The sequence below is a fragment of the Mobula birostris genome, chromosome 22 (assembly GCF_030028105.1).
Source record: "Mobula birostris isolate sMobBir1 chromosome 22, sMobBir1.hap1, whole genome shotgun sequence".
Lineage (NCBI taxonomy): Eukaryota > Metazoa > Chordata > Chondrichthyes > Myliobatiformes > Myliobatidae > Mobula > Mobula birostris.
In genome coordinates, this window is record NC_092391.1 from 60,343,179 (window position 1) to 60,631,536 (window position 288,358).

General features: G+C 43.9%; 1 protein-coding gene across 1 annotated transcript; it reads left to right on the top strand.

The window, feature by feature from the left end:
- Positions 1 to 23,392: 23,392 nt before the first annotated feature.
- Positions 23,393 to 208,814, top strand: txnrd2.2 (thioredoxin reductase 2, tandem duplicate 2). Its single transcript, XM_072240869.1, has 16 exons — positions 23,393 to 23,475; positions 24,009 to 24,074; positions 37,287 to 37,343; positions 49,831 to 49,975; positions 85,548 to 85,622; positions 85,776 to 85,854; positions 100,168 to 100,230; positions 109,036 to 109,103; positions 144,457 to 144,476; positions 146,486 to 146,577; positions 149,902 to 150,076; positions 178,984 to 179,120; positions 179,888 to 179,983; positions 181,425 to 181,517; positions 199,097 to 199,266; positions 207,476 to 208,814. The coding sequence occupies exons 1-16, from the start codon at positions 23,403 to 23,405 to the stop codon at positions 207,597 to 207,599; spliced, it is 1,533 nt and encodes a 510-aa protein (XP_072096970.1). The 5' UTR covers positions 23,393 to 23,402; the 3' UTR covers positions 207,600 to 208,814.
- The last annotated feature ends 79,544 nt before the right edge of the window (positions 208,815 to 288,358 follow it).

A 288,358-nucleotide genomic window follows, 5' to 3' on the forward strand; every position in this document is an offset into this window, starting at 1 on the left:
ATATACATATGCCACCGTATATAGATCAAAACATTCCAATAGGGCCCAAGTGCAGAGGGGGAGAGAAAGACACTGAGGCAGACCAACAATTCACTGACTTCAATGAAAGGAAAAAAGATAAATGCTACTCCAAAAGGGCTGTTAGCTAAAACCCGCAAGCTTACAGTTAATATCGACGCAGTGGTTGGAATCAATAACCAATGAATACCGATCCTTTATGGAGTCTGTCGAAACGGTAGAGTACATTCCTGGACAAGGACAAGGGTAAACAGGGAGTGTAAATGTTGCTGTGCTTTTGGTCAAGTCTCGACAAGACTACAACAAAAAGAAGGGAGCAAAATACCATCAAAATTGAACACTCATTAGCTGGAACATGCAACCTCACAAGTGCGGCTATCGAACCTGTTGCACCATCTGCCTGCACGGGCGCATAGATGCTGCAGCAGCATCCATGGTTTGACATTACCAACCCTGAGGTTTATTTCATAGTGGGCATACCCGATAAATCTATTGAATAATAACCAGAACAGAATCAATGAAGGACCACCCAACTTGGGTGTTCAACCAGAGAGCAGAAGACAGCAAATTGTGCAAATACGAAAAGAAAGAAAGGAATAATAAATAAATAAATAAACAAACAAACAATAAATACCAACAACATTAGATAAAGAGTCCTTGAAAGTGAGTCTATAGGCTGTGGGAACATTTCAATGGCGGGGCGAGTGAAGTTGAAGTTATCCCCTCTGGTTCAAGAGCCTAGTGGTTGAGGGGTAATAACTGTTCCTGGACCTGGTGGTGTGAGTCCTGAGGCTCCTGTACCTTCTTCCTGATGGCATCAGTGAGAAGAGAGACCTAGGTGGAGGTGGTGGGTGGTGGGGGGGGGTGCAGTCCCTCTATTTAATCCTGATACAACGCTTCCCCCTACAGATGCTGCATGACCTTCTGTGTTCTTCCAGCAGATTATTGGACGTACAAACAATCCTTTGGTAAGCACTACAGGATGCTTTATCAAACTTGAAATTAAAAAGTAGTGTAAATGTGTATGTCCTCAAGAGAGGGCCCTCAAGGATAACTTTGAAGGAATGTGTTGGTGATGCTGTCAAATCTTATTATGTTACATCAATTATTCATCAAAACTGGCTTAATAACTCAGATAGCAACACACACAAAATGCTGGAGGAACTCAGCAGGTCAGACAGCACCTATGGAGAGGAATAGGTAGTCAACGTTTCGGGCCGAGACCCTTCTTCAGGGCTGAGAAGGAAGGAGAAAGACACCAGAATAAAAAGGTGGGGGAATGGAAAGAGGCTAGCTGGAAGGTGATAGGTGAAGCCATATGGGTGGGAGACATCAAGGGCTGGAGAAGAATGCATCTGATAGGAGGGGAGAGTCAACCACAGGAGAAAGGGAAGAAGAGGAGGGGACCCAGGAGGAAGTAATAGGCAGGTGAGAAGAAGTAAAAGTTCAGAGTGGGGAATAGAGAAAGAGGGGGGAGGGTGGAAATTGTTTACCAGAAGAGAAACCGATATTCACGCCATCAGGTTGAAGGCTACCCGGACAGAATTATAAGGAGTTACTCCTCCACCTGAGGGTGGCTTCCTCTTGGCACGAGAGGAGTGTATGGGCAAGTGTAGCATTTAGGCCTCTTGCAAGGACTCAGATAAATTTTACAATAACGCTCAGCAAGGATTTATCCCAGTGGTCAGGTCGGCATTCCTCCAGTCACTGCTGGAGTGCACTGATGATACAGGACAACAAAGATTTGCTTCCTGAATGCTTTTTGGTATATCCCATGGATTTCAGGCTGCTAATCGTGAAAGTCACTGTGACATTTCCATATCATGCACCAATTTTTGGAAATTGCCTATATTTATTATTTCAATTCATAATACAAGTCAGAATAATTGATGCCATTTTTGTTGGTTCATGAATCAAACAGGTTATCAATGACAGGCAATACGAAGAACTTCTAGTGGGACCGGAGAAAATCACTTGGAAGGCATTCAAGAATGTTGTGGAAAATTTTCTTGGCAACTTCAGAGCACCAAACTACGTGCAGCTGGTTGACAACATGCTTCAAACATACAAAACCATGAAGTGCAACAAGTCACTAAAGACTCATTTTCTGCATTCCTGTTTAGACTTCTTCCCTGCAAATCTTGGCGCTGTCTGTGACGAGCACGGTGAAAGGTTTCACCAGGACTTTGTGATCATGGAGAAATGGTATCAGGGCAACTGGAATCCATCAGTGCTGGCTGATTATTGTTGGACACTTAAGCGAGAAGCCTCAGAGATTGAGTACAAATGAAAATCATCAACAAAACATTTTAGCTTAGTTGAACAATTGTAAAGTGTCAGCACCATTATGCAATTACATGCATTATATTTAATGAAAGTTAATTTCTTGTTTCTCCAAATTCCTACATGATACAAGTAGTTTGAAATTATATTTGTGTTTGAGCGATGTATCCTAAAGAAAAAAAGAATTCTGAGGAAGTAACACTTTTGAGTTCAATGTTATCAGATTATTTACCTTGTGAGATCTTAATTTTGATAAAACAATTGGTTGGATTGTTCAAAGACCTGCTCAGTCACAACTTGAGATATTTAAGGTGTAAGCGCAATGGGTTTTCAGAATATTTTCGGTGGAAAAAAATGAAGTAATTATTAGCTTTTTGAACTGATGGTGTTTGGAAGCTGCTGAAGAATACCGATGACTTTGAACTGAAAGACAACAGAAGGTAATTTAATGGTGTCAAAACAGAGCTTTAAGACTAACCGGACCATGTTAAACTATAGTTGATCTATTTTTCATGAAAGATACTGCATCATTTCTGTCTCAGAGAAGGTTCCGGGAGGTGAGCAGTCTTGAGCCAAGAAGATTACTGTGCCCGTGATCAACTCCATTTTTCACCAATCCTGCCACTGGGCAAATGCCAGGAGACATTACACTTTCAAGGGCAGGATCCTTAACAGTGTTGCTGAGCAGAGAGATCTTGGGATCCAGCTTCATTACTTCTTGAAAGTGACTACACAGGTCGATAAGGTGGTTAAGGCAGCTGATGGAATGCTTGCTTTTATTGGTCAAAGCATTAAGCTCAAAAGTCAAGAGGTTATGTTGCAACTTTATAGAACCCTGGTTAGGCCACATCTGGAGTATTGTGTACTGTTCTGGTCGTTCCAGTACAGGAAGGATGTTGAGACTTTGGAGAGGGTGCAGAAGAGGTTCACCAGGATGCTGCCTGGTTTATCACAAGAGGCTGGATAAACTTGGGTTGTTTTCTCTGGAGTGCCAGATGCTGAGGGGAGATCTGATAGAGGCTTATAAAATTATCAGAGGCACAGATAGAGTAGACAGAGAGTATCTGTTTCCCAGAGTTGAAATGTTTATTACCAGAGGGCACTCATTGAAGGTGAGAAGAGTAAGGTTCAAAGGGAATGTGAGGGGTAAGTTTTCACTCAGAGTGTGGTGGATGCCTGGGATGCACTGCCTGGTATGGTGGTAGAGGTAAATGTGCCTGTCCAAATGTATCTTTTAAGAGACCTTTGGATAGGCACATGGATGTAAGGAAGATGGAGGGATAAGGCGCCAGTAACCTGACTTTGCCCCTTCTCCTGTCAGTAGAAACGGTTCTGCTGAGATTAATCCCTAGGCCACACATGAAGGCCAGGAGCTGGACTTGGTTGTCAGAAGCTATTCGAGACACACACCATTGGGAGCATTTAATAGGTAGTGGGAGTTTATCCACATTACCACCCCCTGGTTATAACAACCATAAGGAACCAAAGTTAACTAGTTTAAGATATAAAGACAAGAGGTCTGCAGATGCTGTAAATCCAGGACAACACACACAAAGGCTGGAGGAACTCAGCAGGTCAGGCAGATTCTATGGCAATGAATAAACAGTCAACATTTCAGGCTGAGACCTTTCATCAGGACTCATAAAGGTAGGTGTGTGTAGGTTAAGATATATCCAGTTGAAACAATCAAGAAATTAATAAGCAGTAATCTTTTTTATATTTTAATATTTTTCAAAAGTTTAATCAAATTTCTTCCACTTAAAGAGCACATTTATTCAGGAAGCAACTTCTACAATTACCCACACAAAATGCAGGAGGAACTCAGCAGGTCAGGCAGCATCTATAGAATGGAATAAAGTGTGGATGTTTCAGGATGAGACCCTTCATCACACCTACAGTTACATTTCAGTGAGGTTTTTTGAGTTGTCAGTGTGGACATGGTGGAGGATTACAGATACCTGGGGATATGAATTGACAATAAACTGGACTGGTCAAAGAACACTGAGGCTGTCTACAAGAAGGGTCAGAGCCGTCTCTATTTCCTGAGAAGACTGAGGTCCTTTAACATCTGCCAGACGATGCTGAGGATGTTGTACGAGTCTGTGGTGGCCAGTGCTATCATGTTTGCTGTTGTGTGCTGGGGCAGCAGGCTGAGGGTAGCAGACACCAACAGAATCAACAAACTCATTTGTAAGGCCAGTGATGTTGTAGGGATGGAACTGGTCTCTCTGACGGTGGTGTCTGAAAAAAGGATGCTGTCCAAGTTGCATGCCGTCTTGGACAATATCTCCCATCCGCTACATAATGTACTGGTTGGGCACAGGAGTACATTCAGCCAGAGACTCATTCCACCGAGATGCAACACAGAGCATCATAGAAAGTCATTCCTGCCTGTGGCCATCACACTTTACAACTCCTCCCTTGGAGGGTCAGACACCCTGAGCCAATAGGCTGGTCCTGGACTTATTTCCTGGCATAATTTACATATTACTATTTAACTATTTATAGTTTTATTAGTATTTATTATTTATGGTGCAACTGTAACGAAAACCAATTTCCCCCGGGATCAATAAAGTACGACTATGACTTTGGGCATATTTCCTCTGACTGTGACTGGTGGAAGGCTTTCGTACCTTTGCCTTTGGTGATGATATGAAATACAGTGGAACAAGTGAATTGTTGGATAGATCCTGAAGTTAATGAGTATAATTCATGTCAGAATAGGTATGGATTATGTACAAGGGCATCCAGGTTCCTTTGAACATTAATGTTTCTCAGTCTCTCATCATTCAGAAAATAGTCAGCATTTCTGTTTTTTTAAAGATTAAAGAGATTCTCTTCGTTTGTCACATATACAGTGAGATGTGTTGTTTGTGTCAATGACCAACCCAGTCCAATATGTACTGGGGGCAATCTGCAGATGTCACCATACCACCATTGAGCACATCTACATGAAGTGTTGTTGCAGGAAAGCAGAATCCATCATTAAGGATCCCTCCACCCAGGACATGCACTCTTCTCGTTGCTGCTGTCAGGAAGAAGGTACAAAAGCCTCAGGACTCACACCACCAGGTTCTGGAATCGTTATCCCTCAACCATCAGGCTCTTGAATCAAAGGAGATAACTTCACTCAACTTCATTTGCCCCATCACTGAAATATTTCCACAACCTAGGGACTCACTTTCAAGGACTCCTCATCTCATGTTCTCAATATTGCCTTGCTTGTTTGTTTGTTTGTTTATCTATCTACCTACCCATCTGTTTATTTATTTATTTACTTGCGTAGTTTGTCATCTTTTGCACTTTGGTCGAATGCCCAGGTTGGTGCAGTCTTGGTTATTATTCTATAGCCCTTTTGTGCATGCCCTCAAGAAAATGAATGCTGGGGTTTAGAATGGTGACATACATTACTCTGATAACGACTATACGTTGAATGGTTTAGAATGGTGACATACATGTACTCTGATAATGACTATACGTTGAACTTTGAACTGGTTTTGATCCAAATTTCTTGACCTTAGATATGATATTATGACTTTCCTATTGGATCCTATGGTTGGTATAGCATCACTAACTAATTTCTTTATCTCTTTCTACCCCTCTCCTTTCTTTAAGTCATAAAAAGCTCTCATTATACGTTCTGATGAAAGTCTTCAGTCTGAAATATTAATGATCAAATGGATTGTCTTTCCATCTATCCGAAATATCATGGAAGCAGCGGCCCAGCTGCTCCAGGAACATAGAATTTGGTCGCGCATACGCTAACAGTAATGTTGGGGAGTGTGCTCTGCAGATCAAAAGAACAAACCAAGCTGTTGGACAGGACCAATGTGGTCTACAAAATCCAACGCGAGGACTGCAGCAAATGTTACATCGGCCAAACTGGGAGAAAACTAACCACCAGGATCCATGAACATGAAGTGGCGTGACCAACTCTCCCTGGTCTCTACCCGTGAAAATTGAGAGGAGCTCAAATCTGACTGGGCACTAGTGAAAGTCATTGCATAAGCAAACACGTGCCATGCAAGAGAATTCCTTGAAGCGTGGTTTTCGGTGAACATTTTTGTAGACAGACATGTAGACCTTGATCCTATTTATGAGCCAATGTGGGCAAAATTCCAGACCACAACACATGATGTTTTCTGTGCAACCAATCAGCAATGAGATTTCCTCCCCACATCATAGCTGAGTTTCCAAAATGATGACCAATCACCTGATTGATAAGTACATACAGGGCAAGCATTTGGAGGAAACATCTTAATCAACAGCACACTGATAATGTCCCCTTGTATGATGACGAAACATTTGCAAGTAAGTTGCCAAGATTGGAGAATAACTTAACCCAACCAGTCTTAATAGTTTCCCTGTGGATGCTGCCTCACTTGCTGAACATTGCCAGCATTTTGTTCTTCAGAGGGAAGGCAATGGGTCTGCTGTGATGGGCTTGATACCATGGCCACGGCCTGTCACAAAGGTATGTTGCAGTAGGGACCTATACAGTAGATGAGCCTTAGCATTACACGCTCTAAGAGAGACACATTCTCATTGGGAGAACATGGTTGCAAGTGGACAGATTCCATTGCTATAATCAAGGTTAGTTATAGGCAGAACCTGTTGTCAGATGTAGAAAGGGGATTCCTGTAGTTCTTGCAATTAATTCAGCTCCTCTGGCATCTACGGTCTGCACCTGGATGCCTGATTCATTCAATTCTCAGTTAACGTGGCCTTTGTTTGATGGTCTGGATCCAGAAAATGATGCAGAAAGAATTGTCCTCTAGTCAAAGAGTTCCCTTTCTGTACAGGACCACTGGCTACCGTAGAACTTCTTCCACTGCCCACCCCTACAACTTTCTAATTACACTGGAGAACAAGGATTTTGCTTCCCGAATACTTTTGGGTGTATCTTACGGATTTTGGGCTGACGATCATGAAAATCACCATGGAATTTTCCTATCATGCACTACTTTTTTAAAAAATTGCCTATATTTGTTATTTCAATTCATAATTCAAGTGAGAATAACTGATGCCAAGATTAAGGAAGGGAATTTTCATTGGTCCACAAATCAAATGGGACATCAAAGACAAGCAATTTGAAGAACTTCTATTGGGACAGGAGAAAATCACATGGAAGGTATTCAAGGATGTTGTTGAAAATTTTCTGGGCAGCTACAGAGCACCAAACTACATGCAACTGTTTGACAACATGCTTCAAGCATTAAGTGCAACTTGACACTAAGCATTTATTTTCTGCATTCCTGTTTAGACTTCTTCCCTTCAGATCCCGGCACTGTCAGTGACGAGTGCAGTGAAAGGTTGGCTGATTATGGTTGGACACATAAGTGAGAATCCTCAGATGCTGAATACAAACGAAAATCACAAAGCATTTTAGCTTAGTTGAACTATTGCAAAGTGTCAGCACTGTTTTGCAATTAAACACATTATATTCAATAAAAGTTAATTTCTTGTTTCTCCAAATTCCTACATGATACAGCTTCTCTGCTTCCTGCAAATCCCCCAGTCCCCCTTCCACTTGGAATTGTTTCATCTGCCCTTCAGTGTGGGAGTACCCTCACCAGAAGGAGTACGGTGTTAGGGCATATTCTGGAGTTAGGATATACCGTATAGTATAGCAAATATTAATTTCAACAGCAACCAAACTTCAGATCTGAATGTGGATTGTAGATTGAGTTAAAAATGCACCCAGAGCAATAGTGTTCTTGCAGCTGCAGAAGGGGGGTTGATTGCAAACAAAAAAACACTGCTGTTGACCTGAAATACCTGCATATGTATCAATGCAACCCAGAGTTGGTAGGGATTAACATTCATTTTGGGTGTGAAGAGGAGGTGTTTGAAAACTCTATGTAATTCAAAGGAAGCATAGTAGATATATTGTAAATATACAATTGTCCTGCTGATGCCTTTGATCTTTAGCATATAAAAAATGTCATGTAATTTTGGGTCAGGCAGGTCTCTTCTTACGAGTGTCTCCTGTATGATTTCTGCTTGTCTGGCTGAATAAAGACTTCTATATCCACCAGCTTCAGTGTCTCTGGATGACTTCGTCCACAATCACAACATACAGTAGTTCAGGATGGTAACTCTCTACCATCTTCTCTGGGTAAACAGAATCAGCAAATGTCAGTCTTTCCAGCAACATCACTGGGACTCAACTACCAGATCTGGAGACAATCTACAACACTCAATACCTATGGAATACTCATAACATCATTAAATACCCATCCCACCCCAGATACTGTTTGTTCAATCTCCTACCACCTGGTGGGACAAGACACCAAGACTGAAAGACAGATTCTTCCCAAGGGCTGTTGTGCAGCTGAATAATGCTACACCCCGGCTTACCAATGGCCTTTGAATCTTCTGGACTATCAAAGTCACTTATTGCATGTAATTACGAGAGTTTTTTTCAAATAAGCCGTACTGCATGCGTTGTAAATATTGTTTTTTAACGGACTGGAGTAGCATGACAATCTTGTTGACTAGAGCAATGACAAGAGAAGGAGGAGCTAGAAAAGATGGTGCCAAAGGTTTTTCAGAATTAGGCAACATCTTCCAGTTTGTCTGTGAAACAGTTTATCTTTTTTGTTTCCTCATGTCTGTCTTTTCTTTTCAAGGTGGTTGGGGTCCTGTTGAAGTCCGTGATCTACAGCTGCAGCTCCAACTACAGTTCTCCATGGGTGATGGGTTCTCGTTCTCGGACTCGCCATGAGGCCTGGTGTTTTGATATCTCCAGGTGTGGCCTCGTCGACGACCGAGTTCCTCACTGGTGTCAATGACTGACATGTAGCGGAAGACTAAAGTATCGAATCAGCAGGCGATGTGGGCTGTCGTTGGAAGAAGTCCCCTATACTCTCTCTTTTGGGTGGTGAGTGACAGCCTGTTGGTCCTCGAGTCAGGGGACTCGGAGAAGCACAGCAGTAGATTGTAACATCGGAACAACGAGTTGTTGGTCCCTCGGTGGAGAGAGAGAGCCTGTCTGAGATACAAAGTGCTGGGTTATGGATATTACTTTTGATGATCAAGGTCTTTTTGGGGCTTTGTTATTGCTTGCGTGGTGGGGATGGGGATCGGTGCTTTTGCTGAAACAAGTGGAGGAAGGGGGAGGGCCGATGACTCTGCTGCTTGTGTGTGGGAGGGGGCTTTGGGTTCTGATGTTTCTGTCGTTCATTCTTTGAGGTTTTTCATGTTTCGTGGATATCTGTGAAGAGTAAGAATGTCAGGTTGTATACTGTATACGTTCTCTGACATTACATTGAACCATTAAACAATGAAGTTTGATTCTACTCGGAAAAATGAATAAAAGGAAAATATCGCTAATATCTGAGCACTTCCAAATAGATTGAAGAAAATGACAATGTCACATTAGAGTTTTATTGCCAATAATTTTTGTAGTTTTGATTCTTTTCTGTCTGCATGCTGTCATTCTCTTCTCCCCACCTACACGTGTGCAGCTGAACAAGCAGACAAATCATCTGAGATGTCATCTTGTCTTAAGGATTACTGCTCGTCTGTGCATAGTTGCCCCTCGGCCAGATGGTTTATTTCTGTTTCTCAGAACTGACATAAATCATAAGGCATGCAGTGGATAAACCAAAAGGCCATGTAACAAGGGAATCCAAGCTACTGCTGGGTTGGGTAACCAGAATTTATCTCTTGTAAGGCCCTCCGTTAGTCGAGGTCTCAGCTGTCTACGTGATACGCAAGCTACGGCAGTATGATATGGAGAGCAAGCTGTTACCCATGCAACAGACTCCCCCTCTCCATGCAGCTGATGAACCCAAAAGAATGGCAGGAACTGATGCAGTTTGGTTACAGCTATGTCGCAGGAATTGCCAGTCAGTGTTGAACTAAATGTGGGACTGACCTAGGGACTTGAGCTCTGGATTTTTTTCCTCAGAGTTTACTCCTGAAGCCTTCCCCATGAGTGGGTATAGTCGCAAGGCAGCGGAGGTTTAACATCAGAGTCTTCCTTCTCCTAGCTGAGCTGCCAACCATAGCTGTCGAGCCCCATCTGCCCGAAACGATTGGTTTTAAGGCGCCAATATCCCACCTAGTCCCTTCTCCTTCGTGAGTACAGTTACTGTTAAAGAAACAAATAACATCTGCTTTGCTCACAAGAATGTATAACAAACAGCAATTACCCTCCACACCAGCTCATCTGCTTTGCATTGCAGTGACATTGTCCAATATTTTTGTTCAGAGGTCACTCCAACAGTTCTGGTCACACCACTATAGGAAGGATGTTGAGGTTTTGGAGAGGGTGCAGAAGAGGTTTACCAGGATGCTGCCTGGTTTAGAGGGCATGTGCTATCGTGAGAGGCTGGATACACTTGGGTTGTTTTCCCTGGAGTGCCGGAGGCTGAGGGGAGATCTGTTAGAGGTTTGCAAGATTATGAGAGGCATAGATAGAGTAAACAGGGAACATCTGTTTCCCAGGGTTAAAATGGCTAATACCAGAGGGCACGCATTGAAGATGAGAGGAAGGTAGGTTTTGACTCAGAGAGTGGTGGATGCTTGAAATGCTCTGCCTGGTATGGTTGAGGCAAATGCATGAGAGGATTTTAAGAGACTTTCAGATGTAAGGAAGATGGAGGGATATGGACATGGTGTAGGTAGGAGGGATTAGTGTTTGGCTGTGTTTGATTTGCTTTTTAGCTGATTCAGCACAACACTGTGGGCCAAATGGCCTGTTCCTGTGCTGTACTCTTCTATGTTCCGTGTCTCTGAGAAGGTACATTCTGATGAGGAAGAAAGAATCTATGGACCAACTAAGGATGGTATCAAATTGAAAGGAAAGGCTCAGAGATTTATGATAGGCCAAAGATCCGAGAAATATTTTGTAACTACCAAAGGATGGCTGAAAAAAATTATACAGAAGATTAAGTATGTGGATTGATTAGCAAATCATTAAAACAGACAGTAAGACCTTCCATGGATTAAATAAAAAACATTTAAAGTAACTACTGAATGCTTAGAGAGAACTAATCAATTAATGATTGTAAGTAAATAAGTTACAGTATTGTGTATAATTCGACTGGATTGGTCTTGACTGTATAAGACAATAAAAGCATTCAATAATAGCACATAATTATGTGGTTTGGGGTTTGATATGCTTATTGCTGTTTTCATGATTTGTTTATTGTGTGAGAGAGGTTTCGGGGTTCGGGGGTTGATGTTTTTGTTGATTGTGTTATTTGTTGGTTTTTTGTGTGAGAGGAGTTTTGGGGTTCGGGATTCTTGTTGCTGTTTGCACGATTTGTTTTTTGTGTGAGAGGGTTTTGGGGTTCAGGGTTGATGTTCTTGTTTCCTGTTTGCGGGATTCATTTTTATTTTCGCGTAACATGCTGTAAGGTTTCACTGCTAATGTAATGGCTTCTCTGTAATGTTCCACAGCTGAGGTAATGGTTTCTCTGTAGCAGCACTGTTTGGGTTATGACTAGAGATAACAAGGCACGTTAGCCGATGAGTGGGATGTTCTTTCTTGTGTGTCTGGGAGCCAGGAATTCACGGTCTTTTGCAGGGGAGAGATGAGGAGAGAAGAAGCGAATGGAGAGAGTTGGTAGACCACCGGACGGAGTGGATTTGGAACGAGGGTCTGAAGGTCAGCGACAATCGGAGGAGGTCGATGGTGGACGAACAGCCTTATCAGTGAGCTCCAACATTACACATTAGACTGTTTCATGAGAATGGGCCCTTTTTCTTTTTTTTTGTCTCTTTACTAACCATATCATCAAATTAAAATTTATAAAGCTCAATCGTTTAATCGCATATTGTGTACTGTTTATTATTTCGTGGCACTGACTTGTAACAGGGGACACATCGTGCAGCATCCACCCAAACGAGATTTCTTAAGTTTGCCCGGGCTAGGGGGGGCTATCATCCCCTATATAAGCCGCTAGCCAAACCAACAGTTACATGCGTGAGAGGGGTTTTGGGGTTCAGTGATATTCTTGTTGCTGTTTGCACAATTTGTTTTTTTGTGTGAGAGGGTTTTGGGGTTCGGGGTTTGATGTTCTTGTTTGCATGATCAGTTTTTTGCATGAGGAGGGTTTTGGGTTCAGGGTTTGATGTTCTTGTTGTTGTTTGCTCAATTTGTTTGTTTTTTGTGTGTGAGAGGGGTCTTGGGGTTCGAGGATTGAGGTTCTTGTTGCTGTTTGCTCAATTTGTTTGTTCATTTGCATGAGAGGGATTTTGGGGTTCGGGATTTGATGTTCTTGTTGCTGTTTGTGCGATTTGTTTGATATCTGTGTGAGAGGGTTTTAGGGTTCAGGGTTTGAGGTTCTTGTTGCTGTTCGTGCGACTTGTTTGATATTTGTGTGAGAGGGTTTTGGGGTTTGGGATTTGATGTTCTTGTTGCTGTTTGTGTGATTTGTTTGATATCTGTGTGAGAGGGTTTTGGGGTTCGGGATTTGACGTTCTTGTTGCTGTTTGTGCGATTTGTTTGATATCTGTGTGAGAGGGTTTTAGGGTTCAGGGTTTGAGGTTCTTGTTGCTGTTCGTGCGATTTGTTTGATATTTGTGTGAGAGGGTTTTGGGGTTCAGGATTTGATGTTCTTGTTGCTGTTTGTGCGATTTTTTTTTGAGCATTGTGTGGAGATTTGTTTTTTTGCATGTTGTGGGGGGAGGGTGTTTCTTTGATTAGCTTCCATGGTTTTGCTTGTTTCATGGCTATCTGGAGAAGATGAATTTCAGAGTTGTATACTGCATACATACTTTGATATCCATATTCAGATCTGAAGATTGATGGCTGAAGATAATATTTTGCTATATGTCCTAACCCCAAAAATGCCTTAACACCAGAGAACCATTCAATAGTTCTATAACTGCAGGATGGAGGCTGTCCTTGAGGTTAGTGGTATGTGCTTTTAGGCTTTAATCTTCTGCCTGAAGCATAGGAGAAGAGAGATTGTCCATCGTGAGTGAGGTCTTTGATTGTGTTGGCTGCTTTATCAAGACAGTGAGAAGTTTAAACCCTCCAAGAGGACCACAACCTCATCGTTGGGTCTTGAGTCTTACGTGCCTCACTAACCCAGAGTGCTCTGTTGACTGGAGTCAGGGATTTATGGTTTAGCTTTTGGTAGGTTCGCCCATACCAAGCAGGTCAAAGGGTAGAGGCCAGACGAAGATTGGTCGACCAGTCCTCCGGGTTCAGGGGTTCAGTTCAGGGCTAACAACCCTGACTGGTGAATCAAAATTGTTGTGGAAACAGCAATGAAGAATCCTTCTACATCTGAGTGTGACGGTATTCCTGAGTCTCCAGCCGGGACTTACATGACTGACAGTAGTGAAAACCGAGAGGAAGCTACTGGCACGATGAAGGAAGCCCTGAACACCACCACAGATGGAGAACCTTCATTGCTGCCCCGAATTTCAGCGGTGACAGGGGCAGTAAGTAAGTAAGAGAAGTCCACAGAGGGGAGACTGATTTCTGTAATGTGCCGAGCTGCATTCAGAACTCTCTGCAGATTATTTTGGTCACAGGCAGAGAAGATGCTTTCTATGGTGCCTGCAATGAAGGTCAAAGGGAATATGCCAAAATTATTTAGCCTCCTGAGGAGTACCCTTGACCCTCATCAATTTTTATCAATGCATCAAATCACAGCATCCTATCCAAATGCATCACAGCATGTTAGAATAACATTGTTATTTAAAATGAGTGAGACTACAGAGTGTTATGATGCAAAATGATCTGGAAGTCCTCATACATGAAATATACCTTCATATGTAAAGAAAGTTTTTGGCACAATGGCCTTCATAAATCAAGGTATTGATTCAGGAGATGGGATGTTACATTGAAGTTGTACAAGACGTTGGTGGGGCTTAATTAGGAGTATTGTGTGCAGTTTTGGTTACCTATCTACAGGAAAGATGTAAACCAAATTGAAGGAGTACAGAGGAAAGTCACAAGGATGTTTGGTTTTCACTACTGTCAGTCATGTAAGTCCCGGGTGGAGACTCTGGAGGACCTGAGTTACAAAGAAAGATTGAATAGGTTAGGACTTTGTTCCTTGAAATGTAGAAGGTTGAGAAGAGGTTTGATAGAGGTATATGAAAATCATGAGGGGTGTAGATAGGGTAAATGCAAACAGGCTTTTTCTACTGAGGTTGGATGGGTCTACAGCTAGAGGTCTTGGGTTAAGGGAGAAAGGTTAAAAAAATTAAGTGGAACATGAGGCGAAACTTCTTCACTCAGAGAGTCAAGGGAGTGTGGAATGAGCTGCCAGTTTAGGGTCATGTAATTGGTGGAAACGTACAGAATTCGCAACCACCGACATTTGGTTGGGGTTTCACTTTAAGAGGCTGGCCTGACATGATGATGGAATTATGTAAAGGACTTTTCGTGCGCCTTGTGTTCAGTTTTTAGTGTTCAATTAATGAGGTGTACGGCTTTTCTGAAACATAAAACACATCTGCTGTTTTATTTCAGAATTATTGAACATGTTGGTCAATGCAGTCACTTTGAAACTGCCTGAGCTTTGGGAGCAAAATGCCAACGACTCGTTTATACAAGCCGAGGCCCAATTCATACTGCCAGAAATTTCCGCTGACAACACCAAATACTTCTATGTGATGGCATTGCTCAACATCTCCTTGACTGCAAGAATGGTGAGTCTACTAGAACACCTGCCTGAACACGATAATTACCGATCACTGAAAACACACCTTATACAGACTTTTGGACTATTGGAGTCTGATTGCATCAGCCGGTTGCTGTCCTTGCCTGGCCTCAGCAATGCTAAACCTCCAGGGCTAATGGACCAGATGCTGTCTCTCCTCACCATCCTTGTTAATTTTTAAAGAACTCCTGATGCAGCAAATGCCCGGTCAAGTGTGCATAGCCCTCGCTAATGCACCCACGAAGGACTATAGTGAGCTTGTTAATTATGTTGATAGTCTAGTCTCAGCTAGGCAGCGGTGCATCATTTCTCCTCCTTTCTCTACCTTAATAAGCCTCATCACCAAAGCCCCTGGCATTAGGATGCCAGCAGCTGTGAACAGATGACGTGGGGCCTGTATTTTTACCACACTCGCTTTGATGTCAACGTTAGGAAGTGCTGACTGCCTTGCAGCTTCGACAGTGCCAACGCATTGGAACATCAGAGATCTGTGAACACCATGGATTCCAGCTGCTAGGGTTGTTTACTGTTCATTACAGACACCCTTCAGGGCAATGCTTCCTGTGTGACACGGGTGCTCAAGTGAATGACCTTGCGAAAGTGATTAGATCTCTGCTTGGTGCAGATTTCCTGTGTGCCCATGAACTATTAGTCGATCCTAAGAACTGCCGGCTTGTGGATGTCAAGGACTTTGGGTTGTTACCCTGCTCCCCCGGTAAGTTCCCTAACGACTCTGTCAAGCACATGCACCACTGCATGTGAGTTTACTCGACTACAGAGTGAATTCCCAGACCTCACCAAGCCCACTGTCTCCACTACAGTCACAAAACATTCCCACAACTGGTCTGCCACTCCATGCCTGCACTTGTAGACTGGATCAGAAATGCTGGCAACTGTGAAGGCTGAGTTTGCCAATATGGAAAGACTTGGCATTATATGCCGGTCAAATAGCCCTTGGGCTTTTCCCCTCCATATGGTCCCAAAGTCTAATGGTGATTGCCACCCATCTGGTGATTACAGACGCCTTAACGAGGCCACCACCCCCGACCGTTACCCAGACCAACACATACAAGGTTTTTCAACACTTTTAGCTGGAAAGTTAATTTTTTTCAAAGTCAGTCAGTTATCCAAAGTTAGGGGCTACCATCAAGTGCCTGTCTGCTTGGAGAACATTCCCAAAATAGCTGTGAACCAGCTGGAACCAGGTTAGATCCTCAGAGATATTGACACCCAAGAACTTGGAATTGCTCACTCTCTCCACTTCTGATCTCTCTATGAGGATTGATTTGTGTTTCCTCGTTTTACCCTTCTCGAAGTCCACAATCAGTCCTTTGGTCTTACTGACATTGAGTGCAAGGTTGTTATTGTGACACCACTCATCTAGCTGGTATATCTCACTCCTGTACGCCCTCTCATCACCATCTGAGATTCAGCCAACAATGGTTGTATAAACAGCAAGTTTATAGCTTAATCCCTAGCTGCAGAAACACCAAGAATTACTGCAGGCTGAGATTTCATGTTGTCCCTGGTGTGGTGAAGGATGAACCTGGCCACGTTGCCTTGAACACTCCTTCCAGTTGTACTGCGTCACACCGTCAGTCCCTCAAAGAGCACTTTATCCAGAAGACTTTTGATCATAAATCAGTCAGACAGTGGGCTGCAGGAAATGTCACCTGAGCCCTGCAGTAAAAGGAAACCGTGATCCGGACAGTTGGTTCCTGAAGCAGACTGTCACTTACTTGGCAGAATTCCTCATCACCAGAACTTTCAAGCAAGCACAAGACCTTGCTTGCTCTGTGGTGAGAAAGGCTCTCTCATCAGAGAGGGGGTCATTGTTATAGGTGGCTTCAATGTCTTCAAATAGAAGAGCAGATTATTATTTAAATGGTGAAAAATTGCAGCATGTTGTTGTGCAGCGGGACTTGGGAGTGCTTGTGCATGAATCGCAAAAAGTTGGCTTGCAGGTGCAACAGGTTATTGAGAAGGCAAATGCAACAGGTTATTGAGAAGGCAAACGTCGACTGTACCTCTTCCTATAGATGCTGCCTGGCCTGCTGCGTTCACCAGCAACTTTTATGTGTGTTGCCTGAAGTCTATGAATAGCATTCGAACATACGTGTCTTTTTTGTCCAGGTGGGTTAGGGCCAGGTGGAGGTGATGGCACTGGAATTGTCTGTTGAATGGTTGGGATGGTACGCGAACTGCAGTGGGTCCAGTGAGGTGGGCAGCAGGGTCTTGATGTGCCTCATGACGAGCCTCTCGAAACACTTCATGATGATGGATGTGAGTGCGACGGGACGGTAGTCATTGAGGCAGGACACTGAAGACTTCTTCGGCACGGGGACGATGGTGGCGACCTTGAAGCATGTAGGAACGACGGCGCTGCTCAGGGAGATGTTGAAGATGTCAGTGAGAATATCTGCTAGCTGGTCTGCACATCCTCTAAGCACTCTGCCAGGAATATTGTCTGGTCCAGCAGCCTTCCGTGGGTTGACCCTGCACAGGGTTCTCCTCACATCAGCCGCAGTAAGACACAGCACCTGGTCATTTGTATATTTATCATATATTGCATTGTAATGCTGCTGCAAGTTAACAAATTTCATAACATATGCTGGTGATAATAAGCAACACACATAAAAATACTGGTGAACGCAGCAGGCCAGGCAGCATCTATAGGAAGAGGTACAGTTGACGTTTTGGGCCGAGACCCTTTGTCAGGACTAACTGAAAGAACAGATAGTAAGAGATTTGAAAGTGGGGGGGGGGAGGGGGGTATCCGAAGTGATAGGAGAAGACAGGAGGGGGAGGGATGGAGCCAAGAGCTGGACAGTTGATTGACAAAAGGGATATGAGAGGATCATGGGACAGGAGGCCTAGGGAGAAAGAAAGGGGGAGGGGGGGAGCCCAGAGGATGGGCAAGGAGTATAGTGAGAGGGACAGAGGGAGAAAAAGTAGAGAGAGAGAGAGAGAGAGAGAGAGAGAGAGAGAGAGAGAGAGAGAGAGAGAGAATAAATTAATAATAACAGCCAAATAAATAAATAAATAACGGATGGGGTACAAAGGGGAGATGGGGCATTAACGGAAGTTAGAGAAGTCAATGTTCATGCCATCAGGTTGGAAGCTACCCAGATGGAATATAAAGTATTGTTCCTCCAACCTGAGTGGGAATGGGATGTGGAATTAAGATGTGTGGCCACTGGGAGATCCTGCTTTCTCTGGCGTACAGAGCATAGGTGTTCAGCGAAACGGTCTCCCAGCCTGCATCGAGTCTCGCCAATATATAGAAGGCCGCATCGGGAGCACTGGACGCAGTATATCACCCCAGCCGACTCCAGGCCTCACCTGGAAGGACTGCCTGGGGCCCTGAATAGTGGTGAGGGAGGAATTGTAAGGGCATGTGTAGCACTTGTTCTGCTTACAAGGATAAGTGCCAGGAGGGAGATCAGTAGGAAGGGATGGGATGGACGAATGGACAAGGGAGTCCCGTAGGGAGCGATCCCTGCAGAAAGCGGGGGGGTGGGGGGGAGGGAAAGATGTGCTCAGTGGTGGGATCCCGTTGGAGGTGGAGGGATCCCGGTGGAGGTGATAATAAACCTGATTTTGATTTTACAGAGGCTAGTGTCCATAATGGAGTTGACTAAGTTTACAAACTCTCTGCAGCTTACTTTGATCTTGTGTGGTAGCCCCATACCAGACGGTGATGCAGCCAGTTAGAATGCTGCCCACAGTACACCTGCAGAAATCTTCAAGTGTTTTTGGTGACATACCAAATCTCCTCAAACTCCTAATGAAGCATGGCCATTGTCTTGCCTTCTTTATGGCTGCATTGTTATGTTGGGTTCAGGTTGGGACCTCGGAGAAATTGACACCCAGGAAATTGAAACTCAGAATACTCCATAACATATGGCCAATACAAGCTTGAAGGATGACACCTTAATATCCACCTGGGCATATCGTAGCCTTTGGATTCTCTAACAGAAGATAACTCACTCTTTATTTCAAAATCCTCCAAGAGGAGCACAATCTTGTAGGCTTGGAGGCTTGTGTGCCTCAATGACCCAAAGAGCTATGTTGGCTGGGGTCAGGGCTTTATGCTTTGGCTCTTGGTAGGGTCACCCACACCAACTCTTTAAGAAAGGAGGAACACAGCGGAAAAGAAATTATAGACCAGTTAGCTTGACCGCAGTGGTTGGGAAGATTTTAGAGTCAATTGTTAAGGATGAGGTTATGGAGTACTTGTTGACACAGAACAAAATAGGACAAATTTAGCATGGTTTCCTTAAGGGAAAATCTTGCCTGATGAACCTGTTGGAATTCTTTGAGGAGATTACAAGTAGGATAGATAAAGGAGTTGTTGTGGAAGTTGTATATCTGGACTTTAAGAAGGCCTTTGAAAGGTGCCACACATGAGGCTGCTAACCAAGTTAAGAGCCCGTAGTATTACAGGGAAGTTACTGGCATGGTTAGAACATTGGCTGATTGGTAGGAGGCAGTAAGTGGGAATAAAAGGATCCTTCTCTGGTTTGCTGCCAGTGATTAGTGGTGTTCCACAGGGGTCAGTGTTGGGATCGCTTCTTCTTATGCTGTATATAAATGATTTAGCTGATGGAATACATGGCTTTGTTGCTAAGTTTGCAGTTGATACAAAGATTGGTGGAGGGGCAGGTAGTGTTGAGGACACAGGCAGGCTGCAGAAAGACTTAGACAGATTAGGAGAATGGGCAAGAAAGTGGCAAATGAAATTCAGTGTTGGAAAATACACGGCCATACAGTTTAGTAGAATAAATAAACGTGAAGACTATTTTCTAAATAGGGATAAAACAGAAACATCTGAGATTCAGAGGGACTTGGGAGTTCTTGTGCAGAACACCCTAAAGGTTAACTTGCAGATAGAGTCAGTGGTAAAGAAGGGAAATGCAATGTTAGCATTCATTTCAAGAGGTCTAGAATACAAGAGCAGGGATGTGATGCTGAGGCTTTATAAGGTATTGGTGAAGCCTCACCTTGAGTATTGTCAAAGTTTTGGGCCCCTCATCCTAGAAAAGATGTACTGCCGTTGGAGAGGGTCCAGAGGAGGTTCACAAGGATGATTCCAGGAATGAAAGGGATATCATAAGTTTGATGGCTCTTTGTCTGTACTCACTGGAGTTTAGAAGGATGAGGCGGGATCTCATTGAAACCTTTCAAATGTTGAAAGGTCTAGACAGAGTAGATGTGGAAAGGCCTCTGTCCTTCCCATGGTGAGGGAGTCTAGGACAAGAGTGCACAGCCTCTGGATAGAGGGGCGTCCATTTAAAACAGAGATGTGGAGAAATTTCTTTAGCCAGAGGGTGGTGAATTTGTGAAATTTATTACCATGGGCAGCTGTGGAGGCCAGGTTGATGGGTGTATTCAAGGCAGAGCTTGCTAGGTTCTTGATTAGGCATGGCATCAAAGGTTATGGGGAGAAGGCTGGGGAGTGGAGCTGAGGAGGGAAAAATGGGGTCAGCCATGATTAAATGGCGGAGCAGACTCAATGAGCCAAATGGCCTAATTCTACTCCTATGCTTTATGGTCTTATAATAAATAGGCGAAAGGATAGAGGTCAGACTATGAGTGGTGCACTGGCCCTCCAGGTTTGGGTGTTCAGCTCAGGGCTAACAACCCTCAATGGTTGGGAAAAAAAATCGTTACGGAAACAGCGATGAAGGATTCCTTCTATACAGCTAGAGATGGAGGACCTTCATTGTTGCCCTAAGTGCCAGAGTCATGACGGGCAGTAAGTAAGTAAGTAAAAAATTATGTTATTACAAAATATAAACAGCTGAAAGAACTGATTTGATCAAGCAGCATTTGTGCAGGTAAAGGAGAATGATCCATGTTTCAGGTTGAGAAAATGCATCAGGTCTGAGTGTGCAAAGGAAAGATACAAGGAAACAAGAGGAAGGGTGAGACAGACAGAGGCTGGTAGGTAATAAATAGATATAGGTAAGGAGGGGGTTGATGGGCAGATGGAGCCAGGTTGGGAAGAGAAGAGGAGGGATGGGGCAATAACAGACAGATGATGGTAGCTGATAGGTGAAAAAAGATAAAGATTAGAAAAGAAGCCCCTCCCCCACCCCATGCAGTCTGTTAGGTCTCACTCTTTCTTTCTATCTGTATCAGAGCTGCTATCTGCCAGTTATGCAGCTGAGATATTGGCTCAGTTTTTCTCTCTCTACTGGTACAGACTGTGGTATTACCCACGGTCCTGCTATTAGCAACACCTAGCACAGACAAGGAAGAGCAATCTGTCTCTAACTGCTGTATCTATTCACTTAGTCTCACTCTGTCTGAGGTATTTCTTTTGTTCTACCCATCCCCTATCACTGCTCTGCAAACAAACTAATTTTGCTTTTCTTCTAGTAGTCCCACTAGCACTCCTGGCTATAACAACACGAAGGAGACCTGCCCTGCACACCCTCCCTAAAATAAAAAAAGCCTCAGAATGGAGAGTGTTGTAGAACAGAGAGACTTAAGAGTATGGGTACACACAGTATTGCGCAAATATCTTAGGCACATACATCTAGACTGAGAGTGGGAAGGGGGGCAGGGAGAGGGGAAGGAGCGGGAAGCACCAGAGAGACATTCTGTAATGATCAAGTGACCTTGCCTGGTGTCTCAGGGCTGGGTGTGTCTGCACGGCACCAGCTTCCACCCCTGGCACTCCTGCTCTGCCACCTGCCCCACACCTCTCCCGCAGTGCTCCACCCTCACCATTCCCAACTTCCTTTTCTTCCGCCAGATTTACAAACTTGCTCTCCACTCCATGTTGACAAGTACAGTACTGTGCAAACATCTCAGGCACGCTAGCAATATATATGTGCCTCTGACTTTACAACTATAATGTAGATGCAATATTGCTTTCCGACTTTTACATTCAATGCTCCTAGCAATAAGGCAAATGTGCCTTTGTCCTTCTTTACCACCCTCTCAACCTGTGAGGCCACTTTCAGGGACCCCTATGCACATCAACATAGTGAAGAATCTTGCCATTAACTCTGTACTTGCATATTTACTCTCCCAAAGTGCCACACCTCACATTCAGCTGGATTACACCCATTTGCCATTTCTCCGCCCATACCTGTAACTGACTGATATCCTGCTGTGGGAAAGGTCACCAACCTCTGTGAAAGCTGCCATCTTCTCACTGCTACCGTCAGGCAGGAAGTACAGAAGACCTATCAGCTCTATCATGGGCACTAGCCTCCGTAGTATCCAGGATATCTTCAAGGACTGATGCCTCAAAAAAAGCTGAATCCATCACCAAGGATGTCTATCAGCCAGGACATGTCTTGTTCTCATTGCTATCATCAGGAAGGAGGTACAGAAACTTGAAGGCACACACTCAGTGATTCAGGAACAGGTTTTCCCCTCTACCATCCGATTTCTGAATGGACAATTAACCCATGGACATTACCTCACTATTTTTTTGCAGTTTTTATTATTGTGTATTGCATTGCACTGCTGCCGCATAATAACAAATTTCACAACCGTGAAACTAAACCTGATCCTGAGCCTGATGGTTGAGGGGTAATAAATATTTCTGAACATGGTGGAGTGGGACCTCAGGCTCTTGTACCTTCTTCCTGATGGCAGAAGTGAGGAGAGAGCTTGGCTTGGATGGTCTTTGATGATGGACGCTGCTTTCCTGTGACAGCGTTTCATGTAGATGTGCTCAGTGGTGGGGAGGGCTTTACCTGTGATGGACTGGGCTGATTCACTAATTTTTGTAGGATTTTCCATTCAAGGGCATTGGTGTTTCCATACCAAGCTTTGATGCAGCCAGTCAATATATTCTCCACCACACATCTGTAGAACTTTGTCAAAGTTTCAGATGTCATGCCAAATCTGTACAAACTTCTAAGAGAGGCTTTGCCATGCTTCCTTTGAGATAGCATTTCGGTGTGATCCCAGGACAGATCCCACTGAGGATTGGTTCCTGGACTCACCCCCAATTTCTCTAATGAGCACTGGCTCATGATACCCCCAATTTCTCCAATGAAGGCCGGTTCATTAACCCCTCCAATTTCTCTAATGACGACTGGTTCTTAGACACCTCAATTTCTCTAATGAGGACTGGCTCATGGACGCCCAATTTCTTCCTCCTGTATGTAACCCTCTGCAGGTAAGTTTTCTTCTATTTGTTCCTGTGACAACGAGCTGGGCTCCGATCCTGCTCTGGTGACTCGGTTCCTAGCCGCCTGCAGAGGCGCTGCTCGCCAGGCCGAACATCAGCGAGGCCCCATCCCTCACAGCGGGACCAGTCGCTGCCTCAATCAGCACACTCCTTATTCTTTGCTCACAACGTCAAAATAATTTAAAAGTCAATAAATTCGGAAGAGAGGTTAAACTATTTTTTTTAGAAAAATTGGTGAGAGTTTGCGGGAGGGTTCAGGAGCGGCAGCGCGGCGGACGACCTGACGCGGGGTCCTGTGGCGCGGCAAGATGGCGGCGCTGCGGCTGTGGAGCCGGCGGAGGGCAGTGATGCCAGCGGCTGGAGTCCGGGGGTTAGCAGCAGGTTAGAGGGACCGAGGGTCATAGTCCCGGTTGTTTTTAGCAGTAGGTAGAGGAGCCGAGGATCGGACTCCTGGGGGTTTAAGCAGCTGATGAGAGGGTCCGCGGTTTTGGTTTCTCCCAGTCCTCTCAGGGTTGCATGATGCTTGGGGAAGTATGTCTTGTTGTAGCTACACTTTAAAGTGGGTATTTTCATTGTATAGCATACTTTAATATTAAAAATAAGCTTCGATCCCAGATACGACTTTTAATTTTGTTTTGTAATTAAGATGGTTTAACTTTGTCTTTCTATTATCCATCTCAGCCAAAAATAATTTAGCAAAATTATTCTCTGTTGAAGAAACTTCCAAGTTTTTGCCTTGTCCTCTTTGGGGAAATTCTCGACCTCTTCACCGCCATTTGCAATGTTAGGGAGGGGTCCAGTTTACAGGGATTGGATATGCTCTTGGCTGATGCTGGGGTTAAAGAATTCATAATACTGCTCTGTGTCCAGCTTGTTCATTTGATCTTCCTCATGTTGATGGTTTATATTTACAGGGAAATATGACTATGATCTGTTGGTGATTGGAGGAGGTTCTGGTGGCCTTGCATGCTCTAAAGAAGGTATAACAAGTTTTAATCAGAATGCTTCTAATTGTTCATTTTGAGCATATTGCATTTAATTTATTTAGTGATACAATGTGGATTGGGCTCTTCCAGGCCTTAGAACCTTTTGCTTTATCATGAGACTATTTGCAATGGGCACGTGGCCAAGTGGTTAAGGCATTCGACTAGTGATCTGAAGGTCGTGAGTTCAAGCCCCAGCCGAGGCAGCGTGCTGTATCCTTGAGCAAGGCATTTAACCACACATTGCTCTGCGACAACACACCAAGCTGTATGGGTCCTAATGCCCTTCCCTTGGACAACATCAGTGTCGTGGAGAGGGGAGACTTGCAGCATGGGCAACTGCTGGTCTTCCATAAAACCATGCTCAGGCCTGTGCCCTGGAGAGTGAAGACTTTCCAGGTGCAGATCCATGGTCTCGCAAGACTAACGGGTGCCTTATTTTTATTTACAATGACCAATTAACCTACCAATGGGTAGGTCTTGGGACTGTGGGTGGAAACCGGAGCACCCGAAGGAAACCCAGGCGGTCACAGGGAGAACGTACAAACTCCTTACAGACAGCAACGGGAATTGAGCCTGGGTTGCCTGTGCAGTAAGGCATTGTGCTAACCACGCCATATTCATCAAGCTAGCAGCCAAACTTGGTTTAGTGCAGTATGTAGAACGGGGTACGATATATAATGAGATAGCAAACCTGTGAAGTGGCAGAGCAGAGTTATGTTTATACTGAACAGTAGAAAGTGCATGATTAAGTAATCCCATAAACAACTAGCAGAAACAACAGAATGCGCTGATTTGATGTACAATGAATGTAAACAAATTAGAGAGGTTCTGCAGATGCTGGAAACCCAGAGCAAGACGCAAAATGCTGGAGGAGCTCAGCAGATCAGGCAGCATCTATGAAGGGGAATAAATTGATGATTCAGGCCAAGACTCTTCTGCTTCTCCTTTCCTTTCCAGTCCTGATGAAGGGTCTTGGACTGAAATGTTAAATGTATAGAAAGAAAGATGCACCCTGATTGTATTTTGTGTGTATATCACTCTCGCTCTCTCTCACTCATCACCCCCTCCCCCCATACCCCTACTATCCAAACTTTGCTTAAACATTGAAATTGAGCTCGCATGCACCACTTGTGCTGGCAGCTTGTTCCACTCTCACTACCTTCTGAGGGAAGAAGTTTCCTCCCATGTTTCCCTTAAACTTTTTACCTTTCACCCTTAACCCATGTCCTACTTAACCTCAGTGGAAAAAGCCTGCTTGCAGTTACTCTGTCGGTAGCCCCCTTAATTTTGTATATCTCTATCAAATCTCCTCTCAGTCTTCTACGCTTTAAGGAATAATATACACACAATACTGTGGAAAAGTCTTGGGCACCCTAGCTATATATGTGATTAAGACTTCTGCACAGTCTCTGTATGTATTTATGTATGTGTGTGTAAATATATGCATATATGTGTACATATGTATATTTATTTGTGTGCATATATAGGAATATAATGTAGTGTACTTTTGAAATTAACAAAGAAATATTTTCTGAGCCCTCACATTAAAGTATTGCAGTAGTATAACAACTGGCCATGAATAGCAGTGGAAAATCAGACCATGTGCCCAGTTTTGCATCCTATCAATGTCCCGCTGTAACCTCTGTCAGCCTTCCACACTATCCACGCACCCCCAACATTTGTGTCATCAGCAAATTTACTAACCCATCCTTCCACTTCCTTATCCAGGTCATTTATAAAAATCACAAAGAGTAGGGGTCCCAGAACAGATCCCTGAGGCACACCACTGGTCACCGACCTCCATGCAGAATATGACCCAACTACAACCACTCTTTGCCTTCTGTGGGCAAACTGGTTCTGGATCCACAAAGCAATGTCCCCTTGGATCCCATGCCTCCTTACTTTCTCAATAAGCCTTGTTGGGGTACCTTATCAAATGCCTTGCTAAAATCCATATACACTACATCTACGGCTCTATCTTCATCAATGTGTTCAGTCACATCCTCAAAAAATTCAATCAGGCTCGTAAGGCACGACCTGCCTTTGACAAAGCCATGTAGACTATTCCTAATCATATTATGCCTCTCCAAATGTTCATAAATCCTGCCTTTCAGGATCTTCTCCATCAGCTTACCAACCACTGAAGTAAGACTCACTGATCTATAATTTCCTGGGCTATCCCTACTCCCTGGCTTGAATAAAAGAACAACATCCGCAACCCTCCAATCCTCCAGAATCTCTCCCGTCGTCATTGATGATGCAAAGATCATCGCCAGAGGCTCAGCAATCTCCTTCCTCGCCTCCCACAGTAGCCTGGGGTACATCTCGTCTGCACCTGGAGACTTATCCAACTTGATGCTTTCCAAAAGCTCCAGCACATCCTCTTTCTTAATATCTACATGTTCAAGCTTTTCAGTCTGCTGCAAGTCATCCCTACAGTCACCAATATCCTTTCCCGTAGTGAATACTGAAGCAGACTATTCATTAAATACCTCTGCCATCTCCTCCGGTTTCATACACACTTGTCCCCTGTCACACTTGATAGGTCCTATTCTCTCACGTCTTATCCTCTTGCTCTTCACATACTTGTAAAGTATCTTGGGGTTTTCCTTAATCCTGTCTGCCAAGGCCTTCTCATGGCCCCTTCTGGCTCTCCTAATTTCATTATTAAGCTCCTTCCTGCTAGCCTTATAATCTTCTAGATCTTTATCATTACCTAGTTTTTTTGAACCTTTTGTAATCTCTTTTTCTTGACTAGATTTGCAACAGCCTTTGTACACCATAGTTCCTGTACCCTACAATCCTTTCCCTGTCTCATTGGAGCGTATCTACACAGAACCCCATGCAAATATCCCCTGAACATTTGCCACATTTCTTCCGTACGTTTCCCTGAGAACATCTGTTTCCAATTTATGCTTCCAAGTTCCTGCCTGATAGCCTCATATTTCCCCTTACTCCAATTAAATGTTTCCCTAACTTGTCTGTTCCTATCCCTCTCCAATGCTACGGTAAAGGACATAGAATTGTGATCACTGTCTCCAAGATGCTCTCCCACTGAGAGATCTGACACCTGACCGGGTTCATTTCCCAATACCAGATCAAGTAGAGCCTCTCCTCTTGTAGGTTTATCTACATATTGTGTCAAGAAACCTTCCGGAACACACCTAACAAACTCCACCCCATCTAAACCCCTCACTCTCGGGAAATGCCACTCAATATTGGGGAAATTAAAATCTCCCACCCCAACAACCCTGTTATTATTACTCCTTTCCAGAATCTGTCTCCCTATCTGCTCCTCGATGTCCCTGTTACTATTGGATGGTCTATATAAAAAAAAACACCCAGTAGAGTTATTGACCCCTTCCTACAATAAAGTATAAGTATAAAGTATTCCTAATTTCCACCCACAGAGACTCCGTGGACTCCATGACTTCCTCCTTTTCTGCAGCCGTGACACTATCTCTGATCATCAGTGCCACGCCCCCACCTCTTTTGCCTCCCTCTCTGTCCTTTCTGAAACATCTAAAGCCGGATACTTGAAGTAGCCATTCCTGCCCCTGCACCATCCAAGTCTCTGTAATGGCCACAACATCATAGCTCCAAGTGCTGATCCACGCTCTAGGCTCATCCGCTTTATTGATAATACTCCTCGCATTAAAATAGACACATCTCAAACCATCGGTCTGAGTGCGTCCCTTCTCTATCACTTACCTATCCTCCCTTTTGCACTGTCTCCAAGCTTTCTCTATTTGTGACCCAACCTCCCTTTCCTCTGTCACTTCAGTTCGGTTCCCACCCCTCCAGCAATTCTAGCTTAAACTCTCCCCAATAGCCTTTGCAAACCTCCCCACCAGGATATTGGTCCCCCTCAGGTTCAAGTGCAACCTGTCCTTTTTTGTACAGGTCACACCTACCCCAGAAGAGGTCCTGATGATCTAGAAACCTGAATCCCTGCCCCCTGCTCCAATCCCTTAGCCACACATTTATCCTCCACCTCATTCTATTCATATGCTCACTGTCACATGGCACAGGTAGTAATCCCGAGATCACTACCTTTGAGGTCCTGCTTCTCAACTTCCTTCCTAACTTCTTGTAGTCTGCTTTCAGGACCTCCTCCCTATGTCGGTACCAATATGTACCACGACCTCTGGCTGTTCTCTTTCCCACTTCAAGATATCGTGGATGCGATCAGAAACATCCCGGACCCTGTCTATGAGACATAGGAGCGGAATTAGTCCGTTCGGTCCATTGAGTTTGCTGATTTATTTTCCCTCTCACCCCCATTCTCCTGCCTTTTCCCCAAAACCTTTGATGTCCTGGATAATCAAGATCCTCTGATTTAAAAACCTCTGCTTTAAATATACCCAATGACTTGGCCTCCACAGCCATTTATGGCAATAAATTCCACAGATTCATCACCCTCTGGCTTAATGTCGTGGGATTAAATAACCTGAATGGCTTTCTGTGCAGTCAGGATCTCCTAGAAGAAAATGAATCTCAGCGTTGTACGTGGTGTCTGTGTAAGGCAAGGGAACACACACCAGACCTCCTCGAGGGGTCAGAAGTGGAAAGTGTGAGCAATTTCAAGTTCCTGGGTGTCAACATCTCTGAGGATCTATCCTGGACTCAACATTTCAATGGAGAACTGCATCACCATCTGGTATGGGGAGAGGGGATGTGGTGGCACTACAGCACAGAATCGGTTAGCAGCAGAGAGTTGTAAACTTGGTCAACTCCATCATGGCCCATAGTATCCAGGACATCTTCAAGAAGCAATGCCTCAGAAAAGGCAGCATCCATTGTTACAGACCTAGCGTATGAGGTTCAGAAGCCTGATTCAGGAACAGCATCTTCCCCTCTGCCGTCAGATTTCTGAATGGACATTGAATCATGAACACTGCCTCACTACTTTTTTATTTCCATTTTTGCACTATTTATTTAACTATTATGTACTCTAATTCACATTTTTTCCTATTATTATGTATTGTAGTATACTGCTGCTGCAAAGTTAACAAATTTCACGACATAAGCCGGTGATATTAAACCCGATTCTGATTCTGAAATTTACTTTGTACAAGTGTAATGATGGTTTTCACTGGGCAGTGTGGGAGAAGTACCCAGGTGCATCTTGCCCACGAAGGCAGTTATGACCTTATAGGTTTACATCAGTTGTAATGTAGTGACAGAAGGAATGCCAAAACTCTCTTCATTTGTGTTCGGTTTTGCTGCTTTTTGGGACCACTCATCTGAATTCCGAAGGAGACAGGGACTGCCTTTTCTATTCTTCTTGGGCCCTCAACTCCCAGTGGAGCATTGGCCATCGATAACCTCTCATCCCCATTGTCCTCTGTTCTGAGCCAACTTCTTGAGGGTGGACCAGGAGTGTCCCCTGTCATCCAATTTCGGACTTGGCACCTCTTCTCCACGTGTTCTTTACTTACTACTTGTTATGCCGCTGGTGTTTAGGGCAGCAATGAAGGTCCTCCATTTCTGCCTGTACAGAAGGATTCTTCATTGCTGTTTCCATAACAATTGTTTTTTGACCAGTCAGGGTTGTTAGCCCTGAGCTAAACCTCTGAACCTGGAGGCCCGTAGACCTCTTTTAGTTTGTCTTCTATCCTTTGACCTGTTTGGCAGAGGGGCCCTACCAAGGACAAAGCATAAAGCCCTAACTCCAGCCAACGTAGCTGTCCTGTGACATTAAGGCATACAAGCCTCCAAACCCGATGACAAGGTTATGGTCCTCTTCGGAGATGTGTTCTTTGACATCCCTTTTTTCTCTGTCCTTGGGGATTCAGTTTTAATGCCTGCCAGGTGATGTTGTTGGTTGGCTTCCTCAAGGCATGGCCAGTCCAGCTCCATTTCCATTTGTGTATTTGTATCTCTCAGGATTCCTGGTTGGTGTTTTCCCACAGTGTCAGGTTAGTTCCTTTGTGAGTCTACCTGATGTTTAGGATCCTTCTCAGGCACTGGTTGATGAAAACCTTTTCGACTTAGGTAGCCTTTAACTGGGAATGGCATTAAGAGGAAAAAGTGAAGGTGGTGTGACAAAACTCGCACTTGTTGGAAAAGTTATAGGCGAAGGAAAACAGTTATTTTTTATTTATTGAGATACAGTGTGGAATTGGCCCTTCAAGCCACACTGCCCAGCAATCCCCTGATTCAACCCTAGCCTAATCACGGGACAATTTACAATGCCCAATTCACTTGCCAGCTGGTAAGTCTTTGGACAGCCATATGGTCACAGGGAGAAGGTACAAACTCCTTACAGGCAGTGGTGGGAATTGAACCCATGTCGCAGGTACTGTAAAGTGTTGAGCTAACCACTGTGCTACCATGCCACCTTAGTGCTGTTTACATCATCAAAAGTGGTTTACGTTGTTTACAATGCAGTGCAGTGACGGGGGTAATTTATAGAGGGGGAAGGGCTATATGGAATGGTTGGTCAGGTTAACTGTCTAGGGGAAGAAACTCTTAAGATGGCATGAAGTTTTTGTTTTAATAGCTCTGTAACGCTTTCCAGAAGGGATGTTTTGGAAAAGGCAGTTTTCAGGGTGGGTCATGTCAGCAATGATTTTTTCCTGCCTGCTTCTTTGTTCTGGACACAAGCAACTACTTCCTGTGGAGTAGTTCCACAGGTAAACATGGAACCAGCTTGCAGCTTCTCTCTGAAAGGAATAGAAGTGTTGGTTACTAGTGCTGAGTTAGTTATAGTGCGATGCTATTAAAGCACGGGGTGTCAGAGTTCGGAATTCAATTGCACTGTCCTCTGTAAGGAGTTTATACATCACCCCCGCCTGCATGAACCTGTGGGTTTCCTCCCACAGTCCAAAGACATGCCGGTGAGTAGGTTAATTGGTCGTTGAAAGTTTTCCTGTGATTAGGTTGGGTTTGTCTTGGGGGGTGGGGTTGTTGCTGGGGCAGAGTGGCTCGAGGGGTCAAAGGGGCCTACTCTGTGCTGCATCACCAGATAAGCAAACAAACAAGTAAATGATTTCTCTCTCCCTCATGTTGATCTTGGTTTCTCGGCTTGGTAGTGTAGTGGTTAGCACAACACTTTACAGTACCAATGACCCGGGTTCAATTCCCACCGCACGGTAGTGTAGTGGTTAGCATAACACTTTACAGTACCAGTGACCCGGGTTCAATTCCCACCACACGGTAGTGTAGTGGTCAGCACAACACTTTACAGTACCAGTGACCCGGGTTCAATTCCCATCGCACAGTAGTGTAGTGGTTAGCACAACACTTTACAGTACCAATGACCCAGGTACAATTCCCGCTGCTGCCTGCAAGGAGTTTGTATGTTCTCTCTGTGACCACGTGGGTTTCCTCCCACAGTCCAAAGACGTACCAGTTGATAGGTTAATTGGTCATTGTGTTGGGCTGGAAGGGCCTATTACGTGCTATATCTCAGTAAACAAATAAATTGCACCTGTTCTAATTGCAACTCAATTGAGTTGCACTAAACATTCTCTGATTAGAGTATATGGTTAAAAAAGCAGTGCTAGGAGTGACTGGCTTGCTCTTTCAAAGACCAGTATGGTCACATAAAGCTGAAGAGATTTTGTCTGGCTGGACAATGTTTGAAGGCCTGATTTGACTTTGTGGTTGTACTGACCACTGAAAGAGCAGACCACTCGTGCCTACTGCCAACTCTTTTCTCATGCACTTTATCTGGAGAATCATAATGAAGGGAAACTCAATACCACAGGCAGTAGCTGTGATTCGTATGGATGCATTCAAGGGAAATTTCATGTTAAACTTAGGCTACGTCCACACTACGCCGGATAATTTTGAAAACAAAGCCTTTTCTCTTCGTTCTGACCCTCTGTCCACACTGAAACAGCGTTTTCATCCCCTGAAAACGGAGATTTTCAGAAACAGTCTCCAGAGTGAATAAATCTGAAAATGCCTACTATCCATTGCAGTGTGTACGGGCTAACCAGAGCTTTTTAAAACCGCTGTCATGACGTGCCGGAACAGATAGCGACAGTGTGGCGGCTGCTGCTCCTCCCTCCTCCCTCCTCCCTCCTCCCTCCTCCCTCCTCCCTCCTCCCTCCTCCCTCCTCCCTCCTCCCTCCTCCCTCCTCCCTCCTCCCTCCTCCCTCCTCCCTCCTCCCTCCTCCCTCCTCCCTCCTCCCTCCTCCCTCCTCCTCTCTCCTCCCCAGCGATATTTGATTTTGTGCTTAGTAGAACCTAACAATTTCACAACAGACAGCAACGAGACTGAAGCCAGAAGAGTTAAATGTACTCACCAAATACTTTGACCCATAGCTTACTGAATAAATAAGTATACTCACTTTGCCCTGTTTTCTGTCCTTGCTTGTATGAAGGTGGTTTACCTATTTATGCAAGTACTTCTCTGACAATAGATGTGTAACAGCCTAATGTAACATTGTATGGAAATACAAGATAACACTGATGCAGACATGTTTTATACATTTAACAAGGTGCTTTATTCATGCAACAGAGTTAGTTTTTCAATGTTCGTCGTCAGCCCTGTCATACTGTCCATGAACTCCCTACCAGTTGCCTCCATATACTCCAGTATTTGTTTTTTTTAGTTTTTAGTCCTCCTGTGCGAGAGCCAAGAGCAATTCCTTTTAAGTTTTTCTACTCTGTATCTGGACAAGCGCGCACCAGGTATACCGTTTCCTCTTCGCTTGTTTTCTGTGTGTCCTGTGCATGCCCAGTAGGAAGAGATTCGCCCAAATATCCGTCTAATGTGGACAGAAATATTTTGAAAAATGCTTAGTGTGGATGCCTTTCGTTTTTACTCGAAACCGGCGTTTTCAAAATTATCCTGCGTAGTGTGGACGTAGCCTTAGTTGGTGTCTAAAATAACACCCTGGTGAAAGGTGCAATATTTAGGGGGAACCTGAGAGGGGATTTCTTCACTCAGAGGGAGGTGAGAGTGTGGAACAAGCTGCCGGTATAAGTGGTGGTTGCGGGTTCAACTTCAACATTTAAGAGAAATTTGTGTAAGTACATGGATGGGAGAGGTATGGAGAGCTAAGGTCCAGGTGCGGGTCAAATCGACAAGGCAGAACAATAGGTCGCCACAGACTAGATGGGCTGAAGGGCCTGCTCCTATAGTGCTCTATGACTATGACTGAAAATGCTGGAAGAACTCAGCAGGTCAGGAGACATCCATGGAAAGAATTAGAATCAGGTTTAATATCACCGGTAAAGCTTGTGCAGTTTGTTAACTTGTGGCAGCAGTAGAATGCAATTCTCAATAATAGCAAAATAAACCTGAATTACAGTAAATATATATTATATAAAATAGTTAACTAAGTAGTGCAAAAAATAGGAAATAAAAGAATAGTGAGGTAGTGTTCATAGGACAAGTGACAGAAGTCTGTGTAGGGGAGCACTTTGGTTCCAGTGATCATAACACCATTAGTTTCAACTTGATCATGGACAAGGATAGATCTGGTCTTAGGGTTGAGGTTCTGAACTGGAAGAAGGCCAAATTTGAAGAAATGAGAAAGGATCTAAAAAGCGTGGATTGGGACAGGTTGTTCTCTGGCAAGGATGTGATCAGTAGGTGGGAAGCCTTCAAAGGAGAAATTTTGAGAGTGCAGAATTTGTATGTTCCTGTCAGGATTAAAGGCAAAGTGAATAGGAATAAGGAACCTTGGTTCTCAAGGGATATTGCAACTCTGATAAAGAAGAAGAGGGAGCTGTATGAAATGTATAGGAAACAGGGGGTAAATCAGGTGCTTGAGGAGTATAAGAAGTGCAAGAAAATACTTAAGAAAGAAATCAGGAGGGCTAAAAGAAGACATGAGGTTGCCTTGGCAGTCAAAGTGAAGGATAATCCAAAGAGCTTTTACAGGTATGTTAAGAACAAAAGGATTGCAAGGGATAAAATTGGTCCTCTTGACGATCAGAGTGGTTGGCTATGTGCGGAACCAAAGGAAAGGGGGGAGATCTTAAATAGGTTTTTTGTGTCTCTATTTACTAAGGAAACTGGCATGAAATCTATGGAATTGAGGGAAACAAGTAGTGAGACCATGGAAACTGTACAGATCGAAAAGGAGGAGGTCCTTGCTGTCTTGAGGAAAATTAAAGTGGATAAATCCCCGGGACCTGACAGGGTGTTCCCTCGGACCTTGAAGGAGACTAGTGTTGAAATTGCAGGGGCCCTGGCAGAAATATTTAAAATGTTGCTGTCTACAGGTGAGGTACTGGAGGATTGGAGAGTGACTCATGTTGTTCCGTTGTTTAAAAAAGGATCGAAAAGTAATCCGGGAAATTATAGGCCGGTAAGTTTAACGTCGGTAGTAGGTAAGTTATTGGAGGGAGTACTAAGAGACAGAATCTACAAGCATTTGGATAGACAGGGACTTATTAGGGAGAGTCAACATGGCTTTGTGCGTGGTAGGTCATGTTTGACCAATCTATTGGAGTCTTTCGAGGAGGTTACCAGGAAAGTGGATGAAGGGAAGGCAGTGGATATTGTCTACATGGACTTCAGTAAGGCCTTTGACAAGGTCCCGCATGGGAGGTTAGTTAGGAAAATTCAGTCGCTGGGTATACATGGAGAGGTGGTAAATTGGATTAGACATTGGCTCAATGGAAGAAGCCAAAGAGTGGTAGTAGAGAATTGCTTCTCCGAGTGGAGGCCTGTGACTAGTGGTGTGCCACAGGGATCAGTGCTGGGTCCATTGTTATTTGTCATCTATATCAATGATCTGGATGATAATGTGGTAAATTGGATCAGCAAATTTGCTGATGATACAAAGATTGGAGGTGTAGTAGACAGTGAGGAGGGTTTTCGGAACCTGCAGAGGGAGTTGGACCAGCTGGAAAAATGGGCTGAAAAATGGCAGATGGAGTTTAATACAGACAAGTGTGAGGTATTGCATGTTGGAAGGACAAACCAAGGTAGAACATACAGGGTTAATGGTAAGGCACTGAGGAGTGCAGTGGAACAGAGGGATCTGGAAATACAGATACAAAATTCCCTAAAAGTGGCGTCACAGGTAGATAAGTTTCATAAAGAGAGCTTTTGGCACATTAGCCTTTATTAATCAAAGTATTAATTATAAGAGCTGGAATTTTATGATGAGGTTGTATAAGGCATTGGTGAGGCCGAATCTGGAGTATTGTGTTCAGTTTTGGTCACCAAATTACAGGAAGGATATAAATAAGGTTGAAAGAGTGCAGAGAAGGTTTACAAGGATGTTGCCGGGACTTGAGAAACCCAGTTACAGAGAAAGGTTGAATAGGTTAGGACTTCATTCCCTGGAGCGTAGAAGAATGAGGGGAGATTTGATAGAGGTATATAAAATTATGATGGGTATTGATACAGTGAATGCAAGCAGGCTTTTTCCACTGAGGCAAGGGGAGAAAAAAACCAGAGGACATGGGTTAAGGGTGAGGGGGGAAAGGTTTAAAGGGAACACAGGGGGGGCTTCTTCACACAGAGAGTGATGGGAGTATGGAATGAGCTGCCAGACGAGGTGGTAAATGCGGGTTCTTTTTTAACATTTAAGAATAAATTGGACAGATACATGGATGGGAGGTGTATGGAGGGATATGGTCCGTGTGCAGGTCAGTGGGACTAGGTAGAAAATGGTTCGGCACAGCCAAGAAGGGCCAAAAGGCCTGTTTCTGTGCTGTAGTTTCTATGGTTCTATGGGTCAATGTCCATTCAGAAATCAGATAGCAGAGGGGAAAAGACTGTTCCTGAATTGTCGAGTGTGTGCCTTCAGGCTTCTGTACCTCCTCCCTGATGGTAACAATAAGAAGAGGACATGGCCTGGGTGGTGGGTTCCTTACTGATAGATGCTGCTTTCTGAGACACACTCCTTCAAGATGTCCTGTTTTCTATGGAGACTGGTACCTATGATAGAGCTGTATAATGTCACAACCCTCTACAGCTTACTTCAATCCTGCGCAGTAGCACTCCCCCCCCCACCACAACATACCAGACAGAGATGCAGCCAGTTAGAATGTTCCCCACGGTACAACAGTAATATTTTGCAAGCGTTTTCAGTGACATACAAAATCTCCTCAAATCAGTTCTTTGAAAAAGTTGATATTTCAAGCCGAAACCTGATGAAGGGTCTCAGCTCGAAACATCGGCTTATTCTCTTTCATAGATGCTGCCTGACCTGCTGAGTTCCTCCAGCATTTTGTTTCTGTGTTGCTCCAGATTTCCAATGCCTGCAGAACCTCTTGTGTCTCAGGTGTCTGAAATATTTGTTTCCCTAACCACCAGTCACAGTGCTAGGTTAAAAGGAGGTGTTGGGAAAGGCAGTTTCTTTTTAATACTGCTTTTTCTTGCAAGCTGATCACTGACTATCTGGTGCCTACCATCAGCCCGTACACACGGTACATCCTGTCCTTGGTCCATTATCTCAGCAGTACGAAGAACCTGTATTCTTAACGTGGCCACTAGATGGAGAATGTCAGTCACAAGCCATGAGAGGCTGTGAGGCTGAGTAAGTATTTTAATCATCTCTTGCATTCTGTCCTACTGGTAAGAAATACTTATTTGACGACTTTGCGTTTGATACTCCCACCAGCCAGAACATGCCCTCTTTTCATTGCTACCATCAGGGAGAAGGGACACTCAAAGATTCAGGAGCAGCTTCTCCCCTGCCATCAGATTTCTGAATGTACACTACCTCAGTACTTTTCCTCTCTTTTTGAACTACTTATTTAATTAAAAAAAAGTGTACCTAGTTGTTGTCATTATATATTCCAATGTACTACTGCTGCAATACAACAAATTTCACGACGTAAGGCGCTGCTTGTAAGAAGTTTGTATGTTCTCCCCATGACTGTGTGGGTTTCCTCTGCGTGTCCTGGTTTCCTCCCACAGTCTAAAGATGCACCAGTCAGTAGGTTAATTGGGCTTTGTAAATTGCCTTGTGATTAGGCACGCAATAATTTGGGGGATTGCTAAGCGGTATGGCTTGGAAAGCTGGAAGGCCCAATTTTGCACTGGTTTTCAACAAACTAATAAATAAATAAATATTAAACCTGATTCTGAATTAATTTTATTGAAAATTCCGCAAATTGTTACTCAAAGTGGAGCAGGTGATCTCTGTTGCTAGACAAGGAGAACAGCTTTATAATGTCTTTCCCTCTGTCGGTCTCTGAGGTCAGTATGGAGGCTAGTTGAGTGTACTGGTGTTTTTAGATAAACCAATAATCTGACAGTTGTTTGTGATCTTTTCCTCACAGCAGCCCGGTATGGCAAGAAAGTTGCGGTATTAGATTACGTGGAGCCTTCACCTAAAGGTAAGGAAATTTTTCCTCCGTTAAAGGCAGCTGTGGCCAGCTGAACTTAATGCTTGAAGTTCAGTTTGTTCCCACAGTCCATGACCTACTGGTTGGTAGGATAATTGGTCATTGTAAATTGTCCTATGACTAGGCTAGGATTAAATTGGGGAGTGGGAGGAATGGCATGCTGTATCTCAATAATGGTAAAAAAAGTAGATCTGATTGGAATAATTCAAGTACATACACTGTACCACAAGAATAAATGCCTTGTAAAGCCTTCTCCGTTTCCTGAAGGAAGCAGGAAGAAGTACCATTATTTTGCTGTTTATTTTGCACTTTGGGTGGCAGGGTGGAGGTTCGTCTCTACCAAAGGAGGTGTAAGGAGCTCCTTCCCTTCATGAGCCTGCAAATCACCCTTGGGCAAGGTGTAGCATGTGCTTAGCTCCCCTCCCCCTCCCCCCCAACAATCAGGGTCACGTGAAGCAGTGTGTGATCGTGTGAGCAGCTGGTGTATATCGCAAGTCCTGGTTATGTGACCACTGATGCCACACAGACAATCTCTGAAGAGTATTGATAATGGCTGGGGTCACTCATCTTATAAAGACACTGCTCAGAAGAAGGCAATGGCAAATCACTTCTTTAGAAAAATTTACCAAGAACAATCACGCTCACGGGAAGACCATGATCTCCCTCGTCATGTGACACGTACGTAACGATCATGATACTTCAGTCAACCATGGTTTGTAGCTCAATTGTGAAATACGGCTTGTATATTTTGGCAGGACTTGCCTCTGGGGTGGCTGTATTATTTGTATCCTTCCCACCTCTTTTCTCTCTTTCATTCCTTTTCTTCCCTTTTTCTCTCTCTTTCGCCATCATCCTCCAGAGACAGGTTATAACTGGGATCAGTTCCATGAATCCCAGCCTACAGTTGTTAGTGGCCTTTTCTGCTTTGCCATTCCCCAGCTGTGCATATAGGGTTAAATTGATTGTAGATTCACATCAGTTAACACTGAAAGATTGATATAATAATCAGAATCAGGTTTAATATGACTGACGTGTTGTGAAATTCGTTAACTTTGTGGCAGCAGTACAATGGAATACATGATAATATAGAAAAAAATCAATAATAAGTATGTAAAAAGCAACACACACAAGATGCCGGAGGCACCCAGCAGGCCAGGCATCTATGGAAAAGTGTACAGTTGATGTTTTGTGCTGAGACCCTTTGTCAGGACTGGAGAAAAAAAGTCAGAGTAAGAGGTGGGGGAGGAGAGGAAGAAGTACAAGGTGGTAGGTGATAGGTGAAACCAGGGGAAGGGTAAAGTAAAGAGCTGGGAAGTTGATAGGTGAAAGAGATAGGTGACTGGAGAGGGGGCAGTCTGATAGAGGACAGAAGGCCATGGAAGAAAGGGAAGGGGGAGGAGCACCAGAGGGAGGTGATGGGCAGGTAAGGTGAGAGAGGGGAATGGGAAATACTGAATGTGGGGGGGGGGGGACATTATCAGAAGTTCAAGAAATCGAGGTTCATGCCATCAGGTTGGAGGCTACCCAGACAGAATATAAGGTGTTGCTCCTTCAACCTGAGTGTGGCCTCATTGCGGTAGTCGAGGAGGCCATGGACCGATATGTCAGAATGGAAATTGTGAAGTAAAATTAAAATCGGTGGTCACTGGGAGACAGACCATAAGTGCTTGACGAAGTAGTCTCCCAATCTACGTGGGGTCTCACCAATATACAGGAGGCCACATGCCAGTACTCATAGACGAGTACATTAATCAATTTCAGTGAATGTATATTAAATAGTTAAATTAAAAATAGTGCAGAAACAGAAAAAAAGTGAGGTATTGTTCATGGGTTACATGTTCATTCAGAAATCAGATGGCAGAGGGGAAGCAGCTGTTCCTTGGATCATTGAGTGTGTACCTTCAGGCTCCTGTAACTCCTTCCTGATGGTGGCATGTCCTGGGTGGTGGGGGTCCCTTATGATGGATGCCGCCTTTTTGAGGCATCGCTCCTTGAAGTTGTCTTGGATACCAGGAGGGCTAGTATCCATGATGGAGTTGACTAATTTTACAACTTTCTGTTGCTTTTTACGATCCTGTGCAGTAGCCTCCCCATACCAGATGGTGATGCAGTGATGCAAAACAAGATTGTGTGAATCAAGCTGAAACCTTCCTGTTTCTCTGGGAAAGTACACTTTGGAAGATCAAACTTGAAGGCAGAGTACGAGGTTAATGGCAGGATTCTTAACAATGTGGAGGTACAGCTGGATTTTGAGGTCTGCAACCATAAATCCCTCAAAGTTGCTGTGCGAGTTGATCGGGTGGTTAAAAAGGCATATGGTGTGTTGGCCTTCATTAATTGGGGGGGTGGGGTTGAGTTCAAAAGCTGCAAGGTAATGTTTCAGCTCTATAAAGCTTTGCTTAGACCTCCCATGGAGTATTGTGTTTAGTTCTGGTCAGCCCTGGAAGCTTTGGAGAGGATGCAGAGCAGATTTACCAGATTAGACAGCGTGTCTTGTGAGGAAAGGTTGAGTGAGTAAAGGAGGATTAGAGGTATATGAGGCATGGAGTGGACAGCATTTTTCCCAGGGCAGTAATGGCTGAAACGAGAGGGCATCATTTTAAGGTGATTGGAGGAAAATCTAGTGGGAAGTCAGTGTTTTCTTTTACATAGAGTGGTAGCTGCATGGAACATGCTGCCAGAGGTGATGGTGGAGGCGGATACTTTGGGCACATGGATGAAAGAAAAATGGAAGGTTATGTGGGAGGGAAACGTTGGACTGATCTTAGATAGGTTAAAAGGTCAGCACAACGTCGTGGGCCGTACTGTGCTGTACTGTTCTATGTTCTGATACTGCTCTTGGATGAACTATATTGAATAACTCGAGTGCATTCATCATCATCTTTATGTGCCATGTCGTGTAATGAGGGTGATCATGGTCTTCTGGCCATGATTATTCCTGGCAAATATTTTCCTACTGATGTGGTTTGCCTTATTCTGATCAGGGGGCTAAGCAGGTGCTGCACCTTGCCCAAGGATGACCTGCAGGCTAGCAGAGGGAAGGAATGCCTTACACCGCCTTTGATAGAGATGTATCTCCACCCTGCATTATTAGTGCATATTTCAATAATCCATCTGCTGTTTTATTGCCCATTTACTCACCATGTCTGTATTTCTTTGAAGTTTCTTTGCAGCCTTCTCTACACTCGTAATCCTAATAAATAGCAGTACATGTGGAAATATGCCATTGGTTTTCCTTAGTGAAGATCGCAAAGATTTGGGGCCTGAAAACCAATTCCTGGAGCACCTCATTAGTCACAACCTGAGAGGATCTATTTATTCCCTCTCCTTGTTTCTTAGTCCACGTTGGTCTATTATCCCTATTCCAAGTGCTCTAACATTGTTAGCCAACCTCTTACCTTGAAAGCCTTACAAGAATCTATATAAACCATATCCTTTGGTTCCCTTACCTACTGGTCAGAGAACTGCATAAGATTAATCCAATGTGTTTTTTCTCCCATTCATAAACCTACGCTGATTCTGTTCTATTCTATGTTGGCGCCAGAGGCTTGGCAACACTTGCAGGCTGTCCCCAGCACAATCCCTGGACTATGTTGGTCATTGATGCAAACAGCACATTTTACTATGTGTTTTGATTTACATGTGACAAATAAAGCTAATCTTTAAAAACATCTTTAATCCTGTCATACGTTTAAAGGTACCATTATTACAACATAATTCATTATAATAGCCTGCGGTTTCCACACTATTGCCATGTTCTCTCTTCCTTCATCTCTACCGAAGGAGGAATGAAGCGGTCCTTCCCTCCACTAGCCGGCAGGTCACCCCTGGACAAGGTGTGGTATCTGCTCAGCCCCTCGAGCAGGGTGGCATGAAGCTATGGAGGAGGTGGTGGATGGTTGTATCAGCAGTTGGTGCAAATCCTGGTTATGCATTGATGCCAGACAGACAATCTCTGAAGAGTATTGATAATGGCTAGGGTCACCTGTGTTGTAAGTACACTGCCCAGAAGGCAGCAATGGCAAACCACTTCTGTAGAAAAATCTGCCAAGAATAATCATGATCATGGAAATCGCCTAAGTCAATACGACACAGCACATAACAAATGTATGATTATTACATAATTCATTATAAGTTCCTGCATTTTCTACACTATTACCATGTTCACTCTTCCTTCTTTCATGAATCGTGGGGTTACATTTGTTGCTTTGCAATCCTCAGAAACAGTTCCAAATTTTATAAAATTTAGTAAGATATCAATTGGAGTATCCATTTGTTTTCGAGGCGCCTTTTTCAAGCATGTAGGGTGCATATTAATGTGTTGTTTGGACTTATTAGCTGATTGGGAATCCTTAAATTACAGTAAGTTTGGATAAGTACATGGAGGGGCTATGGTCCAGGTTAGGGTCGAGGGGATTTGACAGAGTAACAGTTTGGCAGCAACTAGGTGGGCCAAAGGGCCTGTTTCTGTGCTATAGTGCTCTATGACTCTATAATTTGGGGAGAATTAAAAAATTGAATTAACATGGGGTAGTGTAAAGTTGATAGTTAGCATGGACTTGATGGGCCAAAGGGTCTTATTCTATGTTCTAGCTCTCCATGATAGTACCAAAGAAGCAGGAAATCTTGTGACAGCCAGGCAAGGCACTCTATTCTTCTGCCAGCCTGCAGGTCACCTGCAGGACAAAGGGTAGCTCCTGCTTAGCCCCCCCTCCCAGATCAGGGTCACGTGAAGCCATGGGAGCAGGTGGTGGACGGTCGTGTGAGCAGCTGGTGCATGTCACAAGTCCTGGTTATGTGACCACTAACACCAAGCAGACAATCTTTGAGGAGTATTGATAATGGCTGGGGTCCCCCATCTTGTACAGTCACTGCCAGAAGAAGGTAATGGCAAACCACTTCTGTAGAAAAATTTGCCAAGAACAATCATGGTCATGAAAAGGCCATGATCACCCACGTCATACGACATGGCACATAATGATGATCCTGTAAGGAGGTGACCAGAACTGCAGACAAGGCTCCAAATTTGGTCTCACCAATATCTGATACAACTCTGCTGCAAAATCCTTATTTCCCTCCCATTGCAAATTCTGTCATCTCTACTTGTAAGACAGTAAAGCAGCTGGCCCCTTTAACATTTAACTTTTATATGGATTTTTGCTGAAGGTTTGCATTCTATAACAACAGGCAAACATTTTCTCTGTGGCTGAAGTTTCAGTTCCTGACCTAAGTCATCCTACCCTCTCTGGTGACCTTCCATTCCAAGAGATGGAACTCCAGTTGCTTCCTATCATTTGTCCAACAAAAGTTAGAACTTACTACACAATTCCTACCTTTTAAGAACTGAAAGACCTTGTTAATAGAGTGACTAGAATTTCTTTCTTCTGTACACAACTTGTGTCAAGATGAGGCCAGCCTCAGGGTAGAGGAACAACACCTTGTATACCATCTGGGTAGCCTCCAGCCTGATGACATGAATATCGATTAACCTTCCGGAAAAAAAATCCCCTCCCCTCTTATTCTATTTCCAACCCTGCCCCCTTACCTCTTCTCACCTGTCTGTTACCTCCTCTTGGGCCCGCTCCTCCTTCCCTTTCTCCGATGGCTCACGTTCTTCTCCAATCAGATTCTTTCCCACCCACCTAACTTCACCTATAACCCTTCAGCTAGCTTCCTTCCCCTCCCCCTCCATCTTTTTATCTTGACATCTTCCCCCCTTCCAGTCCTGAAGAAGGGTTTATTCCTTTTCATAGATGTTGCCTGACCTGCTGAGATTCTCTAGCATTTTGTGTGTTGCTTTGGATTTCCAGCATCTGCAGAATCTCTTGTGTTTATGTTTTGCCTTGCAGGTTGACCTCTTTTGTCCTGCAGGCTTGTCAGAATCAGAATCAGGTTTATTATCACCGGCATATGACGTGAGATTTGTTAACTTAGCAACAGCAGTTCAATGCAGAGAGAAAAAAATTAATAATAGTAAATAAAATAAAACAATAATAAATTAACAAGTAAATCAATTATGTATATTGAATAGATTAAAAAACATGGAAAAACAGAAATACTGTATATTTAAGAAAAAGTGAGGTAGTGTCCAAAGCTTCAATGTTCATTTAGGAATCGGATGGCAGAGGGAAGAAGCTGTTCCTGAATCATTGAGTATGTGCCTTCAGGCTTCTGTACCTCCTAACTGGTGGTAACAGTGGGAAAAGGGCATACCCTGGCTGCTGGAGGTCCTTAATAATAGACGCTGCCTTTCTGAGACACCGCTCCCTAAAGATGTCCTGGGTACTTTGTAGGCTAGTACCCAAGATAGAGCTGACTAGATTTACAACCTTCTGCAGCTTCTTTCAGTCCTGTGCAGTAGCCCCTCCATACCAGACAGTGATGCAGCCTGTCAGAATGCTCTTCACAGTACAACTATAGAAGTTTTTGCATGTATTTGTTGACATGCTAAATCTCTTCAGACTCCTAGTAAAGTATAGCTACCGTCTTGCCTTCTTTATAACTACATCGATATGTTGGGACCAGGTTAGATCCTCAGAGATCTTGACACCCAGGACCTTGAAGCTGCTCACTCTCTCCGGTTCTGATCCCTCTATGAGGATTGGTATGTGTTCCTTTATCTTACCCTTCCTGAAGTCCACAATCAGCTCTTTCATCTACTGATGTTGAGTGCCAGGCTGTTGCTGCGGCATCACTCCACTAGATGGCATATCTCACTCCTGTACATCCTCTCGTCACCACCTGAGATTCTACTAACAATGTTGTATTGTCAGCAAATTTATAGATGGTATTTGAGCTATGCCTAGCCACACAGTCATGGGTATATAGAAAGTAGAGCAGTGGGCTAAGCACACACTCCTGAGGTGCTCCAGTGCTGATCTTCAGCAAGGAGAGTATGTTATCACCAATCCGCACAGATTGTGGTCTTCCGGTTAGGAAGTTGAGGATCCATTTACAGAGGGAGTTACAGAGGCCGAGGTTCTGCAACTCCTCAATCAGGATTGTGGGAATGATGGTATTAAATGCTGATCTATAGTCGATGAACAGCATCCTGATGTAAATTGTCTTTGCAATTTGCAGCCTTTTCTAACACATAGTCATTCATACTCTCTCACACCCCGCCTGGTGAATCCAGTTGTATTTCTTCTGATCTGTTCTGCTGTCCCAAGAGTTGTAGAGAATGAAACCCGCTTGCTGAGGCTTTCCCACAGTTTTCATTCCTCTGTTTAATTTTCTTTGGTGTATGTTTTAAAAAATCATTTGTATTTACAAATATAAACATGGTTAAAGTGCATTCAGAATCAGAATCAGGTTTAATATCACTGGCATATATTGTGAAATTGGTTGACTTTGTGGTATAAGTGCAGTATTCAATAGAGATAAAAATGATAATTATACTTAGGCAAGCACCGTCGGCAGAAAATCTCACACAAGCGCTCACGGCAGAAACATGCGCAAGTGCTCTCCAGTAACCTTTAAGCTATGAAGCTCCCAAATCATACCAAATAACACGTAAAAATACACAGCCTATATAAAGTAGAAATAATGTATGTACAGTGTAGTATCACTTACCGGAATCGGAAACACAGCGCCGAGCACACGATGGTATGTTAGACTTGTCGGAGTTTGGGTGGTGCAGTGGCCCCCACCCTCCTGAGCGATACATTGCCACGAAGAACACAGGGGTCCAGTGGTAGCGGGGACGTACACAGCACATCTTTAAGAAAAAAGCCGAAACAAACATGCTAATTAATTAGGTGCTGCCCGTAATTGTTGGCCCAGATCAGTGCCGATTTCCGATTGCGTCGTCTCTGATCTGGGCTGACAATTATGTGTCGGCGGCACCTAATTAATTAGCATTTTTATTTCGGCTTTTTTCTTAAAGATGTGCTGTGTGCCTCCTGGCTAGCTTTGCATTCTTCGCGAATCAGTATATGTCCGTGGCCTGGGAGTTGGGGTGGTGGGACACTGGGGTGTCATCTCGTCACCTGTTTCCATTAGAGCAGGCAGCTCATCTTCTATCTCTGCCCGCCTCGATGTCGAAGGTCGAGGTTCATCGTCTGCTGTGGCTGATGTGGAAGGCTTGCTTGACTGCTGAGCCTCACGCAATTTTCTATCACATAGTTCTTTAATAAGGACTCAAACCATCTTGCAAATATCCCCTAAACCGCCATACCCTTTCAAAATTGAAGTCGTACTTTATCATCAGTCATTCGGTTTCGATTGTTATCCTTTTTTCTTCCCATTGCATCAGCTCTTCTTCTTTCAGTTCTTGGTGATGGGATGCCAAAACCTCTTCAACATCACGTTCGTCAGCTTCCACAAGCCAAACTCATGTTGTCCTTACTTCGTTCACCACGATCAAAACGCTTAATTATGTCTAGTTTTATCATAAGTGAACACCCTTACGAGCTCTTTCAGGCTTTTCCAATACCATAGAACTCATCTTGCAAACGGCTACTCACAGGCACGTGTTAAAGCAAAGCAGTTCCGAATCCGGAGGAGAGCAGCTGCTCGGGGTGCGCTGCCTTTTATCGCGCGCTGATTTTTTCGAGCGCTGAATTTTTTTTTCGTAACAGTGAAAACACCTTCTGAAAGCAAAAACAGGGTACTAATGTAGGTCTTTCGTAACAGTGAGGTTTCGTAAAGCGAACGTTCGAAAAGTGGGGGGCACCTGTATATATAAAATCAAATTGTTAAATTAAAACAGAAACAAAAAAAAGTGGTGAGGTAATACTCATGGGTTCAATGTCCATTCAGAATTGGATGGCAGAGGAGAAAAAACTGTTCCTGAATCACTGAGTGTGTCTTCAGGCTTCTGTACCTTCTCCCTGATGGTAACAATGAGAAGAGGGCAGGTCCTGGGTGGTGGGGGTCCTTAATGATGGACGCTACCTTTTTGAGGCATCGCTCCTTGAAGATGTCTGGATACTGCAGAGGCCAGTTCTCATGATGGAAACAACAGGAAATCTACAGATGCTGGAAATTCAAGCAACACACATCAAAGTTGCTGGTGAACGCAGCAGGCCAGGCAGCATCTCTAGGAAGAGGTACAGTCAACGTTTCAGGCCGAGACCCTTCGTCAGGACTAACTGAAGGAAGAGTTAGTAAGAGATTTGAAAGTGGGAGGGGGGAGATCCAAAATGATAGGAGAAGACAGGAGGGGGGAGGGATGGAGCCAAGAGCTGGACAGGTGATTGGCAAAAGGGATATGAGAGGATCATGGGACGGAGCGGGCCCCCCCCACCCCCGGCCCCTTTGAACGCAGAGCGGGCCCTCTCGGCCCCTTTGAGCGCGGAGCGGGCCCCCGGTCCCCCCTTTGAGCACGGAACGGGCCCTCTCGGCCCCTTTGAGTGCGGAACAGGCCCTCCCGGCCCCCCCTTTGAGTGCGGAGTGGGCTCTCCTGGCCCCTTTGAGCACGGAACAGGCCCTCCCGGCCCCTTTGAGTGCAGAACGGGCCCTCCCGGCCCCTTTGAGTGCAGAACGGGCCCTCCCGGCCCCTTTGAGCACGGAACGGGCCCTCTCGGCCCCTTTGAGCACGGAACGGGCCCTCTCGGCCCCTTTGAGCACGGAACGGGCCCTCTCGGCCCCTTTGAGTGCAGAACGGGCCCTCCCGGCCTCTTTGAGCGTGGAACAGGCCCTCCCGGCCCCCCCTTTGAGTGCGGAGTGGGCCCTCCTGGCCCCTTTGAGCACGGAACAGGCCCTCTCGGCCCCTTTGAGCGCGGAACGGGCCCCTCCCGGCCCCTTTGAGCGTGGAACGGGCCCTCTCGGCCCCTTTGAATGCGGAGGATGGCCCTCACGGCCCCTTTGAGCACGGAGGAGGCCCTCCCGGCCACACTCAGCCACATCACCAAGCAAACAACTGATTTAATCCAAGCTGTTGTCATTCCACACCATGCGCCTCTGGAAGATCCTCTGTATTTTCTGGCCAAGAAATGTCTCTAAACATGCCCTACTGCTTCAATGTCATCAACAAGACATGGCCACAGTCATCACGAGGAAACGTAGGAGATGGATTGGACACATGATGAGAAGAGAGGTCAACATCCATCATCAAGACAGCACTACGTTGAACCCCTGAAGGATGGAGGAAATGTAGGAGGCCAAAGATAACCTGGTGCCGAACCAACTTAGCCCAATATACGGGATGTCCCAGCTAATATGGGACAGTTGGCAACCCTACGTACCACAGTGGCAGAAATGAGGACGCTGAACCTCAGCTGGGGCACAATAAAGAAGATGGCCAAGGACCGACAGAGATGGAGAACTTCATTATGGACACTGTTACCTTGATATTTCATGCTCATTAATTATTGCTATTTATTTATATCAACATTTGCACTGTGTGTTTACAGTTTACAGTTACGGTTCTATAGATTTGCTAAGTATGGCCATAGAAAAAGAATCTCACGGTTGTATGTGGTGACATGTACATACTCTGATTAATAAATTTTACTTTGAACTTTGTACTGTCCAAAAGTCTTAGGCAGCCCAGCTATATTTATGTGCCTACGACTTTTTCACAGGACTGTATGTCAGTGATAACAAACCTGATTCTAACTCTACCAGCCTCTGACAGAAGTGAATGAGTTAAATTTATATTATTTAGAGACACAGGGCAAAGGAGGCCCTTCCAGCCCTTCAAGCTGCACCAATCCCCCAATTTAACCCTAGCCCAATCACAGGACAATTTACAATGACCAATTAACCTGCCAACCGCTACGTCTTTGGACTGTGGAAGGAAAGCGGAGAAAACCTACGCACTCCATGGGGAGGATGTACAGACTCCTTACAGATGATGCTGGGATTGAACTCCTAATTCCAACACCCAGAGCTATACTAGCCCTATCCGTTATGCTACCATGGCACACCAACTGATGTGAAACTCATCCAGAGAGAGAGAGAGAGATTAGATTGAAGTGAGCAGGACTAAATATGCCTGGACTTATAGATAACTTTGTGGTTTGGTGTTTTATATTCTGTGGTTTTTGTTTGCTTTTTTTTAAGCCGTTTGCACAATTTGTTTTTTTTTGCACATTGGGGGTTTGATGTTTCCCCTTGAACTGGTTCCACAGTTTTCATTGTTTCATGGTTGACTGCGGGGAATATGAATCTCAAGGTCGTATACTGTTTACATACTTTGATAATAAATGTACTTTCGATCTTTGAGTTGCTAAGTGAAGCTCATTTATTTTCACACGTGAGTTGCAATTATTAGATCAGTCTTTTCAAAGGAATAGGATCGTTGTAACATGCACAAGTGCTGGAGCGTCTCAGCAGGTTAGACAGCATCTATGGAGACGAATAAACAGTCGACAATTCATGCCAACATGTGATTTTTGTAATTTTCTTGTCTGTTTATTTTTAAGGCCCTTTTCTTGACCTCTGTCCCCATCCTTCATTGAAAGGGCAGTCAGGTAACCTTAGGTGGTGAAATGGTTTTAATTATAACTATTATAATATTACAAGGGGTGATTGATAAGTTCATGGCCTATGGTAGAAGGAGTCAATTTTAGAAAACCTAGCACATTTATTTTTCAACATAGTCCCCTCCTACACTTACACACTTAGTTCAGCAGTTGTGGAGCATACGGATCCTTCTTTGTAGAAATGGTGCACAGTAGAGGTGATTGAGAGAAGTGGCCATGGCCTGGGTGGTAGTATCTCTGATGATGAATGCTGCTTTTCTATCACAAGGTTTATGTAGGTGTGCTCAATGGTTGGGAGGGTTTTACCTGTGATGTACTGGGCCAAATCCACTACCTTTTGTAAGATTTTCTGCTGAAAGGCATTGGTGTTCTCGTACCAGGCTGTAATGCAGCCAGTCAGCACACTTTTCACCATACATCTACAGAGGTTTGCCAAAGTTTTTGATGACATGCCAAACCTCCGCAGATTCCTGAGGAAGTAGAGGCGCTGTCGTACTTTCTTTACAATAATATTTACGAAGAGTGATTCATAAGTTCGTGGCCTAAGGTAGAAGGAGTCAATTTTAGAAAGCCTAGCACATTTATTTTTCCTACATTTACACACTTAGTCCAGCGGTCGTGGAGCATACGGATCCCTTCTTTGTAGAAGTCGGTGTCTTGGACCTCCAGAAAGTGGTCCACAGCAGGGATGATTGATACATTCGTGGCCTAAGGTAGAAGGAGATAAGTTATTAACTTCAAACTTTCTGCATTTCCACTGAAAGAGTTGAACTACACGTGCATGTAACAAAAGCTGTATAACTCAAGGCCGCGAACTTATCAATCACTCCTGCTACCCAGGGCCACAAACTTATCAATCATTCCTGCTGTGGACCACCTGGAGGTCCAAGACGCTCTCGTTACATGCACGTGCACATAACAAACAAATTTTAAGACATACTGGTGATATTAAATCTGATTCTGATTCAATTCATCTTGTTCATTTTTAGGGAATTGGGCACCTGTAAGTTGTGCGATCTGTAATATGCCATTATTTGCTTACCATTTAGGCACTAGATGGGGCCTTGGTGGCACTTGCGTCAACGTGGGCTGTATTCCAAAAAAGTTAATGCACCATGGAGCCCTTCTGGGCAGCACCATTAAAGATGCCCAGAAATATGGTTGGGATGTACCTCTGCCTGTATGTCATGACTGGTATGTTCATACTTAAATACTGTTGCCTCTACCTGTCCCCTCCCAGCCGCTGTCATCGCCTTTGCACTCCCCTCCTCCACCTGGCTCCATCCTTCAATCAACCCCACCCCAGCTGCATTCACTTATCGCCTGCCAGCACTTGTTTTATCCCTCCCCCTCCCCCTCCCCCTCCCCTCTTTTTGCTGGTTGTCTGAGAGTTCACGAGATATTCTGTAGATGCTTGAAATCCAGAGTAACACATGGGCGTAATCCATTGAGAGGAATAAAGAGCTGGCCTTTCACACTGAGACCCTTTTGGTCCTGATGAAGCTTGAAATGTTGGCTTTTTATTCCTCTCCATAGATGCTGCCTGACCTGCTGAATTCCTCCAGCATTTTGTGTGCGTTACTCAGAATCCAGATGAAGGGCCTTGAGCTGAAGGACGGCATGGTATGTAGTGGTTAGCACAACGCTTTACAGTGCAGGTGACCTGTGTTCAGTTCCCGCTGCTGCCTGTAAGGAGTTTGGACGTTCTCCCCATGAGCGCGTTGGCTTCCTCCGGATGCTCCGGATTCCCCCCACAGTCCAAAGGTGAGCCGCTTAGTAGGTTAGCCTGTCATTGTAAATTGTCCTGTGATTAGGCTGGGGTTAAATTGGGGGATTGCTGGGTGGTGCAGCTCAAAGGGCCGGAAGAGCCTACGCCGCACGTGTAGTGACTTTTGCGGTGCTGACATAGCATGCCTATAGCTCACTAACACTAACCCTAATCCATGTGTCATAGAGTCATAGAAAGGTACCACATAGAAACAGGCTCTTCGACCCATCCAGTCCATACTTCCATCGACCTGTACCGAGACCACAGCCCCCCATACCCCTCCAGTACATGTACCTATCTAAACTTCTCTTATATGTCAAAATCGAGCTTGTGTGTACCACCTGTGTTGGCAGCTTGTTGCACACTCTCACAACCCTCTGAGTGAAGAAGTTTCCCCTCACGTTCCCTTAAACATTTCAACTTTCACCCTTAACCCATGATCTCTAATTGTAGTCCCACCCAACCTCAGTGCAGAAAGCCTGCTCTTTGGACTGTGGGAGAAAACCAGATCACCTAGAGGCAACCAACCATGCGGTTATAGGGAGAACATACAAACTCGTTACAGACAGCGGCGGGAATGGAACTCCGATCGGTGACCGCTGGTGCTGTAAAGTGATTGTGCTAACCGCTGCGCTACTGTGCTGTACGGCTGTGTGTCCCATGTCATCACAGGGAAGAAAAATTGGCAAATCAGAACCAAGTTTAATATCACTGGCATGTGTTGTGAAATTTGTTGTTATGTGGCAGCGGTACATTGCAATACAAATAATAGAAAAAAGGTAAATTTCAGTAAATATATTTATACTAATTAGCTACTTTATATAAGTAGTGCAAATAAAAAGGAAATGGAAAAGTGGTGAGGTTCTGTTCATGGATTCAATGTCTATTCAGAAATCAGATGGCAGAGGGGAAGAAGCTATTCCTGAATTGTTGAGTGTGTGTCTTCAGGGTTTTGTACTCCCTTCCTGATGGTAGCAATGAGAAGAGAGTATGTCCTGGGTGATGGACACGGCTTTTTTGAGGCATTGACCCTTGAAGATGTCCTAAATACAATGGAGGCTAGTGCCAATGATGGAGCTGACAAAGTTTACAACTCTGTGCAGCTTATTTCAACGCTGTGCAGTAGCCGCCGCCCCCACCCCATACCAGACGGTGATGCAGCCTGTTAGAATGCTCCCCACGATACATCTGTAGAAATTTGTGAGTGTCTTTGGTGACATACGAAACCTTCTCAAACTCCTAATGAAATGTAGCCGCTGTTGTGCCTTCTTTATAGCTGCATCGATATGTTGGGTGCTCACTGCCAGATGTTAATTAAAGAGACTTAAGGCAAAAACTCTGTAGTTACTTAGCCTAGTGTTTAAATGAGAGTAATACCAGTGTGAGTGGTACAGGTGCTCAGTTTTGCTCCGTATCTTATATATCTGCAAATGTCTGCTGGAGTCAACCTTTGCATCAATTTTGCCCTCAGGGCCAAGGTTATTGAGGGTTCAACGTGGACTCTTAAGTTTTAAATGTGTGATGTCGCTGAATATTTCTGAGTTCTGATTGAATAAGGTACCAGTTTTTAATTGGATGGCTGGTACTTTTGACAGAAAGTTAATGGATTGTATGCCATTAATCAGGGATGACTTGCATGAGTGTTTGGACTCATGGAGCCATAGAAAAGTACAGGAAAGAAACAGGCCCTTTGGTCCATCTAGTCCCTGCCGAACCATTAAAACTGCCTACTCCCATTGACCTGAAGCAGGACTATAGCCCTCCGAACTTTATCATCCATGTACCTATCCAAACTTCTGTTAAATGTTGAAATTGAAATTGCGTCCACCATTTGCGCTGGCAGCTCATTGCACACTCTCAGACCCTCTGAGTGAAGAAGTTTCTCCTCACGTTTCCTTTAAACTTCTCACCTTTCACCTTTAACCCATGAACTCTGGTTGTAGTCCCATCCGACCTCAGTGGGAAAAAGCCTGCTTGTACTTACCCTATCTATACTCCTCATAATTTTGTATACCTCTATCAAACCTTCCCTCAATCTTCTATGTTCCAAGGAATAAAGTCCTAATTATTTAATCTTTCCTTTTAATTCAGGTCCTTCAGATCTAGCAAAATTTCTGTAAAATTTCTCTGTACTCTTTCAACCTTATTTACATCTTTCCTGTAGGTAGGTGACCAAAATTGAACCAATACTCCAAATTAGGCCTCACCAATGTCTTAAGCATTTTCAATTGGCCATTTAGCTGTAATGCTCCCTGCTGAACCTCATTACATTGAAATTGATTATCACACTTATGTGCACTAAAACAGTGAAGGAAGTTCAGAAGTGGTCCATTGGTTACAAAGAGCTTTGATTGCTCTGTGGAAGTGAATGCAATCTAAATAAATGCTATTGTTTCAACAATGTTTGCTTTAATTGCATTTTACATTTTCATGGAGCTGTTCAAAAGTTCAAAGTAAATTTATTATCTAAATACATATATGTCACCATAAATAGCCCTAAGATTATTTACACACTTTTATAGATATGCAGATGTAATGTGGTGAGTGTTCTAAGCGGCTGCATCAAGGTCTGGTACAGTGGTGGGGGCATTGCACAGGATCAAAATAAGCTGCAAAATGTTGTAAACTCATTCAGCATCATTGTGGGTACTAACCTCACCAGCATCCAGGACACCTTTAAAGAGGAATACCTCAAAAAGGTGGGATCCATTGTAAAGGACCCCCATCACCCAGGACATGCCCTCTTCTCATTGCTACCATCAGGGAGGAGGTACAGGAGCCTGAAGACACACACTCAACAATTCAGGAACAGCTGCCATCCAATTTCTGAATGGACATTAAACCCATGAACACTACCTCACTAGTTTTTTCCCCTTTTGCACTACTTTAATTTATTTAATATATACAAATACACAGTAATTTACAGTTTTTATTATTATGTATTGCAGTGTACTGCTGCTGCATAACAAATTTCATGATATATGCCAGTGATCTTAAACCTCATTCTGATTGTGATTCTGATAGGATCTACGGAGTCATTAGCCTTCTTTAAACATCTTGTAAGGATTATAGTTTGCTTGAGATTTGCAGTGTTCAGATGTAGGGTTGCCCTTTTATGGAACAGAACTAAACGGAACACTCCTAGACCGTCTCGAGGACTTGTGCTTTGGTGTTGTATTCGCTCGTTTGTTTTTGCTATTTGTGTGATTTTTTTTTCCGTGCATTGGGTGTTGGATGGCTTCTTTGAATGGGTTCCATGGTGTTTCTTTGTTCCGTGCTTGCCTGTGGGAAGACGAATCTCGGGTTTGTATATTGTATACATACTTTGATAATAAATGTACTTTGAATCTTTCTTTCCTTTTGTTGCTGCTGCACAGTAGAGTGTGCACAAGTTTGATCTGTAGCAGTGCACCAAGGAGCTCTTCTTGTGTGAGCTTAGGTTAATCATGGAAAATATCGCAGCTAACCTTATTTTTTCTCTTTCAGCAGTGTTCTCATTTTGTTTGGAGATAAGGTTTATTGTGGTGGTCATTCCCTGGTCCTGAAATAATTCAACACCACGGTAGTGTAGCGGTTAGCGTGATGCTATTACAGTTCAGGGCATTGGAATTCGGAATTCAATTCTGGTGTCCTCTGTAAGCTAGTTTGTACGTTCCTTCCCGTGTGCACATGGCTTTCCTCCAGGTGCTCCGGTTTCTTCCCATAGTTCAAAGATAAAGATCAAAGTACATTTATTATCCAAGTATGAAGACTACATTCAATCTTGAGATTCACCTCCTTACAGGCAGCCGCAAAACAAAGAATCTCAGTAGAACCCATAAAAAAAACCCATCAAACACCCAATGGGCAGAAAAAAAAATTGTGCAAACAATAAAAGTAAGCAAAGAACTGAAGCCACAAAGGCAGTCACAGCCGATCCAGGATCCCATTAGTTGCAGGCCACAGCCTCAGCTCGAGCAGAGATAAGTACATCTTACTGGGCAGCAAGCTTAACACCAGCCTGTCCCTTGCCTCAGGTCCTGAAACCCTGACCTTTTCAAACTGGTCTTGTGCTAAATTGGCCAAGCCATTGTCCCGTGATTAGGCTCGGGTTAAATCAGTGGGTTGTTGGGCAGTGTGGCTCGAAAGGACAGAAGGACCCATTTTGTGCTGTATCTCTAAATAAATAAAAATTAATAAAGAAGCTGGATAGTCATGGGCCAAATGAAAGATGGTGATGAATCAGCATATAGGACGGAGGTTGAAAATCTGCCTGAGTGGTGCCGTAACAACTACCTCTTACACATTTCAGAGGACCTGTCCTCAGCCCTGCACGTAAGTGCAATTGCGAAAAAAGCATGGTAGCACCTCTACTTCATTGTAGTTTATGGAGATCCAGCCTGACTTCTAAAACTTTGACCAACTTCTGTGCACATGTAGTGGAAAATATATTGACTAGTTGCATCACAGCCTGGTATGGAAGCAGAATCAGGTTGATTATCACCGGCATGTGACATAAAATTTGTTAACTTAGCAACAACAATTCAATGCAATACATTATATAGAAAGAAATAAAAGTAATAATAATGAATAAATAAGTAAATCAATTACAGTATACACATAAATAAAGGCATCCGTTAGTCTTGCGTGCCATGGATCTGCACCAGGAAAGTCTTCACTCTCCAGGGTGCAGGCCTGGGTAAGGTTGTACGGAAGACCAGCAGTTGCCCATGCTGCAAGTCTCCCCTCTCCACGACACCAATGTTGTCCAAGGGAAGGGCATTAGGACCCCTACAGCTTGGCACCAGTGTTGTCGCAGAGCAATGTGTGATTAAGTGCCTTGCTCAAGGACACAATACATGTTGCCTCGGCTGGGGCTTGAACTCACGACCTTCAGGTAGCTAGTCCAATGCCTTAACCACTTGGACACGTGCCCACAGTATACATATATTGAATAGATTAAAAAAAATAGAAATACTGTATACTAAAATAAGTGAGGTAGTGTCCAAGGGTTCAATGTCCATTTAGGAATCAGATAGAAGAAAGGAAGAAGCTGTTCCCGAATTGTTGAGTGTGTGCCTTCAGGCTTCTATACCTCCTGTCTGATGGTAACAGTGAGAAAAGGGCATGCCCTGGGTGGTGGAGGTCCTTAATGATGGACGCTGCCTTTCTGAGATACTGCTCCCTGAAGATGCCCTGGGTACTTTGTAGGCTAGTACCCAAGATGGAGCTGACTAAATTTACAACCCTCTGCAGCTTCTTTCAGTCCTGTATAATAGCCCCTCCATACCAGACGGTGATGCTGCCTGTCAGAATGCTCTTCACGGTACAACTATAGAAGTTTTTGCGTGTATTTGTTGACATGCCAAATCTCTTCAAACTCCTAATAAAGTATAGCTGCTGCCTTGCCTTCTTTATAACTACATCGATATATTGGGACCAGGTTAGATCCTCAGAGATCTTGACACCCAGGAACTTGAAACTGCCCACTCTCTCCATTTCTGATCCCTCTATGAGAATTGGTATATGTTCCTTCGTCTTACCCTTCCTGAAGTCCACAATCAGCTCTTTCGTCTACTGACATTGAGTGCCAGGTTGTTGCTGCGGCATCACTCCACTAGTTGGCATATCTCACTCCTGTACGCCCTCTCGTCACCACCTGAGATTCTACCAACAATGTTTGTATCAACAAATTTATAGATGGTATTTGAGCTATGCCTAGCAACACAGTCAGTGTATATAGAGAGTAGAGCAGTGGGCCAAGCACACATCCCTGAGGTGCACCAGTGTTGATTGTCAGTGAGGAGGATATGTTATCTCCAATCTGCACAGATTGTGATCTTCCGGTTAGGAAGCTGGGGATCCAATTGCAGAGGGAGGTACAGAGGCCCAGGTTCTGCAACTTCTCAATCAGGATTGTGGGAATGATGGTATTAAATGCTGAGCTATAGTAGATGAACAGCATCCTGACATAGGTGTTTGTGTTGTCCAGGTTGTCTAAAGCCGTGTGAAGAGCCATGGAGATTGCGTCTGCCTTTGGCCTATTGTGGCGATAGGCAAATTACAATGGGTCCAGGTCCTTGCTGAGGCAGGAGTTCAGTCTAGTCATGACCAACCTCTCAAAGCATTTCATCACTGTCGATGTGAGTGGTACCGGGTGATAGTCATTAAGGCAGCTCACATTATTCTTCTTAGGCACTGGTATAATTGTTGTCTTTTTGAAGCAAGTGGGAAATTTCACCCGTAGAAGTGAGAGGTTGAAAATGTCCTTGAATACTCCCGCTAGTTGGTTGGCACAGGTTTTCAGAGCCTTACCAGGTACTCCATCAGGACCTTCCGCCTTGCGAGGGTTCACTCTCTTTAAAGACAGACTAACATCGACCTCTGAGACAGAGATCACAGGATCATCAGGTGCAGCAGGGATCTTCACAGTTGTAGTTGTGTTCTCCCTTTCAAAGTGGGCGTAGAAGGCGTTGAGTTCATCTGGTAGTGAAGCATCACTGCCATTGATACTACAGGTTTCCTCCGCCATCCGAACGTAGAGCGTTCCTATGAAATGGTTCGTAAACTGAAATGTCGTAAAGCGAAGCAGCGATTACCATTTATTTATATGGAAAAATTTTGTGAGCGTTCGCAGACCCAAAAATAACCTACCAAGTCAAGCCAAATAACACATAAAACCTAAAATAACAGTAACATATAGTAAAAGCAGGAATGATATGATAAATACACAGCCTATATAAAGTAGAAATACTTTTCCACAATCATTGCTGGCACTGTTCTCCGAAGCGAAAATCTCACGCAAGCGCTCTCGGCAAAAACACTCTCTCCAGTAACCTTTAAGCTATGAAGCTGCCAAATCATACCAAATAACATGTAAAAATACACAGCCAATATAATGTAGAAATAATATATGTACAGTGTAGTATCACTTACCGGAATTGAGAAGACAGCGCCGAGCACACTGATGATGGTGTGTTAGACTGAGTCGTCGGAGTTTGGGTGGAGCAGTGGCCCCCACCCTCCAGGCCACTGACCAATACATCGCCGCGAAGCATGCAGCAGTAGCCGGAAGGCACACAGCACATCTTTAAGAAAAAAGCCGAAATAAACATGCTAATTAATTAGGTGCCGCCCGACACGTAATTGTCGGCCCAAATCAGTGCTGATTGCCGATTGCCTCGCCTCTGATCTGGGCCGACATTTATGTGTCGGGCCGCACCTAATTAATTAGCTTGTTTATTTCGGCTTTTTTCTTAAAGATGTGCTGGGTGCGTCCCGGCTGCCGCTGCATTCTCCGCGAATCGGTATCTGTCCGGGGCCTGGGTATTGGGGTGGTAGGACACTGGGGTGTCATCTCATCGTTGTCTATTTCCATTAGAGCAGGCGGCTCATCTTCTCCTATGACTGCCCGCCTCGATGTCGAAGGTCGAGGTTCGTCGTCTGCTGTGGCTGATGTGGAAGGCTTGCTTGACTGCTGAGCCTCGCGCATTTTTCTATCATACAGTTCTTTGTAAGCACTCAAATCATCTTGCAAATATCCTCTAAACCTACGTACCCTTTCAAAATTAAAGTTGTACTTTATCATTGCAGCGAAAATCTCACGCAGTTGCTTCACGTTCATTTTGCTACTGAATTCGGTTTCGATTGTTATCCTTTCCTCTTCCAATTGCATCAGCTCTTCAACTATCAGTTCTTGGTGATGGGATGCCAAAACCTGTTCAATATCATCTTTGTCAGCTTCCACAAGCCAAACTCACGTTGTCCTTTCTTCGTTCACCACGATTGAAACGCTTAATTATGTCTAGTTTTACGCTAAATGTAACACCCTTACGAGCTCTTTCAGGCTTTTCCAATACCTCAGAATTCAACTTGCAAACGGCTGCTCACAGGTATGTGTTAAAGCAATGCCGTTCCGAATCCGGGGGAGAGCGGCTGCTCTTTTATCGCCTTTTATTGCCTTTTATTGCATGCTGATTTTTTTCGTAACAGTGAAAACACCTTCTGAAAGCGAAAACAGGGTACTAATGTAGGTCTTTCATAACAGTGAGGTTTCGTAAAGCGAACGTTCGAAAAGCGAGGGACACCTGTATTGGGTTTTGCTTTGTAGGAAGTAATGTCTTGCAGACCCTGCCAGAGTTGTCGTGCATCCAATGTCACTTCCAACCCCATTCAAAGTTGTCTCTTTGCCCTTGAAATAGCCTTGGGCAAATCATACCTGGTTTTCTAGTTCAGGCTTGGGTCGCCAGACTTGAATGCCGCAGATCTAGCTTTCAGCAGATGATGTACCTCCTGGTTCATCCACGGCTTTTGGTTTGGGAATGTACGGTAAGTCTTTGTAGGCTCACACTCATCCACACAGGTTTTAATGAAGTCGGTAACAACTGCAGCATACTCATCCAGGTTCGAAGATAAATCCCTGAATACAGTCAGCCCACCGATTCAAGCAGTCCTGTAGGTACTCCTGGGCTTCACTTTTCCATACCTTCTTGGTCCTCACTACTGGTGCTGCAGTCTTTAGTCTCTGCCTGTACTCAGGGAGTAGAAGTACAGCCAGGTGATCAGACTTCCCAAAGTGAGGGCGTGGAGTAGCACGGTAGGCATTCTCGATGGTGGTGTAGCAATGGTCCAATGTGTTGTTTCCTCTGGTATTGCAAGTGATTTGTTGATGGTAATTGCTTAGTGATTTTTTCCAGACTGGCCTGGTTAAAATCTCCCAAAACAATGGTGAAGGCGTTAGGGTGTGCTGTTTCGTGCATGTTGGTCCCATTGCTCAGATAATCTAAAGCCTGCTTGACATTGGCCTGAGGTGGAATGTATACTTCTACCAAAGTGACCCTGGAGAGTTCCCTTTGTAGATAAAAAGCACGGCTCTTAACTGCTAGATATCCCAGGTCTAGTGAGCAGAATTGGGACAGCACTGATATATTTGTGCACCAAGAAGAGTTGATCATGAGGCGTACTCCTCCACCTCTGCTTTTGAGAGATTATAGATCTACCCTGATGGTATATAGTAAACCCGTCAATCAGAATCGCTGCATCCAGTTCAGAAGGGGTTAACCGGGATTCCATGAAACAAAGGACACACGCGGTCCTAATGTTCCTCTGATTCAGCACCCTAGCTCTGAGATCGTCGATTTTATTCACCAGAGACTGCATGCTTGCCAGCAAGATAGTCGGTATAGGGAGTTTAAAACCCCGTTTCTTTAAACACACTTGTAACCCTGCTCTGCACCTGCGCTTCCTCCGAGGTATCCTACGTGGGCGCTTCCAACCACAATCGGTGTTGTTTCTGACAGTTTTAAGCAGCGATAGTTCATTTAAGTGCATTAAGACATCTTTGTTGACTGTACTGACCTTGGAAGCAGTTGTGCTTTTTAGCTGTATCAGGTTGAAACGGGAATATTTAATTGTATCCATTGAGAGTACTGCTGCTACTCGAGTCGCGCCTAGATGCCCTGGAAGTGATTGCCCACCAATGCCCTCGAAAGGAAAATACTGCAAAAGGTAGTAGATACGGGCCAGTCCATCACGGGTAAAGCCCTCCCCACCATTGAGCTCATCTACATGAAACGCTGTTGCAGCAAGGCAGCATCCATCATCAGGGACCCTCACCACCCAGGACATGCTCTCTTCTCACTCCTGGTTCAGGACTCACACCAGCAGGTTCAGGAACAGTTACCACCCCTCAACCGTCAGGCTGTTGAACCAAAGGGGATAATGTCACTCAACTTCACTTGCCCCGTCATTTAAATGTTCCCACAACCTAAGGCACTCACTTTCAAGGACTCTTCATCACATGTTCTTGATATTTATTGCTTATTTATTTGTGATTATTTCTTTATTTTTGTATTTGCACAGTTCGTTGTCTTTCGCACACTGGTTGAATGCCGAAGTTGGTGCGGTCTTTCATTGATTCTGTTATGGTTATTATTCTATAGATTTATTGAGTATACCCACAAGAAAATGAATGTCAGGGTTGTAAATGGTGATATACAGTGGCATGCAAAGGTTTGGGCACCCCTGGTCAAAATTTTTGTTACTGTGAATAGTTAAGTGAGTAGAAGATGAACTAATCTCCAAAAGTCATAAAGTTACAGAGGAAACATTCTTTTCAACAGTTTAAGCAAGATTAGTGTATTATTTTTGTTTTGTACAATTTTAAAGTGAAAAAAAGGAAAGGAGCACCATGCAAAAGTTTGGGCACCCCAAGAGATTTGAGCTCTCAGATAACTTTTACCAAGGTCTCAGACCTTAAATAGCTTGTTAGGGCTATGGCTTGTTCACAGTCCTCGTTAGGAAAGGCCAGGTGATGCAAATTTCAAAGCTTTATAAATACCCTGACTCCTCAAACCTTGTCCCAACAATCAGCAGCCATGGGCTCCTCTAAGCAGCTGCCTAGCACTCTGAAAATTAAAATAGATGATGCCCACAAAGCAGGAGAAGGCTATAAGAAGATAGCAAAGCGTTTTTAGGTAGCCATTTCCTCAGTTCGTAATGTAATTAAGAGATGGCAGTTAACAGGAACGGTGGCGGTCAAGTTGAGGTCTGGAAGACCAAGAAAACTTTCTGAGAGAACTGCTCTTAGGATTGCTAGAAAGGTAAATCAAAACCCCCGTTTGACTGCAAAAGACCTTCAGGAAGATTTAGCAGACTCTGGAGTGGTGGTGCACTGTTCTACTGTGCAGCGACACCTGCACAAATATGACCTTCATGGAAGAGTAATCAGAAGAAAACCTTTACTGTGTCCTCACCACAAAATTCAGCATCAGAAGTTTGCAAAGGAACATCTAAACAAGTTTGATGCATTTTGGAAACAAGTCCTGTGGACTGATGAAGTTAAAATAGGACTTTTTGGCCGCAATGAGCAAAGGTATGTTTGGAGAAAAAAGGGTGCAGAATTTCATGAAAATAACCCCTCTCCAACTGTTAAGCACGGGGGTAGATCGATCATGCTTTGGGCTTGTGTTGCAGCCAGTGGCGCCGGGAACATTTACTGGTAGAGGGAAGAATGAATTCAATTAAATACCAGCAAATTCTGGAAGCAAACATTACACCCTCTGTAAAAAAGCTGAAGGTGAAAAGAGGATGGTTTCTACAACAGGATAATGATCCTAGACACACCTCAAAATCCACAATGGACTACCTCAAGAGCCACAAGCTGAAGGTTTTGCCATGGCCCTCACAGTCCCCCAACCTAAACGTCATTGAGAATCTGTGGATAGGCCTCAAAAGAGCAGTGCATGCAAGACGGCCCAAGAATCTCACAGAACTAGAAGCCTTTTGCAAGGAAGAATGGGCGAAAATCCCCCAAACAAGAATTGAAAGACTCTTCACTGGCTACAGAAACCGTATACAAGCTGTGATACTTGCCAAAGGGGGTGTTACTAAGTACTGACCAAACTTTTGCTTCAGGCTCTTTTCCTTTTTTGTTATTTTGCAACGGTAAAAGATGGAAATAAAAAAGTAATCTTGCTTAAAATATTGAAGAAATGTGTCATCTTTAATTTTATGCCTTTTGGAAATCAGGTCATCTTTTACTTGCTTAGTTATTCACAGTAACAGAAATTTTGACCAGGAGTGCCCAAACCTTTGCATGCCACTGTATATGTATTTTGATAATATATTTATTTCGAACTTTTGGAACTTTGAAGACCATAACACATAGGAACAGAATTAGACCAATCTACCCATCAAGTCTACTCTGCCATTCCATCATGGCTGCTTTATCTCTTTCAACCCATTCTTCTGTCTTCTCGTAACTTTTGACACCTAACTAATCAAGAACCTATCAACCTCTGCTTCAAGTGTGCTGAACTGTAGCACCTCAGCTGCTCTCTTGCATGAGATCGGCATTAACCAATACTGACCGCAATTACTAGGTTTGGACCGGCAGCATTCCAGTCTGCAAGATTCACTGGTGCACTATCATGGCAACACTAATCTGTGTAAACAATTTAGACAACACATTGTAACTATAATGTTTTCCCTTTGTTCGAGCTGACATTTCTCTCTTCCCTGCACCTGGAGCATTTGGAGAGCTGCCATGCAGTAGATTATATCTACTGTACAATAAATCCTAAAGCAAGAAGCACAATTAATCTACACTGACGGCTAAATGGGAGCTTTTGTGATTAAGATAAAGCTACTGGTCATGACATGTATCTTAGCAGCAGCACTATTAAAAACAGTAGCATTAGTTAGAAACATAGAAACATAGAAAACCTACAGCACAATACAGGCCCTTCGGCCCTCAAAGTTGTGCCGAACAGGTCCCTACCTTAGAAATTACTAGGCTTACCTATAGCCTTCTATTTCTCTAAGCTCCATGAACCTATCCAAAAGTCTTTTAAAAGACCCTATCCGCCTCCACCACCGTTGCTGGCGGCCCATTCCATGCACTCACCACTTGTGAAAAACTTACCCCTGACATCTCCTCTGTACCTCCTCTCTAGCACCTTAAACCTGTGTCCTCTTGCGGCAACCATTTCAGCCCTGGGAAAAAGCCTCTGACTATACACACGATCAGTGCCTCTCATCACCTTATACACCTCTATTAGGTCACCTCTCATCTTCCTTCGTTCGAAGGAGGAAAGGCCGAGTTCACTCAACCTGTTTTCATAAGGCATGCTCCCCAATCCAGGCAACATCCTTGTAAATCTCCTCTGCACACTTTCTATGGCTTCCACATCCTCCTGTAGTGAGGCGACCAGAACTGAGCCCAGTACTCCAAGTGGGGTCTGACCAGGGTCCTATATAGCTGCAACATTAAATTCAATTCCACGATTAATGAAGGCCAATACACCGTATGCCTTCTTAACCACAGAGTCAGCCTGTGCAGCTGCTTTGAGTGTCCTATGGATTCAGACCCCAAGATCCCTCTGATCCTCCACACTGCCAAGAGTCTTGCCATTAATACTCTATTCTGCCATCACATTTGACCTACCAAAATGAACTACTTCACACTTATCTGGGTTGAACTCCATCTGCCACTTCTCAGCCCAGGTTTGCATCCTATCAGTGTCCCGCTGTAACCTCTGACAGCCCTCCACACTATCCACAACACCTCCAACCTTTGTGTCATCAGCATCAGCAAAACACTGGTCACCAACCTCCATGCAGAATATGACCCGTCTATAACCACTCTTTGCCTTCTGTGGGTAAGCCAGTTCTGGATCCACAAAGCAATGTCCCCTTGGATCTCCTGCCTCCTTACTTTCTCAATAAGCCTTGCATGAGTTACCTTATCAAATGCCTTGCTGAAATCCATATAAACTACATCTACTGCTCTTCGTCCATCAGTGTGTTTAGTCACATCCTCAAAAAATTCAATCAGGCTCGTAAGGCACGACCTGCCCTTGACAAAGCCATGCTGACTATTCCTAATCATATTTTCCCTCTCCAAATGTTCATAAATCCTGTCTCTCAGGATCTTCAATCAACTTACCAACCACTGAAGTAAGACTCACTGGTCTATAATTTCCTGGGCTATCTCTACTCCCTTTCTTGAATAACGGAACAACATCCTCAACCCTCCAATCCTCCGGAACCTCTCCTGTCCCCAAAAGCTTTCCGAAAGCTCCAGCACATCCTCTTTCTTAATATCTACATGCTGAAGCTTTTCAGTCTGCTGCAAGTCAGCACTGCAATCACCAAGATCCTTTTCCATAGTGAATACTGAAGTAAAGTATTCATTAAGTACCTCTGCTATTTCCTCTGGTTCCATACATACTTTTCCACTGTCACACTTGATAGGTCCTATTCTTTCGCATCTTATCCTCTTGCTCTTCACATACTTGTAGGATGCCTTGGAATTTTCCTTAATCCTGCCTGCCAAGGCCTTCTCATGGCCCCTTCTGGCTCTCCTAATTTTCTTTTTAAGCTCCTTCCTGTTAGCCTTATAATCTTCTAGATCTCTAACATTACCTAGCTCTCTGAACCTTTTGTAAGCTTTTCTTTCCTTCTTGACTAGATTTATTACAGCCCTTGTACACTACGGTTCCTGTACCCTACCATAACTTCCCTGTCTCATTGGAACATACCTATGCAGAAGTCCACACAAATATCCCCTGAACATCTGCCACATTTCTTCTGTACTTTTGCCTGAGAACATCTGTACCCAACTTAAGCTTCCAGTTACCTGCCTGATCGTCTCATAATTCCCCTTATTCCAATTAAACGCCTTTCTAACTTGTCTGTTCCTATCTCTCTCCAATGCTATTGCAGAAAGGGGATGTTGGAGGTAAGTTTTTCACACAGAGAGTGGTAGGTGTGTGGAATGCACTGCCAGCGAAGGTGATAGAGGCGAATACAGTTGGGTCTTTTAAGAGACTCTTAGATAAGTAATGGAGCTTAGAAAAATAGAGGGCTCTGTGGTGGGGAAATTCTAGGCAGCATCTAGAGTTGGCACAACAGTGTGGGCTGAAGGGTCTGTACTGTGCTGTAGATTTTCTATGTTTCTGTCAGGAAATTCAGTTCTTGATGAATGTGTCATCTTGATTCATAAGGATTTTGAGGTATAATCATCAATAAAGTTCAAAGTAAATTTTTTTTAATCAAAGTATGTATGTGTCACCAAATACTACCCAGAGATTCATTTTCTTATGGGCATTCACAGTAAAACAATAGTTTAAAGGGAGCCTGAGGGGAAACTACTTCACTCAGAAGGTGGTGAGCGTGTGGAACAAATGGTGCGTGTGAGATCGATTTCCACGTTTAAGAGAAGTTTGGATAGGAGGGCTGTAGTCCGGGTGTAGGTCGATGGGAGTAGGCAATATGGACTAGGTGGGCCAAAAGGCCTGTTTCTGTGCTATACTTTTCTCCGACTCTATAACAAAGAAATACAATAGTATCAATGAAAAACTACACACAAAGATTGATGCAGCACACACATAATGCTGGAGAAACTCAGCGGGTCAGGCAGCTTCTATGGAAAAGAGTAAACAGTTGATGTTTTGGCCAGTGCTGATGAAGGGTCTTGGTCCAAAACATCGACTGTACTCTTTTCCATAGATGCTGCCTGGCCTGCTGAGTTACTCCAGCATTTCGTGTGTGTTGCTTGGATTTCCAGCATGTGCAGATTTTCTCATGTTTGCCATTGATTGTGGAATCAGTTCAGTGAAGTTATCCATGCTGGTACAGGACCCTGATGGTTCAGGATAATAACTGTTCCTGAACCTGGTGGTGTGGATCCTGAGGCTCCTCAATCTCCTTCCTGATGGCAGCAGTGAGAAAAGAGCATGGCCTGGATGATGGGTTTTTTGGATGGATGCTGTTTTCTTGTGGTAGTGCTCTTTGTACTGTAGATGTGCTCAATGATGGGGAGGGCTTTTCTTGTTACTGTATCTACTCCTCTGTAGGTTTTTTCTTGTAGCTTTATAAACTATCACCAGTTTTCCCCACAGACTGTAGAGCTTTACAGTACAGGTGACCCAATTTCAATTCCCACGCTGCCTGTGGAGAGTTTATACTTTTTCCCTGTGACCACGTGGGTTTCCTCCGGGTGCTCCGGTTTCCTCCCACAGTCCAAAGACATACAGGTTAGTAGGTTAATTGGTCATTGTAAATTGTCCTGTAATTAGGCTAGGGTTAAATTGGGGGTTGCTGGAAGGGCCTATTCCTAACCTCACAACAATGAGGGAGTGTGTTTGACAGAAGGTTAGCTGCAGTTCTGAAAGCTGGCTTGTGCTGCCTTCTCAGTGGTCTTTAGGACTGGACAGTAAATTCTGCCTGTGATGTAGTATTAGATGGCGGGGTGGAGATACATCTCTACCAAAGGAGGTGAAAGAAGTTCCTTCCCTCCACTAGGCTGAAGGTCACCCTTGGGTAAGTTGTAGCATCTGCTTAGCTCTGCCAGTCAGAGCCACGTGAAGCCATGGGAGCAGGTGGTGAAGGTCGTATGAGCAGCTGGTGCAGATCACAAGTCCTGGTTATGTGACCGCTGATGCCAGACAGACAATCTCTGATAATGGCTGGCTCATCCGTCTTGTAAACACACTGGCCAGAAGAAGGCAATGGCAAACCACTTCTGTAGAAAAATTTGCCAAAAATAATCACGGTCACAGAAAGACCATGATCGCCCACTTCATATGATATGGCACATAACAAATGAAGAATGTAGAATAACTGCAAGTCTGTTTAGAACATAAGAAATAGGAGCAGGAGCAGGAGTAGGCCATCTGGCCCGTCGAGCCTACTATGCTGTTCAATGAGATCACGGCTGATCTGACCATGGACTCATCTCCACTTTCCTGCCTTTTCCCCAAAACCCTCAATTCCCCTACTATGCAAAAATCTAACTAACCTTGCCTTAAATATATTTACTGATGTAGCCGCCACTGCTTCTATGGGCAGAGATTCCAGATTCACCACTCTCTGGGAAAAACAGTTCTTCCTCACCCCCATCTTAAATTTACTCCCCCAAATCTTGAGGCTATGTCCCCTATTTCTAGTCTCACCTACCAGTGGAAACAACTTTCCTGCCTCTATCTTATCTACCCCTTTCATAATTGTATATGTTTGTATAAAATCTCCTCTCATCCATCTGAATTCCAGTGAGTACAGTCCCAGGTGACTCAATCTCTCCTGATAATCTAACCCCCTCATCTCTGGAATCAACCTGGTGAACCTCCTTTGAACTGCCTCTAAAGCCAGTATATCCTTCCTTAAGTAAGGAGACCAGAACTGCACACAGTACTTCAGATGCGGCCTCACCAATACCCTGTACAGTTGCAGCATAAATTCCCTGTTCTTAAATTCAATCCCTCTGGCAATGAAGGCCAACATTCCATTTGCCTTCTTGATAGCCTGCTGCACCTGCAAACCAACCTTTTGTGATTCATGCACAAGCTCTCTCAAGTCCTTCTACATGCTGCAATCTTTTACCATTTAAACAATATAGTATTTAAATAACATTGTATCATTTTTTAATGCATGCATTTCCAAATGACAATAAACGAGGACTGAATGTCCTCATAATCTAATAATCTGATCTTCCATTTTTCTTTCCAAAGTGGATGACCTTGCATTTACCAACATTGTACTCCGTCTACCAGACCCTTTCCTGCTTACTTAACCTATCTATATCTCTTCACAGACTCTTCCATATCCTCCACACAGTTTTCTTTTCCACTCAATTTAGTGTCATCAGCAAACTTCGATACACTACACTTGGTTCCCTCTTCCAGACTGTTAATGTATATCATGAACAACTGTGGGTCCAGCACTGACCCCTGTAGCACACCGCTCACCACTGATTGCCAACCAGAATAACACCCATGTATCCCAACTCTCTGCTTTCTCTTGTTTAACCAATCCTCTATCCATGCTAATATATCACCCCCAAATCTATGCATCCTGATCTTATGGATAAGTCGTTTTTGTGACACCTTATCTCACCCCTTCTGGAAATCCAAGTAAATTACGCACCATCTGTTTCCCTCTATTCACTGAGTTTGTTATGCCCTCAAAGAACTCCAGTAAGTTTGTCAAACAGGACCTGCCTTTGCTGAATCCATGCTGCTTCTGTCTGATGGATCCATTTTTTTCCAGATGCCTTCCTCTTTCTTCTTTAGTGATACCTTCAAGCATTTTCCCAACTACAGATGTTAAACTAACTGGCCTGTAGTTGCCTGCATTTTGCTTACATTCCTTTTTGAACAATGGCATGACATTTGCCTTCTTACGATTCACCGGTACCTGCCCAGAGTCCAGAGAATTTGGTTCATTGGTTTATTCATGAGATGGACAGCTGGTAGCTGCTGTGCCTTGGTTATAGTGCAGACTAGGCTTCATTCCACGGTGTAGCCTGTTGCAGCAGCCCGGGAGTAGTAACGTCCTCCCATCGGTGCTGCTCTCCAGCGTTCACCCGGAGAACGACAAGCTGGTTTGTGCTCATCTGTGGACTGCTGTGAGTTTGTTTCTGCCGACAACATCCATGGACTCAGGGACTTGGACTATATTATATACTTTCTGTGTGTGACTGTATTTTTACTGCTATCTTATATGTGATGTATGACTGTTGCTACTGTGGTTTGCACCTTGGCCCCATAGGAATATTGTTTCATCTGGCTTTATCTTTGGATATTTATGTCTGGTTGAATGGCAATTAAACTTCAACTTGAATTTGATCTTAAATGAATAAAAAGTGGTGAAGATGCCGTAATCTGCTGAAGATCAGAGTCAGAATCACTGACATAGGTCATAAAATTTGTTGTCTTTGTGGCAGCAGTACAATGCAATACAAAATAACACAGAAAAAATGTGAATTACAGTAAGTGTGTGTGTGTGTGTGTGTATATATATATATATAAAAATTAAATTAAATAAGTAGTGTAAAAATAGAAATAATAAAGTGGTGAAGTAGTGTTCATGGGTTCAATGTCTATTCAGAAGTTGGATGACAGAGGGGAAGAAGCTGTTCCTGATTCATTGAGTGTGTGTCTTCATGCTCCTGTACCTCCTCCCTGATGGAAGCCATGTTGTGGGTTATGGAGGTCCTTAATATTGGACACTACCTTTCTGAGACACTGCTTTTTGAAGGTGTCCTGGATACTATGGAGGCTAGTGCCCATGATGGAGCTGACTGAGTTTACAACTCTCTGCAGCTTATTTCAATCCTGTGCAGTAGCCTGCCCCCCCCCTCCACCCCACCTGTACCAGACGGTGATGCAGCCAGTTGGAATGCTCTCCATGGTACATCTGTAGAAATTTGTTGTTTTGCAGCAGCAGTGCTGTGCAGACACAAAAATTACTGTAAATCACCAAAACAAATAATTAGTGCAAAAATGTTTTATTTTGAAATGGATTCTCTGCATCAAGTATAAAATAATTGGATTTGGAATTCATCATCTACAGTTTTTGACATTTTCCCTGTTGGCTTAATTTTTTTTTATCACATGCTGGAGGAACTCATTAGGTCAGGCAGCATCTGTGGAGAGGGATAAGCAGTTGACATTTCAGGCTGGAAAGGAAGCGGGAGGAAGCCAGGGTAAGAAGATGGAGGGAGGGAAACTGTAATAGGTGAGACCAGGTGAGGGGGAAGGTGAGTGGGTGGTAGAGGGGATGATGAAGCTGTGAGGTGTTAGATGGAAGAGATAAAGGACTGAAGAAGGAATCTGATTGGAGAGAAAGAAAAGGAGGAGGAGCCCCAGAGGGAGGTGCTGGGCAGGTGAGGAGAAGAGAAGGTGCAAGAGGGGAGCCAGAGTGGGGAATATAAAAAGAGAGAAAGAGGAGGGTGGGGAGACTGGAAATTAAGGCTAGTTACCTGAGAAATGCAATGGTTTATTTGTCCATCAGTATGACTAGGAACCTTTGGTTGTAACCCATCATATTTTGAACATGCTGTTCTCTGGGATTTACGTTTCACTCCATGACCTCATGTCCAGATTGTGGAGGCATTAGTCGTGATCTGGAAAATTGCAAATGTCACTCCACTCTTCAAGAAGAGAAGGAGGCAGAAAGAAAGAGAATTATAAGCCAGTTAGTCTGATCTCAGTAGTTGGGAAGGTGTTGGAGTCGATTGTTAGAATGAGGCTTCGGGGTACTTGGAGACATATGATAAAATAGGCCAAAGTCAGCATGGTTTCCTTAAGGGATAAAATCTTGTCTGACAAAGCTGTTGGCATTATTTGAGGTAATAACAAGTAGGATAGACACAGGAGATTAGTGATTGTTGTATACTTGGATTTTAAGAAGGCCTTTGACAAGATGCCTCACATGAGGCTGTTTAACGAGATAAAACCCCGTGGTATTACAGGAAAGATAGTAGCATAGATAGAGCATTAGCTGATTGGCAGGAGGTAAAGAGTGGGAATAAAGGTAGCCTTTTCTGATTGGTTGCTGGTAGCTAATGGTGTGGGAACAATTCTTTTCTATGTCCGTGATGTGGATGACGGAATTGATAGCTTTTTGGGACAATATGAAGATAGCTGGAGGGGCAGGTAGTGTTGAGGAGCAGGTTAGGAGAATGAGCAAAGAAATGGCAGATTGAATATAGTGTTGGGAAGTGTAAGGTAATGCGCGTTAGTAGAAAGAATAAAAGTACACTATTTTCTAAATAGAGAGAACATTCAAAAATCTGAGGTGCAAAGGAACTTGGGCCCTCATACGGGACTACCTAAAGGTTAATTTTGCAGGTTGAGTCAGTGGTGAAGAAGGCAAATGCAATGTAAAGCATTCATTTTGAGAGGACAAGAATGTAAAAGCAAGTGTGTAATGCTGAGGCTTTATAATGCACTTGTGAGACCTCACGGAGTATTGTGAGCAGGTTTGGGCCCCTTATCGAAGAAAAGATGTGCTGACAATGGAGAGGGTTCAAAGAAGGTTCCCAAAAATGATTCCGGGATTGAAAGGCTTGTCATATGAGAGTGTTTGATGGCTCTGGGCCTGAACTCACTGGAAGAATGAGGGTGAATCTTGTTGAAACCTATTGAATGTTGAAAGGCCTCAATGGTGGATGGGGAGAGGATGTTTGCTATAGTGGGGGAGTCTAAGACTAAAGGGCACAGCCTCAAAATAGAGGGATGCCCATTTATTGATTGATTGATTGATTGATTGATTGACAGACAGCATGGAATAGGCCCCTCTGGCCCTTTGAGCCATGCAACTCAGCAATCCCCGAATTTATTCCTAGCCCAATCATGGGACAATTTACAATGACCAATTAACCTACCAACCGGTATGTCTTTAGACTGTGGGAGGAAACCTTCGTGGTCATGGGGAGAACATACAAACTCCTTACAGGCAACGGTGGAACACAGATGAGGAGCAATTTCTTTAGCCAGAGGGTGGTGGATCTGTGGCATTCATTGCCACAGGCGACTGTGAAGGCCAAGTCATTGGTTGTTTTTAAGGCAGAGGTTGATAGATTCTTGATTAGTCAGGGCAAGAGGGTCTACGGGGAAAAAGCAGGAGATTGGGGTTGAGAAGAAATTGGATCAGGCATGATGAAATGGCAGAGTGGACCTGATGGGCTGAATGGCCTAATTCTACTCCTATGTTTTATGGTTTTATAAATTCAGATTAAAGATCACAGGGAGTGTGGACTTGTCTGTCAAAATGGATCTTTGAACTTAGGCAAGAAAAGAGATCTACAGAAGTGCTGTTAATTAACATAAATCACAGAGTCAGTGAAATTTGATGTATAGGCACACAGAAACTGGCTGAAACACTCACAACACACACAAAACACTGGAGGAACTCAGCAGCTCAAGCAGCATCTATGCAGATGAATAAACAGTCGACGTTTTGGGCCGAGACTCTTCATCAGGGCTTGTGTGTGCCGGGAGAAAGGGATGCATTTTCATCCAGTGAACTTTCCTCAGGACTGGATGGGGTTTCAAATGCCACAAGTTTTGAGCAGGTAGTGAAATAATAGAAAAATGGGTGAGATAGAGAGAAGGAAACGTTGGAAAGGAAGCCAGTGGTAAGGTGCAAACAAGAAAGGCTGGAGGTGTGAAGAAATGATGGTGCAAACCAAAAAAGAGAGTGGTCAAAGTTGAAAGTTCAAAGTAAAGTTATAATCAAAGTACACATGTGTCACCATATACAACCCTGAGATTCATTGCCTTATAAGCATACTCAGTAAATCTATAGAATAACAACCATAACGGAATCAATGAAAGACCGCAACAACTTGGACGTTCAGCCAGTATGCAAAAGACAACAAATTGTGCAAATACAAACTGAAAGAAATAACAATAAATAAATCAATAATATTGAGAACATGAGATGAAGAGTCCTTGAAAGTGAGTCCATAGATTGTTGGAACATTTCAATGATGGGGCAAGTGAGGTTGAGTGTAGTTATCCTCTTTGGTTCAAGAGCTTGATGCTTGAAGGACGACAACTGTTCCTGAAGCTCTGGTGTGAGCCCTGAGGCTCCTGTACCTTCTTCCTGGTGGCAACAGTGAGAAGAGAGCATGTCTTGGGTGGTGGGGGTCTCCGATGATGGGTGCTGCTTTTCTGTGACAGAAAGGGCAAGAGAAGAAACAAGTTCAACTGATACTAACAAAATTTAATTCAAAATGTATGTATGTGCAGCAGAAGTAAACAGTACAGTAAGACAGTAAGCAGCTTGCTGTCCAAGTGACAAAACCTCGGTGGTGGCAAAGTATTTGTTAGTCTCAGAGCCTGAGGGAAGAAGCTGCTTCCCAGTCTGGCAGACCTTGTCCTGATGCTTCTATACCTCCTTCCTGATGGTAGTGGCTCAAAGAGATTGTGGGATGAGTGGTAGGGATCCTCAATAATGCTTCGGGACTTGCGTCTGCAAAAGATGGCTGTGGACAAGTTGAATGTGATTTCCAAGTGTATTCTGTTGTGGCATGGGAATTTCTTTCTGGTGATAAGGCCTTGGTAATACAACTAGACAGTGAACTAGTTTTCTTTATTTATATCAACATATCTTAAAATCAATATTGGAAGTGGCTTAATAATGTTAAGAATTTTTTTAAAAAGAAAGAACAATGTGCTGAAAGATGACTGCAGAGGAAACAAATTAATCTGATTGTCTGCCCGGAGGGTCATAAAGGTTAAATGAGGCAGAGAGTTCAAAAGTCAGGAGATTATTGCAACTTTATAAATCTCTGCTTAGACACGTCTGGAGTATTGCATACAGTTCTGGTCACCCCATAGTAGGGAGGATGTTGAGGCTTTGGAGTGGTTTACCAGGATGCTGCCTGGTTTAGAGGGCATGTGCTATCACAAGGGACTAGATAAACCTGGGTTGTTTTCTCTGGAGTACCAGAGGCTAAGGGAGGATCTGATAGAGGTTTATAAGATTATGAGAGGCATAGATAGAGTAGACAGAGAGAATCTGTTTCCCAGGGGTAAAATTGTCTAATACCAGAGGGTATGCATTGAAGGTGGGGGGGGGGGGGAGAGGATCAAGAGGGATATGAGGGGTAAATTTTTTACTCAGAGAGTAGTGGATGCCTAAAATGCGCTGCCTGGTGTGGTGGTGGAGGCAAATGCATTAGAGGCTTTTAAGAGACATTTAGATTGACACATGGATGTGAGGAAGATGGAGGATATGGATATAGTGTGGGGGTAGGTGTTTGGATGTTTTGAATTTGCCTTTTAGCTGGTTCAGTGCAACAATATGGGCTGAACAGCCTGTTCCTGTACCGTACTGTTGTATGCTGTATGTTTTTTACAACACCGCTGTTTTTAACTGTCTAAGATGTTTCTGTGTTTCAAAGGTGTCGTTTGGAAACGACTTAATCTGCTTTGAATTTGTGTGGCACCAGTCTGATGATCTCACCTGTCAGCCAAAGGCACATTTGGGCAGTGAGGCGCCAGTCAGGTTTGGAAAGTGACTTGGAATACAAAGAATGTTGGTTTGATAATTCTCCCCAGACCTAATGGCAAGCCTGCAGTGTGTGTGTGTTGGCTCACACCTCTGACACGATGAACAAGTCATTCTAACCTGTCTGCTCTTTAACTGACGCATGATAAACATACAGCTGTCAGGGTGGTGTTCCTGTCAGGTAACAAAAATAGCAGGTGTTTGGTTCATGCTGTCTGTCCTCGGGCAGTTAGTAGGCAGTTAATGGACTACTTACACACTTACTATTGCAGGTGGAGGTATACAGTCAGATACAAGAGGCAAACCAAAGGGAGTGGGTTAAAGGATGAGTAAAAGAAGAATTAGAATCAAACCTGGTTCAATATCTCTGGCATATGTCGTGAAATTTGTTAGTTTGCAGCAGCAGTGCATTGCAATATATAACAAAGAAGCTATAAATTACTACCAAAAATGTACTGTGCAAAAGGCTTAGGCAGAAATATAAAGCTCGGGTGTCTAAGACTTTTGCACCATACAGTAGTAATTTTATGCATTGCACCGTACTACTGCAAAAAAAAACTAATGACATATGTGAGTGATGATAAACCTGATTCTGATCTGGGTCTCTATTGTGGACTGAGATTGGGAAGGGGACAGGGAGAGGGAATCATGGTTGGGAAAATGGGAAGGGAGAGGGGATGGAGCGGGAAGCACCAGTGAGACATACTGTAATGATCAATAATTGTTTGGAATCAAATTTCCTTGCCTGGTGTCTCAGGGCTGGGTGTGTCTGCACTCGTCTCACCACCACCCCAGCCTGGCACTAGTCCCACACCCCTTCTGTGACGTTCCGCCCTCGCCATTCTCAACACCTTTTGTTCCTGCCAGATTTACAAACTCGCTTTCCGTTCCATGTTGACAAATACAGTACTGTGCAAAAGGTTTCGGCACCCCAGCTACATATATGTGCCTAAGACTTTTGCGGAGTATTGTATATAAAAAATAAATTAATTAAGGAGTACTAAGAGAGAGAAGAATAGTGCGGAAGCATTGGTGGGTTTATTGTCCGTTTAGGAGTCTGATGGTGGAAGGGAAAAAAGCTACAAATCAAAAATGAATTATGGTTTGATAGAATTGATTCAAATTTGTCATGTGGATCATTGGGTAGTTTGCCTGGGTCTCTGTTTATTGTAACATACACAAAATGCTGGAGAAACTCAGCAGGCCAGGCAGCATTCATGGAAGGATCCTGAAGGCTTTTGGTCAGAAAGGTCGACTGTTTCTTCCTCTCCATAGATGCTGCCCGCCCTGCATGTAGGACACAGTTTCAAAATTTACCAGTAGCACAACTGAGACTTATTGAGGAGGTCAAAGACTGCAGATGGATTAGGCTGATACATGCAAGAGAAGTATGGAGTGACATAGTTTTATGCAAAGAACGTGCAGTTATTATATATTTTAAAGGACGCATTTTCAAAGGGGTTACAGAGACTGAACTTGAAGGGTTACAGGACAGATTAAGAAGGTTTGTTCATTACGTGCCATGTATGGCAAATTTTTCTACAGAAGTGGATTTTGCCATTGCCTTGTTCTGGGCAGTGTCTTTACAAGACGGCAGACCCCAACCGTTATCAATACTCGTCAGTGTCACATAACCAGGACTTGTGATGTGCACCAACTGTTCAAACCACCATCCACTACCTGCTCCCAAGGCTTCACATGACCCTGATCAGGTGCTGAAGTGGGTGTTACACCTTGCCCAAGGGTGACCTGCAGGCTAGTGAAGGGAAGGGGTGCCTTGAACTTCCTTTGGTAGAGACGTATCTCCACCCCACCACCCTATTAAGAAAGTAGATTTTCAGAAAACATGCTTCTGGTCTTTATAAACAGAAATAGAGTACAAAGCCAAGGAAATTATGGTGATCTTTGATGAAAAGTTCAAAGTGCTAATTCTGCCTCAACTTGTAAGCAAAAGAGATTCTGTAGATTCTGATTCTGAAATCATAACGCAAAATATTCTGTAGATGCTGGAAATCTAGAGTAATACACACAAAATGCCAGAGAAACTCAGCAGGTCAGGCAGCATCTACAGAGGGGAAGTCGATGTTTTGGGCCAAGATCCTTCATCAGCACTCGGGTGTCATGTTGAACTAAGTTTTAAAAAATTGAGAAAGCTAGAGGGTGTGCAGAAAAGACTGAAATGGCTCCAGGATGTGTGACTTCTGAAGAAACTGAGATTCTTTTCCAAAGAGCACAAAATGTCAAGTGAAGATTTGATGAAAATGTTCACAGAATAGAATTATAGGGTCTTTACAACACTTAAAGCAGCCTTTCAGCCTAATTTCTTATTGTAGGTTGAAATGCACTAGCTAGCCTAATCCCATATTCTGGCACTGTCTGTTACCTTGGAGGTACAAGTTACTTCTAGATACTTTTTAAAGGTTATTAGGATTTCTTCTTCTACCACCCTTCCAGCCAGTAACTTCCAACCCTTTACCATCCTTTGGATGGTTAAAAACATCCCTGTATTGCTGTTTAATCTTCGTCGTAATTACTGGAACTCACTGCTCCCTGTTTTCTTGACCTCTCTACAGACAAACAAATTAGGGGAAGGACTATGTTCCTTGGTTCTTTGAAAATGCTCCACAGTTTCAGGAGCCTTTACTACATCATCTGCATCTACAGACAGATTATTAGCTTTCTTCATCTTTCTTTTACATACTTTGAAAGCTACTGACGATCACGAATAGTCCAGACAAACTAAAGAGAAATCGCTCTGTTTGGCTTGTAGATTGAGGAACACAGCTTAAAGCTTTGCAGTGGAACCCAACAATGGGATGAGGAAAGACAGTGTAAGCAGTAGTAGTGGTCAGGGTGGCAGGGTGGAGATGTCTCTACCAAAGGAGGTGTAAAACACTACATCCCTTAGTAGGTTAATTGGTCATAGTAAATTGTCCCGTGATTAGATTATGTTTGTTGTTATCTGCCATGTTTTATGATCATGATTATTCCTGGCAAACGGTTCTACAGAAGTGTTTTGCCATTACCTTTCTCTAGGCTAGAGATACACCCTTCTGGCCCTTCAAGCCACACTTCCAGCAAACCCCAGTTTTAACTCTAGCCTAAACCTAATCAGAGTGGCGGGGTGGAAATATGCCTCTACCAAAGAGGGTGTAAGGAGCTCCTTCTCTCTGTTAGCCTGCAAGTCACCCCCGGGCAAGCTGTAGTGTCTGCTTAGCCATCCCCCGCACCCCCCCCCCCCAAATCAGAGTCACGTGAAGCCATGGGAGCAGGTGGTGGATTGTCGTATCAGCATCCAGTGCATATCACAATTCCTGGTTATGTGACTGCTGACGCCAAGCAGACAATCTCTGAAGAGTATTGATAATGGTCACCCATCTTGTAAAGACTCTGCCCAGAAGACGACAATGACAAACCACTTATGTAGAAAAATTTGCCAAGAACAATCGTGGTCAAAGTCCATGATCACCCACGTCATATGACATGGCATGTAATGATGTTGAGTAGCCTCAAATGAATTATTTGGAGGGCATAGATTTAATTTTTTTAAATTCCTTACATAATTCCTTGTGCCCCACCTTCTCCATTGAAATATTGTTTTTTCTACATTAGTACTGGTTTATCATTGCCGCATGTAACGAGAACAGTATCTGTGAAGATTAGGAATTTCAGGTTGTATATAGTATACATTCTCTGATGTTGAATTGGAACCATTGAACTATTGAAAAGCTTGTCTTGCATACTGATTAAATTATTACGTAGTGCACAGGTGGCAAACCTATGGCTAGTGTGCCCAGCATGGCATGTGCAAAAAATTTGTTGGCACACGACATGAAGTGCTGCCCCTCAATTCTTTAAAATCTATACATAATAAAAGAAACATAATGTTTATCTTTGCTGCCAAATGAAGCAGCAAATGATTATTTAGAGTCTGAGAGCACTGAGATGTTTTCACTGGAAATGTCTCATGCCCGCTAGATGTCAGCTAGAGAGAACATGTGATGTTAGATGATACATTGTGAAATCCTTGAAGACCTGGTGTACGTACCAGTGTTTCGATTGTAAGCAGTTGGGCCAGTTGGGATTGGCTTCTCTCTGCTTATATTTTTTCTTTTGTCATTTGTGAGTGAACACTGGACATTCAGTAGTTTAGCGCTCCCATGGATATTCATTGTTTTCAATGATAAACTTTGTCCAGTCTAACAAAAGGAGTCATCGTTATGTGCCGTATTGTATGATTTGGGTGATCATGGTCTTTCCATGACCATGATTGTTCTTGGCAAATTTTTCCACAGAAATGGTTTGCCATTGCCTTCTCCTGGGCAGTGTCTTTACAAGATGGGTGACCCCAGCCATTATCAATACTCTTCAGAGTGTCTGCATGGTGTCAGTTGCTACATAACCAGGACTTGTGCTATGCACCAACTGCTCATATGACCATCCATCACCTGCTCCCATGGCTTCATGTGACCCTAATCGGCTGTATGGCGGGGTGGGCGGGGTGGTGCTGTTAAACAGATGCTGCACCTTGCCCAAGGATGACCTGCAGGCTACTGGAGAGAGGGACGTCTTATGCCTCCTTTGGTAGAGACGTATCTCCACCCCACCACCCAAACTCAAGGAGTAGACCTACTAATAAAACTAGTGCTAAATACATAGATCTTAAAATAGCCAAATACAGTACATCTGGAGATGAAATATCTGTCTTTCTTGGTGCAGTAACAGAAGTCTCACTGAGAGTACAGTGTGTTTATTTTCCTTTCCTTGATCTTTTATGGACATGCACCAAAGCCTTTAATTCCACATTTCTTATATGTGCGGTACAATAACAATACTATATAGAAATGGTAAACAACAAGGGATTCTGAAGTTGCTGGAAATCTAGAGCAACACATGCAAAATGCTGGAGAGTGAAGGTTAGGATTAGGATGTTCTTCATTAAATACAGCTCAACATTCAGTACTATCATCCCCTCAAAATGAATGAATAAGCACACAACCTTGCCCTCAATACCTCCTTGTGCAACTAGATCCTCAGTTTCCTCACTTGCAGACCTCAGTTCAGATTGGCAACAACCTCTCCTCCACAATCTCCATCAGCACAGGTGCACCACAAGGCTATGTGCTTAGCCCCCTGCTCTGCTTGCTTTTCCTTAATGACTACGAGGCTAAGTACAGCTCCAAAGCCACATCTGGTTGAGTGGTGCCACAACACCCTCTCACTCAATGTCTGCAAGACCAGGGAGCTGATTATTGACTTCAGGAGGAGGAAACTGGAGATCCATGAGCCAGCCCTCATCAGATGATCAGAGGTGGAAATGATCAGCAAATTTAAATTTGTTGGTGTTATAACTTCAGAGGATCTGTCTTGGGTTCAGCATGTAAGTGCCATTATGAAGAAAGTGTGGCAGCACCTCTGTTTTCTTAGAAGTTTGCAAAGATTGGATATGTCACCTAAAACTTTGACAAACTTATAGATGTGTGGTGGAGAGTATATTGATAGGTTGCATCATGGCCTGATGTGAAACACCAGTGTCTCTAAATGGAAAGGCCTACAAAAAGTAGAGGATCTGGCCCAGTCCATCACGGGTAAAGCCCTCCCCGTTATAGAACACGTCTGCATTGCGCGCTGTTGGAGGAAAGCAACATCCATCATCAAGAACCCCCACCATCCAGGCCTTGCTCTCGAACCAGTGGGGGTAACTTCACTCATCCCATTATCGAACCGTTCCCACAACCTATGGGTCCCCCCCCCCCGTCTTTCTTCCCGGACCTCCTGTCCCATGATCCTCTCGTATCCCCTTTTGCCTATCACCTGTCCAGCTCTTGGCTCTATCCCTCCCCCTCCTGTCTTCGCCTATCATTTTGGATCTCCCCCTCCCCCTCCAACTTTCAAATCCCTTACGAAGGGTCTCGGCCTGAAACGTCGACTGCAACCTCTTCCTACAGATGCTGCCTGGCCTGCTGCGTTCACCAGCAACTTTGATGTGTGTTGCCACAACCTATGGACTTGTTTTCAAGGACTCTTCATCTCATGTTCTTGATATTTATTGCTTATTTATTATTATTGTTGTTGTTTCTTTGTATTTATTGTGAATGCCCGCAAGAATATCAGCATTATATATGATGACATAGTTGTGCTTTGATAATAAATTTACTATGAACTTCGAGGTCTTTGATTATTCTGGCTGCTTTACCGAGGCAGCAAGGAGTATGGACACAGTCCATAGACGGGTTGCTGGTTTTGTGATGTGAGTTGGATACATAACAGTCTGCAGTTCCTTGTGCTACAGCCAGGGGCAGAGGAAGCGCAAAGTTTTCCCCACTGTAAGTGTGGCAAAATTGGTGTGCACTCTCCTGTACATAAGCTAAGTTTTACTCAGGTGAAATCCTGAACACGGATGTAGAGAGCTGCCAAGAGTTCACCTCAGGAGAGCTATCGTTTCCAGCATTTTCTAGCCCATGATTTTCCTTTAATAGCCTCAGGCAAGTTTTCCTTTTAAGATTGGGTGAAAGTACGAACCAAAATAATATAAAAACGAACAGTATTTCACAGCTATACTCCAAGTTTTAGTTCGGGTCTGCCCCACATATATTTAGGATTCAGAGAAAAGGTTGGCTGGCAGAGGAGAGAGAGAGAATCAATAAAGTGCAAAAGCCCTAAAACACACATATATATAGCTAGGGTGTCTGAGACTTTTGCACAGTAACTTTATGTATTGCACTGCACTGCTAATGCAAAAAGAAACAAATTTCATGATATATGTGAGTGATGATAAACCGGATTATGATATGGGTCTCTATTGTGGGCAGGGAGAGGGGAATCATGGTTGGGGAGAGGGAGAGGGGAGCGAGGAGCACCAGAGAGAGATTCTGTAATGCTCAATAAATCCATTGTCTGTAATCAAATGACATTGCCTGGTGTGTCAGGGCAGGGTGTATCTGCACCCACGTCACCCCTCCCCTGCCCTGGCATTCCTTCTCTGCCACCTGTTCCACATCTCTCCTGCTGTGCTCCACCCTTGCAATTCCCAACATCTTTTTTTCCTGCCAAATTTACAAACTTGTTCTTTGCTCCACGTTGACAAATATAGTACTGTGCAGAAGTCTTAGACACCCTAAGATCTTGGCACATTACTGTATATGTAAGCAATAACAGGCAAATAAAAACTCTCCATCCCCTTCAGTCTGTCCAAATAATTGTAATGCATGGTCAGTCGTAGTATATGCCATTATTACCTGACCCATAATAATCATAGTCCTAGTCATACTTTATTGATCCCGGAGGAAATTGGTTACAAAGTAGAAAATCAAGTACAATGTCATATAACAAGGTCATTTTGGCAGGAGGATCTGGGAGATTGCTCATCAACCCACTGGTTATTCAAAATTATCCCAGGAAATCACTCTGGCTCGAATTCCCTACTGCAAGAATCTGCTCCATTGGATTCTGATATTTTTGATCCAAGGTTCTTTTGGGCATCAAGAAAAATTTATAAAACACTAATAGAGCAGAGAATTGGGAACATAGAGCTGCAAAGGTAGCTAAGAACAAAGAATAGGAAAAAAACTAGATGGCGGGGACACATGTTCAGCTCTTTATATACCCTAGATAAAAAAAATTCCATACAAATTCGTAAATAAGAGTTAACCAATTAGACAGCTCCTATTGACATAATGCAATACCAAGAAGCTGAACACACACACACACACACACACACATGCACACACACACACACACACACACACACACACACACACATGCACTTACTATAATTCACAGCTTTTTTCTATTATTATGTATTACATTGAACTGCTGCTGCAAACACAACAAATTTTGTGACATATGCCATGATATCAAACCTGATCTTGACTCTGATCAATGAAAGACTGCACCAACTTGGGTGTTCGACCAGTGTGCAAAAGGCAACAAACTGTGAAAATCCAAAAAGAAAGAAATAATAATAATAAATAAATAGGCAGTAGATATTGAAGGCATGAGATGAAGTGTCCTTGAAAGTGAGTCCATAGGTTGTGGTAACATTTCAGTGATGGGTTGAGTGAAATTATCCTCTTTGGTTCAAGAGCCTGATGGTTAAAGGTTGGTAACAGTTCCTGAACCTGGTGGTGTAAGCCCCGAGGCTCCTGTGCCTTTTTTTCTGATGGCCACAGCAAGAAGAGAACATGACCTGAGCAGTGGGAATTTCTGATAATGAATGTATATACCTACTGTGCCTAATGTGAAACATACTAAACAGTTGCATGTAGGTAGGCAGTTACACAAAATAACAGCGTGCATAAATTGTTAAACTGCAGAGGAAAATAATAATTATATAGTCTAATCGAACGGCAATCAGAAATGAAACCAGATATCTCTTTAAAAAAATTCCCCTCAGTGAGATGGCTACCATGGCAACTTGTTTATTTTTTTCTTTACTTAGTAATTCTAGAATCCCAGCCTAAGTTAAATATGTATTTTCTCAGTTGTCTCTAATCATTCAAACTAACAGAATTCTTACTTATTTTCATCTTTCTATCCCAGAGTAAAAATTGTTCAAATTTTTGAAGTTCCATTCATGTGATGTATAAAAAATCTCTAATTTTATCAATTACTTTTCCTCTGTTCTGATTTTTCTGAAAGGAGAAAGGAAGAAAATTGTGATCAATATTGAGGTTGTTAATCTCATTATTTTTTGAAATAAGTAGACATACAGTCCCATTGGTATCATCTGGGTGACTGACTCGTCTTCTTGAGCTCTGTCCACCATTCTGTAAGATCGCAGATGACCAATAGCATGTGCCTCACTCTAAGCTCTATTGCCATCACCTTTTGACTAGTTCTCAATACGAGAAAGTCTGCAGATGCTGAAAATCCAAAGTAACAAACACAGATCCCTGAAGGGACTCAGCAGGTCAGACAGCATCTGTGGAGAAGAGTAAACAGTAAACGTTTTGGACCGAGCCCCTTCTTCAGGACAATTCTCAATATTCCACCAGTCATGATGTAGAACAACCTCAGAGTTGAGGATTTATAAGTTGCTCAACTCTTGAGTGAAGAAATTTCTCTTCATCTCAGTTTTAAGTGTACTACCTTAAATCCTGAGATTAAACCTAGTTCTAGAGCTCTATTGAGGGGAAAAATCCTCACAATATAAGTCCATCAGGGCTTCTAAAGTTTCATACATTAAAATGAGATTAGCTCTAATTCTTCTTAACGTTAGATAATACAGATCCACTTAACCGTATCCCTCATTCTAAAGTTCAAGTTTAATTGTCGATCAACCATATAGATCAATGCAGCCTTCCTGCAAGGTACAAAACACAGTGCCAACAGTCGCATATGACACAAGACACATATAACCTATATAATTACAATAACAGAAAAACCCACCCTTGCAAAAAAACCTAATGTAACCCAAGTCACTGAGTGTCATGGCCTGTAGATTGATGGTGCATGGGATGTTGTCCTGGAGCCACGTTTCTGCAAGAACAAGTGCACTGCAGCCCTCATTTTTTAAATTGAGATACAGCATGGAATCGGCCCTTCGAACCGCACTTCCCAGTAATCCCCCAATTTAATCCTAGCCTAATCACAGGACAGTTTACCATTGCCAATTTACCTACCAACTGGTTTGGCTTTGGACCGCGGGAGGAAACCGGAGCACCCGGAGGAAACACGCGTAGTCATGGGGAGAATGTACAAACTCCTTACAGACAGTGGCAGGAATTGAACCCAGGTCACTGGTACTGTAAAGCGTTGTGCTAACCACTACACTACCGTGTGATGGGAATTGAACCCGGGTCACTGGTACTGTAAAGCGTTGTGCTAACCACTACACTACCGTGTGATGGGAATTGAACCCGGGTCACTGGTACTGTAAAGCGTTGTGCTGACCACTACACCACTGTGTGATGGGAATTGAACCCGGGTCACTGGTACTGTAAAGCGTTGTGCTAACCACTACACTACCGTGTGATGGGAATTGAACCCGGGTCACTGGTACTGTAAAGCGTTGTGCTGACCACTACACTACCGTGTGGTGGGAATTGAACCCGGGTCACTGGTACTGTAAAACATTGTGCTAATCACTACACTACCGTGTGATGGGAATTGAACCCGGGTCACTGGTACAGTAAAGTGTTGTGCTAACCACTATGCTACCATGCGCCTTACATGCTAATACAGCTGTAGAGGAATGCAGACCAGCTTGTCTTCCAGTGAGCGAACACTGGAAGGCAGCACTGATGAGAGGGGCCAGCCTCAAACCCAGCAAGGACTCTAGCACGTCTGCTGTGCCTGTGCTCCCCACCTCCCCCACCACCTCTGGCACACCACCTGTGGGAGGCTGCAGCAGGTGACCTTGTGGCATGTGGGCATGGTCTGCGCAATGACTGAGGCCACATAGCTTCCCCAGTTTCTGTCTCGCCAATGAACCAGTGAACTGGACTTGCAGTATTCTACATTACCAATGTCCAACAGGGTCTTCCGATCACAAGAAAAACATCCATGACAATCATTTGTAATGTTTATTGGACTGCGCAGGGCCTCTGACGCAGTGTGGCAGATACGATGTGCAACACCGCTATCGTGCACCACGCCACTGGGTTAGATCTGCAGTACTTGCTGTTCTTAATATCCAGCAGTGTCCAGTGATCATAAAAAAAAGGTAAAGGATGATCAATTACACCTTTGTTTGGGCCCAGAGAGGCCAGTATGATCGAGCGCACTGCCATCTTACTGGAATACATTCAAGGAAACCTTGTGAAGCTTAAAGATGCATAGAGATACTGAAATCTAAAATGAAAACTCATTTGCTGGAAATCCCAGAGAGTTAAACAGCATCATAACATTGACAATTCCTTTCTCTACAGATGTTGCTGGATCCACTGAGTTCCTTCAGAGGTTTTTGTTTCTTTTTTCAAGTGAAATATGGTTGTACTCTTTCAAAGGAAGTATATCTAGTTGACCAAACTTTGAGTATTGCATTATCAGTGGTGTTTGGTGTTGTATTTTGGGTATGAAGGTGGGGTGGCCCTGTAGCTTAGGGGTAGGTCAATTGCTTTACAGTGCCAATAATCTCCAATTGGGATTCCATTCCTGTCGCTGTCTGTAAGAGTTTGTACATTCTCCCCATGACTGTATGGATTTCAAAAATTCAAATTCCATTCATTATCAAAGTATTTATGCAGTATACAACTCTGAGATTCATCTTACCACAGACAGGCTTGAAACAAAGAAAGAGCATGGAACCCATTCAAAGAAAAACATCAACCCCTGCCGCCACACAAAAAAAAAGCCACAAAAAAAAGTGAGAAACACAGCATATAAAATATAAAATTGAGTCCAGACATATTCAGTTTGGCTTAGAGTCTGTTATCTGCAGGCTGCCCCGATTCAAAATCACCCAAAATAGCAACAGAAAAAAGGACCAGAAAGCAGAAACATATCATAATGTGAACTAGAGTCCAATCCACAAACCACATTGATTAAACCTTGCTCAAGACTCAAATCCTCTGACAGCAGACAGTATCGAGGGAAAGAGAGACCATTCTAATGTTTAAATCTTTTAAATCTCTGATCTTTAAAGGGCTGCCATTTTGCTCAGATGTATTGGGGGTGCATTATGGGCTTCTCCATTATTCCAATGCTTCTGTTGGCATTTAGATATTGCATTTAACCCTATTCAGCTTAACCAATGCCGTCTTTCCTCCTTAGGGGCATCATGGCAAACGCAGTTCAAAACTACGTGAAATCCTTAAACTGGGGACATCTAGTGCAGCTCCAAGATAAGTGAGTGTACAATGCATTTGCCAGCCATTTCTGCATGGGACTTGCGTGATCTGTTTCAGTTTTTTAGACAAATGTAAGTTTTAATCTATCTTAAGTCAAATTTAATGTGCACATAATTTCTGAAATGGGGCTTTACCCTTTCATTGTTTGCAGGAAGGTGAAATATCTGAATCTCAAGGGTGTTTTTATTGACCAACATACCATTCAAGGGGTTTCCAAAAAAGGCGAAAAGGTATGCCCTTCTACGTCTCTGCAGTGTAAGCGTTGATTTTGTTTTATGTTGAACAGGGTACAGCACAGGAACAGGCCATTTAGCCCACAATGTTGTTCTGAACTAGTTAAAAAGCAAATCAAAAACACCCAAACACCAGTCCCTCCCACCTACACCATGTCCATATCCCTCCATCTTCCTTACACCAATGTGCCTATCCAAATATCTCTTAAAAGCCTCTAATGTATTTGCCTCTACCACCATAGCAGGCAGCGCATTCCAGGCATCAACCACTCTGTGAGTAAAAAAACGTACCCCTCACATCCCATTTGAACCTACCTCCTCTTGCCTTAAATGGTGTTAGACATTTCTACCCAGCGAAAAAGATATTTCCTGTCTCCTCTGTCTACGCCTCTCATAATCTTATAAACCTCCGTCAGCTCTCCCCTCAGCCTCCACCACTCCCAGGTTTGTCCAGCCTCTCATGAAAGCACATGCTCTCTTAACCAGGCAGCATCCTGGTGAACAACTTCTGCATCCCTCCAACGCCTCAACATCCTTCCTATAGTGGGGCAACCAGAACTGTACACAGCACTCCAGAATTGGCCGAACCAGAGTTTTATTAAGTTGCAACATAACCTCCTGACTTCTAGCAGGATGGACTATGAAGGAGAGAGCTTTTTGATCAATCAGATTTTTAAAAACTTAGAGATACAGAATGGACCAGGCCTTTCCGGCCCAACGAGCCTCACCTCCCAGCACCGCAACAATTTAACCCTAGCATGATCTTAGGACAATTTAACCTACTAACTGCTATGTCTTTGGAATGTGGGAGGCCTCTACTCACTGGAATTCAGACAAATGAGGGATGACCTCATTGAAACCTGTTGACTGTTGAGTGGCCTTGATAGAGTGAATGTAGAGAGGATGTTCCCAATGGTGGGGGGAGTCTAAGACCAGAGGATTCAGCCTCAGAATAGAGGGGCATTCTTTTAGAAAGGATATGAGAAGGAATTTCTTCAGCCAGAGAATGGTAAATCTGTGGAATCTGTTGCCACAGGCAGCTGTGGAGGCCAAGTCATTGGGTATATTTAAGGCAGAGGTTGATAGATTTTTGACTGGTCAGGGTATGAATGGATACGGGGAGATAGCAGGGGATTGGGACTGAGAGGGAAAATGGATCAGCCATGATGGAATGGTGGAGCAGACTTGATGGGCTGAATGGCCTAATTCTGCTCCTATTTCTTATGGTTTTATAGACAGGAGCACCTGGAGGAAACCCTGTGTTCACGGGGAGGAATGTACAAGCTCCTTACAGATGGCGTCAGAATTGAACTCTGAACTCATGCTGCCCTGAGCTCCGATAGTGTTGTGCTAACTGCCACGGTACTGTAGAGTCACAGTGTCCAATGGGGCCGTCAGCCTTACTTGTCGATGCTGACAGTATTACTCAGTTGGGTAGTCCCCTCTACCCACATTTGGCCCAAAGCCCTCTAAGTGCCTTCTATAGATGTTTCAGAAAGGACAGGGAGGGAGGCAAAAGAGATGGGGGTGTGGCACTGTTGATCAGAGATAGTGTCATGGCTGCAGAAAAGGTGGACGCCATGGAGGGATTGTCTATGGAGCCTCTGTCGGTGGAGGTTAGGAACAGAAAGGGGTCAATAACTTTACTGGGTGTTTTTTATAGGCCGCGCAATAGTAACAGCGATATCGAGGAGCAGATAGGGAAACAGATCCTGGAAAGGTGTAATAATAAGAGTTGTCATGATGGGAGATTTTAATTTCCCAAATATTGATTGGCATCTCCCTAGAGCAAGGGGTTCAAATGGGGTGGAGTTTGTTAGGTGTGTTCAGGAAGGTTTCTTGACACAATATGTAGATAAGCCTACAAGAGGAGAGGCTGTACTTGATTTGGTATTGGGAAATGAACCTGGTCAGGTGTCAGATCTCTCAGTGGGAGAGCATTTTGGAGATAGTGATCATAATTCTATCTCCTTTACAATAGCATTGGAGAGGGACAGGAACAGACAAGTTAGACAAGCGTTTAATTGGAGTAAGGAGAATTATGAGGCTATCAGACAAGAAATTGGAAGCTTAAATTAGAAACAGATGTTCTCAGGGAAAAGCACAGAAGAAATGTGACAAATATTCAGGAGATATTTGTGTGGAGTTCTGCACAGGTACATTCCAATGAGACAGGGAAGTTATGATAGGGTACAGGAACCGTGGTGTACAAAGGCTGTAATAAATCTACTCAAGAAGAAAAGAAAAGCTTACGAAAGGTTCAGAGAGCTAGATAATGTTGGAGGTCTAGAAGATTATAAAGTTAATAGGAAGGAGTTTAAGATGGAAATTAGGAGAGCCAGAAGGGGCCATGAGAAGGCCTTAGTAGGCAGGATTAAGGAAAGCCCCAAGGCATTCTACAAGTATGTGAAGAGCAAGAGGATGAGACGTGAAAGAATAGGACCTATCAACTGTGACAATGGGAAAGTATGTATGGAACCGGAGGAAATAGCAGAGGTACTTAATGAAAACTTTACTTCAGTATTCACTATGGAAAAGGATCTTGGTGATTGTAGTGATGACTTGGAGTAGACTGAAAAGCTTGAGCATGTAGATATGAAGAAAGAGGATTTGCTGGAGCTTTTGGAAAGCATCAAGTTGGATAAGTCGCCAGGACTGGATGAGATGTACCCCAGGCTACTGTGGGAGGTGAGGGAGGAGATTGCTGAGCCTCTGGCGATGAACTTTGCATTATCAATGGGGATGGGAGAGGTTCCGGAGGATTGGAGGGTTGCGGATGTTGTTCCTTTATTCAAGAAAGGGAGTAGAGATAACCCAGGAAATTATAGATCTGTGAGTCTTACCTCAGTAGTTGGTAAGTTGATGGAGAAGATCCTGAGAGGCAGGATTTATGAACATTTGGAGAGGTATAATATGATTAGGAATGGTCAGCATGGCTTTGTCAAGGGCAGGTCGTGCCTTACGAGCCTGATTGAATTCTTTGAGGATGTGACTAAACACATTGATGAAGGAAGAGCAGCAGATGTAGTGTATATGGATTTCAGCAAGGCATTTGATAAGGTACCCCATGCAAGGCTTATTGAGAAAGTAAGAAGCCATGGGATCCGAGGGGACATTGCTTTGTGGATCCAGAACTGGCTTGCCCACAGAAGGTAGAGTGGTTATAGACGGAGTGCCTCAGGGATCTGTTCTGGGACCCTTATTCTTTGTGATTTTTATAAATGACCTGGATGAGGAAGTGGAGGGATGGGTTGGTAAGTTTGCTGATGACACAAAGGTTGGAGGTGTTGTGGATAGTGTGGAGGGCTGTCAGAGGTTGCAGTGGGACATTGATAGGATGCAAACCTGGGCTGAGAAGTGGCAGATGGAGTTCAACCCAGAAAAGTGTGAAGTGGTTCATTTTAGTAGGTGAATTATGATGGCAGAATATAGTATTAAAGGTAAGACTCTTGGCAGTGTGGAGGATCAGAGGGATCTTGGGGTCTGAGTCCATAGGACGCTCAAAGCAGCTGCACAGGTTGACTCTGTGGTTAAGAAGGCAAACGGTGTATTGGCCTTCATAATCGTGGAATTGAATTTAGGAGCCGAGAGGTAATGTTGCAGCTATGTAGGACCCTGGTCAGACCCCACTTGGAGTACTGTGCTCAGTTCTGATCATCTCACTGCAGGAAGGATGTGGAAGCCATAGAAAGGGTGCAGAGGAGATTTACAAGGATGTTGCCTGGATTGGCGAGCGTGCCTTATGAGAATAGGTTGAGTGAATTTGGCCTTTTTTCCTTGGAGCGATGGAGGATGAGACGTGACCTGATAGAGTTGTATAAGATGATGAGAGGCATTGATCGTGTGGATAGTCAGAGGCTTTTTCCCAGGGCTAAAATGGTTGCCACAAGAGGACACAGGTTTGAAGTGCTGGGGAGGAGGTACAGAGGAGATGTCAGGGGTAAGTTTTTTACTCAGAGAGTGGTGAGTGTGTGGAATGGGCTGCTGGCAACGGTGGTGGAGGCAGATACGATAGGGCCTTTTAAGAGACTTTTGGATAGGTACATGAAACTTAATGGAGGACTATAGGTAAGCCTAGTAATTTCTAAGGTAGGGACATGTTCGGCACAACTTTGTGGGCTGAAGGGCCTGTATTGTGCTGTAGGTTTTCTATGTTTCTATGTTATACATGTACTTAGCTAAATGTCTTGATGGGAACAAAGAAAGCAGTTGTGAAAATGTTGAATGTTCTTGTTGGCCCCAAGTGTTAACTTTGCTAAATGCCAAAGACTCTTAAATAACCAAATTTTTTTGGCTTCTCAGTTAAGTTGACACAAGGTCAGTTTCCCTAGTCTTTACTGAACAATAGGTCTATAATTACCTCTGTTCTTTTCTACTGTGTATTTGGGAATGTGGCATATGAGTGTGAAGAGAATGACTGAGAAGAAATGATGTAAGTATTAAGGAGTAAGAGGCAAACAAAGAAAGTCTGGTCTGCAGATGCTGGAAATCCAGAGCAACACACACGAAACACTGGAAAAACTCTGCAGTCAGGCAGTATCTTGGAAAAGAATAAACAGTTGACGTTTCAGGCCGAGACTCTTCTTCAGGACTGGAAAGGAAGGGGGAGGGGAAAGAGGCTGGCTGGAAGGTGTTAGGTGAAGTCAGGTGGGTAGGAAAAATCAAGAGCTGGAAAAGAAGGAATCTGATAGAAGAGAGTGGTTCGTAGGAGGAGGGAACTCAGCGGGAAGTAAATAGACAGGTGAGAAGAAGTAAAAGGTCAGAGTGGGGAATAGAAGAAAAGGGGAGGGGAGGGAACTTGTTTTTACTGAAAGGAGAAATTGATACTCATGCCATCAGGTTGGAGGCTACCCAAGTGGAATATTAGGTGTTCCTCCTCCACCCGGAGGGTGGGTTCATCTTGGCACATGAGGAGGCCGTGGATCTTCACATCGGAGTGCGAATGGGAATTAAAATGTTTGGCCAGCTTGTGGCGGATGGTGCGGAGGTGTACAAGTTTGGTTAAAGATGATTAACTGTTGCCAGCAATGTTTACATAATGAAGAGTTTCTGCAGTGTGGCATCATTCACTGTCATGAAAATATTAGGTTGGGTTATACTGAACTGCTGCTCAGAATCGCTGCCTAAATTTGACTCAAGGATAGCTTCTATGATTAAGGACAATGGCCTGATACATAGACTGCTTATTCCTCTGCATAGATGCTGTCTGACCTGCAGAGTTCCTCCAGCATTTTGGATATGTTCCAGCTCCTATCTGTAAAATGGAGCTCTTGTATGATAAGATGGACTCATGGCCTCAAAATCTTTCTGCTTATGATGTTGCACGTTACTGATTACCTGCACTACATTTTCTCTACAGCTGTTACACTTTATTCTGCGTTGTTACTGATTTAGATCAGGGGTTCCCAACCTCTTGTATGCCATGGACCCCTACCATTAATTGAGGGGCCGCGGACCCCATGTTGCGGCTCCCTGGGATTGGCGGGGGGATGGGGACCCCTACCATTAATTGAGGGGCCACAGACCCGATCCTGTGTTGGGAACCCTGCTTTAGAGTAACACACACAAAATGCTGGAGGAACTTGGGTCAGGCAGCATCTATGGAGAGAAATGAAAAGCTAATGTTTCAGGCAGAGGGTCTCGTCCCAAAGTGTCGACTGTTTACTCTTTTCCGTAGATGCTGCCTTAACTGCTGAGTTCCTCTAGCAATTTGTGTGTGTTGGTCTTGATTTCCGGCATCTGCCATATCTCTTGTATTTATGATGGTCTCTGTTTGACCTTGTTCTGCCTCAGTGCACTTTGTAATGATCTGAGCTGTATGAACAGTCTGCAAGACAAACTTTTCACTGTATCTTATCTATTTACTTATTTATATTTATTAAGATACAGCGCAGTCCAGGACTTCCAATCCTTCAAGCTTCAATGCCCATAATCACCGATGTAACCCTAGCCTAATAACAGGGCAATTTACAGTGAACAGTTAACCTACCAGCTGGTACGTCTTTGGACTGTGGGAGGAAACCAGAGCACCCAGAGGAAACCCACGTGGTCATAAGCTGCTTCCAGACAACGGAGGGAATTGAACTCAGTCCACTGGTACTGTAAAGCGTTGTGCTAACCACTACACTACCGTGTGATGGGAATTGAACCCGGGTCACTGGTACTGTAAAGCGTTGTGCTAACCACTACACTACCGTGTGATGGAAATTGAACCCGGGTCACTGGTACTGTAAAGTGTTGTGCTAACCACTACACTACCGTGCTGCCTTGGTACATATGACAATAATAAACCAATTCCAGTTCCAGTTTCAAAATCTTCACCCTCCTTGTCCAGATAAGAGTGCCTGATCATACAGGCCCTCTGTAACCTCACGTTGGGCAGCGGGCTTTCAAGTAAGTGATCTTAGAGGTGCTATCTCCCTCCAAACAAATTGACAGAATGCAAAGCAGGGCTGAAGGCTGGGCTGAAGGCTTGCTTATTGTCAAAGCTGTCAATAAATTTATTGGGCTTTAAAAGTAAAGTAAAATTGAAATAGAAGTTCACAAAGAGTGTAACAATACTTACAGATATTGGTCAAGGTCGACCCTGGGTGTTGCATTCTAGCTGTCTAGTTACGCAAGCCAGGTTAGTACATTATGGAGAGCAAACTGTTGCCCATGTAGCAAGCTCCCCCTCTCCACGCATCCAATGAATCCAAAGGAGCAACAGAGACTGATACAGTTTGGCACCAGCAGCGTCACAGAAGTTGCCAACCAGTGTTGAACTCAATGTAAGATTGTCTTGGGGACCCCAGCTCTGGATTTTTCCCTTAGGATTTACTCCCGAAGCCTCCCCTGTGAGTGGGTATAGCCACAAGGCAGAGGATGCTTGAGATCAGAGTTCTCCTTCCCCTCACGGTTGATCAGCCCCATCTACCAAAGCAACTGGTTTTAAGGCGCCAGTAACCTGCCTTTGTCCCTTTGCCTGTGAGTAGAAACAGTTCTGCCGGGCTTAGCTGCACATGAAAGCCAGGAACTCGACTTGGTTTTCAGAGTCTTTCTGAGTCGCACACCATTGGGAGCATTTAATAGGTAATGGGAGCTTGTCTCCACTACCACTCCTGGCTATAACAACTTTAAGGAACCACTAATAACGTTAAACCATGGCAAAGGTTAGGTTGTGTGGGTTAGTGCCTTTCTCTTTGGAGTGAAGAGGATGACAAGTGACTTGAAGAGGTGTACAAGATGATAAAAGGAACAGCTGAGTGGGCAGCCAGAGACTTTTTCAGGACAGAAATGGCGAATATGAGCAGGCATAACTAAGGTGTTTACAGGAAAGTTTTAGGGGGGATGTCAGAGGTAGATTTTTTTATTCAGTGAGTGGTAGGTGCATAGAATGTGCTGCTGGGGATGGTGGTAGAGGCGGATACATTAGGGACATTTAAGAAACTACAGGTGCTTGGATGAAAGAAAAATGTGGGATGAAAGGGTTAAATTAATCTTGGAGTAGGTTAAAGGGTTGGTACAACATCAAGCACAAAGAATAGATGGATGACAGATGGAATCAAAAATCTAATGGAAGAAAGCAAATCCTATAGAATATAAGTCTTTAGATGGCAAAAGACACTTTTACTAGAATGCAGTATACTGACCAATACTAAACTAGGCATGACAACCCGCCTCAGAGTACGGAGATGTTGTGTTTATCCAGTTCTTTATATGGCTCAGAATGTTGGACAATATCTAGTAACATGAGGAAACGAATTGTAGCAGCAGAAATGTGGTTTTTGAGGAGGATGCAAAGAATATCATGGACGAAACGAATATCTAATGAGGATGTCATGAACAGAGCAAACACAAATGTATGAGATCATGAAAAGGCAACGTAACTTCATTGGACATGTGATTAGGAAAGAGGAGTTAGAATGTATGGTAATTATGGGCAAGATTGAAGGGAAGAAAGCAAGAGGAAGACATAGACAAATGATGATGGAGATAGCAGCCAGAGAATTGGAAATGAATACTAATGAATTGATCCACTTGACCCGAAACAGGAGTGTGTGGGCCATGGTAGTCAAAGCTCAAACTGGGCATGGCACCTGATGATGATGATGTTGACAACATCATGATGAGTGGAGATATGTCTCTACCAATGGAATTCCTTCTGCCAGACTACAGGTCACCCATGGGCAAGGTGTAGCACCTGCTTAGCCCCCACTCCCAATCAAGGTCACATGAGTCCATGGGAGCAGATGGTAGATGGTCGTACGAGCAGCTGGTGCGTATCACAAATCCTGGTTTTGAGAGCACTGATGCCAGGCAAACGAGTATTGATAATGGCTGGGGTCACCTGTCTTGTAAAGACACTGTCCAGAAGAAGGCAATGACAAACCACTTCTTTAGAAAATTTGCCAAGGGAGGAGAAGATGGCGGCACGACGCAGCTCGCAGCGGCCACTCCGGTGGTGATGTCTGTTATTTGCCAAGTAGGGTGCCGTGCACAATCCTGATTTGATGGAGACGGACGTGAGAGTACGGAGGAACATCTGGTGAAACTTCTGAAATGCCTGCTTTGCTGCTGCTGCTGCTGTGTGGTCTGGAATCTCCGGAGGGGAAGGCCCTGAGTCCTCGTCTTAGCTTGTTTCTCGGCAGCTGGGGCGAGGTCGAAGTGCTTGGCAGAGGATGGTGCTCAGTGCTCAGTGTCGGAGGGCTGGTCGGAGGCTCGAAGTTTTTGGATGGACTCAGAGTCTGCTGCAATTGGGTGCTTCCAATGGTGCTGCATCGGCAAGTTTGCGGCGCTTGGAGGTTCATGGCAGGAAGAGTTTCTCCCTTCAACCGTCTGTGTGAGATGATGAGGCTATCGGGACTTGAGACTTTTTTTTTACCGCGCCCATGGTCTGCTCTTTATCAAATTATAGTATTGCTTTGCACTGTTGTAACTATATGTTATAAATATGTGGTTTTGTCAGTTTTAGTCTTGGTTTGTCCTGTGTTTCTGTGATACCACTCTGGAGGAACATTGTATCATTTTTTAATGCATGCATTTCTAAATGACAATAAACGAGGACTAAGTGTCCTCATAATCTAATCTAATCTAATCTAAAGAACAATCGTGGTCATGGAAAGACCATGATATGATCACCCACAACACAGTCACGGCACATAATGAACAAACACGCAATGTTGTAAGCTGAAGCCCTGTGCTGTGCTGTAGTGTTCTATGTAGTAATCAGAAAAAGATCTTCACCTTTGTCTGCTGATCGACTGGTCTAGCTGAAATCAGTTGAGGTCTCAGAATGTGAGTGAGAGCCTGACCTACTGTCAAGTCTGAGTGGTGTTTTTTCTCCCAGCATAATGCTGAGTATTCCCAGTAAGGCTGGACCCTGCCTTTAAACCTCTGTGGAATCTAGAGATGGAATGTAGTAACAGTTTTGGTTCCAACAAACCTGTTAGTGACTCAGACTTTGAGTCATTGATTCACAGAAAAATGCAGCACAGAAACAGAAACAGAAACATCTAGTGCATGCCAAACCATTTAAACTGCCTACTCCCATCAACCTGTACTGGGACCATAGTCCTCCATACCCCTACCAAACCCATCCAAGCTTCTCTTAACTGTTGAAATCGAGCTTGCATGCACCACTTGTGTTGGCAGCTCATTCCACACACTGATAACCCTCAGAGGGAAGAAATTTCCCCTGATGTTCCCCTTAAACATTTCACCTTTCACCCTTAACCCATGACATCTGGTTGCAGTTTCACCCTACCTCAGTAGAAAAGCCTGCTTGCATTTACCCTATCTATACCCCTTATCATTTTGAGGCATGCATGCAAATACAATAGTTCTGTTCATTGACTGAACACCTGTTAATCCTGTCAATACCACTGGTCATAGCCAGGAGGATTTGTCCATTGGGGCGGCGCAGTTAAAGTAAGGCCATTACAGAACCAGCAACCCGGGTTCAATTCCTGCCGCTGTCTGTAAGGAATTTCTCCGTTCTCACCCTGACTGCATGGGTTTCCTTTGGGTGCTCCAGTTTCTTCACACTTTCCAAAGATGAATTGGTAAGCGTTAGTAAGTTGTGGGCATGCTGTGTTGGTGCTGGAAGCATGGTGACTCTTGCGGACTGCCCCTCCCCAGCACATTCTCAGACTGCGATGACTGTTGACACAAACAATGCATTTCACTGTATGTTTTGTTGCACACATGCCAAATAATGCTAATCTTTAAAAGATCTTTATCTTTGCTTTGATAAGGTGACTATATTATAGCAATAAGCTAATTAGTAATCCCATGAGAACATAATAGTAACTAGTTGCTGTAGCTCTAGTAGAAATGTGAACAAAAGTTTCCAAGAGACAATACTGCAGTAGAACATAGAGCAGTATAGCACACAGGCCATTTGGCCCACAGTGTTGTGCTGAACCAGCTAAGAAGCAAACCAAAAACACCTAACCACTAATCCCTCCTACCTACACCATATCCATAGCTCTCCATCTTCCTTACATCCATGTGCCTATCTAAACATCTTTGAAAAGCCTCTAATGTATTTACAGATGCTGGGGTCACGACCCGCTGAGTTCCTCTAGCGTGTTGTGAGTGTTGCTCTAATGTATTTGCCTCTACCACCATACCAGGCAGCGCATTCCAGACATCACCACTCTCCAAATAAAAAACTTACCCCTCACATCCCCCTTGAACCTACCCCACCCCCTTTCACCTTTGACACATGCCCACTGGTATTAGACATTTCATCCCTGGGAAACAGACACCCTCTGTACACTTTATCTATGCCTCTCATAATCTTGTAAACCTCTATAAGATCTCCCCTCAGCCTCTGGCACTCCAGAGAAAACAACCCAGGTTAATCCAGCCTCTCATGATAGCACAAGCCCTCTAAACCAGGCAGCATCCTGGTGAACCTCTTCTGCACCCTCTCCAAAGGATGCCTCGACATCCTTCCTATAGTGGGGTGACCAGAATGTGACCTAATGAGAGTTTTATAAAGGTGCAACATGACCTCCTGATTTTCGAACTCAATGCTTCGACTAGTAAAAGCAAGCATTCCATAAACTTTCTTAAACACCTTATCGACCTGTGTAGCCACTTTCAGGGAGCTATGAACCTGGATCCTAGGATCTCTCTGCTCAGCGACATTGTTCTGGACCTTGCCCTTAACAGTAATGCACTCAAATGCCGGTCTAGGTTTTGCGATAATTCAATCAGTGTGAGGCTTTGCGTTACTTATGCACGGAGCATGGGAATGGTACACAGTGGGCAGCTTACCGTGTGGGAATGATGAACTGGGCTGCCAAGCCAAAAACAAAAGCACAGTTGAAAGCCCAAGGCAAAATAGAGAGAGCCTCACACACGTAGGAGGCCCAATTATTTCATTGTGCGCTTGCTTGGCCCCATGCGCACTTGCTATATTCTCACAATCGATCTGATCCATTGTTGTAAATATTGTGAGAGGTACTAGAATATAAAAGCAAGGATAAATATTGAGGCTTTATAAAGTACTGGTGAGGCCTCACTTGGAGCAGTATTGGGCTCCCTATCTAAGAAAGGATGTGCTGACATTGGAGAGGATTCGAAGGAAGTTCACAAAAATGATGCCGGGATTGAAAGGCTTATCATATGATGGACGTTTGATGGCTCTGGGTCTGTACTCACTGGAATTCAGAACGGGGATCTCATTGAATGTTGAAAGTCCTCAATGGATGTGGATGTGGACGTGGAGAGGATGTTTTCTATGGAGGGTGGAGTCTTAAGACCAGAGGACACAGCCTCAGAATAGAGGGGCGGCCTTTTAGAACCATAAGACCATAAGATATAGGAGCAGAAGTAGGCCATTCAGTCCATCGAGTCTGCTCTGCCATTGAGTCATGACTGATCCAATTCTTCCAATCATTCCCACTCCTCTGCCTTTTCCCTATACCCTTTGATGCCCTGGCTAATAAAGACCCTAACTATCTCTGCCTTAGATGCACCCAGTGACTTGGCCTCCACAGCCACTCTTAGCAACAAATTCCACAGATTTACTACCTTCTGACTAAAGTAATTTCTCCACAGCTCTATTCTAAATGGACGTCTTTCAATCCTGAAGTCATGCCATCTTGTCCCCTACCATGTGAAGTAACTTTGCTATATCTAATCTGTTCAGGCTTTTTAACATTTGGAATGTTTCTATGAGATCCCCCTTATTTTCATGAACTCCAGGGAATACAGCCCAAGAGCTGCCAGACATTTCTCATATGGTAACCCTTTCATTCCTGGAATCATTCTCGTGAATCTTCTCTGAACCCTCTCCATGTCAGTAAATCCTTTCTAAAATAAGGAGCCCAAAACTCCACACAATACTCCAAGTATGATCTCAAGAGTACCTTATAGAGCCTCAATATCACATCCCTGCTCTTATATTCTGTACTTCTAGAAATGAATCCCAACATTGCATTCGCTTTCTTCACCACCGACTCAACTTGGAGGTTAACCTTTAGGATATCTTGCACAGGGGCTCCCAAGTCCCTTTGCATCTCTGCATTTTGAATTCACTCCCCATCTAAATAATAGTCTGCACATTTATTTCTTCCACCAAAGTGCATGACCATACCCTTTCCAACATTGTATTTCATTTGCCACTTCTTTGCCTATTCCCTTAAACCCTCCTAAGTCTCCTAAATTCCCCTAAGTTTCTCTGCAGGCTCTCTGTTTCCTCAACAATATCCGCTCCTCCACCTATCGTTGTATCATCAGCAAATTTAGCCACAGATCCATTAATCCCATAGTCCAAATCATTGACATACATGGTAAAATGCAGTGGTCCCAACACTGACCCCTGTGGAACCCCTCTGGTAACCGACAGTCAGCCAGATTAAGATCCCTTTATTCCCACTCTCTGCTTTCTGCCGATCAGCCAATGCTCCACCCATGCTAGTAACTCCCCTGTAATTTCATGGGCTCTTATCTTGCTAAGCAGCCTCATGTGCAGCACTTTGTCAAAGGCCTTCTGAAAATCCAAATACCACACATCCACTGCACCTCCTTTGTCTACCCTGCTTGTAATTTCCACAAAAAATTGCGGTAGGTTAGTCAGGCAGGATTTTCCTTTCAGGAAACCATGCTGGCTTTGGCCTATCTTGTCATGTGCCTCCAGGTACTCTGTAATCTCATCCCTAACAATTGATTCCAACAACTTTCCAACCACTGATGACAGGCTAACAGGTCTATAGTTTCCTTTCTGCTGCCTCCCACCCTTCTTAAACAGTGGAGTAACATTTGCAATTTTCCAGTCGTCCGATACAATGCCAAAATCTATCGATTTTTGAAAGATCATTGTTAATGCCTCTGCAGTCTCTCCAGCTACTTCCTTCAGGACCCAAGGGTACATTCCATCAGGTCTGGGAGATTTATCCACCCACAGACCACTAAGCTTCTTGGGCACCTTCTCAGTTGTAATTTTCACTGCACATACTTCACTTCCCTGACACTCTTAAATGTCTGGTATACTGCAGATGTCTTCCACTGTGAAGACTGATGCAAAGTGCACATTCAGTTCCTCTGCCATCTCTGCATTTCTCATTACAATATCTCCAGTGTCATTTTCTATTGGTCCTATATCTACCCTCAACTCTGTTTTACCCTTTATATACTTAAGAAAGCTTTTAGTATTCTCTTTGATGTTAGTCACCAGCTTCCTTTTATAGTTCATCTTTTCCTTCCTAATGATCTCCTTTGTTTACTTCTGCAAGTTCTTAAAAGCTTCCGAATACCCTATCATCCCACTAGCTTTGGCTTCCTTGTATGCCCTCTCTTTTGCTTTTACTTTGGCTCTGTCTTCACTTGACAGCCACAGTAGTGTCCTCCTTCCATTCGAAAACTTCTTATTTGGAATATATCTGTCTTGCACTTCCTTCATTTTTCGCAGAAACTCCAGCCATTACTGCTCTGCTGTCCTTCCTGCTAGTGTCCCTTTCCAGTCAACCTTGGCCAGCTCCCCCCTCATGCCATTGTAATTTGGTCAGGAACAAAGGTATGGAAGATCTTCTTCAGCCAGAGATTGGTGATTCTGTGGAATTCTGTGCCACAGGTGTCTATGGAGGCCAAATTATTGGATATATTTAAGGCAGAAGTTGATTAATTCTTGATTAGTCAGGGCATGAAGCAGGAGATTGGGGTTGAGAGGGAGAATGGATCAGCTGTGATGAAATGTTGGAGCAGACTCAATGGGCCAAATGACCTAATTCTGCTCCTATATCTTCTGGTCTTATAATTCTGAGCAGTGTGTCCCTTACAACTTTTTCTGATTTCTTGAGCAACAAATTATTTTTGCAGAACCTTCTCACAGCCGAAAACATTGTTTTAGCAACTGGAGGAAGACCGAGGTATCCTGCAGATGTAAGTATTTAATTGCTTTGCATTCGATCCATTATAGGACTACTGGTTAATTTTTTATTCATGCTGTCAAAACTGGCCATTATTAGAAAAAAATTTGTATGAAGAGAAGAGCATGTCAGAATGTTTTGACTTCCCTTGAGACCAAGTGTTGATAGGCTTGACATTGAACCATATTATGAATGTCTTTAATTCTGCATTACAAAATCAGTCTTTAGCACCCCTCAAGGAGAGTGAAAAATTGGACACTTCTCTATAGGGTGGGAAAGTTTTGACAGGCTGCCGACCTTTAGCTGCTCTACGTGTCTGCAGATCAGAATCAGGTTTAATATTACTGGCATATGTCGTGAAATTTACTGTCTTTGCGGCAGCAGTACAATGCGATACATAATAATCGAAAAGAAAATGTGAGTAAGTAATATATTGAATAGTTAAATAGTGCAAAAATAAAAATAAAAAATTAGTGAGGTAGTGTTTTTTGTGTTCAATGCCCATTTAGAAATTGGATGGCAGAGGGGAAGAAGCTGTTCCTGAATCGTTGAGTGTGTGTCTTCAGGTTTCTGAACCTCCTGCTGGATGGTAGCAGTGAAAACAAGGCATGGTTGGGTGATGGGGTCCTTAATAGTGGATACTGCCTTTTTGAGGCATCACTGCTTGAGGATACTCTGGATACTACAGAAGCTGGTACCCATGATAGAGCTGACTAAGTTGACAACTCTGCAGCTTATTTTGATCCTGTGCGGCAGCCCCCCCACCAACCATATGGTATTGCAGCCAGTTAGAATCCCTGTTTCAGTGGAGATTTGAATAGACAATTGACAACGGGTTACTTGCAATATCTCGGTAAGGTACACAGCCTTAGGAGAAGTAGGAAGGGAGAGCATTAAAAAGCCATCTAATGTAACACTCAGGTTGGAGTAACAACACCTCATATTCCATCTCGGCAGCCTTCAACCTGATGGCATGAGCATTGATTTCTCTAACCGAGTAATTTTTCCCCACTCCCCCTTCTCTGTTTTATCATTCTTCATTCTGATTACCTTCTCGCCTGTTCTCTTCTCCTGACTTGCCTATCACCTCCCTTTGGTACCCCCCACCCACCCACCATTTCTCCCATGGTCCACTGTCATCTCCTATCAGATTCCTCCTTTTCAGCCTTTCACTTCTTTCCATCTAAGAATCTCCTAGATTCTTATATTTCTTTTGATTGATTCTAAATGAAAAAATTAGCACAGACAGCTAATGCAGATAGTGAACTGCCTTCATACAATGCTTTCGATGATTGCATCCTCCAACTCTTCATTTTCATTGTAATATTCAAGATGATTGTGGATACCTTCCAATTCTTCGTAGTCCGTAACTGGCTGTGTTCTGAACACAAGCACACACAACTGACACAATTTAAAAACTGTTTGCTCTAAGCACGGTGCAGTGTCTTAGCAGCTGCACATGTACACGCAGTTGACACTAGTTAGAAACTGTTCAGCAACAGTCTTCTGCCCCAATTAAGTGGCATAGTGTCCCAAATAAATGAAGGAAATCACAGCTATTTTCTTGATTAGTATTGTTCTTTAAGAACTGTCTCAAATAAGTGACTGCCCCAATGAAACGATGGCCCAATTAACCGGAATCCACTGTATATACTTATACATACTTTGATAATAAATTTACATTGACTACTCGAAGATCTGTCTAACCCTCTCTTTCCCCTGTAGCTGTCCTTCTTTTTCATCCATGTGCCTATCTACGAGAATTTTAAATGCCCTTTATGTATCTGCCTGTACCATCACTCCTGGCAACGTGTTCCATCCACCCACCACTTTCTGTAAAAAAGACCTATGCCTGTCATGCCCCCTACGCTTTCCTCTAATCAGTCTTAAAATTATGCCTCATCATATTAGCCATGTCTGCGCTGGGAAAAAAGTCTCTGTCCGTCCATTCTATCTATGCCTCTTACCATCTCTATCAAATCCCCTTGCAGTGCAATTGGAACAATAACTACCCAGGTATGCCACTCAGTTCAAGGATATTTCTGGTTAGGCATTAAATACTGGGCTGAATGCTGGGAGGCTTCACTTCGTGCCTGGTTAAGTCTGCTTTATCCAACATTAAGTAAACATGAGAAATTCTGCCAATACTGGAAATCGAAGCGACGCACACAAAATACTAGAGGAGCTCAGTAATTCAGGCAGCTTCTATGGAAAGGAATAAACAGTTGACGTTTTGAACTGAGACCCCTCTTCAGGACTGGAAATGAAGGGGGAAGAAGTCAGAGTAAAAAGGGAGCGGGGAGTGGAAGGAATTCAACTAGAAAGTGATAGGTGAAGCCAGGTGGGGAGGAAAGCTATAGGGCCGGAGTGGAAGGAATGTAATGGGAGGGATAGAAGAGTGGACATTAGGAGAAAGGGAAGGAGAAGGGCACCCCAGAGGAGGTGATAGGCAGGTGAGATCAATTTCCATAGATGCTGCCTGACTTGCTGATTTCCTCCAGCATTTTGTGTGTGTTTCTCATCCAACTTTGGTTAACATGAGAGCCATATTCTTGAAGGTGAATTTGAATGTGCAGCAGAGAGTTGTAAGCTCAGTCAGGTCCATTGCTTGCCTCCGTAGTATGCAGGACATCTTCAAGGAGCAATGCTTCAAAAAGGCAGCGCCCATCATTAAGGACCCCCATCACCCAGGTCATGCCTTGTTCTCATCAGGAAGGAGGTACAGGAACCTGAAGGCACTCAACAAGTCAGGATCAGCTTCTTCCACTCTGCCATCCGAGTTTGGAACAGACATTGAATCCATGAGCACTACTTCCCTACTTTTTAAATTTAAATTCTTGCGCTACTTATTTAACTAATTTGCATTTTTTGTTGTTATGTATTGCATTGTACTGCTGCTGCAAAGGCAACAAATTTCATGGCATGTGCTGGTGATATTAAACCTGATTCTCATTCCATTTCCTGGTTACCATATTCCTAATGCAATTGATTTTAAAAAAAGGCCGATGCCCTGATTTGATTTTTTAACATCCCCTTTTATTTATTCTGCATTCACAATGATGGAATTTATAACAGATCTTAGAAGCAGATTCCCGTCAGAATGTGTAGGCTTGTATTGGTGGTGCATCCTCACAGACAAGACCTGGTCCACGTACGTGTACTTGATGTCAGTTGGTAGATCTCCAGTAAGGTAGGGAAAGTGCTAGATAAATTTTCTCTTCTCATTAATCCAGGGCTGATTTTATAAACATTTTTGTTGAAATCAACAGCAACTTTCACATTCAGATCTATTTATCAAATGTACATCAACACATACAGTGAAACACATCACAGGTTCAAAGGTTCATTTTAATATCATAGAATATATGCAGTATACAACCTGAAATTCTTACTCTTCACAGACATCCAGAAAACACAAAACCCAATAAAATGAATGATAGAAACATCAAAAACCCGAAGCGCCACCCCAACCCCTTCCTTTGCACAAGCAACAGCAGAAGCATTGGCTCTTGGCATTTTGTTAACAACCATAAGACCACAGGAGCAGAAGTAGGCCATTCAGCCTATTGAGTCTGCTCCACTGTTCAGTCATGGGCTGATCCAATTCTTGCAGTCATCCCCACTCCCCTGCCTTCTCCCCATACCCTTTGATGCCCTGGCTAATCAAGGACCTATCTATCTTGGCCTTACATGCACCCAATGATTTGGCCTCCACAGCTGCTCGTGGCAACAAATTCCACATATTTACCACTCTCTATGTAAAGTAATTTCTCTGCTTCTCCATTCTAATTGGACATCCTTCAATCCTGGAGTCATGCCCTCTTGTCCTGTCCTGGATTTGGGAAATAACTTTGCCAAATCTAATCTGTTCAGGCCTTTTAACATTCGGAGTGTTTCTATGATATCCCCCCCCCATTCTCCTGAACTTCAGGGAATACAGCCCAAGAGCTGCCCTTTGTTCCTCATACGGTAACCCTTTCATTCCTGGAATCATTCTCGTGAATCTTCTCTGAACCCTCTCCAACGTCAGTATATCCTTTCTAAAATAAGGAGCCCAAAACTGCTCACAATACTCCAAGTGTGGTCTCACGATTGCCTTATAGAGCCTCAACATCACATCCCTGCTCTTATATTCTATACCTCGAGAAATGAATGCCAACATTGCATTCGCTTTTTTTACCACCGACTCAATCTGGAGGTTAACCTTTAGGGTATCCTGTACGAGGACTCCCAAGTCCCTTTGTATCTCTGCATTTTGAATTTTCTCCCCATCTAAATAAGAGTCTGCCCGTTTATTTCTTCCGCCAAAGTGCATGACCATACAGTTTCCAACACTGTATTTTGTTTGCCACTTCTTTGCCTGTTCCCCTAAACTATCTAAGTCTCTCTGCAGGCTCTCTGTTTCCTCAGCACTACTGACTCCTTCACCTATCTTTGTATCATCAGCAAATTTAGCCACAAATCCATTAATCCCATAGTCCAAATCATTGACATACATCGTAAGAAGCAGCGGTCCCAACACCAACCCTTGTGGAACTCCACTGGTAACTGGCAGGCAGCCAGAATAGGATCTCCTTATTCCCACTCTCTGTTTTCTGCTGATCAGCCAATGCTCCCTAACCTATGCTAGTAACTCCCCTGTAATTCCATGGGATCTTGTCTTGCTAAGCAGCTTCATGTGCAGCACCCTGTCAAAGGCCTTCTGAAAATCCAAGTACACCACATCCGCTGCATCTCCTTTGTCTACTCTGCTTGCAATATCCTCAAAAAATTGCAGTAGGTTAGTCAGGCGGGATTTTCCTTTCAGGAAACCTTGCTGGCTTTTGTCCTATCTTGCCATTTGCCTCCAGGTACAGCGTAATCTCATACTTTGCAATCAATTCCAACAACTTCCCGACCACTGATGCCAGGCTAACAGGTCTATAGTTTCATAGAAACATAGAAAATAGGTGCAGGAGTAGGCCATTCGGCCCTTCGAGCCTGCACCGCCATTTATTATGATCATGGCTGATCATCCAACTCAGAACCCTGCACCAGTCTTCCTTCCATACCCCCTGATCCCCGTAGCCACAAGGGCCATATCTAACTCCCTCTTAAATATAGCCAATGAACTGGCCTCAACTGTTTCCTGTGGCAGAGAATTCCACAGATTCACCACTCTCTGTGTGAAGAAGTTTTTCCTAATCTCGGTCCTAAAAGGCTTCCCCTTTATCCTCAAACTGTGGCCCCTCATTCTGGACTTCCCCAACATCGGGAACAATCTTCCTGCATCTAGCCTGTCCAATCCCTTTAGGATTTTATACGTTTCAATCAGATCCCCCCTCAATCTTCTAAATTCCAACGAGTACAAGCCCAGTTCATTCAGTCTTTCTTCATATGAAAGTCCTGCCATTCCAGGAATCAATCTGGTGAACCTCCTTTGTACTCCCTCTATGGCAAGGATGTCTTTCCTCAGATTAGGGGACCAAAACTGCACACAATACTCCAGGTGTGGTCTCACCAAGGCCTTGTACAACTGCAGTAGTACCTCCCTGCTTCTGTACTCGAATCCTCTCGCTATAAATGTCAGCATACCATTCGCCTTTTTCACCGCCTGCTGTACCTGCATGCCCACTTTCAATGACTGGTGTATAATGACACCCAGGTCTCGTTGCACCTCCCCCTTTCCTAATCGGCCACCATTCAGATAATAATCTGTTTTCCTATTTTTGCCACCAAAGTGGATAACTTCACATTTATCCACATTAAATTGCATCTGCCATGAATTTGCCCACTCACCCAACCTATCCAAGTCACCCTGCATCCTCTTAGCATCCTCCTCACAGCTAACACTGCCGCCCAGCTTCGTGTCATCCGCAAACTTGGAGATGCTGCATTTAATTCCCTCATCCAAGTCATTAATAAATATTGTAAACAACTGGGGTCCCAGCACTGAGCCTTGCGGTACCCCACTAGTCACTGCCTGCCATTCTGAAAAAGTCCCGTTTATTCCCACTCTTTGCTTCCTGTCTGCTAACCAATTCTCTATTCACATCAATACCTTACCCCCAATACCGTGTGCTTTAAGTTTGCACACTAATCTCTTGTGTGGGACCTTGTCAAAAGCCTTTTGAAAATCCAAATATACCACATCCACTGGTTCTCCCCTATCCACTCTACTAGTTACATCCTCAAAAAATTCTATGAGATTCGTCAGACATGATTTTCCTTTCACAAATCCATGCTGACTTTGTCCGATGATTTCACCGCTTTCCAAATGTGCTGTTATCACATCTTTGATAACTGACTCCAGCAGTTTCCCCACCACCGACGTTAGGCTAACCGGTCTATAATTCCCCGGTTTCTCTCTCCCTCCTTTTTTAAAAAGTGGGGTTACATTAGCCACCCTCCAATCCTCAGGAACTAGTCCAGAATCTAACGAGTTTTGAAAAATTATCACTAATGCATCCACTATTTCTTGGGCTACTTCCTTAAGCACTCTGGGATGCAGACCATCTGGCCCTGGGGATTTATCTGCCTTTAATCCCTTCAATTTACCCAACACCACTTCCCTACTAACATGTATTTCGCTCAGTTCCTCCATCTCACTGGACCCTCTGTCCCCTACTATTTCTGGAAGATTATTTATGTCCTCCTTAGTGAAGACAGAACCAAAGTAATTATTCAATTGGTCTGCCATGTCCTTGCTCCCCATAATCAATTCACCTGTTTCTGTCTGTAGGGGACCTACATTTGTCTTTACCAGTCTTTTCCTTTTTACATACCTATAAAAGCTTTTACAGTCAGATTTTATGTTCCCTGCCAGTTTTCTCTCATAATCTTTTTTCCCCTTCCTAATTAAGCCCTTTGCCCTCCTCTGCTGAACTCTAAATTTCTCCCAGTCCTCAGGTGAGCCACTTTTTCTGGCTAATTTGTATGCTTCTTCTTTGGAATTGATACTATCCCTAATTTCTCTTGTCAGCCACGGGTGCACTACCTTCCTTGATTTATTCTTTTGCCAAACTGGGATGAACAATTGTTGTAGTTCATTCATGCAATCCTTAAATGCTTGCCATTGCATATCCACCGGCAATCCTTTAAGTGTCATTTGCCAGTCTATCTTAGCTAATTCACGTCTCATACCTTCAAAGTTACCTCTCTTTAAGTTCCGAACCTTTGTTTCTGAATTAACTATGTCACTCTCCATCTTAATGAAGAATTCCACCATATTATGGTCACTCTTACCCAAGGGACCTCTCACGACAAGATTGCTAATTAACCCTTCCTCATTGCTCAAAACCCAGTCTAGAATAGCCTGCTCTCTCGTCGGTTCCTCGACATGTTGGTTCAAAAAACTATCCCGCATACATTCCAAGAAATCCTCTTCCTCAGCACCTTTACCAATTTGGTTCACTCAGTCTACATGTAGATTGAAGTCACCCATTATAACTGCTGTTCCTTTATTGCACACATTTCTAATTTCCTGTTTAATACCATCTCCGACCTCACTACTACTGTTAGGTGGCCTGTGCACAACTCCCACCAGCGTTTTCTGCCCCTTAGTGTTACGCAGCTCTACCCATATCGATTCCACATCTTCCCAGCTTATGTCCTTCCTTTCTGCTGCCTCCCATCTTTCTTAAACAGCGGAGTAACAGTTGCAATTTTCCAGTCATCCGGTACAATGTCAAAATCTACCGATTCTTGAAAGATCGTTGTTTTTGCCTCTGCAATCTCTCCAGCCATTTCCTTCAGAACCTGAAGGTGCATTCCATCAGGTCCAGGAGATTTATCCACCCTCAGACCATTAAGCTTTCTGGGCACCTTCTCAGTCGTAATTTTCACTACATATACTTCACTTCCCCGACACTCTTGAATAAAAAAACTTTTATTCAGGACTAACGAAGTCCTGACGAAGGGTCTCGGCCTGAAACGTTGACTGCACCTCCTCCTACAGATGCTGCCTGGCCTGCTGCGTTCACCAGCAACTTTGATGTGTGTTGTTCCACAGAAACTCTCCACCTTACGATCCTATGTCATCCCTTTCTAATGATTTAATATTATTTCTTATACGCAGGGTCACACCACACCCTCTGTAACACACCATGTAGTATCAGGCTGACAGAACCTCCTGTCTGTTCCCCTTACTTTGGAATCCTCTGTGACTATCACATTCCTCATCTTCTTCTCTCCCTTCTGCACCACGGAACCAGTCTTGGTGCCAGAGACTCTATTCTTCCAAAAAAAAGAAGTCCACCTACCCACTTACCTCGCCGAAGCTCGAATGAGCCAAAGCCCTACCATTCTGACTCAGACCACTCTGTCGATGACCGCTGCACTAGGCAGTGTCTCCCTTTTATGCTTGAACCTTCCCAGCTCTCCAGCTCATGATTAGCGCGCCGGTTATAGCTGAGTTCCTGCGAAGCTTTCCCCTTTAAACTTTGCTCCTGGACCTGTGCACTTCCTCCTCTCTCAGAGCTCTCCGACTCACGATTGGTGTGCCGGTAATCAACACACGCAAGGATGTGCTGGGGGCAGCCTGCAAATGTCAGCACCCATTCTGACACTAACATTGCCTGCAAAGCAACAACAAAGGGAATAACAGGGAGAGCTATGTGGCTCTGTTAATGATTTGATTTGCCATCTGGCTCCCAGTATGCAGAGTATAACCCTATTTGACTTTTGCAAATTCAATCTGTGTAATCATATAGAATGGCAATTCTGCAGTAAATATTTTTGGGTCAAGATCTCTCCATCCCGCATGCTGTGTATACTGTTGCAACAGACAACAATGTGGAGTTGTGTTTTGACTGCTGAGTGATCATTTATTGTTTGAAAGATTCCTGGGAGCGAGTTTGCCATTTCCAGCGATGACATCTTCTGGCTGCAAGATTCACCTGGGAAAACGTGAGTAAAGGCTCCATTCATCTGGATCTCTGTGAAGGCGAATGTATTTCATTGTTGGTACATTGGAAGTAGGAGTACGGTTGTGTGGAATTAGTACATGCCAGGCACTGATAGATAGAGTCGTAGAGTCAGAGAGCTCTCTATAGTACAGAAACAGGCCTTTCAGCCCATCTGGTCCATTCCGAACCATTTAAACCACCTAGTCCCATCAACCTGCACCTGGACCTTAACCCTCCATGCCCCTCCCTTCCATGTACCTATCCAAACTTCACTTAAATGTTGCAATCAACCGCGCTTCCATCACCTCCGCTGGCTGCTCATTCCACACCTGCACCACCCTATGAGTGAAGGAAGTTCCCTTTAAACATTTTACCCTTCACCCTGTGACTTCTCATTCTAATCTCATCCAGTCTCAGTGGAAAAAGCTGTGCTTGTATTTACCGTATTTCTCTGGATTTGGATGCCAGTTACGCTGCTGGCATTTAGGACAGCAATGAAGATCCTCCATCTCTGATGGTGCTCAAGGCTTCCTTCATCATGCCAGTAGCTTCCTCTCAGTCTTCCCTGCTGTCCGTAATGCAAGTCCTGGGGGAAGGAAGTTGGGGGGGAGACTCAGGAATACTGTCGCTCCCAGATGTAGAAGGATTCTTTATTGCTGCTTCCTTAACAATTTTGTTTGACCAGTCAGTGTAGTTAGCCCTGAGCTGAACTCCTGTACCTGAAGGACCGGTGGACCACTCATAGTCTGGCCCTTACCCTTTGACCTGTTTGTCATGGGTGACCCTACTAAGAGCCAAACCACAGAGCCCTGACTCTAGCCAACTCTGGGTCATTGAGGCACACAAGCTTCCAAACTACAATAAGGTTCTGGTCCCTTTGGAGGTACCTTATTTGTACCCCTTGTAATTTTGTAAACCCCTACCATATCTCCCCTCTTTCTCTACTCGCTAAGGAATGAAGTCCTAACCTATTCAACCATTCCCTATAACTCATGTTCTCAAGACCTGGCAACATTCTTGTAATTTTTCTTTGTACTCTTTCAATCTTATCGCTATCTTTCCTGTAGGTAGATGATCAGAACTGTACACAATACACCAACTTAGGCCTCACCAGCATTTACACAACATCCCAACTCCTGATTTATGAAGGCCATTGTGCCAAAAGCTCTCTTTACGACCCTGTCTACCCTGTGACACTACTTTCAGGGAATTATGGATCTTTGTTGACAGAAATGGTGATTAACTGAATTGTCTGGTTAATCAGCTCAATTTCCAATTGTGAATTAAAGATTAAAATTAAAAACAATTAGTTTTATTTATCGAAACTGCATCATTTGTGTCAATGGTCCGAGGGTGTGCTGGGGGCAGCCTCCAAGTGTTGCCACACCTCTGGCGCCAACATAGCAAGCCTACAACTCACTAACCTGAATCTGTATGTCTTTGGAATGTGGGAGGAAACTCACTCGGTCTCAGAGAGAAGGTACTAAACTCCTTACAGACAGCAGCGGGGAATTGAACCCTAACAGGTGGTGCTGTAGAACATAGTGCTAACGGCCATGCTACCACTCGACCCTGATGTTGCCGTGCCACCCAAGAATTCTTGCTCATCCTGCACCTTAGAAAGAATATTCAGGTTGGCCACTTATCTAATGAGCTGATCATAGTGCGCTTAATGTTGACAACATGTTGAATCTGTCATTGCTTAAGGCACTGGAATAATAGAACACAGAGTCTATTTCAAGATCTGGTTTTGGCAGCTTTAACTTCAGTTTACTGAAGAGAGCTGAGGTTTGGACGAACTTGTTTGGTGCGATACTTAAGGCAAAGTGACTAATTGTGCTGATGACTAGTGAATAGTGTAATAACTACATGTGCGATTAATGGGCTAATTCAAGATTGTTTAATGTCATTTCCAGTGCACAAGTGTAAAGGAAAACAAAATAATTGTTATTCCGGATCCGATATAGCACAAAAAACACAGTAACAAAATGAAAAATCACAATAAATATAAATACATAATATAGCTTATATGTAGGATTTTCAAAGGTCTTAGGCACATATATGCCTAACATATGTTGGGAATGGCGAGTCTGGAGTGCCGCGGGAGGGGTGCGGGACAGGTGGCTGAAAGGAATGCTGGGGTGGTGGGTGGGGGGTGACATGGCTGAAGATACACCCAACCCTGAGACACCAGGCAAGGACATTTGATTCCAAACAATTGGTTTATTGATCATTACAGAATGTCTCTCTGGTGCTTCCCGCTTCCTCCCCTTTTCCCAACCATGATTCCTCTCTCCCTACCCCCTTCCCACTGTCAGTCCACAATAGACACCCAGATCAGAATCAGATTTATTATCACTCTCATATGTAATGAAATTTGTTTTTTCTGTGCGGCAGCAGTACAGTATAATACATAAAATTACTACAGTACTGTGCAAAAGTCTTAGCTATATATATACTTTACGCTTTTTCACAGTACTGTACATAGATTGATTGTATGTCCATATAGTGCCACTAGGATAGGAGTGTCTGTACATTAGGTGACTCTGACAGGGAATGATAAAGTAGTGGTGGTTGGGGGTGTGGAGGTGTTGATCAGCCTTACTGTGTGACGAAAGTAACGCTCTTTAAGTGTGGTGGTTTTGGCCTGGATGCTACATTACTGCCTCCCTGAAGGAAGTGAGAGTGAGCTAGTAATAGCAAAATATTACTCTAAGTAATATGGCGGATAGCAAGATGGCGGCAGGAAGTTGCCACATACAATGGAATGAAAAAAAATTACATTCCAAATTTTACGCCACTTTTTAGGAAATCTTGACTTCTTCCTCTTTCACTTTAATTGGTGCTTGTGGAACTTGAAATTCTGAGTTACCCGGTTAAGCAGATTATAATTAAAAAGGTCAGGGTTCTGCGATTAATCTGGATCGTGGCTATTCTAGTTTTTCACGTGTAGCTTGTCCTTAACCCTTTCTAAGATAAGGAGATATCAGTCTTTTTAGAAGGTTGAAATTCTATTGTACTGTAGATAATCCACGGTGCAGGTTTCTGTGCAAGGCTGTAGTGTAATGTTTGTAACACAAAGTATGTTATCTTGTTGGCCCAATGTTATACACTTAGTAACTGCTTCCATGTCTCTCATTTCCTTTAATTTAATTTGATTTGACCTTTCCCCCTTCCCCCTTCCCTCTTCTTCTATTCCCCACTCTGGCGACTTCTTACCTCTTCTTCTCACCTGCCTAAATCTCCCGCTGGTTCCCCTCCTCCTCCTACTCCTATTGTCTCATAGTCCACTCTCCTCTTCTATCAGATTCCTTCATCTTCAGCCCTTAGCCTTTTCCACATATCACCTCCCAGCTTCTTACTTCATACCCCTCTTACCATATCCACCTGGTTTCACCAATCAGCTTTTGGCTTGTCCTCCTTCTCCTCCCCTCACTTTCTTACTCTGGCATCTTTCCCCCTTCCTTTCCAGTCCTGACGAAGGGTCTTTGCCCATAATGTCGACTGTTCATTCATTTCCGTGGATGTTCTCTGACCTACTGAGTTCCTTCAGTGTTGTGTGTGTGTGTTGCTCTGGATTTCCAGCATCTGCAGAACAACTTGTGTTTCTGTTCATGATTTGAAATGTTTCTTCTTGGGAGAAGGGGAGGAGTAAAATAAAAAATGTGAACTTTGAGAATGATCTGCGTAAATAGTATTAAACATGTAAGAAAAAATACTCTTCAATTTTTCCTCCGATTTTTTTTTGGAAGAAAAACAGGTAATGCTAATAATTTACCAGTTAATGAATATCTTGTGAGGCTTGATGGACGACATAATTTGTTGTTCTAATCCTTTTAAGTGATATGTCAAAAGGAACTTCCAGTGCTTTTAGTTATATTTAGCTTTTTGCCTTAGGATGGTTATAGCTGCAATTACTTCAAGGATCATCAAATTTCCTACAGCACACTCATTCAAAGCTTGCACATGGTTTCAAAGTGTCCTTATATATTTCAACTAGTTCTGTGGAGACTTAACCTACAGCAGGAGACAACGGAAGGATAATTAAACTAATCGAACAAGACATTAAGACCATAAGACACAGGAGCAAAATTAGGCCATTCAGCCCATCAATTCAGCTCAGCCATTCCATCATGGCTGATCCCAGATCCCACTCAACCCCCCACACCTGCCTTCTCGCCATATCGTTTGATGTCCCGACTGATGAGGAAACTATTAACATGCGCCCTCTAGTTCTGGATACCCCCACCATAGGAAACATCCTCTCTACAACCACCCTATCCACCCCTTTCAACATTCGGTAGGTTTCAATGAGATCCTCCCGCATTCTAAATTCCACTGAGTACAGGCCCAGAGCTGCCAAATGGTCCTCATAGGTTCACCTCTTCATCCTGGAATCATCCTCATGAACCTCCTCTGAACTCTCTCCAATGACAGTACATCCTTTCTGAGATAAGGGGCCTAAAACTGTTGACAATACTCCCAAGTGCAGACTGACTGGTGTCTTATCTCCTTGTTTTAATATTCTATTCCACTTGAAATAAATGCTGACATTGCATTTGACTTCTTTACCACAGATTCAAACGGTAAAATAACCTTTTGGGAGTCTTGCACGAGGACTCCTAAGTTTGTCTGCACCCCTTACGTTTGAACCTTCTCCCCATTTAGATAATAGTCCACACTATTGTTCCTTTTACCAAAATGCATTCCCAACACTGTATTCCATCTGTCATTTTTTCCCCATTCTTCTACTTTGTCTCAGTCCTGCTGCAAACACATTGCTTCCTCAACACTACCTACCCCTCCCCCTATATTCGTATCATTGGCAAACTTTGCCACAAAGCCATTAATTCCATTATCCAAGCCATTGACAAACAGTGTGAAAAGCAGCAGTCCCAGTACTAACCCCTAAGAAACACCACTAGTCACTGGCATTAAACCAGAAAAGGCCGCCTTTGTTCCCACTCGCTGCCTCCTGCCTGTCAGCCATTGTTCTATCCATGCTGGTATCCTTCCTGTAACGCTATAGGATTTTTATCTTTTTAGGCATCCTTATGTGTGGGGCCTTATCAAATGCCTTCTGAAAACCCAAATAAATTACATCCACTGCTTCTCCTTTGTCCACCCTGCTTGTTACTTCCTCAAAGAACTCTAACAGATTTGTCAGGGAAGATTTCCCTTCACAGAAACCATGCTGACTTTGACTTATTTTATCATTAGTCCCCAAGTACTCCGAAACCTCATCCTTAATTATAGATGCCAACACTTTCCCAACTACTGAGGTTAGGCTAACTGGCCTAACCTTTCTTTTGCCTTCCTCCCTTTGTAAAGAGTGGAGTGACATTTGCAAACTTCCAGCCCTCCGGGACCATGCCAGAATCATGTGATTCTTCATCTATCTATCTATCCAACTATCCAATGCATCTGTTATCTCTTCAGCAACCTCTCTCAGGACACTGGGATGTAATCCATCTGGCCCAGGTGATTTATCCACCTTAAGACCTTTAGGTTTGCCGAGCACCTTTCCCTTCTAATAGCAATGGCACTCACTCCTGCTCCCTGATACTCACGGATCTGTGGCACACTGCTAGTGTCTTCCACAGTGAAGCCAGGTGTAAAGTACTTATTAGGTTCATTTGCCATTTTTTTGTCTCCCATTACTACCTCACCAGCATCATTTTCCAGTGGTCCAATATCAACTCTCACCTCCCTTTTATTCTTTATATAACTGAAAAAAACCTTTTCGTATCCTGCATTATATTATTAGCTAGTTTGCCTTCATATTCCATCTTTTCCCTTCTTATAGCTTTTCTAGTTGCCTTTTGTTGGATTTTAAATATTTCCCAATCATCCAACTTCCTATTCACTTTTGCTACCATATATGCCCTTTCCTTGGATTTTATGCAGTCCTTAACTTCCCTTGTCAGCCATGGTTGCCTACCCCTGCCATTTGAGAACAGCTTCTTCTGTGGGACATGTCTATTCTGTGCCTTGTGAACTACTCCCAGAATCTTCAGCCACCTCTGCTCTGCCTTCACTCCTGCCAGTGTCCTCCTCCAATCCACCTGGGCAAGTTCATCTCTCATGCCTCTGTAACTTCCTTTATTCCATTGTAATACTGATACATCTGACTTACGCTTCTCCCTCTCAAATTACAGTATGAATTCAACCATATTATGATAACTCCCTCCTAAGGGTTCCTTTACATTAAGCTCCCTAATACGATCTGGGTTATTACACAACACCCAATCTAAGATGGCCTTAAGCACAAGCTGCTCTAAAAACCTTTCTCGTAGGCATTCAACAAATTCCCTCCCTTGCAATCTGACACCAACCTGATTTTCCCAATCCCCTTGCATATCGAAGTCCCCCATTACAAATGTGTCATTACCCTTATTTCATGCCTTTTCCAGTTCCCTTTGCAATCTCAAACCCACTTTTGGCTACTACTTGGAGCCCAACAGTCAGAGGTAAGGAACAATGCAGACAGAAAGACATAGTCATTGCATATGTAGCTGGAGTTTCAGAGAAACTCAGAAGGATTTTCAACAAACATCAAATCCCAGTGGGTTTCAAACCTACAAACACACTCAGACAGAAACCCCAAGGATCCTACACCCAAACATAAACAGAACAATATTGTATATGTTATACAATACAACAAGAACTGCACAGATCTGTATATCGGCGAGACAAAACAACCATTTCATAAATGGTTGGCCCAGCATAGGAGGGCTAACACCTCAGGTCAGGACTCGGCTGTATATCTACACCTAAAGGACAAGGAACAGTCTTTTGATGATAACAATGTGCACATTTTGGACAGGGAGAACAGGTGGTTTGAAAGCGGGGTTAAAGGAGCCATCTTTGTCAAACTGGAAAACCCATCCCTGAACACAGGGTATGACACCACCCATTAGTTACTTACAATGCAGTCCGAACGTCTTTACCCCAGCGTCTCCACAACAGTTCACACCTCATGCAAAGATAAGCCTAGTGACCCTCTCATTACCTCTATGACTCTTAATGATCCTCATGTGATTTACCTTTAAGCAACTCACAGAGTTTATTAAGTCGGAAAACTACCCACCATGGATCAGAACTGAAGAAGCCTCTTGGATGAGTGGCGAAATGTCTTCTAGACAACTCAGCAAGTCCAGTTGTCTCTGCAGCTTATTTTGGTCCTGTATAGTGTCCCCCCCCCGCCCACCAGTTGTTGATGCAGCCAATTAGAATGCTCTCCATGGTAGATTTGCAGAAATTTGCAAGTGCCTTTGATGACATGCCAAATTTCCTCAAACTCCTAATGAAATATAGCCACTGTTGTTCCTTTTTTTGTAGCTGTGTTGATATGTTGGGGCCAGGATAGATCCTCAGAGATATTGACAACCAATATTGAAGTTGCTCATTCTCTCCACCTTAATAAATTTTCTTTGGTAGTGTGGGACTAAGAGATGCGGATCATATCCCTAAATACTTACTCAAGCACAACAAAACCAGAAACTGCTTGAAGCATGTAGTGTCTTTGACCCCGTAACGTTAATTCTGTTCCTTTTTCCACAGATGCTGCTTGACCTGCTGAGTAGTTCCCACAGTTTCTGTTTACATTCCAGCATCTGCAGTTTCATTGTTGTAGTGTCAATCATAATAGGGTAAAAAAATGTAGTTAAAATAATGGCAACTCACACCATTAGTCGAACAAAATGTTTTTAAACCGGAGCTCCGAGAGACTTGCCTAATAGTGGAAGCTTCTCTTTGATGTTGTGTGGAATTCAGCTCTGGAATTTTCAATGCAATTTGAGCTCACAGTGCTGAATTTAATTTAATAAACAATGTCATGTCATCAACTAAGTCTTTTTTTGACTATAATTGGCTTTTGAATTTTTTTAAATTGATGCCTGGACTACTAGCTTTAATCGGATTTGGTCTTATCAGAAAATCACTGACTTGTTTCGTGCACATACACAGCATGGAGACAACAAAGACTAAAGAAATAACAAACATAAGAGATTCAGCAGATGCTGGAAATCCAGAGCAGTGCACACAGAGAATGCTGGAGGAACTCTAGTATTTAAAATAGTGAGTTTGTGTTAGTGGGTTCATTAAGAAATATAAAAACAGTAATTAGTGCCAAAAGACAGCAAATACTGAGGACTTGTTCATGGACTGTTCAGAAATCTGATTGTGGAAGGGAAGAAGCTGTTCCTGAAATGTTGAGTGTGTGCCTTCGGGCTCCTGTACTTCCTCCCTGATGTAGTAGTGAGGAGCGGCCATGGTGGGGGTCCATAAAGATGGGTACCCCCTTTTTGAGGCACCGCTTTTTAAAGATGTCTTCAGTAGTAGGGAGATTACTTCCCTCGATGGAGCTGGCTGTGTCTACGACCCTCTGCACCTTTTTGAGATCCTGTGCATTGGAACCTGTGTACCAGGCAGTGATGCCACTGGTCAAAATGTTCTCCGTGGTGCATCTAGAAATTTGATAGAGATTTTGGTGAGATACCAAATCTCCTCAAACTCCAAATGAAGTGCCGCCACTGGCGTGCCTTCTTCATGTTTGTATTTGGGAATACAAACCTGAACTGTTTGAAGTTTCTTGATAGAACAACTCTCACATCCTAGAAATTGGTGTGAATATCTTTAGGTCTGTCACCATTGCTGCTATATTGCTCTTTGGGTAAGGGGACCAAACGCATTCCCGGTGTAGTCTCACCAACACCCTGTACAGCTGCAACAGAGCTTTCCTACAGTATTGTGCAAAAGTATTAGGTACATATATATAGTTAGGGTGCCTAAGACTTCTGCACAGTACTGTAGTAATTTTATGTATTGCACTGTACTGCCACAAAAAAAAATCAAATTTCATGACATTTGAATGATGATAAACCTGATTCTGATACGGATCTCTATTGTGGAATGAGAATAGGAAGGAGGCAGGGAGAGGGGGCAGGATCTTAGTTGGGAAATGGGGGAATGAGTGGGAAGAACCAGAGAGAAATTTGGTAATGACCAATAAATCCGCCAGATTTACAAACTCACTCTCTACTTTACATTGACAAATATAGTACCGTGTAAAAGTCTTAGGCACCCTAGCTATATATGCAGTGCCTATAAAAGGTATTCACTCCTCCCTTGGAATTTTTCATGTTTTATTGTTTTGCAGCATTGAATCACAGTGAACTTACTTTGGCTTTTTTGACACTGATCAAAAGAAAAAGGCTTTCAAGTCAAAGTGAAATCATATCTCTCAAAGTAATCTAAATTAATTACAAACATAAAAGTCAAAATAATTGATTGCATAAGTATTCATCCCCCTTTAATATGACACACCAAATCATCACTGTCGCAGCCAATTGGTTTTTGAAGTCACATAATTAGTTAAATGGAGATCTGTTTTTGGAGACCTGTGTGCAGTCAAGGTGTTTCAATTCATTGTAGTAAAAATACACCTGTATCTGGAAGGTCCATCTGCTGGTGAGTCAGTATCCTGGCAAAAACTACTCCATGAAGACAAAAGAACACTCCAAGCAACTCCTTGAAAGGGTTATTGAAAAGCACAAGTCAGGAGATGCATATGAGAAAATTTGCAGGTCACTGAATATCCCTTGCAGTACAGTTAAGTCGATCATAAGAAATGGAAAGAATATGGCACCTCAAAAACAAAGTGACCCTGCAAGACAGGGACTAGTGAGGGAAGCCACCAAGAGACCTATGACAATGCCGGAGGAGTTGCAAGCTTCAGTGGCTGAGGTGGGAGATACTGCACATACAACTGTTGCCTGGGTGCTTCATCAGTTGCAGCTTTATGGGAGAGTGACAAAGAGAAAGCCACTGTTGAAAAAAAGCTCACATGAAATTTTGGCTAGAGTTTGCCAGAAGGCATATGGAAGACCTGAAGTCAGCTGGAAGAAGGTTTTAGGATCTGATGGAACCAAAATTGAGCTTTTTGACCATTGGACTAAATGCCACGTTTGGCGTAAGCCAAACACTGCACATCATCAGAAACACACCATCCCAACATGATGCACGGTGGTGGCTGCATCATACTATGGGGGTGCTTCACTGCAGCAGGCCCTGGAAGGCTTGTGAAGGTAGAGGGTGAAATAAATTCAGCAAAATACTAGGAAATCTCAGAGGAAAACCTGATGCAGGCTGCTAGAAAACTATGACTTGTGACTTTATTTCTCACATCCTTCACATACTTAAGGAGTAAAAATCTTTGTTACGTCTCTGTCTAAATGTGCAATGTGCAATTTATAGTAGTTTGTAATAAATAGTATGTACAACAGGGCAGTCAGTATAACAGAAATACAAATGTATCAGCATGAATTCATCAGTCTGATGGGCTGGTGGAAGAAGCTGTCCCGGAGCCTGTTCTGGCTTTCATGCTGAGGTACCGTTTCCCAGATGGAAGCAGTTAGAACAGTTTGTGGTTGGGGTGACTCAGGTCCCCAATAATCCTTTGGGCCCTTTTTACACACCTGCCTCTGTAAGTGTCCTGAATAGTGGGAAATTCACATCTACAGATGTGCTGGGCTGACTGCACCACTCTCTGCAGAGTCCTGCATTTGAAGGAAGTACAGTTTCCATACCAGGCAGTGATGCAGCCAGTCAGGATGCTCTCAGCTGTGCTCCTGAAGAAAGTCCTTTTCCAGTAAGACAATGATCCCAAGCATAAAGCCAAAGCCACACAAGAATGGCTTAAAAATGACAAAGTTAACGTCCTGGAGTGGCCAAATCAGAGTCCAGACCTCAATCCAATTGAGAATTTGGACTTGAAAAAGGCTGTTCACTCAATCCCTTTGCAATCTGACAGAGTTTGAGCAGCTTTGTTAAGAAGAATAGGGAAAAATTGTAGTGTCCAGATGTGCAAAGCTGATGGAGATCTATCCACACAGACTCAAGGTTGTAATTGCTGCCAGAGGTGCATCTACTAAATACTGACTTGAAGGGGGTGAATACTTATGCAATCAATCATTTTGTGTTTTGTATTTGTAATTAATTTAGGTCATTTTGTAGAGATGTTTTCACTTTGACGTGGAAGACTCTGTTGATCAGTGTCAAAAAAGCCAAATTAAATCCACTGTGATTCAATGTTGTAAAACAACAAAACATGAAAGCTTCCGGGGACGGGGAGGGGGTAGGATACCTTCCTTGTATAGGCACTGTATGTGCCTAAGACTTTTGCACAGTACTGTAGATTTAAACTCCAACCCTTTTACAATAAAACACAAGAGGCTATTTGCCACTTTATCTGCTTGCTAGATCTGCCTGCTAATCTTTTGTAATTCAAGGACTTGGCACATAGGGTATAATATGGAAAAATATGAGGTTTTCCTTGAAGTAAGAAATAGGCAGAATAATTTGTAAATAGCCAAAGATTGAAGGATGTTGGTGTTCCATTGTTTCAGATCTATGCCTGAAATATTTGACCTGTTATCTCTACAGAGGTCAGTGAACCTGATGTATCTGTGTCTTTATTCTTCTGAATTGGATTTTCTACATTTTATTTACAAAGTTTGGTGAAGTGGCTTTTTCCTGTTTTTTGGTTGTTGCTATTTTGTTGTTTGGCACTAGATGGCAGTAATTGTCCGTCGTTTAGAGGCCAGTAGGTACAATGACTTCATCAGGATGAAACCAAAGGCCAATGTTCTCTGAAGCCCAGTGAGCCAGAAAAAACAAAATAAAAATACTGATTTCCTTTTGTGTATGTCAATACTTTGTAATTCTTGAAGCTATCTACAGTATGCAACTGACAAGGTGAAATTAATCATGTTGAGGACTGCTAATACAGTACTGTGTAAAACTCTTAGGCACACGCACATTATACAGCTGGGGTGCCTAAGACTTTTGCGCATTACTGTAGTAATTCTATGTATTGCACTGTACTGCTGCGACAAAACAAAACAGATTTCATGACATGTGAGTGATGATAAATTTTATTCTGATATGGGTCTCTTGTGGACTGAGAGTGGCAAAGGGGCAGGGAGAGGGGAATCATGGCTGGGAAAAGGGGAAGGGAGAGGAGAGGGAGCGAGAAGCTCCAGCGAGACACTGTAATGATCAATAAACCAATTATTTGTAATCAAATGACCTTGCCCGGTGTCTCAGGGCTGGATGTGTCTGCACCCCCACCGCCCCCTCCCCACCCTCGGCACTCCTTTGCCACCAGTCCCACATTCCTGCTGTGCCACTTCACCCTCGTCATTCCCAGCATCCTTTGTTCTTGCCAGATTTATAAACTTGCTCTCCGCTCCATGTTGACAAATACAGTTCTATGTAAAAGTCTTCGGTACCTGAGCTATATATATGTGCCTAAGACTTTTGCACAGCACTGTAGTTGGCGGTTGTGATTTTACACACAGTGGATCTTATTTCTAATTCTACTTTTGTCTGGTTGCTGTTGATGCAGGTTGTAACAGAGCAGAGGAGGTGCATTGCTGTTTACATTGTCACATTCCTGCCGTAATAGTAGGAGTAAACCTCGAGGCGTTACAGTACTTTTTTCTGCGCTTGTCAGCAATTATGACTACAGTTTGCCTGAAGGTTGTGTTGTATAATCTAAACGTACAGTTGGCTGACTTTATTTTCGGCCTGTTTCAAGGCACTTTCTATACATGTTTAAAAGTTTTATTTTATTGAGATAGAGCTTGGAGTAAACCCTTCTGACCCTTTGAGCAACCCCCGATTTAAGCCCAGCCCAATCATGGGACAATTTACAATGACCAATTAACCTACTAATCAGTATGTCTTTGGACTGTGGGAGCAAACAGGAGCACCCGGAGGAAACCCTCGCTGTCACTGGCAGAACATACAGACTCCTTAGAGGCATTGGTGGGAATTAAACCCAGGTCGCTGGTAACGTAAGGCATTGTGCTGATCGTTATGCTACCCTGATGCCCCATGTACTTTTGTTACATTATTGCTAGAAATAGAGTGAGCAGCCTCAAGTTCCTGGGTGTCAAGATCTCTGAGGATCTAACCTCATCCCAACATATTGATGCAGTTATAAAAGCAAGGCAGCGACTATACTTCATTAGGAGTTTGAAGAGATTTGGCATTCAACAAATATACTCAAAAACTTCGATAGTTGTACCGTGGAGAGCATTCTGACAGGCTGCATCACTGTCTGGTATGGAGGGGCTACTGCACAGGACCGAAAGAAGCTGCAGAAGGTTGTAAATCTAGTCAGCTCCATCTTGGGCACTAGCCTACAAAGTACCCAGGATATCTTCAAAGTGCGTTGTCTCAGAAATGCAGCGTCTATTATTAAGGACGTCCAGCACCCAGGGCATGCCCTTTTCTCACTGTTACCATCAGGTAGGAGATACAGAAGCCTGAAGGCACACACTCAGCGATTCAGGAACAGCTTCTTCCCCTCTGCCATCCGATTCCTAAATGGACATTGAACCCATGAACACTACCTCACTTTTTTAATATATAGTATTTCAGTTTTTTGCACAATTTTTAATCTATTCAGACTATATTTACTGTAATTGATTTACTCCATTATTTATTATTATTATTATTTCTTCTTCTCTTCTTCTTCTTCTTCTTCATTATGTATTGCATTGAACTGCTGCTGCTAGTTAACAAATTTCATGACACATGTTGGTGATAATAAACCTGATTCTGAAATCAAATTATTACTTGTGCCTTTGGTCAAAAAGTGGATGAACTTTTTTGATATCAAGATGGTGAATTTTGAAAGCCTCTCAGTCTTCCTCAGGGTTGCAGGTGTATATACGTACACTCAGTGGCCACTTTATTAGGTACCTCCTGGTCTTGTGCTGCTGTTTTTGCCCATCATAGTTCGACATGTTGTGCATTTTCTTCTTCTCACCTGCCTATCCTATCAGATTCTTTCTTCTCCAGCCCTTCACCTTTCTCACCTGCCTGTCTTCATGTATCACCTTCCAGCTTTCCTCTTTCCCCACCCCCCACCTTTTTATTCCAGCATCTTCCCCCTTCCTTCTCAGTCCTGAAGAAGGCTCTCAGCCTGATGCTGCCTGACCTGCTGAGTTCCTCCAGCTTTTTGTGTACGTTGCTTTGGATTTCCAGCATCTGCAGACTTTCTCGTATTTCTGTTTCTGAGAATATGTTTGGATGGTACAAGAGTCAATGTTGAACATTTAACATCTAGTTTACCAAATGTCTGAACTCTCACACTGAACCTGAATGTCCAGGCAGGATACAGTTCCTCCTCTATTATGCAGGCTTTTCTGAATACTTTCTAATTTTTCATCAGGGTCATGAATAGAAAGGATGAAGAGCTGCATTTAGTAAACGACTTGCAGAGGTTTACTCCCTCTTTTCTGAAAGCCAAATCATGTGTGAGAGGTGGTCTTGATGTATTGTACTTAACAGCCACACCTGGCTTGCCTTCTCCTGTAAATTTGGTGGCAATGGCTTGAAAATGTGCTGTTGCTGCAGCCACATAGTCATGCCTCTGCCCCACCCATGAATTGTGGTAGAGATCGAAGGACCAATTACAAATTCAGTAAAATGCCCTAGAATCTGCCTAGTGTACAAACTCATCCAACCTGTCGCCTGCATTCACTACCTGTGGTATTTTGTGTAGAGCACGAAATAGCTGGCTGCTCACCGTGCAGACCCACTCCCCTTAGTGTTATGGGGGGCTGGTGCTGCAAAGAAAAGAGCCGTCACGACCGACGCTTTTATTTGTATTCATTTATTGAGATACAGCGTAGAATAGGCCCTTCCGGCCACTGGAGCCGCACCGACCAGCATTCCCTGATTTAATTCTAGCCTAATCACAGGACAATTTTCAATGACCAATTAACCTACAGACCGCCACATCTGTGGACTGTGGGAGGACACCGGAGCGCCTGTAGAGAACCCACACTGTCATGGGAAGAACGTACAAACACCTTACAGGCAGCGGCGGGAATTGAACCTGGGTCACCTGGACTGTGAAGTATTGTGTTAACCACTAAATTACCGTCACAGAGGTGCCTGAGCGAGCCTCCAGCTCGCTATGGTACAAGACGTGTGACCTGTGGACCAACATTGCTGGGTCACAAGCCGGAGGCTGATCAACCTGGCTGGGTTGCCTGAGTGAGAGCATCTGATGATGAAAGATCCAAAACACCCGATGACCCCAGGCTACGTCATTGATGATATGTCCCAGTGTATCCTTGGATTTATCTCAGCACCATCCTACGTTCCAACTCAAGAACCCTTCAATTCTAATCCAGGCAGCCGCAGCAATGATGTGATCCAAAGCTATGATTTGGTCTCACTCTCAGAATGCCTGTTGCCCTTTTGACAGCTCACTACAGTTATATGGTCTTTAAAATGATTGTCCCTTGTGACGAGAGACTTTTTAAGAACAGTTAAAATAAAACAGCTCTACTAGATTATCTACCTTATTCCATTACTGTGTGCATTTAAATGATCACCCATTTCGATTTTGGCCTCCTGTTACACCTCAACTCATCCCACTGATTGCAATTTTGCCCTGTCGTCTGCCCGTCCTTCCTCACAGTCCCACTATACACTGCATCTAGTTGTATGCCAACTGCCCCATCCTCAGCCTTATCACTCTGGTTCCTAATCCCCTGCCAAATTAGTTTGAACCCTCCCCCACAGCTCTAACAAACTTGCCCGCAAGGATATTGGTCCCCCTTGAGTTCAGCTCAATTTGTCCAGGATGTCTTTCCCAGATAGTCCCTTTTGTATGTTTGTCTCAGATCCCCCTGAACCAGGGGTTCCCAGCCTTTTTATGCCATGCATCAATAACATTAAGCAAGGGGTCCATGGCCCCCAGGTTGGGAACCCCTGATCTAAACCTTTCCGACCCATGTAGCTTCCCAAATGTCTTTTGAATATTATAATTTTGCCCACCTCTACAGTTTCCTCTGGCATATACACACCACTCTCTGTGGGGGAAAAAAATTGTTCCTCAGGTGCCTTTTAATCTTTCCTTTCTCATCTTAAATATATGCCTTCTAGTTTTAGATTCCCTGACTGGTGGGGGGTAGGGTGGGTGGTGGTGGAGATGCATCTCTACCGAAGGAGCAAAGGAGGTGTAAGACATTCCTTCCTTGCTCTAGGCTGTGGGTCACCCTTGGACGGTGTAGCACCTGCTTGGCCTCCCCCCCCCCCCCCCCCCCCAGTCAGGGTCACGTGAGGCCACGGGAGCAGTGGTGCATATCAAGGGTTCTGGTTATGTGACCACTGACGCCAGACAGAAGCTTTGAAGAGTATAGATAATGGCTGGGGTCACCCATCTTCTAAAGACACTGCCCAGAAGGCAGTGGCAAGCACATCTGTTGAAAAATTTGCTGAGAACAATCACGGTCATGGGTAGGCCATGATCGCCCACGTCATACATGGCACATGATGATGATGATGACTTTGGCGGGGGGAAATTCTATGACCTTATCAATGACTTCATGATTTTATTTACTTTTATAAGACTTCTACCACACACTCCCTCCCCGAATACAGTAACATACCAAGAAAAAACATGCCACTCACTCTAGCCTCTCATAATAAACACGAGAAAGTCTGCAGTTACTGGAATCCAGAGCAGTACACACAGAATGCTGGGCAAATTCAGCAGGTCAGACAGCATCTATAGAAATGAATAGATAGTCGACGTTTTGGGCTGAGACCCTTCTTCAGGACTATAATTCCAGGCCTTCAGTCCTGGCAACGTTCTTGTGAATTTATTCTGCAGAGTTTCCAGCTCAAAGACGTTCTTCCTATAGCAGGATGTCACTGCGTGATAGAAATTAATGTAAAGTATTAAAAACACAATGAGATCTTGTACAAAACTAGCTGCAATCATCTTTTCAGTCAAGGTTGGTTCTGTATTGACTATCAGGCTAGATGTGAAGTGAATTTGTTCCCAGAGCTCTATATGCCTGAATTTTGCCAGGGACTCATTGGACGTCCAGTGTTGGGATGTGAGGTGAAATGTCTGGCTTCTTGTCCAGAAGCTCCCACTGCCATTACTTTGAGTAGAGGTTGAAGTCAAAAACACATTGACCTGCTCACAGAGGCCGGCCCTAAAGTTGGAGGCTCGACTGTGTGTGTGTGTGTGTGTGTGTGTGTGTGTGTGTGTGTGAGTGAGAGAGAGAGAGAGAGAGTGGGTAGGAGGGTGAGAAAGGGACTTGTTGTTGTTGCCTGTCATACAGTACTGTGCAAAAGTCTTAGGCACATATACTGTATACAGCTAGGGTGCCTGAGACTTTTGCACAGGACTGAAGTAATTTTATGTGTTGCACTGTACTGCTGAAGCAAAAAAAAAAGACAAATTTCATGACATATGTGAGTGGTGATAAACCTGATTCTGATATGGGTCTCTATTGTGGACTGAGAGTGGGAAGGGGACAGGGAGAGGGGAATCATGGTTGGGAAAAGTGGAAGGGAGTGGGGAGCACCAGAGAGACATTCTGTAATGATCAATAAACCAATTGTTTGTAATCAAATGACCTTGCCTGGTGTCTCAGGGCTGTTTGTGTCTTCACATGTGCCATCTCCCCCACCCCAACCTGAGCATTCCTCCTCTGGTGTCACAGGGCTGGGCATGTCTGCACCCCAGCCTCCCCCTCAACCACCCCGGCACTCCTCCTCTACCACCTATCCTACACTCCTCTCCAGGCACTCCACCTTGCTATTCCCAACATCCTTTACTCCCACCAGATTTACAAACCTGTTCTCCACTCCACATTGAGAAATACAGTATTGTGCAAGTTTGAGGCGCACTTGCTATAGATGTATATGTGCCTAAGACTTTTGCACAGTACTGTAAATTGGCTGTGTGTTGTTCTGCTGAACATTGTGGGCGTGCTGTGTTGGCTCTGGAACGTGTGCCAAAACTCGCGGGCTGCCCCCAACTTACCTTTCGATTGTGTTGGTTGTTGATGCAAATGACACATTTCACTGTATGTTTCGATGTACATGTGATAATTTAATGTAATCTAGCTGGCAGATTTTTATGGAACCTCCAGTTAATGAGCGGCCTCATTGGTTTAAAGTAGATCTTCTTTCAGGGAAAGCTGGCTCTATAGTGGTGGGATCTGCACCAACCGGGTGCGTCTGAGGACCGTGTGGGAAGCTGGGGAGGAAGGGGCAGGTGTGAGGTAGCAGAGTGGTAGAGAGTGTGCATTGTTGTGTCTCTTTTTACGAAGGGCTGCAAGGACATGACAGGGATCTATAGACCTGTGAGCCTAACATCTGTGGTGAGAAAGTTACTGAAGGAGTTTCTTTGTTGGCATTGATGAGGACTGAATTGCGAGTGGCTTTGTGGGTGCGAAATTTGAAGAGGTGATCAAGAGGATTGACAAGTGCAATGTAGTAGACGTTGTCTACATAGGCTTTAGTGAGGCTTTGGAGGAAGTTGTGCGTAGTAGACTGGTCTGGTACGTGAGATCCTGGCCGAGCTAGCAACTTGGAAAGAAGGGTGGTACAGTCAAATAATGGCTAGCACAATGCTTTACATCGGTGTTCAATTGTAAGGAGTTTGTACGTTCTCCCTGTGACCCCATGGGTTTCCTCTGGGTCCCACAGTCCAAAGATATTTGAGTTAGGGTTACTAAGTGGTGCCATGCAGTGTTGGTGCTAGACGTGCGGTGGCACTGCAGGCTGCCTCCCCCCACCCAACACATACTCAGATTGTGTTAGTCATTGACTCAAAGAACACTTTTCACTGTATGTTTCTGAATCAGAATCAGGTTTAATATCATCAAATATGTCATGAAATTTGTTGTCTTTGAGGCAGCAGTTCAATGCAATACAGGATAATAAAGCAAAAATCTCAATTACAGAATATATATATATATATATATATATATATATATATTAGTAATGCAAAAATAGAAATAAAAAAGAAGTGTTCATGGGTTCAATGTCCATCCAGAAATCAGATGTCAGAAGGAAAGAAGCTGTTCCTGAATCATTGAGTGTGTGCCTTCAGGCTCCTGTACCTCCTTCCTGATGGTAGCAATAAGAAGAGGGCATGACCGGGGTCATGTGGGGTCTTGGTATGGAGTAGACGTGTGTCCCGGGAGCTGCGCCTACCTTCACCTTTTGCCTCACCCAAATAGCAGTTAATTCTTACTTTTTAAGTGACTGAAGTGAGCTGTAACGGGCTGAATGAAATGACGAAGCCAGGTAAAGGGAAGAAACAGGAATAGGGCGCAGGAGAAGAAGATTCTGGCGAGGGTTCCGCAAAGCTAGCAGGTCCAGGAGAAGCTAAAGTTCATGCTGCTAGGGCCCCGGTCCCAACCGCCATTGAAGAAGTCCTTGTGGTGGTAAACAAACTGTACAGTTTGGTAGACGGGAGACTGCTGAGCATAATAAGTCAATCATGAACTTAACAGCAGCTCTAGCCGAAGTCAGTAAGCGTGTTTCTTTAATGGAAGATACCACTGAATCGTATGAGAGGCGAATCGAAGAGTTGGAGAGACGGCTTGAAAGCCTAATATCCCAAAACACGCAGCTACAGGCTAAGGTGGATGACCTTGAAGCTCGGTCTCGCTGTCAAAACATTCGCATTATCGGGGTTCAGGAGAAAACCAAAAACAATAAGCCGATGGAATTTGTAGCCACGTTGCTTCCAAAGTTGCTGGGAGAAGAACATTTCCACCAGCCGATTGAAGTGGACCGTGCCCACCAGAGCCTAGCACCTGCTAAAAATGACAGGCCAAGAGCTATTATTGCGAGGCTACACCACTACCAGGTTAAAGAGCTGGTGCTACGGTTGTCCAGGGTGAGAGATCCAGTGCTATATAACGGGCGTCCAGTGTTCATTTACCCGGATTTAATCTCGGCTGCCATGAGGAAACGTCAGGATTTTTAGCACATTAAGGAGAAATGCAAAGCCAGGACAATTAGGTGTGGATTCTGGTATCTGGCGAGGTTTGTGGTTACAGTTAGCAATACCACCAGTGCATTCAGCACTGCAGCTGTAGTGGAGGAGTTCCTGAGCCGAGAAGTTAAAGATTCGCATTCGAACACCATATCAACCTAAAAACGGGTTAACGCTGGGTTACTGGATTCGTCGTTGATCGATAGTGGCTTCATCTGGAGACACTTTGTTATACTCAGCGCATGAGGAACTGAAAAATAAGCTCATACTAAGATGTGGGTGAGGGCTGATTGTTATTGTTTATTTTTATATTTCATAGTGTATTTGTGAAGAGATGTTTCTCCCGTGTTTAGTGAGTAATGGGTAGTTATCTCGCTATTCCGGGCCATGTGTTGGCTCTTGGATATAGCTTTGACTCTAGGTTAGGGGTATGGAAGTATTACTCCTGGTGTGTTTTTATTTTTGGGAGGGTTTTTTGTGTTCCTCAAGGGGTTGTTACAGCACATCTATTTGTTCGAGTTACAGTTTGTGTAATGCCACGACTATACAGCATATTTTTGTTAAGCAGCAGACATGACATCTAATTCACATATGCACAGCATTGGTGAGACTAAACTTGTCAGCTGGAATGTACGGGGGATGAATAGTCCACTGAAGAGAGGAAAGGTGTATGCACATCTTCGTACACTCAAAGCTGATATTTGTTTTCTCCAAGTAACGCACGTAGAGAAAGCAGCAGCGAAAGTGCTTTGTCCCTCCTGGGCACCTCAGGTCTACCAGTTGAATTTTAGTACAAAAACTAGAGGTGTTGCAATCCTAATAAAAAAAACATACCGTTTACTCACACACAAATTGTCGCTGACCTGAGGGGCAGATATGTAAAGTAAGTGGAATATTAAACTCCATACCATTGACACTAGTGAATGTGTACAGGCCCAACTTCGATGATCCAGTTTTTTTTTCAGAACCTCTTTAAGGCCATGCCTAATCTGTCTGACTCTAACATAATTGCAGGTGGAGACTTTAATTGCATTTTAGACTCCCTCCCAGATAGACAACGTCCCCAGGTTTGTTCACTTAAAAATAGTGTAACACTTAATAATCTCATGCAATCGTATAACATAGTGGATATTTGGAGGCTTCTTAATCCCACGAAGAAGGATTTTTCATATTTTTTCGCAGTACACCAAATCCTACTCTAGGATTGATTATTTTCTGTTAGGTTCGAATTTGGTCTTGTCAGTAGTCGGTTGCACTTACTATAATATACTTATATCGGATCATACTCCTGTCTCCCTCATACTCAAATTGAACCACAAAAGAGGTGAATATAGTTGGCATTTAAATAATGCTTTGCTAAAGGACAAGGATTTTTGCTCTTATCTTTCAGATAAGCTAGATCTATACTTAAGCACCAATGATGTGGGCGGTGTTGATGATTCCGCTCTTTGGGAGGCCACGAAGGCGGTTATTAGAGGTTGCATAATAGCATATGAGACAGCGGAAAAAAGAAGATTCAAGAAAAGGTTAACTGAGGTAGATGATCAGTTGGCAAATTTGGAAGCTTCTTACAAAGTAAACCATGAAGCAAAATTACTTAATAAGATTACTGCCTTACGATATGAGTATAATTCTATAATGTCCGAGAGTGTTTCAAAACTACTGACACAAGTCAGACAGGTATTTTGAGCTTGGTGAAAAGCCCCATAAGTTATTAGCCCGTCAGTTAAGACAGATGCAGGCCTCCAGGGCCATACATCATATAAAGGCGAAAGATGGCTTTTTATTGACAGACCCGGAAAAAATTAATGTGTTCTGCGGTTCTATGTTAATGTTTACCAATCACAAGGCGGTCCGGATGCTGGAGCTATGGAAGCATTTTTTGATAATCTGAATCTGCCCACGCTGTCAACAGATTCAGTAAATACACTTGATGCTGATATAAGCCTAGATGAGATCAAGAAGGTCATCTTCTCCCTCCCTAATAATAAGGCAGTGGGTCGGGATAGTTTTAGCATGGAATTCTTCAGAGTGTTTGGTCCAGAATTGTCACCCTTGCTGTTATGAATGTTGAATCACTCTAGGTTAGCTTCCAGATTGCCACCCACTTTATGTAAAGCCAATGTCTCCCTGATTCCAAAACCAGACCGTGTTCCCGAGGTTGTTTCATCATATCGCTCCATTTCGCTGCTGCCCATTGAAACCAAAATCCTTGGGAAAGTCCTGGCCAATGGGTTAAAAGAACGCATTTGTTCTATTATTTATCCAGATCAAACTGGCTTTATGCCAGGTAGGCATATGCATTTTAATTTGCGTCTTCTTTTCAACATTTTACATACAAAGCATGCAGAAGAGGCTGTAGTCATCTCATTAGATGTGTAACGTGCGTTTGACCAAGTGGAAGGGCCATATATGATGTTTGCACTTAAGAAATTTGGATTTTGACCACCTTTCATTAAATGGATTGAGATAATTTAATCACACCCATCTGCTTCTATTATCACTAATCAGAATATTTCCTCCCCTTTTGCAATTCATCGTGGGACTCGTCAAGGCTGCCCCCTTTCTCCATTTTTGTTTGCAGTTATCATTGAGCCACTGGCTGTTAGCGTCAGACTGGACCCTTTGGTATCTCCCATTGATATGCATGGACATAAACATCACCTTTCATTATACACTGACGATGTCCTTTTATATATCTCCAGCCCACAAACATCAATACCCTCCCTGACTCTAATTAATAATTTTGACAGTTTCTCATGTTTCTCTATTAATTGGGATAAGAGTGAACTAATGCCAGTCACTGCAGTGGTTAATACAGTGTATTTGCAGTCCATTCCCTTTAAAATAACATGATAATTTTTCCTATCTTGGTGTGACTATTACAAAAAACCCAGGTGATCTTTTGCAAGTGAATTGGCGAAACAAAGTTGAACAGGTTAAACGCAATATTGACTTTTGGAAAACCCAATTTCTTTGGTGGGGAGGGTTAACACAATCAAGATAATTTACTGCCATGATTTCTTCATCTTTTCCAGTCAATTCCATGTTTTATTCCTCTGTTGTATTTTAAGAAATTGGATTCAATTTTATACCCTTCATTTGGAATTATAAAGCCATTAGAATTACTAAAAAAACACTTGTCAAAGCTCAAGGAAGCAGGTGGTTTTGCCCTACCGAACGTTAAAATGTATTACTGGGCTGCCCACCTATCCATTCTTGCGTGGTGAAAAAAAGGCCCACCCTCTGCCTCAGACTCGTGCCCAGCATGGTTACTCATAGAGCGAGTGCTTTGTAAGAAGATTTCCTTACCAGCTCTCCTTAATAGCCCCACTGCAGTTAATAAGTCACATTTTAGTAACAGCTTCGTGGTTGGCAGCACTATAAGAATTTGGAAGCAGATTCAACTACACATCAAGGCCCCAAAAACTTATATTGACACTCCAATCTTGTCAATTATATTGACAATCATTCCTTTTTGCCTGGCCTGAATGATACTGTTTTTCCCACCTGGAAACAGAGAGGCATCTGTAGTGAGGTGACCTATACATTAATGGAAACTTTGCCTCATTAGCGCAGTTACAAGCAGTTTACAATATCCCTGCATCTAGTTTTTTTAGATATTCACAAATTCAAGATTATGTTGGGAAATATATACCTAACTTTGAGGTTTTAGACAAACATGAGTCCCTGGAGGCAATAAATAAATTTGATCCTGTTACTCATAGTGCAGTATCCTATTTTTATCAGATCCTACATAATGGAGCTCGGGTGAATACTGCAGGTTTTAAACAGGAATGGGTGGATGAATTGGGTATAGAACTGACAGAGGAGGTCTGGGATGAGTGTTTAAAGAGTATACATGATTGTTCGGTCAATGTCAGACACAGACTTAAACAGTTTAAAACACTACATAGACTCCATTATTCCAAAGAAAAGTTGCATAGTTTCTACCCTGATGTTTCACCAGTTTGTAATAGATGTAAATCTGTGAACAGTAACTTGTCACATTCATTCTGGTCATGTTGTAAGCTTTATGCATACTGGAAAAGTATTTTTTACTGTTTCTCTGAGGCTTTTGGGAAGCGGTGGGAACCAGACCCGCTCATAGCCATCCTTGGAGCAATAAACTCCCTATCTTCGGCCAATATGTATGAAAAAGCAGCTGTATTGTTTGGAATGGTGCTTGCTAAGAAGTTAATCCTGTAAATGTGGAAAATGGACTCTGCCTATGTACGATCTGTGGCTGAGAGAACTGGCAAATACTTCACATTTGGAGAGACTGAGACTATGTAATGAGGACAAAGGGGACATCTTTGAAAGGATATGGGGCACTGTATTGGACTTCCTTATGGGGTGAGGACTGAGGTTTTTTGGTGCAGTGCACCTCTGCTGTGTATGTTCACTTTTGTCTTTTTATTTTTCTCTCTTTTGCTGCTCAATATTTAATTTGATTTTGCTATAGTTGTGGTTTTTGTGGATGTGCTGTGTTTTTATTTGTTCGTTTGTTTGTTAGTAATAAATAAAAATAAAAGTCTGAAGAAGAAGGCATAACCTGGGTGATGTGGGTCCTTAATGATAGATGCTGCCTTTTTGAGGCACCGCTTCTTGAAAATGTCCTGGACACTACAGAGGCTAGTGCCCGTGATGGAGCTGTCTGAGATTATAACTTCCTGCAGCTTATTTTGATCCTGTGCTGTAGCCCCCCCACCATACCAGATGGTGATGCAGCCAGTTAGAATTATCTCCATGATACATCTTTAGAAATTTGCGAGTGTCTAGGGTGACAATGGCTTATCATATCAGGAGTGTTTGATGGTTCTGGGTCTTTACTTGCTGGAATTCAGAAGACAAAGGAGTGACCTGAATGAAACCTATTGAATTGAAACCCTTGATAGAGTGGATGTGAAGAGGATGTTTTAGATAATGGGGGCATCAAAGACCTCGGAATCGAGTGGCATTCTTTCAGAACGGAGATGATGAGGAATGTGGAGGCCAAGTTATTGGGTATTTAAGACAGATGTTGATAGATTCTTGATTAGTCAGGGCATGAAGGGATATGAAGAGCAGGCAGGAGAATGGGGCTGAGAGGGAAAATGTGAAATGGTGAAGCAAACTTGAGGGGCCCAATGGCCTCATTCTGCTCCTATATCTTATGGTCATAAATTACCTATGGTGTTTTGGATATCAGCTCAAGGCAAATTTATCCTGACTCATTGTGACTTAACGCTAACCATGTAGCCCTTGGGGCTGGAGATCTCTACAATATGTTTTACACATTCAGTTGGCGTTGTATTGTTATTACCAGAAGGGATTAGTCCTGTCATTCCATTATCCATTCCATTACCACCTTATCTTTCAATTGTCCTGAAGCTCAGTCTAGTACAGGCCACACACGTAGCAGAAGATTTATTTTTTCAATATTTGTAGCATTTATTTTCATAGGTCCTTCACAATTTATTTTCCAACAGAATAAAATGTTACATCAACATTTCTTCAGCAGAAAACCCAAGTGTTTTTTTTCCATGGAACTGCAGGCTGGGTCAATAAACGAATACTGGAGGAGGTCAGAGGGGTAAGTGGCATCTGTGGAGGGAAATGGACAGTGAACGTCTTGCGTTGAGATCTTCACCTGGACTGATGGATAGAGGGGAGATGGCTAATCTGAAGAGTTGAAGGGAAGCGGTGACTGCGGAGGCCACGTCATTGGGTACATCAAAGGTGAAGGTTGATAGATTCTTGATTAGTCAGGGCATCAAAAGTCACAAGAAGAAGGCAGTAGAATGGGGTTGAGAGGGCTAATAAATGGGGTGGCACGGTAGTGGTTAGCAGAAGGCATTACAGTACAGGTGACCCAGGTTCAATTCCCGCCACTGCCTGTAAGGAGTTCATACGTTCTCCCCATGACCGCATGGGTTTCCTCCAAGTGCTCTGGTTTCTTCCCACAATCCAAAGACGTACTGATCAGTAGGTTAATTGGTCATTGTAAATTGTCCCGTGATTAGGCTAGGGTTAAATTGGGGGATTGCTGGGCGGCGCGGCTCGAAGTGCTGGATGAATCTATTCTACGTGTATCTCGATTAATAAATAAATAAATAAATAATCACAACAAATAAATAAATAAATAAATAATCAGCCATGTTGGAATGGTAGAGCAGACTCGATGGGCCCAATGGTCTAGTTCTGGTACTATTCTTATGGTCTGATGGAACAATGGCGGACAGGCCATAGGTAAAACCGGGGGAGGAAGTGTGATAGGCAGATGGAGGAGGGGGTGAATGGGAATAGTGTCAGTTTGGGGGGGGTGATGGGTGGATCCAGGTGAGGAAGGATGGTTGGCAGATGGAGGAGAGAGAGTGGGAATAGTGACAAGAGACTGGGAAGTGGGTGGATCCAGGTGAGGAGGGATGGTTGGCAGATGGAGGAGGGAGAGTGGGAATAGTGACAGAGACTGGGAAGTGGGTGGATCCAGGTGAGGAGGGATGGTTGGCAGATGGAGGAGGGGAGCTTTGCATGAGTACAAGAGGCGATGCCAATGCAGTTTATTGATGCACTGGATAAGACTACCCAGGATATCCCCATATCCCACAAAATGTTTGGGCCTACTTACTTGATTTTCACATTCAATTAATTGCTTTGAATTTCAAAGTTCAAAGTAAATCTATCATCAAAGTACGTGTATGTCACTATATATAGCCCTGAGGTTCATTTTCTGGTGGGCAGACTCAATAAATCTATAGAATAATAAACTTAACACAATCAATGAAAGATTGCCCAGCTTAGGCTTTCTACGTGAGTGCAGAAGACAACAAACTGTACAAATAAAAAAGAATGAATGAATGAATTAATAGTTAGATAGGTAGATAAATAAACACACAAACATACAAATAAATAACCAATAGATATCGAGAACGTGAGGTGAACAGTCCTTGAAAGTGGAAACATTGGTTGTGGGAACAAGTGAAACTGAGAGAAGTTATTTCAAGAAGAACAGTAACTATTCCTGACCCTGGTGTTGTGAGTCCCAAGGCTCCTGTACCTTCTTCCTGATGGCAGCATTGGGAAGAGAGCAAGTCCTGAGTGGTGGGAGCCCCTGATAATGGATGCTGCTTTTCTGCGACAGCGTTTGATGTCAATGTGCTCAATGGTTGGGAGGGCTTTACCCGTGATGGACTGGGCTATAACCACTACATTCTGTAGGAATTTATGGTACCAGGGTAGGATTTGATTTCACATTTCTGAAACGTGTTGTAGACTTCCTTTTCATTTCCATCTCATCAACACGTTAGTGTAGCAGTTTGCACGGCGCTATTACAGCTCAGGGAGTCAGAGTTTGGAGACCTCTACAAGAAAGTTTGTAAATTCCTTCCTGTGTGTATGTGGATTTCCTCTAGGTGCTCTGGTTTCCTCCCACAGTCCAAAGGTGTACGGGTTAGTAGGTTCTTGGTCATTATAAACTGTCCCATGATTAGTTATCAGTTACTGCCGATTACGCCATGGCATTTCGGGCAGAAGTGAAGGTCCTCCATTTCTGTCTGTCCTTGTTCATCTTCACTGTTCTACTCCAGGTGTGGTACAGGGTCCTCATTTCAGCCTCTACAGTACAGAGCCAAGTTGTCTTTGGTCTCCCGCATTTCTTCTGCCCTTCTAAGATCCAGTCAAGTGCTGTCTTGATGATAGAGTTGGCCTGTCTTCTCTTCAAAGGCCTGTTCTGTGCTCAAAGGGGCCGGGGGCGCCTGTTCCACGCTTGAAGGGGCCGGGAGGGTGCCTGTTCCGTGCTCAAAGGAACCGGGAGGGCCTGTTCCGTGCTCAAAGGAACCGGGAGGGCCTGTTCCGCGCTCAAAGGAGCCGAGAGGGCCTGTTCTGCGCACAAAGGAGCCGGGAGGGCCTGTTCCGCGCTCAAAGGAGCCGAGAGGGCCTGTTCTGCGCACAAAGGAGCCGGGAGGGCCTGTTCCGCGCTCGAAGGGGCCGGGGGGGGTGGGGCCTGTTCCGCGCTCAAAGGGGCCGGGAGGGTGCCTGTTCCGTGCTCGAAGGAGCCGAGAGGGCCTGTTCCGCGCTCGAAGGGGCCGGGGGGGGGGGACCTGTTCCGCGCTCAAAGGGGCCGGGGGGGCCTGTTCCGCGCTCGAAGAGGCCAGGGGGGCCTATTCCGCGCTCGAAGGGGCCGAGAGGGTGCCTGTTCCGTGCTCGAAGGGGTCAGGGGGGGCCTGTTCCGCGCTCGAAGGGGCCGGGAGGGTGCCTGTTCCGCGCTCGAAGGGGCCGGGAAGGCCTGTTCCACGCTCGAAGGGGCCGGGAGGGCCTGTTCCGCGCTCGAAGGGGCCGGGGGGGAGCCTGTTCCATGCTCGAAGGGGCCCAGAGGGCCTGTGCCGCGCTCAAAGGAGCTGGGAGGGCCTATCCCACGCTCAAAGGAGCTGGGAGGGCCTGTTCCATGCTCAAAGGAGCTGGGAGGGCCTGTTCCACGCTCAAAGGAGCTGGAAGGGCCTGTTCCGTGCTCAAAGGGGCCGCGGGGGCCTGTTCCGTGCTCAAAGGGGCCGGGGGGGGGGGGTGGCCTGTTCCGTGCTCAAAGGAGCTGGGAGGGTGCCTGTTCCATGCTCGAAGGGGCCGGGAGGGCCTGTTCTGCGCTCGAAGGGGCTGGGACGGTGCCTGTTCCGCGCTCGAAGGGGCTGGTGGGGCCTGTTCCGTGCTCGAAGGGGCCGGGAGGGTGCCTGTTTCGTGCTCGAAGGGGCCGGGAGGGCCTGTTCTGCGCTCGAAGGGGCCGGGGGGGCCTGTTCCGTGCTCAAAGGAGCCGGGAGGGCCTATCCCATGCTCAAAGGAGCTGGGAGGGCCTGTTCCGCGCTCAAAGGGGCCGTGGGGGCCTGTTCCGTGCTCAAAGGGGCTGGGGGGAGGCCTGTTCCATGCTCGAAGGGGCCGGGAGGGTGCCTGTTCCGCGCTCGAAGGGGCCGGGAGGGCCTGTTCCGTGCTCGAAGGGGCCGGGGGGGTCTGTTCCGTGCTCAAAGGGGCCGGGAGGGCCTATCCCATGCTCAAAGGAGCTGGGAGGGCCTGTTCCGTGCTCGAAGGGGCCGGGGGGGTCTGTTCCGTGCTCAAAGGGGCCGGGAGGGCCTGTTCCGCGTTGTATCTCTGAATAAAAATACAAATATAAACCACACCTCGATAAGGATTGTTAAAAATTCCTGGCAATCACTATCATGTGAAGAGTACGAATTTCAGGTTGTATTCTGTAAACATTATCTGATATTACAGGAGCCTAAATCTAAAAATCAAAATGAAACAGCCACCGTGACAAGTTGAAGAATGACAGAGACAGATCATACTCTGGACAGGGATGAGATAAGTTTGGTTGGTGCATGTATCGTTTCACATTGTGGTGAATTACAATGTGGATTACAATTAGGAGCAGGCAGCCCTGGCCCAGACGAACCCAGGGCCTCCAGGCACCAACCTGCAACAAAGCACGAGAGATTTAGTTTGATTCAAATACCTGAAGGGATGTTGTATGTCAAATGAGCCACACTGGCAGACCAAACAAAAGAATCACATGACCATTTCTGGGTGACAGCCTAGAGATGGCGATAATTCTTTTAGTGCAGTGTGCTGTTATACTAGTGAACTACCCGAAGGGCACTGAAAGCTAACAAAGGAAGGAATAAGCCTTTAGAAAAGAAATTCTTGAGTGAAAAGAGCAACAATTTGGACTAATTGGATTCAATGCTTCAAAGATTCTGAGTCATAGAAAAGTACAGCATAGAAACAGGCCCTTTGGCTCATCTACTCCATGCCGAATCATTTAAACTGCCAACTCCCATTGACCTGTACCCGGACCATAGCCCTCCATACCCCACCATCCATGTACCTTTCCAAGCTTCTCCTGAGCTTTGAAATCGAGCTTGCATGCACCACTTGTGCTGGCAGCTCATTCCACATGCTCACCACCCGCTGTGTGAAGAACTTTCCCATCGTGTACCCTTTAAACTTTTCAACTTTCATCCTTAACCCATGACCTCTGGTTGTAGTCTCACCCAACCTCAATGGAAAAAGTCTGCTTACCTTATCTATACCCTTCATAATTCTGTATACCACTATCAAATCTCCTCTCAACCTTCTGTGTTCCAAGGAATAAAGTCCTAACTAAGAACAGGAGCAGGAATAGGCCATCCAGCCTGTCGAGCCTGCACCACCATTCAATAAGATCGTGGCTGATCTGACCATGGACTCATCTCCACCTACCTGCCTTTTGCCTCATAACGCTTAATTCCCCTACTATGCACAGATCTATCCAACCTTGTCTTAAATATATTTACTGAGGTAGCCTTCGCTGCTTCATTGGGCAGAGAATTCCACAGATTCACCACCCTCTGGGAAAAGCAGTTCCTCCTCTCCTCTGTCCTAAATTTGCTCCCCTGAATCTTGAGGCTATGTCCCCTAGTTCTAGTCTCACCTACCGGTGGAAACAGCTTTCTTGCCTCTATCTTATTTATCCCTTTCATAATTGTATATGTTTTCATAAGATCTCCTCTCATCCTTCTGAATTCCAATGAGTACAGTCCTAGGCGACTCAATCTCTCCTCATAGTCTAACCCCCTCATCTCTGGAATCAACCTGGTGAACCTCTTCTTCATGGTTTCCAAAGCCAGTATACCCTTCCTCAAGTAAGGAGATCAGAACTGCACACAGTACTCCAGATGCGGCCTCACCAGTACCCTGTATGGTTGCATTCCCCCCCCCCCCCGCCCCGCTCTTCTTAAATTCAATCCCTCTAACAATGAAGGGCAACATTTAATAGATTAAACTATTCAATCTTTCCTTATAACTCAGGTCTTCCAGACCATGCAACATCCTTGTAAATTTTCTCTGTACTTTTTCAGCCTAATTTACATCTTTCCTATAGGTAGGTGACCAAAACTGCGCACAATTCTCCAGATTTGGCCTCACCAATGGTCTTATATCCCTTCTCCCGTACTCAATACTTTGATTTATGAAGGCTAATGTGCCAAAAGCTTTCTTTATGACCTTCTCTACCTGTGACGCCACTTTCAGTGAATTATGGACCTGTATTCCCAGATCCCTTTGTTCTACCACACTCCTCAGTGCCCTACCGTTCACTGTGTAAGACTGGCCCAGGTTGGTCCTACCGAATTGCAACACCTCGCACTTGCCTGCATTAAATTTCATCTGCCATTTTTCAGCCAAATTATCCACCTGATCCAGATCCTGCTGCAAGCCATGATTGCCTTCCTCCTAGTTTAGGTCCCGTCCGCAGATCTGTTTACAGTGAAATGTGTCACGTACGTTGACCAGTAGCACATTCTAAGGATGTGCGGGGGGGGGGGGGGGGCAGCTTGGAAGGTTCGCCACACATTCCCATGTCAACATAGTATGCTCAAAATATTCAGCAGTACACCATGCAGCCAAAATACAACAGAAAAAAATATAACCCCTTTCCCAAAGGCCCACCCACACAGGCCTCCAGCCCATAGTAGGCCTCCTCCGGGCCTCTGACCTCCAGACCTTGGTACCGGACTCACCGACCTAAAGGCTGTGACCTCCAGTCTTGCTAGCCAAAGAGTCAGTACAGATGCAGAGGAGTGAATAGTGTCCTATGCTGTAAACCATAAGAGCTGTTGACAGTGTTCAGTTTTCCTCCTGGTGGAAAGTTATTGGAGAAGGATCGTTCATTATGTGTCGTGTGGTATGATCTGGGCGATCACGGTCTTTCCATGATTGTTCTTGGCACATTTTTCTACAGTAGAGGTTTACCATTACCTTCTTCTGGGCAGTGTCTTTATAAGACAGATGACCCCAGCCATTATCAATACTCTTCAGAGGTTGTCTGGTGTCAGAGGTCACATAACCAGGACTTGTGATATACACCGGCTGCTCATACAACCATCCACCACCGGCTCCGATGGCTTCACATGACCCTGATCGGGGTGGGGGGGTGGGAGGAGGGAGTGGTGGGAAGAAGCCCTTACATCTCTACCCCACCACCCGGGGAGAAGAATATTTCTCCAATGAAAGGAAATGTGGGGGACTTCTTGACCGGCTGAAGTCCCTGTAATGATGGTGCTGATCACTTTGCATTCAATTAACCCCTCTGTTTGACACCAAAAGTTTAAATATTGTCCAAATTAGCATGAAAAAATATAAGCCATCCCCTTGGGCTCAAAATATGAAACAGCTGAACAGGGGAAAAAAAACTTCAATACCGTTCAGTTGAACCATCCAATATAGGATTCAACTTCCTGTATTTAACCAGCCTAAAGTAGTGTTGAACACATTGGATTTTGAATGCACTGGAATGCCAGAAGTTGTAGAGAGTTGTGAGTCTACTCAATGCATTAGAACCACATCCCTCTTCCTCTGTTATCAGGGTTCCACAATATCTGGGTCCTACCATTTTCTCGCAGCTACCATTGGGCATGAGATACAAAAGCCTGAAGTCACACACCACCAGGTTCAAGAACAGCTGCTTCTCTTCCACTATTTGGTTCTTGAACCAGCCGGCAAAACCCTAATCGCTATAGATTAGCCATCCCCCTGTGTGTATACATGGCTCCTCCATAGAGAGAGTTAAGTGCACCAAGTTCCTCGGAGGTCACATCACGGATGACTGCACCTGGTCCCTCAATATCACCTCCCTGAACAAGAAGGCACAGCAGTGCCTCCACTTCCTGAGGAGATTGAGGGAAGTGAGGCTTCCACCCCCATCCCCCATCTTAACTGAATTTTACAGGAGCACCATTAGAAGCATCCAGACAAGCTGCATCTCTATCTGGTAAGGGAGCAGCTGAACATCGGACCAGAAGTGGCTACAAACGACTGTGACCTGTAGTATTATCAAGGATCTCACCTGTCCATCCGGCATCCTCTTTGACTTTCTACCGTCAAGCAGGAGATTCTGATACAAAAAGACAAGAACGGTCAAGATGGGAAACAGTTCCTTCCCTCAGGCTGTTCGGCATCTGAAGTCCCGTCACATCGCATTGGAGGTGTCAACAATTACTTTGTTCTGTGCCCTACAATTTTAATTTATGGGCTTAATTTATGCGTAATTCATTTGTAGATTGAATTCTACTTTCCTTAGTTATTGTGTTGTATGTGTGTTATGTGTACTACTGTGCTTTACACCCTGGTCTCATTTGACGATATACATGTATATGACAATAAACTTGACTGTGACCACTTTTACCACTAAAATGGACTTGAATTTTTTTCATTGCAATTGTGTTCTTTCTTGTAATAATTGTCTACAATGTTTAATTTCTCTTTTTCTTGTGAATGTTGTTTATATGATGCTCTATGCCTGTGAAGCTGCTGCAAGTTAGCTTTTCACTGCAGCTGTGCATACACGGATTTGTGCATCCATAGCAGATAGCGCAACGGCTTTACAGCGCCAACGATTGTGATTGTGGTTTGATTCCTGTCTGTAAGGAGTATTTAATTCTCTCCATGACGTATGGTTAGGGTTAGTGAGTTATGGCGTGTTATCTTGATGCCGAAAACATGGTGACATTTGTGGGTTGCCCCCAGCGCTATCTACTTTCTGTTAATGAAGAAATTATTTTTTTAAAATTATACTGATAACATACACATAATGCTGGAGGAACTCAGCAGGTCAGGTAACATCCATGGAAGGGAATAAACAGTCTGAAACATCAACTCTTAGTATTCTGAGTTCCTTCATCATTTTGTGCATGTTCCTTTACACTTATGACTGTTGAGTGCGGGTTTTTATTGATTCAATTGTGTTCCTTGGATTTACTGTGTATTCCCACAAGAAAATGAATATTCGGCTTGCAAATGGTGACACACAGAACTGTGCAAAAGTCTTGAGCACATATATGGCTGGGGTACCCAAGACTTCTGCATGGTACTGTATTTCTCAACGTGGAGTGGAGAGTGAGTTTGTGAATCTGGCAGGAGTAAAGAATTTCGGGAATAGCGAGGATGGAGGTCACGGGAGGGGTGTGAGACAGATTGCAGAGAAGGATTGCTGGGGGCAGGGGAGTGGCATGGGTATAGATGTTACCAAGCAAGGTAACTTGATTCCAAACAATTGGACATTTGATTCTAAACAATTGGATTATTGATCATTACAGAATGTCTTTGGTGGTTCCCTCTCCCTTGGCCTTTCCCCAACCATGATTCCCCTCTCCACTCTCAGTCCACAATACAGATCCATATCAGGATCAGGTTTATCATCACTCACAAATGTCATGAAATTTGTTTTTTTTGTGGGGTGTGGCAGCAGTACAATACAATATATAAAATTACTGCAGTGCTGTGCTAAACTCTCAGGCACCCTAGTTATATATATGTGCCTAAGACTTTTGCCTACAACTATACGCACTTTGATAAGAACTTTAAAGATTTCCAGCATCTCTTGTGCATACTGATAATAGGGCAGCACAGTCACGTAGTGGTTAGCACAACGTATTACAGTACCAGTGACCCGGGTTCAATTCCCATCACACGGTAGTGTAGTGGTTAGCACAACGCTTTACAGTACCAGTGACCCGGGTTCAATTCCCATCACACAGTAGTGTAGTGGTTAGCACAACGGTTTACAGTACCAGTGACCCGGGTTCAATTCCCATCGCATGGTAGTGTAGTGGTTAGCACAACACTTTACAGTACCAGTGACCCGGGTTCGATTCCCATCACACGGTAGTGTAGTGGTCAGCAGAACGCTTTACAGTACCAGTGACCCGGGTTCAATTCCCATCGCACGGTAGTGTAGTGGTTAGCACAACGCTTTACAGTACCAGTGACCCGGGTTCAATTCCCATCACACAGTAGTGTAGTGGTTAGCACAACGGTTTACAGTACCAGTGACCCGGGTTCAATTCCCATCGCACGGTAGTGCAGTGGTTAGCACAACGCTTTACAGTACCACTGACCCGGGTTAAGTTCCCACTGCTGCATGTAAGGAGTTTGTGTGTTCTCCCTGTGACCGTGTGGGCTTACTCCGGGTGCCCCTGCTTCCTCCCACAGCCCAAAGACGTACCGGTTAGTAGGTTAATTGGTCACTGTAAATTGTCCTGTGATTAGGCTGGGATTAAATCAGGGGATGCTGGGTGGCACGGCTCGAGGGACCTGAAGGGCCTGTTCCACATTGTATCTCACTACTACTACTACGTCGACTCAGACCCAGGGGGCCGGCGTCGGGCACGATGACGGACTCTCCACTTCTCCCTCTCCCTCATCAGTGTGTTCAGTTCATCTACATTAGCCGTGCCGCTGTCTTCTAGGAGCATGTTGACCATAGTCTTGGGAGGGTGTCCAGGGTTCATCCTCCTGTGCTTGGGCTCCCATATGATGATTAGGCTGGCAGGTAGCTCGGGGTGGCGTAGGCAGTGCCCCGCTAGTTGCAGTCTTCTCGCCTCGATTTTAGTGGTGAGCATCGCTAGGTCGTCATAGAGCTCAACGCTCGTCATGTACTGTTGCCAACTCACGTCAAGAGTTCTATTTCAATAAATAAGTAAATATATTCATTTATTTTTGTCTTTTATTTTCTTTACAGATTAGTTATTGGTGCAAGCTGTATCCTTTTGGAATAGAGTCAGAGAGCAATGTAGGCCTTTCGGCTCAATGAGTCCAGGATTACCTCAGTGTCCACTCAGTTAGTCTCCATTTCCCGAGTTCATCCTGTATCCCTCTAATCCCACCCCCTTCATCATGTACCTATCCAAATTCTGTTTCATATGCCTCAACCACTTCCTCTGGCAGCTCATTCCAAAACTCACGACCTTCTGCACGAAATAGTTCAATATTTCCATTTGATATCAGAGAATGTATATAGTCTACAACCTGAAATTCTTACTCTTCACAGACATCCATCAAACGGAGAGAAAAATCCTAAAGAGTGAATGACAGAAAATGTTAGAACATCAAATTCCCCCTCCTCCCATGCACCAGCAGCAGCAAATCATCAACCCACCCCTGACTTGTTCCAGCAGAAAGCATCAGCACCCCCCCCACCCACCCACCATGTGCACAATGGCAAAACCCCCAAAGAGACCACTGTCCATCCCAACAGTTTGTCATCCCATTGAGTCACTCTCTCACTAACGAGGGAGAGAGAAGTATCACTCCTTCCACTGCGAGAGAGGAGACCAACAGCTTGCTGTTTGGATGTTACAATCTGAAGCGTCACCTCTCAGATCCCTTTTAAATCATTTCCTGCTGACCTTGAACTTAAGCTGGCAGGTTTTGGTATTCCCTACAACGAGGGACATAGGTAAGTTGGATGGTAACAACACCTTTATCTTAGGCATAGATAAGGTGGTGTTATCTATATCTCTTATAATTGAAACTTTTCTAAAAGGTAATCCCTCGTTCTGTAGTGTTGCCAACATCATTGTAAATTTTATCTGCACTCATTCCAGTTTAACCACATCTTTCCTACAACATGATGACCAAAATTGTACATGATATTCCAAGTGTTGCTTTAGCAACAACTTGTTCAACTGGAACATAGTGTCCCAACTTCTTTACTCAATGCCCTGAATGCTGAACACCTTTTTAAACACCCTTGTTAGTGGGAGAGAGAGAGCCCGTGGCATGTCAAACTGGTGAGTGAACAGTGGTTTTTGATGGACTCCAGATCATAGTCTCTCTGGGGGCGTTGCTATTGCCTGTGTGGTGGGTGGTGGGGAGAGGGTAATGGTTTTACTGAGGCAGCTGGAGGGGGTAGGGCTGATGCTTTGCTGCTGCTTGTGTGTGGGATAGGGAGGGGAGCTTTGAGGTTCTAATGCTTTTGTTGGTCATTCTTTGGGGGCTTCTGTTTTGTGGATGTCTGTGAAGAGTAAGAAACACAAGCCGTATACTGTGTACATTCTCTGATATTGAATGGAACAATTGAACCTTTTTTATACCATTCTGCCTACCTGTGATACTGCCTTTGATAACCTATGCACTTGTACTAAGTCCCTATGTTCTATAACACTCCCCGTGCCTTGCCATTCATCATGTATATTGGTTTGAGAACATACTATGAATGGAAGGGCATGAGGGCAGATCGGGCTCACCAACCATGGTTGGCAGCTCATTTTGGAGAGGGAAAACTCTGATCTCAAACCTCTGCTGCCTTGCGGCTATACCCACTCCTGGGAAAGGCTTCAGGAGTAAACCCGAGGGGAAAAATCCGGAACTGGAGTCCCTAAGGCAGCCCTACTTTGAGTTCATCGCTGACTGGCAACTCCTGCGATGCTGCTGCTGCCAAACTGTATCGGTCTCTGCCATTCATTTGAGTTTATCAGATGTGTAGAGAGGGGGAGCTTGCTACATGGGCAACAGCTTGCTCTCCATATCGTACTACCCAGGCTTTATGTGTCTAGACAGCAAGGACTCAAAATCCATGGTCAACCCTGACCGACGGGGGTCTCAGCAGGGAGTGTAATACAACTTAGTGTCTTACAACTGCTTATCAAGAAACTGAAGTTATTTTACGCTGATGAACTTAGTCAGTCTCCTCATTTAACAAAATGTTACTCTGAAGCCCAAAAGTATGTTACAGTAACAGTTGGATCTTTAGCACAGTGCTTCACCAGATGTGGCCCTGGAGTGTGCTGGCTTTCTGACTGGGCTTGGTTTGGATACTTCACTTATGATACGAAGCATTCCTCTCCGTGGATTTGATCAGGTATAACCCGAATGTTTATGTATGATTATTTTGAACTGCAGCGTTACTTTACATTCAAAGAAACGCACACAAAGTGCTGGGGAATCTCAGCAGGTTAGGCAGCATCTATAGAAATGAATAAATAGTCGACGTTTCGGACCACCTTCTTCAGGCCAGAATAAAAAGGTGGGGGGGGAGGGGAGGGGAAGGAGGTTAGCTGGAAGGTGATAGGTGAATCCAGGTGGGTGGAAAAGATAAAGGGATGGAGAAGAAGGAATCTGATAGGAGAGGAGAGTGGACCATAGGAGAAAGAGAAGATAAAGGGATGGAAAAGAGGGAATCTGATAAGAGAGCAGAGTGGACCATAGGAGAAAGAGAAGGAGGAGGGGACCCAGAGGGAAGTAATAGGCAGGTGAGAACTAAAAGTAAGAGTGGGGGCTCGAGGAGGGGTTGGAAATTTGTTTACTAGAAGGAGAAATCAATATGCCCATCAGATAGGAGGCTACCTAGGTGGAATATAAGGTGTTGGCTCCTCCACCCTGAGGGTGGCCTCATTTTGGCACAAGAGGAGGCCATGGATCGACATGTTGGAATGGGAATCGGAACTAAAAGGTTTGGCCACCAAGAAGTCCCACCTGTGGTCGATGGAGCAGAGGTACTTGATGAAGCAGTCCTCCAATTTATGACAGGGCTCACCAACGTAGAGGAGGCCACTATGGGAGCACTGGATACAACAGACATCTCCCAGCAGATCTGCAGGTGAAGTGTTAACTCACCTCACTTTACATTCTTATTAAATACACAGATTGAAATGAGTTGCATGACTAATTTACCAAAGTGCCTTTGAGTGCTTTCATCTGGGAGATTAGAGGTACAAAAGGTAAAGGGCTGAAGAGAGGAGAGTGGACCATGGGAGGAAGCTCCCAGAGTAAGCTCCCTGCATTTGAATAACATCTATCTATCTATCTCTCTCTCCCTCTCCCTCCCTCCCCGTCCTCTCCCCCTCCTCTCTCCCTCCCTCCCCTCCTCTCTCCCTCCTCTCTCCCTCCTCTCTCCCTCCTCTCTCCCTCCTCTCTCCCTCCTCTCTCCCTCCTCTCTCCCTCCTCTCTCCCTCCTCTCTCCCTCCTCTCTCCCTCCTCTCTCCCTCCCTCCCTTTCCCCTCTCCCCTCCCCCCTCCCTCTCCTTCCCTCCCCCGGTGCTGCTGGTGGATGCTGCCAATGTCCTGGGTCATAGGTGGTGTTTGGACAGTACGGTGTGTAGATGGAACTCTGTGGTTCACGTTATGATGTGTCTCTGGTTTCTAGTCACTCCTTTTTTTGTTGATTTCGTTTGATTTTGGTTGGGGCGGACTGGACGTAGCGTGTGTTGCGGTGCTGGGTTGAGTTGGTCTGAGCTGCACAGAATATCCCTGGACTCTTTCAATGAGATAGGTGTTTTGTATTCTGTGTTTTGCACTCATTTTTTCAAAAAATTATGTGACTTGTTCTCTTTTTTTGTGTGTAGTGGGAGTTTGATGTTTTTCTTAAAATGTGTTCCATGGTGTTTCTTTGTTTTGTGGCTGCCTGCAGGAAGACAAATCTCAGTGTTGTATGCTGCATATGTACTTTAAATCTTTAAAGGGAAGGAGGAGGGGTACCAGAGGGAGGTGATGGGCAGGTGAGCAGAAGAGAAGCAGTGAGAGGGGCCAGAGTGAGGAATGGAAAAAAGGGAAGGGGAAGAGATTGATGTTCATGGACTCACTTTCAAGGACCCTTCATCTTATGTTCTTGATATTTATTGCTTATTAATTTATTATTATTAATCTTTTTTCTTTTTTTTAGTTTGCACATTTTGCTGTGTTTTGCACACTGGTTGTTTGCCCTGTTCCTTCATTGGTTCTATTATGGGTAAAAGTTCAAAGTAAATTTATTATCAAAGTACATTATTGGATTTATTGACTATGCCCACTAGAAAATGAATCTCAGGGTTGTATATGGTAACATATGTGTACTTTGATAATAAATTTACTTCCAACTTTGAACTCTTGAACTTTGAGGTTGAACATCTCACTTCATCCCACCTTCCCCTTCTTACTTCAACCCCCTCCCCCACCCACCTATCTTCTCTCCTGGCTTAACCCATCACCTGCCAGCTTGTAATCCCTCCCCTCCCCACACCTCCTTATTCTAGTAACTTCCCCCTTCCTTTCCAGTCCGGATGAAGGGTCTCAGCCCATAATGTTGACTGTTTATTCCTCTTCATAGATGCTGCCTGACCTGCTGAGTTCCTCCAGCATTTTGTGTGTGTTGCTCTGGATTTCCAGCATCTGCCGAAATCATGTGTTTATAGACAGCAGTAAAAATTGTTTATCATCTCTAACAAAGTTTTATTTATGGATGATGAGAGTGTCCCATCGGTCAGGGTCGACCATGGATGTTGTGTTCTAGCTGTCTAGTCACGCCAGCCAGGGTAGTACGATATGGAGAACAAGCTGTTGCCCATGTAGCAAGCTCCCCCTCTCCACACACCTGATGAACCAAAAAGAATGCAGAGGTCGATATAGTTTGGCAGCAGCAGCATTCAAAGAGTTGCCAGTCAGCGTTGAACTCAGCCTTAACCTCGGGGTTTCCTCCCGAAAAACCTTCCACATGAGTGAGTATAGCTGCAAGGCAGTGGAGGTTTGAGATCAAACACGAGAAAATCTGCAGGTGCTGGAAATCCAGAGCAACACACACAAAATACTGGAGGAACTCAGCAGGTCAAGCAGCATCCAAGGAAAAGAATAAACAGTCGACATTTCGGGCCGAGACCCTTCATTAGGACTCTTACTCTGATTTCTTCTTCCTTTCCAGTCCTGATGAAAGGTCTCGGCCCCAAATGTCAACTGTTTACTCTTTTCCGTAGATGCTGCCTGGCCTACTGAGTTCCTCCAGTATTTTGTGTGTGATGCAGAGTTTAATATCAGAGATTTCTTTCTCCTAGATGAGCTGCCAACGACTGATGAGCTCCGTCCGCCAGAAGCGACTGTTTTTTTAGACGCCAGTAGCCACCTCTACCCCTTCTCCCATTAGTAAAACACAGTTCCGCTGGGCTTAGTAGCTAAGCCACATGCGAAGGCCAGGAGCTGGACTTGGTTGTTAGAGGCTAATTGAGATGCATGTCATTGGGAGCATTCAATAAGTAGTGGAAGCTTATCTCCTTTACCAACTCCTGGCTATAAGAACCTTAAGGAACTTATTCATAGGTAACAACAGGAAGAAATTTCAATAGTAGCTTCGTAAATGACTCTGTAAAGTTGAAAGTAAAACATGATGTTAATATAAAATGGCGATGCTGTTGAACAACGTCATTTTCCTCTTCATGTAGCAAATGGCTCACCTGGTGACAGATCACATGACGTCTTATGGTACTCGAATCTATTGGAAGTGCACACCTGTCAAAATAGAAAAGCTGAGCAGCGGCAGGCTGCAAGTCGTGTGGAAAAATCTGGAGTCTAGCATAGAAGAGCGAGAGTCCTTTGACACTGTGATGTGGGCAGTAGGTAAGAATGCCAATTCTTAACATTCCAACAAACGGTAATACTGCTGCGAGGCATTTGTAAGACGTGCATTTACATGGCTTTGGATTGGAAGTATTTTGTTTCAATAATGCCAAGACTTTCATACAAACTGACATTCATAGTTTAGCAGATCATAGGAATGTAATGATTCATTTTACCTGTCACCAGTTATAGCTGTTATTATTTGTGTGACCTTGCATTCTCAACTATAATTTCTATACATTGAATAGACCATAGATCATAGAGTGATACGCAACACTTCAGCCCACAATCTTATCGCATATACTGTATATAAAATAGTTAAGTAGTAAAATAGTGTAAAGACAGAAATAAAAAAGTAGTGAGGTAGTGTTCATGGGTTCAATGTCCATTCTGAAATCGGATGGCAGAGGGGAAGAAGCTGAATGGGCAGGGAATCAGAATCAGGTTTAATATCACCAGCATATGTTGTGAAATTTGTTGTCTTTGTGGCAGCAGTACAATGCCATACATAATAAATGGGGAAAATGTGAATTGCTGTAAATATATATAGTAGCTAAACAAGTAGTACAAAAATAGAAATTAAAAGTAGTAAGGTAGCGTTCATCAATTTAATGTCCATTCTGAAATTTGATGGCAGAGGAGAAGAAACTGCTCTTGAATCGCTGAGTGTGTGTCTTCAGCTTCTGTACCTCTTCCCTGATGGTAGCAATGAGACAAGGGTAATGGGGTCTTTAATGATGGATGCCACCGTTTTGAGGCACTGCTCCTTGAAGATGTCTTGAATACTATAGACTCTATTGCCTATAATGGATCTGACCAAGTTACAACACTTTCCAATTTACTTAGATCCTGTGCAGTAGCCACCCGCCCCCCCCCCCCCCCACCCATACCAGATGGTGATGCAGCCGGTTAGAATGCTCTCCACGGTATATCTGTTCAGTGTTTTAGGTGACATACTGAGATCTCAAAATCCGAATGACAGTCCAAAAACAAGCTGCTGTCTTGCTTTCTTTGTAACTGTATTGATATGTTGGGCTCCAGATATATCTTCAGAGATGTTGACACCCAGGAACTTGAAATTGCTCACTCTTTTCATTTCTGATCCCTCTATGAGGATCAGTTTGTGTTCCTTTGTCTTACCCTTTCTGAAGTCCATAATCAGCTCTTTGGTCTCTAAGATCAATCTAACCCTTTCCTCCCACATGATCCTCCATTTTTCATCTATGTGGGTGTCTAAAAGCCTCACATTAGCGTCCATCGTTAGAGATCCCCACCACCAAGGCCATGCTCTTTTCTCGCTGGTACCATCAGATAGAAGGTACAAGAGCCTCAGGATGCACGACGTCAGGTTCAGGAACAAAAGGGGATAACTACACTCACTTGCCCATCCATTGAGACGTTCCTATAACCAATGATCTCACTTTAAGGACTCTTCATCTTATTGTTTCATTTTCTTGTTATTTATTGCTATTTATTTATACCTGCATTTGCACAGTTTGTTGACTTCTGCACTCTTGTTGATCTTTCATTGATCCTGTTATAGTTACTATTCTTTAGATTTGCTGAGTATGCCCACAGGAAAATGAATCTCAATGTTGTATGTGGTGATATATATGTACTCTGATAATTCTTATATGTCCTGAATGTATCTGCCTGTGCTACCACCCTGGGAGTGTGTCCCACTCGCTTGCCACTCTCTGTAGTAAAAAAAACACCTACCCCTTTTATCACAAACACAGGTAAATTTGCAGATGCTGGAAATCCAAAGCAACACCCAAAATGCTGGAGGAACTCAGCAGGTCAAGCAGGATTCTTTCTTCTCCAGCCCTTAACCTTTCCCATCCACCTGGCCTCTCCTATCACCTTACAGCTAGCCTCTCCCCCACCTGCCCCCCAGTTTATATTCAGGCATTTTCCCCCTTCTTCTTAGTCGTGAAGAAATGTCTCAGACCGAAATGTTGACTGTTTACTGTTTTCCATAGATGTTTCCTCCAGTATGTTGTGTGTTACTTTTGATATCTCCCATCCGCATTCTTCTAATCATTTTAAAGTTATGCACTTTCATACCAGCCATTTCCACCCTGGGAAAAAGGTCTCTGCCTGTCCACTCTATCTACGCCTCTTACCATCTTGTACACCTCTATCAAGTCATTTCTCATCCTCCCTCTCTCCAAAGAGGAAAACCTGAGCTTTCTCAACCTTTCCACATAAGCCATGTTCTCTAATCCAGCCAGTATCTTGGTAGATGCCCTTTGCACCCTCTCTAAAGCTTCAACATCCTTCCTGTAATGAGGTGACTAAAACTGAACACAATACTCCAAGGCAACACACTCAAAATGCTGGAGGAACTCAGCTGGGCAGACAGTATCTATGGAAAAGAGCAGACAGTCGACGTTTTGGGCCGAGACCCTTCATCAGGACTGGAAAGGAAAGGGGAAAGAATTCAGAATAAGATGTTGGGGGGGGAGGGGAGGAAGACATATGAGGTGGCAGGTGATAGGTGAACCTGGGAAAGGGGGAGGGGATGAAGTAAAGAGCTGGGAAGTTGATTCGTGAGAGAGATTAAAGGCTGGAGAAGTGGGAATCTGATAGGAGAGGATAGAAGACCAGGGAGGTGATGGGCAGCTAAGAAGAGAGGGTCTGAGAGGGAAACAAGAATGGAGAATGGTGAAGGAGAGGGTGGGGGGCAATTACAGAAGTTCCAGAAATTGATGTTTATGCCATCAGGTTGGAGGCTACCCAGATGGAATATAAGGTGTTGTTCCTTCAACCTGAGTGTGGCCTGATCCTGGCAGTAGAGCAGGCCATAGACAGACATATCGGAGTGAGAGTGGGAAGTAGAATTCAAATGGGTGGCTGCTAGGAAATCCAAATTAGGTCTAACCAGAGTTTTATAGAGCTGCAGCATTACCTCACGGCTCTTGAACTCAATCCCCCGACTAATGAAGGCCAACACACGATACGACTTCTTAACCATCCTATCAACTTCTGTGGCAACATTGATAATTAATAAGAAGGTCTGGGTTTTACTTCATTGGGTATTGTTTGTTGCCCAGTTCCTTGCCTTGGTCCTCATTATCCATAGAAATCTTCAGATACTCTCTGTCTACTCTATCTATGCCTCTCGTAACCTTTTAAACCTCTATCGGATTTCTCCTCAGTCTCTGCCACTCCAAAGAAAATAACCCAAGTTTGTCCAGCCTCTCCTGCTAGCACATGTTCTGTAAACCAGGCAACACCCTGGTAAACCTCTTCTGCACCCTCTCTAAAGCCTCAACATCCTTCCTATAGTGGGGCAACCAGAACTGTATGCAGTACTCCAGATGTGGCCTACCCAGAGTTTTATAAAGTTGCAACATAACCTCCTGACTTTTGCAATCACTGCCTTGACTAATAAAAGCAAGCATTCCATAAGCTTTCTTAACGCGTATAGCCAGTTTCAAGGAGCTATGAACTTGGATCCCAAGATCTCTCTACTCAGCAGCACTGTTAAGGGTCTTGCACTTAACAATGTACTGTCTCCTTACATTTGTCTCCTAGCCAATTTGACGTTGTACTCTTTGGAACTTAAGATAATGAGAGATGGACTTATTCAAATGCCTGAGATTCTAGTGGGGTTTGACAGGGTAGATGTTGAGATTTTTGCAATAGTAGAAAATTCATAAACAAAGGGGTCATGGTTGCAAAATACAGGGAGGGTACGAAGTGTTGAAATTTCTTTTTGCAGAGGGCGATGGATTTCTGGAACTTTTGACCCCAGTAGTTGTGAAAGTTTAATGATTAGAAATGTTTTAAGGTCTAATCCATTAATTTGTGAATGATCAAAGAAACAAGGGCTATGGGGATCTGGGACAGAAGTGGAATTAAGGCCTACATAGATCATGTTGAGCAGTGGGGTAGGCTTGAGGAGGCTGACGGCCTCCTAAGTTTTTATGCTCTTCACAGTGTACAAGGAGCTATACTTGGAACTCCAATGTCAGTTCTACTCATTAAAATGTGGAATGGATACTGTCTTCTTCCAAGAAAAGGCAGGAAGCAGTATCCTGGCTCTTGGACCTTTCCTAGCCTTGGATTCGACCTGAATACATACATCTGCAACATTTGAAGAGAAGGAGGGTGACTTGTATTAATCTCACAATGGTCAGCCAATTTCCCACGGAGTCGTGAGGCATTATTTTCAAGACTACACAGAGACAATCCTGTGTACAATCACAGGAATTGAAAGCCTTAATTTTTTCCCTCCCTGCCTTCCTTGTCTATTCTTCCGAATGACATTCGAGTTAGGGTTAGTAAGTTGTGGGCATGCTATGTTGGAGCCGGGCTGCAGCATAGCATGCCCACTTGTGGGCTGTACCCAGCATACATTCAGACTATTTTGGGCATTGACACAAACAATGCATTTCACTGTGTGTTTTGATGTACATATGACAGATAAAGCTAATCTAATCTTTAGCAACACATACAAAATGCTGGACGAATTCAACAGGTCAGGCAGCATCTATGGAAAAGAGTAAACAGTTGATGTTTGGGCCGAGACTCTTCTTCTGAGAAGGAAAGGGGAAGGTGTGTCACATGATCGGCAACAATGAATATATCGAGTCAGGATTTATAAACAAACAAACACTTATTAAACCCTGATAAACAATGAAAAAAAAATGAAAACCCTAACCGGAAGTAAACAGCTATTCGGCCATTCGGTAAACCGCTACTCGGTGCTAGTTCTTAAAGCGATAATGTGAAACCAGTTCTTAAAGCGATAAATTCAAACACAGTTCTTCGAACGGTGAATTTTAAAGTCCAAGAGATTTATATAGTCAATTAGGAGAGACTTCCATGAAGTAACGAATTCCTCGAAGACACGACATCACTGTCACTCCCAGTCGGATCCTGCCTCGTCCACAAGATTCACAACGATGGAAATAAAACAATTTTAAAGGCACTGACTTTACTCCTCCGTAGAATAGATCTTGCACAGCCTTTCTGCCACTTTTAGCAGAGGCTATCTCATGCCGATCACTCTTTCTTGAACGAATTCAATAATGGTTGATCCTTTCCAAACCTGTCTTCATTCTCCAATGTTACTGAAAAGATACATTAACAAACTGGGCAGCGATTGGTCAAACTGCCGGCTCAGACTTCTGTACCTTACATTAGAACATAAAACTCCATTTAAAATCAAAACTGCGTCATAATGTAAATACGCAGCAAAGCGGATTATGTCATTGGCATTCTAACTGGAAAACTAACTGTGTCACCAGGGGTCTTCCCTTTTATACCCGTGGTGAACATGTCATCACGTGACCTCACATCGGCGGGAAAATTACATCAGCTGACCTCCAAAAGACCATTACATCATTCTCACATGAAAGTCACAAGATCTCCTTGAGATATGTAACAGGTGCCAGAATAAAAAGGTTGGGGGGAGGGGAAGGAGGCTAGCGGAATGTGATAGGTGAAGCCAGGTGGGTGGGAAAGGTCAAGGGTTGGAGAGGAAAGAGTGGTGAATAGAGGAAGGGGTAGTGGGGGGGAACTTGAAGGAATCTGATAGGAGAGGAGAATGGACCATAGGAGAAAGGGAAGAGGGTGAGGACCAGGGGGAAATAATATTCAGGAGAGAAGTAAAAGGTCAGAGTGAGGAAGAGAGGAAGGTGGGGGGGCGGGTGTGGAATTTTGTTTACTGGAAGGAGAAATCGATATTCACACCATCAGGTTGGAGGGTACCCAGATGGAGTATAAAGTGTTGCTCCTCCACCCTGAGGGTAGCCTCATCTTTGCACAAGGAGAGGCCATAGATCATCGTGTTGGAACGGGAATGGGAATTCTGATTTGATGGAGACAGATGTGAAAGCACAGAGGAACATCTGGAGAAATTTCTGAAATGCCGGTTCGCTGCTGCTGCTACTGTGCGATCGAGAATCTTCGGAGGGAAGGCCCCAAAATCCCCGGCTTTGCCTGCTGCTGGCGACCGAGGCTGAGGTCGAAGCATTCGGATAGAGATGGTGCTCGGTACTCGTTGTCGAAGGGCGGATCAGAGCTCGAAGTTTTCGGACGACTCAGAGTCGGAATGTGGTCGGGCATGGCAGGGAGAGTTTTTCTTCCTTCTCCCGTCTGCGTGAGATGTGGGACTTCCGAGAGACTTTGAACTTTTTTACTGTGCCATGGGCTCTTCTTCATCAAGTTGTGGTATTGTTGCACTGTTGTAACTATATGTTATCATTATGTGGTTTTTGTTAGTTTTTCAGTCTTGGTCTGTCCTGTGTTTTCTGTGATATCACACTGGAGGAATATTGTATCATTTCTTAATGCATGCATTACTAAATGACAATAAAAGAGGACTGCGTGTCCTCATGATCTAATCTAATCTAATCGGAATAAAAATGTTTGGCCACTGGGAGGTCCTGCTTGTGGCAGATGTTGTGGAGTTGCTCGATGAAGTGGCCCCCCCCAACTTACGAAGAGTCTCAGCAACATAGAGGAGGCCACACCTGGAGCACCGGACACCATAGACGGACCCCAGCAGATTCACAGGTAGAAGTGTTGTCTCACCTGGAAGGACTGTTTGAGGTTCCTGAATGGCCATGAGGAGGAAGGTGTATGGGCAGGTGTAGCACGTTCTAATCTTTCATTTTTAAATCTCTACTGCCTGAAAGAGTGAATCATCTGGAAATGGAAACACAACAATATAAACACATTCTGAGTACATAAAGCGTGTATTAAAGTAAGACCTCTCAGGGACTCCTCTCTGCAGATTCTCATCATTGGAGGGGAATTTAGAAGCAGGATGGAAGGAAGTATGTTGAGAGAGCTGTGTTGATTTGTAGTGTCAACACCCCCAGCAGATATGGAAGATCTTCATTGCTGCCCTAAAAGCCAACAGGTATAAGAGCAGAAAGTATAGATGTCTCAACCATATTTCTTCCTCTCTTTTGACTTTCACTCAGTGGCCACTTTATTAATGCTAATATCTAATCAGCCAATCATGTGGCAGGAACTCAATGCATAAAGTCATGCAGACATGCTCAAAAAATTCAGATGATGTTCAGACCAAACATCAGAATGAGGAAGAAATGTGATTGAAGTGACTTTGACTGGAAATGATTATTGGTGCCAGACAGGGTGGTTTGCGTAGCTCAGAAACTGCTGATCTCCTGGAATTTTTACACACAACAGTCTCTAGAGTTTACAGAGCCATCTAGTGAGTGGCAGCTCTGTGGATGAAAATGCCTTGTTAAGGAGAGAGGTCAGAGGAGAATGGCCAGACTGGTACGAGCTGACAGGAAGGTGACAGTGACTTAGATAACCGTGCATTACAACAGTGGTGTGCAGAAGAATGCACAACACTTCAAACCTTGAAGTGGGTGAGATACAGCAGTAGAAAACCACGAACGTACACTCAGCGGTGACTTTATTAGGGATAGGAGGCATCTAATAAGTGGCCACTGAGTGTCTGATGGGAGTTGATCACCTTGTTTTTTTCATCCCTGTTTCTCTTTCTCAGTTCTGATGAAGGGTTTTTGAATTGAAACGTTAACTCTGTTTCTCTTTTTGCGGCGTTGCAGATCCTTTGGGTGTGGTCTTTCATTGATTTTATTATGGTTCTTGGATTTACTGTGAATGCCTGCAAGAAAACTAATCACAGGGTTGTATATGGTGCCATATATGAACTTCGATAAAAAAAATTTACTTTGAACTTCGCACTTTTAACTTGTATTAGTCGTAACATGGTCCAGTCTTGTGCATGACCCTCCTTCACGCTTGCTTTAAGCACATGTGGTTATTTCTTCCCCATCTTAGTTTGGTACTGATCTATTGCCCATCTTGCCACTGGCATTTTGGACAGTAACAAAGGTCCTCCATCTCTGTCTATAAACACCATTGCACACAGATATAGAAGGATTCTTCATTGCTGTTTGCGTAACAATTTGTTTTGACCAGTTGTGGTTGTTAGCCCTGAGCTGAACCCCTGAACCTAGAAGACTGGTGGACCACTCTTAGTCTGGCCTCTACCCTTTGACCTGTCTGGCGTGGGTGACCCTACCAAGAGCCAAAGCATAAAGCCTCGACTCCAGCCAACATAGCTCTCCTGGTCATTGAGGCACACAAGCCTCCAAACCTTACAACAAGATTGTGGTCCTCTTGGAGGAGCAAGGGTTCAAACTAATTTGCTTATTTTGGCCACTCGTAAACTCTTAAGTTATTGAAGAGTTCGTGTTGTCTGAGAAGCAGTATGTAGTTGCACGATTACTGAGTAAATCTCAGGAATTTTTCTTTGTAGGTTATTCAGGTCTTATGGGCTCACAGATACACAAACTAATTCTGTACAAATTTTTTAAAAATCTGCCTTGCAGGGTGAAGTATGCGAAGCATCAGAGTACACAAATACAAAAGTGTCCTGAGACAGGTTGAACAGCAAGTAATGCACCTTAGTCAAGTTGGTTAACAATGAATCCATCAAGAAGATCTTGACGTTTTTTTTTGCCCAGCCGTACCCTTCTCCAGAATCAGTGATAAATAGGCCTGTTGATCCATAGTTTTGATTAATGTCATTTTTTCCCCTAAATTAACACACCCATACCAGATGTCTTCGGCAGCTAGAGAGAAATTGGAGAGCGGCAGTTAATCCTTTAATCACAGTGACACATCTTCACTGCGACACTGCTGAGTTAAAGTGCCCGCTGTTCTCCTTTGATTAATTCCAGTACAGCAAACAGCCAACCTCCAAGAGAGCATAATCTTGTCGTAGGGTTTGGAGGCTTGTGTGGCTCAGTGACCTGGAGAGCTTTGTTGACTGGAGTCAGGGCTTTATGCTTTGACTCTTGGTGGGGTCAGCTATGCCAAACAGGTCAAAGGGTAGAGGCCAGACTAAGAGTGGTCCACCTGTCCTCCAGGTTTGGGGGTTTAGCTCAGGGCTAACAACTCTTGACTGGTCAAAAAAACAATTGTTACAGAAACAGCAATGGAGAACCCTTCTGTACATACAGAGATGGAGGATCTTCATTGCTGCCCTAAATGCCAGCGGCGTGACGGGCAGTAAAAAAGCAAACAGCCAAACGTTTCCTTCTGAGGTGTATGATTCCGTGACGATGAGCATGGCATGTTAGCATTGTGGTCAGCACTACGTCTGACAGAGCCATCTGTAAGATCAGGGTTCAGTGCCCATCACCCAGAACATCGTGGGTAAAGCCTCCCCACCACCACATCTACATGAAACACAGGAAAGCAGCATCTGTTGTTAGGGGCCCCCACCATCCAAGGACAAGCTCCCTTCTCACTGCTGCCAGTGAGCCTCAGGATTTGCACCACCAGGTTCAGGAACAGTTACTATCCCTCAACCATCAGGCTTTTGAATCAGAGAGCTCAACCCAAAACCTATGAAGTCACTTTTAAGGACTCTTCGTTTCATGTTCTCAATTTTCATTGCTTATTTATTTATTATTATTATTAATTTTTTTTTGTATTTGCACAGTTTGTTGTCTTCTGTACTCTAGTTGAATGCCCGTGTTGGGCAGTCTTTCATTGATTCTGTTATAGTTATTATTCTATAGGGTTATTGAGTATGCCCACAAGAAAAGGAATCTCAGGGTTGTACATGGGGGCATATATGTACTTCAAGAATAAATGTACTGTGAGCTTCGAATGTTGTCTCTACGGAGTTGATACATTCTCCCCATATGACTATTTGGTTTCCTCCGGGTGTTGCGGTTTCCTCCCATGTTCCAAAGTAAGTTGTGGACATACTGTGTTGGCACTGGAAGCATGGTGACACTTACGGGCTGCCCCCAGCAACATCTCGTACTGTGTTGGTTGTTGACCAAACTACATTGATTTCAACATGTAAGAGAAATTTGGATAGGTACATGGGTGGGAGGGATGTGGAGATCTATAGTCTGGGTGCAGGTCAGTAGGACTTCACAGAATAATAGTAGATTATTCAGAGTAGATGGGCTGAAGGGCCTGTTTCTGTGCTATAGTGTTCTGTGACTCCATGACTGACCCATTTCACTGTGTTTCAGTGTTCTGACACATGACAATTGAACCTAATTTCTCTCCGTAATCTCTCCAAACCTGTCATCTTGGGTGCCCTAACCTTTGACCATTATAGGATTCAGATGTGTTTGTGTCTGCTGTTATTGTTTCTTGTGAAGAGCTGAATCACTTGTTTTCTCTTTGAGGTTATGAGATCACAGGGTAAAGAAAATACTGACGACCAGATAGAGAGACAACTCCAAAGAGCAAACAAGAGAAAATCTGCAGATGCTGGAAATGTGAGCACACACAAAATGCTGGAGGAACTTAGCAGGCCAGGCAGCATCTAGGAAAAGAGTACAATTGACATTTCGGGCCGAAACCCTTCAGCAGGACTGGAGAAAAAAAGCTGAGGAGAAGATTTTAAAGGTGGGGGGGGGGAGGGAAGAGAGAAGCACAACTTCATTTATCCCCCTCCAGATTTCACCTGTCACCTTGTGCTTCTCTCTCCCCTCCCTCCACCTTTTAAATCTACTCCTCAGCTTTTCTTCTCCAGTCCTGTTGGAAGGTTTCGGCCTGAAACGTCAACTGTACGCTTTTCCTACATGCTGCCTGGCCTGCTGAGTTCCTCCAGCATTTTGCGTGTGTTCCACAGAGCAAATTTGCCCATGGGAATCTGGGACTTGAGTTGCAGAGTTATACAGTATGGAATCTTTTTGGCCCAACTTGTCCTTGCTGACCAAGTTGTCTACCTCTAAACCTTTCCTATCCATTAGATTAGATTATGAGGACACTCAGTCCTCATTTATTGTCATTTAGAAATGCATGCATGCATTGAGAAATGATACAATGTTCCTCCAGAGTGATATCACAGAAAAACAAGACAAACCAGAGACTAACACTGACAAGACCACATAATTATAACATATAGTTACAGCAGTGCAAAGCAATATCATAATTTGATAAAGAGCAGACCATGGGAATGGTAAAAAAAAAAGTCTAAAAGTTCCGATCGACTCCCGATAGTCCCTGATAGTAGGCGGCAGAAGGGAGAAACTCCCTCTGCCATAAACCTCCAGGAGCTGACAGCTGTCAGTGCGTTGGAAGCACCCGACCACAGCTAACTCTGAGTCCATCCGAAAACTTCGAGCCTCCGATCAGCTCTTCGACACCGAGCACAGAGCACCATTTTTGCCGAGCGCTTCGACCCTGTTCCAGCCGCCGAGCAATAAGCAAAGTCGAGGATTCGGGGCCTTCTCCTTCAGAGATTCTGGATCACACAGTAACAGCAGCAGCGATAAAGGCATTTCAGAAGTTTCTCCAGATGTTCCTCCGTTCTCTCATGTCTGTCTCCATCAAATCAGGATTGTGCACGGCACCCTACTTGACAGATTACAGATATCATTCACCGGAGTGGCTGCGCAAGCTGCGTCACGCTGCCATCTTCTCCTCCTCATGTTTCCGTCTAAATGACTTAAATGTTCAAAGTCCATTTATTATCAAAGCATATCTGCATTATGCAAACTTTGAGATTCGTCTCCTTACAGGCAACCACAAAACAAAGAAACCCCAAAATTAACCCATTAAGAAAAAACTGTCAAACACCCAATGTGCCGAGAGAATAAAAAACAACTGTGCAAACAATAAACACCAACAAATAGTGTTCAGAACTGAAGTCCATCTAAGAGAGACTGTGTACAGACACGAAGCCACAGCAGAACCCAGTAAACCTTGTCTAATGTGTCTCCACTTTCACAACGCTACAGTACTGTGCAAAATTCTTGGGCACATAGAGTGTCTAGGAATTTTGCAGAGTACTGTATTTGCCAATGTGGAGCGGAGAGTGCATTTGTAAATCTGGTGGGAGCAAAGTATGTGGGGAATGGCGAAGGTAGTGCACCACGGGTGGGGTGTGGGACAGGTAGCAGAAGAGTGCCAGAGGTGAGAGGTTGCGTGGGTGCAGACACACCCAGCCCTGAGACACCAGGCAAAGTCATTTGATTGTAGACAGTTGGTTTATTGATCATTACAGAATGTCTCTCTGGGCTTCTCGCTCCCTCCCCTCTCCCTTCCCCTTTTCCCAACCGTGATTCCCCTCTCCCTGCCCCCTTCCCACTCTCAGTCCACAATAGAGACCCAGATCAGAATCAGGTTTATCATCACTCACATATGTCATGATTTTTTTTGTGGCAGCAGTACAGTGCAATACATAAAATTACTATAGTACTGTGCTACCCTATCAATATATACAGTGCCTATGAGAAGTACTCACCCCCTTTGGAAATTCACATGTTTTATTGTTTTACAGCACTTTGTAGAGATCTGTTTTCACTTTGAGACCAAAGAGTCTATTTCTACTGAAGAGTGTCAAAAAAGTGGAATTAAATCCACTGTGATTCAATGTTGTATAACAATAAAACATGAAAACTTCCGGGGGGGGGGGGGTGAATACTTATTATCAGCACTGTATATCCCTAAGACTTTTACACAGTACTGTACATTAGAACATTGAAACATACAGTAAAATGCATCATTGGCATCAACGACCAACACTGTGTGAGGATGTGCTGTGTGCTGCACGCAAGTGTCCGTCTGCTTTCAGCATCAGTGTGGCATGCCCACAGCTTAGTAACTCTGACCGGTAGGTCTTTGTAACACGGGAGGAAATTGGAGAACCTGGAGGAAGCCATGCAAACGTGTGACCTTACAAACAGTGCTGGGGATTGAACCCTGATCATTGATCACTGGTACTGTAAAGCTACACCATGGTGCCATCTTCTTAAATACCATGGCGATGGCAAGCACCAAGAAATGTTGTCACCCTACTGGGGCAAGGGCTGCTGACAGCAGCTCGCCGGAGTCCTCTGTCCTGAGCCAGTCTTTCACGTTGTCCCCAGGTGTGGTACATCTTCTTGGTGTTAGCTTCAAGGTCACGACACCAGGTGTTTTTTGCTCGGACTCTCTTCCGAAGCTTGATCGGCCCTGTGGCATCCACTACAGCTTTCACCACGTGACTTCATATGTCTTCTAGGCAAAGATCCTTCCTCTCCCAGGGGTGAGGTCTTTGGAGCTTCTGTATTTTTATGCAGTGGCGTTTCTAGCCCCATTCTCAAGCCAGGCTTGCGACTGTCCATGGTGGAGTTAGCACCAAGAATTCTGGCCACTGATTTCTTTTACACCTTCAGTGATGGGGAAAAAGTTAACTTGACATATTAATTCACTTAGAGCATGGGCTCCCAATTTTTTTTTTGCCATGCCATTAATAATGGAGACCATATCAGAATCAGGTTGGGAGCCATTGCCTTGGGGCAAGAACAGTGAAAAAGAAACATCATGCCCCAATGATTTTTTTCTTGTCATGCAACAGTAACTTTACTGTAAAGGCCAAAGTAAAGATGCCGATCAAAATTCTTGTTTACAATGCTGTGCGTTCCACAGAATTCTTTGTTTCCTTGCTTCATTTGAAGACTTGCCCACCTGACAAGAGGAGATCTCAGGTCTACAGGAATGTCTGATATCCACTAGTGCCTCTTTCTCAATTGAGAATTGCAAAATACTCGACTGAAAGGCGCAATTCTGAGGAGAATTAGCCCGCACTCTTGCCTGCCCCTGAAGCATTTTGTGACAATTGCTTATTTGACCCACCTGTATTTATAAAGCATATGGTAAAAGCCAATCTAATTAACTCTCTCACAACAAACACTGTATGTTCTCCCCATGACCGCGTGGGTTTCCTCCAGGTGCTCTGGTTTCCTCCCACAGTCCAAAGGCGTAGCGGTTGGTAGGTTAACTGGATGTTGTAAATTGTCCTGTGATTAGGCTCAGGTTAAATCAGAGTGTGGGGGTGTTGATGGGCAGTGCAGCTCAAGGGCCCAGAAGGGCGTATTCTGCACTGTATCTCAATAAATAAGTAAGTAAATAAATAAACAATCTGGTGGAAGAGGAACTCAGCAGGTCAGGCAGCACCTGTGGCAGAAAAGGAATTGGTGTTATTTCAGGTCAAAATCTTGCATCTGGGCCTTGAGACAATTTGTTAGGGTGTTTTTGGGCTTAGGACATATAACAAAACATTAACTATCAATTTCAGCAACTAACTTCAGCCATCAATCTTCAAATCTGAATATGGACTGTAGATTAAATTTAAAATGCAACTCTGGAGAATGGGTTCTGAGAGCTGTGAACTACAGTTAACTGGAAAACCAGACAATGCTGATTTAACATTCATTTTGGGTGTTCTGAAGTGTTAATTGGAAATCCTGAAATATGAATGCATGCTGTTTTGAAGTGGAGATATTGCTTAGTGCAGTGCTATTACACTTCAGGGTGTTGGAGTTCAGAGTTCAATTCCGGTGTCCTCTGTAAGAAACTTTGTACATTCTTTCCCATGTGTGCATGGGTTTTGACTGAGTGCTCTGGTTTCCTCCCACAGTCTAAAGACATACGGGTCAGTAGGTTAACTGGTCATTGTAAATTACCCTGCAATAAAGCTAGGGCTAAATAGGTGGTGCGCCTCAGTGGGCCACAAGTACCTGTTCCATGCTGTATCTCAAAATAAATAAATTTAATGCTACCCTAATTACAAGACAATGTACAATGACGGATTAACCTACTGATTGGTATGTCTTTGGACTGTGGGAGGAAACTAGAGCACCCAGAGGAAGCTCATGTGGTCACAGGGAGAGTATCTAAACTCCTTACTGACAGCGCCAGAATTGAATTTTGAACTCTGATGCCCCGAGCTGTAATAGCATTGTGCTAACCAATGTCACCACTTCAAAAGAGCATGTGAACTCAATGTAGAATTGCCTTGGGGACTCCAGCTCCAGATTTTCCACTCACGGTTTACTCCTGAAGTCTCCCCCATCAGAGGGTATAGCTGCAAGGCAGTGGAAATGTGAGATCAGAGTTTTCCTTCTCTCAGGTGAGCTGCCAGCCACGGCCAACGAGCCCCATCTGCCCGAAGATGCACACATTCAGGAAAAAAATTACGTAGATTGTGACAAAATTATACCAGAAAGAGCAATTACAAACATAAATATATGAGATTCTGCAGCTGCTGGAAATCCAGAGTAACAAGCACAAAATGCAAGAGGAACTCGGCAGGTCAGGCAGCATCTATGGAAAGGAATAAAGAGCGGATGTTTCAGGCCAAGACACTGGAGCTTTCGTCAAACAATTCTAAATAAAGCAATTCTAGACTCAGGAAGTGGAAGCATGCAAAAGAAACATTAAAAACACATGGCCCCAAGCAAAGTGTCTTGCTAATATGTTCTGTCTCTGCTTATCCCAAACCGCAACCCCCCCCACCCACCCCTTAAAATGATGTTTTTATGGTTTCAGTCTTTAATGTATTGCACTGTGCACTGTACAGTACAGTGCATAAGTCTTAGGGCTGTACAGCTAGGGTGCTAGACTTTTGCACAGTACTGTAGAAATTTTATGTATTGCACTGTACTGCTCCCACAAAAAAAAACACATTTCATGACATATGTAAGTGATGATAGACCTGATTCTGATATGGGTCTCGACTGTGGAACGAGAGTGGGAAAGAGGCAGGGAAAAGGGAATCATGGTTGGGATAAGGGGAAGGGAGAGGGGAGGGGTCGGAAAGCACCAGAGCGACATTCTATAACAATAAATAAACCAATCGTTTGCAATCAACTGACATTGCTTTGTGTCTCAGGACTGGCTGTGCCTGCACCAGTGCCTTACACTGCCCCGGCACAGCTTCTCTGCCACCTGTCCCCCACCTCTCCCACAGCGCTGCACCCTGGCCATTCCCAACATCTTTTGTTCCTACCAGATTTACAACTCGCTCTCTGCTCCACGTTGACAAATACAGTACTTTGTAAAACTCTTAGGCAGCCTAGTTTGAGAGTTAATGCACAGTACAGTTAAGGAGCTGAATAGATTCCAATGTCTGAAGAGTTGTTCATTTGGTCATTACTGTCCTCTGTACTGAGGTACATTATAAGATTTTTTGTTTTGGATGCTATCTGTACAGATCAAAGGTTCATTTATTATCAGTATACAATTCTGAGATTCATCACGATAGACACGAAACAAAGAAAGACGATGGAAGTTGTTGAAAGAGAAAGATCAAACCCACCCCGCTGCACCAAGAAAAGAACAGCAATGTGATCATCAACCCCATCAACCTCCCTCCCCTGCACAAAACTCAGCCAGAATATCGACCCCAAATACTCCTCACCCACACGCTACACAATCAGAACATCAATCCCAAACCCCCCTCCCCCACACGTAATGCAATAAGAACATCGAACCCCCCCAATCCCCCTTCCCTGCATGAAATACAGTAAGAACATTGACCTCCCCCAAATACCCCTCCTCCGCACGAAACGCAGCAAGAACATCAACCCCAAACCCTCTCTCCCGTGTGGAACGCAAGAACATCGATCCCAAAATCACCTCCCCTGCATGAAACTCAACCAGAACATCAACCACAAATCCCCCTCACCCACACAAAATGTAACAAAAGCATTGGCCCCCCCCAAATACCCTTCCCCCGCATGAAATGTAGCAAGAACATAGACCCCAAACCCCCTCCCCTTGCACCAAAAAAGCATGGAAGATCATTTGGTAAGAGCTATTTGATGAAGTTCTACATAATTTAAAATGTTTCTTTCTTTGACCATCTTTGCAAATTGGAGGCAAGGAAATATCTTTCTCGGCATCCTCCTGGTGAAAAAACAACCTAGAATCCCACCACGAATTTTAAGCACCCTGTAAGGTTATTGAGCAGAGTGTGAGTTTCCTTATGAAACGTTGAACAGATCTGGCTTGAAAGGCTTCACACGGGATTGTATAAAGATACATTATTGTTTTGAGGCCCTAATTTCAAAATTAAACTCGGTGGTAATAAATTCAGCAGTCAGTGAAGTAACCTGATCACTCAGCTTTGAAATCCTAGTAGTTGCAGGGTGTTATCGGAGCAAACAAGTATAATTTTTACCAAGCATAGCAATGCAGCCTTGAAGAAGAATCTAATTTCAAAATGCTCGGTGGCCAGAAATGTGAGATTTTATTCAGGCTGTCAGGGAATGCACATGCAGGGCTCGTGAATATTTCTAGTTTAGAGCCCAGTGGAAATGGTTATTTCAAATGTGGTAAGCTATTCCTTTCCACTGTTAAGGTATCCTTGCATCCGACCTCAATTCCCTACAAAGGGTTGTGAGGACTGCTGAGAGGATCACGGGGAGTCTCTCTTCCACCCATCAGAAGTATTTATCAAGAGTGCTAGGTACGCAGGGCCCCTAGTATTGTCAATGATCCCTCCCATCCATCCCACAATCTCTGAATCCCCTGCCATCAGGCAGGCGGTACCACAGCATTAGCACAAGGACTTTTAGGATGGGAAACCGCTTCTTCCCCCAGTTCGTAAAACTACCGAACTCCCTGCCAACTCCCAGGTCTCATCGCATATGAAGTGCCAGTAGCATAATGCTGTTTACTTTTTAAATTGTGTGGCAAATGTACCTTATTATTTAATTTAATTATAATATTACCTTTGTGTTGTGTGTGAGTGTCAGTTACATGTACTGTGCAGTGCACCTTGGTCTGGAGGAACATTGTTTCATTTGGTGGTATACGTGTATACAGTTGAAAGACAATAAATTTATCTTGAATTTGAACTTGATTGATCAATGTATGTTTAAAAAGCAAAATTGTCTACCTCAGTAACTGGTTTGTGAACAATGCTCAGAAGGTGGCTGGCTAACAAAATCATATTGCTTTAATGTTTGTTTAATTTCAAGCTAAAACTATTGTTGATGACTGGATCTTTTTTTAAAAGTGCATTGGGAGGGGCTTGGCTGGCAGGGTGGAGATACGTCTGTACCAAAGGAGGTGTAATGCGCTCCTTCCCTCCGCTAGCCTGCAGGTCACCCTTGGGCAAGGTGTAGCACCTGCTCAGCCACCCCCACCCCGATCAGGGTCATGTGAAGACATGGATTCAGGTGGTGGATGGTCATATGAGCAGCTGGTGCATATCATAAGTCCTGGTTATGTGACCACTGACACCAGGCAGACAATCTCTGAAGAGTATTGATAATGGTTGGGGACACCGGTCTTGTAAGGAATCTGCCCAGAAGAAGGCAACAGCAAACGACTTCACTTCTGTAGAAAAATTTGCCAAGAACAATCATTGTCATGGAGGCCATGATCAACCACGGCATATGACATGGCACAGAATGACGATGATGATTAGGAGGCAATTGTTAATGATCTTTTTCCTTTTTTTTTTATCCAATCACAGAACGCTGCAGGCTGACAATTGCAGTTAAAACAGAATGCTAGAACTTCTCAGCAAGTTAGGGCAGCATCAGTACAGAGAGGAACCATTAATATTTCAAACTGATGATCGTTCATAAACTTGTTGCTAATTCTACGTTGTTTGTGGATCAATTATATTGCACATCTGGGGCTTTTAGAACATAAATCCAAACAGGTGTAGAAATATCTCCACCATTCAATATCTTTTTATCTTTTATTTTTATTTTATTATCTTTTACCTCTGTTGTCCAAACTCGTATTCCTTAATCCCTTAAATATATAAAAATCTTCCTTTGCCCGTGGCCCTCTTGAATAGAAAATTCCAAACATTCACTGGTGAAAAATATTTCTTCCCATTTTGCCCAATAGCATAGAGGTTAACGCATCACTTTACGGAGCCAACAACGGGGTTCTTTAAGGAGTTTGCATGTTCTCCTTGTGACCACATGGATCTCCACTGGGTGCTCTGGTTTCCTCTCACATGCCAAAGACATACAAGTTAGTAGGTTAATAGGTCAGATAGGTGTAATTGGGTGGTGTGTGCTCGTTGAGCTGGAAGGGCCTGTACGGCCCTGCATCTCTAAAATAAAAAGACCTTCTCTAATGCCAGCACATCTTTTCTTAGTTAAGGGGGGACAAAGTGTTCACAATCCTCCAAATGTGGTCTGAACTATCCCTTATAAGGCCTCTGCATCACATCCTTGCTCTTATATCCTAGTCCTCTTGAAATGAATACTCACATTACATTTGCCTTCCTTACCACCTACCAAACTGCAAGTTAGCCGTTAGCGCTGATTTTTGAGTTTTCTCCCCTTTTAGAAAATAGTCTACGCTTTTATTCCTTCTGCCAAAGTGCATGACCATACACTTCCCTATACTATATTCCACCTGACATTTCTTTGCCCATTTTCCCAATTTGTCAAGTTCTTCTGCAGACTCCCTGATTCCTTAACGCTTAACACTTAACTCCACCGACCTTTGTATCATTTGAAAACTTGGCCACAAAGCCATCAATTCTATCATCCAAATTGTTAACCTACTGTATAACGTGAAAAGAAGCGGTCCCAATACTGACCCCTGCGGAATATCATCAGTCACTGGCAGCCAATCAGAATAGACCCCTTTATTCCAACTATTTGCTCCTGCCAGTCAGTCATTCTTCTATACATGCCAGTATCTTTCCCGTAATATCATGGGCTCTTGTTGAGCAACTTCATGTGCAGCACCTTGTCAAAGGCCTGCAATCCAAGTAAACAACATTCACTGACTCACCTTTGCCTATCCTGCCTGTTATTTCTAAAAAGAATTCTAACAGATTTGTCAGGCAAGATTTCCCCTTAAGGAAACCGTGCTGACCTTGGCCTACCTTATCATGTGCCTCCAAGTATCCCGAAACCTCATTCTTATTAATGGACTCCAATATCTTCCCAGCCACTGAAGTCAGGGTAACTGGCCTATAATTTCCCTTCTTCTTCCTCCCTCCCTTCAAAGAGTGGAGTGACAGTTGCAATTTTCCAGTCTTCTGGAACCATTCCAAAATCTTGTGTTTCTTGAAAGATCATTGTTAGTGCCTGTACAATCTCTTCAGTCACTTCTTTCTAAACCCTGGAGTGTACACCATCTGATCCAGGTGACTTATCTACCTTCAGACCTTGCAGTTTCTCAAGCACCTTTTCCCTCGTAATGGCAACTTCACTCTCTTCTGCCCCCAACACTCTTGCAATTCTGTCATTCTGCTAGTGTCTCCCACAGTGAAGAAAGATGCAAAGCACTTATTCAGTTCATCCACCATTTCTTTGTCCCCCCATTACTACCTCTCTAGTGTTATTTTCCAGCGGTCCAATATCCACTCTTGCCTCACTTGTACTCTTTATAAATTTGAAAAACTTTTGGTATCCTCTTTGATATTGTTGGCTCGTTTACCTTCATATTTCACCTTTCTCTCCACACCTGCAGCATGACACGCTGACAATTCCTTTCTCTTGTAGTTTCTCTTTTAGTTTCAGATTTGCAGCACTTACATTCTTTTGCTTTTTGATTAGAATTTATTAATTTTTATTTATTTAGAGATACAGTGTGGGATTGGCCATTTGAGCTGCACTGCCCAGCAAACCCCCGACTTAACCCTAGTCTAATCGTGGTACAATTTGAAATGACCAATTGACCTACCAACGGGTACATCTTTAGACTGTGGGAGGAAACCAGAGCAACTGGAAGAAACCCACGCAGTCACGGGAAGAACGTACTAACTCAGTACAGGCAGCTGTGGGACTACTACGCTACTGTGCTGCATGGTTTGTTGGGATGCAAACTATGATACCTGCCAGTATTACTATTAAAGAGAAACTTTGATAGAAGTGAATTTAGGCAGCACGGTAGCATTAGTGGTTCATGGCTCCAAAGATGCATCTTGATTCCCCTCAGAGGCAGAGTTCACACACTCTCCCCATGACCACACAGCCTCTTTCTAACTAACATTAGTTCTAGGGGTATGAGGTACTGGATTCTACCAGCTGAAAGAGAGTGCCATTAATTTTCCTCCACAAACTATCCAGTATAGTTCCTCCCGTTTTCATATTTTGTTTTCTTTTCAAGAAATTGACTTCTTTTTTCCATAACCTCCCCTTTAATAACTATTTACAACTTGCAACAAAGAAAATGATTATCGTGACGTAACTCACTTCTCTTGTTTCAACACGAACGATCTAACTTTTAGCCCAGAGAAGTCCATGCACTTCGCTCAACCTTGTTTTTGTTCCTGGACAGATTCCATATCAAACAAATATTGAGTAATGGAATCTCTCTTCTTTTTAAAGTGTAGTCATTAAACCAGATATAGATCAGTAACGTAGGTGTAGATCTGTGACGTAAGCTGCACTAATTACTCGATTTTGTGCATGAATGCATCTGATCTTTCAAAAACGTAATATGAAAGTAAATACATTCTGGACAAGTTCAATCAACGTGCTGTTGTGATGATTTATTAATTTATTTAGAGATACAATACCTAACAGACCCTTCCGGCCCATCGAACTGCATTGCCTCGCAGCCCACCTATTTAACCCTATTAGTCACAGGACATTTTACTATGACCAATTAACCTACCTACTTACTGCCCATTATGTTGCTGGCATTTAGGGCAGCAATGAAGGTCCTCCATCTCCAGTGGTGTTCAGGGCTTCCTTCATCATGCCAGCAGCTTCCTCTTGAATTTCATTATTGTCAGTCATGCAAGACCCGGGTGGAGACTCAGGAATACCATCACACTTAGATGTAGAAGGAATTTTCACTGCTGTTTTTGTAACAATTTTGTTTCACCAGTCAGGGTTGTTAACCCTGAGCTGACCTCTGAACCTGGAGGACTTGTGGACTACTCCTAGTCTGGCTTCTACCCTTTGACCTGTTCAGCATGGGTGACCCTACCAAGAGCCAAAGCATAAATTCCCGTCTCCAGCCAATATAGCTCTCTGGATCATTGAGGCCTGCAAGCCTCCAAACCCAGCGACAAGGTTGTGGTCCTCTTGGACTTACTAACCAGTCCATATTTGGACTGTGGGAGGAATCTGGAGCACTGGTGGAAAATCCAGGCAGTTAATGGGGAGAATGTACAAACCGTGCTGGAATTGAACCCCAAACTCTGGAACGCTGTGAGCTATAATAGTGTTGTGCCAACCTCTACACTGCCATGGTGCGCCACTGATGAACGATGCATTACGTCTGGTATCGGAGAAATTTGATCGTATAGTTATGGAACACCATGTGTTTAATAACTTCACCAGCAGCACCATCATTATAATGATTGAACAGATTGTGACTGACTTTGTGCAAAAGTCTGAGGCACATTTATACTGTATAGCTAGGCCGCCTAAGAATTTTGCCCTGTACTGTATTTGTCAACGTGGAGCGGAGAGTGAGTTTGGTGGGAGCAAAGTATGTTGGGGATGGTGGAGTCCCACGGGAGGGGTGTGGGACAGGCACCAGAGGAGTGCCAGGGTGCAGAGACAAGCCCAGCCCTGAGGCACCAGGCAAGCTCATCTGATTCCAAACAGTTGATTTATTGATCATTACAGAATGTCTCTCTGGTGCTTCCCGTCCCTCCCCTCTCCCTTCCTCTTTTCCCAGCCATGATTCCCCTCTCCCTGCTCCCTTCCCACTCTCAGTCCACCATACAGACCCAGATCAGAATCAGGTTTATCATCACATGAAATTTGTGGTTCCTTTTTGCTGGAGCAATACATAAAATTACTACAGTACTGTGCAAAAGTCTCAGGCACCCTAGCTATTCGTATGTGCCAAAGACTTTTGCACAGTACTGTAAGGGAGGAAATATTAGCATGGGCAACCTCTGGTTTGGTTATAGTGGTTGTCTTTAACCAGGAAGGAGACTGGAGGAAGAAATAAAATGGGATTAATGCAAGTAACTAACTGCTTGATAGTTGGCACAGGCTTGGTGGGTCAAATACTGTATTACTCTGAGAGGCTGGGATTTAAGGAGGGAATTCTGAACTAACAGCCTCAACGAATTAAAGATAAAATTACTGTGTAAAAGTCTTAGGCACACTAGAATTTTTATATGGTTTCAGCTGGTATGGCCTCCAGAGAGCCTTGATCTCAACATCACTGAGGCTGTCTGTGATTACCTGGAAAGAAAGAAGCAAGCGACAGCCAAAGTCTGCAAAAGAACTGTGGCAAATTGTCCAAGATGTTTGAAACAACCTACCAGCCGATTTCCTTATGAAACTGCATGACAGTGTACCGAAGAGAATTGATGCAGTTTTAAAGGCAAACGGTGGTCACACCAAATATTGATTTGATTCAGTTTTTTTTGACTGTTCACTGCTCTTTATAGTAATTTTTTTGATACTTAGAAACTTTTCACTATTTTGAATGCATCTTTGCTTCAAAGATTTTTTTACATGTGCCTAAGACTTTTACATCAAAACATACAGTGAAATGCACTATTTACGTCAAGAATGTGCTGGGGGCAGCCCACACAAAGTGTTACCATGCTTTCGGTGCCAACATAGGTGCCCACTCTCCCTAACCTGCATCTCTTTAGAATGTGGGAGTAAATTGGAGCACCCAGGGAAAATCCACACAGGCACGGGGAGAACGTACAAACTCCTTAAAGGCAGTGGCGGGAATCGAACCCTGATCTTACAGCTGGCTAACCATTACGCCACCATTCCATCCCTTCGGTGAAGCAATGAAAACTGGAAATGTGTAAGAAGTTTCAGGTGTAGGAATGGAGAGATCTTGGAGAGTTGTATGGTGGGAGGAGGTTGCAGGGTCTGGCGGGGGGAGAGAGGGGATTTAAGATCTCCTCCCTGTTTCTCAGCTCCACGCATAGATTGCCATTCTGATCTACCAGAGGTCCAATTTTGTCTCTTGCTCTTAATATGTATATCTGTATAAGCCCTTAGGATTCTCCTTCACCTTGTCTGCTAGAGCAATCTCTCGTCTTCCTTGAGCCCTCCTGATTTCCTTCTTAAGTGTTCTCTTGCATTTTTCTTATACTCCTCAAGTACTTCATTTGTTCCTGCCTGCCTATACCTGCCATGCACCTCCTTCTTTTTCTTAATCTGATCTCAACACCTCTTGAAAAACAAAGTTCCATAAACCAGTTATCCTTGCCTTTTATCCTGACAGAAACATACAAACTCTGGAATCTCAAGATTTCAGTTTTGAAGGCCTTCCACATGCGATGTACACCTTTGCCAGAAAACAACCTATCCCAATCCATCCTCTCAGATGCCGTAAAAATTGGCCTTTCTCCCATTTAGAATCTAAGGACCAGACCTATCCTTTTCCACAATTACCTTGAAACTAATGGAAGTACGATAACCAGATACAAAGTGTTCCCCTACACAAACTTCTGTCTCCTGCCCTGTTTCATTCTCTTAATAGAAGATCTAGTATTGCACACTCTCTCGTTGGGACTTCTATGTATTGATTAAGAAAACTTCCCTGAACACATTTGACAAACTCTTTCCCAACCAGCTGTTTTAAAGTATGGGAGACCCAGTCAGCAACCCTATTTTCTTTCAACAGTCTGCGATCTCTCTACAAATTTGCTCCTCTAAATCCCGTGGACTGTTGAGTGGTCTATAATATAATCCAACTAACACGGTTATTCCTTTCTTATTCTTCATAAAACCTCACTAGACAAGCTCTCCAGTCAGTCCTGACTGATCACCACCGTAACATTTTCCTGACTAGTAATGCCACCCTTCCTCCTTTAATCCCTCCCACTCTATCGCGTTTAAAATAATGGAACCCAGGGACATTGAATTGCCAGTCCTGCCCCTCATGCACTAATGGCTACAATGTCATAATTCCAAGTGCTGATCCATGCCCTAAGCTCATCTGCCTTTCCTACAATACTCCTTGGATTGAAATATATGCAGCTCAGAATATTAGCTCCACCAAGCTTGATGTTTTAATTCCCAAGTTTGTATGTCGGCTTAACAACATCTTTCTTCAGAACCACTCCACTATCTGTTCTTGTGCATGCCCCTGCAACTCTAGTTTAAACCTCCCCCCGTACAGCACTAACTAGGTTATTAGTTCCCCCTCCAGTTCAGGTGCAAACTGTTTCATCTGAACAGGTCTTACCTTCCCTAAAAGAGAGCCCAGTGGTCCAAAAATCTGAAGTCCTCCCTCCTGCAGGAACTTCTTATGTATGTGATTACAAATCTGAAGTTTATTTAGTTTATTTACAGTCTTAAGAACATTTGAGATGCAAATTGTGCTGCTTCTGGATGGGGTTCTTTCGATGAAATAATCTGTAAAATTTGGTGACAGTCAAAAGGAAATTTGGAGCTATTCGAAGATTCAAAATACATTTATTATCAAAGTACTTATGCAGTATCCAGTTCTGAGATTTGTCTTCCCACAGACAGCGACAAAACAAAGAAACACCATGGGACCCTTTCCAAGACAACATCAAACCCCCCAGCGCACAAAGAAAATGAACAAATCGCACAAACAGCAAAAAATGAACAAAAAACACAGAATATAAAACTGTCATTGAAACAGTTTAGTTCGGTTCAGATCAGATATGAGAATATCTTTTATCTAGCTTAGTTAGTGTAAGCATTCTGGGCGTCCATTGTTAAATTCTTGTGGTTAGCTGTAGCTGTCCATCACTGGGGCTAGCAACAGTAGTTGTTGACTATCTGGAAGCAGACTGCGAAAGAGTTTAGCTACTGTAGCTAACATCCGCCGTACTTGATGTCTGTCCATGAACCTCTGGGTTAGATACACAAGTTGTGATCAAAGAAAATAATGGCTGGAGTCGCTTTGCACTTTAGTGCAAGAGTGTTTATTTGATGCGTCAAAAATCCAACTTACAAAAATTAGTGAAAATAGTGAACAGAAAACTGACAATATTTACAGAAGATATCTACCAGAAAACACAGTAATAGCTCCGTACTTATTGTTGTCCAGTGTGAATTCCTCGCAGTTCCAATCTCTCTCCTACTGAGGGTGAAGAAGACCCATTCTATTAGGCAGCAGGAGAAACCATCTTTAATTATCTACAAAGTTAATTTAAGATTACACCTAAATTAGAGTATGCTGCACCCCACAAGGTAATTGCAATCATATTAAAGTTCAAAGTAAATTTTATTATCGAAGTACATATATCTCACCATATACTGTATAACAGTGAGATTCATTTTCCTGCAGGCATAATCAGTAAATCTGCAGAATAACAGGATCAATGAAAGATTAGCCAGAGTGCAGAAGGCAACAAACTGTGCGAATGCAAACATAAATAAATAGCAATAAATAACGAAAGCATGAGATAAAGTGAGATCCTTGGTTGTGGGAACATCTCAATGCATGGGCAAGTGAGTGTAGTTATCCTCTTTGGTCAAGAACCTGATAGTTAAGAGGTAATAACTGTTCTTGAACCTGGTGGTGCGAGTCCTAAGGCTCTTGTACCTTCTACCTGATGGCAGCGGCGAGAAAAGAGGGTGGTGAGTGTTTCTGATAATGGATGCTGCTTTCTTATGACAGCACTTCCTGTAAGGTTGGGAGGGCTGCACCCATGATGTACTCAGCTGACTCCACTACCTTTTTTTAGGATGTTCCATTCAAAGGCATCGGTGTTTCCATACCAGGCCAATATGGAGCCAGTCAACATACTCTCCACTACACGTCTTTAGAAGTTTGTCAGAGTTTTAGATGTCATGCTGAATCTCTGCCGACTCCTAAGTAGAGGCGGTGCCATGGTTCCTTTGCAATTGCATTTCAGGACAGATTACATTACAAAATAAACAGGTATTTATCTTAAATATAGTATACGAACAACATATACACATCCCCATTACTAAAGAAATTGAATATTCTGCCGTGTATGGCAGGAAAGGCACCATAAAGCCAACCCAAGCACAACAGTTGGGTTTAGGGCCCATTATGAGAATATACCGGGGAAGACATTGAAGTACGCACACTCACCCCAACGACAGCAGAATGTCAAGGCAATGTGTGTGTGTAAGGGATGTGTTTATCGATTGCTCTCTGTCACACTCTGATATTAAGATAATAAACCTCAAAGAAAGCTGACACCATGCAGCAAACACTGTCGAACCTGATCCTGCACTCACATGAAGGCTTGCATTCTTTTGTAGGAACATTCTTTTGGCATATTAACTTACTTAGTATGTCTCCACCAGCAAAAGCATATGCAAGTTAATAACTAAGACTGATTTAGCAATGACTGGAATCACAGAGCAGGTTGATTGCACAGAGAAAGAGAAATAAATAGAAAAGATTGGTTTTATTCAAAATATACTGGGAAAGGGGTCGTTTCTGTCAACCAAGAACACAGACTGCAATTGTCACCATGCTTCTAGCACCAACACAATATGCTCACAACTTACTAACCTGTATGTGTTGGAATGTGGGAGGAAACTGGAGCACCCAGAGGAAACCTGCATGGTCACGGGGAGAACGTACGAACTCCGGACAGGCAGTGGTGAGAATTGAACCCCAATCTTCCAGTCGCTGGCACTGTGAAATGTTGCACTAACCACTTAACTCCTGTACCGTTGGAGTTACCCTGCAGAAGCTGGAGAAAAGTCTTGGGTTTTTAATATTTTTTTGCCTGTCTTTATATAGATAGATATCCATCTGTGGTTTGAGGTATAAGAATTGACCTCCTGTAAATTTATTAATCCAGCTACTTAAAATCTGTGGTTGTGCATAATCGCCATCAAATATCTGAACCATTGCCTCCAAGGTAACTGTTTCTGACGCCTGCTTGGATTCAGAACCTTTGCATGTGCATCACAGCGATATGGCAGCTGAAAACCTGACCTATTACATGGAACAACAAATTTTTTTGAAAGTATTGCTTCCTCAGAAATGTTTTTTGCTTATTTTCAGATTACTTGTATCACATAAAATTAGGAGAAACAAGAAATGAGCTTTTATTGAAAAGTGTTGACATAACAGTGCTGACTTTTGCAGTAGTTCAACAAAGCTAAAAATGTTTTGTTGATGATTTTCGTTTGTACTCAGTGTCTGAGGCTTCTCACTTAAGTGTCCAACAATAATCAGCCAGCAGTGATGGATTCCAGTTGCCCTGATGCCGTTTCTCCATGGTTGCAATGTCCAGTGAATCCTTTCACCATGCTCGTCTCTGGCAGCGCCAGGATTGACAGGGTCAATCTTGCATTTAATTCTGCATTAAATGGGAATGCAGAAAATGAATCTTTAGTGACATGGCGCTGCTCATAGTTTTGTATGCTTGAAGCATGTTGTCAACCAGCTGCACATAGTTTGGTGCTCTGTAGCTGCCAAGAAAATGTTCAACAACATCTTGGAATATCTTCCATGCAATTTTCTCCTGTCCCACTAGAAATTCTTTGAATTGTTACTCTTATTGATGACCTCTTTGATTTGTGGACCAACAAAAATGCCTTCTTTAATCAGTTATTCTGGGAAACATCTGTCTCAAATATTGAAACCCTTCACGGAAATTTATAGGCTTTATAAAACCTGTCCTGCCATGCAGCATCTGCCCAGCCTAAACATGCCCATGCTGCCTGGACAAGATGGAAAACTTTTCAGCTTACATTGTGGGCAACATTTTAAAAGACTTGGATTATAAGCTGAAGGAACAAATAAAGGAGATTTCAAAATAATGGTATGTGATAGGGAAATTTCACAGCGATTTTCATGATCAATAGCACAAAAGTATTTAGGAAGCAATTTCTTGTGGTCGAGTGTTAGAGATAAAGCAGAGGTTGATATGTTCTTAATTAGTAAGGGTGCCAGAGGTTATGGAGAGAAGGCAAGAGAATGGAGTTCGGAGGGATAATAAATGAGACATAATCTAATTGTGGAGCAGACTAGATGGGCCGCATGGCCTCGTTCTGCTCCAATGTTTTACGGTCTTGTGGCCTTCCCAGGTTATGGCACAGTCCTGTTCCTGCCAACTGTTTGGAACCCGGACAGGTCACAAGTTGGAAACACGGTCCCATCCGAGGCGGCAGTAGGTGCCTGCAGCCCTGTGGCAGCTGGAAAATCCACCCTGCTGGTCTGTCAAACACTCCTTTGTATGTGTGGGCTGTGTATAAGTTGGGTATTCATAGACTGGGGAGCACCTCTCTTTATATTATCTTCCCAATTTCTTCTAGGTCGAGCCCCTGAAACACAAAGCCTGCATTTGGACAAGGCAGAGGTCCAGGTTAATCCAGAAACAGGGAAGGTGATTGTTGGCACTGGTGAAGAGACATCTACTTCTCACATTTATGCAATTGGAGACATAGCAGAGGTAGGACATGATCCGGATATCCTTGTCTACGAAATCCATGTCCATCTTTTTCTTGCCAATCCACATGACTGTCTAAGTGCCTCTTAAATTGCTGTTTATTGTTTATTTATTTATTTTTTTATAGTTTCTGGCCCATTGAGCCGTGCTGCCCGGCAACCCACCTATTTAACCCTCGTCTAATCATGGGACAATTTACAATGACCAATTAACCTCCCAACTGGTGCATCTTTCTACTGTGGGAGGAACCTAGAGTTATAGAAAGTACAGCACAGAAACAGGCCTTTCGGCCCATCCAGTCCGTGCCAAACCATTTAAACTGCTTACTGCCATCGACCTGCACTGGGACCACAGCCCTCCAAACCCCTACCATCCACGTACCTATCCACACTTCTCTTAAATGTTGAAATTGAGTTTGCATGCACCACTAGCGCCAGCGACTCTGGGTGTAACCAGAGGAAATCTGTGTTCACGGGAAGGATTGTACAAACTCCTTACAGATGACGTCGCAATTGAACTCTGAACTCCGATTCTGTGAGATGTAATAGTGCGGAGCTGACCGCTACACTTCCATACTGCTGTGTACGCTTCCCCTGGCACCCACCATGATCCGTGTCTGGTGTACCTCCTCTAAGCTTCCCCTCCCTCACCTAAAACCTATTCCCTCTAGTATTTATTTGAACCTTTCCATTTATAGAAATTGCTGCAGCTGACATGAGTTGGCAGCGCTTTGTTCAGTGAAGTTTTGCTCTGGGCATTTCTTCCAACAGGGCCGACCAGAACTCACACCTACAGCTATCAAGGCAGGCAAGCTTCTGGCACATCGGCTTTTCGGCAGATCTACGCGGCTGATGGACTATGAGAATGTGAGTGAGCCCTGTGGGTGACTTCCGCAGCAGTCACAGCTTTCCTATAAAGGGAAGAAATGGGTTTTAATTGTGTGCAATACATTGTTGTGATATATGACTGCAACCTAATAGAAGGTCAGAGATTCTCTGAGGAAATGTTGTTGCATGTTCTGCCATGAGCTGTTTCTCTGATCCCTTTCCAACTGTGGCATTGCCCAATACTTGAGAGCAGGCCAACTTGCACACACTCAGCTGAAAAGAAAAACAATTGTTGCAATGGCTTTCATGATTTTAAGGCATCCTGGATTACTCTGAGCCATTGAAATCCTTTTGTAAAATATAATCATAATATTAGTTTTATTTTAGAGATACAAAACAGAATAGGCCCTCCCAACCCTTCGAGCCACGCCACCCAGCAACCCCCTATTTAACCCTGGCCTAATCATGGGACAATTTACAATGACCAAAGTACATATATGTCATCATATACAACCCTGAGATTAATTTTTTTTGAGGGCATGTTCAGCGTATCTACAGAATAGTAACTGTAACAGGATCAGTGAAAGATCAACCAGAGTGCAGAGGACAATGCAGATATAAATAAATAACAATAAGTAATGAGAACATGAGATAAAGAGTCCTTAAAATGAAATCATTGGTTGTGGGAACACTTCAATGATGGCGCAAGTGAGTGTAGTTATCCCCTTTTGTTCAAGAGCCTGATGGTTGAGGGGTACTAACTGTTCTTGAACCCGGTGGTGTGAGTCCTGAGGCTCTTGTACCTCCTACCTGACGGCAGCAGCGAGAAAAGAGCATGGCCTGGTTGGTGGGGATCTCTGATAATGGATACTGCCTTCTGATGACAGCGTTTCAAGCAGATGTGCTCAATGGTCAGAAGGGTTTTACTCGTAATATACTTGACCGAATCGACTACTTTTTGTGGGATTTGCATTGGTGTTTTTACACCAGGCTGTGATGCAGCCAGTCAATACACTCTCCATTACAAATCTATAGAAGTTTGTCGAAGTTTTAAATGTTATGCGGAATCTCCGAAGACTCCAAGTAGAGGCGCTGCCGTGCTTTCTTTGCAATTACACTTTCGTGGCTAGAGCTTAGCCATTGTCATCTATTGTGACAATGTAAGGAATCTGGTAGCCCACTAGTGCACAGGAAGTTCCCAGAAATTGCAGTGAGTTAAGTGATTGAATGAGCTGTTCCGGTACCCTGGTCAGAATCACCACAGTTCTTTGAAATTTTATCATCAGTTGAGAAAACAATCCAGGGCAGGTTGGTATTAAAAGATTGAAAGTATCTGAAGGAATCTGAAAGTCGGAAGTATCTGATAGCATCTGAGGAAACAATCCAGTAGGTTCAGTATTAAAAGATTGAAAGTATAATTCAGAAAAGGACCTGGCACTAAGTTGTTAATCCTAGCTGAATGATTTATTTATTTATTTAGGTTCCTACCACAGTTTATACACCACTGGAATATGGATGTGTTGGGCTATCTGAGGAGGAGGCTGTACGTCGCTATGGCGAGGACAACATAGAGGTAACTACTGCAGATTCTTACTCTGCTCTCAGTCATATCTTTCTTAGATAGCCTCATTACTATTATGACAAAAAAATAACCTTATCATTTATGGCAAAAGCTAAACACGATGATTATCATAACATGAGCATTATTGCAAAAGCAATCAAGTAGTCTTTGAACCCAGTTTAAAAGATTGGCTTTATTTATCACATGTATAGTACTGTACAAAAGTCTTAGGTACATATACATAGCTCGGGTGCCTAAGATTTTTACACAGTACATCATTTGTCAACATGGAGCGGAGAGCGAGTTTATAGATCTGATGGATCCCAGAACAGATCCCTGCAGAACACCACTGGTCACCGTCTTCCATGCAGAATATGAACCATCTACAACCACCTTTTGCCTTTTGTGGGCAAGCCAATTCTGGATCCACAAAGCAATCCAATCTCATCTCATTGACTGGAACACCTGACTCCAAATAACTTGTAGAAGGCATTACCACAGAGGTTCACAGACCTTTATGAAGTTAGACTATGATTGTTTAAATGGTGTACTCAGTATTGATGAAAAGAAGTACAGTTGTTTATGTGTTATTAGTTTCGGCAGATTGTGTTTGTCTATTATTGTGACTTAGATAAAGACCAGACCACATTTTATGTGTAATTAATGCAGAAAACCTGGTAATTGCAAAGGATTCACCAACTTTTTCTTGCAACTGTATATCGCCAGGATGCCTGATAGAGGTGTATAAGATGAGGAGGGGCATTGATTGTGTGGATAGCCAGAGGCTTTTTCCCAGGGCTGAAGTGCCTAACACGAGATGGCATATTTTAAGGTGCTTGGAAGTAGGTACAGCGGGGATATCGGAGGTAAGTTTTTACAGAGAGTGGTGGGTGTGTGGAATGCACTGCCAGTGAAGGTGATAGAGGCGGATACAGTGGGGTATTTTAAGAGATTCTTTGATAGGTACATGGAGCTTAGAAAAACAGAGGGCTATGCAGTAGGGAAATTCTAGGCTGTTCCTAGAGTAGGTTACATGGTTGGCACAACATTGTGGGCCAGAAGGCCTATAATATGCTGTAGATTTTTATTTTTCTATGTGTGGGATGTTGAGGTGCCCTGCCCTATAAAAAATACACACAAAGTCAGTTTACTGACACAGTTTGCTCGTCTCAAGAAAGGTCTGTTTATGTGCACCATGCCTCGACCAAAACAAATTTTAGAAGACCTTAGAAGAAGAACTGTAGAGATGCATGGTACTGGGAAAGGCTACAAAAGCATTTCTAAAGACCTGAGTGTTCATCAGATCACAGTCAGAGAAACTGTCTACAACTGGAGGAAATTCAGTACTGTTGCTGCTGTCCCAGGAGTGGGCGTCCTGCAAAGGGTAACAGCAAAAGACCTGCAGAGATCTCTAGAACTTGCTAAGGTCTTTGTTCATCTGTGAAAAACACTCAGCAAGGATGGTGTTCATGGAAAGACACTGCCGAGGAAACCACTTCTCTCCAAAACAACAACAACAACATTGCTGCACACCTCAAGTTTGCAAAAGACCACCTGGATGTTCCACAACACTTCTGGGACAATGTTCTGTTGACAGATAGGCAAAAGTTGAACTTTTTGGCAGAAAAGCATATTGCTATGTTTGGAGAGAAAAGGGCACTGTACGCCAACACCAAGCCCTCATCTTGACTGTGAAGCACAGTGGAAGGAGCATCATGGGTTGGAGCTGCTTTGCTGCCTCAGCCTGGACAGCTTGCAATCGTTGAGGAAACAATTAATTCAAAATTGTTTCAAGACATTTTACAGGAGAATATCAGGGTAGCGGTCTGTCACCTGAAACTTAATAAAAGTTGGATGACGTAAAACAGGAAACACAAGCGTGGTTTAAAAAGAAGAAAATTTGTGTTTGGAATGGCCAAGTCAGAGTCCAGACTTTAACCCAATTGAGATGCTGTGGCATGACCTGAAGAGGACTGTCTTGCAAGGTATCCCAGAAATATTGATGAACTGAAACAGTTTTGTATGGAGGAATGGTCTAAAGTTCCTCCTCACCATTGTGCAAGTCTGATCAGCAGCTACAGGAGACATTTGATGGAAGTTATTGCTGCTAAAGGAGGTTCTACCAGTTATTAAACACAAGGGTTCACATACTTTTTCCAGCCTTGGCTGTGAATGACTATTCGATGTATTCACTAAAGACATGAAAAATGCAATTGTTTGTGTGTTAATTGTTTAGACAGATTGTGTTTGCCAAGTATTGTGACTTAGATGGAGATCAGACCATATTTTATGAATAATTAATGCAGAAAACCAGGTAATTGCAAAGGGTTCACAAACACTTTCCTGCCTCAGATTTCTGCACAGTATTGTACATAGAAATATCAAAACGTATAGTGAAATGTGTTAAATTGAATCGGCGAGGATTGTACGGGGTAGCTTGCAAGTGTCACCATGTTTTCACGCCAACATAGCATGCCCGCAACCCAGGTCCTAGCAGTTTACTCAACAACCCCAAATAGCATGTCGGTACTTATCACTCACTGCTTCATCCGTAGAGACACATGAGTCTGCCAGTTCTGCAATTTGTAGCAACAAACTATGTTGTAGGAAATCAGTGGGTCAAGCAGTATCTGTAAGGCTGGGTGACAAAATTATTTTTTATTTATTTCCTTAAGTGATAAAGCACAGTAACAACAGTACCTTCTGGCTCAATGAACCCACACTACCTAATTATCCCCATGTGACCAATTAACCTACTAACCAGTACGTCTTAGGACTGTGGGAGGAAACAGGAACACCCGGAGGAAACCCACGCAGTCAAGGGGAGAACGGAAAGCCTCCTTATAGACAGTGGTGGCAATTGATCCCGGGTTGCTGGCACTGTGTTAGCGTTACACTTACCACTATGCTACCGTGCTCTCCAGCTATGACACCGAGCGGCCCTGCAGTCCTGATGTCTGACCTGACATTGTTAACATGTTGGGTCATGCAACAGGACTGCAGAGTATTTATTTATTTATTGGGATACAGTGTGGAACCGGTCCTTCGAGCCACGATGCCCAGCAATCCCCGATTTAATCCTAGCCAAATCATAGGACAATCTACAGTGCCAATTGGGTAAATCATTGAACTGTGGGAAGAAACTGGAGCACCCGGAGGAAACCAGTGGGGTCACAGTGAGAATGTACAAACTCCTTACAGGCAGCGGTGGCAATTGAACCCAGGTCACTGGTACTGTAAAACGCTGTGCTAACCACTACACTACCGTGTGATGGGAATTGAACCTGGGTCACTGGTACTGTAAAGCGTTGTGCTGACCACTACACTACCGTGTGATGGGAATTGAACCTGGGTCACTGGTACTGTAAAGCGTTGTGCTAACCACTACACTACCGTGTGGTGGGAATTGAACCCGGGTCACTGGTACTGTAAAGCGTTGTGCTGACCACTACACTACCGTGCGATGGGAATTGAACCCGGGTCACTGGTAATGTAAAACGTTGTGCTAACCACTACACTACCGTATGATGGGAATCGAACCCTGGTCACTGGTAATGTAAAACGTTGTGCTAACCACTACACTACCGTGTGATGGGAATCGAACCCTGGTCACTGGTACTGTAAAGCGTTGTGCTGACCACTACACTACTGTGCGATGGGAATTGAACCCGGGTCACTGGTACTGTAAAGCGTTGTGCTGACCACTACACTACTGTGCGGTGGGAATTGAACCCGGGTCACTGGTACTGTAAAGTGTTGTGCTGACCACTACACTACCATGTGATGGGAATTGAACCCGGGTCACTGGTACTGTAAAGTGTTGTGCTGACCACTACACTACCGCGCGATGGGAATCGAACCCAGGTGACTGGTACTGTAAAACGTTGTGCTAACCACTACACTACCGTGTCACCTTCATCAAACTTCAACAGTTCCTGTCTCTCCACTGATGTTGCTGGACCCACCAGAGCTCCTGTAGCAGATGTTGGCGCTGGAATGTGTGGTGACACTAGGGGGTGCCCCCAGCACATCCTCTGGTGTTGTTTTAAGGCAAATGACGTATTTCACTATATGTTAGCATGTACATGTGATAAATAAATATAAATCATTGGTTATTTTTTCATCCCACTTGTGTTTCATGGGCCTGGACTGGGAAGATTCAAAGTTCAAAGTAAATTTATTATCAAAGTACATATATGTCACCATATACAACTCTGAGATTCATTGTTTTGTGGGCAAACTCAGTAAATCCATAATAGAATAACAGAATCATTGAAAGTCCACACCAATTTGGGCGTTCAACCAGAGTGCAAAAGGCAACAAACTGTGTAAATACAAAAAGAAAGAATAATAATAAATAAAAAAACAACGAAATTTGAACGGTATTTGTTCCGTGGTTTTCTTTGTTTCATGACTGCCTGTGGGGAAGATGAATTTTTGCGTTGTATACTGCAACTTTGAGTATACTACTACTTTGATAATAAATGTACTTTGAACTTTGAAATTCAGTTCAAGTGTAATTGTCATTCAACCGTACATGAATAACCATGAAAGCAGCCAAACAAAACAACATTACTCTGGGGCCAAGGTACAAAACACAGAACCAACAGTCACACACAGCACAAAACATACATAGCACATGCAAGGTAGCAAGCACATAAAGATATCAATAAGATATAGGCATGCAATAAAGAAGTCCAGACTTGAGCACAATAAAGCTTGTCTTCTGCAGTGTGAACACTGGGGGCGTACTGACTCCAGCCTGGACACCGCATAACATCGACCCCGGTAGAGCATACCAGCTTCAACACCTCCCGGCTGGCGGCTGTAAACAGGTGACACCACAGATTGAGACCTGGTACTTGCACACACAAGATGCAGGCACATATATCAATAAAGTACAACCATGCAATATATATGTACAGCTTGGCTTCTGCCGAGCGAACACTGGGGGTGGGCGGGCAGCATCAGATGAAGTGTCCTTGAAAGTGAGTCCATAGCTTGTGGAGATATTTCAATGATGAGACAAGTGAAGTTGAGTGGTTATCCCCTTTGATTGGTTTCTGTGTCTGTGGCGCTCTGGAAAATGAGAACTCTGATACGTGCTGTTGATAGTGTCCCCTGCACTAGTGACCCATTAGCACCCACACTGTTGTGAAGCACCATTGGCTCATTAAGTTATCAGTTCACTCACCTCAACACTAAACTGATTCCGGAATCTATGGACTTACTTTCAAGGAGGCTGCAACTCATGTTATCAATATTATTTATCACTTATTTATTATTATTATCATGTCTTCTGCACTCTAGTTGTTGGGTGGTTTGTCATTGATTATGTTATAGTTACTATTCTATAGATTTCTTGCATATGCCCACAAGAAAATGAATCTCAGGGTGATATATATGTACTCATAATAAAATTTACTTTGAACTTTGAAGTGCTGTAGAGGGACAGAAATCTTCTACATGGCATGAGAGTGCAGGCACTTTTTGTAACATTGAGCCCTCTGTAATTGAAACTACCTTGCAGAATTTAAGGTTAGGATTCTTTAGAATATTGAATATTCCACTGAGGTAGGGTGGGACTACAACTGGAGGTCATGGGTTAAGGGTGAAAGGTGAGAAGTTAAGGGAAACTTCTTCGCTGAGATGGTGGTGAGAGTGTGGAATGAGCTGCCAGCACAGCTGTTGTGCGTGAGCTGGATTTCAACATTTAAGAGAACTTTGCATGGGTACATAGATGGTAGGGTTATGGAGGGCTGTGCTCCCGGTGCAGCTCGATGGGAGTGGGGAGCTGTTTGAATGGCTTCAGCATGGGTTGAAAGGCCTGTTTCCGTGCCGTACTCTATGACTCTGACCCTAAGGGAAGCTGAATGAATAGAATGACTAATGTGTGAAAATGAGTCAGAGCATGGCTGCTGTATAACTCTAGTGAATGGATCTTACCAATTAAATTCTCATTTCACTGAAGTATTTATGTGCCTAATTCAAATAATTAAATTCTCTTTTAGCAAAGTACAAGTCCTCCTGGGATTACAAACTGAATCAGAATCAGAATTAGGCTGATTATCACTGACATATGGAACATAAGAACAGTACATGCTCCTCAACCTGTGATATTGTGCCAACCACTTAAAGTTTAACTTCACTTCCATGCAGCCTCAGTTGTAGTGAGGACCAGGCCTCCTGCTGTAGACCAGGTGAGGCAGTGCCGGATGCGGTGAAGCGTGGCATCCGCTCTAGGTGGGGGGCTGACCCCTCCTGCCCTCGAGTGTTCGAGCACTGGAATGGCAGGCTGGATTGCATGTGTCTACACACTGCTGGGAGACTGTACCATCAATTGTGGGACTTGTCGCTGAGGGTCTTGGACTATATATGTTTTTATTTTTGCCTTTGCATGAATGTACTTCTTTGCTTGCTATTTTGAATGTGTTATTTTGTTTTGTACCTTGGTCCCAGGGGAACACTGTTTCCTTCACTGTATCTATTATGTTTGAACGATAATTAAGCCCAGTTTGATTTGATTTTTTACTAAAGTCTTTTACTAAATGTAGCTCTTCATCCCTTCTATTCACTACCCTGATGAAAAATTGGAAAGCATACAGAAATGTTTGCATAGTAGAGGAGGAACTGTGTTCTGCCCTGATATTCATGTTCGGTGTGAGACTTCAGACATTTGACAAACTAGATATTAAATGTTCAACATTGTAGGATTTTGGATACTGTGACTCTTGTACCATCCAAACACATTCTTTAAAAGTAATTTTTGAAAATGTCTCTTAAGTACTAACTTGAAAATTAGTCACAGCCCACAGTACCACTTTGTTCTTGGGATCACACTTTACAACATAGAGCGGTACAGCACTGTACAAGCCCTTTGGCCCACGAAGTTGTGTCAACCCTTTAGCCTACTGTAAAATCAATCTAATCCTTCCCTCCTACGTAGCCATCCGGTAGTACTCACATCGACAGTGATGAAATGCTTTGAGAGGTTGGTGATGACTAGACTGAACTCCTGCCTCAGCAAGAACCTGGCCCTATTGCAATTTGCCTGTCGTCACAATAGGTCAACGGCAGACGTAATCTCCACGGCTCTTCACACGCCTTTAGACCACCTGGACAACACAACCACCTACGTCAGGATGCTGTTCATCGACTATAGCTCAGCATTTAATACCATCATTCCCACAATCCTGATTGTAAAGTTGCAGTGCCTGGGCCTCTGTACCTCTCTCTGCAATTGGATCCTTGACTTCCTAACTGGAAAACCACAATCTGTGCAGATTGGTGATAACATCTCCTCCTCGCTGACAATTAACACTGGCACACCTCAGGGCTGTGTGCTTAGCCCACTGCTCTACTCTCTATATACACGTGACTGTGTGGCTAGGCATAGCTCAAATACCATCTATGAATTTGCTGATGATGCAACCATTGTTGGTAGAATCTCAGGTGGTGACGAGAGGGTGTACAGAGGTGAGATATGCCAGCTAGTGGAATGGTGCCGCAGCAACAACCTGGCACTCAATGTCAGTAAGATGAAAGAGCTGATTGTGGACTTCAGGAAGGGCAAGACGAAGGAACACATACCAATCCTCAGAAAGGGATCAGAAGTGGAGAGAGTGAGCCGTTTCAAGTTCCTAGGTGTCAAGATCTCTGAGGATCTATCTTGGTCCCAACATATTGATGCAGTTATAAAGAATGCAAGACAGCAGTTATACTTTATTAGGAGTTTGAAGAGATTTGGCATGTTAACAAATACACTAAAAAACTTCTATAGTTGTACCATGGAGAGATGTCCATCACTGTCTGGTATGGAGGGGCTACTGCACAGGACCAAAAGAAGCTGCAGAGGGTTGTAAATTTAGACAGCTCTATCTTGGGCACTAGCCTACAAAGTAGTCCGGACATCTTCAGGGAGTGTTGTCTCAGAAAGGCAGCATCCATTATTAAGGACCTCCAGCACCCAGGGCATTCCCTTTTCTCACTGTAGCCATCAAGTAGGAGGTACGGAAGCCTGAAGGCACACACTCAGCAGTTCAGGAACAGCTTCTTCCCTTCTGCCATCCGATTCCTAAATGGACATTGAATACTTGGACACTACCTCACTTTTTTTAATATATAGTATTTCTGTTTTTTGCATGTTTTTAAAAATCTATTCAATATATGTACACTGCAATTGATTTACTTGTTTATTTATTATTTTTATTTTATTTATTACTATTTCTTTCTCTTCTAGATTGTGTATGGCATTGAACTGCTGCTGCTAAGTTAACAAATTTCCCATCACATGCCAGTGATAATAAACCTGATTCTGATTATGATTCTGATTTCCCTTTCTCCTCTGTGCCTATGTAAATCTGCCCCCACCACCACTCCTGGTAGTGTGCTCCACGCACTCACTACGCTCTGTGTCATGAAAGCTGTTGTTTTTCAGCAGCAGTACAGTGCAACTATATAAAAATTGCACTGCAACGTCGTTAATAGTGTTTGATACTGGCCCGACATTGGTCGGAGCTGACCGTGGATGGTAGGTGCCGGCTGGCTATGTGATGTACAAGCCAGGGCAGTACAATATGGAGAGCAAGCTGTTGCCTGCGCTCTACCCAGCTGATGAATCCGAAAGAACAGCAGAGACCAATACAGATTAGCACCAGCAGTGTCGCAGGAATTGCCGGTCAGCGTTGAACTAAGGGATGCCAGCTCTGGATTTCTCCCTGGGGCTTTCTCCCAGAGTCTTCCCCATGAGTGGATACAGCTGCAAGGCAGCGGAGGTTTGAAATCAGAGTTTTCCTTCTCCTAGATAAGCTGCCAAGCACGACTGATGAGCCCCATTTGCTCAAAATTTAATCATTTAAAAGACGAATAATGAAGTAGTGTTCATTCAGAAACATGACAATAAAAGAGAAGAAACTCTTAAAATGTTCTGCGGGTCTTCAGGCTTCTCTTCCTTCTACTTGATGGTAGCAACAGGAAGAGGGCATGTCCTGGATGGTGAGGGTTCTTAGCAATGGATGATGCTTTTCTGTTAAAGACACGGTGGCACAATAGCGTAGTGCTTAGCATAACACTTTTGCAGTGAATCGGGTTCATTTCTGCTGCTGTTGTCTGTAAGGCATTTGTGTGTTCTCCCCATGACGGTGTAGGTTTCCTCCGGGTGCTCCGGTTTCCTCCCACAGTCCAACGATGTACTAGTTAGTAGGTTAATTGGTCATGTGGGCTCAGGCTCACTGGGCCGGAAGGACCTGTTACTACGCTGTATTTCATAATGAACTAAAAACTTCCATACAGGCTGTGTATATGAACAAGTGTTTGGGAGACTCGTGGGTTGGATTTTGCCCAGTGTAAACTTGAATCATGGCCATCTACAGTACTGTGCAAAAGTCTTAGGTAAATATAACAGCTAGGGTGCCTAAGACTTTTACACAGTACCGTATTTGTCAATATGGAGCAGAGAGTGAGTTTGTAAATCTGGTGGGAGAAAAGGATGTTGGGAATGGCAAGGGTGGAGCGCCACAGGAGGGGTGTAGGACAGGTGGCAGAGAAGGAGCCGGGGCGAGGTGTAGTGTGGATGCAGACAAACTCAGCCTTGAGACAGCATAAATAAATAAAAATGCTTACCTCTGATATCTCCCTCGTACTTTCCTGGAATCACTTTAAATTTATGTCTCCTGGTGTTAGCTACTTGCACCCTGGGGAAAGGTTTCTGGCTACCCAGTTGAACTATGCCCTGTTGGATCGCTGCTTAATTTCTGAACCTTAGGGTTCTTCTGGGAGTCAAAATTGGCGAGCAGTCTTAATTCCAAGATTTCAGTTTAGAGTACAAACAAACATACAAATACTAAGCAAACTAACTAGAGGCTGAGAAATGGTGTAAAGAGGGGAATAAGTGCTAAGGGGTGTGAGACAAAAGAATAAAGATGGCACTTCTGAAAAATCCGTCCCTCATTGATGATAAGATAAGAGAAGTTCCTTAGATCAGAATAAACTAGTTAATAGGATACATAATTAAAACAACTGCATTACGTGGGTAATGTGCTAACACTTAGCCAATAAAAAATGAGAAAGGTGATAAACCTTTGAGCTGCTATATCGCTTTCTGCCTGTGAGTGTGAAAAATACATGAGTTTGTTAAAAAGTACAAATCTTATAAAAAGTGTTATTTAAAAAAGACCCTGGTTTCCAACGGCCTTTTATCGTCTTTTTGGGTGTGTGGAGTCTGTGGAGAACCTGATCTATAACTTGTGTAAAATGAGTCAACTATTAAGGGTTTCCCAATGGCTGCCTTTCCTTCCACCTTGATTGGAAGAAATTTATTTTTTTTCCCCACTGACAAGTAAGTGGCAGGAAATAGCATTCTTTCAGTTCTCCACTGGGCGAAAATGTTGAGTTTTTGCAGATGAGGGTTCAGATTGATTAAAGGCAGGACACTGGCTTGGTCTGAAAGGAGCACCTCTGTTTCTGCACAATGTTTCTCTTCCATGTGTCAGGCATTCCTGTGGCTTCCCTGAGAGCTGCTGAGGAGCTGTAGGCATGTTAGTACCGTGGACCTGTGCCAGCTCGGTGTTGAGCAGTGGGTGAACGTAAGAAGCTTTGAGCTGGCCCAGAATGGAAGTGGGTTCCAGAGGTTTAAATGAAAGAAGTGCTTATCGTGACCTCTGGTTCTTTCCGGGACCAATATTGCAATATAGTATGCATGTCTTGCCCTGGCCAACACACCACGGTAAATGGGCAGCACAGTAGCGTAGTGGTTAGCACAGCGCCTTACAGTACCAGCGACTCAGGTTTAGTTCCTGCTGCTGCCTGTAAGGTGTTTGTATGTACTCCCCGTGACAGTGTGGTTTCCTCTGGGTGCTCTGGTTTCCTCCCACAGTCTGCAGATGTACTGGCTGGTAGGTTCATTGGTCATTGCAAATCGTTCCATGATTAGGCTAGAGTTAAATCGGGGGATAGACAGATAGATATATAGATTCTAACACGTAAATATATATGGCAAATAGAGCTGATCCTTGATAGGTACATGGAGGGGTGAGGCTTAGAGGGACATGGGTTGAATGTAGAGATTGGGGCCAGCTGGGTGGGCGCCAAGCTCAGCATGGACTCATTGGGCCAAAGGGCATGTTTCAATTCCATTACAACTCTAATAGACTCATAGACGGACCACCCAAACCCCTTGGAGGGTGGGAAATCCAAAGCAACACACACAAAATGCTAGAGGCAGCAGTCAGGCAGCATCTATGAAAATGAATAAACAGTCGACATTTTGGGCTGAGACCCTTCTTCGGGTGGGAAGGGGGAAGATGCCAGAAGGGGAAGTCTGATAGGAGAGGACAGAGGACACCCCCTTCTCCGGCCCTTTACCTCGTTCATCAATTAACTTCCCAGCTCTTTACTTCACCCTTTCCCCCTCTCCCGGTTTTACCTCCCACCTGTCACCTTGTACTTTTCCCACCCCTCCCCCACCTTCTTTGTCTGATTCCTTCCCCCTTCCTTTCCAGTCCTGAAGAAGGGCTTCAGCCCAAAATGTCGACTGTTCACTCTTTTCCTAGATGCTGCCTGACCTGCTGAGTTCCTTCAGCATTTTATCTGTGTTGTTCAGTATAACTACTTGCTTTATGATCTTATAAGCACAAAGAGTTTTATCAAACCCAGTTGTACCAGGTGTTTCTCTTATTTTAATTGTCATTTTTGTCATTCTTTAATGATCAATAAACCAATGGTTTGGAATCAAAGAATTTACCTCACAGGGCTGTGCGCAGCCAGCCCCCACTCCACCGCCCCCGACACCCTTTCTCTGCCACTCCCACACCCCTCCCACGCTGCTCCACCCTCGCTATTCGCAACACCCTTTGCTCCCACCAGATTCACAGGAACTCTCTCCGCACTCATGTTGACAAATACAGTACTGTGCAAAAGTCTTAGGCACCTTAGCTATATTAATATACTTTAAAGTAAAATTATCTCACTCGGTTACCTCTTTTGGCAAATTATGAATTGCAGCCTAACTGTTAGCAATTATTTTGTCACACAGGGATGGACGAACAAACACACACACACACACTCACTCTCTCACTCTCACACACACACACACACACACACACACACACACACACACGTGCCCCACAGCGTCTCATTTTTATTTTTCAATTCAAGCCAGTTTCCTTTGTGAATTTTAAACCTATAATTACTGCTGTTGTTCTGTTGATAGTAATTAAATTGTTCACGTTTCCTCACAGATGAGACAGTATAGAGACACACAGAAATAATCTTAGAACAACAAGTGCATTGTCTGCAGAGACACAGCCTTGGAATATTTCAGATCCTCACTGATGTGCAGTGTGTGGGATTCTTTGAATCTGCGCTACCTGATGTTGAGGAGTCTTGATAAGGTGGTTGGGAATCTAAAGAGATAAAGATTAGCTTTATTTATCATGTGTAGATAGAAACATACAGTGGTTCTTCACGGTGTTGGGTTCTCGCTCTCGGAACTCACTGAGTGGCCTGCATTTCGGGATCTCTAGGCGCGGCTTGGAAGATGTGCACTTTTGGGGTGCAGCCCTGTGAACAACCCAATTCCTTGCCGGTGTCACTGACTGAAGCCTCGTGGGAGATTAAAAACATTGAGACAGCAGTGTTCTCTGCTGTTGAAAGAAGTGTCCTTGAGTCAGGGGAACTTGGACAAGTGACACTGCAGATTGTAACAACGAAACAGCAAGCTGTTGGCCTCCCCTCTCGTTGTAGCAGGAGTGATATTGCTAGTGCAAGAGAGAGCCTGTCTAAGATGCAAAAGTGTTGGGATGGACAGTGTGTTTGATGGACTCTAGACCATTGTCTCTGGGAGCTTTGCTATTGCTTGCAAGGTGGGTGGTGGGGTTGATGCTTTTGCGGGAGCAAGTTGGGGGAAGGTTGATGCTTTTGCTGGTATTTGTGTGTGGGAGGGGAGGGGGGCTTTGGGGTTCTAACGTTTTCTGTCACTCATTCTTTTGGGATTTTATTCTGTTCGTGGATGTCTGTAAAGAGTAAGAATTTCAGGTTGTATACAGTATCCATTCTCTGAAATTAAATTGAACCATTAAAATACATAATTTGCATCAAATTAAAAAGTTCAAAGTACATTTTATTATCACAGTATGTATACTTTATACAACCTTGAGATTTGTCTCCTTACTGGCAGCCACGAAACAAAGAAACTCAATACAACGCATTGAAATCTGTTAAACTCCCAGGGTGCAGAGAGAGAGAAAAAACATCATGCAAACAATAAAAGCACACAAACAGTGTTCAAAACTGAAGTTCACTACACCAGACATCAATGCAGCTGATCCAGAAGACCACTATTTGCAGGCTACAGCTTTAGTCGAGCACAGATTCGAGCAAGCCCCATGGAGCAGTGAGCCAAACCGGCCCATCTCTTCACTCCAACCCTGAGCATTTCAATCTGGCCTGCACTTAAATTGGCCAAATCTTGGGTCGTTCCTCACTTTCGGACTCGGGCTCTGCCACTTCAAGATGGACAGTACCCAACTTTTCCAAATTGGCTCAGATCTTAAATCGATCAAACCTCAGATCTCTCCTTGCCTTGCCTCACCTCTGCCACATTGAATTGCCTCCAAGTCCGCTCCAGCAACTCCAGACGGACTTGCTGTAACTGTGCTCCCCAGCGAGACTCTAGCCACACCGCAAAAATGCCAGATCATACAGGTGTTTCTGCTCAACTCTGACAGGGAGGACACAGGCCATTGTTTGGTGAATAATGACATATTTAGTTACTTTCATAAATTATCAGCAAATTGTTACTTAAACCAATAATAGCGCCATTTTAAATCAGAAGATTGTGTTGGGCAACCTGCGAGTGTGGCCATTTGGAATGAAGGAGGAAACCAGAGCACCTGGAGAAACCCATGTGGTCATGGTGAGAACGTATAAACTCCTTACAGACAGTGGCAGGAATTGAACCCCGATCACTGATTGCTGTAAAGCAATGCGCTAACCTCTATGCTACCATTTTCTCTATGATCGAGATAAAGTAAAATAATATCCCTTGGAGAGTTGTTAATCCAAGGATCTCCTTCTCATGGGATGTTGGAAGCAGAGTATTTAACTATTTTTGAGACATGGTTAGATTACTGATAGCAAAGGGTAAAAGGATCTGGATGAAGGGTCTCGGCCTGAAACGTCGACTGCTTATTCTTCTTCATAGATGCTACCTGACCTGCTGAGTTCCTCCAGCATTTTGTGTGTGATGCTCTGGATTTTCAGCATCTGCAGAATCTCTAGTGTGTTACCATTGGTGGCAAGGAGTTGAGGTCACAAGCGGACTAGCAGTGAACATATTGAATGTTGCAGCAGTCTTTAGGGGCTGATTGGCTTCATAATGGTTATTCACACTTCATTAGTCTTGGCTCATCTCATCTCCTATGGAAACCAAACCTCAGACCAAACTAACCCTGGGTCCTGCAACCTCTTGCCTCAGTACTACCACAAGCAATGCTGCCAAATCCTTCCAAAGTGACAGCCGTAGTATCCAGGAGATCTTCAAGGTGTGATGCCTCAGAAAGGTGGCATCCATCATTAAGGACCCCCACCACCCAAGTCATGCCTTGTTCTCGTTACTACCATCAGGATGGAGTTACACACTCAACGATTCAGGAACAGCTTCTTTCTCTCTGCCATCAGACTTCTGAATGGACATTAAACCCGCGAACACTACCTCACCTTGTTATTTTTATTTTTCTAGTTTTGCACTACTTATTTAATTTAACTATATATTTTTTCTCAGATTTTTTTCTATATTAATCTTGTATTGCATTGTACTGCTGCTGCTACATGAACAAATTTCATGACATGTGCAAATGATATTAAATCTGGTTCTGATTCTGATTCTGACGAAAATTGTACATGAAAACTCGTAATTCCCTGAGTAGAGCCCAGACGTAGTGCCACTGACGGGAAGGATAAAAAACAAAGATTAGCTTTATTTGTCACGTGTACATTGAAACATCAAAACATGAAGTGAAATGTGTCATTTGAGTCAACAATCAACAAAGTTCAAAGTACATATTTGGGACCATATACAACCCTGAGATTCATTTTCTTGCAGGCATGCTCAATAAATCCATAATAGAATCATAACTACAATAGAATTAGTGAAAGACCACCCAACATGGTGAAAGACCACCCAGCATTCAGCCAGTCTGCAAAATACAACAAACTGTACAACTACAAAAATAAAGAAATAATAATAAATAAATCAGCAATAAACATCGAGAATATGAGATGAAGAGTCCATATATATATATAAAACCCTAAGACATTTGCACAGTACTATATTTGTCAATGTGAAACAGAGAGCGAGTTTGTAAATCAGGCAGGACCAAACGATATTGGGCATAGTGAAGGTAGAGCGTCATGGGAAGTGTGTGGGAGGAGTGCCAGGGGTGGAGGGGGATGGTGCGGATGCAGACACACCCAATCCTGAGACACCAGGCAAGGTCATTTGATTCTAAGCAATTGGTTTATTGATCATTACAGAATGTCTCTCTGGTGCTTCCCACTCCCTCCCCTCTCTCTTCCCCATTTCCCAACCATGATTCCCCTCTCCCTGCCCCCTTCCCACTCTCAGTCCACAACAGACCCATATCAGAATCAGGTTTATATCACTCACATTTGTCATGAAAATAGATTTTTTTGTGGCAGCTGTACAGTGCAATATGTAAAATTACTACAGTACTGTGCAAAATCTTAGGCAACCTAGCTGTATATATGTGCCTAGGGACTTTGTACTGTATGTCATTTATTTTTGAAAAAGATGTTAATTGAAATAAGGGAAACACCTGGTATGACGGCATTTACTAAAACTCTTGGTGTTTATAAGATCATAGAGTAACCATAACTTCTTGAGCTAACAAGAGAAAATCTGCAGATGCTGGAAATCCAAAGTAACACATGCAAGATGCTGGAAGAAGTCAGCAGGTCAGGCATCATCTATGGAAAAAAGTAAACAGGTAATGTTTCGGGCCAAGACCCTTCATCAGGACTTCCCCGCTGTTTTCTTCACCCCTTCTCCTCTCATGGTTTCACCTATCACCTACCACCTCGTATTTCTACCCCCCCCACCACCTTCTTACTCTGACTTTTCATATTTTTTCCTGTCCTGATGAAGGGCCTCAGCCTGAAACATTGATTGTTTAGTCTTTTTCATACATAGTGAGCAATCAGGTTTATATGCATAAAATTACCATAGTACTGTGCAAAAGGCACAGGCACCCTACCTCTATATACAGTGGCATGCAAAAGTTTGGGCACCCCGGTCAAAATTTCTGTTTCTGTGAATAGCTAAGCGAGTAAAAGATGAACTGATTTCGAAAAGGCATAAAGTTAAAGATGACACATTTCTTTAATATTTTAAGCAAGATTACTGTATTCTATCTTTTACAGTTTAAAAATAACAAAAAAGGAAAAGGGCTGGAAGCAAAAGTTTGGGCACCTTGCATGGCAGTACCTTGTTGTTTGGGGGATTTTCACCCATTCTTCCTTGCAAAAGAATTTTTGCCCATTCTTCCTTGCAAAAGGCTTGTAGTTCTGTGAGATTCTTGGGCCGTCTTGCATGCACTGCTCTTTTGAAAAGTTCTATTCAAAAGGTTCAAAGAAACAAGCCTGATGCATTTTGGAAACAAGTCCTGTGGACTGATGAGGTTAAAATAGAACTTTTTGGCCTCAATGAGCAAAGGTACGTTTGGAGAAAAAAGGGTGCAGAATTTCATGAAAAGAACACCTCCAACTGTTAAGCACTGGGGTGGATCGATCATGCTTTGGGCTCGTGCTGCAGCCAGTGGCATGGGGAACATTTACTGGTAGAGGGAAGAATGAAATCAATTAAACACCAGCAAATTCTGGAAGCAAACATTACACCGTCTGTAAAAAAGCCGGAGGTGAAAAGAGGATGGCTTCTACAACAGGATAATGATCCCAAACACACCTCAAAATCCACAATGGACTACCTCAAGAGGTGCAAGCTGAAGGTTTTGCCATGGCCCTCACAGTCCCCTGACCTAAACATCATCGAGAATTTGTGGATAGACCTCAAAAGAGCAGTGCATACAAGACGGCCCAAGAATCTCACAGAACTAGAAGTCTTTTGCAAGGAAGAATGGGAGAAAATCCCCCAAACAAGAATTGAAAGACTCTTAGCTGGCTCAGAAAGCGTTTACAAGCTGTGATATACTTGCCAAAGGGGCTGTTACTAAGTACTGACCGTGCAGGGTGCCCAAACTTTTGCTTCGGGCCCTTTTCCTTTTTTGTTATTTTGAAACTGTAAAAGATGGAAATAAAAAAGTAATCTTGCTTAAAATATTAAAGAAATGTGTCATCTTTAACTTTATCTTTTGGAAATCAGTTCATCTTTTACTCGCTTAGCTATTCACAGTAACTGAAATTTTGACCGGGGTGCCCAAACTTTTGTATGCCACTGTATATATAATATATGTAGATGTGTGTGTGTGCCTAAGACTTTTGCTCAGTACTGTATATAGTGCACATATAGACACAGAAGCGTGGTTCCTATTATTTTGATTTTTTTTCTCTGTCAATAGATTTATCATGCTTTTTACAAGCCGCTGGAGTTTACAGTAGCTGAACGGGATGCCGCCCAGTGCTATATCAAAATGGTTTGTCTGCGTGAAGATGACCAACGTATTCTTGGACTTCACTTCATTGGACCAAATGCCGGAGAGGTCATTCAAGGATTTGCGCTGGGAATTAAGTAAGTTTAAATTATTTTTCTTCTTGATTTTTGTTTAAAATTAATTATATCTCAAAATGTTCGATTCTATATGCCTGTAATCATGCACAAATCTCTTATAATAGTTCGGAATTTTGATAACTAATAGCACGTAAGTGAATAGTGCAACGGAATATTTATTTATTTATTGAGATGCAGTGCAAAATCAGCCCTTGGAGCCGTGCCATGCAGCAGTTCCTCAATTTAATCCTAATCTAATCACAAGGTAATTTCAAAACAAATCAAATCAAATTGATGTTTAACTATTATTCAACTGTAAATGAATGCAGCCAAACAAAACAGTGTTCCTCTGGGGCCAGAACATACACAGCACATTCAAAATAGCGAGCAAAAAGCAAACATAGTCACCTAAAAGAAACTTATACAGGTTTCCCCCGCTATCCGAAAGTAGAGCGTTCCTATGAAACCTTTCGTAAGCCAAAATGGCGTAAAGCGAAGAAGCAATTACCATTAATTTATATGAGGGAAATTTTCGAGTGTTCCCAGACCCAAAAAATAGTCTACCAAGTCATATCAAGTAACACAAAAAGGGCAGAGCCACAGTTTTCAAAGCCCAGGTACGAAGTATCATGGAGAATGCCTGCTTATCATGGATGAATGCCTCACAGAGTGTCCTCAGCCAGCTTGATGCCATTCAAAGAAAGGCTCTCAGGATTATAGGTGTGGATGAAGCCACAGCTCGTGAGAAGCTAGCCATCAGTAGCTTATACCACAGTTGACGGTTGCTGCAACTACCGTGCTATACAAAATGCACACCAGCCACAGTCCTGCAGACCTTCGCACCATGTTGCCTTCATCTTATGAGAGACGGCGCACCACATGATCAAGTTTATCTGTATCTGCCCATGCTGGTTCTATGCCTGATGCGAGAACCTACACACTGGATAGAAGCTTCCTTCACTGTGCTGTCAGAATTTGGAACAGCCTTCCAGATGCTGTGGTTGGAAACATCTGCAACGATGGGGTCCAAGCTTTCAAGAGTTGAGTGCACAAACACCTATCATCTCTGGGAGGGAAGTCGCATGCTTCTTCATAAGCTATCATGAAGGGGACCAGGATGGCAATGCTTGGTTATTGGTAGGTAGGATTAATACCTGACTTTCAAGAGCACTTGTGAGTTATGTTCCGGCTGGACTTAGTTCTTAAGCTGCCAGAGAACAGTGCGGAAAGAACAGGTGCTGTTTTCTCCCATTTGGGATTAGTTTTTAGTTCCAAGTGCTCCTGCCACGTTTTGTCACCCTGCAACCTTATCCTTCAATCTCTTTGAATTATGGAGGACAGCATGTGTATAAATGTCTCTCTCCGGCAGACTTCATCATGATCATCATGACTCCAGTGTTTCTACTATTTTTTAATGTTTCTTAATTATGCACATGATTTTTTTGTGTTCTATCGCTGAGCAGCAATGAACCATCTAATTGACCTAGCAGAGTTCTCTTTAGGAACTAGTTGACTTTATCAGCAATTCTGATCTGGCTATGTTCACGAATGCACTTAATTAAAAAATAACACATAAAACCTAAAAAAAAACACGCATGCGTACACACTTGCCCGCGCAGGGCTTCACGGTCATGATAGTCTTTCTCGGGGTAAACACAAGTTTAAAGTGGGTGCCTTTTTTTGTAAAAGCGAAAATCCTCTTCGCATTTCTTTTGGTTAGTGAAAACAGGTACTAATGTAGGTCTTTCGTAAAAGCGAAGTGGCATAAAGCGAACTTCCGTAAAGCGGGGGACACCTGTAATCCAAGACCCTAATTGTACAGATTCTCAGCAGTGTGCAGCCACTGCAATCTAGCAATCTAGTGTTCCACCAATCGAACACTGGAGGGCTCCTGGACTGCAGCGTGCAAGCCCACGGCTTGAGGCCTAGTCTTTGCTACAACCACGCAGCACTCACACTGCCTGTCGTGCCACCAAACAAGGGTACCAGGCCCGAGGCATCTTATGTTATCAATGTACAACAGGCAAAAGAAACAATGACCAATTAACTTACCAACTGGTACATCTTTGGACTGTGGGAGGAAACCCATGTGGTCATGGAGAGAACATACAAACTCCTTACATGCAGTGGTGGAAATTGAACCTGGGTCGCTGGTACTGTAAAGTGTTGTGCTAACTACTTGGCTACCCGTGCCACGATATTTATCTTCTTAATTTCTTGTGCAATTAATTATCAGAAACAGAATAAGTTTTAACATCACCGGCATATGTCATGAAATTTGTTAACTTTGCAGCAGCAGTGCAATGCATTACATATTAATAGAGAAAAAAGTAAATCAATTATGCACATTCATTGGTTAAATTAAAGGCATCCATTAGTCTTGCGAGACCATGGATCTGTGCCTGGAAAGTCTTCGCTCTCCAGGGCACAGGCCTGGGCAAGGTTGTATAGAAGACCAGCAGTTGCCCATGCTGCAAGTCTCCCCTGTCCACGACCCCAGTGTTGTCCAAGCGAAGGGCATTAGGACCCATACAGCTCGGCACCAGTGTCGTCGCAGAGCAGTGTGTGATTAAGTGCCTTGCTCAAGGACACAGCAGATTCCCTCGGCTGGGGCTTGAACTCACGACCTTCAGGTAGCCAGTCCAATGCCTTAACCACTTGGCCACGTGCCCACTTTTTTAAATTAAAAAGTCCAAAAACAGAAATAATATTTTAAAAAGTGAGGTAGTGTTTAGGGGTTTAATGTCCATTTAGAGATCAGATGGCAGAGGCGAAGAAGCTGTTGCTGAATCATTGAGTGTGTGCCTTCAGGCTCCTGTACCTCCTTCCTGCTGGTAACAATGAGAAGAGGGCATGTCCTGGGTGATGGGGGTCCTTAATGATGGACGCTGCCTCTCTGAGGCACCAATCCTTGAAGATATCTTGGATGCTATGGAGGCCAGTACCCAAGATGGAGCTGACTGATTTTACAACTTTCTGCAGCTTCTTTCGATCCTATGCAGTTGCCCCTCCCCCCAATCCAGACAGTGATGCAGCCTGTCAGAATGTTTTCAACGCAAAGATTCAGTTAAGTTTTATTTGAGTATTTAGGACACTTCAAAAACAACACAAAGCTGGCTGGTGGTGTAGTGGCAACAGCTCTGGACTTTGAGCCGAGTGGTCCTGGGTTCGAATTCCGCTGGCTCCTTGCACATTTGCCATCCGTGCTATCTTGAGCTAGAAACCCGACCTCGTAAAAAACTGTCAAAAAAGAAATGGCAAAAATGCTGCCCGAAGTGCTGCAAGGCGCGAAAAGGAACAACAACAACAAAAACACCACAAGTGAAAATATCTTTTAAAAAGTGCAGAGGCCAGAAATCTGAAATAAAAACTGAAAATGCTGGAAAAACTCAGCAGGTGAGACTGCATCAGTGGCGAGAGGAACAGTTAACAATCCTGATCTGGGACCATTTCATCAGAACTGGGGAAGAAAGAAACAAACTAGTCTGGCTAACAGATAAGACGGAGGAGGGTAACATGTAAAACAAAGGCAGTATCTCTGTAGGAAATGATATGGCCATGACGTGCAGTTATGTTCCTCTGGCTGAGCAATCTGTTGCTAATATTGCAAAGTCTGTGAACTGTCATGCCTGACTACAAATGGGGTTATAGAGTACTGCAGCAGAGAAATAGGCCTTTCAGCCCATCCATTCTGTGCTGAACTGTTAGTCTGCCTATTGACCTGGTCCATTGCTCTCCATTCAACATGTACTTATTCATACTTCTCTTAAGTGCCAGGGGCAGGTGAGGAGGTTGGCACGGGTGCAGAAATGCTCAGCCCTGAGACACCAAGCCAGGTCATTTGATTCCAAACAATTGGTTTATTGATCATTACAGAATGTCTCTCTGGTGCTTTCCAATCCCTCCTATCCTTCCCCTTTTCCCAACCATGATTCCCCACTCTCTGCCCCCTTCCCATTCTCAGTGCAAAATAGAGACCCATATCATGTTAATCATCACTCACATATGTCACGGAATTTATTTTTGTTTTGCGACAGTGGTACAGTGCAATATGTAAACTTACTTCAGTGCTGTATAAAGGTCACAGGCACCCTGTCTATATATCCTATCATGCTGCCCTGATAGTAGGATTTACAGTACAGGCAACCTGGATTCAATTCCTGCCACTGCCTGTAAGGAGTTTGTACATTCTCCCCTTGAATGCGTGAGCTTTCTCTGGGTGCCAAATAAGAGAAAATCTGCAGCTGCTGGAAATCAAATACACACAAAATGTTGGAGGAACTCAGTAGGCCAGGCAGCATCTATGGGAAAGAGTAAACAGTCAACATTTTGGGCCAAGTCCTGAAGGAGGAGTGGTGGAGGAGGCCAAACATTTTAATTCCGATTCCCAATCCTGTCCCAACGTGTGGATCCGTTGCCTCTTCTTGTGCCAAGATGAGGCCACTCTCAGAGTGGAGGAGTAAGAGCTGATATTCCATCTCGGTAGCCTCTAGTGGCCTAATGGCATAAATATTGATTTCTCCTTCCAGTGACCAAATTTTCCCTCCCCCCACTCCCCTTCCTCTATTCCTTTCACTCCTTGTCACCTGCCTCTCCTCCCTCCCTTTCTCCTATTGTCCACTCTAGTCTCCTATCAGATTCTTTCTTCTCCAGCCCTTGACCTTTCCCACCTGCCTAGCTTCACCTATCACCTTCCAGCTTGCCTCTCTCTCCTCCCCTCATCTTCTTATTCTGGCATCTTCCCCCTTCCTTTCCAATCCTGAAGAAGAGCCTTGGCCTGAACATCAACGGTTTATTAATTTCTATAGATCCTGGCTGACCTGCTGAGTTCCTCAAACATTTTGTGTGTGTGTTGATTCCAATTACTTGTTGGGATTTGAGATTAGTTTTTCCATATCAAAAATACTATCATCTGGGTGCATACCATTGATTGAACGCCAGGCGATCCTATAAGAGGAGGGGTTTGTAGATTTAGATAAAGAATGGAAACAAAGATAAAGGTATCATTAAACCAGTTTGGCAATCTGTTTAAGGAATGAGAAGCTAGAGGAAATGGTTGAGGTAAGTACGATAACAACATTCAAAAGACATTTGGACAGGTGCCTGGTTAGGACAGGTTTAGAGGGTTATGGGTCAAATGGGACCATCGTAGTTGGGCTTCTTGCTTGGTGTGAGCCAATTGTGCCTTAAAGTCCAATTCTGTGCTGTATGACTCCATGCAGTTTTGCTGAGGTGTGTATTATATCACTTAGTTGAATTTAATTTCTCCAGCTGCTGTAATGGTTTCTTGACTATTTCTGGGAATAATACAGAAGGTGCAGGATCAGTTCATTCTAAAGAGGAAGAAGGATTCTAAGGGGCGACCATGGATGACAAGGGAAGTCAAGGACAGTATAAAAATAAATGAGAGGAAGAATAACATAGCAAGGATGAGCGGGAAGCCAGAGGATTGGGAGATTTTTCAGGAGCAACAGAAGATAACTAAAAAGGCAATACGGGGGGTGAAAGATGAGGTACGAAGGTAAGCAGGCCAAGAATATAAGGGAGAATAGTAAAACCTTCTTTAGGTATGTGAAGAGGAAAAAATTAGTTAAGACCAAAGTTGGGCCCTTGAAGACAGAAACGGGTGAAATTATTATGGGGAACAAGGAAATGGCAGACGAGCTGAACAGGTACTTTGGATCTGTCTTCACTAGGGAAGACACAAACAATCTCCCAGATGTAATAGTGGCCAGAGGACCAAGGGTAATGGAGGAGCTGAAGGAAATTCGCATCAGGCAGAAAATGGAGTTGGGTAAACTGATGGGACTGAAGGCTGATAAATCCCCAGGGCCTGATGGTCTGCATCCCAGGGTACTTAAGGAGGTGGCTCTAGAAATCGTGGACGCATTGTTAATCATTTTCCAATGTTCTATAGATTCAGGATCAGTTCCTGCGGATTGGAGGGTAGCTAATGTTATCCCACTTTTTAAGAAAGGAGGGAGAGAGAAAACAGGCAATTATAGACCAGTTAGTCTGACATCAGTGGTGGGGAAGATGCTGGAGTCAATTATAAAAGATGAAACAGCAGTATATTTGGATAGCAGTAGCAGGATAAGTCTGAGTCAGCATGGATTTACGAAGGGGAAATCATGCTTGACTAATCTTCTGGTTTTTTTTTTGAGGATGTAACTATGAAAATGGACATGGGAAAGCCAGTGGATGTAGTGTACCTAGACTTTCAGAAAGCCTTTGATAAGGTCCCACATAGGAGATTAGTGGGCAAAATTAGAGAAAATGCTATTGGGGGTAGGATACTGACATGGATAGAAAATTGGTTGGCAGACAGGAAACAAAGAGTAGGTATTAACGAGTCCTTTTCAGAATGGCAGGCTGTGACTAGTGGGGTACCGCAAGGCTCGGTGCTGGGACCGCAGCTATTTACAATATACATTAATGATTTAGATGAAGAGATTAAAAGTAACATTAGCAAATTTGCAGATGACACAAAACTGGGTGACAGTGTGAAATGTGGGGAGGATGTTATGAGAATACAGGGTGACTTGGACAGGTTGGGTGAGTGGGCAGATGCAGTTTAATGTGGATAAATGTGAGGGTAATCCACTTTGGTGGCAAGAACAGGAAGGCAGATTACTATCTGAATAGTGTCAAGTTAGGAAAAGGGGAAGTACAATGAGATCTGGGTGTCCTTGTTCATCGGTCACTGAAAGTAAGCATTCAGGCACAGCAGGTAGTGAAGAAAGCTAATGGCATGTTGACCTTCATAACAAGGGGAGTTGAGTATAGGAGCAAAGAGGTCCTCCTGCAGTTGTACAAGGCCCTGGTGAGACCCCACCTGGAGTACTGTGTGCAGTTTTGGTCTCCAGATTTGAGGAGGGTCTTTCTTGCTATGGAGAGAATGCAGCATAGGTTTACTGGGTTAATTCCCAGGATGGCAGAAATGTCATATATTGAAAGATTGGAGCGACTGGGCTTGTATACACTGGAATTTAGAAGAATGAGAGGGGATCTGATTGAAACATATAAGATTATTAATGCATTGGACATGCTAGAGGCAGGAAACATGTTCCTGATGTTGGGAGAGTTGAGAACAAGAGGTCACAGTTTAAGAATAAGGGGTAGACCATTTAGAACAGAGTTGAGGAAAAACTTTTTCATACAGAGGATTGTGGATCTGTGGAATGCTCTGCCTCAGAAGGCAGTGGAGGCCAATTCTCTGGATTCTTTCAAGAAAGAGTTAGATAGAGTTCTTAAAGATAGTGGAGTCAAGGGATATGGGGAGAAGGCAGAGAACAGGGTACTGATTGTGGATGATCAGCCATGATCACAGTGAATGGTGGTACTGGCTCGAAGGGCCAAATGGCCTACTCCTGCACCTATTGTCTATTGACTTGGGTCCCTGGATCAGTGGTCTAGGCCTTTGCATGCTAATTTCACCATTTAATCAGTGAAGAGCACCCCTGTTTTATTTATTTATCTATTGATTGAGATTCAGTGCGGAACAGGTACAATCAGCCCTTCAAGATGCAATGCCCAGAAATCCCCCCGATTTAATCCTAGTCTAATCATGGGACAATTTACAAGACCGATTAACCTACTGACCAGTACTTCTATGGAATGTGGGAGAAGACCACAGCGCCTGGCGTTCACAGGGAGAACGTACAAGCTCCTCTCAGGCTGTACTGGGAATTGAACCCGAGTCGCAGATACTGCAGAGTGGTGTACTACGCTACCGTAGTGGCCCTTTCTGTGTAGTTTTAACCATGGACCTCCAAGAGGACCACAACCTTGTCGTGGTTCAGAGGCTTTCATGCCCCAATGACTCAGAGAGCTATATTGACTGGAGTCAGGGATTTGTCACCCATACCAAACAGGTTAAGGTGTAGAGGCCAGACTAAGAGTGGTCCTTCAGGTTTGGGGGTTCAGCTCAGGGTTAACAACCCTGACTGGTAAAACAGGATAGTTATGGAAACAGAAATGAGGAATTCTTCTACATCTGAATACGACAGTGTTCCTGAGTCTCCATCCAGGACTTGCATGATTGACCATAGTGAAAACAGAGAGGTTCTGACATGTTGAAGGAAGCCCTGAACACCACCAGAGATGGAGGACCTACATTGCTGCCATAAACATCAGTAGCGTAATGGGCAGTAAGTTAAGTCCCAGATAGGGATTGACTCGTGTAAGTGTATATTTCATTTGAGATTTAATCTTGTGTGTTTTCCTACAGATGCAACGCCACGTACTCTGAGCTGACATCCACTGTGGCCATCCACCCAACGAGTGCTGAGGAGGTGAATAAGTTGAACATCACGAAGCGTTCAGGTTTGGATGCTACTGTCACAAGTTGCTGAGGTTAAACGTCATCCCTGAACCAACTGGCACACCACAAACTCTCCAGCATTGACGTAAAAGCCCACACGGGAGAACCAAACATGGCTGAAACATGCTGTTTTAAATCAGAACCATGGTTGGCATTCAGTATTGCCTTCAAAAGCTCAGCCTTGTGGCCAGAGCAAAGCAAAGAACTAACACTAAATGAACTGAACATAGTCTTTAAATATCTTTATGTAATTCAACAATATACAAATATTTTGTATGCCGTCCTCTGTGTGAAATGATACGTGAAATGGAAGAGGTTGTGGGGTTCAATGGGGGGGAGCAGACATGTAAAAACAGATACATCTGCTAACTCAGCCAGCAGAGGGGGATATCTGGATGGGACAACATTGTTATCCGGTGATGAGAAAGAGAATGGCATTTGCAGGTGTGCTTTGACAAATTGCGGGGCATCGATTGTGCTTGTTCACCTGCAAGATGCAGAGGTCATTGCAACACACACAAAATGGTGGAGGATCTCAACAGGTCAGGCAGCGTCTATGGAGAGGGATAAACAGTTAATGTTTTGGGGCGAGCCACTTCATCGGGACTCATTGGGTCTTGGCCTGAAATGTTGACTGTTTATTCCCTTCCATAGATGCTGCCTGACCTGCTGAGTTCCTTCGGCGTGAGTTGCTCTGGATTCCCATGCAGAATCTCGTGTTTAGGATTTACACACATTGGTTGCTTTACACACTTGCTCACCACCTGTTGATGGGAATGTCTGTCAGGAAAGGTTGAATACACAGTACTGTGCAAAAGTCTTCGGCACATTAATATAGCTAGGGTGCCTATGACGTTTGCACAGCACTGTATTTATCAACATGGAACAGAGAGTGAGTTTGTAAATCTGGTGGGAGCAAAGGATGTTGGGAATGGTGAGGGTGGAGGTAATGTGTGTATATATTTTTTCTTCTACCCAAAGTGATTTTCTGTTTCAAAGGCCAGAGTTTTGTGGTGTGCTCGTCAGGGATGACTGGGGAGAAGGGGGTCAAGGTGGTTTGACTCATGTTGTAGGCTGGCAATGTACTATATGTGCATGCCACATCATAGCCAGGTTGTGCAAATGCCAGTTCATGATGACTTGTTTGTAAACCCATTTCATGGGAAAGGCAGGTCTGATAATGTGGCATTTATATAATTATTATAATATATGTGTATTGAATAAAATGATATTTCATCTGTTGCTTGGAGCTTGTCTGATGTTCTCATGAAGCTATGAATTATGGAGAAAAATGTTTAACATAGGTGTTGATGCCGGCTGGTGGTGCAGTGAGATCAGCGCTGGACTCCAGAGCGAAGGTTTCCAAGTTCAAATCCAGGTCGGGCCACCCCCGAGCACATTTTCCATCCGTGCCGGGTTGAATGTCGAGCTAGCCACTCGGCCTCGTAAAAAATACAAGGGTCGAGTCAGGAATGTTCATAACATGACCCGGTTAATCTTAACACCACGTGCCAGCCAAGAATGGTACGACACGCTTAAAAAAAAATAGGTGTTGATGCACACTGGGAAGCACAGAATGCTTTTCTATAAACTGAGGACAAACAGGATTCTGTTGTTGGATGTTGCAGTGTTCCCCAAGCTTGGTAATTAGCTTGCAGATGTTTCATCACCCGTCAGGACAGCCTCAGTGGCAGTTGCTGGTGCTTCACTCTGGGAAAGCTTGCATTTATATAGCACCCTCTCCCGCCCTGTTCGCTTGCCTCAGTCCCGACTGGCTACTCCTTCAGCTGATCTTTAATTCCATTAGCTCGCGTTTCTTTGGCTGTTAGGGATATGGTGATGGTGACCATTTCAAGATGTTTGTTTATGGAGTTAACAGGAACATTTACAGGAACACAAACTGGCAGTACGGAGACATGATCCACTGTTAATGATCTTAGTACACAAAGACCATAAGATATAGGAGCAGAATTAGGCCATTTGGCCCATTGAGTCTGCTCTGGCATTTCATCATTGCTGATCCATTTTCCCTCTCTATCCCAATCTCCTGCTTTCTCCCCGTGTCCCTTCATGCCCTGATCAATCAAGAATCTTTCAACCTCTGCCTTAAATATATGTAAAAACTTGGCCTCCTCAGCTGCCTGTGGCAACAAATTCCACAGATTCACCACTCTCTGGCTGAAGAAATTACTCCTCATCTCCATTCTAAAAGAACGTCCCTCTATTCTGAGGCTGTGTCCTCTGGTCCTAGACCCTCCCACCTTAGGAAACATCCTCTCCATATCCACTCTATCGAGGCCTTTCAACATTCAATAGGTTTGAATGAGGTCACCCCTCATTCTTCTAAATTCCAGTGAATACAGGCCCAGAGCCACCAAATGCATATGACAAGCCGTTCAATCCTGGAATCATTTTTGTGAACCTCCTTTGCACCCTCTCCATTATCAGCACATCTTTTCTAAGATAAGGGGCACAAACCTGCTCACACTACAAGTGAGGCCTCACCAGTGCTTTATAAAGCCTCAACATTACATCCTTGCTTTTATATTCTAGTCCTCTTGAAACCAATGCTAACATCACATTTGCCTCCTCACCGCCGACTCAACCTGCAAATTAACCTTTAGGGACTCCTGCATGAGGACTTCCAAGTCCCTTTGCGTCTCAGTTTTTTGTATTTTCTCTCCATTTAGAAAATGTCTACCCTTTTATTTATTCTAGCAAAGTGTATGACCATACATTTCCCGACACTGTCTTCCATCTGCTACGTCTTTGCCCATTCTCCTAATCTGTCTAAGTCCTTTGTAGCCTCTCTACTTCCCCAAAACTACTCCCTCCACCTGTCTTCGTTTCACCCACAAACTTTGCCACAAAGCCATCAATTCCACCATCCAAGTCATTGATGTATAACGTAAAAATGGGTGGCCCCAACACAGACCCATGTAGAACACCACAAGTCACTGGCAGCCAACCATAAAAAGGCTCCCTTTATTCCCATTCTTTGCCTCCTGTCAATCAACCACTGCTTTATTCATGCTAGTATCTTTCCTGTAATACCAGGACTCTTAAATTGTTAAGCAGCCTCATGTGCAGCACCTTGTCAAAGGCCGTCTGAAAAAACAAATACAGAACATCAATCAATTCTCCTTTGTCTCTCCTACTTGTTATTTCTTCAAAGAATTCCAACAGAATTGTTAGGCATGATTTTCCCTTAAGGAAACCATGCTGACACTGGCCTATTATATCATGTGCCTCCAATTACCCCGACAATTCCTTAACAATTGACTCCATTCCAGAATTCTAGTGATTCTTGAAAGATCATTACTAATGCCTCCACAAACTCTTCAACCACCTACTACAGACCCTGGGTGTATATCATCTGTTTTGGGTGACTTATCTACCTTCAAACCTTACAATTTCCCAAGAACCTTCTCCCAAGTAATGGTAACTTCACACACTTCTGAACCCTAACACTCTCGAACTTTCAGCATATTGCTAGTGTCTTCCACAGTGAAGACTGATTCAAAATACTTATTCAGTTTGTCTGCCACTTCCTTGCCCCCATTACTACCTCCCTAGCATCGTTTTCCGGCGGTCCAATATCCACTCTCTCCTCTCGTTTACACTTTATGTATCTGAAGAAACTTTTGGTATCCTCTTTAATATTATTGGCTAACTTACTTTTGTATTCCAGGTTTGCCTATTCTTTCCCTCACTGGTACGTAACATGGGCAGCAATCCAGAGAGGTCCTGTTTATCAGCTTTTACTGAGCTCTCTAAAATCTCTCTTCAGGACCTCCTCATCTTGTCTATCTATATCGTCATTGCCAATATGTACCAAAACTTTTGGCTGCCCATCCTCACCCTTGAGAATGCCATGGACCCTATCTGAGACATACCTGAACCTGGCACCTGGGAGGCAGCATACCATCTGGGTGTTTCTATTGCACACAAAGAATCTCGTCTCTGTTCCTCGGACTGTGGAATCTCCTATCACCACTGCTGTCCTCTTCACCTCTCTGCTCTTCTGAGCTTCAATACCAGAGAGCCGGTCACTGTGGCTCCCCGCTGATAGCTCATCCCCCTCAACAGTATCTATATCTAAAGAGGTATAGTTATAATTCAGGGGAATGGCCACAGGTGTAATCTGTACCGGCTATGCATTACCCTTCCTTTCTCCTGACAGTCACCCAGTTACCTGTCCTCTTCAACCTAGGGTGACTACCTCCCTGTAGCTCCTATCTGTCACCTCCTCATTCCCCCATATGAGCCAAAGGTCATCGAGCTGCAGCTCCAGTTTCTTAACATGGTCTTAAAAGAATTGCAGCTCACTGCACCTGGTGCAGATGTTTTCCAGGATGCTGGAGGTCTCCCAGGACTCTCACATCCCACGCGCGGTACAAAACGCTGTCCCTGCAGCTATTCTCACTACACTACTATGTCTGAGCAGAGGAAGGATGAGCATATAGGAACAAAAAAGAAACTTACCAGATGTTTTTCCTCGCCAAAGCCATCCTAAACACTGCCAACTCAAAACAATGGCCACCCCACTTGCATTAGTTTTATTCGGTCTTTCTAATGAATCCTGCTGGGTGATTGGTTGCAGTGTAACTCTGAGAAACTGCTGCAAAGCTCTGCCTTTTAAATCTTGATCATGGGCCTGATTGAAAAGGTAGCTCTCTTCACGTTTCAAAGTTGCTGGTGAACGCAGCAGGCCAGGCAGCATCTGTAGGAAGAGGTGCAGTCAACGTTTCAGGCCGAGACCCTTCGTCAGGACTAACTGAAGGAAGAGTGAGTAAGGGATTTGAAAGTTGGAGGGGGAGGGGGAGATCCAAAATGATAGGAGAAGACAGGAGAGGGAGGAATGGAGCCAAGAGCTGGACAGGTGATAGGCAAAAGGGGATACAAGAGGATCATGGGACAGGAGGTCCGGGAAGAAAGACAAGGGGTGGGGGGACCCAGAGGATGGGCAAGAGGTATATTCAGAGGGACAGAGGGAGAAAAAGGAGAGTGAGAGAAAGAATGTGTGCATAAAAATAAGTAACAGATGGGGTACGAGGGGGAGGTGGGGCCTTAGCGGAAGTTAGAGAAGTCGATGTTCATGCCATCAGGTTGGAGGCTATCCAGATAGAACATAAGGTGTTGTTCCTCCAACCTGAGTGTGGCTTCATCTTTACAGTAGAGGAGACCATGGATAGACATGTCAGAATGGGAATGGGATGTGGAATTAAAATGTGTGGCCACTGGGAGATCCTGCTTTCTCTGGCGGACAGAGCGTAGATGTTCAGCAAAGCGGTCTCCCAGTCTGCGTCGGGTCTCGCCAATATATAAAAGGCCACATCGGGAGCACCGGACGCAGTATATCACCCCAGTCGACTCACAGGTGAAGTGTTGCCTCACCTGGAAGGATTGTTTGGGGCCCTGAATGGTGGTAAGGGAGGAAGTGTAAGGGCATGTGTAGCACTTGTTCCGCTTACATGGATAAGTGCTAGGAGGGAGATCAGTGGGGAGGGATGGGGGGGACGAATGGACAAGGGAGTTGCGTAGGGAGCAATCCCTGCGGAATGCAGAGAGAGGGGGGGAGGGAAAGATGTGCTTAGTGGTGGGATCCCGTTGGAGGTGGCGGAAGTTACGGAGAATAATATGTTGGACCCGGAGGCTGGTGGGGTGGTAGGTGAGGACCAGGGGAACCCTATTCCTAGTGGGGTGGCGGGAGGATGGAGTGAGAGCAGATATACGTGAAATGGGGGAGATGCGTTTAAGAGCAGAGTTGATAGTGGAGGAAGGGAAGCCCCTTTCTTTAAAAAAGGAGGACATCTCTCTCGTCCTAGAATGAAAAGCCTCATCCTGAGAGCAGATGCGGCGGAGACGGAGGAATTGTGAGAAGGGGATGGCGTTTTTGCAAGAGACAGGGTGAGAAGAGGAATAGTCCAGATAGCTGTGAGAGTCAGTAGGCTTATAGTAGACATCAGTGGATAAGCTGTCTCCAGAGACAGAGACAGAAAGATCTAGAAAGGGGAGGGAGGTGTCGGAAATGGACCAGGTAAACTTGAGGGCAGGTTGAAAGTTGGAGGCAAAGTTCCAGGTAAACAGGTAAAGTTCCATTTCCAACACTTCCCTCCCCTTTCTAGATCTTTCTGTCTCTGTCTCTGGAGACAGCTTATCCACTGATGTCTACTATAAGCCTACTGACTCTCACAGCTATCTGGACTATTCCTCTTCTCACCCTGTCTCTTGCAAAAACACCATCTCCTTCTCGCAATTCCTCCGTCTCCGCCACATCTGCTCTCAGGATGAGGCTTTTCATTCTAGGACGAGAGAGATGTCCTCCTTTTTTAAAGAAAGGGGCTTCCCTTCCTCCACTATCAACTCTGCTCTTAAACGCATCTCCTCCATTTCACGTACATCTGCTCTCACTCCATCCTCCCGCCACCCCACTAGGAATAGGGTTCCCCTGGTCTCACCTACCACCCCACCAGCCTCCGGGTCCAACCTATTATTCTCCGTAACTTCCGCCACCTCCAATGGGATCCCACCACTAAGCACATCTTTCCCTCCCCCCGCCTTCTGCATTCCGCAGGAATCGCTCCCTACGCAACTCCCTTGTCCATTCATCCCCCCATCCCTCCCCACTGATCTCCCTCCTGGCACTTATCCGTGTAAGCGGAACAAGTGCTACACATGCCCTTACACTTCCTCCCTTACCACTATTCAGGGCCCCAAACAATCCTTCCAGGTGAGGCAACACTTCACCTGTGAGTCGACTGGGGTGATATACTGCGTCCGGTGCTCCCGATGTGGCCTTTTATATATTGGCGAGACCCGACGCAGACTGGGAGACCGCTTTGCTGAACATCTACACTCTGTCCGCCAGAGAAAGCAGGATCTCCCAGTGGCCACACATTTTAATTCCACATCCCATTCCCATTCTGACATGTCTATCCACGGTCTCCTCTACTGTAAAGATGAAGCCACACTCAGGTTGGAGGAACAACACCTTATATTCCGTCTGGGTAGCCTCTAACCTGATGGCATGAACATTGACTTCTCTAACTTCCGCTAAGGCCCCACCTCCCCCTCGTACCCCATTTGTTACTTATTTTTATGCACACATTCTTTCTCTCACTCTCCTTTTTCTCCCTCTGTCCCTCTGAATATACCTCTTGCCCATCCTCTGGGTCCCCCCCCCCCTTGTCTTTCTTCCCGGACCTCCTGTCCCATGATCCTCTTGTATCCCCTTTTGCCTATCACCTGTCCAGCTCTTGGCTCTATCCCTCCCCCTCCTGTCTTCTCCTATCATTTTGGATCTCCCCCTCCCCCTCTAACTTTCAAATCCCTTACTCACTCTTCCTTCAGTTAGTCCTGACGAAGGGTCTCGGCCTGAAACGTTGACTGCACCTCTTCCTACAGATGCTGCCTGGCCTGCTGCGTTCACCAGCAACTTTGATGTGTGTTGCTTGAATTTCCAGCATCTGCAGAATTCCTGTTGTTTTCTCTTCACGTTTGCCCACTCAGCAACTGGTTGCATTGCAACTCCGAGAAATTGTCGCAAAGCTCTGCTTCAACCCGAGCAAATTTAAAGAAGATGACATCTGAGCTGTGCCTATCCATACAGTCACCTTACTCACTCACCTCAACACTGAACTGATTAATTTCAAGAACTCTACAATGCATGTTCTCATCCTTATTTGTTTGTTTGTTTGTATTTGCATTTGTATAGTTCGTCTTCTTATGCACATGGTTTGCTTGTCAGTCAGAGGAAAGGTCTTAACCCAAAATGTTGACAGTCCATTTCCCTCTGCAGATGCTGCCTGACCTGCTGAATTCCTTCAGCTTGCTTTTTGCCCTCAACAGGAAAATGAATCTCAGGGTGTATATGGAAACGTAAACAGTATTTACTTTGATAATAAATTTACTTTGAACTTTGAATTAATTGATCTTTCACATATACTCAGTGAATTCCACCTTAAATAGTCTAAGGGTCCTGGCCTCCACCACCCTCGGGCAGAGAATTCCAAAGTTTCACATCCACCTCTGAAGAATTTATTGACTTCTTTGAGACAATGTCGAATTTATTGTCACGGTTCTCAGCAGTGAGAACTCCCAGTCTCTGATATGGTGGAGAAACAGGATTGAGTATGAAATGTATTAAAGACATTAAGTTCAAGTTTATTGTTATCTGACAGTACATATATACAACCAAATGAAACAACATTCCTCTGGACCACAAAGCATATACCACACGCAGCACATAAAACAAAATATTACCACAAATAAGTTAATAAAGTGTAATTCAAAATGCACGTAGCTCGCAGCACACAGCTGGCTGTCCTAGTGACAAGAGCTTGGGGGAGGCAGGGTATGCATTAGTCTCACAGCCTGAGGGAAGTAGACAGTAAGACATAGAGGCAGAATTAGGCCATTCGGCCCATTAAGCCTGCTCTGCCATTCACTATTTCCCTCTTAACCTCATTCTCCTACCTCCTGCCCATATCCCTTCATACCCTGACTAATCAAGAACCTTTCAGCCTCTGACCTAGCCTCCACAGCCGCCTGCGGCAGTGAACTCCACAGAATCACCAACCTCTGGCTAAAGAAATTCCTTCTCATCTTCCTTCTAAATGGACATCCCCCTAATTTGAGTCTTGCTGTCTGGTCCTAGATTCCCCCAACGAAGGAAACATCCTCTCCACGTTCTGTCTGGGTCTTTTCAGCATTCAATAGGTTTCAATGAGAACTCCCTCATTCATCTAAATCCCAGAGCACAGACTTTAATTAGCTAGCTCGTATGATAACCTTTCATTCTTGGAATCATTCTCGTGAACCTCCCCTGAGCCTTCACCAGTGTCAGCACATCCTTTCTTGGATAAGGATAAGGTGTTACCTTGGAAAGGAAATGGCTGGTGGACAGAAGTATGGGGATGATATTTTGGTGTTTAACTATGGAAACTTAATTTGAGATAGAGGAAAAATATTATCTAAGATAGTGTGGTTCACATCTCTATGCACCAAAAAACAGAATGCGCACATTCTTTTTCCAGGAGAAAGGTTTAAAGTGAGACAGGACCTGAGGGGCAACTTCACCTGGAGGGTTATACATATCTGGAATGAGCTGGCCAAAGGGTGTGGTTGAAGGAGGTATGTTTAAAGGGCATTTGGACAGATACATGGATAGGAAAAGTTTAGAGTGATTGGTCGAGATGTGCTGAAGGGCCCATTTCTGCCCTGAATTGCTCTGGGGCTCAAAGTACTGGGATCAGTGTAGACGTGTGGGAGATGAGGCAGTGGGTCAGCCAGCCCATTGGAACAGGACCAATGATGTCAGCAAATCAGGCAAATGAAGGCCCTTCAGCCCAGTGAGCTCTGCTGGCTCACACAGCAATCTTATCATGTCCACTTTCCCACTCTTCCCTGACGGAGTCGTGTTTGAGGTCTACGTGTTTCATTAGAACAGCTGAAGCTGGTGTTCCCTGAGGAAATTCCCCACAGACACTGCCTGAGCTGCTGAGAAATACTTCCATCTCTTTTTATTCTTTCAGGTACAGCTTACCTTCTGGAAATTATAAGGCTGACAACATTCTATTTATGAAGGAAAAATATGCTTCTTGTTTTAGGGATAAGATGGCGCTACTGAAGACTGGTGACAATCTACTGGTGGTTCATAAAGCAAGAAATACAACTAAGTACTTCTTGCATGAACGGTCATTATAACATGGAACTACCAAGGTAGAGCATAGAAACATTCTCTGGATAATAATTGAGTTCTAAAGTAGGGGAGAACACTGAATAAGAGCCAATGGAATAGCTTTCATGGGTACAATTGATTTGCTATTTGGTATGCTGTCAACTGCCCTAGCAGATTTTTACAGATTCATGGGGAAAGCATCGTCATCTGGTATGGAGGGGCCACTGCACAGGATCAGACAAACAGCTGCAGAGGGCTGTAAGCTCAGCCAGCTCCATCATGGCCAGTAGCCTCCCCACCATTGATCATATCTTCAAAAGGTGGTGCATCCATCATTAAGGACCCTCACTACCCAGGATGTGCCCTCTTCTCATTGCTAACATCAGGAAGAAGGTACAGGAGCCTGAAGGCCCACACTCAACGTTATGGGAACGACTTCCCCTCTGCCATCGGATTTCTGAAAGGTCCATGAATCTAAGAGCACTACCTGATGGCATGAACATCGACAGCCTCCAACCTGATGGCATGAACATTGACTTCTCTAACTTCCGTTAATGCCCCACCTCCCCCTCATACCCCATCCCTTATTTGTTATTATTATTTTTTCTCTGTTTTTTCTCCCTCTGTCCCTCTCACTATAACTCCTTGCCCATCCTCTGGGCTACCCTCCCCTTTCTTTCTCCCTAGGCCTCCCATCCCATGATCCTCTCGTATCCCTTTTGCCAATCACCTGTCCAGCTCTTGGCTCCATCCCTCCCCCTCCTGTCTTCTCCTATCATTTTGGATCTCCCCTCCCCCTCCCACTTTCAAATCTCTGACTCACTCTTCCTTCAGTTAGTCCTGACGAAGGGTCTCGACTGAAACGTCAACTGTACCTCTTCCTAGAGATGCTGCCTGGCCTGCTGCGTTCACCAGCACCTTTTATGTGTGTTGCACTACCTCACTATTTGCATTATTTGTTTATCTTTTTTATATATTTCTTATTGTAACTTCAGTAGTTTATTTTCTTTTAGAAATTTAGTAATTTCTTTAAATAGCTCTCTAATGAAAAATTGGACTTTAGACCTCACAATGCATCTTGTTATGATCTTGCACTTTATTGTCTACCTGCAATGCACTTTCCCTGTAACTGTTACACTTTATTCTGCGTTCTGCTATTGTTTTACTTTGTTCTCCCTCAATGCACTGTGTGATCTGTGTGAACAGTCTGCAAGACAGGCTTTTCACTGTATCTTGGTACACGTGACAATAATAAGCCATTTCCATTAGAGACCAACATGTTGTTTACCTTCTTAACAACCTGTTGTACCTGCTTGCTGGCTTTTAGTGATTCATACAGTATACTATCACACCCGAATCCCTCAGGCTTCCAAAATGTGCCTGTATAAGCTGTCTGCAGGTTACAAACACCTAATTTATGGATGTCCCCACATATGAACAGTCCCTCATGATACTAAAGGCAAAAGACCGACGTTCTGAATGTACATTCCTACGAATGGCAGAACTAGTTTCCATTGATCTCCACTTGTACTTACTGCCCATTACACTGCTGATGTTTAAGGCAGCAATGAAGGTCCTCGATCTCTGTTTGTCCTTTCCCATCTTCTCTGACATGCCCAGGTGTGGTTCAGGGTCCTCATTTCTGCTTCTGTGATACGGCGCCAACTTGTCCTTGGTCTCCCGCATTTCCTCCACCCTTCAGGGATCCAGTGAGGTGCTGTCTTGATGATAGAGTCAGTCTCGCTTCTCATCTGTTCTCCACTTCTTCATAGAACATAAAACATAAGACCCTAAGACCATAAATTACAGTAGCAGAATTAGGCCATTTGGCCCATTGGGTTTGTTTGGCCAGTTCAACATGGCTGTTCCATTTCTCTCTCAACCCAAATATTCTGCCTTCTCCCCGCATCCCTTCATGCCCTGACTAATCAAAAAACTATCAACCTCTGCCTTAAATATACCCAATGACTTGGCCTTCACATCTGTCTGTGGCAACAAATTTCACAGATTCACCATTCTCAGACAAGCCCTCAGAGAGATTTGTGTCCTGACGAAGTGTTCTGGCCGGAAACGTTGACTGATCATTTCCGCGGATGCTGCCCGACCTGCTGAGTTCCTCCAGCGTGTGGTGAGTGTTGCTTTGACCCTAGCATCTGCAGAGTATTTTGTCACTCCACAGCGAGAAGGGAGGCCTTTGGGAAGAATGTGATTTATGTTGTAAGGGTGGAACACAGAAGCCAGACTTGTTCTCCCTGCTTGAGTGAAAATTAAGCAAAGATTTCTTTGTGATTACGAGATCACAGGATCAAGATGGGTTCTGACAGGGGAAATAGAAGGAAGCTGTCCCCCCCAATGGAGGAATAAAGACCATAAGACACACTGTAGGACAAAATGAGACCATTCAGCCCATCGTGTCTGCTCTGCTATTCGTCATGGCTGATTTATTTTTCCTCTCAACTCCATTCTCCTCTTAACCTTACTCATCAAGAACCTATCAACTTTGGCTTTAATTATACCCAATAACTTGGCTTCCACAGTCGTCTGTGGCAATGCATTCCATAGATTCACCACCCCCTGGCTAAAGGAATGCCTCCTCATCGCTGTTCTAAACAGATGTCCTTGTATTCTGAAGCTGTGCCCTCTGGTCCTAGACTCCCCCCACTGTTGGAAACATCCTCTCCACGTCCACTCAACCTAGGCCTTTCAATATTCAATAGGTTTCAAAGAGATGTCCCCTCATTCTTCTAAGCTCCAGCAGGTACAGGTCCAGAACCATCAAACGTCCCTCATACATTAACCCTTTCACCCCTGGCATCCTTCTCGTAAACCTCCTCCGTACCCTCTCCAATGCCAGCACGTCTTTGTAAAGTCCAATGCCTTATAAAGTATCAGCATTACATCCTTGCTTTAATGTACTTGTCCCCTTGAAATGAATGGATTTCCTCCTACATTTTGAAGGTGTATGGGTTGGGGTTAGTAAGATGTGGGCATGCGATGTTGGCACGGGAAGCACGGTGACACTTGTGGGCTGCCCCCTGTACACCCTCGGACTGTGTTGGTCGTTGGCGCAAATGATGCATTTCACTGTACAGTACTGTGCAAGAGTTTTCGGCATATATACAGTGGTGCGAGAAAGTTTGTGAACCCTGTTTCTCTATTTCCGCATAAACATGACCTGAAGTGTGATCAGATCTTCACCCAAGTCCTAAAACTAGATAAAGAGAACCCAATTAATTAAATAACACAAAAACATTATACTTGTTCATTTATTTATTGAGAAAAATGATCCAATATTACATGTATCTGTTGGAAAAAGTATGTGAAACTTTGCTTTTAGTAACTGTTGTGATTCTCTTGTACAGCACTAACTTCAACCAAACATTTCTGGTAACTGAATTGAATTGACTTTATTTCTTACGTCCTTCACATACATGAGGAGTAAAAGTCTTTACGTTAGAATGTGCAATGTACAATTTATAGTAATTTGTAATAAATAATAGCTACAACAGGACAGTCAATATAGCATGGAAATACAATTGTATCAGCATGAATTAATCAGTCTGATGGTCTGGTGGAAGAAGCTGTCCGGGAGCCTGTTGGTCCTGGCTTTTATACTGCGGTACCGTTTCCCGAATGGTAGCAGCTGGAACAGTTTGTGGTTGGGGTGACTCGGGTCCCCAGTGATCCTTCGGGCCCTTTTTTCACACCTGTCTTTGTAAATGTCCTGAATAGTGGGAAGTTCACACCTATAGATGCGCTGGGCTGTCCACACCACTCTCTGCAGAGACCTGCAATTGAGGGAAGTACAGTTCCCATACCAGGTAGTGATGCAGACAGTCAGGATGCTCTCAATTGTTCCCCTGTAGAAAATTCTTAGGATTTGGGGGCCCATACCAAACTTTTTCAATTGTCTGAGGTGAAAGAGGCACTATTGTGCTTTTTTCACCACACAGCCGGTATGTACAGACCACGTGAGATCCTTGGTGATGTGTATGCCGAGAAACTTAAAGCTGTCTACCCTCTCAACCCCAGATCCATTGATGTCAATAGGGGTTAGCCTCCTATATTCCTCCTGTAGACCAAAACCAGCTCCTTTGTTTTTGCGACATTGAGGGAGAAGTTGTTTTCTTGACATCACCGTGTCAGGGTGATGACTTCTCTGCAGGCTGCCTTGTTATTATTTGAGATAAGGCCAATCAATGCAGTGCTGTCAGCAAATTTAATTTGCAGATTGGAGCTGTGGGTGGCGACACAGTCGTGTTGTGGCTATTGCATCATCTGTCCATCGGTTGTGTCGGTAGGCGAATTGTAGGGGGTCCAGCTTGGGTGGTAGCAAGCTACAGGTGTAGTCGTTGCCCAGCCTCTCAAAGCACTTGCTTAGTATTGAGACAAGTGCGACCTGATGCCAGTCATTCAGACGTGTTACCTTGGTCTTTTTAGGTACAGGGACAATGGTTGATGGTTTGAAGCAGGAGGGCACTCTAGCTGGGAGATCGGTCTCCCAGAACCAGTCCTGTACATCAGCTTGGAGGAATTTTAGGACATTCTGCCGTACAAAAGTACTTCAACTCTGGGATGTTGATGCGATTCCTTGCATGAACTGCTTGCTTCAGTCCGTCCACAACATTTCTATATACTAAGGTCAGGACTCTGACTTGGCCATTCCAAAACACAAATTTCCTTCTTTTTAAACCATTCTGTTATTGATTTACACTTCCCTTTCAGATCATTGTCTTGTTGCATTATTCAGCTTCTATTAAGCCTTAGGTGACTGCTACCCTGACATTCTCCTGTAAAATGTCTTGATACAATTTTGAATTTATTGTTCCCTCAACACTTGCAAGCAAAGCAGCCCCAAACCATAAAGCTCCTTCCACCTTGCTTCACAGTTGGAATGATGTTTTGGTGTTGGTGTGCAGTGCCCTTTTTCCTCCAAACATAGTGATGTGTATTTCTGTCAAAAAGTTCAATTTTTGTCTTGTCTGTCCACAGAACATTGTAGAACATACAGGTGGTCTTTTGCAAACTTGAGATGTGCAGCAATGATTTTTTGTGGAGCAGTGGTGTCCTCCCATGAACACCATTTTTGCTCATGTTTTCTTATAGTGGACACATGAACAGAGATTTTAGCAAGTTCTATAGATCTGTGCAGGTCTTTTGCTGTTACCCTTAGGTTTTTTTTCATCTCATTCAGCATTGCATGTTGTGCTCTTGGTGTGATCTTTGCAGGATGCCCACTCCTAGGGAGAGTAGCAACAGTAGCACATCCCTTCCATTTATAGACGATTTCTCTTACTGTAGACTGATGAACACTCAGGTCTTTTGAAATGCTTTTGTAGCCTTTTCCAGCTTCATGCATCTCTACAATTCTTCTTCTAAGGTCCTCTGAAAGTTGTTTTTGTCGCGGCATGGTGCATATGAACAGATCTTTCTTGAGAAGAGCAGGCTCTGTTGGAAACCTGACTTTGTGTGTCTTTTTTATAGGGCAGGGCACCTCAGCAACCCACACCTCCATTCTCATCTCATTGATTGCAACGCCTGACTCCAAATAGCTTTTGTAGAAGACATTACCCCAGAAATTCACATACTTTTTCTAACAAATACCAGATCGTTTTTCTCAATCAATAAATGAATAAGTTTCATATTTCTGTGTTGTTTAATTAATTGGATTCTCTTTTTCTAGTTTTAGGATTTGGGTGAAGATCTGATCACATTTTAGGTCATATTTATGCAGAAATAGAGAAAATTCTACAGGGTTCACAACTTTCTAGCACCACTGTATATAGCTAGTGTGCCTGTGACTTTTGCATAGTACTGTATTTGTCAATGTGAAAGGAGAGTGAGTTTGTCAATACGAGGGGTGATTGATATGTTCAGGTAGAAGGAGTCAATTTTAGAAAACCTAGCACATTTATTTTTCCTACACTTACACACAGTCCAGCGGACGTGGAGCATATGGATCCCTTCTTTGTAGAAGTCGGCATCTTGGACCTCCAGAAGTGGTCCACAGCAGGGATGATTGATAAGTTCGTGGCATAAGGTACTGTAGAAGGAGATGAGTTATTAACTTCAAACTTTCTAAACTTTCTCTCGAAGAGTTGAACTACATATGCATGTAACGAGAGCTGTATAACTCATCTACCTTAGGCCACAAACTTATCAATCACCCCTGCTGTGGACCACTTCTACAAAGGAGGGATCTGTATGCTCTACGACCACTGGACTAAGTGTGTAAATGTAGGAGGGGACTATGTTGAAAAATAAATGTGCTAGGTTTTCTAAAATTGACTCCTTTTACCTTAGGCCACGAACTTATCAATCACCCCGCGTGTGGTTCTCTCTGAGAGTGCTAGTGCAGGTAAACGTGAGGCAGGTACAAGAATTTTTAGGAGTGTGGTTCTCCTCTGATAACGCTGTAAACAACATATAGAAATAGACGTCATCTACAAACTCCTAAAAGCCAAAGAAGTGGGAGACAATAGAATTGAAAGGCCAACTGAAGGGGTAGCCAATCAGGACTGAGGCAAGCGAATGGGGGCTGTATAACTGCGAGCACTTCCAGAGAGAAACATCGATAAATGTGCAGTGAGGATGGGCTGTTGACTGGTGAAGAAATGTCTGCAAGCTGATTGCCGATCTTAGTGAACACTACAACATCAGACTGAGGGATTCTGCATTTGATGGAAATGCCTTAGCAATTTGTAGTAATATGGAGATCTGGTTTTACTTATTGAGATGTGCAGGGAAGGTAATCAGGAAGAATTACCATTGTTGCTCTAAACTAACTCAGAATGCAAAGATCATTTGTGACCCATTGAGGGTACGTTGATGTCACGTACAAACTAGCATTCCAAGCAGAATCATTCTGCTTTCCCACAACCTGCCGAATCAACAAAGTCATTCAAATCAAATTCACTTAAAGCATTATATTCTGAGCAAGGATCTTCAACCTGAAGACCAGCGGTTCTGCAGATGCTGGAAATTCAGAGCAACGCTGGTCCTACCTCGTCCCTGTGCTGAAGACGCTGCGCCCCAGTGGCCTCGATGACTACAGACCGGTGGCATTGACCTCCCACATCAGGAAGACCCTGGAGAGACTTGTTCTGGAGCTGCTCCGGTCTATGGTCAGGCCACACTTAGATCCCCTCCAGTTCGCCTACCAGCCCCGACTAGGAGTTGAGGATGCCATCGTTTACCTGCTGAACCGTGTCAACGCCCACCTGGACAAGCCAGCGAGCACTGTGAAGGTCATGTTTTTTGACTTCTCCAGTGCGTTCAACACCACCCGCCCTGCTCTGCTGGGGGAGAAGCTGACAGCGATGCAGGTGGATGCTTCCCTGGTGTCATGGATTCTTGATTACCTGACTGGCAGACCACAGTACGTGTGCTTGCAACACTGTGTGTCCGACAGAGTGATCAGCAGCACTGGGGCTCCACAGGGGACTGTCTTGTCTCCCCTTCTCTTCACCGTTTACACCTCAGCCTTCAACTACTGCACAGAGTCTTGTCATCTTCAGAAGTTTTCTGATGACTGTGCTATAGTTGGATGCATCAGCAAGGGAGATGAGGCTGAGTACAGGGCTATGGTAGGAAACTTTGTCACATGCTGTGAGCGGAATTATCTGCAGCTTAATGTGAAAAAGACTAAGGAGCTGGTGGTAGACCTGAGGAGAGCTAAGGTACTGGTGACCCCTGTTTCCATCTAGGGGGTCAGGGTGGACATGGTGGAGGATTACAAATACCTGGGAATACGAATTGACAATAAACTGGACTGGTCAAAGAACACTGAGGCTGTCTACAAGAAGGGTCAGAGCCATCTCTATTTCCTGAGGAGACTGAGGTCCTTTAACATCTGTCGGACGATGCTGAGGATGTTCTACGAGTCTGTGGTGGCCAGTGCGATCATGTTTGCTGTTGTGTGCTGGGGCAGCAGGCTGAGAGTAGCAGACTCTAACAGAATCAACAAACTCATTCGTAAGGCCAGTGATGTTGTGAGGATGGAACTGGACTCTCTGACGGTGGTGTCTGAAAAGAGGATGCTGTCCAAGTTGCATGCCATCTTGGACAATGTCTCCCACCCACTACATAATGTACTGGTTGGGCACAGGAGTACATTCAGCCAGAGACTCATTCCACCGAGATGCAACACCGAGCGTCATAGTAAGTCATTCCTGCCTGTGGCCATCAAACTTTACAACTCCTCCCTTGGTGGGGTCAGACACCCTGAGCCAATAGGCTGGTCCTGGACTTATTTCCTGGCATAATTTACATATTACTATTTAACTATTTATGGTTTTGTTACTATTTAATTATTTATGGTGCAACTGTAATGAAAACCAATTTCCCCTGGGATCAATAAAGTATGACTATGACTATGAACTCAGCTCGTCCTGTCACTGAGAGTGAGGAAGACCTGAGGTTCGATCGATTTACGCACTAGGCTGAATCGGAGTGTCAGGTACAGTCCCAATCAATGGTCGGGGTTCAGGCCCCAGAGAGTATTGATGCAACTGAACCCGATGTTTGGATGATGATGGGCCAGATTGAAAAGGTCAGGTATAGGCCGAGTCAAGGCGGCAGGCGGCAGGGTCCAGGCCCCCAAAGCATATCGAAGTGACTGAATCCAATGTTTGAATGATGATTTAGGCACTGGGCCAGATTGAAAGGGTCGGGGTGTTGGGGCCCAAAATGAGAGATGGTCTGGTTCAGCTCACTGCTCCACTCTGTGCTGAACGAAGGGTCTGGGGACAGGCTTGTTTTTCACTTCAGTTCAGAACGTTATTTGCTTGTGTTTATTGTTTGCATGACTTGTTTTTTTTTCCTCTGCACTTTGGATGTTTGACAGTCTTTAAAGAGTTCTTTTTGAGTTTCATTGTTTCATGGCTGCCTGTGAGGAGATGAATTTCAAGGATGTATAATGTATACATACTTTGATAATAAATGCACTTTGAACTTTGAGGTCAGGCAGCATCTATGGAAATGAATAAACAGTTCAGGCCAAGACACTTCATTTGGACTGATGTGTTACAAATTTCAAAATATCTTCCAGTGATATTAAACCTGATTCTGAATCCGTTGCGCAATTTAATTTATTATATATATATATTTTGCAAGATTTTAAAGGGGGAAAATCGGGATGTAACTTTTTTGATGCTTTTTGTTCCCCTTTGTATGGCATAATTCAAACAGTAACTTCTTTATTGGATGGAGCGTTGGTTAGATACAGACTTGTTATTTTAAAACACAAAATCCACATGTGTAGAAAGTAACCAACGTGGGGGAGCAATGAATGATTTCGTTGTTGTTCACAGTTAAAACAAGTCTCTGTGGGAAGTGGCATATCAAAGGAAAGTAATAATGAAAGGCTGAAAGGTTTCTGCTTTAGAACCCTTGGCTTTCTGGTCATGGGAACAGGGAGGAGAGTAAACGAACTGGGAAGATGTGAGAAGTGACACAGGAACGGCTACAGACAATCTGTGGGAGGTCAGAAAAGTGTACCATTAGCCTAGTCTGGAGGGAAGTGTTGACGAGCTTGGCACGGTTCAGCTTTTGCTGATATGTGTCAATTTGCTTCTGAAGGATTCATTGTGCTAATGCCATTACAATCATAAACTAGCAACTCCCTTGCTACTTGAAAGTGTTGGCAATTTGGTTCTGGCAGTGTTTCAGTTATGCAAGTCCAGCTAGAGATTACTTTACTGCATCAAAAATGTTAAAATGTGGAATGTTTGGAGTGTTCTGAGGAGTTGTGTGAAACAGTTCTAATCAAACTATCGAAAGAAGCAGATTCTACTTGTCACCAAAATCAGAATCAGAATCAGGGATTTTGTTGTTGATTTATGAAATTTGTGGTTTTGCGGCAGCAGTACAGTGCAATAGATTAAAATCCTACAAATTACAGAAAGGAATATATCAGAATCAGAATTAGGTTTAATATCACTGGCATCACTAGTGCAACTCATTGTTCTGGACAGCAGTACATTGCAATACATCCTAATAAAAACTGTAAATTACAGTATGTATATATATTTAAAAAGTTAATTTAGTAGTACAAAAATAGAAATATAAAAAGTAGTGAGGTAGTGTTCATGCATTCAATGCCCATTCAGAAATCAGATGGCAGAGAGGAAGAAGCTGTTCCTGAATCATTGAGTGTGTGTCTTCAGGCTCCTGTACCTCCTTCCTAAAGAGGGCATTGTGTGGGTGATGGGGGTCCTTAATGATTGATGCCGCCTTTTGGGGCATCGCTCCTTGAAGATGTACTCAGTGCTGGGAAGGTTAATGCCCATGATAGAGCTGACTGTGTTTACAACTTTCTGCAGCTTATTTCAATCTTCAGCAATGGCCTCCCCATACCAGATGGTGAGAATGCTCTCCATGGTGCATCTTTAGAAGTTTGCGAGTGTCAAACTCCTAATGAAATATGGCTTCGACTGTGCCTTCTTTATAGCTTCACTGATATGTTGGGCCTCAGAGATGTTGACACCCAGGAACTTGAAACTGCTCACTCTCTCCACTTCTGATCCCTCTATGAGGACTGGTGTGTGTTTCCTCACCTTACCCTTTCTGAAGTCCACAGTCATTTCTTTGGCCTTGCTGACACTGAGTGCAAGGTTGCTGTATATGAAGTATATGTATATATAGACAAATAAGTAATGCAAAAAGAGAGCATAAATAGTGAGGGGGTGTCCATGGGTTTATTGTTCATTCAGTGATTTGATGGTGAAGAAGAAGCTGTTGGTAAACTTTTGCATGTGTGTCTTCAGGCTCCTTCACCTCTTCCCTGATGGTGGCATTGTGAAGAGGGCACGTCCTGGGTGATGAAGGTCCTGAATGATGGATGCCACCTATTTGAGGCATCGCCTTCTGAAGATGTCCTTGATGCTGGGAAGGCTAGTGCCCACGATGGAGCTGGCTGAAATTAAACCCTCAGCAGCTTCTTTCAATCCTGTGTGGTGGCCCCTCCATACCAGATGATGATGATGATGATGAAGTGAATGTGTTTCAATCTTTATTCACTAATTAACAATAGTTTTTAAAAATGGGTGCATGTAGAAGACCAATTTACATTATTATAGCACCTTTCATGTCCCCTTATATCCCACTTCATTCCAGGAGATCCCAAATCACCTGCAGCCAATGAGGCACTTTATAAATGTCTTCACTACTGTAATTACAGAAATATAACAGCCAGTTTACTTACTTATTGCCTGTTACGCCGCTTGTGTTTCAGGCAGCAATGAATGTCCTCCATCTTTCAGAGCTTCCTTCATTGTAGGAGAAATTACCAGAAATTAGAGAATCAAGTTGTTACCTTGCTTTTGTTTTTGTGTGGGATATTGCTGTAAGTAGCTTCCTCTTGGTTTTCACCACTGTCAGTCACACAAGTCCTGGGTGGAGACTGAGGAATACCGCCATACTCAGATGTAGAAGGATTCTTCATTGCTGCTGCATAACAATTTTGTTTTACCAGTCAGGGTTGTTAGCCCTGAGCTGAACCCCTGAATCTAACGGACTGCTGGACCACTCTTAGTCTGACCTCTACCTTTTGACCTGTTTGGCATGAGTGACCCTACCAAGAGCCAAAGCATGAAGTCCTGACCTTAGCCAGCATAGCTCTCTGGGTCATTGAGGCACACAAGCCTCCAAACCCTATGACAAGATGTGGTCCTCTTGGAGGAACAGCCAGTTTACTTACAGCAATATCCCACAAAAAAAAAGCAAGGTAACGACTAGATTCTCTAACTTCTGGTAACTTCTCCTACCCTTCTCCCCATTCTTTCTTTTTCTATTCCCCATTCTGCCTCCATTTGTAAATCACAATTTAAATCTGTAACCACCACATGAATCCCAGATTATCGCCATGGTACATACAACTTTTTTTTACATCCTCCCCTGGATTTTTTTTCTGTCATTGACTGTAACTCAATTACAAATGAGGAGCGTTTGATGGCTGTGGGTTTGTACATGCTGGAATTCAGAGGAATGAGGGGGGATCTCATTGAAACCTACCAAATATCGAAAGATCTAGATAGAGTGGATAAATAAGGTGGGGGGGAGCAAATCTGTGGAATTCATTGCTACAGGCAGCTGTGGAGGCCACGTCATTGGGTATATTTAACACAGACGCTGATAGATTCTTCATGAGTAAAGGCATTGAAGGTTGTGGGGAGAAGGCAGGAAATGGGGTTGAGAGGAAAAATAAATCAGACTGGATGGCATGAATGGCATAGTTCTGCTGCTACGTCTTATGGTCTATAGTCTTAAAATGCGACACCATGTAATCTTAATACAGGCAAAGAAATGTTTGTTAGAAGAAAACGGTTAGGGTACTGTGCAAAAGTCTTAGGCATATATATATATCTTGGGTGCCTAAGACTTCTGCACAGTACTGTATTTGTCAAAGTGGAGTGGAGAGTGAGTTTGTAAATCTGGCGGGAATAAACAATGTTGGGAGTAGCGAGGTGGGATCGCCATGTGGGGCAGGTGGCAGAAAAAAGGGGGGGGTGGTTGGCACGGGTGCAGACACACCCAGCCTGGAGACACCAGGCAAGATCATTTGATTCCAAACAATTGGTTTATTGATCATTACAGAATGTCTCCCTGGTGCTTCCCACTCCCTCCCCTCTCCCTTCCCCTTCCCACTCTCCGTCCACAATAGAGACCCAGATCAGAATCAGGTTTATCATCACTCACATACGTCATGAAATTTGTTTTTTTTTTGGTGCAGCAGTACAGTGCAGTACATAAAATTACTACAGTACTGTGCAAAAGTCTTTGGCACCCCAGCTGTACAATGTGCCCAAGACTTTTGCACAGTACTGGATTTTGATTATTTTTGAAAAAAAAAATGACAATGCATAAAATTACGATAGTACTGTGCAAAAGTGTTAGGCTCCCTGGCTATATATAATATGTTTATACAGTATTGTATGGTTCAAGAGTTTTTAGCTAAATATCAGGTCATTTTGCAGTATAGAATATCATTCTAACGTCATTCAAAGAGCTCCTTTGCTGTAACAACATATTTGAATATTTTTCTTTGAAAACAAAGTGGTAAAGGGAAACTACATTCTCCCCTTGTACCAACATTGCTACAATGCTTTTAATATGAGTCATGGCTTTATCATCTATAGACTACTCAAAGACCACAAAATTATGTTACTTCAAACCCAAAAAAAAGGGATTTAAACCACTGGTTCTGAACATTCCATTATTTTGATATTTAATATCTGTTTCAAATAGAATTTTAGGTAAGACAGTTTTATGTAACATAGGCGTATTTTATTTCAATTAACAAGATTTTCCAGAGCCCAATAATGAATAGACATCAAATGGAGCACAGGAAAATATCTGGGGCTCTGAGTGATCAAGAGTCTGTGCTACAGAGGTCAGAAACAAGAGTGGATACGCAGCTTGGAGCCCAGGATGCAGGCTTGAGGAAGAGAATGTGTAACTAAAAGGCAAGAAAGACATGGAAGAAGCTATTAATAATTCTAAAGCAACATACACAAAATGCTGGAAGAACTCAGCAGGTCAGGCAGCACCAATGGAAATGAATAAACAGACGGTATTTTAGATGGAGACCCTTATTTAGGACTGAGAAGGAAAGAAGAAGATCCCTGAATAAAAAATGTGGGGAGGAGGGAGAGAAAGGAGGACAGGTAGAAGGTGATAGGTGAAGCCAAGTGGGTAGGAAAGTAGGGCTGGAGAGGAAGGAATCTGATAAGAGAGGAGAGTGGACCTTAGGGGAACGGGAAGGAGGTGGTGATAAGCAGGTGAGAAGAAGCAAAAAGGTCTGAGTTGGGAATAGAGGGGGAAGATTTTTTTTATACCAGAAGGAGAAAATAAATATTCAAACTGTAACTTACTGTACTGTATGTTTTTTTCCTGTTATTATGTATTGCATTGTGCTGCTGCTGCATTACAACACGCTCAATTTCACGTCCCATTCCCATTCTGATACGTCTATCCACAGCCTCCTCTACTGTCAAGATGAAGCCACACTCAGGTTGGAGGAACCTACATAGAAAATAGGTGCAGGAGTAGGCCATTCGGCCCTTCGAGCCTGCACCACCATTTATTATGATCATGGCTGATCATCCAACTCAGAACCCTGCACCAGCCTTCCCTCCATACACCCTGATCCCCGTAGCCACAAGGGCCATATCTAACTCCCTCTTAAATATAGCCAATGAACTGGCCTCAACTGTTTCCTGTGGCAGAGAATTCCAAAGATTCACCACTCTGTGTGTGAAGAAGTTTTTCCTAATCTCAGTCCTAAAAGGCTTCCCCTTTATCCTCAAACTGTGACCCCTCGTTCTGGACTTCCCCAACATCGGGAACGATCTTCCTGCATCTAGCCTGTCCAATCCCTTTAGGATTTTATATGTTTCAATCAGATCCCCCCTCAATCTTCTAAATTCCAACAAGTACAAGCCTAGTTCATCCAGTTTTTCTTCATATGAAAGTCCTGCCATCCCAGGAATCAATCTGGTGAACCTTCTTTGTACTCCCTCTATGGCAAGGATGTCTTTCCTCAGATTAGGGGACCAAAACTGCACACGATACTCCAGATGTGGTCTCACCAAGGCCTTGTACAACTGCAGTAGTACCTCCCTGCTCCTGTACTCAAGTCCTCTCGCTATAAATGCCAGCATACCATTCGCCTTTTTCACCGCCTGCTGTACCTGCATGCCCACTTTCAATGACTGGTGTATAATGACACCCAGGTCTCGTTGCACCTCCCCTTTTCCTAATCGGCCACCATTCAGATAATAATCTGTTTTCCTATTTTTGCCACCAAAGTGGATAACTTCACATTTATCCACATTAACTTGCATCTGCCATGAATTTGCCCACTCACCCAACCTATCCAAGTCACCCTGCATCCTCTTAGCATCCTCCTCACAGCCTACACTACCGCCCAGCTTCGTGTCATCTGCAAACTTGGAGATGCTGCATTTAATTCCCTCAACAACACCTTATATTCCGTCTGGGTAGCCTCCAACCTGATGGCATGAACATTGACTTCTCTAACTTCCGTTAATGCCCCACCTCCCCCTCGTACCCCATCCCTTATTTATTTATTATTTTTTTCCTTTTTTCTCTCTCTCTGTCCCTCTCACAATTACTCCTTGCCTGCTCTCCATCTTCCTCTGGCACTCCCCTCCCCCTTTCTTTCTCCCTAGGGTTCCCGTCCCATTATCCTTTCCCTTCTCCAGCCTTGTATCCCTTTGCCTATCACCTGTCCAGCTCTTGGCTCCATCCCTCCCCCTCCTGTCTTCTCCTATCATTTTGGATCTCCCTCTCCCCCACCCACTTTCAAATCTCTTACTATCTCTTCTTTCAGTTAGTCCTGACAAAGGGTCTTGGCCTGAAACGTTGACTGTACCTCTACCTATGGATGCTGTCTTTTCTGCTGCGTTCCACCAGCATTTTGTGTGTGTTGCTTGAATTTCCAGCATCTGCAGATTTCCTCGTGTTTGTGTTCATCTCATATCCTGGTGATTTGAACCTAATTGTGATTCTGATATGAGAAAATGAGGTGAATAGTATTCAAGCTAACCCAGCGATGGCTTTAAAAGGACAACATTGTGGTTTCACTCAGTCAACAGGTTCTTTGAGACAAGAATACATGTTGATTTATAAAGTTAGCACGCCTCTGTGATTGTATTTAAATTTTGAAAATCTGACCACTGCTGTAGGCTGAAATGATATCCTTTGTGTAAAGCTTCTGTCTGTACTCTAGCCTTTTAGGGTTTTATTTTGAACCAAGAAATGGGTTTTAGCAAACAGTTTCAAATCAGTCTTCTGTAAGTTTTGTTGAAAATTTGTGTGTAATTGACGGCCTATGATGACTAATTGTCCATATAATTGTTACCAAGCCGTGATTCCTTTCCTTCCATTATGGGCACTAGCCTCCCCAGCATCCAGGACATCTTCAAGGAGCAATGCTTCAAAACGCAGCGTCCATCATTAAGGACCCCCATCACCCAGGACATGCCCTTGTCTCGTTGTTGTCATCAGGGAGGAGGTACAGAAGCCTGAAGACACACATTCAGTGATTCAGTAACAGCTTCTTCCCCTCTGCCATCTGTTTTCTGAATAGACATTGAACCCATGAACACCACCTCACTATTTTTTTATTTCTATTTTTGCACCAGTTATTTAATTTAACTTTTTAAAATAAATATATACATATACACAGTACTGTGCAAAAGTCTTAAGCACATATACATAACTAGGGTACCTAAGACCTTCACACAGTACTGTATTTGTCAATGTGGAGGAAAGAGCAAGTTTGTAAATCTGGTGGGAACAGAGGATGTTTGGAATGCAAGGGTGGGGCGCTGGGGGAGGGTTGTGGGACAGGGGGCAGAGAAGGAGTGCCAGACGGCAGGGTGGCATGGGTGCAGGCACACCCAGCTCTGAAGAACCAGGCAAGGTAAGTTGGTTCCAAACAATTGGTTTATTGATCATTACAGAATGTCTCTCTGGTGCTTCCCACTCCCTCCCTTCTCCCTTCCCATTTTCCCAACCATGATTCCCCTCTCCCTGACCCCTTCCCACTCTCAGTCCACAATAGGGACCCATATCAGAATCGGGTTTATCATCACTCACATGTCATGAAATTCATTTTTTCTGCAGTGGCAGTACAATGCAATACACAAAATATCTATATATATGTATATATATGTATATATGTGTGTGTGCCTAAGACTTTTGCACAGTACTGTATGTTTAACAAATAAAGGAAGTCTTTAATCTTTTCCTCATCCCTAAGTGAGACAGTCTGCATGCTTGTACTTTGCATCATGGTCTGGTAGAGCAGTTCTGATGCACAGGAACACAAGAGGCTGCCGAGAGTCGTGGACGGGCACGGTCCTCCCTCTATCCACAGTATCTATGTGAGGCATTGCCTCGTTGAGTTCACTCATCAAGGATCACCACCATTGGTTCATTGGTTCATATAGAAGCCTGAATGAAGTCCCACACCACCAGGTTTAGGGACAGCTACTTTCCCACAACCACCAATTTCCTGATCCAAGATGCACACTAATAGAACGTTACAAGCCACCCCTTGCAGTCCGTCGACTTGTCCCTGTGTGTTTCTGCATTGATATCTTGTTTTGTACAGTCTTTTTTTCTTCATGCTTATACATAATTTATGATCTGTGTGTTGTTGTCCGAATCTATGCACTTTTGATCATCATCATCATCATCGGGTGCCATGCCCAGTTTGAGCTTTGACTGCCATGGCCCACACACTCCTGTTTCGGGTCAAGTGGATCAATTCATTGGTATTCATTTCCAGTTTTCTGGCTGCTGTCTCCATCATCATTTATCTTTGCCTTCCTCTTGCTTTCTTCCCTTCAATCTTTCCCATAATTACCGTGCACTCTAACTCCTCTTTCCTAATCACATATCCAATGAAATTATATTGCCTTTTCATGATCTCATACATTATTTCTCTTTTTGTGTTTGCTCTGTTCATGACATCCTCATTAGATATTCGTTTCGTCCATGATGTTCTTTGCATCCTCCTCAAAAACCACATCTCCACTGCTTCAATTCGTTTCTTCATGTTAATAGATATTGTCCAACATTCTGAGCCATATAACATAACTGGATAAACGTAACGTTTCAGTACCCTGAGGCGGGTTGTCATTGCCTAGTTTAGTGTTGGTCAGTATACTCTTCATTCTCGTAAAGGTGTCTTTTGCCATCCCTATTCTTCTTTTGATGTCCATGTCGCACCCGCCATCTGATGTCACCCAGCTTCCTAAGTAGCAAAAGTTTTGTACTTGTTTTATGTCTTCCCCGTTTATTCTCAGCCTGCAGATAGGATTCTCCTTCTTTTTGGATATCACCATACATTCTATCTTTTTGCAATTGATAGATAGACACATTTTTGCACTTTCTTCAATAATTATATCAATTAAGTTTTGTAGTTCTTCCTCTGTACTTGCAATGAACACTGTCATCCGCATATCTGAAATTATTGATGCTTTCATCACCAGCTTTGATTTCCAAGATGTCTCTTATTTTTTGTAATATTGTTTCACTGTACACATTAAATAAATCAGGGGAGAAAACACACCCTTGTCTGACGCCTCTCTTGATTTTCGTAAACTGACTCACTTCTCCATCTATTCTTACAGTGGCAGTTTGTTCCCAGTACAGATTTCTGATTAGGCGGAGGTTTTTCGAATCTAGATCTGGAGTTTCCTGTGTACGGGGTCTTTCTTATGTTACATTTAAAATGGCGACTTTGTTATGTTAATCTGGGGAATGCGGCTTTGTTGTGCTTTAACGCTGAAGAGAGTTTGCGCTAGCGGTTTGTTTTACTTTAAATTGAGATAGCAGCCTTCTATTAGCCAATGGGTGGTTATGTATCATTTTGTTTTCGGATATCATGCCATATGATATGACTGTGGACGGGGTTTTTGGGGGAGTCGGAGGAGAGACGAGGAGTCGGAGGAGAGACGGGGAGTCGGAGGAGAGACGGGAAGACGGTGGAGAGACGGGGAGTCGGAGGAGAGACGGGGAGGACGGAGGAGAGACGGGGAGTCGGAGGAGAGACGGGGAGTCGGAGGAGAGACGGAGAGTCGGAGGAGAGACGGGGAGGACGGAGGAGAGACGGGGAGTCGGAGGAGAGACGGGGAGGACGGAGGAGAGACGAGGAGGACGGAGGAGAGACGGGGAGTCGGAGGAGAGACAGGAAGACGGTGGAGAGACAGGGAGTCGGAGGAGAGACGGGGAGTCGGAGGAGAGACGGGGGGCTGGAGGAGAGATGGGCAGGACGGTGGCGAGACGGGGAGGACGGCGGACGTGCGGGGGTTTTTGACGGGGAGTCGGAGGAGAGACGGGGAGGACGGTGGAGAGACGGGGAGTCGGAGGAGAGACGGGGAGGACAGAGGAGAGACGGGGAGTCGGAGAAGAGACGGGGAGTCGGAGGAGTGAAGGGGAGGATGGAGGAGAGACGGGGAGTCGGAGGAGAGACGGGGAGACGGTGGAGAGATGGGGAGTCGGAGGAGAGACGGGGAGTCGGAGGAGAGACGGGGAGGATGGTGGAGAGACGGGGAGGACGGAGGAGAGACGGGGAGTCGGAGGAGAGACGGGGAGTCAGAGGAGAGACGAGGAGGACCGCGGATGTGTGGAGAGGCTCCGGTCGATCACTCAGGGTGGTCCCGAGCCGTGAGTCGACGGAATTCGGGTGGTCATCTGACGTCGAATTGAGCTCCAACGGCAGCGCGCGAAGAACTTGGACTTTGATAAGTGTTGGCGCCTTTTTTTCTCATTACTTTCCTCTCTGTATCAAATGTATATTAATGTCATAGAATTAGTAATATCTATAAAGTGTATGTGTTAAAATTTACTGGGTGTGCTGGCTGATGATTGATGTTTGTGATTGATTCGGGCGGCGATCGACCCTGTGGGGAGTGTTGAGGCGGGTGCTGGGCGGGATTTCCCCTAGACATATACGAGCCAATATAACGGAACGTTACACCTGTAATATTTCAAATAACTTATTGTGCTTCACTTTATCAAATGCTTTTGTATAGTCGATAAAACAAACAAACAAATCTTTTTTTGCACTTGAATAGCTCATTCTGATAGTATCCTTAACATCAATATTGTGTTTCTTGTACCTTCGTTGTTCACAAAACCACATTGTTCTTTACCTATTTCAGCTTGTATCTTACTTTTAGCTCTTGTCATCAAAATTCTTAGAAGTATGTTGGTGATATGATTCATTAAACTTATGGTCCTATGTAATTCACATTCTATTGCTCCAGGTTTCTTAGGAAGAGTGATAAATACTGATTTTTGTCTCTTCTGATATTATTCCAGTCTGCTGTGTAAGTACATCTACTGATGCTTCTGGACACACCTTCAGTGATGTTCCTGGAATCCTTGGGTGTTTAAGGTCTTTCAACATCAAACACCCTCCTCCAGGTGACCCATCCGGGGCTGATCAGACCCCAGCTTGTGTCCAGATGGCTAGCTACTTATGGCTCCATGGCTCCCCTCTTTTGAGCCACAGCCATCTTGAGGCCCTCTCTGCTGCATCGGTGGTACTGCGGATGGCTCTCCTCTTCCTCTCTGCCTCGATGCCCAAAATGCTGAAGGCTCTTACTAAAGAACGGGCTACGAATCCCCTACAACCAACCTCCACTGGGAGACAACCCGCTCTCCATCCAGCCTGCTGACAGTTGCTGACCAGTCCTGCGTACTTGGAGAGCTTCTTTTCAAAGTCCTCTTCCAAGCTATCTTCCCATGGGACCGTCAGCTCCAACAGCACCACTTGCTTAGTCAACTCAGACACTAGGACAATGTCTGGTCGCAGGGTGGTGGCTGCGATATGGTTGGGGAACTTCAGCTGCCCTTCGAGGTCCACCAACAGCTGCCAGTCCCTTGCAGAGGTCAGAAAGCCTGCAGATGTTCTTTTGGCAGGTATTGGCTGCTCCCCAGCTCTGACAAAGGCAATGGTCTGCTTGGAGGGTCGGGACCGCTTCGCCCACTCAACTCCTGCGCTGACGGCTTCAGCGATGGTCTTCCGGACCTGATCATGCCTCCACCTGTACCGTCCCTCACCAAGTGCCCTTGCACAGCCGCTGAGGATGTGCTCCAGGGTTCCTCGCTTGGAGCACAGTGGGCACGCAGATGACTCTGCCCTGCCCCATGTGTTCAGGTTTGATGGGCTTGGAAGCATATTGTACACTGCTTGGATGAGAAATTGGATGTGGTGTGGTTCGGCTTTCCAAAGATCAGCCCAGGTCACTTTCCTCTCAACTGCATTCTCCCATCTTGTCCAAGCTCCCTGTTACTTCCTTCCCACCGCCTTGCAGGCTCTCATCTCCTCCACTACTGCTGTCACCTCCTCTTGAACTAGACGACGCCTTTCCTTACCTCTGGTATCCATTTGGGGAGTTGGAAAGGACCCTAGCCCAGCTCGGCCTCGTGTGACCACTCCCACCAGCCTCCTGTGACGCAGCCTCGCCTCTGCCTCCTGAACAGCTTCCTCTGCCCTCCACTTCCTGCCAGTACTTACTTGGATCCCTGCTCTAGCCACCTTCGGGTCACTTGAGTCCCTATACTGTAGCACTTCTCTGGCTCTTGTTACCTTGAATTCTTCCTCCAAGGATATGAGTGGCAGTTGCAGTTTGTTGTGGTGTCCATAGAGTGTGATGCTGCTCAGGCTCTTTGGCAGCCCCAGCCATCTCCTGAGCTGGTTGCTAACCCTCCTCTCTAAAGTTTTGACTGTCGAGATCAGAACTGCATAGACGAGGAGGGGCCACAGGATCCTGGGAAGAATGCCATGCTGATACACCCAGGCTTTAAACTTTCCAGGTAGGCCAGACTTGTCCACAGATTTCAGCCAGCCATCCAACTCGGTGCAGGTTGCCTGAATGGATGTTATGTCCCTTAAAGAGCTGTCAAAAACTTTGCCTAAGCTCTTGACTGGCTTTTCTGTGATGGTTGGGATGGCTGTGCCTGTGATGCTGAACCGGAACTTGTTCTCCACCTTCCCTTTCCTCAGCACCATCGATCTTGATTTGGCAGGTTTGAAATGCATCCGGGCCCACTCCACCAGCTTTTCGAGCCCTTGCAGAATCCTCCGGCAGCCTGGGACTGATTCTGTGGTGACTGTGAGGTCATCCATGAATGCCCTGATAGGTGGTTGCCGTTGAGCGGAATTCATTCTGGGCCCTCTGCACTCTGGTTCAGCAGACTTAGTGAGCATGTTCATGGCTAGGGAGAACAGTGTCACTGAGATAGTGCACCCTGTGATGATGCCGATCTCCACCTTGTGCCAGGTTGATGTAATTGCTCCTGAAGAGACCCTCATCCTGAAGTTGCTGTAATAATCAGTGATAAGGTCTCTGATTCTGCTGGGGACGTGATATTTGGTCAGTGTGAGCTGCACCAGCTTGTGCGGAATGGTGCCTTATGCATTTGCCAGGTCGAGCCACAACACTGACGGGTTGCCCTTGTTCTCTCTGGCCTCCCTGATGAGCTGTGTCACCACATCGATGTGCTCCAGACAGCCCGGCACCCCTGAAATGCCACCCTTCTGGACTGATGTATCAATATAGGTGTTCTTTGCTAGGTAGGTGCACAACTGGTTGGAAACTGCACTGAAGAAGATCTTTGCCTCGACACACAGCAGGGAGATGATGCGACACTGATCTACCTGGGTGGCATTTTCCTCCTTCGGGATCCACACCCCTTCAGCCGATCTTCACTGTTCTGGGATTTTCCCCCTTCTCCAAAAGATTCTCAGGATCTTCCACAGACGCAGCAGGAGTTTGGGGCAATTCTTGTACACTTTGTATGAGGTGTTGCTTGGTCCTGGAGCCGAGCTTGCCCTTGCTTTGCGGACGACCTCTCTGACTTCCTTTAGTTGCAGCTCTGACATGTCGAACTGCACATCCGGTTCAGGTGAGTCTATTAGGATGTCGCACTCTCCCAACTCCTGCTCTCTTTCAGGATCATTATATATCTTCTTCAGATGTTGGTCTATGTCTTCCTGCCAACAGGCCAGTTTCCCACTGCGCTTCTCCCCCGGCAACTCCTTGGTGAACTTGAAGGGGTTGGCGATAAAGGCAGCACATTTTCGGGCCCTTTCACGACGCCGCCTCCGATGCCACTCTGCCCGGCGGAGGACCCTGATCTTCTTTCATAGTATGCACATCAGCTGGACCAAGCCAATGCGCTCCTCTTCTCCTGCCTCCTTGTATTGGGACTTCAGCGCTTTCATCTCCTGCCTGATGTTGTGGATCCTCAATGCTCTTTGCTTCTTCGAGTAAGATGTTTTGGAGCCTTCCTTCTCCTCTTCTCCAAACCGTTCAGCTGCGATACTGACAATCATTGTTGTCATGGCTTGCAGCTTCCTGTCAACCCCTCCCTTCGCCGTTGCCTCCAGAATTTGGTTAACATCTTCATCAAACTGCTTCCACAGTGAAGCCATGTTAGCTGCAGGCCATTTGATCCGCCTCCTGTTAGACTTCATGTTCGAGGGATTAGTTTGCAACACTTGGAGGTTCTGGGCACTATGAGGTGACTCCGGGCCTGGCTCCTCCTTTGTTTCACCAGGTTGGACACCTGCACGCTGTGCTGCTCCTGCTCCCACCAAACGCTTCATCCTTGCTTGGTGGATCTTCAAGCCGCGATCGTTCTTGCAGATTTTGCCACATGCACACTGCTTCCTCATCATCGTTTGTTCATTGCCTGGGTCTGATGTCGTATAAATGTCATTGATTAAATCAGTAAGTTTTTCAATTCCATAATCTTCAAGGGCAATAATTTGTTCTATTACTAATCCATCAGGACCTGCTGCCTTTGCTTTCTTCATCTTATTTATTGCATTACGAACTTAAGATTTTAAAATAATTGGACCTTCAATGCTTTTCTTAATTTCTGGTTTTTCACCTCGATCATCTACAAACAATTCCTGAATATACTCAGTCCATCTGTTCATAATCTCAGTTTTTTCCATGATAATGGTACCGTCCTTTGCTTTCAAACATCCACCTGAAGAACAGAGGAGATTTTTACCAGTGATATTCTTGATTTGTTGATGTAACCTTTTTGGATCAGCAATAGGGATTCTTTCTATTTGCTCACATTCCTGGTTTAACCATTTTTCTTTAGCTTTTTGACATGAGCTTTTAACTTTTTTATCTAAGGACTTAGATTCTATAGGATTTGCTTTCTTCCGTCTCCTTTCTTCCATTAGATTTTTGATTTCATCTGTCATCCATTTATTCTTTGTGCTTTTTTCTTTTTTAGGAATCACTGACTTTACTGATTCTACCAAGGCATCCTTTAGAGAGTTAAATTTCATTTCTACATGATTGCTATCATCTTCAACAGATTCTATTTCTAGACTTTGAAATCTATTCCTTACTTCAATTGTAAATTGTTGTCTTAATTTTTCTTCTTTAATTAATTGCGAGTAGCCAAGGGATTGTTCAGGTATTTGTTTCTTTAGTTTTTTAAGTTTTACTTTTACAACATACTACTGGGTTATGGTCACTATTACAGTCTGTACCTGGATATGTTTTGCATTGACTCACTGAGTTTCTAAATCTTTGGTTTATAGTAATAAAGTCAATTTGATTTCTAGTGTTATCACCTGGACTTTTCCAGATCCACAAGTGTCTTGGATGGTTTTTAAAGTAGGTATTCATAATGATCTGATTATTCATCTTGCACCATTCTACCCATTTCTCACCTCTTTCATTTCTTTCTCTGAGTCCAAATTTTCCTATGGTATTTCCATCAGTACCTTGTCCTACTTTAGCATTTAGATCTCCCATGACAATAACAATATCGTGACATTTGCATCCATTCTTTGCTTGTTCAAGCTCTTCATAGAATTTATCTATATCCTCATTTGTTCCATCTGTTGTCGGTGTATATACCTGTATAATTGCTAAATCAAATGGTTGTCCTCTGAATCTAACAAGGAGCATTCTTTCTGATATTGCCCAATGCCCTAAAACACTTTTTGCCATGTTTTCATCCATAAGAATTCCTACTCCATTAGTATGGGACGTTCCACAAGAATAAATTAGTGTTTTATTTCTATTCTGACATGCTCCAGCACCTATCCAATGAACTTCGCTAATACCCATTATGTTAATCTTTAGTCTTTCCATTTCAGTTATCACGTTGTCCAATCTTCCTGCTTGATATAGGGTTCTTACATTCCAAGTGGCAATAATTTTCATTTGTGTTGCTTGAATTTTATGAGCAGTAGCTTGATGACGGCCGGGGATCCTCTGCTGGCCAGAATCAACCCTACCAGGCGAAACATCTTCAGAATTGTCTTGAAGATTCTCTTGACGCTGTTGTTGTGTGATACATTTTGTGAGTTTGACCATGGCTTTCTTAACAAACAGATTCTAGGAAACCTTGTATCTAGCAACGGTGGTTTGCTATTGACTTCCGTTGCATTTCTGATACAATATTTTATTGTAATGGTATTTCAATGTACGATTAATAAACTTGACTTGACGTAGACCTCAAGATAATCTCCCACAGCATTCTTAGTACAAATGGGCACCACGCTATTAGTCAAAGTCAAAAGTTAAACTAAGATTTATTATCAGAGTACGTACATTTCACCGCATGTAACCCTGAGATTCTTTTTCCTGCAGGCATATTTGGCAAAACTATAGAATAGTAACTGTAAACAGGATTAATGCCATCTACAAATTCATCTTTTGTTCACAGCCTGATGGTTGAGGGGTAGTAACTGTTCTTGAACCTGGTGGTGCAAGTCCTGAGGCTCTTAAACCTGACGGTAGCAATGAGAAAAGAGCATGGCTTGGGTGGTGAAGATCTTTGATGATAGGTGTTGCTTTCCTACGACAATGTTTCATGTAGATGTGCTCAATGGTTTGGCTGGGCCAAATCCACTACCTTTTGTAGGATTTTCCATTCAAACGAATTGACGTTATGATACCAGGCCATAATGCAGCCAATCAATATACTCTCCACTACAAACCTATAGAAGTATTACAGCTTGGAGTGTCACAGTTCAGAGTTCAATTCCGTCACCGTCTATAAGGAGTTTTTATGTACTCCCTGTGATATGTGTGGTTTTCTTGCAACAGTCCAAAGACATACCGTTTGGTAAGTTCATTGGTCATTGTAAATTATCCTGCGATTAGGCTAGGGTTAAATGGGGGGGGGGGGGCTGCTGGGCAATGTGGCTCGTTGGGCCAGAAGGGCCTGTTCTGCACCATATCCTGGACCCTGGACTCCACCTCACAGCAGGTTGGAATGAAGAGGAATTACAGAGATGAGGAGAAATCCTTTAGACCATAAGACAGGAGCATGATTAGGCCATTTGTCCCATTGAGTCTGCTCCGCCATTCAATCATGGCTGATCCTTTCTTCCCTTCTCAGCCCCACTCTGCATCCTTCTCCCCATAACTTTTGATGCCGTATTCAATCAAGAACCTATTAGACTCTGCCTTAAGTACACCCAATGACCCAGCCTCCACAGCTGCCTGTGGTAATAACTTCCACAAATTCACCACCCTCTGGCCAAAGACATTTCTCTGCATCTCTGTTTTAAATGGACACCCCTCTATCCTGAATCTGTGCCCCCTTGTCCTAGATTCCCCCACATGGGAAACATCCTTTCCACATTTACTGTATCTAGGCCTTTCAACATTCAAGAGGTCTCAATGAGATCTCCCCTCATTCTTCTAAATTCCATTTAGTACAAACCCAGAGCCTTCAAACGTTCATCATACGATGACGCTTTCATTCCTGGGCTCGTCCTTGTGAACCTCCTCTGGACCTTCTCTAATGCCAGCGCATCTTTTCTTAGATGAGGACCCAAAACTGTTCACAATACTCGAGGTGAGGCCTCAACAGTGCTTTATAAAGCCTCAGCATCACATCTGTGCACTAGACCTTTTGAAATAAATGCTAACATTGCATGTGCCTTCCTCACCACTGACTCAACCTGCAAGTTAACCTTTAGGGAGGTCTGCACAAGGACTCCCAAATCCCTTTGCACCTCAGATTTTTGGATTTTTTCCCTATTTAGAAAATAGTCTGCACATTTATTTCTTCTACCACAGTGCATGACCATGCATTTTCCAACATAGTATTTCATTTGCCACTCTCTTACCTATCGTCCTAATCTGTCTAAGTTGTTCTGCATCCTACCTGTTTCCTCAACACTACCTGCCCCTCCACCAATCTTCATATCATCTGCAAACTTGGCAACAAAGCCATCTATTCAATCATCTAAATCATTTATATACAGCATAAAAAGAAGCGGTCCCAACACCGACCCCTGCGGAACACCACTAATCACTGGCAGTCAACCAGAAAAGGATCCTTTTATTCCCACTTGCTGCCTCCTACCAATCAGCCAATGCTCTAACCATGCCAGTAACTGTACAATGACCAATGAACTTTAGCTAGAGAGTGGTGAAATTGTGGAGTTCATTGCCACAGGCAGCTGTGGAGGCCAAGTCATTGAGTATATTTAAAGCAGAGGTTGATAGATTCTTGATTAGTCAGGGTATGAAAGGGTACGGGGGGAAGGCAGGAGATTGGGGCTGAAAGGGAAATGGATCAGCCATGATGAAATGGCAGAGCAGACTCAATCAGCCAAGTGGCCTGATTCTGCTCCTATGTCTTATGGTTAATGTCCACACTCAAAAAAGAACAGGCGGAATAGACTGGTGCAGTGGAAACCAGGAAAATGGACTCGTTGTCTTGGTATTGATATGCGAAAGAAGAAAAGGTGGATTTGAAACTTGTGGTAAACCCAAAAGATTTGCAGATGCTGGAAATCCAGAGAAGCACACACAAAATACTGGAGGAACTCAGTAGGTCAGGCAGTATCAATGGAGATGGAACTTATCATTGGTTCTTTAGGTTGGAGCCAGCCTTTGGAAATACGCCTAACTCTTCGGTTCATGTTCCAACACTCACTGTGTAATCTGGCTCAGATGCCTGGTAGCAAATCCACAGGGTGCCCATATTAAATCCTCCCACTTGACAGGATCAAACACCCAGCTAGATGGTGTGTAAAGACAGTCAGATGTGTAGAAAGAAAAAATCCATGTTGTGATCTTACCATTTGTTAATTGTTCCGCAAATCCTTTCACTGCACAACTGTACAAATGTAAGCTCTGTATTTGCCAAACTTAAGCAAGAAAGTAATCGATCTAATCAAATCAAACATGTTGTAAAGCTATACTTAGGCGTACTGAAAGATACATTTAAGATTGCAGTAAGAAAAATATTTAACTTGGCCAACGAACAGAGAGCTCAAAAACTCAAGAACAAGCCACAGGCAAGTGTGGAGCTTAGAATAACTCATTTTCAGAGGATAATGTGGCAAAGTTATCAGGAAGGCATTTAATTGGGGGACAATTAATGTCTTTATATATTAAATCATCAACCATGAATGCGGGTAGACTGCATGCTTACCCTCCTACTCTACTCATGTAGCAGAGCTCATGCCATCTGCGAATTCACCAATAACACCACTTTGAACATAGAACACAGAGGAATTCTGCACGGGAACAGGCCCCTCGCCCACAGGGTTGTGCCAAACCAGCTAAAAAAGCAATCAGAAACACCCAAACACTACTCTCTCCTATGTACAACATGTCCATATCCCTCCATCTTCCTCACATCCATGTGCCTATCCAAACATCTTTCAGAAGCCTCTAATGTATTTGCCTCAACCACCATGGCAGGCAGCACATTCCAGGCATCCACCATTCTCTGAGTAAAAACCATACCCCTCATATTCTACTTGAGCCTACCCCGCTCATCGACAATGCATGCCCTCTGGCATTAGACATTTCAACCCCGGGAAACAGATATTGTCTGTCTACTCTATCTATGTCTCTCATAATCTTCTAAACCTCTATCAGGTCTCCCCTCAGCCTCTACCGTTCCAGAGAAAACAACCCAAGTTTATCCAGCACATGCTCTCTAAACCAGGCAGCATCCTGGTGAACCTCTTCTGCACCCTCTCCAAAGCCTCAACATCCTTCCTATATTGGGGTGACCAGAACAGATGTGGCTTAACCAGAGTTCTATAAAGTTGCAAAATAACCTCGTGACTTTTGAGCTTTTGGCAGCATCGCGAATGGAGGAATGCAAGAGTGAAAAATGTCAGCTGATCGAGTGGTATTGTAACAATGTCTTTGTTCTCAACATCAGCAAAACCAAGGAAAAGATAGTGGACTTTAGGAAGGGCAATTCAAGTGAGCACACACCAAACCTCATCAAAGGGTCTGTGGTGGAAGCAATAAGCAGCTTCGAAGTTCAAAGTAAATCTTATTATCAAAGTACATATATGTCACCATATACACCCCTGAGATTCATTTCCTTGTGGGCATTCTCAATAAATCTATAGTGTAAAACCATAACAGCATCAATGAAAGACCGTATCAACTCGGGTGTCAACCAGAGTGCCGATGACAACAACTGCAAATACTAAAAGAAAGTGAGTCCATTGACTGTGGGAGCATTTCAATGATGGAGCAAGTGAAGCTGAGTGAAGTTATCCCCACTGGTTCAAGAGTCTGATGGTTGAGGGTTAGTAACTGTACCTGAACCCGGTGGTGTGGGTCCTGCGGCTCCTGTGTCTTCTTCCTGATGGCAGCGGCAAAAAAAGAGCATGACCTGGGTGGTGGGGGTCTCTGATGATGGATGCTGCCTTCGTGCCTCAGCATTTCAGGTAGATGTGCTCAATGGTGGAGAGGGTGTTATCCATGATGGACTGAGTAGTATCCACTACTTTTTGTAGGATTTTTCCATTCAAGGGCATTGGTGTTTCCATACCAGGACGTAAGGAAGATGGAGGGATATGGACTTTATGTAGGTTGGAGGTATTAGCGTCTGGGTGTTTTTGATTTGCTTTTTAGCTGGTTCAGCATAACATTGTGGGCTGAATGGCCTGTTCCTGTTCCTGAACATCATGGATAACACCTTCTCCACCATTGATGCAGTCAGTCAATATACTCTCCACTATTCGTCTATAGAAGTTTGTCAAAGTTTTAGATGTCATGTTCCTGGGTGCAAACATCTCCCATGACCTATTCTGAGCCCAGCACACAGAGACGTGCATACTTGCCGTGCATCTACTAGGGATGTACAATGGAATGATTTCATATTGATTAAAACCTACTGAATGTTGAAAGGCCTTGATAGAATCGACATGGAGAGTATGTTTCCTATAGTGGGAGTGTCTAAGACCAGAGGGCACAGGTTCAGAATACAAGTTCAGCCATTTACAATGGAGATGAGGAGGAATTTCTTTAGCCAGAGAGTGGTGAATCTGTGGAATTCATTGCCTCAGGCACCTGTGGAGGCCAAGTCATTTGGTACATTTAAGGCAGGCGTTGATAGATTCTTGATTAGTCATGACGGGTTACAGGGAGACATAGAGGTAGACATAGACATAGACATAGAACAGTACAGCACAGGAACAGGCCATTCAGCCCACAATGTTATGCTGAACCAGCTAAAAAGCAAATCAAAAACACCCAAACGCTAATACCTCCAACCTACATAAAGTCCATATCCCTCCATCTTCCTTACGTCCTTTGGCAGTTGGAGAAGGCAGGGGAATGGGATTGAGAGGGAAATGGATCAGCCATGATGAAATGTTAGAGCAGACTCAATGGGCCAAATGGCCTAATTCTGCTCCTATATCTTATGGTCGTAAGATTGCATCATGGGCTGGTATGGAAACTCCAACGCACAGGAAGACAAGAGGCTACAGGGGGCAGTGGATTCAGCCAGATCCATCATGAGGACAGCTCTACCCTCCATCAGCAGCAAGTTGACATTCAGCATGAAGCTCTCCCACTGCCCAGGCCATACCCACTTCACATCACTGTCAGCAAGTGTAGCGACACTTGTGGCCTGCCCCCAGCGCATCTCTAGGTTGTACTGGTTGTTATGACACAGGTTTCGATATACATGTGGTAAATGAATCTGAACCTGAAGCAGAGGTACAAGAACCTAAAGACCCACATCTCACGGTTCAACAACAGCTTCTTCCCCACTGCCATCACATTTCTGAACCACAACCACAAAAATCCATAATTTTACTTCGAACTTTATTCCTCTCAATTTGCACAAATACTGATGCTTGATTTATTTATTTATTTATTTGTTGGGATACAGCGTAGAACAGGCCTTTCAAGTGGAGCCACCCAGCAACTCTCTAATTTAGTCATAGCCTAAATCACAGGACAATTTACAATGACCAGTTAACCTACCAAATGGTACGTCTTTAGATGGTTTGAGAAAACCAGAGCACCCAGAAGAAACCCATGCTGTCACAAGTAGAAGGTAGAAGCTCTTTATAGGTAGTGGTGGAAATTAAACCCAGGTCACTGGTACTGTAAAACGTTGTGCTGACCACTACACCACCGTGTGATGGGAATTGAACCCGGGTCACTGGTACTGTAAAGTGTTGTGCTGACCACTACACTACCGTGCGATGGGAATTGAACCCGGGTCACTGGTACTGTAAAGCGTTGTGCTGACCACTACACTACCGTGTGATGGGAATTGAACCCGGGTCACTGGTACTGTAAAGCGTTGTGCTGACCACTACACTACCGTGTGATGGGAATTGAACCCGGGTCACTGGTACTGTAAAGCGTTGTGCTAACCACTACACTACCGTGCGATGGGAATTGAACCCGGGTCACTGGTACTGTAAAGCGTTGTGCTAACCACTACACTACCGTGCCATGAGAATTGAACCTGAGTCACTGGTACTGTAAACCGTTGTGCTAACCACTACACTACTGTACTGTAAGTAAGCTGTGTAACTTCCTTACTTCACCTTATGCTGCTGGTATTTAGGGCAGCAATGAAGATCCTCTATATCTGGCAGTATTCAGGACTTCCTTTATCGTGTCAGTAGCTTCTCAGTCATGCAAGTCCCAGGTGGAGACCCAGCAATACTGTTGCACTCAGATGTGGAAGGAGTCAGTCCTGAAGAATGGTCTCAGCCCTACAGGTCGACTGTTCATTCATTCCCATAGATGCTGCCTGACCTGCTGAGCTCCTCCAGCGTTTTGTGTAGCTTTGGATTTCCAGCATCTGCAGACTTTCTCCTGTTTAGGGTTCATTGCTCTTTCTGTAACAATTTTGTTTTACTGGTCGGAGTTTTTATCCTGAGCTGAGCCCCTGAACCTGGAGGACCGGTTGACCACTCTCAGTCTGGCCTCTACCCTTTGACCTGTTTGGCATGGGTGACCCTACTGAGAGCCCAAAGCAGAAAGCCCTGACACCAGGCAACATGGCTCTCCAGGTCATTAAGGCATGCAAACCTCCAAACCTTACGACAAAATTGTGGTCCTCTTGGAGGCTGGTAGTGTAAGTTATGTATACTTTTTTGTTAATTCAAGTTTTTGTAATTTACATTTGTCATGGTTGTAATGTGCTGTGCAGCTGCTGAAAAAAAGCTAATGTTCATGGCATCTATACCTAGACTACGTATAGCCATTACAATAAACGTGGACTTGAATAAACTTGAGGCCAGCCGGTGGAGTGGTGGCAACTACACAGGACTTCCGTGTGAGTGGTCCCAGGTTTGAATCCGGCCGGCTTTCCATCCGTGCTGTGTTGTGTGAGCAACTCGGCCACGTTAAACAGACAAATGGTAAAGAAATGGCAAGGTTGGCACCCGCTGCACCAGAGAGGCATAGGAAGATAATTATTAATTAATGAATAATATTAAACTTGTGGGTTATTCCAGTGCACCCAGCCTCCCTGCCGGTTTCTGGAGAGGAACACTGAAGCAGATTGTGTCCTCTGTCAAACATTAGGCCATCCCAAGATTAGTTATCTCGTTTCATGGAACAGAAAACACTTTGGCTTGCACTGTTCTCTCTTGTTGCAAAGAACGGAACAGTTACTTGTTATGGTTGGGTGGGAGAGCTTAAATTAAACTTAGATGGATATTGAAGGTAAAATAAATTTATTATCTATATATATATATATATATATATATATACACAGTACTGTGTAGAAGTCTGAATGCACAGTATTAAACTTATTATTACATTAAATTTATTATAAAAATGACTGAAGTACAGTGTAAAGTTCCTAGGCACCCTAGCTATATATATGTGCCTAACATCTTTGCTCAGTAGTATGTGTTGAGAAACTTGTTATGCGGTAGCAGTACAATGCAATACATAATAATAAAAAGCTGTAAAGACACACACACGTTGGAGTACTGTCTCATTAGTTACCCTATCTCTATATGATATTTTCAGCATTCTTCTAAGAAACCACATTTCTGTTGCTTCTAAGTTTATTTGGAGTTCTGGTGTTATAGTCCATGTTTCGGAAGCATACAGTAAGATTGACCAGATGTAACATTTTAGTAGCCTAAGCCTTGTTGTCATAGAAATATGTCTGTTGGTAAAAATGGGTTCATTTTTGGAAGTTGGTTTTGGCAATGACAATTCTTCTTTTTATTTTTACTTTACTTCTAGCATCTTGTGATATAAAGCTACCAAGGTAATTAAAGCTGGTCTTTTGTTTAATCTCTTGGTTACCGATGTACAATTGGCAGCTGGGAGTATCCTACTGTTTTGATATTACCATACATTTGGTTTTTTTACAGTTGATGGTTAGACCAAAATCTGCACTTGTTTGTACTACTTTGTCTAGGGGGATTTATTGACTGTGAAAGTTATAGAACAATCAGTCTTATGAGTTACATAATAAAGATTTTGTTGAGAATTATTCTGAGACAAATTAAAAACAAGTTAAGGCCAGAAACTTCAAAACTACAATCTGGGTTTATTGAGGATAGAGGAACTAGAAACACAATTTTCATACTACGAATGCTTTCAGAAAGGGCAATTGAATATCAAAATGATGTCTTTTTATGTTTTATTGATTTCACTAAAGCATTCAACAAAGTGCAACATGAAAAGTTATTTCAAATTCTCGCTAAACTAAACATTGACGGAAGGGACCAACAACTGCTTCAAAATTTATCTTGGAACCAAACAGCGGTGGTAAAAATTGATGATAATATAAGCAGTTGGACTAAAATTCAAAGAGGAGTTAGACAGGGATGCGTTGCCTCACCGGAATTGTTTAATATCTATAGTGAAATGATTCTCAGAGAAATAGAAGACCTAGATGGGATGAAAATTGGAGGTATTAACATCAACAATATAAGATATGCAGATGATACCACCCTAATTGTATTGTACTGCTGCAAAAAAAAAAAAATTTCATAACATATGTGAGTGATGATAAACCTGGTTCTGATCTGGGTCTCTATTGTGGACTGAGAGTAGGAAGGTACAGGGAGAGGGGAATCATGGTTGGGAAAAGGGGAAGGGAGAGGGGAGGGAGAAGGAAGCACCAGAGAGACATTCTGTAATGATCAATAAACCAATTGTTTGGAATGAGATGACCTTGCCTGGTGCCTCAGGACTGGGTGTGTCTGCACCCGTCTCACCCTTCCCCCCGGTACTCCTTCTCTGCCACCTGTCCCACCCCTCCCCTGGCACTCCACCCTCACCATTCACGGCACCCTTCGCTCCTGCCAGATTTACAAACTCGCTCTCTGGTCCACGCTGACAAACACAGTAGGCACCCTGGCTATATATATGTCCCTAAGATGTTTGCACAGCACCGTGTATCACCCTGTGCAACCCTGAGATTTATTTTCTTGCAGGCAACCTAAATAAATCTTGTAAACCTAATGGAATCAATGAAAGACCACACCCAACAGGGAGGACACTCCGTGTGCAAAATACTACAAACTGTGCAAATACAAAAGAAGCAAGAAGCTGCAACTCCTTAGGGACCGAGTTAGGGAACTGGAGATGCAGCTCGATGACCTTCGCTTGGTCAGGAAGAGCGAGGAGGTGATAGAAAGGGGTTATAGGCAGGTGGTCACACCGGGGCCACGGGAGACAGACAAGTGGGTCACAGTCAGGAGGGGGAAGGGGAAGAGTCAGGTAATAGAGAGTACCCCGGTGGCTGTGCCCCTTAACAATAGGTACTCCTGTTTGAGTACTGTTGGGGGGGACAGCCTACCTGGGGGAAGCAACAGTGGCCATGCCTCCGGCACAGAGTCCAGCCCTGTGGCTCAGAAGGGTAGGGAAAGGAAGAGGATGGCAGCAGTGATAGGGGACTCTATAGTTAGGGGGTCAGACAGGCGATTCCGTGGATGCAGGAAAGAAACTCGGATGGTAGTTTGCCTCCCAGGTGCCAGGGTCCGGGATGTTTCATATCTTGTCCAAGATATCCTGCAGTGGGAGGGAGAACAGCCGGCAATCATGGTACATATTGGTACCAATTACATAAGTAGGAAAAGGGAGGAGGTCCTGAAAACAGACTACAGGGAGTTAGGAAGGAAGTTGAGAAACAGGACCGCAAAGGTAGTAATCTCAGGATTACTGCCTGTGCCACACAACAGTGAGAATAGGAATAGAATGAGGTGGAGGATAAATGCATGGCTGAGGGATTGGAGCAGGGGCAGGGATTCAGATTTCTGGATCATTGGGACCTCTTTTGGGGCAGGTGTGACCTGTACAAAAAGGACGGGTTGCACTTGAATCCCAGGGGGACCAATATCCTGATGGGGAGGTTTGCTAAGGCTACTGGGGAGAGTTTAAACTAGAATTGTTGGGGGGTGGGAACCAGACTGAAGAGACGGGAAGAGAAAGTTGGTTCACAAATAAAGAAAGCTTGTTGACAGTGCGAGAGGGAGGATAGGCAGGTGATAGAGAAGGGACGTGCTCAGACCAAAGGTTTGAGATGTGTCTATTTTAATGCAAGGAGTGTTGTGAACAAAGCGGATGGGCTTAGATCATAGATCAGTACTTGGAGATATGATGTGGTGGCCATTAGAGAGACTTGGATGGCTCAGGGACGGGAATGGTTACTTCAGGTGCCGGGGTTTAGATGTTTCAGAAAGGACAGGGAGGGAGGCAAAAGAGGTGGGTGAGTGACACTGTTGATCAGAGATAGTGTCACGGCTGCAGAAAAGAAGGGATTGTCCACTGAGTCTCTGTGGGTGGAGGCTGGAACCAAGAAGGGGTCAATAACTTTACAGGGTGTTTTTTATAGGCCGGCCAATAGTAACAGGGATATCGAGGAGCAGATAGGGAAACAGATCCTGGAAAGGTGTAATAATAACAGAGTTGTCGTAATGGGAGATTTTAATTTCCCAAATATCAATTGGCATCTCCCTAGAGCAAAGGGTTCAAATGGGGTGGAGTTTGTTAGGTGTGTTAAGGAAGGTTTCTTGACACAATGTGTAGATAAGCCTACAAGAGGAGAGACTGTACTTGATTTGGTATTGGGAAATGAACCTGGTCAGGTGTCAGATCTCTCAGTGGGAGAGCATTTTGGAGATAGTGATCATAATTCTATCTCCTTTACAATAGCATTGGAGAGAGATAGGAACAGACAAGTTAGAAAAGCGTTTAATTGGAGTAAGGGGAATTATGAGGCTATCAGGCTGGAAATTGGGGGCTTAAATTGGAAACAGATGTTCTCAGGGAAAAGTACAGAAGAAATGTGGCAAATGTTCAGGGGATATTTGTGTGGAGTTCTGCACAGGTACGTTCCAATGAGACAGGGAAGTTATGGTAGGGTACAGGAACCATGGTGTACAAGGGCTGTAATAAATCTAGTCAAGAAGAAAAGAAAAGCTTACAAAAGGTTCAGAGAGCTAGGTAATGTTAGAGATCTAGAAGGTTATAAGGCTAATAGGAAGAGCTTAAGAAGGAAATTAGAAGAACCAGAAGGGGCCATGAGAAGGCCTTGATGGGCAGGATTAAGGAAAACCCCAAGGCATCCTACAAGTATGTGAAGAGCAAGAGGTTAAGACGTGAAAGTGTAGGACCTATCAAGTGTGACAGTGGGAAAGTATGTATGGAACCGGAGGAAATAGCAGAGGTACTTAATGAATACTATATTCACTATGGAAAAGGATTTTGGTGACTGTAGTGATGACTTGCAGCAGACTGAAAAGCTTGAGCATGTAGATATTAAGAAAGAGGATGTGCTGGAGCTTTTGGAAAGCATCAAATTGGATAAGTCGCCGGGACCGGATGAGATGTACCCCAGGCTACTGTGGGAGGCGAGGGAGGAGATTGCTGAGCCTCTGGCGATGATCTTTGCATCATCAATGGGGACGGGAGAGGTTCCGGAGGATTGGAGGGTTGCGGATGTTGTTCCTTTATTCAAGAAAGGGAGTAGAGATAGCCCAGGAAATTATAGGCCAGTGAGTCTTACCTCATTGGTTGATAAGTTGTTGGAAAAGATCCTGAGAGGCAGGATTTATGAACATTTAGAGAGGTATAATATGATTAGGAATAGTCAGCATGGCTTTGTCAAAGGCAGGTCGTGCTTTACGAGCCTGATTGAATTTTTTGAGGATGTGACTAAACACATTGATGAAGGTAGAGCTGTAGATGTAGCGTATATGGATTTCAGCAAGGCATTTGATAAGGTACCCCATGCAAGGCTTATTGAGAAGGTAAGGAGGCATGGGATCCGAGGGGACATTACTTTGTGGATCCAGAACTGGCTTGCCCACAGAAGGCAAAGAGTGGTTGTAGACGGGTCATATTCTGCATGGAGGTCAGTCACCAGTGGTGTGCCTCAGGGATCTGTTCTGGGACCCTTTGTGATTTTTGTAAATGACCTGGATGAGGAAGTGGAGGGATGGGTTAGTAAGTTTGCTGATGACACAAAGGTTGGAGGTGTTGTGGATACTGTGGAGGGCTGTCAGAAGTTACAGCGGGACATTGATGCAAAACTGGGATGAGGAGTGGCAGATGGAGTTCAACCCAGAGAAATGTGAAGTGGTTCATTTTGGTAGGTCAAATATGATGGAAGAATATAGTATTAAAGGTAAGGCTCTTGGCAGTATGGAGGATCAGAGGGATCTTGGGGTCCAAGTCCACAGGACACTTAAAGCAGCTGTGCAGGTTGACTCTGTGGTTAAGAAGGCGTACGGTGTATTGGCCTTCATCAATCGTGGAATTGAATTTAGGAGCCCAGAGGTAATGTAGCTATATAGGATCCTGGTCAGACCCCACTTGGAGTACTGTGCTCAGTTCTGGTCACCTCAGTACAGGAAGGATGTGGAAACCATAGAAAGGGTGCAGAGGAGATTTACAAGGATGTTGCCTTGATTGGGAAGCGTGCCCTATGAGAATAGGTTGATTGAACTCTGCCTTTTCTCCTTGGAGCGACGGAGGATGAGAGGTGACCTGATAGAGGTGTATAAGATGATGAGAGGCATTGATCGTGTGGATAGTCAGAGGCTTTTTCCCAGGGCTGAAATGGTTGCCACAAGAGGACACAGGTTTAAGGTGCTGGGGAGTAGGTACAGGGGAGATGTCAGGGGTAAGTTTTTTCACTCAGAGAGTGGTGAGTGTGTGGAATGGGCTGCCGGCAATGGTGGTGGAGGCGGATACGATAGGGTCTTTTAAGAGACTTTTAGATAGGTACATGGAGCTTAGTAAAATAGAGGGCTATAAGTAAGCCTAGTAATTTCTAAGGTAGGGACATAATCGGCATAACTCTGTGGGCCAAAGGGCCTGTATTGTGCTGTAGGTTTTCTATGTTTCTATGTTCTAAAAGAAAAAATAAGAAATAATAATAAATAAATAAACAATAATTATCGAGAACATGAGATGAAAATGAAGATGCAGGTTTATTGACTGTGCTGAAGCCAATGCAGGAACAACATTGTTGGGAGTTCGAGGCACCTAACAGGGTGGACAGGTGGACAGATTGTGAGGTGGTCCATCTCTATCATTGCTTATCACTGTTTCTGTATCTAGATGCATAGCCTTAAGGTCATAATACCATCCCAAAATGCTCCTTCTCCACTAATGGTTGGAGGGTAGACCCTCTCAGTTAGCATAATATTTTTCAGTGTCTGCAGTCACCATTCGGGGTTCCATTTCTACCAGCATCCGTGTGAAGTTTGTACACTCTCCCCGTGACCGTGTGGATTTCCTCCGGGTCCTCTGGTTTCTTCCCAGATTCTAAAGACGTCTGAGATAGGATTAGTAAATTGTGTGTATGCTATGTTGGCGCCGGAACCACGGCGACACTTCAAAGTTCAAAGTATTATCAAAACATGCAAATGTTATAGAACCTTGAGATTCATCTCCTTACAGGCAGCCGCAAAACAGAGAAACCTAATAAAAAAAAATTTAAACAAAAGACCATCAAACAACCGATGCACAGAGAGATGTACAGAGAGAAAAAAGAGCAAATAGCTTCAGAACGGGACTTTTATGAAAGACATGAAGCCAGACATCACTGTACTGGAGCAGGCAACAGCCACAGTTCATCGCAAAGCCGAGTGAATGTTGTGAGACCACGGACACGAAGCCAGGCATCACTGCAGTCCAGCGTGGACTGAGTAAACGTCACAGAGCAGAGAGAAGAACCGGCCCTCGCCTCACCTATGGGCTCGACACCCTGACCTTTTCAATCTGGCCTGGTACTTAAATTGTCCAAACATCAGGCCATTCCTTGCTCTCAGACCACTCTGGGTCCTGGACCCATCGAAACAATCCAGCCCATACCCAACCTTTCCAATTCAGCCCGTACCCGACCTTTCCAATTCAGCCTATATCCGACCTTTCCAATCCAGCCTGGTGTTTAAATCGATCAGACTTCGGGAGGTTCTCCGCTCTCAGGGATGCCACGACTCTGCTTTGACCCCGACTCCTTCTCCACTTGCCACGACCATTCCTCACCTCCGCCTCTGCCAGCGCTCATCTCCACTTGCCTCGACCATCCTTAGCTCACCTCTCCATTGTTAGCGTTGATCATTATTAATAAAGTGTTATTAATAAGGTGTAGAGTAACTGCCTTCATTTTGTTATTTTGCTGCCAGTATGTAGTCACTGGGTATCTCAATGAATGAATGAATGAATGAATTAATTTGATTCACAACTTCCAATTTACTGGAAGATTTGACCCTATTGCACTTTAATAGCTCATTTCTTTTATTTATATAGACAGTTCAAACTCCCTGATTTTACAGAATAAATTCACTGTGTCCACACCATTTCTTTCCTCTTTCCGATGCCGTTTGATAATGTTGCATGTTTACAGAATTTCAGGACACTGTGGGTTCTTCTATTAATTAAATCTCATCATCATCATGATGTGCCGTGTCATATGACGTGAGCGATCATAGCTGCTCATACGACCATGCATCACCTGCTTCTGTGGCTTCACATGACCGTGATCGGGGGGAGGGGGGCTGAGCAGGTGCTACACATCACCCAAGGGTGACCTGCAGGGTGGCAAAGGGAAGGAGCGCCTTAGACCTCCTTTGGTAGAGATTGATCTCCACCCCGCCACCCAAAATTAACTATCAGAATGTATATATTAGATTATGAGGACACACAGTCCACTTTTATTGTCATTTAGTAATGCATGCATTAAGAAATGATACGATGTTCCTCCAGTGTGATATCACAGAAACACAAGACAGACCAAGACTGAAAAACTGACAAAAACCACATAATTATAACGTATAGTTACAACAGTGCAAAGCAATACCATAATTTGATAGAAGAACAGACCATGGGCACGGTAAAAAAAAGTCTCAAAGTCTCTCGAAAGTCCCATCATCTCACACAGACAGTAGAAGGAAGAAAACTCTCCCTGCCATGAGCTTCCAGCGCTGCAAACTTGCCGATGCAGCATCCTCGAAGCACCCGACCACAGTCCGACTCTGAGTCCGTCCGAAAACTTCGAGCCTCCGACACCGAGCACCGAGCACCATCTCTGCCGAGTGCTTTGACCCCAACCCTGGCCGCCAGCAACAGGCAAAGCCGAGGATTTGGGGCCTTTCCTCCAGAGATTCTCAATTGCACAGTAGCAGCGGCAACGAACTGGGCATTTCAGAAGTTCCTCCAGGTGTTCCTCTGTACTTCTCATGTCTGTCTCCATCAAATCAGGATTGTGCACGGCCCCTATTTAACAAATACGATATCATTTCACCGGAGAGGCCGCGCGTGCTGCGTCGCGCTGCTATCTTCTCCTCCCTCCTAGAGGAGAGGAGAGGATGAGTCCAATTCTGACCTATTAGATAACCCAAATAATAAACCACCTTTCCCTTAAATGTCTCTACTCCACACTTCAAATATTTTTGTGGCTGTGAGTGTTATATATATTCTTACCACTTTCTGATATAAAGATTTCTCACAAACAGCTTTTTTGATATATTGGTGACTCTATAACAACCTGCTTCTGATCCAGGTAAAGGCCTCCTTTTCTAAAGCACCACCAGGTTGTCCACATGGGATATCAACCCAGCTTCTCCTCCTCCGCTGACTCCCTGATTTGTTGGGAATTTCCTAAAACTCTTCACTCAACTTCTCTTGCCCCATTACTGAACTGTTCCCACAACCAATGCACTCACTTTCCAGGACTCTTCATCTCATGCTCTCAATATTTATTGTTTATTTATTTATATTTTTGTGTTTTCTTTTTGCATTTGCACAGTTTTTTGTCTCCTGCACTCTGGTTGAATGTCCTAGTTGGGCAGTCTTGCATTAATTCCATTTTTGTTACTGTTCTATAGAATTGTTGAGTATGTCCACAAGAAAATTAATCTCAGGGTTGTATATGGTGGCTTATGTACTTTGATAATAAAACTTACTTTGAACTTTGAATTCTGACCTGCATTTAACAGTTTTTAGTGCAACCTTTAGTTTATTTTCTCTCTCTTTGATTGGCTTCATTAACCAGATTATCACCATTATAACCTTGCGTCATCTGATTAAAGATATTTCCTTTGTTCAATAGCCAATCGTTCAATAGTTCCATTTAGTATCAGAGAATGTATACAATATACAACCTGAAATTCTTACTCTTTGCAGATATCCTTGAAACAGAAGAGAAACACCCAAAGAACGAATGACAGAAAAAAGACGTAAGAACCCCAAAGCCCCCTGCCCCCCTCCCGTGCACAAGCAGCATCAACCCTACCCCGAATTACTCTAGCAGAAAGCATCAGCACTTCCACCACCTACCATGCCAGCAACAGCAAAGCTCCCAAAGAGAGACCATGGTCTACAGTCCACCAGAAATGAACTGTTCATTCCAACATTCTCAACATCCCACAGGCTTTCTCACTCTCTCACTAACAAGAGAGATAGATATCACTCCTTCCACAGTGACAGGGGAGACAACAGTCAATGTTACGGTCAGTCTGAAGCGCTTTTCTTTTATTTCAATTCCTCGACTCAAGAATCGGCAATTCGATTACTGAGTGCAGTGCCCTGTGACAGCCACTCTATTGGTCTTTGACGTTCTGCCTTCCGCTACGCTTCAGTACATGACACCGGTGAGAATTCGTGTCCACAGGGCCGTGCAGGCCCCAGAGTCACCCGACTTCAGGCTGAACCTGGATTTATCGAAACACAGCCGATCAGCAAGCTCCAAACGCGGGAACGTGCTTCTGTGCAGAACCGCAGTTTTGAGTACCACTGTAGATCAAAGATCCAGTAGGACCCCAGCACCCTAAAGGAAAATAGAGACATTAGAATAGGAAGAATCTAACTGTTTCACTGATGAGCTGGGAGAAGTTGCCCTCATTGTCCTATCCATCCCCCCTTCCACCCTCTCTGCAACCTAATAGATTAGATTAGATTAGATTATGAGGACACACAGTCCTCTTTTATTGTCATTTAGTAATGCATGTATTAAGAAATGATACAATGTTCCTCCAGAATTATTTCACAAGACAAATCAAGACTGAAAAACTGACAAAAACCACATAATTATAACATGTAGTTACAACAGTGCAAAGCAATACCGTAATTTGATAAAGAACAGACCATGGGCACGGTAAAAAAAAGTCTCAAAGTCTCTCGAAAGTCGCATCATCTCACGCAGACAGTAGAAGAAAGAAAAAAACTCTCCCTGCCATGAACCTCCAGCACCACAAACTTGCCGATGCAGCATCCTGGAAGCACCCGACCACAGCCAACTCTTGAGTCCGTCCAAAAACTTCGAGCCTCTGACCAGCCCTCCGACACCGAGCACCGAGCACCATCTCTGCCGAGCGCTTTGACCCTAGCCCTGGCAACAAGCAATAGGCAAAGCTGAGGATTTGGGGCCTTCCCCTCCGGAGATTCTCGATTGCACAGTAGCAGCGGCAGCGAAGCGGGCATTTCAGAAGTTTCTCCAGATGTTCCTCCGTGCTGTCACGTCTGTCTCCATCAAATCAGGATTGTGCACGGCCCCTATTTAACAAATACGATATCAATTCGGAGCGGCCGCACGCGCTGCGTCACGCCGCCATCTTCTCCTCCCCTCCCAATCTAATAGTAACTTATTTTCTCTCTTTTGCAGTTCTGAAATGTTAGCTCTGTTTCTCAAAGATTCAGATTTACTATCAAAGTATGTATGCAGCATATGCCAGCTGGTGGTGTAGTGGCATCTGCACTGGACTTCAAGGTGAGTGGTCCTGGGTTCAAGACCAGCTGGCTCCTTGCACGTTTTCCATCCATGCTGGGTTGAGCATCGAGCTAGCAACTCAACCTCGTAAAAAAAACAGACAAAATTGCTGAAGAAATGGCAAGGTTTCCACCTGATGCGCAGAAAAGAAGAACAATATATATGCAACATACAGCCCTGGGATTTGCCTTCCCACAGGTAGCCATGAAACAAAGACAGAAAACCATGGAATCTGCTCAAAGAACTCCGCATGGATGCTGCCCAATCTTGTGAGTCTTCCCAACATATTTTGTTTAGATTCAGGTTTATTAGGTTCAGATTTATTTATCACATACACCTCAAACATACAGTGAAATGCGTTACCAACCAACACACCCATGGATGTGCTGGGGGAAGCCCGCATGTGTCACCATACATTCCGGCACAATGCACCTTGCCCTCAATGTTCATTGAATTCAATGTTTATTGAATTTTTTGATGAGGTTACTAGGAAAGCTGACGAGGGTAAAGCGGTGGATGCTATCTTAATGGACTTCAGTAAGGCCTTCAGCAAGGTTCCACACGGAAGGTTAGTTAGGAAGGTTCAATCGTTAGGCATTAATATCGAAGTAGTAAAATGGATTCAGCAGTGGCTGGATGGGAGATGCCAGAGAGTGGTGGTGGATAACTGTGTGTCAGATTGGAGGAGGGTGTGTAGCGGTGTGCCTCAGGGATCTGTACCAGGTCCAATGTTGTTTGTCATATACATTAATGATCTGGATGATGGGGTGGTAAATTGGATTAGTAAGTATGCAGATGATACTAAGATAGGTGGCGTTGTGGACAATGAAGTAGGTTTTCAAAGCTTGCAGAGAGATTTAGGCCAGTTAGAAGAGTGGGCTGAAAGATGGCAGATGGAGTTTAATGCTGAAAAATGTGAGGCGCTACATTTTGGTAGGACTAATCAAAATAGGACATACATGGTAAATGGTAGGGCATTGAAGAATGCAGTAGAACAGAGGGATCTAGGAATAATGGTGCATAGTTCCCTGAAGGTGGAATCTCATGTGGATAGGGTGGTGAAGAAAGCTTTTGGCCTTTATTAATCAGAGCATTGAGTATAAGAGTTGGGATGTAATGTTGAAATTGTATAAGGCATTGGTAAGGCCAAATCTGGAGTATTGTGTACAGTTCTGGTCACTGAATTATAGGAAAGATGTCAATAAAATTGAGAGAGTACAGAGGAGATTTACTAAAATGTTGCCTGGGTTTCATCTCCTAAGTTACAGAGAAAGGTTGAACAAGTTAGGTCTTTATTCTTTGGAGTGTAGAAGATTGAGGGGGGACTTCATAGAGGTGTTTAAAATTATGAGGGGATAAATAGAGTTAACGTGGATAGGCTTTTTCCATAGAGAGTGGGGGAGATTCAAACAAGAGGACATGAGTTGAGAGTTAAAGGGCAAAAGTTTAGGGGTAACATGAGGGGGAACTTCTTTACTCAGAGAGTGGTGGCTGTGTGGAACGAGCTTCCAGCAGAAGTGGTTGAGGCAGGTTCAATGTTGTCGTTTAAAATTAAATTGGATAGATATATGGACAGAAAAGGAATGCAGGGTTATGGGCTGTGTGCAGGTCAGTGGGACTGGGTGAGAATGAGAGTTCGGCACGGACTAGAAGGGCCGAGATGGCCTGTTTCTGTGCTGTAATTGTTATATAGTTATATGGTTATGTGGATTACAGTAAGGAATTTGATAAGGTTCCCCATTCCAGGCTCATTCAGAAAATAATGAGGCATGGGATCCAACGAGACCTTGCTTTGTGGATCCAGAAGGCAAAGGGTGATTCATATTCTGCATGGAGGACGGTGACTAGTGATGTTCCTCAGGGATCTGTTCTGGGACCCCTCCTCTTTGTGATTTTTATGAATGACCTGGATGAGGAAGTAAAAGGATGGGTTAGTCAGTTTGCTGATGACACAAAATTTGGGGGTGTTGTGGATAGTCTGGAGGGTTGTCAGTGGTTACAGTGGGACATTGATAGGATGCAGAAATGGGCTGAGAAGTGGCAGATGGACTTCAGCCCAGGTAAGTGTGAAGTGATTCATTTTGATAGGTCAAATTTGAAGACAGAATAAATATTAATGGTAAGACACTTGGCAGTCTGAAGGATCAGAGAGATCTTGGGGTCCTTGTCAATAGGACACTCAAAGCTGCTGCACAGGTTGACAATGTTGTTAGAAAACTTATGATGTGTTGGCCTTCATCAATCGTGGGATGAGTTCAAGAGCCATGAGGTAATGTTACAGCTATACAAGAACTTGGTCAGACCCCACTTGGAGTACTGTGTTCAGTTCTGGTCACCTCACTACAGGAAGGATGTGGATACGATAGAGAAAGTACAGAGGAGATTTACAAAGATGTTGCCTTATGAGAATAGGTTGAGTGAACTTGGCCTTTTCTCCTTGGAATGACGGAAGATGAGAGGTGACCTGATAGAGGTGTATAAGGTGATGAGAGGCATTGATTATGTGGATAGCCAGAAGCTTTTTCCCAGGGCTGAAATGGTTAATACGAGGGGGCATAGTTTTAAGGTGCTTAGAAGCGGGTACAAGGGCGATGTCAGAGGCAAATTTTTCACACAGAGTGGTGGGTGTGTGGAATGGGCTGCTGGACACAGTGGTGGAAGAGGATATAATAGGATCTTTTAAGAGATAGGTACATAGAACTTAGAAAAATAGAGGGCTGTGCGGTAAGGAAATTCTAGGCAGTTTCTAAAGTGGGTTACATGGTTAGCACACCGTTATAGGCTGAAGGGCTGTGGATTTCTTTTATTTCTATTATTTAAATGAGATCCTTCATCAGGACTGAGAAGGAAGGGAGAAGGATGCCAGAATAAAAAGGGACGGGGAGGGGAAGGTGGCAAGCTGGAAGGTGATAGGTGAAGCCAGGTGGGTGGCAAAGGTCAAGGGTTGGAGAGGAAGGAATCTGATAGGAAAGGAGAGTGGACTATAGGAGAAAGGGAAGCCCCCATCATTAAATGCACATTAATCCTTTACACCGAACATGCATACCCATTCAGGTATTCATGCAAGGATGAATAAATATTTCCACAGAACTATTTTCAACGTTTGTGACTGCACTTTAGATGTAGCAATTTATATGTTTATTGGGATACAGGGCTGAGCAGGCTCCTCCTGCCCAGCAACCCCCATTTAACCCTCAGTGGACAATGTACGATGACCAATTGACTTACCAACTGGAGTGTGGGAGGAAACCAGCGCACCCAGGAGGAAACACATGTGGTCATGGGGCGAACATACAAGCTCCTTACAGGTAGCAGTGGGAAATTATTTAATGCTTTCTACTTCAGTTTTGTGTGACTGTATCTTACTGGTATCTTATATGTGCCTTGTGCTGTGTGTGATTGTTGGTAATGTGTTTGGCACCCTGACCATGGAGTAACACTGTCTCATTCGGCTGTATTCATGTATGGTTGAATGACAATTACACTTCAACTTCACCTTGTACAATGTCCATTCACATGTATGTATGTGTTCTCACATATACACACACATTTATTGCTAAATCATAAATCCTGCAATCAGTCACCCAATAGCAGAGCTTCTAGTCCCACACTATAATCCTGATCTCCTTAATACAGCACATTCTGCTTAATTGAGACACATCAAGACCAATGCATTTAAGCCCAATTAAGCAGCTGCCCCGACCAGCCAAAGTTTCACGGAATAGTTAAAAAGGTATAAAAAAGACAAACTGAGTTAAAATTGTGCTTTTTAATGAAATGCAGAACAAATTAGAACATTACTAATAGTGCTATAAAACTGTGTATTAGTTCCCAGAAGTTATCAATGGAGGAATTTATCCAGTGCGTGCAATGAACAAAATCAGTGCCTACACCTCGTGTAGACAATGGACTGCCTTCATACAATGCTATAGATGGCTATATCCTCCAAATCTTCACTTTCATTGTCACATTCAAGATGATTGTTGAATTCTTCAAATTCTTCATAGTTTCTAACTTGTTGAAGCAGTGAAATCATTTCATTCTCTCTCCTGGCCGTTTCTGGCATCTCCAAGCCTGAATGCTCGAAACACAGAAAACCTACAGTACAATACAGGCCCTTCGGCCCACAAAGCTGTGCCAAACATGTCCTTAACTTAGAAATTACCTAGGGTTACACATAGCCCTCTATTTTTCTAAGCTCCATGTACCTGTCCAGGAGTCTCTTAAAAGACCCTATCGTATCCGCCTCCACCACCGTCGCCGGCAGCCCATTCCACGCACTCAGCACTCACTGCGTAAAAAACTTACCCCTGACATCTCCTCTGTACCTACTTCCAAGCACCTTAAAACTGTGCCCTCTCATGCTAGCCATTTCTGCCCTGGGAAAAAGCCTCTGACTATCCACAATGCCTCTCATCATCTTACACACCTCTATCAGGTCACCTCTCATCCTCCGTCGCTCCACGGAGAAAAGACTGAGTTTACTCAACCTATTTTCATAAGGCATGCTCCCCAATCCAGGCAACATCCTTGTAAATCTCCTCTGCGCTCTTTCTATGGTTTCCACATCCTTCCTGTACTGAGGTGACCTGAATTGGGCACAGTATTCCAAGTCAGGTCTGACCAGGGTCCAATATAGCTGCAACATTGCCTTTCGGCTCCTAAACCCAATCCCGCGATTGATGAAGGCCAATGTACCGTATGCCTTCTTAACCACAGTGTCAACCTGTGCAGCAGCTTTGAGTGTCCTATGGACTCAGACCCCAAGATCCCTCTGATCCTCCACACTGTCAAGAGTGTTACCACTAATACTATATTCTGCCATCATACTTGACCTACCAAAATGAACCATCACACACTTATCTGGGTTGAAATCCATCTGCCACTTCTCAGCCCAGTTTTGCATCCTATCAATGTCCCTCTGTAACCTCTGAAAGCCCTCCACACTATCCACAACACCTCCAACCTTTGTGTCATCAGCAAATTTATTAACCCATCCCTCCACTTCTTCATCCAGGTTATTTATAAAAATCATGAAGAGTAGGGGTCCCAGAACAGATCCCTGAGGAACCGCAGTGAGCAAAACAGTTCTGAAACGTCTTCCTACTTATTTCTCACCAGCTAGACTAGTGACAAAAATCACTGCTTTTTGAACACACACTGACACTTTTTTAAAACTGTTCACTCTAAGCACGTTGTAGTGTCTAAAGGCCACACAAGTGCGTGCAGCTGACACTAGTTAGAAACTGTTTGACAACAGTCTCCTGCCCCAATTAAGCAGCATGGTGTCCCAAATAAACAAAGGGAATCCTGGCTATTTTCTCAATTTGTTTGTGTTCTTTAAGAGTCATGCCCTGATTAACTGAAGGCCCAATTAACTGGAATCCACTGAATTTCAACTGTCCCAAGTGGCTTCGCTGTTGGCTGCAGCGGTTAACTAAACAAGGCAGAGTTGGACACGCACACACTCCAAAGAGTTTGGGTAACATGATGAATTGTTTTCTGTGGTTTCTCAAAACTTCCTGAACACTAAGATGTGTTGCATTGTTCATACATGTCACAGCGTGCTCGCCTCTCCAGCGTCTCGCTGGGTGAGATTCCTGGCTGGGTTTTACTGAGGGTTCGTTTTCTTTGGGGGAATGGAGTGGTGGTGGGGGAGCGAGATGGCATTGCAACGTTCTCCAGTGGTGAGAATCACACAATTTGAGTTGAAGGACTATTAACATGTCTGGTTTGAACTTTGGCAATCACAGATATTATTTCACAAGCTTATGGAAACATCAGACCCTGTATGTTTTAGATTCAAAATAAAAAAACAGCAGATGTCAGGCAGAAAGTTCAAGCCAGTAATTCAACCTCGTCCAGCATTCTCAAATCACACAAACTTCAGTCAGGCAGCTTGAGATGTCACTAGAAAGTTTGACTATGTTCCTTTCAGCCATCCATTACCCTAGAATTAACAACCACATTCCAACGAGAGAGTTTTGCCCTACAAAACTGCATTATCCTAACCCTGCAGGTCAAGTGAAAGACCAGAATGTGAATCAGGTTTAATATCATTGGCATACAGTCCTGTGCAAAAGTTTTGGGCTCATACATATAGCTAGGCTACCTAAGACTTTTGCACAGTATTGTATTAGTCAACGAGGAGCAGAAAGCCAGTTTTCAACTCTGGTGGTAGCAAAGGATGTTGGGAATGGCAAGGGTGGACTGCCATGCAGGGGGTGTGAGACTGGTTGGTACAAACATGCCCAACCCTGAGACACCAGGCAAGGTCATTTGATTCCAAACAATTCATCATTACAGAATGTCTCTCTGGTGCTACCAAGTCCCTCTCCTCTCCCTTCCCCTTTTCCCAACCATGATTCCCCTCTCCCTGCCCCCTTCCCACTCTCAGTCCACAATAGAGACCCAGATCAGAATCAGGTTTATCATCACTCACTTATGTCATGAAATTTGTTTATTTTGTGACAGTGCAATACATAAAATTACTACAGTATTGTGCAAAAGTCTCAGGCACCCTAGCTATATATATATGTGCCTCAGACTTTTACACAGGACTGTATGTCATGAAGTTTGTTATGCAGCAGCAGAACATTGCAATAAAAATAAAACTGTACATGATGGTAATAAGTATATATTTTTTAAAGTTAAGTAGTGCAAAAGGAAGAAAAGAAATAAAAAGCAGTGAGGTAGTGTTCATGGGTTCAATGTCCATTCAGGAATCAGACGGCAGAGGGGAAGAAACTTTTCCTGATTCATTGAGTGTGTGCCTTCAGGCTTCTGTACGTCCTCCCTAATGGTAACAATGAGGAGAGGGCATGTCCTGGGTGATGGGGGTCCTTAATGATGGACGCTGCCTTTTTGAGGCATTGCTCCTTGAAGATGTCCTGGATGCTGGGGAGGCTAGTGTTCATGATGGAGCTGTGTTGACAATTTCCTGCAGATTATTTTGATGCTGCGCAGTAGCCCCCCTCCTCCCCCCACACCAGATGGTGATGCAGCCAGTCAGAATGCTCTCCACGGTACATCTGTAGCGTGACCTGTAGGTACACGTGTTCTTCATGCTTTTGGGGTGTCCCAAAACACTGAACGTACAACGACACACTTTATCAAGTTTCTAGCATCAGCAGAATTTGCTGTGAACTATTTTATTTCATTAGTTGAGGAACTGAAGAAGGTGATGCCAGTGAACAACACTACCAAAGGAGACGTCCTTCACAAAAGAACACAAAACTACTTACATAGAAACATAGAAAACCTACAGCACAATACAGGCCCTTCGGCCCACAGAGTGGTGCCGATCATGTCCCTACCTTAGAAATTACTAGACTTACTTATAGCCCTCTATTTTTCTAAGCTCCATGTACCTATCCAAAAGTCTCTTAAAAGATTCTATCGTATCCGCCTCCACCGCCGTTGCCGGCAGCCCATTCCACGTACTCACCACTCTCTGCGTAAAAAACTTACCCCCGACATCTCCCCTGTACCTACTCCCAAGCACCTTAAACCTGTGCCCTCCTGTGGCAACCATTTCAGCCCTGGGTAAAAGCCTCTGACTATTCACACGATCAATGCCTCTCATCATCTTATACACCTCTATCAGGTCACCTCTCATCCTCCGTCGCTCCAAGGAGAAAAGGCCGAGTTCACTCAACCTATTCTCATAGGGCACACTTCCCAATCAAGGCAACATCCTTGTAAATCTCCTCTGCACCCTTTCTATGGTTTCCACATCCTTCCTGTACTGAGGTGACCAGAACTGAGTACAGTACTCCAAGTGGGGTCTGACCAGGATCCTATATAGCTACAACATTACCTCTCGGCTCCTAAATTCAATTCCACGATTGATGAAGGCCAATACACCGTAAGCCTTCTTAACCACAGAGTCAACCTGCGCGCAGCTGCTTTGTGTGTCCTATGTACTCGGACCCCAAGATCCCTCTGATCCTCCATACTGCCAAGAGTCTTACCTTTAATACTATATTCTGCCATCATATTTGACCTACCAAAATGAACCACTTCACACTTATCTGGGTTGAACTCTATCTGCCACTTCTCAGCCCAGTTTTGCATCCTATCAATGTCCTGCTGTAACCTCTGACAGCCCTCCATACTATCCACAACACCTCCAACCTTTGTGTCATCAGCAAACTTACTAACCCATCCCTCCACTTCCTCATCCAGGTCATTTATAAAAATCACGAAGAGTAAGGGTCCCAGAACAGATCCCTGAGGCACTGCACTGGTGACTGACCTCCATGCAGAATATGACCCGTCTACAACCATTCTTTGCCTCCTGTGGGCAAGCCAATTCTGGATCCACAAAGCAATGTCTCCTTGGATCCCATGCCTCCTTACTTTCTCAATAAGCTTTGCATTGGGTACCTTATCAAATGCCTTGCTGAAATCCATATACACTACATCTACTGCTCTTCCTTCATCAATTACTTCTTTCACTTCTTCTTTCAAATATGATTCTGCCGCTACTGGAAACTGTGATTTACAGTTTGATGGTGTGTCTTTGGACCAATTGAACGATCTGTGGCTTTGCTGTCTCCGAGGGTGTCTGTGAGATTTCAGGTGAAGTGTGCGGCCTCAAGGCCAAGAAGCCTGAAGACAGAGCACGAACCCATGATTGACTCCATTTCTCACTGATCTCGATATTAAAGCATTGGGCTACATTGAGATCAATGAGGAAAAGAGCGGAAGGTGAGACAGGTTTCAGTACCGTCTACCTGTGTTTGACTGGTCTCTCTCTCGATCTCACTTGCCGCTCCTGGAGGAAGGTGTCTGCATTGGACTGGCCTCTCACTCATCGGTGACGGAGTCTTGGATCTTAAGCAAGGCTTAATCGACATGATTTGTGGATTGGACACTGTAGTTCATGTCAGATGTGTTTTTAGTTACTCCTTTTTTATTGCTAGTTTGTGCGATTTTGATCGGGATGGACTTGCCTTGTGGCCTGCAGTCAACAAACGACACAGCACTACATCGAACTGAACTGAACTAAACTGGATATTCCTGAACTGTTTCAATGACTCTATGGTTTGATGTTTAATATTGTGTTTTTTGTTCATATTTTGCCGTTCGCGTGGTTTGTTCTGTTTTTCATGCATTGTGTGTTTGATCTTTTCTTTGAACGAATTCCATGGTGTTTCTTTTCTTGTGATTATGCGAAGATGAATGTCAGGGTTGTATACAGCATATATACTTTGACAATAAATGTACTTTGAGCTTTGAAATTTGAATTATTAGTTTGGACATCAGGGATAACTATCGTGGAATTTATTATGTCCAATTGAGCCACGTCTTCAAGTTGTAACCTTACCTGAAAACTGGCAACACTGACAGTGCAGAATTCCATTTATCAGCCAAGACTATGGACGTCATTGAAAACCACAACCTTCTGACTCCCCCACTCAACCAATCTACCAACCTGTGATCCTACCCCTCTCTCTGTTGGATCCTAATGCTTTTGCAATCCAAAGGTTCTTTGGAAGTCAAGAATGGAGGCACTTTGACAGTTTGACGTTGGCAATCATCATCTTTCCATGACCATGATTGTTCTTGGCAGTTATTTTTACAGAAGTAGTTTGCCATTGCCTTCCTGTGGGCAGTGCCTTCACAAGACAGGTGACCCCAGCCCATTATCAATACTATTCAGAGATTGTCTGCCTGGTGTCAGTGGTCACATAACCAGGACTTGTGATCTGCACCGGCTGCTCAAACGACCGTCCAGCATCTGCTCCCGTGGCTTCACGTGACCCTGATCGGGGATTAATTAGGTACTACACCTTGCCCAAGGGTAGTGGAAGGAAGGAGCACTTTACACCTCCTTTGGTAGAGATGTATCTCCACCCCACCACCCAGGTAGGTTAATTGGTTACCGTAAATTAACCCTGGCTTTGTTGGTTGCTGGGAGAATGGATGGGCATATGAGAGAGAAAAGGTTACCAAGATATAATGAGGAGAATGGTATTGTTCTGCGAGCCTGCATAGGCTCAATGGGCCGAGGGGCCTTCTGCATCATATGAGGATATCAGTTGTATTTGTACCGTGATTTGTAAGTTTGCCAGGCATTCTTCGACACAGATCACTTTACAAACTGTGCTTGAAGTTAATGCCTTGAAATCATTGAATTTCAGGTACACATACATAAAAATATTTCTGTCTTTATTTCACTATTAATATAATCCCATTGAAACTAAAGCCAATTATGTATAAAAATATAAGAACCTGTGGAAAATTCAAGGAATATCCTGGAATACTCAGCTTTATGAGGCCTCAGGGCAGAATTGGAGACTGACATTGAAGTGCAGCACGAGTATGGATAACTCAGAAATCCATCCATCATGACAGCTGGCTACAGACCTGTGCAAAAGTCTCAGGCACTATGTATAGCTAGGATATCCAAGACTTTGCATGGTACTGTAGTAATTTTATGTATTGCACTGTACTGCTGCCGAAAAAAAAACAAATTTCATGACATATGTGAGTGACGATAAACCTGATTCTGGTACGGGTTTCTATTGTGGACTGAGAGTGGAATTATGGTTGGGAAAAGGGGAAGGGAGAGGGGAGGGAGCGGGAAGCACCAGAGAGACATTCTGTAATGATCAATAAACCAGTTGTTTGGAATCAAATGACCTTGCCTGGTGTCTTGGGGCTGGGTGTGTCTGTCCCACCCCTGGCACTTCTCTGCCATCTGTCCCACACCCCTCCTGCAGGGCTCCACCCTCACTATTCCCAACATCCTTTGCTCCCGCCAGATTTACAAAGTTGCTCTGCGGCCCACATTGACAGATACTGTACTGTGCAAAAATCTTTGGCACCCTAGCGATATATATGTGCCTAAGATTTCTGCACAGTACTGTAAGTAAAAGAATTCCGTGGCAGCATTTTGCAAAGTATTAAGGACCTCCTCCTGCTTTCCATGATGATTTTTGTACTTCAACTAATGTCACTTAAAGAATTTTATTTACTTCCTCTTGGGATATCAGAGTTTCAAGTTCAAGTTTAATTATCAATCAACCATACACGTGTACAACTAAACAAAGCCATGTGCAAAACAGGGCACATAAAATTAGTACACGTCCCTGAGTGTCATGGCCTGAAGATTGATGGTGCATGGGATGTTATCCTGGAGCCATGTTTCTGCAAGAACAATCACACAGCAATTCCTTATCTCTCACTGTTGCAGACAAACATCATCCCGCTTGTCTTCTAGGGAGTGAACACTGGAGAGCAGCACCAATCGGAGAACCAGTCTGCAGGAGCCAGCCCCCAAACCATTACAGATTCCAGCGTGTCCACCACACCTCTGCTCTCTCACACAGTACCTCTGGCACCACTTTATTTACTCAAAGTTCAAAGTAAATTTTATTATCAATGTACAGATATGTCATCATATACAACCCTAAGATTCATTTTCTTGTGAGCATTCTCAAAATCTACATTGTGTGTGATGCTGCCTGGTTTTGAGGGCATGTGCTATCATGAGAGGCTGGACAAACTTGGGTTGTTTTCTCTGCAGTGCCAGAGGAGATCTGATGGAGGTTTATAAGATAATGAGAGGCATAGATAGAGTGGACAGGGAATATCTGTTTCCCAGGGTTGAAATGTCTAATACCAGAGGGCATGCATTGAAGGTGGGGGGGGGGGTAGGTTCAAGGGGGATGTGAGGGGTAAGTTTCTTACCCAGAGAGTGGTGGATGCATGGAATACACTGCTTAGTATGGTGGTAGAGACAAGTATGTTAGAGGCTTTTAAGAGAAGATTAGATAGGCACATGGATGTAAGGAAGATAGAGAGATTAGTGTTTGTGTGTTTTTGATTTGCTTTTTAACTGGTTCAGCACAACGTTGTGGGCATATGGTCCTGTTCCTGTGCGGTACTCTTCTATGTTCCAACAATAGCCATAACAGAATCAACGAAAGACTGCCCATCTAGGGTGTTCAGCCAGAGTGCAGATGACAGCAAACTGTGAATACAAAAAAAAAAAAAAAAAAAAAAAAAGTAAATAAATAAATAAATAGGCATTAAATACCGAGAACATGAGATGAAGAGTCCTTGAAAGTGAGTTCTTAGGTTGTGGGAACATGTTAATGGTGGAGCAAGTGCAGTTATCCTATTTGGTTCAGGAGCCTGATGGGACCTCAGAGATGGGAACAGCACTTGAACTGAAAGGCTTACAGATGTGGTGAAGAATCAATCATCTTTTAGGTGTGTTCCAAGTCCAGGTGGACTTTGCAATAATCCAGCAGGTTCAGGGCCCCAAGTTTTTTAGTCCAAAGTATGGGATGAATACTTAGTGTCTTCTATAAGTTGGGAAGTCATGAACTGAATTGCTAACTGAAATCACACACACAAGGCATTCTTCACACCTCTAAACTGCCTCTTTGACCCTGACCAATTTTTATCAATGCAGCATAGAAAGCATCCCATCCAGATGCATCATACTTGGTGCAGCAACTGCTCTACACGTGACCACAAGAAACTGCAGGGAGTTGTTGACTCATCACAGAAATCAGCCTCCCTCCAGGAACTCTTGTCTACAATGCTCACTGCCTCACTAAAGCATCCGAAGTGGTCATAGACCCCTTCCATCCTGTCCATTCGCTGTTCTTCCCCCACCCCTTCCTTAAATCAGGCAAAAGGTACAAAAGCTGTACCACCAGACTGAAGGACAGCTTCTACCCCATATTTATAAGACTATTGAACAGTCCGCTAGTATGATCAGGTGAACTCGGTCTATCTTGTTCTGGCCTTGCATTTCATTGCCCGCACTGTGTAACAGTAACACTTTAGTCTGCACTGTATATCATTTTCTTCTTGTGTTATCCCTTCCACTATCTAAATGAACTGATATGATGAAATTATCTGTATGGGTGGCCACTTCAGACTTCTGTGTGGCTAGGCATAGTTCAAATGCCATCTATAAATTTGCTGATGATACAACCACTGTAGGCAGAATCACAGATGGTGACAAGAAGGCGTACAGGAGCGAGATATACCAGCTAGTTAGGTGGTGTTGCAGTGACAACCTCACACTCAACATCAGTAAGACCAAAGAGCAGATTGTGGAGTTCAGAAAGGGTAAGACGAGGGATCACACACCCAGTCCCCATAGAGGGATTAGAAGTGGAGAGAATGAACAATTTCTCTGAGGATCTATCCGGGGCTCAACGTATCAATGCAGCTACAAAGAAGGCATGACAGTGGCTATATTTCATTAGGAGTTTGAGGAGATTTGGTATGTCACCAAACAACACTCACAATTTCTACAGATGTACCGTGGAGAGCATTCTAACTTAGTCGGCTCCATCATGGGCACTAGCCTCCGTAGCACCCAGGCCATCTTCAAGGAGCAATGTCTCAAAAATGTGGCATCCAACCTCAAGAACCCTCATCACCCAGGTCATGCCCTGTTCTCATTGCTACCATCAGGGAGGAGGTACAGAAGCCTGAAGGTACGCACTCAATAATTCAGAAACAGCCTCTTCCCCTCTGCCATCCGATTTCTGAATGAATATTGAACACTAACTTACTACTTGTTTTTTCCTCTCTCTAATATGCTGGTGATAGTAAACCTGCTTCTGATTCTGATTGTATTCATATACCTGAAAAGAGACTTGGGTCCTTCATCTCTTTTTCCATTCTGCATTCTGTTTTCCCTTTCGCCTCTTCTCTTCTCCTCCTCCTGCCTTCATGACCTACCATCATCTCCCTCTGGTTCCCCTTCTCCTTCCCTTTCTTCCATGGTGCACTGTCCTCTCCTATCAGTTTCCTTCTCTAGCCCTTTATCTCTTCCACCTATCACCTCCAGCTTCTTACAATATCATCCACCCCCCGCACAGGCATCTTCCCTCTCACCCGCACTCACCTTCTCTCTGTCAGCTTGTACTCCTCCCTCTCTCACCACTTTCTTATTCTGGCACCTGCCCTCTTCCTTTCCATTCCCAGTGAAGGGTCTTGCCTTGGCACAAAACTTCAACTGTTTATTCCCCTCCATAGATGCTGCCTGATTTGCTCAGTTCTTCCATTTTGTGTGTGAGTGTTGCTCAAGATTTTCAGCATTCGCAGACTTTGCGTCTTGGGCCCTTCCAGCCTTCAAACTCAGAAGCAAAAGGGATACAGAGTAACAATTATTTTGCTTTCCTTTACACTTGTGTACTGGACACTGTTCCCTCTAAGCTGCGTGGGTGCGTGGCTGCACAGTAACTGAAATGCTCCCATGCACATGGCCTTTGTTGCCTCGCAGTTGGTTATAAAGGCAGACAAGAAAAAGTTTTTGAAATGGAAATAATTTTCTTTGTTTTACTGTAATTCATTAAACCCTCAATTAACAAATAAAATCAAAAGTATGTGATTTTTCAATTTTTATTCTAAGTATTCCTAGTATGCTTATTACAAAAAGACTTTGAAGTACCACACAGTTTTCAGGCCATGTAAAAATTTCCTGCTCAGAGCAATGTCAAAAAAAATTAGAGGGAACGTTGGTACTGGAATGGCATTAAACAACTTTGTCCTGAAGAGAGGGTCGTAGCTCGAAACGTCGACTGTTTATTCATTTCCATAGATGTTGCTTGATTTGCTGAGTTCTCCCAGCATTTTGTGCATGTTGCTTTGGATTTCCAGCATCCGCAAACTTTCTTCTGTTTATGATTTTAAACAATCTTGAATTTTGAATAAAGGTGCTGTTGTGAGTTATCAGAATAGTTTTACTCTATAAGATTACCAGGAATATTCTGGGGACGCAGGGGTTAAACCCGACTATTCAACAAGGCTCCCTGCAGACAAGACCCTGGCTAATTACTGAAAATGTGTATGAATGAAAGATTTGATCATAAGCAGTGAGCTCTAGCAAAAATAAATTAAAAAGGAGATATGATAAAGAAACTTACAAGTAAATCAGCAACCATGAAGGACACAGGGAGGCGAACAGTGAGATAATTTGGATTTGTTCAAGGCTGGGGCACCGATAAGTTCTGCAAAGTGTTAAGAGCTGGGTAGTTTGTGGAGGAGAGGTTGTAGCACGAACACAACTACAGCCATGGCAAGAAGAAACAGGATACTCCCTTTGGCTGAAGCGGAGTGGAGATTCCATTACCAGTTGAAAGTGGCTGCAACATCAACCCCACGTCAAACATTTATGAGATTTTTTTTTTGAAATAGTGAGATTTTATTTTCCCAATATGATCTTTCCTTCCACTGGGGCAGCACCATTAGTCATAGAGCCCAGTGCAGAAACAGGCGCTTTGGCCCATCTAGTCTGTGCCAAGTCATCCTACTCCCATCGACCTGCACCAGGACCGGAGCACATGGACAAAGTTGTTATAGATAGCCCTACCATCCATGTACCTACCCAAACTTCTCTGAAGCATTGAAATCGAGCTTGCATGCACCACTTGTGCTGGCAGCTCATTCCACATGCTCACCACTCTCTGAATGAAGAAGTTTCCCATCATATTCCCCTTAAACGTAGCATACAGTGCCATCAGCCTCGGTTCAATTCCCACCTCTGTCTGTAAGGAATTTGTATGTTCTCCTGCGTGTGTTCAGCAATACTGTTTTGTCTTTGATATTTTCAATGGTTCAGTTTAATGTCAGAGAATGTATACAATGTGCAACCTGAAATTCTTACTCTTTGCAGCCATCCACGAAACAGAGAGAAAAAAACCACAAAGAATGAATGATAGCAAAACATTAGAACCCCAAAGCACCCCCTCCTTTTCACAAGCAGAAGCAAAAGCATCAACCCTCCCCCTTCCCTTCCCCCATTTACTTCTGCAAAAGCATCAGCGCCACCCCCCCCCACCACCAATTGAAGGGTATAGTGAAATACAGTACACAAAGAAAATCTTCCCTATTTCATAGGCTTTTTCTCGTCTGTCTTTATTCCAAATGCACGCCAACGAAGGCTATGTGCACAGGGGCATTTCAGTTACTGCATGGCCGCACACCCACACAACTTAGAAGGAACGGAGTCCAGTACACAAATGTAAAGCAGAACAAAGTAATCGTTACTCCAGATCTCCGTTGCTTCTGAATTTGAGGGCTGGATGGAACCAAGACACAACAGATTCTGCAGATGCTGAAATCTTGAGCAACACACACACAAAATGCTGGAAGAACTTAGTAAGTCAGGCACCATTTATGGAAGGGAATAAACAGTCGATGTTTTGAGCATTGATTGGAATGACCATTATTCTCAGCATGGTAGCTGTTATGCTTCAAAAAAAGACACAGGATTCTGGGAGTACAGGTCCAACCAGGTTTACTTTAAGCGTGATGATGTGTACAATTCATGTTTTTTTACATAAAACCTATAATGAATTACTCAAATGAACAAGGATGCTTAACCAACCAATATATACGAGATTACTCAAATGTTACTTAAATATTAAGTACACAAGAGTAACATAGCGGTTAGTGCAATCCCTTTACTGTGCCAACAGGGTTCAATTCCCACTGCTGTCTGTAAGGAGTCTGGATGTTCCTGTAAACAAAAGAAATTCTGCAGATGCTGGAAATCCAAAGCAACACATATGAAATGCTGGAGGAACTCAGCAGGTCAGACAACATCCAGGGAATTGAACGAACAGTCCCGAGACCCTTTTCAGGACTCAGCACTGTATGTTCTGTGTCTGTGAGGCTTTCCTCCCTGTGAATAAACTTTACCCCAGGGTAGGGGGAGTTTAAAAGTAGGGGGCATGGGTTTAAAATAAGAGGGGATGGATCTTAAAAGTCATCGAGGGCAGTAGATTCCACTTAATTGGGACCTCTTCACTGCTGATATAGTTCTGCTACCCATTATCTTTCTATTCTTGTTTTACTTTAAATTATTTGACATTATTTCAGAACGCAGCATTATTCATGATTTATTTCAATTCAATTAATTGCCATTCAACCATACATGAATGCTGATGAACACAACCAAATAAAATAGTGTTACTCCAGGGTCAAGGTACAAAACACTGTACCAACAGTCACACACAGCACAAACCACGCACAAGATAGCAAGTGCAAATTGTCTCACGATACAAGAGTCCAATCAACATTTGACCACAATAGAGCCTGTCTCTGCAGCCTGGACACCACACCACACTGGCCCCGACGTGTTACCCTCTCCCCCCCCCCCACTACACCCTTGAGGACCAGTCCTTCACATACAAGACAACATGCCCATATAGGATAAAAATACAATCACACAAAATATACTTGTATACAATCAGACCCCCCACAGCCCATCGCAAACTTCAGTCGACCTCCATCGACTCAAGCAGCAGCACAATGTGCAGCTCCTTCGTTTTCTTCACCAGCAAGCAACTCACCGATGGGGTAGACCTCCAGTACTTTAAATATGGCAGGATCTTGTGATCATTAAAAATGTGTCTAAATAGGACGGTAGCACCTTCGGTTGAATGCACCACCATCTTATCAGAGTGATTTATTATTTAGTAATACTGTGCAGAATAGGCCCTTCCATCCCTCCAGCAACCCCTCAGACCCCCCCCCCCCAACCCTAACCTTCTCATGGGACAACTTACAATGACCAATTAACCCACCCGGTACATTTTTAGACTGTGGGAGGACCAGGGAAAACCCACACATTCCATCTGGGATTGGTAACCGCATCGTTTATTATATCCATGGGTTTGATGATGCCGGGAGAGAGGGGGTGTTTTCCTTGTGAATGAAAGCCAGCAGCTACACATAATGGCTGAACAGGGAGTTCAGGGAAAGCCTCTTTTCCCCAGTGGAATTTCCAGTGAAAGGACCAATAGAACTGAATTAGGAGAAGCTGGATAAACATTCGAGGGAGAAGGGACTTTAAGGATATGTTGACAGATTGAAATAAAAAGTGGTGGAGGGGAAAGTTGTGTGGAGGATACACACTGGTAAGCACCATTTGGGCTGAATGGCCTGTTTCCACATTGTCAGGCATCCTACGGCAGATGAAAGTATTTAATTTATTTCATTTAGAGATGCAGTGTGGAATCGGCCTTCCAGCTGCTGTATATTTGATATTTCAATAATATTTGAGTAATCTAGAGTGTATATATATACGTATATCCCATGTCTATGTTTGAATTAATGTTTTGAAGTTACAAAACATAACATTGGCAATTAAAATGAATCTGAGATAGCTACAGACCCGTTCAAATGCTGCACCACCCCAGCAACTCCTGATGATGCCGACTTAATCTTAACCTAATCATGGGAGAATCCACAATGACCTATTAACCTACCCGGGGGAAACCGGATCACCCGGAGGGAAAACCAGGCACTCCACAGGGAATGTACAGAGACTCCTTACAGAGGATGCTGGGACTGAACTCTGAACTCTGACACCCTGAGCTATAATAGCATTACGCTATCTGCTACATTGCTGTGGCGCCCAGTATTTGAGGTCAAAACGTTAGAATGTTATTTACGGTCAAAATATTTCCATAACACTACATCTGTGGGCTACAGGAAAGTTCTGGGGGATGTCAGAGTTAAGTTTATACACAGAGAGTGGTGGGTGTGTGGAATGACCTGCTAGGGATGGTGGTAGAGGTAGATACATTAGAGGCATTAGATAAATAGAGGGTTATATAGGAGGGAAGGGTTGGATTATCTTGGAGTAGGTTGAAAGGCCAGCATAACTTCATGGGCTGAAGGGCCTGTACTGTTCTATGTATATTTCAGAGCTAATTTGATAGATTTTGGAGCATGAGGGTATCTAGCAAGGGGATGTGTGGGACTTTAAAATGCCTGGCTTTTGGGCATGCATGGGTCCTTGTGTAATGAGATCAAATTGTGCAAGCTCAATATGGACAGACCAACTCCAACTCCACCGTGGACGGCCCCAAGCCCGGCTGCAAAAGGAGAAGGGTTGGGCATAGTGCTGGCAACCCAATCCTGTAAAAATCTAGTGTTCAGAAATGCCAACAGAAACTGCAAAGACCTCATACCCGGGAGAGGAAAGATTTTAAACAGACTGCGTCTAGGAACGACTTGAAAGACTGGCCCAGGACAGGGACTCTTTCAAGCTGCTGTCGGTGGTCTTTGCCCCAGCAGGGTTGAGGTGCTTAAGAAGAAAAATAATCCATAGTCTCAGAATTTTACTGGGAAGGTTCCCTGATGCTTGTCCTGGTCTCTTCGTTCTCCAGACACAGGGGGCAGTGATGGACAAGGCTCACAGTATAACTTCTATCCCTATTTATAGACAACTCAGGACCATTTTCACCCACTCCCCACTCAACTCAAGTGTCCCTTATTTCACAGATTTTGTATGTGCTTTTCTCTTTAGTATTACACAGAACATGAACAGGCTATCTGATTGAACTTTTCATCCACCTCAATTAGCAGTACCTTCAGTTTACCCTTTGGGTATAGTCCTGTGCCAAAGTCTTAGGCACATACATATAGTTAGGGCGCCCAAGACGTTTGCACAGTACTGCAGTAATTTTATGTATTGCACTGTACTGCTGTTACAAAAAAAATTTGTGATGTAAGTGAGTGATAATAAACCTGATTCTGATCTGGATCTCTATCGTGGACTGAGAGTGGGAAGGGTGCAGGCAGAGGGGAATCATGGTTGGGAAAAGGGGAAGGGAGAGGGGAGGGAATGGGAAGCACCAGAGAGACATTCTGAAATGATCAATAAACCAATTGTTTGGAATCACATGACCTTGCCTCGTGACTCAGGGCTGGGTGTGTCCGCACCCAGGCCATCCCCCCCACCTCCCACCACCCCAGGCACTCCTTCGCTGCCACCTGTCCCACTCTCCTCCCATCGCACTCCACCTCCGCCATTCCCAACATCCTTTGCTCCCAGCACATTTACAGACTTGCTCTCCACTCCCTGTTGACAAATACAGTATTGTTCAAAAGTCTTTGGCACCCGAGCAGTATATATGTGCCCAAGACCTTTGCACAGCAGCTGAAAGTCAATGTTGGCAAATAATTAAAGTTCCCTGACTTCATTGCATCATCATCACTGAGTCAATCAGTCTGTCAGAAACCTTGAAGCAAGTGGAATTGACAGTTCCTTGGGAAGACCGGACTGAGGAGGCGTTTGAGCGTAAGAAAGCCAAATACCAGGAACTGGTAGAGCAGTGCCAGAGGCAGGGTGGAGAGCACGATATGAGCCTGTAGAGGTGGGGTGTAGAGATTTTGCTGGCTACTCACTGTGCAGAGCCTACTCTCTCCTTGGCAAAGCAAAGGGCCATCAGGGGCATCACAGAGGCTGCTGAGTGAGCCTCCAGATGGCTATGGATCAAGAGGAGTGACCTGTGTACTGGGACACAAGCCTGATCATCCCTGGCTGGGTTGCCTGGGCTTGAGTGTCTGTTGTTGAAAGACCCGAAACACCCGATGACCCCAGGTTACATCACTGATGATGTGTCCCAGCGCATCCTGGGATGTATCTCAGAGTCTGCTTGAGTGCATTGGTGTGCCTACCCCAACCATTCCTTGTGGCAGTGGGCATCATCACTCACACATTAGTCTTTTTTTAAATTACTTGTCACGTGAACATAGAAACATAACAGTGAAATGCATCGTTTGTGTCACTAATCAACACAGTCTAGTGGTGTGCTGGGGAATAGCCTGCAAGTCTCACCACCAACACAGCGTGCTCATCACTTGCTACCCATCAGTCTTTGGAATGTATGTGGGAGAAAACCAGAGCACCCAGTCGAAACCTACAGGGTTATGGGGAGACCGCGCAAGTTCCTTACAGACTGCAGACAGAATACAATCCCGATCACTGGCGTAACTGCTGTGCTGCCAGTTCCAAATCTCTGTCTTAACATATGCAAAATAACCATGCATATCACATGGGCGTCTTCCCCATTCCCTAAGAAGGGTCTCAACGTGAAACGCCTTCCTCCTTCCTTTCCAGTCCTGAAGAAGGGTCTCAACCCAAATGTCTTCCCTCTTCTTTTCCAGTCATGAAGAGGAGTCTCAGCACAAAATGTCTTTCTCCTTCCTTTCCAGTCTGGAAGAAGGGTCTTGGCCTGAAACATTGACTGTTAATTTCCATAGATGCTGCCTGACTTGCTGAGTTCCTCCAGCATTTTGTGTATTGCTTTTGATTTCCAGCATCTGCAGATCTTACACCTATGTAGCTAAGCATAGCTTAAATGCCGTCAAAAAATTTGCTGATGATACAACCATTACCGGCAGACTCTCAGGTGGTGACGAAAGCGTGTTCAGGAGTGAGATATACCAGTTAGTTGAGTGATGTCGCAGCAACAACCTTACACTCAACGTCAGTGAGACCAAAGAGCTGATTGTGGACTTCAGAAAGTTTAAAATGAGAGAACTCACACCAATCCTCTTAGAGGGATCAGAAGTGGAGAGAGTGAGCAATTTCAAGTTCCTGGATGTTAATATCTCTGAGGATGTAACCTGGTCCCAACATATCAATGCAGCTATAAAGAAGGCAAGACAACGGCTATATTTAATTAGGAGGCTGGGGAGATTTGGAATGTCACCTGAAATGCTTGCAAATTTCTGCAGATATTCTGTAGAAATCATTCTAACTGGTTGCATCACTGTCTGGGGGGTTGGAGGGGCCTACTGCACAGGATTGGAGTAAGCTGCAGAGAATTGTAAATTTAGTCAGCTCCATTATGGGCACTGGCCTCCATAGTATCCACGACATAAGACCATAAGATATAGGAGCAGAAGTAGGCCATTCGGTAAATCATGGGCTGATCCAATTCTTTCAGTCATCCCCACTCCTCTGCCTTCTCCCCATACCCTTTGATGCCCTGGCCAATCAAGAACCTGTCCATCTCTGCTTTAAATACACCCAATGACTTGGCCTTCTCAGCCACTCATGGCAACAAATTCCACAGATTTACTAGCCTCTGACTAAAGTAATTTCTCCGCATCTCTGTTCTAAATAGATGTCCTTTAATCCTGAAGTCATGCCATCTTGTCCCGGACTCCCCTACCATGGGAAATAACTTTGCCATATCTAATCTGTTCAGGTCGTTTAACATTCGGAATGTTTCTATGGGATCCCCCCCTCATTCTCCTGAACTCTAGGGAATACAGCCCAAGAGCTGCCAGACGCTCCTTACACGGTAACCCTTTCATTCCTGGAATCATTCCCATGTCAGTACATCCTTTCTAAAATAAGGAGCCCAAAACTGCACACAATACTCCAAGTGTGGACTTATAGAGCCTCAACATCACATTCCTGCTCTTATATTCTATACCTCTAGGAATGAATGCCAACATTGTATTTGCCTTCTTCACCACCGACTCAACCTGGAGGTTAACCTTTAGGGTATCCTGCACAAGGACTCCCAAGTTCCTTTGCATCTCTGCATTTTGAATTCCCTCCCAATCTAAATAATAATCTGCCCGTTTATTTCTTCCACCAAAGAACACGACCATACAGTTTACAACATTGTATTTCATTTGCCACTTCTTTGTCCATTCCCCTAAACTATCTAAATCTCTCTGCAGGCTCTCTGTTTCCTCAACCCTACCCGCTCCCCCACCTATCTTTGTATCATCGGCAAATTTAGTCACAAATCCATTAATCCCATTGTCCAAATCATTGACGTACATTGTAACAAGCAGCAGTTCCAACATCGACCCCTGTGGGACTCCACTGGTAACTGGCAGCCAGCCAGAATAGGATCCCTTTATTCCCTCTCTCTGTTTTCTGCTGATCAGCCAATACTTCAGCTATGCTAGAAACTCCCCTGTAATTCCATGGGCTCTTATCTTGCTAAGCAGCCTCATGTGTGGCACCTTGTCAAAGGCCTTCTGAAAATCCAAGTACACCACATCTAGTGCATCTTCTTTGTCTACCCTGCTTGTAATTTCCACAAAAAATTGCGGTAGGTTAGTCAGGCAGGATTTTCCTTTCAGGAAACCATGCAGGCTTTGTCCTATCTTGTCATGTGCCTCCAGGTACTCCGTAATCTCATCCCTAACAATCGATTCCAGCAACTTCTCAACCACTGATGTCAGGCTAACAGGTCTATAGTTTCCTTTCTGTTGCCTCCCACCCTTCTTAAATAGCAGAGTAACATTTACAATTTTCCAGTCATCCGGTTTAATGCCAGAATATATCGAAGATCATTGTAAATGCCTCTGCAATCTCTTCAGCTACTTCCTTCAGAACCTGAGGGTGCATTCCATCATGTCTGGGAGATATATCCACCTTCAGACCATTAAGCTTCCTGGGCACCTTCTCAGTCGTAATTTTCACTGCACATACTTCACTTCCCTGACAGTCTTGAATGTCCGGTATACTGAAGGGAGCGGTGTCTCAGGAAGGCAGCATCCACAATCAAGGACCCCCACCACCCAGGACATGCTCTCTTCTCATTGCTACCATCAGGAAGGAGGTACAGGAACCTGAAGACACACACTCAGTGATTCAGGAACAGCTTCTTCCCCTCTACCATCTGATTTCTGAATGGACAATGAACCCATGAACACCACCTCACTACTTTTTTTTTGTTTTTGCAAAACTCATTTAACTATTATATATAATACATATAAAAACATGAGTTGCAATAAGTATAAATACATATATAATTACTGTAATTCATGTTTTTTTCTATATTATCGTGTATTGCAATGCACTGCTGCTGAATAACGACACATTTCATGACAGTGCCAGTGATATTAACCCTGATTCTGATTCTTATGCATATCACGTGTATGGGCAGAGGTGTCCCAATAATAAAGGCAGGGATACTCAGTAGTTAAAGGCACGGTGCTGACTCATTCCTCTCAGAATGGCCACTCAGTTTTGCATGTAAATATACAACAGTTAAGGCATGGAGTTAGAAATGAGAACATGAAGATATCCTTTGCTTTCTAAGCCAGTTTCACCATTTAATAACATCATGATTAATTTTCTACATCTTCCACATTCCTGCTCTATCCCCAAATCCCTTGCTTACTTTAGTATGTGAAAACCTGTCAATCTTTGCTCTGAATGCATGACACAAAAATCCCCAGCTCTATGAATCACAAATTCCAAAAAACAAAACATAGTTTTTTAAGGAGGAACTTTCTCCCCATTTCACTACCGCACGGCTGACCAACAACACTCATCCTAAGAGGGTATATTTTCTGAAACGCCACTGGTAGAGCAAGTACCCTCTCAATATCTACCACATCAGGCTTCTGAAGAACTTGATTTATTTCAATGGAACAGCATCTCGTGCTTATACATTCTGTGGAACATAGTCCTGCAGTATTGTGCAGAAGTCTTATTTTTTTTATCCATCTGTCTATTGATTGATTGAGATGCAGCACAGAATAGGCCCTTTGAGCCGTGGCACTCAACAATCCCCCACTTTAACCTCAGTCAAATCGTGGGACAATTTATAATGACCACTTAACCTAAAAACCTGTGGTGCCAGACAGGGTGGTTTGAGTATCTCAGAAACTACTGATCCCCTGGAATCTTCATGCACAACACACTCTAGAGTTTGTAGAGTATGGTGCAAAAAACAACCAGTGAGCAGCAGATCTGTGGGTGAAAATGTCTTGTAAATGAGAGGGATCAGAGTTAACTGTATGCAGCACATCTGGTATGGGTGTGGGTCACGTTACAGGATCAAAAAAACCTGCAGAAAGCTGTAAACTCAGTCAGCTCCATCAAGGGCACTAGCCTCCGTAGTATCCAGGACATCTTCCGGGATAGTCAGAGGCTTTTCCCCAGGGCTGAAGTGGCTAGCACAAGAGGGCATAGTTTTGAGGTGCTTGGAACAGAAGAGATAGAAACATAGAAAACCTACAGCACAATACAGGCCCTTCGGCCCACAAAGTTGTGCTGAACATGTCCCTATCTTACAAATTACTAGGCGTACCCATAGCCCTCTATTTTTCTAAGCTCCATGTACCTATCCAAAAGTCTCTTAAAAGAGCCTGTCGTATCCACCGCCACCACCATTGCCGGCAACCCATTCCACGCACTCACCACTCTCTGCGTAAAAAACTTACCTGACATCTCCTCTGTACCTACTCCCCAGCACCTTAAAACTATGCCCTCTTGTGGCAGCCATTTCAGCCCTGGGAAAAAGCCTCTGACTATCCACACGATCAATGCCTCTCATCATCTTATATACCTCTCTCAGGTCACCTCTCATCCTTCTCCGCTCCAAGGAGAAAAGGCCGAGTTCATTCAACCTGTTTTCATAACGCATGCTCCCCAATCCTGGCAACATCCTTGTAAATCTTCTCTGCACCCTTTCTATGGCTTCCACATCCTTCCTGTAGTGAGGTGACTAGAAGTAATCCAAGTGGGGTCTGACCAGGGTCCTATATAGCAGCAACATTACCTAGATGTCAGGGGTAAGTTTTTTATGCAGAGAGTGGTGAGTGCGTGGAATGGGCTGCTGATGGCGGTGGTGGAGGTGGAAACGATAGGGTCTTTTAAGAGACTCCTGGGTGGTTACATGGAGCTTAGAAAAATAGAGGGCTATGGGTAAAGCCTAGGTAGTTCTAAGATAGGGACATGTTTGGCACAGCTTTGTGGGCCAAAGGACCTGTATTGTGCTGTAGGTTTTCTATGTTCCTATGTTTCAAGGAGCGATGTCTCAAAATATCGGTGTCCATCACTAAGGACCCCCATCACCCAGGTTATGCCTTGTTCTCAGGAAGGAGGTACAGAAGTCTGAAGACACACACTCAATGATTCAGGAACAGCTTCTTCCCCTCTGCCACCCAACTTCTGAATGGACATTGAACCCGTGAACACTACCTCACTACTTTTTATTTCTGTGTTTACTCTACTCATTTAAACCACTTTATGTATACTTACAGTTTTTTCTATAGTTATTATGTATTGCATTGTACTGCTGCTACATAACAATACATTTCATGACATATGCCAGTGATATTAAACCTGATTCTGATTCTAATTCTGATTTAATGAGGAAGTTACAAACTGGAGAAACTTGACTATGACTCAGCATTTAACACTATCATTCCCTTGTCCTGATCGATAAGCTACATAACCTGGGCCTCTGTACCTCCCTCTGCAATCGGATCCTCGACTTCTTAATCAGAAGACCACAATAATAATATCTCCTCTTTGCTGACGATTAACACTGGCACACCTCAGGGGTGTGTGCTTAGCCCACTGCTCTACTCTCTCTATACCCATGACTGTGTGGCTAGACATAGCTCAAATACCAGCTATAAATTTGCTGATGATACAATCATTGTTGGAAGAATCTCCGATGGAGACGAGAGGGTGTACAGGAGTGAGATATACCAGCTAGTGGAGTGGTTTCACAGCAACAACCTTGCACTCAGTGTCAGCAAGACCAAAGAACTGATTGTGGACTTCAGAAAGGGTAAGATGAGGGAACACGAACCAATCCTCATTGAGGGATCAGAAGTGGAGAGAGTGAGCAGTTTCAAGTTCCTGGGTGTTAATGTCTCTGAGGATCTATCCTGGGCCCAACATATCAATGCAGCCATAAAGAAGGCAAGGCAGCAGATATTAGGAGTTTGATGAGATTTCGGTTATCACCGAAAATACTTGAAAACTTCTACAGATGTACTGTGGAGAGCATTCTGACTGCCTGCATCACTGTCTGGTATAGAGAGGTTGCTGCACAGGATTGAAGGAAACTACAGAAAGCTGTAAACTTAGTCAGCTCCATCTTGGGCACTAGCCTCTAGAGTATCCAGGACACCTTCAAGGAGTGGTGCCTCAGAAAGGTAGCAGCCATCATTAAGGATACTCATCACCCAGGACATGCCCTCTTCTCATTGTTACCATCAGGAAGGAGGTACAGAAGCCTGAAGACACACACTCAATGATTCAGGAACAGCTTCTTCCCCTCTGCCATCTGATTCCTAAATGGACATTGAACCCATGGATACCACCTCGCTTTTTAAAAATATTATTTCTGTTTTTGCACTATTTTTAATTTAACTATTTAATATACAAATATACTCACTGTAAATAATTTACTTATTTAGTTTTTTCATTGCATTGTACTGCTGCCACTAAGTTAACATATTTCATGACACATGCCGTTGGTATTAAACCTGATTCTGATTCTGTCTCCCCATTTCATTCGTGCATGGCTGACCAACAACACTTACCCGAAGAGGGTTTCTTTTCTGAAACGCCACAGGTAGCACAAGTGCCCTCTCAACATCTACCACATCAGGCTTTTACTTATTTCAATGGAACAGCATCTCATGCTTTTACATTCTGTGGAACATAGACCTGCAGAATTGTGTAAAAGATTATTTATCCATCTACCTATTGATTGATTGATCGATTGAGATAACAGCGCAGAACAGGCCCTTCCAGCCCCACCACCCAGCAACCCCCGACTTAACCCCAGCCTAATCATAGGACAATTTACAATGACCAATTAACCTACCAACTGGTACATCAATGGACTGTGGGAGGAAACCACAGCACCTGGAGGAAACCCACGCGGTCACAGGGAGAATGTACAAACTCCTTACAGGCAGTGGCAGGAATTGAACCCAGGAGCACTTAAAACTTTTGCACAATACTGTACAAACTCCTTACAGGCAGTGGCAGGAATTGAACCCTAGAACACTTAAAACTTTTGCACAATACTGTAGTAATTTTATGTATTGCTCTGTACTGCTGCCGCAAAAAAAATTGTGACATATATGAGTGAAGTTAAACCTGATTCCGATATGGGTCTCTATTGTGGACTGGGAGTGGGAAGGGGGCAGGGAGAGGGGAATCATGGTGGGAAAAAGGGGAGGGGAGAGGGGAGGGAGTGGGAAGCACCAGAGAGACATTCTGTAATGATCAATAAACCAATTGTTTGGAATCAAATGACCTTGCCTTGTATTCCAAGGCTGGGTGTGCCTGCACCCCCGCACTCCTCCCCTAGCACTCCTTCTCTGTCTCCTGTCCCACACCCCTTCCCGGCACTCCTTCTCTGTCTCCTGTCCCACACCCCACCCCTGGCACTCCTTCTCTGCCTCCTGTCCCACACCCCTCCCCGGCACTCCTTCTCTGTCTCCTGTCCCACACCCCACCCCTGGCACTCCTTCTCTGCCTCCTGTCCCACACCCCTCCCCGGCACTCCTTCTCTGTCTCCTGTCCC

Coding starts and splice junctions, on each gene's coding strand:
- txnrd2.2 (XM_072240869.1), top strand. CDS start 23,403: ATGGCGGCGCTGCGGCTGTGGAGCCGGCGGAGGGCAGTGATGCCAGCG. Junction 146,578..149,901: donor CTCTCCGTGGATTTGATCAG/GTATAACCCGAA, acceptor CTCTTCATGTAG/CAAATGGCTCACCTGGTGAC. Junction 181,518..199,096: donor ATGGCGAGGACAACATAGAG/GTAACTACTGCA, acceptor CTCTGTCAATAG/ATTTATCATGCTTTTTACAA.